The following is a 237,198-nucleotide window of genomic DNA, read 5'->3' as shown; positions in this document are numbered from 1 at the left end:
ACATGTTGCAACATAGGATGCATATCCTAAATTGTAAAAGTACTTTTTTGGGGGAGGAGAAGCATTTTGAGTATCTTGCACTCTCAAATCCCTCGGCTTTTCCATTGTATCATTATCAACTATATTGGAAGGAGAGAGATCTAACTGTGTCCCCTGTTGTTTCAAATCCACCTTCAAATCCTCATGGCCATCAAGAACTATATCAAGGGGAGATATTTTCACATGTAGTTGCAATTCAGGCTCCCGATGATAAGAGATAACAATGGAAGAAGAGGAAGAAGGATCATTAATAGGAGCTTTTCCTTGAGTGTTCACTCGTCTCCATTCTTTTTTATGCTTGGGTTGTTTCAACTTTTCGTATTGGAGAGGAATAAGAATATGAGGGAGGGGCAAAGCACCTTTTACACAATTCGAATGACTTGCGGATGTAGGGCAATACCGAGAAAAATGACCAACCTGCTTGCATTTGTAACACGCGAAAAGTATGGGTCATAACAAACTCAAGATCTAAACATGAAGGTACGGCTTGATCCATATCCCACAAGACACAGACTCGGATGTCTTTGCTTAAAATTAAAAAATCTTGCTTGGGAAGATGCAAGGCTTTGAGAGTGACCCATACAGGAGAGAAACACGAGGCATAGCATATGCAAAGAAACTTGTGCCATGCATCCCTACCTTATTGACCAATTGGTATACTGTTTCCACATCAATACATCTCGCATAATAAAAACCTTTTCCAAGAAAAACAAACGAGGGAATTTTCTCCACCCTAACAGCTGTTGTCGATCAGGCATGAAAGGAAGCCGAATTCATTACTCTGCCCATGAAATAGAGACAAACTGCGAGTTGTGCGCGATAGATACTATTAAGAAAAGAGTCCGGGAGAGTCCTACACACTCGCAAAAGTGAATCTTGAGCCTCCAAGACAGAATCCTCACACAAACAGCTTAGAAGATCCCTTTGCAACGACGATGAAGGATAAAGAGAGAAGTCAGATTGAAGCGTTTTGTTAGGTTGAGGAGAATCGAAGAGATGAAGGGCCCGTTTTTTCCTTGTAGAGGTTGAGAGAAGGGCATCGGGGGACTGAAAGGTAAAGGAGCGCCAGCAGACGGAACATCAGAGAGTGGGGAAAGTATTTTCCTTGTAGAGTTGAGAGAAGGGCAGCGGAAGGCTGAAAGGTAAAAGGAGTGATAACAGGCGGAACAATAGGTGTATCAACAGATGCTACAGGAGACGGAATAGTCGAGCGAGAGATTGAATTAGGGAAAGAGGTGGCAATCGATAGGGGGTCGAGGGGAAACGAAGGTGATAATGGGAACGTTAGGCGGACAAGCAGAACACGCAGGGGACGAGGACGTAACAGGAAACGAGGGCGCAGAGACTTCCATGTGTGCTCATGTGCTATGTGGTGTGTGCGTAGCTAGGAGAAGACTAAGGATTCTGTCCTTCACCCATTGCACGAATCTTAGCTATTGAGCTTATTTATCTATTTCATGCGCAGAATTCTCGTCCAATCCCAACTTTGTGCTTGCCCTAAGGAATTTGCTCGTACAGATTCTATTTCTTGTTTCATTTGCCATGGTGAAGGTTTCTATAATGCCCAGTGTGCCTCATCAGATATAGTCTATTCTTTAGCAAGAGGATGAGTTTGGGAATGTTCCTAGATTCATCTAGGTATATTCTTTAGCAAGAGAGGTGGAGTTTGGTTTTCTAGCTCATGTTATGTCGTGGGATCCTCGTTTTGAACCAGCTAAGGAGTATGTCCTATTGCCCGTATGGGTTACTTTGGATCTCTTTTTCCCTACATATACAGTCTTTGGTTGCTCTGCTTGGCCCAGTTTATATGTGCCTTTGCTTGGCCCAGTTTATATGTGCCTCTGCTTGGCTCAGTTTATATGTGCCAACTTTTTCATTCTTTACTCCAAGCATAGTTGTACGGGTTTGTGTATTATGGGACATGCAGGTTCTGGTTCTAGCCTATGTTTACATTGGTCGTAGCCATCGTTGGTAGATGACAATGTTAATGAGGATCTGATTGGTGTGAGATCCATGCATGTGCAAGAGCTAGATGAGTAAGCAGATATTTCAGTCACTCAGATAGTATATGAGATGGATCAATTGCCCTCTCTTTGTGACAGCTCAAGAACCAATGGTTGTGTCGCAACCTCTTCGTAGCACTTTCTTGTTGGAACATATGCATCCTATGATGAAACAAGTCTTTGACCTTGTGATTCAAAGATTTCGCCTTCTAGATTTTGTCAAGAAAATTCAGTTCATAGTTTCATAGACCCATCGGTCTTTCGAAGACTTCAATAAACTTTCTTTCGTTCTCCCTCTCAACGCTCCCTCTCTTCCTCCACTCCACTCATCTCTCAACTCTCTCTCTGCCTCCGCCTCCCTCAAGTCTTCCTCCCCCTCCCCCCCTCCCTCCCTCCCTCTCATGTCCTCATTGAGGGTGGTGTAGGGAACCTTTTGGAAACCGACGTCTTGGAACTCTCTCGAAGCGAAACGTCCTAAATCCATTAATTCGACCCTCTTAATTTGCCATCCATCCCCTTAATTTGCCATTGGCCTTACCTTAATTCGCTACCCACCTCTCCTTAACTAATACAAATACGATTTTTTCCATCATCGTGGTTACATACTTGCTTCCTTCAATCTAGGTGAGGAATCATGTAGCGACTTAAATTATCATGGATCTCTAGCAAGGATGTGCTTTATAATCCTCCTATCTTCATTTTGCTTCCACTGTAATGAAATTGGTGACTATTTGTACTTTGTAGTCCATTATGAGCAGAAAGGCATTGGTAGATGATTTTCAACTTGTAAGTTTCCATCATTTGAGAAATGAAGCTTTGATTATCTAGGACGAGTAGATCGATCCGCTTAGCCCTCTAAAGCTAGGTATAAAAATGTAGCCATAACTACATGGTTAATTGCATTGAGGCTAAGGCAATGAAAGATGCAGATGCCAAGTCCACAACCAAGCTCATCTAAGAACATGTGACAAACGCACACACTCTTCATCTTTTTTAGTTCTTTTTTTATATATTCATGACTAGTAAACCCCAAACTTCCCATCTAGTTTGGCCACAAGTTGTGTCCTCTGAGGGTATGGACTTTACACTAGCTCATTGTAGAAATCAAGGATGACATTAACTCTACCTCTTGTATTTTATCCACCTCCTCATTCACCGCATAATCCCATCCCATGCCTATAGAATTAAGTCATTTTGTCACCAATGAACTAGATCCCATCTATTCTATTGGCCATACTCAACACTACTAAGTTGCACTTTGACATGGAAGGACTACCACTAGGATACAAGAGGACCCCCTTCTCACATGCACACTCAACAAAACTATCACTTATTTAGATATCCTTTGGACATCTTGACTAACCCCATCATTCCATTTGAGATTCCATATCTATGTTTTTTTTTTTTGGCAAAGAAAGGAACCTTCTATTAATGCTTGAAAGACTTCATACAAAACAGTAGCCCTGAAGGTGCTGAGTATGGAAAAAATCGGAAAAGGTTGAAAGAAAAGAATCGGCTTGTTCCAGAGAAACCCAACTCATTGCCTAGGGGGTTTCTGATACTGGGGCTAACAACCAAGTGGGGGGACTACGAATCCCTTGCGGAGTGAAGATGTAGAAATCTCCTGCGGGCCAAGCCTTGCATAATCGAGCACGCCTCTCGATAGTTGATCTAGAGCTTTTGGAGTCCCACGCTCCCAGGTGGAGCATAGAGTGTAGATGATATCTTGCCAGATGGTGACCATGGTAGCCGAGGGTGGAACCGGATGCTCACCCATCACGAGACTACAGCGAGCCACCCAAAGGTTCCACACAGTGATACTGGCTACCACCTCCCAAATTGTCCTTTGGAGGAGAAGGGGGAGCTAGGCTATTAGGAGGGATTGCCTCATGGAGAGCTATCCTCTAAATGCTCTAATCTTGTATCCGATAGGTTGGGGATAGATCTCAACAATCTGGAACACGTGCCCTCCCTCAGTCCACTAGGCCACCATCCCCCAAGTGTAGTCCCTCTGAAGACTCTACAAACGGGTCATGATCCTGAGGGCTCCCATCTAGATCCTCGCTGCTCTACGATAGCTCCAAAGGCAGTGGTGCAGGATCATTTCTAGGAAATCAGCAGAGCAACAATGGCACTGCTCCTCCACTCACATCTGCTCCAACCACGGTCCGATGGGCAAGCCTCCGTGGCTGGCCAGCCAAAAGTAGGATATATTCGTTGGCCACAAATTGGACCATAACCATGTCCAAAACTTAGAACAGACATCCTAGGGCACTCTCTGGGTCACCCAATGCCGCTCCCTCGAGGGGGTCCACCTTAAAGAGTCCATCTGAAGCCTCCTCCCAATTCGTATGGTGTGGGAAAAGAAGGGCACCTCGTCCATCTGCTCGGCAAGGCTACCCCTGGAGGGCCAGAACCACTCTCCCAGATCCCACTGAACCTCCCTCAAGGGTCTACCCTCCCATAGCCAGAGGCGCCATCTGGGGGCATCCTGCTTTGAGATACTGGGAGGGTTAATGTGCCACTTCGTCCCCAAACATCCCACCACTTTGATCATCTACCAATCGTCGGAGTTGCCCAATGCATCCTCTGTGAAAGCACCGTAGGAGGTGATATACCAGGTTGTGGCAAGAACCTGGTTTCTCCTTTTGTCTAATTGGGAGCCTCAACCCTATGAGGCCCACCACCTGTGATCTCAAGTAGTAGCCCAAAGCCTTCGCCACAAACAAGAAGAGGAAGGGAGCGAGTGGGCAGCCCTGGCGGATTGAGCGAGAGAGAGGAAAGGCATCACCCGTGTGTCCTCTGATAAGCATCTAGCTAGAGCTCCCCACATAAAGTGCAAAAACTCCTCTGACCCATCTGTCTGAGAAACCCAATCTCTGCATAGTACCCTCCACAAATGACCACTCCACCCTTCTCAAAATCCAAGAGGATGGCCAGCGGCTGTGACTCCTCCCTGGACCAATCCACTGCCTCCCAGAATGTGAAGATGTTGTCCAAGATGCTGTGCTATTGAACGAACCCAGTCTGTGTGTTGTGAATGATGTCAGTAAGATGGGGCCGTAACTGCAAACTCAAGACCTTGGCGAGGATCTTGTATGCAATAACCAGCAAAGTGATCGGTCTCCACTGTTGGATGTTTTACCTATCTCCCCCTTTCGAGTTCAAACAGATCCACCCCTGCTTAGGGACTAGGGAGCCCGTGTCGAAGATCTCATGGCAAGCTAGGCGAAAAGGGGTGGAGATGATCTCCCAGAAGTTCTGAAAGGAGGCCAGAGTCAATCCATCCTCGCCATGACACTTTTGGGTCGGGAGAGCCTGAAGGGCTTACCAAACCTCCTCATCCATGAAGGGCTCCTCCAGGCTGTTGCTCAAATCCTACGAGACTATTGTCGGAACGTGATCCCAAACTACCTCGCGGACCACAAGACACGCTGGAGTCATCCTCTCTGTCTGGAAAAGCTGTCTGTAAAAACCTGTGGTTAGGTCTAAAATCTCCTACGAATCAGTGTGCATGATGCCCTGAGGATCATGAAGATGATGTACCTGTGTGCCTGTCGATCGGGGCCCAGTGGTATGAAAGAACTGCTTCATTATCCTGTCACCCTGCTGTACCCACTAGGCTCGGGAGGATTGATAGGAGAACTTAGCCCACCGTGTCCTGGAGCTCAAGGCGCGCGCTCTCAAACCTGCCACTAAGCCACTGGGATCTTGGGTCCTACTACCTGAGCCTCTCTCTGGAGAGGCGAGGTCTCTTCGCAGTGCCCGCTTGCACTCCTGAAGAGCCCTCCTCCGCCTAAAGCATGAGCCTGCAACTTCTCACTGCTCCTTTGGATTGCATCGGCCACCCACGAAGCCCCCTAGCAAGGTGCCTTCTCTGATTGCTGCCAAATCTTTGCCATGACTTGTTGAATCTCCTCATCTTGTAGGAGGTCCTGTGGGATGCGGACCCCCTTTTAGGAAAGATGTCGGTGGGGCTGGTCTAAGTGGAGTACTGCTGGAGAGTGGTCAGACATCGTGGTGCCTGCGAGAATCCCGATAGAGCCACCTCTATTTAGTGCCCAGTCCCAAACGTAGAAGCGGTCTAGCCTCTCAAGCAATCCATCATGTCTCCTCTGTCCACAAGAGAAGAGGAGGCTACCAGAGGTATCTTGTTGAACTTTGGCTCTCGCCCATGGGTCTCTGCCACACTGATCATGAAAATGAACTGCTCCAGGTGCTCCGCTCTGGAGGCACCGCCGTGCTTGTCCTCCCCAAACTCCAGATTGTTGAAGTCCCCTCCAACAATCCATGAATCTACAACCTCCTCCCAAAGGCCGTCGGACTGTGCTGTCTACATGTTGGGACAGACATGTTCAGGATCCCAATCCCTCCCATCCTAACTCCCATCCAAACTATCCGTCCTGGGATAAGCTCGCCCTAATCATAAACCTCTGGAACCAATGTTTGCAAGATCGAGATGCAAACCCCTCCGCTCCATCCTACTGCGAGGGACCACACCTCCAGGCCTGTCAAAAATCTCCTAGCATGCTAGTCGGAAAGGGGTCGAGATAATCTCCCAGAAGTTCCAGAAGAAGGCCAGAGTCAAGCCATCCTCACTGTGACACTTCTGGGTCGAGAGAGCCTTGTGGGCTTCCCAGAGTTCCTCATCTGTGAAAGGCTCCTCCGGTCTATTGCATAAATCCTATGAGACTACTATCGGAACATGATCCCAAAATACCTCTCGGGCCACAATACCAGTTCGAGTCATCCTCTCCGTCTGAAAGAGCTGGCTGTAAAAACTTGTGGTTAGGTCTAATATCTCCTGTAGGTCAATGTGCATGATGCTCTGCGGATCTTAGAGACTCTGCAGCTGTGTGCTTGTTGATCGGGGCCCAGTGGTATGAAAAAACTGCTTCGTCATGCTATCCCCTTGCTGTACCCACTAGGCTCGGGAAGAGTGATAGGAGAACTCATCCCACCAAATCTTTGTGTCTTGAAGCTCAAGTCAAGCGCTCTCGAACCTGTCGTCATCACGCTAAGCCACTGAGAGCCTAGGTCCTACTCCCTGAGCTACTCTATGGAGGTGAGGTCTCTCCTCAAAGCCCTCCTCAAAGCCCGCTCGTGCTCTTGAAGAGTCCTCTGCCTAAGTGATCAGCTTGTAACTCAAGAGTGAATCTGGATCGCATCAGCCACCCAAGAAGCCCAACCCTCGCACGGTGTCATCTCTGACTCTTTCCAAATCCTTGCCATGACTTGTTGGATCTCCTCACCCTGCAAGAGGTCCTCTGGAATGTGGACCCCCTTCTGGGGAAGACCTCGGCAGGGCTGATCTAAGTGAAGTACTACCGAAGAGTGGTCTAACATTGTGGTACCTGCTAGAATCTTGATAGTGCCACCTCTGTGTAGTGCCCAATCCCCAACGTAGAAACAGTCTAGTCTCTCAAGTAGTCCATCATGTCTCCTCTGTCCGAAAGAGAAGAGGAGGCTGCCATGTATCGTGCTGAAATCTTGCTCTTGCCACGGGTCTCTGCCACTACTGATCATGAAAATGAACTGCTCCTAGGTGCTACACTTTGTTGCTGGCATCTCAAAGAAGGAGGCGTCGCCTTCCTTGTCTTCCTCAAACTCTAAGTTGTTGAAGTCCCCTCCAACAGTCCAAGAGTTTACATCCGGAAGACACTTTGACAACCTCCTCCAAAAGGCCGAGCGGTGTTGTCTGCACACTGGGGCATACACATTCAAGATCCCAATTTTGGACTCTCCTATCCTAACTCCCATCCAAATTGGTGGTATTGGGATAAGCTTGCCTTGATCATAGACCTCTAAAGCCAAAGTTTGAGAGATCGAGATGCAGACCCCTCCGCTCCGTCCTACTATAGGGGACCAGTCCTCTGGACCTCTCCCTGGGAGAAGGTGGTGTCACCGTTTGATGTCTATTGCTGCGAACATATGCTCCTGAATCAAAAGAATTTCCACTGTTTGCCCTACCATATACGTAATAAAGAGGGTAGTATGTTCATTAATGTGACTCTGTAGAGTTACTTGACCTTCTTACAAGCTTTGTATGATTTATACCTTGATTATCCTCCCATGATGATCAAGTAATGTGTACATGGAGGTGCTCGGTGTCCGCAAACATTCACAAACAATTTCTCCACATAGAAGGAAGGAAGGTCTTACCAATGTCATGGCAGTTGCCTACTCCTTGACAAAATGAAGAGAAATAATACATATACATGTTACATCAAAGTGCCTATATAAATGAGAGTACAAGCGTAAAATAGAGATACATGTCATTATGAAAGTGATCTCGTGATCTCTCCAATGAATCCCATAAACATTTGCTATTGAGACTTGACCCAATACAGGAGAAGCAATATAACACAACCGATTTATAACTTTTCTGAGGACTAAACTTCATGCCCACTCAATATGTAAGTGTCTTTTGAGAGAACCAATTGGCAACCAATAACAAGAGAGATCAACCTCCTAGCAAATGCTTTGGAATCAAACTAGTGGTTTTGGCTAGCATGAAAGCTTGGTTCTAGGAACCCACACCCTCTTGTGAACATTGCAACAAGATTCAGTCATTGTTGAAAAAAATACTCCCAAAAAGTGAATCATTGGAGCTGTGGAAGCTTTGACAACAAGCAATGAAATAGATGCAAACATTTCTGGCAAACAATAGCCTCCTTCAATAGGCTTTGAATATATATCTCTTGTTATTAATAACAACCAATAGTAGTAGTAGAAGAATAGACAAGGAAGGGGCTGGGTATAAAGCAACGACGGACATCAACGCTTGAGAGATAGTAGTGGCTGGTAGCCGAGAAATTGATGACATAGCGGAGTTGATGCTTCCCAAAGAAAACTTGTAAAGAAATTTTTTGGTCGAATTGTTGCTCAGAATATTATAATAAAATGCATCACTTTTGTTAACCAACTTGATATATGAACCTTAATAATGATTCCGAGGAAAGAAATGTAATGAACAGTATAGAAGCAACTACACCTTGAACAAATGTTGTTTTGGCAAGTAGCAAATTGGCATAATAGAAACAACTCATGGTAGCAAAAAAAAGGCTTTAATTGGCAAGGGTAGAAGTGCGAGATGAGCACAAGGCTTTGATACCATGTTACAAAGTGGAAAAGAAGCTCACAAAGTGGAGAGGGAGAGATGGAGAATGGGGGACCACAAAAATGAAGTGAACATATCAAGATCATGTTAACTATCACCTTCACAAATGGAAGGCCAAGGTGATCCACACAATACAAGGGGGTGACCATCGATTAAATATGAACAAACTCCTCATCTCCTAATCTGAATCCGATCCAATATCTACATCCTCCAATCACATGAAGTAAATTAAAACCCCTCTAGTCTGATGTACAAATCTCAATAAGGATCTATCAATGTTATTGTTGGTAGTTGCATCCAATCATTCATGGTAAATCTCAATAAGGTTCTATCAATGTTATTGTTGGTAGTTGCATTTAATCATTCATGGTGTTATCTACAAGGGCTTGATACCAAGTAACAGCTAGTCCTTCCAAAAAATTTGGCAAGATCTCATGTCTTTGTTCCAATTGCCAATCAATGGTGTGACATCCCTGATTGAATTATTGTGTGTTATCCCCATGCTTGCCTTAAAATTTTGGTTTGAGAATCTTAAATACTATGCTTGAATCAATTCTTTTCAATGAAGTCTCTTTGCACACAAAGCTTGTGAGTGGCTTTTCAAGCACCTCCATTACTCCCCAAAGTTGAAACCAAAACTAGTATACTATTTCACAAACTTCATGAGTATGTTTCAAAGTGGCCAACACACACTTTAGAGATTCACTTCTTGTATGTATCTAAAGATCAAGAGAAAACTAAACACATATATCCAACATTAAACTCAGAGATTAAGTACATATCCTTCATAAAATAAGTGCTCAGCAATCAAGAACACAAAGCTTCAAAAGTTAGCACATATACCCAAGTGTGACTAACATATCCATTGATTTGAAATGGTAGCACATGTTTTGTAGCAAGATACTGAGGTTAAAAATCAAGAATATTTCTTGATACCTTTGACAATATAGTAGCTGATTGGTATGCACTCTATCATTATGATAGTTCTAAGATGCAGTCCCGTTTGATGGTTGATTATGAAATGGTCTTTATTATGTGCATGATTTTATGGTGGAATCATTTTGCAAAGGACTTTGAATTATTTATTTGAAGATATGATCTTATGAGTGGTATGAAGTATGTGTTATAGACTTGTAGGCTTTAATGAACATATAATGATAAAGAGTGAAACACTAAGTTGTGAAATAGTGAGATGTTTAGGTGGCATATATCGTGTCTATCTCTAGGTCGTTGATTCCAAGAAGATGCTTTGAGGTTATGCTTGAAGCCATGCTCGAAGCCAAGACAAAGAGATCACATGTCGAGTTTAAGTCTCCATTCATTGAGGATGCTAAATTTTTGATAGGGGGAATCATGCATGCTAGGTTTTGCTTAGCTCACATACCTTTTCAAGTTTTAGAAATGAGTTGATGATTTTAGTACTACTTGCAAGATTTCATGATGTATTTGTGGGATGTCAACGTGATCTCAAGGTGAATGTAGGTTACATTGCATAAGAAATGAGTTAACCATGGTTATGGGTGTCTAAGCACTAGATTGGACTTGAGGAGGGCAAGAGGATGGAGAAGCATTATTTTAAATTCAATTGCTTATAGTACTTTATAGTACTATAGGTTATAATTATTCCTTGAGTACACGGAATAATTTTCTTCGAGCATTGTTTTAAATTCAATTGGTTATAGTACTTTTATAATCTACATAACATCTGGGAACGTGTTGATGCTATCAACATTGTTTTATATTAATGTGGGTCACTCAAATGTTAAAAGAGTAGAGTTGAAATGGGAATGAACGTTTGGATACAAATTATTTCGACATATAGAGTTCTCCTAATTCAAATATTTATCCACACTCAACCTTAAATCAAATTTCATTTTAATTGGTTCGTCGCCTTTAAAGTAGGGAGATGATTAACTTAAGAGCCTGTTCCCATGCACATGGGTGTGTGCACCCAGGTGCTCATTTGACACCTTCGACATGTGTGATTGTGATGACCAAACAAATCCCTGGAGGCTTTGGGTAACTCCATTCGCCACTCGTACCCGTAGCTCTTGCATGTGTACTCATACTGCCATCACACCCCATTGTGTGGGCCCTAGTAAACTTAAGTACCCCTCCATTGTAAGATTCCCAGTGAGATGGGAAGGTGTTGTTGAGCGATTAGAGGTAAGGTCTTTACACATTAGGAAAGTAGAAATACTAGCATAATCAATTTTAAAACGAGGACATCGGGACCCTCCATGCACATTCGAGACTTCCAACCAAAATGTGAAGGATAAATTATGTGAAGTTGGGCATTGCAGAGGAGAATCAGATGCGTACAGTGTTGCAAATTGGAATGGTATTGTAGATGGACTAACACTATTCGATGGATGAATGATGTAGATGGACGAACGGGATGAAGAATTTTCTGTCAGACATTATAAGGAAGGCTACCCATTTTGTGGGCATGTATGTCTCTCCATTGTATTTTGCATGTGAAGTAATGCTTTTTTGTGACCGAGATAAGGGAGAGAAGGCTAGAGATGTAGGAAGAGGGAAGGGGTGGTGGGATGGGAGAGGAAATCCACCATTGTACAATTGCCAATCTGATGTGTCACCATAGTTAGAAGGAGATCACCTTGAGGGGTTGGTAGCCATTGATCCAGGCAAAAGAGTCAATAGCGCACAAACGATTAAAAGGGGGAAATTTTTCAAGCTTGCTGTGTACCGTCTTTGAATTGAATATAACTTCATGCTTCTATAGTTTGAGGGCTTGCAGCAAACCCTCAAATCTATCCTTTGGTGGCAAGAACGGTAGAGGAGATGATGGAGTAGGGAACGGCCACGGGGAGTCCTACCTTGGGAGGAATTCAACCAGATTTTGACTAAGAAAGGGTGACATGTGGCCCTTCCCGACGATTTGGGAGGCCATGTGGAGGATTTTCAGTGAGTTTTCCAATGAGTTTTAGCCAATGGTTTTGAGTGGAGGAATCTAGGTTTTAGGAGGTTAGAGATGGACGGTCAAGATTTAATCCTGGCCAACCAGTGACCTGGACAGTGATGAGAAACGTGAGAAGTAAAACAAGGGGAGCCACAAATTTTTGATCATAGAGCTTCCAAATTGATCTAGTAACATAGATGCTCCCATCGATGAGCTTTTTGGGAGGGGGGGCAATAGCTACTTTGAGAGGGGAGGGTAGAAGTGTAAGAGGCTATCCCCATGTAACTGAAGAAATAGGGGACCCACTTGAAAATCACCAGGCGCTAAATGAAGCACATCAACTTGCAAATGAAATCGAATGAGGCCCCATGGTGGGATAGACTTTATGTAGGGCGCCATGAATCACGATTATCAAAGTTCGATAGCCACAATATTTGTTTGTTAGAGCCTAAACAATGTTGGATGAAATAGTCAATTAAGTTGGGAACATGGACTGGATGGTGGCTCTAAGGGAGGCGGAACAAGAGGTGAGGGGGGAGGAGAATGGGCCGTGGGGAGAGAGATGAGAGGGTGAATTAACTTAGCTTAATTTTATAGTTACATTAATTTTTCAAGGTATCCTAACTAATACTAATGCACATGCATTAATCAATATGATGTGAATTATTGTCATTTTGAAGTCGTGGATTGATTTAGGCTTTTAGCATGTGATTTTCATATGATAGTTTTAAAAAATATTGGCTTTGGAATGATGCTAATCGAAGGTTTGGATTGAAAATTATAGATTTTAGAATCAACTTCATCCATTATGGCAACCTTTGATGGTGCAATAGCAGTAGTCGAATGATGTGTATTATATCCTTACTCTATTTGATTATGATTAATTATGGAATAGCATTTTCTATGTGTGTGATTTTATGTTGGAATGCTTTTGCAAAGAATTTTTGAATTATTTATTTGAAGATATGATCTTATGAGTGGTATATATATAATGTTTATCTCTAGGAGACCAATTCAAGTAAGAAGCTATGAGTGGTACATATATAATGTTTATCTCTAGGTGGCCAATTCAAGTAAGAATCTTTGAGGTTATGCTCGAAGCCAAGACAAAGAGATCACATGTCAAATTTATGTCTCCATTCATTGAGGGTGTTGAATTTTGATAGGGCAAATTATGTGGATGCTAGGGTTTTCTTAGCTCACATACTTTTCAAGTTTTAGAGCTGAATTGATGACTTTAGGTGCTACTTGCAAGACTTCATTATGTACTAGTCAGTTATCAACGTGTCTTGGAGGTGGATGCAAGTTAAAGTTGCATAAGAGATTTGGTTATGGGTATAATGGCCCTAGAGGGATTGGTGAGATCAATTCATGAGAGGAGACATATTAATCGGAGAGGGTGGAAAAGCTAATGAGAGAGTGAGATTGCGAAGTATGTATTCCTGATTATACATGGCTTACACAACTCATGAGGGTCCCAATTCCAATTGAAAGGGACTAGTATTTGATGGTGCACTAAGGAAATGGAAGTAGCACATGTAGCACCACATATGTTATCGAGTGTGCAGTTGCTTGGATTGTTTTCAGTACTATGGCACCTATTCCTATGGGTTGTTTAGCATAGGTTTACCAGAGAGCAAAAAGAGGCTTGTGATTGCCAAATCATGGTAATGCATGGAGTGGAGTATGAGTTAGGAAATGTGAGAGATGTGACTGGTGCTAGAGGATAAAAAATGGGATCAAGGTAATGTATGGATTCTTATAGTTTTATTCAAATTCCCTTTCACTCACATTAAATTGTGGCAGTAGATCACAATTGCATCTTACAAGGGGATTTGTTAAGATGGGTTATTTTTATGTGCCATTTGCATTACACATTTGCCAATTTATTCAACGAATTCCATTTCACTCACATGCACCTGTGTCCACTCAGCTCACTCAATCTAATATGTACTTGCATTGGTGGAATTTGGTTTGAAGCAATAATGTAGATGGGCCTTAGCTTGCTCTTGATTGAGTCATTTTTGTTGTTTCGAGGAGGTAGATTTAAGTTTGGATTTGCAAATATGATGAGCATGTAGATCTCTTGGAGGTTATCATTCCCTATGTTTGATCTTTTTCTTTTGAGTTCTGTTTGGAAGCTATGCTTAGTTTTATGGAGCAATGAGCAAGATTCAAATTTTGATGATGTGTCAATTTGAGATGGATCTAGATGCTGTGATAGCTTGTAGGTACACATGATCCAATATGGGGTTTTGGACTAGGACGTCAGCATGGAAAAATATGTGGGGGGGTCTAATGTGGCCACACATTGTATTGTGACATATGGAAGGATACCAACTTTAGAGCTATCATCGATTGGAGGGGTGGGAGCTTCAACATTTTGCCATATAATGTGATAAAGTGGCGAGAAATTATGGTTGTTTGAAGATCCAGAGAAGAGCCAGGAGAGCGCATCAATGCTGATTGAGGATAAATTCTTCAAAGTCTCATGATTGAGACCACACATCTAGCCATGGAATTGCTGCTCATGATGGCAAGGTAGCTAAAGGCTTGATTCAATGTCTATGAAAAAGCCCTTGTTGTGGCTATTTAAGGAGAGCTCTTTCATAGAGTTCTTGCTTCTGTTTTTGCAAGCATGGTTGAGTGCTATGGAGCTGAATTTGTTTGTTTGCATGAGGCAAGTGCCACTAGCGTAGTGTCTCTATGAGCCACATATGGTCATGAGAGAGGAACGATGAGGCCATGCACTCAACACTTAATACTGAGTGTGTATGTATTAGCTATAGTAATGGAGAGAGTTGATGGGGTTGCATGTTTTCCTCTGTATCGCCAAATTATCGGCTTAAGTTTGTGAGGTAGAGTAGTCTGTATACGAGAGGCAAAGTGTATAAGATTTAAGTCGACCTATGACTTTTGACTATTGGTGTGAATGGCTTGCAGGCTATGGGACTTAGAAGGAATTGGTCACTTTTGACGATGATTGTGGTAATGACTGTTCCTGAGCTTTGAGCCAAGAAGGCAATATGGGGTTGTATGCCTAAGTAGATGGAATAATTTCCTTCGAGCACTGTTTTAAGTTAAATTGGTTATAGTACTTTTTTAGTCTACATAACATCTGGGAATGTCTTAATGCCACCAATGTTGTTTTAGGTCATACAAATGTTAAAGGAGTAGAGTCAAAATGGGAATGAATGTTTGGTCCAATTGGAGTAGAATTATTTAGACATATCGAGTCCTACTTTAGTATGTCCCCACACGATATACTCGCCAGAATAAAACTCATATTAGTTCCATCCAATTCGCGAGACGATTAACCTTGGTAAACTGAAGGTTGAAGCAGCCGATCAATTAATATGAGCCAAAAATTAAGCTTAGTTGTTCCCCTTTTTTGTAAAATTAAAATTCAAACACCCCTCTCTAGTTATAATAAAATTACGTTTACATTTTCCCTCAATAGTCCCCCATCTCGCTACTTCATTTCTACTGTTTATTTAACTCTTTCTGTAAAGTTTCTTCCTTCTCGCCTTATTCCTATGCTCCCATGTTTTTTACTTATGTTTCTACAATGAGCTGTTTAAGTTTGTGTCTAAGCTTCTATTTTATTGTGACCCCGATAACAAGGGAGGGGTGTTTATAACACCTGACTTTCCAATCAATACTAAGCTAGTTCTTACCATGTTTTCTTGTTGGATGGTGGCAGGAATGCAAACTCCCCTCTTCAATAAAAATGATGCTTGCTAGGACTTATCCAAAGCTCAACTTCTATATAGTTTACGCAAAATCATTTTTACAAAATGGCCCACTACTGTTTTCTTTTATTAATAGGGGTTCACTGACCTGTACAAACTTTTCCTTTAATGCAATAAGTTTCTCTTTCTATTCCATTATCTAGCTTTACTCTTTTGTCTTTTCACTATGCAAAGGGGTGTTGGTAAGTCTTCCACACACACACACCCCCCCTAATATAAGGGAGAAGATGAAGGTGGGGATGAAGATGAGCGATGTGATCATAAGGAAATCCACCACTCATCAGGTGTGGTCGACATAGCTGGCAAGAGATCACCTTACAATTGGCTATTTGCGATACAGATGAACCACACCATTCAAGAAAGATTGCAAGGTATTCTTTCCAATGCCAGTCTTTTTGGTGGTTTTTGGGCTAAGGCAATGAAGACTGCAGTGCATGCGATCAATAGATCACCTAGTAAGAGTTTGGATGGTGGTATTCTTGAAGAGGCATGGAGTGGCAAGAAGCCCTCTTACTCTCATTTGTGTATATTTGGGTGTGAGGCATATGCACATGTGCCAAAAGAGCTTCTGAAGAAGCTAGATCCTAAGTCTAGGAAATGCATCTTTCTGGGTTATGGTGAAAGTGGAGAGATGGGCTATCGTCTCTGCAATCTAGAAGCAAAGAAGATCATATGAAGCCATGATGTGGTCTTCAATGAGAAGAAGATGCATAAGACACCCATGAGGGATGTGGAGAATCACTTTCTAGGATGTGAACCGCATATGTTGATTGATAGCAAGCTGTCCATGCACTGAATGTGCAAGAAATGCTGCCACCAGGTACTCCCATAGGAGTACACAATGAAGGGGCAAATGATGGATCATCTATTGGTGGAAATGATGAGTCAAATGTGGTTGATATGCAAGCAGGATAGCAAGCTGAAATGCCCTTAAGAAGATGAGCTAGAGTGTCTCATGAAAAATAAGTCTTGGGACTTGTTTTCTTTGCCACATGGAAAGAAAGCATTGCCATGTAAATGGGTCTACAAGATGAAGGTCACAGGCGATGATGTGCCTAAATACATGGCTCATTTGATTGCTAAAGGGTTCAAGCAAGAGAATGGTGTGAAATTTGATGAGATCTTCTCTTCGGTTGTGAAGATGACCACATTTAGATGTGTACTTGGACCTATGACATCAGAGGATATGGAGCTTATGCAGATGGATGCCAAGATAGCTTTCTTGCATGGGGATCTGCATGAGGAAATTTACATGGTACAGTCAGAAGGATTTGAAGAAAAGGGCAAAGAACATTTGGTTTGCAAGCTGAAAAAGAGTCTCTATGGCTTTAAGCAAGCACTAGAGAATGGTATCAAAAGTTTGATGTCTAGCACTTTATGTGGATGATATGCTATTGGCTAGCAAAAATAATTATAAGCTGGATGCATTATAGGCCGAGTTGCATGAGGTCGTTGACATGAAGGATTTGGGATCTACAGGTCATATTCTTGGTATGTGCTGTATCACACGTGACTAGAGTAGAAAACTCCTTTGGCTTTCACAAAAGAATTATGTTACAAAAGTATTGCAATGTTTCAATATGGAGGGGGGGAAAGAAATAAGTACTCCATTGCCTCCATATGTGAAATTGAGTCAGGCATATAGTCCCAAATTAGATGAGGAGAGGGCCATGATGGCTAAGGTTCCTTATGCTAGCAGTTGGGAGTCTTATGTATGGTATGATAGCTACTAGATTGGACATTGCATTTGCAGTGGGAGTTAGCCGATGTATGGCTAATCTAGAAAAGAGGCATTGGGAGGCAGTGAAGTGCATCATGAGGTACATGAAGGGTACCAAGGAGATGTGTAACTGCTTTAGTAGAGGAGAGATGCATGTACTTGGGTACATAGGTTCATACAATGCAGGGCATGTGGATAGCAAGAGATCCACTTCTAGTTATGTGTTCACCTTTGTAGGTGGTACGGTGCCATGGATGTCTCATGCACAGAAGTGCATTGCTTTGTCTACCATAGAGGTCGAGTATGTTGCAGCCACACAGGATTACAAGGAGGCTATATGGCTTGATCAGCTATAGTGGGGATTTGAGGATCCATACAGGTGTACCAACATTGCATAGTGATTCCATGAGTGCTATTCAGCTAGCACGAAATCTGGTCTTACATGCAAAGACCAAACACATTGAGGTTAGGTACATTTTATTAGGGTGGTGCTGGTAGACAAGCGCGTACAGCTTGTCAAGGTTCATACAGATGATAAACAGCAGATATGCTGACGAAGAGTCTACCTAGTCAGCGGTTTGAGTATTGTTGTGTATTGATGGGCATTGGATAGTATGTCCACTAGTTGTTCTCCCTTAAAGGCACATTGGCCTTTAAGTGGGAGGTTGTGGGGTTAAATTCCATAGTACCTTAACCCCAGTTATGTACAATACTCACACATATATATGGATAATATAGAAGATTAGGGTGTTGTGCATCCACCAAAACTTATGTGGCTCTCTATTTTGGCTCTCCCTCTCTCTCACCCTCTTTCATTCTACTTCCATTGAGAGCACTCTCAGCTTTGAGTGGTGAGCTTGGTCGCGCAATAGCTGCTTTGAATGGGGAGGGAAGAAGGAGTAGGGAAAGGGAGAAGTATGGCAACCTTTGAGTAATTTAATGATGGGAAAGGCAAACTCCATCCCTTTTTCCAACAGTCAAAGGCTTAGGGAGGGGACTACATGTTAACTTCTCATTACGGACAATTAATCATCTGGGGTAGATATGAGATTATCATTCATAAAGAACTTTCATCCAATGGCTGAGATCAACATTCTGCTGACGCCAACATTTATTGGGTAAGGGGAGGCAAAATGAGAGGTGAGCGGGGAGGAGAAGGTGAGAGCAATGAGAGGGCACATAGGGTGAAATAACTTAGCTTAATTTTTAGAATTTCAAGATAGCTTAACTAATACTAATGTGTATGCATTAATCAACATAATGTGAATAAATATCACTTGTCAGTTGTAGATTGATTTAGTTTTTTAGCATGGGTTTTTTATATGAAATATTTAAAAGATAATGTCTTTTGAATGATGCTAATCAGAGTTTTGGATTGAAAGTTAGAGATTTATGTCAAAATTGTTGCACTATATTGAGTGAAGTAGAAAGATTATGAATAATAAATACATGGGATAAGTTGAATGGTCGTGTATTGTATGAATTGAATTGTAATGTGAATTGCTTACAATTGGTACCCATTGTTGCATAGGAAGGGTTAGTGTCGTGAATGAGAACAAAGGCTCAAAGAATATGCATTAAGGGATAGTGTAAGTATTTGTCTGGTTATGTTTTGAATTGTTGATGTCATAAATGAATTGGAGACAAGCATTTGTTGAGCAAAATCTTCGGAGCGTCCGAGCGAAGGAAAAAAAAAGCTTCCAACTATGTAAACTAATGGCAAAAATAGATTAAAACCAAACATAGTTTCACTTTGAAATATGCAAAGTATTATAGCAATGCTTATTTTATACACATATCTTTACATGAATCTTTGGAATGGTGAGTAACATAATGGGATGGCTTTTGAAGAAACCCACATATAGAGTAGTCTTCTCTATAAAAATTCCCTTATGATCCTTCTTGCAGCTTTTACTTAATAGGAGGTGACATTGAAAAACCTCTCAACCTAGCCTCATGAAAGGGTTTATCCAAAGAAACCTCATTGAAGTAAGCCATCAAGGTAGTTTCACCAGCGAAACCCCTTTGAAGTAGGTCTTCCAAGGTAGTCTCGCTGGCAAAACTACCATGGACAACACTTTTAAAAGTGACATAACTTTCACATCCAATGTCCAAATATAGTCAATCAGCCACTCAAATTGATCAAAAAACACCATTTGAGCACATATATGAGGTTATATTTTGGAAAAACTTGCACACATACTATTAAATATTATATATATATATATATATATATATATAATAAGTGATATATAACCCCCAAATTAATACTTATTTATAGTAATTTAAACTTCTTTAGAAACATATCCATAAATAACTTGTTATTTATGCTATTAAAGTACTAGAGAGCTCTTTTCATATTGATATAAATGTGTTTAATAAGTAATTATATATGTTTAATATTATTACATCGAGAGTGATTATGAGGGATGTTTCTTAAAGGAATTATTTTTCAACACTTTTTTGAGGTAATAATAGGGGTACAAAGGATGTCTATGAAGAATAAAATTTATGTTATGTAAAATTGAATGAGTGACATTTTTGTATGTTTTTATAATAAAGGGATCTAGTTCTAGTGAAAATAAAAGCGTAAAAACCAAGTTTCCTAAAGAAATACAATTTTTTAAATATCTTTAAAAACACGCTCGAATAAACCTGCTCATAGATAAAACTCATAAAATTGATGCATCCAAATGAATTAATGGAGTGTGAATTGGATATGATTGTAGTTTGAGGGCAAATTTTTTGGAGCAGAAGTCAAATAGTATAAATTCAAATCCATAGTGATAAACATATGATATACATATGGCATACACCATCAATCAGGAGTAGTTGTATTAGAATTGAGCAGACTCCAACAAGATTAGATGTATAGGCCTTGACTACAAGTGCATAGCCTATAGGTTTGGATGACATGGCAGAACTTGATAATGTAGGATAGATTGAGTAGGGTCAGATAGATCTAACTCACATAGTAAGGCCTAAACTAGGCCAACGGACCAAAACAGACATGCTTGGATTTCATGGCAAGATCTAATAGTGCAAGACTGAAATGCCTAGAAGGGTTTAATGTGGTACAAGATCTAGTAGTGCAAGACTGAAATGCCTAAAAGGGTTTGATGTGGTGGAGTTTGTAAAAATTGCAAAGCCTGTTGGACTAGATGGGTAAGGTTGGATAGGTTCAATGCTATACATGTCATAAGTGCTAAATTCATATGGCCAGATAGGATCAAAGCTATATAGGACTAGGCTAGACTAGAACATTGGATATGTAGGGCTAGGGGTGGTTATTTGATGAGCTTTTATGCAAGTTTGAGAGGTTTTTTGCCTTTTTTAGAGTCATACACCATAAATGATAGCAATTTTAGCCCTCCAACTTGCAATCCATATAGTCTAAAGGGCCCTATATTAAGTGTTGTTGTAGTGCAATGTTCAAACAAAGTCCATGCTCTTTCATACCCTACCATAGATTTCTTGATCCATAATGATTTTGAGGACTAAAAGGTTTTGACAGATTCAATCTAAAAATAACCACCACATAGCATTTTGTGTCAAAGGTAAAATACATCTCAAAGTTATATGATCCATGACTTCAAAGGAATAAGTAGCATAACCTAAAAGATCCATGATATCAAGGTAGGTTGCTGTCACATGTACCCTTGAAGAGGTCTAATCTTTAGAAGAGCTCTGTTGATATGAGTATGGCTAGTGTATCATCATGTATTCCATATTCTGTCCCACCACTTGAATCTAAATGAGGGAGATATGATTGCAAGGAACAAATGAACCTTGTGACATATGTTGTGTGAAGTCTTCATGTAGTTGATATTCTATCCCGCCACTCAAATGTAAATGAGTGTTGTCTCTGAGCCAACATGGACTTAGGTAGAATAGAATGTGTGTGTAGGAGTAGTGGCAAAGCTCAAATTGTACTTGCATAAGGCTAGAAATAATCCCTCTTAGAAATCCAACTTGCATGTTCTACATGCAACTCCTACATGTGCAAGTTCTACATGCAACTCCTACATGCGACTTCTACATGCAACTCCTACATGCAAGTTCTACTTGCAACTTCTACTTGCAACTCCTACTTGCAACTCCTACATGCAAGTTGTACTTGCAACTCCTACATGCAAGTCCTACATGCAAGTCCTACTTGCAAGTCCTACAGGCAAGTCCTACATGCAAGTCCTACATGCAATTCCTACATGCATGTTCTACATGCGAGTTCTACATGCAACTCCTACATGCAACTTCAACTCCTACATGCAACTAAGGGGAGGAAGAAAAACTGGTTTTCATTGGGAAACAAATTTGGCAAGAAGATGAAACCAAACTCGAAGCACTCCTAATGGAATACAGTGACTGCCTAGCATGGTCATACAAAGAGATGAAAGGAATTTCACCATACGTGGCAATACACAGGATACCTATAAGGGAAGGTGCCCACCCTAAGGTATGTGGACCTTATCGCACAAATCCTAAGTATGGCACCATGGTATATGACGAGTTGGAAAAACTCCTAGATGCCGGATTCATCTACGAGATAGAGCACACTAGGTTTCACCCATTGTCATTGTATCTAAGCGCAACAAGAAGCTCAAAATCTGCGTAAACTTAAAGAATGTGAATGGTGCCACAATTAGGGATCACTATCCCCTACCCTTAACAGAAACAATGTTGGAAAAGGTGGTAGGTTTCGAAATATATAGCTTCTTGGATGGCTTCAGTGGCTATAACGAAGTGCAAATTGCTCCTAAAGACCAATCAAAAATAGAATTTGCTACAAAATGGGGTATTTTTGCATATAGAGTCATGCCATTTGGCCTTTGTAATGCTCCGACCACATTCCAACGAGTCATGTTCATAGCTTTCAAGTAATTACTGAATAAGTTTTTATAGGTGTTCTTGGATGATTTGTGCATCCATTCAAACAAAAAAGACCACTTCAAATGTCTTGAAGCAGTACTAATCAAATGCAGGGAGTATGGCATCTCCCTAAATCCAACAAAATGTCAGTTCATGGTCACCCACAGAGTTGTTTTGGGACACATCATCTCTCAACATGGGATTGCAACTGAGATGGACAAAATCAAAATCATCATGGAATTGCCTCCTACAAATTCCAAAGGTGTACAGGTCTTTATGGCACATGCCGGCTATTATGTAAGATTTGTATTGTGGTATGCCATCATAGCTAGACCATTTTACAAATTATTAGTGGAATTCTTATGGACAAAAGAGTGCGACCAAGCCTTTGAGCTTTTAAAGTGGTTCCTAATCACAGCACCCATCCTTATATTTCCCAATTGGGATATTGATTTGCACCGTATCAACTCATTGTAGGACAACTGTACAAGATGTCCAAGGACCAAGTATTAAGAAGATGTGTAATGCCTCATGAGATCATGCTAATCCTGAGTGAAGTCCCTCAAGGCATTGCAGGAGGACACAGGCTGTGATGTGTGCCCACGGACTACTAAACCACAACATAAAGACTTTAATCCCCTAACAATAGTTGTTGCACAAAAACCTTTTGAAAAATGGGGATTGACTGTGTGGGTCCCATCCATCCAGCAACAAAAGGAACACAAGCACGCTACATCATTGTGGCCACTGATTACTTTACAAAATGGGCTGAAGCTAAAGTAGTTAGAAAGGTAGATGCTAGAAGCACAACAAGATTCTTATATGAAAATGTGATCACTCGATTCGGATGCCCCATTGAAATTGTGTCAGATAGAGGCACACATTTTGTCAATGAGGTAATCCAAAAAGTCTTGTTTGGCTTTATGGTAATCCATAGAAAAAGCACACCCTACTACCCCCAAGGGAATGGACAGGCCGAATCCACCAACAAAATATTATGCATTATCCTCACCAAGGTAGTAGAAGCACAGCGTTTTGATTGGGCAGAGAAATTGAATGTAGCCTTATGAGCATACAGAACCACACTCAAGGTCAGTACAAGGAACACACCTTTTCAATTGGTGTACGGCCTTGAAGCTATGGTCCCACTAGAATTTGTAATACCAAGCCTACGCATAGCAGTACAGGAATGCATGGGAGACCATGAATCCTTGAAAGAAAGACTCTATCAGTTGGAGAAGCATACATAGACAAGACTAGTCACCTACCATGCCATGACAATAGAAAAACACAGAAGAAAAGCATGGTTTGACAGAAATCTTAAAGCTAAAGACATCAAGGAAGGTGACTTAGTCCTATTATACAATGCCAAAGTACACAAGGGAAAACTAAAGTATCTAGGTCAAGGACCCTACCGAGTAAGAAAGATGAATCCATTGGTGCTGTGCTGCTAGAAACATTGGATGGAGTCCAATTCAACACAACAATAAGCAGGACCTTCTATAAGAATATGCAACTCTTCCAAGCTAATATTAGTTCCTTCAGCAACCTTCCACTTTGCTAGTGCTAGTTCTTGCAATGCCTCAATTGCTATTGTTGGATTCCAAGAGTGGTCCATGCTATCCCCACAGAACCAGATCATTTGTGACTTTACGCCTATCGATGTTCTAATCCTCCCAAAAAATGAAGGTGCATGGACTCCCAAAGCTCCTTTTCTTCCCTTTGAGTGAATTAACTTGTTACACTTCCCCCCCTTCGATGTAGATAACCTTCATAGCAGACTTGACTCCCTGCCTGCATACATCAAATCGCCCACTTTGTCTGATGTATTTGCACCTCTGCCACACCCTGTTCACAACCATCAAGATTGTTATTGTCAATCACAATTGAACCTGAATGTCTTCTTCTTGACACTGGTGTGCTAACTGTTTGATACTCAGGTCTGTGGGAGTCATCTTTATGGATTGCAGAGGACATGGATTTTGGTCTTTTCTTCCGTATTGTTCTAATATCTCCAAGGTCAATCCCACCTTCGTGTGCCACTCCAAGTTTTGTAGCCACATCATTTGTAAGGTCAATGAAATTTATTTTTGAATATGATTTTTTACTCCACATAGATTCTCTTCTTCTCAGTTTTTGCCCTGTCGGACCTCCACCAATATGTTTACCTCTCATGTAGGATCCTTGTTTACTACTTTGCAAGATTGCTACAGCCATGTTAGTGATGCATGCATCATACAATGACACATACTTGATGCCATTGTTTGTGCTCAACCAACTACCATGGATTGATTCAAACAGGTTAGTCCTAAGAACAAGGTAACATTCTTCAGCCTCCATTTCCTACACAAGAATAAGAAATCAACTTTGGTAAGGAGGAAACAGTGATGCAAGATTTTAATGGATTAACAATGTTAAAATTTTCAAGTCACTCACTTTCAAAATGTATTCTCCCTAGTGGTAAACTCTTGAGTGCCACCACATGAGCCATATCTGAATAAAGTGGATGTTACCCTCGATTGCATGACCATTTTCAAGCCATTCACACAATGATTTGAATGCATGCATGGTAGCCTCCTTAGTTGGAGAATTCTTCCATTTTCTACATCTCATCTTGAACTTTTCTTCGTCATGAGGTGGGATGTATTTTGTAGCATGCTTATGAAGATTATCCTCCCAATGCCATAGACAAGTGCGCTCCTTTCCCAACATCACATTCTCTGGGCCCCCATTAAAGATAATCCTAACAGCCCTCCAATTTGCTTGAGCTTCATCCCCCATGAAACCATGAAACTATGCTTTATGAAAACCCTCTTTCCCCATGACTTGGTTCAACAATTCCCAAAAAATCACCTGACTCTTTGTGTCCTCACCTTTGAAATCCCCAATGGCTATTGTTTGGAGTTCTTGAAGATGAGGGTTGTAAACATGGCAAGCCATGGTTGACCAACCTTGAATCCTCTTCACATGATCAAAGCAAACCCAGCATTGCCCAAGCTCTCCATTGGGTCACATCTTGTTGACTAGGTCCACACTAGAACCAGGACCCTTTGTAGACATCTTAAAAATGTGGCATCTATTGAAGGATGAAAAAGATAACTGTCCTGGGAAAACAATACTTTGGATGTATTCGTATCTACTCCTTGACTTCAATTCCAAAATACTATCAAGGCTTTGCACACCTCCACCCTTTTGTTCATCCACATCCTTCTCCCATCTAGACACCCTACACACAGGCACAAAAGTGAACTCATTAAAATCAAAGGTGGGAACTGTGCATTCAAGAAGAAGAGTAATGAAAAAGTACTGAACACATCACCTCTTATTGTCAAGCAAAGGCTCCATCTTTTTTAGTAATGAATCCAGTTCAGTGTCAATCAAGGGATTTGCCTAGAAGGATGCTTGCTTTCCACCATTTTAGAAACCTTTCCTTTCAACTCATCCAACTCACTCCTAGATGATCCCTCTGCCACCAAATGCATATGAAAACCAACGTGAATTGCACATCTACTCACTGGATGCTCCATGGTGTCTCTTGGAAGACATATGTACAATTTGCAAGGACAGCTGGCAATGCAAAGTGGACTAGTCTTGCAATGATAGCATTTGAGAGTACCACCTATGACTTGGTGGATCTCTGGAATCTTTATTAGTCATCCCTTCCAATGACTCTCATTTCTAACACCTGATCTTAGAAAGAAAGGACACATCTTACTATCACATTGCAATCGATCTACACATTTCCTCAATCTAACTATCCCATTGAAGCTAGCAATATTTGTTGTAACATCCTCACTCCAGACATGACCATCAAACTTGTTTTCCAATCCTACTGTCTTTTGCTCCTGGAATGTTGGAGGTAGCTCGAACAGAATATTTCCATTATATGACTTGGGTAGCTCCTTGACAAATTTAATTGAAGAGACCATTTGAAAAGAAATAAAAAGAGAATTAAAAGGTGGCAATTTATGTAACAAGTCAATGACACTGTGAAATGGCTTATCTTTGTCTCTTTCTGTTGAAGGCAATCTATCCCCAGTCACAATGAACTTATTCCCAAATTGAATGTCCAAGGTATATTCCCTCCCATCTCCTCTCATTGCAAATGGCACTTCAAGCACAACCTCTTGCTGTGACACATCCATACAACACTGGTGAATCTTGATGGTAGAAGAAATCAAATTGAAGACCAAAACTATTTCATACTCCTCAAGCATGCACACACCATTTTGAGCAACCTTTTGTAGCAACAAAACACCATTCTCATCATGAAGCATAGCACTACTCTCCATTTCCATCAAAAAGATTTCGAACAAGGATAAATGCTCTTCCTTTACAGAAGAAGCTTCAAAATCTGTGAAAGCAATTGCACTAGACTATAGAAGTCAGGAAGTATCTACCGTGCAATGCCCCATAAATAATGCCAAAAAAGGAAGGGAAAGTTTTTGAAGGTGGAGATACCTCACATGCCAAGGAAGTTCAATGTTGCCAAAGCAAAAGAACAAGAACGGTTGCAGCTCACAAAAGTAAGTGGTAGAGGTAGTATTGAACGTGAAACAGGCACCTCAAATGCTATGTGGAGCTACCCAAGAAAAAATGATGGTTGAAGTTGAACAGAGAGGCAGGTGCAAACAAAGCTATGAAACTTGGAGGCAAGTGCTAGAGTAGTGATTCAGTAATGACAGTTCTTAAATTGCGTGGCACTCATGAAAGGAGGGGGTATAGTTATAAATGCCATGAAAGGTGGTGGAGTAGTGATATAGTAACACGAGCTCAAAAAGTGTGTGCCACCAATGAAAGGATAGGGTATACTTTTAAATGTATGTATTCTTCTAAATTTTAAGGGGGTGATTAAAAAACATTTTAAGGGGGTGATTGAAAAACATATTATAATGCATGTCTTGCAAAAGATATATTACAATGAGAAAGATTGATCACATACAACTGCATAACTACTAAGGAATATTTATCTAATGATGTAGAAAATCTTATTTTTTAAATTTATCAACTTTGTATTTAAATAAAATTGACTCAAAACTTAGTGTATGCTTTGCCTTGTTTTTGTGTAAATATTATATTTTGATATCATAAATATTTTATTTCAAATTATGAAAAAAAATATGAAATTCATTTGCATTGACAATTAATCCAAGACACTTGTAAAATTTGGTATAAATCATTTTTTAGATTGAGAAAGTTAACATTCCAATCATGCATGTGACTACAATGTCCATTTCAAATATGTGATTTCCTACCATGCTCGAGCACTGGATTTGAAACCATCAACCTCAAGAAACCCCATTTTTGTACATATGATGGAGTGGACAAGTGGTCTTGCATGCATTTACTCGACCTCTGCCATTTGATACCTTCATGCCAAAGTTGCGACAAGTGGTCTTCTACTGTAGAAAATGGTCTCCAAGTGCCACTCTACTACAAGTTTAGGTCCAGGTTTTCTAGCACTCTCATCAAACTCTAGCCATCCATTTTATATACTCTATCCAACTCCCTATAATCATTCTCAGGTTCATCCCTAGTAATTGATGTAATTAACACTTTGATCACAATCCTGGCTCCCCTAGATGTTGGCTGCAACCTGAAACTATGTAGACCATAGATCAATGCATCCAGCCCTGGAACGGAAGTAGTTGCTAAAACTACGATTGTGCTTGCCTTAATCGATTCCGTGGTAATGAGCGTTGCACATTGCATGTTGTGCCCTCAACTACTTCTCATTTGGAGGATCATTGCTCTCCAAACCAACCACCAGCACCACTAGTGGTGCCTTGCTGCTACTTCGATGCCACTCATCGTCCATAACTCCACCTCTTGCTGCCTTCCAGCCTGCGCCTTCTTTTCCAATTCGGCCCCCGCCTTCTCTTCGACACCGCCTATAAGTTCATCAGCCTCTAATTTCGGTTTTAGCTTGCAAGTTCTACGGTCTCTAATTTCAAAGCACAGACGTTTGCATCATCCCCAATTACTCTTTCCTCTGCTACTAAAGCTACAACGTCAGTTCCTGCTGCTGCAGCAACTCTTTTTTCAAAGGCTGCATCTCCTACTCCTAGCTTCCCCTCTACTCCTTTGACCACCTTGTTTGCAAGTTCTCCAACTGCAACTCCCAACTCTTCGGCATCAACTACCTTGAGCTTTTCTTTCAAGCTTCTATCTCCCCTATTCCATTGGCAGAATAGGGGGAGAGAAACATTAAGAGGACTTTGAATCAACATTCCCTGCCTGTTGATGAGTTTGAGATCCTGCAGCTTGCTTATAGGCTGTACCAGCTACAAGTGCATGCGGGGTGGAGGCGGCAGTGAATTTGCACGAATCGGATAGAGTCGTGGAAGAACCACCGTTGGTGCCACAATGGGAGATCATACAAGGATTGTAAGAGCATCCCAGCGATTTAGCTCAAGGCTAGAGCGGGAGGCTATCACACTTGAATCTATTGAAATTGAATCAGGAAACTCACGTGTAATCCTCGCCCATTCACTCCCTATTCGGAGTTCATTTATTCGGAGTGACGAACTATGATCAAGCTAATAATGTGATTGTGAAGAATTGTAAGGATTTCCCATTTGAAATGTGGGAAGAAGCTCAGGAGCAAGAAAGGATTCTGTTTCTATTGGGCAGGGGGGAAATGAATCAGGGGGAAATGTTGATACTGCCACAAGAACTCTTTTTTCAAAGGCTGCATCTCCTACTCCTAGCTTCCCCTCTGCTCCTTTGACCACCTTGTTTGCAAGTTCTCCAATGGCAACTCCTAGCTCTTCGGCATCAACTACCTCGAGCTTTTCTTTTAAGCTTCTATCTCCCCTATTCCATTGGCAGAATAGGGGGAGAGAGACATTAAGAGGACATTGCTCCTTAGCTTAGTGATTGCTTCTTCCCACATTTCCTTTCTCTTTGTCCTCCGATGATGATGACCAAGCACCTCTAACAAAAGGGGAAGTGCTCCACAAGCTTGATTGATTGTCTTTGCTAGCTCTTCAAAACTTGGCTCTGGATAAGGTTTCTTGAAAGTTTGGAGACACAAAAGTCGCAAGGATTGATCATAGCCCATGCATTGTAGTTCATAGAGTTCACCCCTAAAGACATCAGAGAAGTCGTTCGGTCAATTGCAGGCTACATCAAAAATTTAGAAAGGTAAAGAAGCTTCTACTTTTGTTGGTTTGCTTCCTCTCTCTATTGTCTATTCCCCTCTGTATAATCACCTTTCTCTATAGAGATCACATGGCCTCTGCAGGGTTTTGCTTTTAGTGGACATAAAATAAAAGAAAGTTGACCTTGTGAGTCTCTCTCTCCCCCTATTTCGCTAGTGGAATAAGGGATTTGCATTAGTGCCACTTGCCTCCTTCAAGGACATTGAAGGACGTCTTACTTGCTATAGATAGCGGCTTCAAGGGATCGTCAATGGATAGTTACCGATGGAGGTGCTCAATCAGTTTCTTGTCAGAGGCATCACTGGAGTCTCGAATATTGAGGTCGTTGATGGACGGGCTGGCTGTGGTGGAGTTTTCACACAGTTTTGGATCTGGCTATGGAGAGTGAGCTACGGGCATTGGCTATGATTTGTTCACAGAGTTGGAGCCTTGGATGTTGTCTAGGCCTTGGTTTGTTGAAGCCATTGGAGGCTTTTATGGATGCGCCTTTCTTGAAGATGGACGACTGCGCATTTGAAGAGTTGGGAGCTCTAGCATGCTTTTAGCATGCTTTTGATACGGTCTCTGGCCTTGAAGGTATGCAACACTCGAGAGGAGATAGAGAGTCTACCATTGAAGGTATGCAACACTGGAAGAGGAGATAAAGAGTCTACCATTTTGGGTTGAAAAAGCTTTTCACTGAATCTATTCACCTTATTAAGAAACCTCTTAATGTCACTCTCCCCCTATTCCGCTAGCGGAATAGGGGATTGTATAGTTTTTGGAATGCACTTGATAGGAATCGTATAGTTTATTGAATGCATTTGATAAATTAAAATGTCTTTTTAATGAAAGGAATACATCTTTTGATGAAATGAATTTAAGAGAATGGAGACTGTTAGATCCCTTTTTGCCATTAGTATCCTTGCAGCTCAAGCATCCAAGCATCTAGAAGATCACTTGGAAGCTATGTCAAAGCTTCAAGTTGATGTATTAGGGGATTGCCATGATATTGAAGAATATTGAAGATCACTTGCATCTCAATCATCCAAGAATATTGAAGAATACTTCAAGCTCATTGCATCTCAAGCATCCAAGAATATTGAAGATCACATGGAAGCTTCAAGTTTATGGCCTCTCTACCATATTCCGCCAACGGAACAGGGGGAGAGGCAACATTATATCACTTGGAGGCTACATCACATCTGGCTAGTGCAATTGATAATGTCCAACTGGGCTTCAAGTTGATGGCCTCCTTCCCTATTCTGCCAGCAGAAGAGGGGAGAGGCAACCCCATTTTAGTGTTCTTGCTTCCTACATAGCACTTTGTAATGAATGTGCCCTCTCTACTATGCAAACACTATGCATCCTTGATGCCCTCCCCACCCTATTTTGCTGGTGGAATAGGGGGAAAGACTTCATTATGATATGGAAGAGACCTTGCATCTCTAACATCCAAGCATGTTGAAGATCACTTGGATGGTCATTCTTGGTGTATCATTCTTGGTGTATTAGCCACATGGATATGTGCAAGTATATTCTTTTGTAGACATCTACAACTAGATGTAGAATGTTGTAACTTCCCATTGCTTCAAATGCTCCAACTGTAAACTCTTTACTTTCATAATTCTCTAGTTGCTATGTCAATAGTTATTCCTTACTTTACTTCAATCATAGAAGTTGTCATTTTGGATCTTGGAGATTTGAATTTTTGGGGGGAATGGGACAGAGGTCCCAGCTCCTTAGGAATTTCTCCTTTTGTAATTTCAATTTGGGTGGAATAGGGGGATTGTGCATTAGTTTTTTCTCACACTATGGTTGCTATTTGATGTTCTTATGCTCCTATGTCAATACATGTTCTTGACTTTCTTGAATCTCACTTTGCAGAGTGTTGGTTGGAATATTGGAAACTGAATTGTTTGTGGTATCAGCCCAAGGTCCAAGATCACCAGGTATTTCTCTTTTGGTTAGTTGCATTCTTTGATTCATTGTTCATTCAATGGCTTGCTTTTCCTCAAAGTAAAATAAAAAATGAATGGTGGCTGAGATCTAATATCCAATTTTCTTTTGTGTATGCTAGAAGTCATGACTATGTCAGGAAAGAGAAAATCTCCAATAGGTGGACAGGCTGGTGGTAAGAAGAAAAAGACTGCCAAAAAGAAAGACCAAGCACCAACAACACCATCCCCCACATCTATTGACACACAACCCAAATCTCCAAATGTAGAGGAGGTTTAAGAGATGTCAGTGGAGAAAGAGTCTGTTAGCAAGGACAGTGGAAAGGCTAAGGGTGATACGGAAGGTGATGAATTTGTCCCTAAATCAATGGATAGTAATGTTGGAAGTGATTTTCTTGAGTCCATAACTATCAATAGAGGAATGGTACCTCCCCATATCCCTTTGTGCAGATTACTTATCAACCCTAAGGTGAGACAACTTAGGAATGACCTCTCCATTCTCAAGAGAGCATTTGAGATGGAGGGATATGTCCCCACAAAGGGGTCCTTTATTATTTCAATTGGGAAGTTTGATGGGACAACCAAAGAGGTGGATGATGAGATAAGAGCTTCATGGGATAAGCATTGGCATGCTATGAATGATGAGTTTGAGCATGAGCTTCAATAGACTCTTGAATGGGAATTCCTGTCCTACAAGATGTTATATGTATGGGGGGGAAACCATTGAACTGCCTCATGGATGGAGAGCATTGGGGAGGTCTTTGTTAATAGCAAGGCAAGGCATATTAGAATTCATGCACATATTATAGCTCCAGAGCCTAACAATGAGTTGAGGTTGATTGCAGCTTTACAAAGGTTTAACTTGTGAGTATCATCTTTCTTTCTTCCACTAGTTGTTTCAAGAACATATTTCTATTTTCAACTTTAATGCTCGGTATGCTACAGGTGGTGAAGGAGAGGTTCCACCTTGGAATGTTATCACAGAAGATCACATCTCCTCTTCCTTGGCCATTGCTGTAGCTGTGATGGATGACAATGGGTGGACTTTGGTTTTCTATTCTCCATCTTCTCTGCCTACTATGGAGCGCTATGCAATAAGATTAAAAATGGAGGTGGCTTTCAGGTAAATTTATTTGTGTTGAACACTTCATGAAGTCTTGCGGGTTATAGGCTAAGGTGTGATTTAGTTTATGGTTATGCTTTATGGTCTACTAGACATTGGTGCTATCTCACATACACGATATTTATTTTTGGCTATCGTTTTGATTCTGAAAGTTTGTGACCTTATACATATGAGACAATAGTTTGGAAAAAAATTTTTGGGTGTACTCTAGTTTATTAATGTGCAAGTAAAATCTACATTGGAGGTACAGATTGTTTTGGCTTTTGGAAACAATCTTGAGCTTCTATTTTGTTGGTTGGCATTATTTAATGTAAGATTCTATGATATGCATTCCTTTTCCTTCATACGTTGTCACTCTTACTTGTTTTATTACCTACATTCGGTAAACTTGTTGCATGTGGTTTGTAAAATATCACTTGGCGGCTTACATATAGATGAGCAAGCTGAAGTGCACATGTAGATTTATTGGTCAAATTGGTTCATTAAAATTTAGAATTTAAATTATGCTTGTGGGTTATAATTTTTAGTGTGGAATCCTAGATTCACGATCTAGATTTAATGTTTTTTCGGTTAGGAATATATTGGGCCAAACTTCCACATCTGGTAAAAGTTTTGTGCAATATGTTCAAACCTTGTTCATGGATGGAATCATATACATGAGTGGCCAACTTAGTTGAACAGTCTACTTTGGGTGTGAGGAGAATAGAGAAAAAAAATAATGAATTTAAACATATGAATGTTCTGAAAGATAATGTATCATTCTAGGGGGGTTGCAAATGACCTTGACCTATTTTAACATTTTCTTTAAATACTATACATGGAAAGTTTGTACTATCAGAATTGAATAAAAATAGTTGGTATTTAACATATGCCACCATAATAGAGTTCCAATATGATTCCTTGAATGAATATACACAGGAACATGTTGCAAAAAGGCTCGCTCGGACTTCTCTGCTCGTGGTTTTTTGCTCGAATACCTGTAAAACCTGCTTTTTTCCACCCATGACATTGTCTAACCCTCCATTATACATAGTCTTCACTACCCATTATACATAGTCCTCCATTATACATAGTCTTCACTACCCACCAACTTGATAAACCCATGAAGTCATGGTGGCTTGAATCTAAATTTTTGAGCAACTTCAATGATGGTATGCCCAAAAAACACCTATAACTCAAGTCCTCTTTCTTGGGTCATAAACATGTGGTACCATTAGTCCATCTATGCATGCATCAACCATAATGAAAGTGTACCTATGCCTTTTTCAAGTCATTTTCTCAACACAATGACACATCATATTCACAAGATGAAGTCTCGATCCTCTCCCCATTTTCTTGTTGAGAGTCATGAAAGGGCTTGATCACTAGGGAATAATTAACTTTGTAATAAATCATACCATAAATGTTCTTCAAGTAAATAATAATGGTAGCTAAAGATTCCCTCCTTCGATGTAATGAATCTAATGCCTAAGCCTACGAATATTGTCTTAGCAAATCAATAAATACCTTTCAATACTTATGGCATTAACATCTCTATTAGAATCTCATCATGAATCCATAGGGAGAAAACAATTATGTGAACACGGCTTTGGAAGTTGAAAAAGCCTTTTTGAGTTAATACTCTGGATTTTTTTGACTTAAGAATCTGGATGTAGCACTCGGGAAGTGACTGGGATGGAGGGACTACATGATATTTGAAATACCTAGATGGTTGATGAAAGTCAAACATGACCAAGGTAGATTCTATGGTCGAGAGGTCAGTATGTAGATCTCATAAACATGTAGACCCCTCCAACTATGTGCGATGCTGTACAAAGTGAAAGGGCTAGTATGATATGAAAAAAAGATGTGAGATATGTGCAAAAAATGAGTCGTCCAATTATTGTGTGTGTTGGGCTTCTCAAAGCATAAATTCGGGATAGGATTTAGGTTCTTAACGTCATGCATGACCTTTGCTCTCTAGAAATGGTATCAAATTCCGGTGTGCTTGCTCAAACTTGTAGCTACTTCTACTACATGCGGCGCTGCATGAAGTAGAAGGGCTGATATGCACACCCTTGGATGTTTCCCTAGATATCAACATGAGCAACTAGATGGGTGCTATGTCAATACAATCGGAGAACAATGACTTAATAGTAGCTTGATTGGTGATCTTGCTCTAGGAGATCTACAATGTTCTAGGTGATTCTGTGGCAAGGTTTCATGCCATTGGCAATGCAAAACGTTTTCATGACTGCCAACTACAGTGAAAGAGCACGATATTCTCTCTCAAATTAGATCTCACATAGATTTTCGAGCAAATCATTCCCAATAGCTAAACCATTCAAGTGGAAGATGGTTCCAAATAATGAGACCATTGAATGAGAGCAACAAGCTATCTAGAGATTGGATGACTTGAGATAGCCATCGATGCAGAGGTGGTCACCATGAGCTAGAAGAGAGGCTCAAGTGTGGCAACCATTGAAGCTTGCTATGCCAGTGACCATGATAACCAGCCCTTATTTCACTATGTATGGTGTGCACATAGTAGAATATATACACCTCAACTTTACAGTTTTATGATATGTACCCCACATGGGCACTTCCATAACCATTTCCCTGTTGGGTACCATCATAAAGCCACTCTGGGAAGTCCAAATTCATTTGCCACATCTTGCATCCATCAAGGCAAGCATTAGAGATGATACAGGTGAGCTACTGTACGAGTTGCTTGAGGGGAAAAGGCAGATCTCATGGTTTAAAGGTGGAAGTCTTGCAATGTAAGTCGAGTTTCCATCTCCAACGAGGGTTCGACTGCAAATATGGAATGTAACAGAATTATAGAAACTGTACATTGCCAAATCATACATGACCGGTTACAAATGCATCTCTATCTGGTGTTCACATGGTTGCGATGGAGAAAGGCTTTTGAATTTACACTTCAATGGAAGGTATCCTTTAGAGGTGTGTTGACAAATTGGGGGCTTCTATATCAATATCCTCTTGTATTGAGGAACGTTGCACATAGTTGAAGGGTCTGGTATGAAGCCTTCGTCGAATGTTCTATCAGGATCTTTAGCTTTAAGTCACACATTCAACCTTCCCCTTCACTATGTGCAGTGCCCCACACATGGAAAGGGATTTATGGAAACAACCAAAGTGTGGCACTGAATGGGAGGATGCAAGGAAGAGCATAGACATAGACAAGACCTAAAAGAGAGGTAGGGAGGGGAAGGGAAAGAAGTACGAGAAGAGGTAGGGAGCTTTTGGGGAGAATGGAGTGGAGGCTAGCTAGGAAGACTGCGAAGGAGACATGAAGCAAGGAGGTGAAATGAGGCGGAATGAAAGGGGTGGAATAGGATGTTGAAAGTTGACGGTGTAGTAGTGTAATCTTTTGGATGATATGCAATGCTCTAGTGCATGGCTGGGTTGCTTTTCAACTAGAGTTACCCCTCTCACTCATTGGAAGCTATCTCCCATGGCTTTCTCTCGAGACTCTTGAGCTTCACTGTGGCAATGGCGGACATTATGCTTAAGTGTATTTTGGAACATGTAACATTGAGAAACCTAGTGAAGATTTTTACATGGGGTAATATAGTTATTTAGATGGATAAGATAGGTTGTCCTTATACTTGATTGAATTGAGAAATCTAATGAAGAGGATAGAAGGATAATAAAAAGGGCATGTTAAGTCTAAGAGAGGATAGAGGGGGAGGCGGAAAGAGAGAGAGAGAGAGAGAGAGAGAGAGAGAGAGAGAGGATAAAGAAGATCAAGAGATCTCCATTCTAAAAGGTTTCTAAAATTTATGCTTGCATTTCCAAGCTTTTATTTTTTTTACAATGTTTTTTAATTGGATTTTCAATTTCACTATAGTTTCAATCATCATGTTTGTGTTGTATTTCAATGTGAAATTAGATAATGGTATTGAAAAGGTCATTGCTAACCATGTCATAAGTTGAGTTGTATTTGCCTTATATCCTCCCTCTCAAATAAGGACAAACATCCATTATCATTGTGGGATGGCTACTTTGGACATGAGTGCTAAGGAGGAGCATGTTGGTGAGGGAGATAATGATGAGCTTGTTCCAAATGTTGCTGCCACTATGAAAAGTTTCTCAGAGCCAACTCATAGTGACTATAAAATGTGTTGCAACAATTGCATGTTTGGAAAATGGTTCATCTATTGGATGAAAGCATAGAATAGTGGGTTGGAAAAATGAGAAACTCTCTTTTGGCAAGAGCATGCATATATTGCTAAGAGGTTCCTTCATTTCATCACTAGAGATAACAAGGTTTCCTAATTGGAGCTATAAATCAGATCAATGAGCATGCTCTTAAATATACATATAGTTCTTTGTAAAATACATGTGATAACATGCCACATATTTTGTTTGGAAGGGATGTTATTTCATGTTTTTGAAACTTTTGTTGCCTAAATTCATAATTGGAATTTTGTGGATATCCAAGTCGAATGATATTATGTCCTTCAGGTATTTGAATGTTATGTCCACAAGCTATGTGAATGTGACATGAAATAATCCACAAGGAAGTTGTCACAGAGTGAAACAAGAGCAAATCAAGGTGTCAAAGGGGAAGACATTAAAGACCAAGGTATTTCTTTGTTTGAAATAAATTTTTTATAGGTTGCCTATTGATGCATCGATTGCTTTAATATTACATTGTATTGTGTTTGTTCAATAGCGAATGTCACAAGATTTAGAATCCATTGTAAGGAGGAGGTGGGAGGCCAAGATGACCAAATGGCTTGGCATAGTGAATCTAAGGCTAGGTGATGATTGTTTTCATGTGGCTATAAGCAAGGACTTGGAGTGGGTACAAAGTAGGTTGGAGAATTTGCAAATGACTAGAAATTTATGCATTCCCAAATGACATCAGAGTGTAGTGCTTGGTGAAACTCAGTGAAAGATACTCTATTTAGGACACTTACAGGTCCTGTCCTTAGACAGGGGCTATCCCTTGTGGATAGCAAACCAAATATGGATGCATGATTTGGAGAGAGAAAAGGATACTACGTGCTAGTCACGCTTGGAAATTTGCATCCTCAGTGTCTACTCATGGCATGGAATCATAGCCTCGTAGCACAATGAGTTATAAAAAAGAAGAGTTGGTAGTACTTTCACATTACTTTTTGTGAGTCTTGCACATGCCCTTGTCTACTCATTGCACGTCTTGAATGCTCCGTAATCAGTCACAAAAAGGAATGTGCAAGGATGAATGCCCTAATGAGTCATAAAAAGGAAGAGTCGACCATTGAGGTGAAGAGAAAAAGAGGCTACCATGTATGCTGAATATGGAGCAAGAGTCAACATACAATTGGGCTATGTTTGGTAAACCTAATTGCATGGGTGATGATTTGCAATGTTCTAGGCGATTCTTTTGAACAAGCCATGCCCTCTAGACCTTTTTGCACTTTATAGACCTTGTGACTAATGATTCATATAAAGACCTCTTCTTATGTTGTACAATTGAGACCTTGGGACAAAGTTATGTTATGATCAGCTTTTGATTATACTTCAAAAAAACTCGTGAACTCATCGTGAAAAAACTCGCTATAAAGTAAACCCCCTACCATAGTATCCACAATGGTCACACTTACTCTATGCATAGCTCTAAATTGGGGATCAACTTTGATGAGGCCCATGGAGATCTCATGGGCATTGGTGATGGTAATATTTGCATACTCCATTGTGCATGTTCATCCCTTGGTACTTAGCATTTTGAAAACCATGGAGACAAGGCAGCTGTGGTAGAGGGTCATTGAAGTGGAATGACAATACACTTAGAGATAGAATTGAGGCAATGAGACTTCTTCTCCTTTCTTATCATGGCAGGCAATTGCCCAAGTATCAATTCCATGCAACAACAAAGAGATACATTCAGATTTAGAAGGTTTGACTCATGAGACCTCGTTTATTAAATCTTCAAATCATCTTGATGTAGTAATTGTAGAATAAGATGAATGATGAAAATCATTCATAAGGTGTACTCGAGACAAATTGGATGTGTAGCATTGGAAAAGAGGGTGGAAAGCATATATATATCTATTATGAAGGGGTGTCACATTTTTAAGATTGAAAATGTAAACATCTACAGGGGTTTAACCAATTACATGAGAAAATGTAAAAAAGCATGAATAGGGGTAATTTTTAACACACACTTGCTTGCACATGCTTTATGGGTTTCTGAAGAGTGACACCCCAAGAGCAATTGAAAGGTAAAGGGTGTTAAAATATGGCTATTGTTTAACCAAAATAGACAGTGTATTCTCGCTCCCTATTATGGGAAACCTTGCTTTGAATTCATATTTTGATGAGCACAATTTTTAAAGATGATATTCATCTAATCATGCCTTGTCATTTGATTTGATATGTAACATTATGCCATTTGGATTTGACAATCAAAAGATGTAGGGATGTCAAAAACTCATCTTTTGGGCCAAAACAACCAAATTTTGACAGCTTGCAAAGATATAGGGATGTGAAGATGTCATCGTGCTCCCTATTTTGACCCAAAATATGAAATTTTCACATCCGTGTATCTTTTGATTTACAAGTACAAATGGGGCCATGTTACATATCAAATCAAATGGTAAGGCCTGATTTAGATGATTATCATGCTTTTTGCATCATCTAGTAAAATTTCATGCACCAAATTATGAACTTGTGGTCCATTTGTTGCACTGGTTTTGATGCCAATTGACTTGCTTTCTTGCACATCAGGTGAGAAGCACCTCATGAATTGTCTGTGATAGGTAGGCCTTTTCCACTCCACAAACCTTTACTTTATAAAGACCATTCTTTGATGCTCTATTTCTATCTTTATCAAGGATCTTGAGCAAAGAGATGATTCTTGTAGCAAAAGAAAAAAGGTCACCATCTAGCTAATGATTGTGTAGAAGAGTCTAAGCCTAGAGTGATGTATTAAAAGGCTAAGGGGGTTATGATCAACTATGCAAAGGTAGTAGCCTTAATCGATGCACTAGAGCACCAATTGCTCAAAGACAGAGATTCATAAGCTACAAAGTTTCCATTTTTCACCCTCAAAGGAAACTATCAAAGGAAAGAGGCTCAGGTAGCCAGTGAAAAATTTCTCAACCAAGCCTACCAAAAGTAGTTACAGTAGCAAGCAGAGCAGTAAATGAAGCTCCACGATATCATGCCTAATGGACCGCTCACTATTGCGAGAAGAGAAAATTGGCTTGGGCTCACAGGTTAAAGAAGATTTACAATTTGTAGATGATTTTGCTTTCCATGGTCTCAACGAGAGTGCCATCAATACAAAGAACAAGTTGCCATGCTGGCAAGGAGCTCACCTAAGCCAAACAGAATCTCCAAGAATTGACTAACTACAATCGGTTAGCCCAAGAATTGCAAGTATGTCTACATAGAGTGCCAAGGGAGAATGAATCCCCCAGAGGGCCACGTTGAACATAAAAGAGATCAAGTGACCACGTGTATGCAACAACGAAAACTAGCATTGAAATATAATCCTTATGCATAGGCTTGCAGCTGTGATATAGGAAAAAATAAAGTTGGATTGAGAGACCGAACAAGATACCAAGAGCAAGGCAAGGAATTGCTGCTCAACTAGACCAGATCTATAAGGAGAATGCAAAGGCTATACATACGATGGGATCTATCAAAGCCATCACAAAGGAAGAGGTTGATGATCAATTAGTAGATGACATAGCATAGCGAGTCCAAATGCAAGACCTTGATGCCTCTCTCACAATTGCATACTCTCTTTTTTTAGCTACTCTCGTACTTTCTCGTAGTTCATCTAACTCTACAATCTTGGGGGGGTGGGAGGGGGGGTCAAATAATCAAACAAACACTTGGTATGACTTCAAATCAGATAGCAAAGTGAGGTGTGGAGAGACAATTACTAGTGGAGTCGGTATAATGCCACAGATAGCGGGTGGTTTATTACTAGTCAAAGTAATGCAAATATTTAATGGTAGTTATTTTTAAGCTTTCAATGAAAAATCTTCCATCAACATGAAGGCTAAAGCCAATTCTCAACACATGATGATGTTAAGAAAGAAGTTTGCCTACATACCTTCCCAATCCTATCCCCATTTCTTGTGGCCAGCTCCCTAGAAAGCAACTCCATCTTTTGCAACTCCATATTCGACAAGATGAGTTTTGCATCCTCAAGATGGAGCAACTCCATCTTTTGCAACTCCATATTCGACAAGGTGAGTTTTGCATCCTCAAGATTCTTTCCAAGAGCTTGAATAATTTGAACCTATTAAACAACAATAAATCTTTCTCAAAACACCAATCTTTACGACAAAGGTAAAATGGTTTTCAAACTATTAGAGATAGACTTACATTGTAAACTAATTTTCCAAGGTATCCTCTCATGAGACGATACCATGGCTCACTCCCCTTTGTGTACTTTTTTCTAATGTTTGCAATAATTCTCCTATCATTTTTTGGCAAATCTCTCATGTGGTTTGCTGCTAAGATGTTGATGCCATCCACTAGTTCATCTCTCAAGGATGTAGCCTCCAAGGCATGCGTGTTCATGCTATTACAACATCCAAAATAGAAAAGCGAATTCCAACCACCAAACTTCAACACACCAAGACTAAAAAAACTAGATGATACTTACAAATTCATTCTTTGAAGACTAGATAATAAGTAATCTCACTGACCCGCCTAGGATCAATGATAGTGGGATCAATGACAGTGCATGACACCCTGTAATGCTTTTCCCATGTATTGGAAAATCGTTCTTTCGTTGCAACATGCCATGCAACGATGTGTGGTTCTCCTCCCAAACAAAAAACATTTTGTCAGAACTAATGTGAAACTCAGGTCGGTATTGGACCTTTGCCTCAAACTCCTCATTGATGTGGTAACAAATGGGATCCCAATCCTCCATAATCCCATCATCAACTAGCTTCTCCTCCCTTCCACATGTCCATAATGAAATAATAAAAGACCCTTTTTACTGGACATATCCTTCCTTACCAAAGGTTGCTTTCAAGCCCAAAACATCATTCCTTAAGCCTCTTACCTTGGCATAAGAGACGAGTCTACACAATGGAATGGAGGGGCATTGAAAGCAACTAAAGAATCTAGTCTTTTGAAGAATATCCTCTTTTCTAACTAAATACAACAAATTTTCATCCACACAATCACTCACAGTAGGAGGGTCCTTTGGTTGGACAATGTAAAGAACAATCTACATACATGCCTCCTTAGAAGCTAGAAAATGATTACACTAATGCAATGCCCCTGTATCACCACCAATGGCCTGGCTCCCACCTCCTAGCATGTCTAAACTCTCTATCATGTCGACATCAAAGAAGAGAGAGAGAGAGAGAGAGAGAGAGAGAGAGAGAGAGAATCTCATCCACATACTCAAAGTAAGGCCCTCTCCCACATCCCACTTACCACGTTTGCTAGAACTTGCTTTTGAGCTGCATTAAAAATATTATAAAAAATAAATACATCCATTGTAGTCCATAGAAACATTCTTTTGAAATTAGAAGACAAAAATACATTCTTCCATGAGGGCACACATTATTAATTTATTTAGATGAGGGGAGCATTCTTGCAAATGCAATTGTAATAGAGCATATTCCCTAACTCCAATTAATGACTCATTGCTATGTATGTTAAGGCCAAACAAAAAATTTGTTCCATGGGCACAAAACAACTACCATTCAATTAATGAAATGAACAACTAACATATGAAATGGTTTAAGAGCAAAACATAAATATCCCATTTGCCATTTGTGATGCACATAATCACTTTCTTGACTTTACATATAAAATACCCTTAAAGCAAATGTAAACCTATTTGGCCCTTTCATGACAATCATATAAGCCCCTTAATGACATGTAAATAGAATGCACATAAAATTCATGAAAGGCTTAGAGAAAAATTCATGTATGGCTTACATAAGCACTTAGAGCAGAACATAAAATTAATTTATGGCTTACATAAGCACTTAGAGCAAAACATAACATCCCTTTATGCCTAGATCCAGACATGATTGAGATTGTGGATAATTTGCAAGTTATGGACCAGCTTCATCAACTTGAACCCTAAACAAAGCTCCTTCAAGCATTCTGGCAAGTAGCTATAATTTGTCCTTCTGAAGGGTCTTATAGGCAATCAAGCAAAAGAGAATGTAGTGCCATTTTTAATGCTAAAACTTGTGTGCAAGTGCGGTCCTATAGGCCTTCAGGCATGGTTTCCTATAAGGATTCATGTGACTTTATTAATAATGTGTATGATTGTATGTCTACTCATACATGATTTAACCACTCGTGACTCATCCATAGACATGTTAGTGTCTAGTGGTAAGAGATTTAGTTTTTTAAAAGTTATTTTATGTTTTTGCTGAAAAAGTAGAATTATTGCTCCTAAAAGTCGTGGCTTTGGGTAGTGAAATTCACAATTCTTACTTTTAAGTTTAGTGTGAGTTAAATTATGCTTATGTATTTGGATTTCTTTCATATTCTCATTTAGTAAGTTCTTATCACAAGTTATGTGCTGATCTATGATAGACACAACCACTTCATTTGCAAAGTAATTACATCTTGGAGATTTTTTTACCCACATAATTCCATGCTCGCTCTACTTTGGATTTTTGTAGCAACGAAGCAATAAACATCATCCCCTATTATGTATTTTGTCTTTCATAATTAAAGCTAGCAACTTTGTGGCTTATGTATGCAATATCTTGCACAAGTTAAGGATTTCTCCCTATCAATTGTCTTACTAGTTGCAAGCAGTGTGTTTAATATGCCAGTCCTCTCATGCTTGAATGTGTATGATAGCCTCATCAGACCTCCATGAGATGGTTTAAGAGACATTTATGGTACCTTTGTTGTCATTCTTATGCTGCATGTTGATTTGCTATCATATCACAAGATGTATACTGCATAATCTAGGATGTTTTCTTTCCAAATTGTGGCAGTGAAGGCCGTAAGAGAATATTTAAGGTGAATGTTGAGAGATTGTATGGAATGATTATGGTTCATATCTTTGATTCCTAATCGATTCTAGCAATCATTCATATCTTTAAAGTAGGTTGTATTTGGTAGTGCATGTTTATGGCAGGTGGCTTTTGAGGAGATAAAGATTCAAACTTATGATTTTCTTTTGTTGACATTGTAAACAATCCTTTGCATGCTTCCTAAATCCCTTGTGATATGTGTGTTTTGCTTGTTGTATTAATGGTAGATTTCTATAAAAGAAGGAAGTGTGTGGTCTTTCTTCAGCTTGTAGTTTATGATTTTGGAGTGTTCATCATTTCTATTCAATAGTGACGTTAAAAATGGTAGATTGTGATGGTCAAAAGCTTTCATTTATCATTGTTTATTGTTGTAAGGAAGTTCTTCTTTGGTTCATCTTGCTAGCTATGTTCTTTGCAATCCTTTGGATCGTATGTGTGTGTGCTTTATGTTGTAAACCAAAATTTAATGTTTAGCTTTACATCTACATGCTCCAACTTTGAACTTCAAGTTTAGATGTGCTTGCTGCTCATAATCATTGGAGATTCAAAGTTTTTATATATACTTTGTAAATCATTGACTACATTGAAGTGCTAGAGTTTGTTGCTGCTAATCATTGCAAATTTGAAATTATAGCTTCATGTTCTAAAACTTTCAATAGATTTGAAGTTTGAGATGTATTCTTAAGTATATTTAAGTTTATATATTGGAGTACTTGTTGCTACTAATTATTGGTGGAGATTCAAAATTTGTATATGCACTTTGTAATATTTGAAGGTTGAGATGGGTTGATTCACATTGTATAAAATGAAACAATAACGTTTCATTGTTCTTTTACTTGATTTTTTACATAATAATATGCTCATAGGTCTGATCATTGTTGTTGAGGTCTTTAGGTATGATGTGGATATTTTTTGCTACAATTTTTATAAGCTATGTGTTTCAAGGTTCTAAGTGATAGCACATTATAAAGTTGTGATTGGGTTGTTATATGCACTAGAAGTTAGAGAGTGTCACCTATGCTATGGAACATTTTTGTTGCAACTTTTATAAGCTTTGTACTTTGCATATATATGAGGGATAGAACATTTAAAGTTTGTGAGAGCTATTATAAGCATTAACAAAGAAGTGAGAGACAACACATTTAAATTTTATAAGAGGTTAATGTTAGAGAAAGAACTATTTTTATTGTCATTTCCTTTTGCTTTGTACTCCAAGAATGTGAGGAATACCACACTTAAAGCTTGTGAGAGGCTGTTATAAGCATTGAAGCTAGAGAAGGATCTATTTTATTACATTTCCTTTGAAAATTACCTTCTATATTGATTTATAATAGGGTTCTTATATGCATTAGAAGGTAAAGATCTTTACCTATGCTATGTAATTATTTTTATTGGAGCTTTTATAAGCTATGTGTTTGAAGGATGTTAGGAACATCACATTAAAACTTTGATGTGGGTTGTTATGAGCATTAAAACTTATAAAAGGATATATTTCACTGATGTTCTTTTAGAAACTACATTATGTGGTGATATAGCTGCGTGTAAATTTGGATTAGTAACTGTAGAATTTGTGAGCTTATGAACTAGTTTTTTGCAAAATAATTAATATTAATTTGTAGAACCTCTATTATGTGGATTGCTTCTACTCTAGAAAGATTTGGTTGCACCTTTATAACTAGATGCTCCTAGTGTTTAACAATGCTATTAGAAATTTTGGTTGCACCGTTTTATGCCAATGTACTCATAGTTTTTGAAGAATTAGCGGTCATTATTATAATTCTAAACTATCGAATTTCTATTACATGGATTACCTCCACTGTGCATAGACTAGGTTGTAGCATTTCAACCTATATGCTTCTATTTATGGGGGCCCCATTACATTTTTTGATTGTAGCTTTTATACATGTGTAGTCATAGATTGTGTGGAATTAATCCTTAACATTGAAATTTTAAGTGCAAAATTCCTATTAGGTGAATTGCTTCTATTGTGGATAGTTTAAGTCATAGGTTTATAGCCTAGATGCTCCTACTTTGTGAGGCTACCATTACAATGTGTGGTTGTAGCTTTTATACATGTGTATTCATAGTTTGGGAGAATTTATACTGACCATTGTAATTCAGAAGTGCACAATTTGCCTTAGGTAGATTACCTCTACTGCCAAGTTTGGATGCAACTCTATAACCTGGGTGCACCTAGTTTCTAAGAGTGCCTTCACAATCATTGGTTGGAGTCTTTATACATGTGTCCTCATAGTTAGAGAGGAATTCATTTTCAGTATTGCAATTTTGAAGCACAAAATTTCTCCATTCTATTTTTTCCAAGATTTGAACTCATCCATTTGCCTATGTATTAGCACATGGAATAGAATAAAATACTATCTACTATGTTTCAAAGAGATGTCTCAAATTTGAAATATTTCTACCTTGTTCTGAACTTTGTACTTTTTTTATGATTTTTTGTTTCAACATATTTTTTATTCTTTACATAAAAAACAACATAACTGGAAATCAAAGTTTGGGATGGGACATTGAAGGCAAACTATTAACATGATTGTATTTATATGATATAATTCCATTGAAATTTTCATTTATTGACTATGTAGCATTTTGTGCCATTTTCATCATTGAAGCATCTCATGTAACATTTTTGTTATGTTGCATTACAAAATTCCTTTTAATTTTAAGAGAACTATATTGCACCCTAGGTCCCATTTACTTACTAAAGTCATGCGTTATTTCAATAGCCTGCTTCTTCACATTGGAAACAAGTGCTACTTTAAATTGACTTTTGTATGGTAATTAAAGGTTAACAAGTTTACATAAACATATGTATAGCCTACAATTCCATTCAAATTTCCATGACTACTTGTAGAATTAGTTTTGAATTCATTATTGAAGCTTCTTATGGAACATTTCAAATGTATCGCATCTTTAAAGCCCTTTAGATTTAAAAGATAATTGCATTAGTACATAGTTATCATTGCTTTATTATACTCCTAGATAGTATCTTCTTTCTTTCATTGTTTCATTGGAAATCGATTGTGAAGCTACCCTGAAGCACCACATAGATTGATTGAAGCTAACCATGGAATGCAATCAAAGCAATGTGAATTATGACATCAACAAGACTTTCTAAAATGAGTTTTCTAAAAATAGGGATCTTTTTTATGTGTGTGTTTCATTCTACGCTTTCATATCACACCAATAGCTCTTAGAAAAATAATAGCTTCAAAGCTTAAAGAGGTTATTGAAAAAAATATTAGAGGTTATAAGAATTTTACTCTCCATTTTTCAAGAATCAATTGCTTTAGCATATTAACCCATCCATAAAAAGTGAGAGGATTACCTCATGTATTTGCAAAACTTAAACTTACAAATGCTATCTTAGGATTCATTCATATACCATAGGGTGGTGGACACTTATAGTTTCATAATAAAATTATACTATCAAGATTGAATCTAAGGTACCAAAAATATGAGAGCTCCAACTCCCCTAAAAAACCAAGGATTATACAATTAGTGATAGAATGTCCAAAATACATGCATTTATCCATTCCCATTTTGAAAACATTTTAATAAGAAAAAATATGGACACAAAAATGGAATCTTTTAAGAAATTTACTTCAGGATAAAGGTACAAATATGATATCACACATTAACATTTTTAATGCAAGATATCCCTTCACAAAATAATGTATAAGTAGTATAAGACAAAAGATATATGAAATCAAAAAATACGTAAGAGAAAGTGCAACTGCTCAAGAAACCCTTGAAATTGAAAGGGCTCTACACATGTTAGTTAGAACAAATGATGACAATCCAACCGAAAGGAAAAAAAGAAATGTCACAACTGATGAAATCTAAGTAGGAAAAAGTATAAAGCCATGTTTAGAGGATGTTAAGGTTTTGGTTCATGTATCACTTTGACCATATAGCCATAGTGAATGGATGTAAATCCATCATATTTTAGCCTATCCAAAGGATACCTAGCTTTGGTAGACCTATGCAAAATAGGCTCACTACCAGGTGCTCTCAAAACATCCCTTGTCTTCCTTACTCTAGGTATAACAAAAGAAGGAATACCGAACTCATCATCAAGGCTCTGTTCTGAGCCACTGGATTCACCATCCACATAAGAGTGACCTGCATTCACATCAACCATGGCCTGATCTACTTTCTCTTTTCCTTTTCGTGATACTTGCATACCACTATCTACATTGTTTTGAGGAGATCCTCCTAATCTCAATCTACCTATCCATGGTGAAGTATGTGAACCATTGCTAGAGGACACTACACGTCCACTAATATTTTGTGATTGCTGCTGTGAATTCTGTGCAGCATTACCATTTTGTGCATCTACATCATCAATCACATTTATTGGTTTATACCAGCTGCTCATCTCATAAAAAACAACATCTCTGCTCACTGTAAACTTAGAGTAGAAGGGTTATAGCATCTATACCATTTCTGTTGCAGAGAATAACCAATAAAGATGCACTTCTCATCTTTTGGATCCAACTTGGATCTCAACTACATTGGCAATGCAACCAAAAACTTTCAAATGAGAAATATCTAGTTTCCTACCAGTATACCTCTCCTCTGGCATCATGCCATGTATTGGTGTAGTGGGAGTCTTGTTCAATATGTAGACTATTGTAGCAACTGCTTCAGCCCAATAATAATCTGGCAAGTCTTTTTCATTGAGCATGGCATGAGATACCTCTCCAATATGCCTGTTTTTCCTTTCTGCAAGTCCATTTTGCTGTGGGGTATGACTACATGAATATTGATGCTTTATACCATGCTCCTGCAGGAAACTTGCAAACTCATTTGAGAGGTACTCTCCCCCTCCATCTGACCTTAGGCATTTTATTTGCAGGCCTATTTCTTTTTCAACCCCATCTGACCTTAGGCATTTTATTTATAGGCCTATTTCTTTTTCAACCATAGCTTTAAAAGCTTTGAAATGCCCAAACACTTCACTTTTCTTTTTCATAAAATACACCCAAACTTTTCTGTTGTAGTCATCAATAAAAGTGACAAAATAATGATAGCCTCCAATAGATGCAGCTTTAGTAGTCCACACATCAGAGTGGATTGATTCCAATGGCCTCTTATTCTCTTGAACATGTCTAGGAAATGGTTTCCTTGCCTGTTTTCCAAATTGACAGGCTTCACATACCTTATGCATTTCTGCAACCTTGAACTTAGGCAATCTTGCAAAAATATTTTGGGCTGGCATTAATTTAAGTCGTTGTACATTAACATGACCAATGCATTTATGCCAGATATCAATATCTGCAACTACATCGTTCCCATGTGCAAACATTGCTGCACTCAATTCAGGCATGTCCGCATCCAATGTAAACATCCTACCCTTCTTCTTCCCTTTTGCTATCAAGTGACCTTTATTTTTCATATCCTCAACAAAGCATCCATGAGGATTAAATTAACTTGCAAGCCCTGCTCAACCATTTGACCAATAGAAACCAGGTTCTTGGTGATATTTGGGACATGAAATACATCAGATAGATATTTCTTTTTTCCATCCTACATAGACAAAGAAATTTTACCAATCTGCACAATAGGAGGTGTAGTATCATCACCAGTCTCCACAAATCATGGTCTTTCTATTTTCCTTGCATCCTGCATCCATTCTGCATGACTTGTCATGTGGTTTGACGTACCTGAGTCAACATACCACACATCATTGCTTTCTTCTGCACTTGTCATAGAATTGGTCATGTGCTGCACCATAAACAAATGCTCATTTCTGTCATCACCCTATCTACTAGAGGATGCATAATTGCCTTGCTGCAATTTTCTAGTCATGATGTCATTCTGCTTTTTATAGCAGTCTTAAACCATATGACCCATTTTACCATAGTAGTAGCATTCAACATTGTTGTTTGCATTTTGGCCTCTCTACCATCCACCACGACCTCTTTGGCTCCCCCTGCCTCTAAAGTTACCATGTCCTCCTCCATAGGACTGGTTTTCTTGAATTTGCTGCATATTTTGATTTCTGCCACGGCCTCCAAATCGGCTTGCTCTACCTTTTCCTCTACCTCTTCCAGCATTTGAGTAGAAGATAGCTTCTTTTGAAGTTCCTCCTGAGGAAGATGCACCACCATTTCTCTGCTCTTCAAAAATTAGAAGAGCAATCAACTCCTCAAAATTAGGAAAATTCTCACGGACAGCAATGGATGTCCAGAATTGTGCATAATCCTTTCCTAGACCATTCAAGGTCACAGAAACTAAATCATCATCTTCCAGTGGCGACCCAATATAAGCAAGTGCATCTGCGATCAGAGAGCAGAATATGACTTTCATGCTCGAGAATCCTTTTGGATTCAAATGGGTGGAGGGTCAACAAACACTTTTTGTTTACTCATGGGCCTAGACATATTAGAGATAGTGTCTCATAGCTTGTTGACTAAACGGGGTGTTACAGTCAGCAGATCCTGATGTTGTCATGTGTGTAGCTTCAGATTTTTTTGCATCCCTTCTTATTGCAGCAGATCCGAGCACACAGGCTATAGATGATGCATAGAGGTTATTTGGAAGTGCATCCATGTATTGGTGAAGGATGAGATGTATGTTTCTTTGGATGCAACTTTCACCAATGCAGAATTCAAGACTGCATTACTTGCCCTTTAGAAGGACAAGTGCCGAGGTTCGGATGGACTTACCCCTTCCTTTTTTATTACTTTTTGGGAGCAGATTGGTGATCACATTACATCAGCCTGCAAGGTGTGTGGTACTCTGGTGAGATGCCAGACTCACTTACAGATGGTCTCATTCATCTCATCCTAAAGGGGAGTAATGTTGAGATATCGAGCTCCACTCGTGATATGCCAGGGTGATCATTGTGCATTTATGTCACCGACTTGTTAGTTGCCGATGCGGTTGGTACACCGCCCATGAATAATAGCTGGATGATAGCTATCTTTATGTACTCTAGTTAGTGGCTCAGTTAGTATGCCACCTTAGTTAGCTGAGTTTGGTTTGAGACCCATATATAAGGTTCACCTATTCTTTTGTACTTAGAGTTCTTTTGGCTTTCACAACTAAGAAGAGAAAAACTATTTTCAGCCTCCACCTTTGTGTATATTCCCCCATTGTGTATGTGAGAAAGCTACAAGTGAGACTCCTTCCTTCTCCCCCACTCTCTTCACATGGTATTAGAGCTCAGTTTGTGGTAAGGAGCTCAAGAAAGCAAACCAATTTTGCAGGGTCCTAGTAAGAGGATCATTGTTGCTTTTCCTTTTTTCGAGTTTGGGAGCAAATCTCTATAGGTAGGATAGCCAAAAAGTGTAAGAGTGCACTGTCTCAAATTGGGACGCTCTTCACAGTGTGGCGAGAGGACAGTCTATACTACTGTTCTATATATTTTTTTGGTTTGAGGCCATTTTGGGGCCCATTTTGGTGGCGGAAGTTTTCTGCAAGCACTCAGGATAGTGCCCTATTTTTGTTGTGCGACCACTGTTCTATAGGTCGATGAAAAGTTATCATAGAAATTACATCATATGCCTGTGCATAGAGATATTGGGAGTGACAGAGTCATTCTTATTGCCTATTGATGCATAATTGTCACTAGGAAGTGACTGTGTGGTCAAATACCACTCTCATCAATTTTACAGATTTACCCTTGTGAGATAGAAGTTGTGTTTTTTTGCAGTGACAGAATATTTTGCAGTGTTCTGTAATGGTGTCTAATGCTCTTTCATAGATTGTCACTGAAAAGCTTGACAAGAACAACTTCCAAGCATGGAAGTTTAGAATGATGAATTTCCTTAAGGGAAAAGACTATTGGGAGTTCATTACTAGAGTTTGAACAAAACCAGTTATTCCTAATGTTCCCAATCAACAGGAGTTGCAGGCATTTAAAGGCTCGCATGAGAGAGCCAGAAAAGTTATGTACTAGCTGTCTATCAGTATTTTAGATTCTATGATTGTGCATATTCAGGATGCAAGCACTCCAAAGGAGGCATGGGATACTTTGACAAAAATGTATAGCACAAATATCCAAGCCAGGAAAATGCAGCTCAAGCAAGAGTTGCATAATGTGCAGAGAGAAAATATGAGCATCAATGACTACCACATGAAGGTGAAGAAAATTGCAAATGCACTTGCTTCTATTGGGTCACCAGTGGAAGATGATGATTTAGTTTCTGACCTTGAATGGTCTAGGAAAGGATTCTACACAATTCCGAACATCCATTGCCATCCGTGCAAATTTTCTTGATTTTGAGGAGTTGATTGCTCTTTTAATTTTTGAAGAGCAGTGAAATGGTGGTGCATTTTCTTCAAGAGAAACTTCAAAAGAAGCTGTCTTCTACTCAAATGCTGGAAGAGGTAGAGGCAGAGGTAGAGCAGGCCGATTTGGAGGCCATGGCAGAAATCAGAATATGCAGCAAATTCAAGAAAACCAATCCTATGGAGGAGGACATGGTAACTTTAGAGGCAAGGGGAGCCAAAGAGATCGTGGTGGATGGCAGAGAGGCCAAAATGCAAACAACAATGTTGAATGCTACTACTATGATAAAATGGGTCATATGGTTAAAGACTGCTATAAAAAGCAGAATGACATCATGACTGGACGAGGTGATGACAGAAATGAGCATCTATATATGGTGTAGCACATGACCAATTCTGTGACAAGTGTAGAAGAAAGCAGTGATGTGTGGTATGTTGACTCAGGTGTGTCAAACCACATGACAGGTCATGCAAAATGGATGTAGGATGCAAGGAAAATGGAAACACTAGGATTTGCGGAGACTGGTGATGATACTGCACATCCTATTGTGCAGATTGGTAAAATTCCTTTGTCTATGCAGGATGGAAAAAAGAAATGCCTGTCTAATGTATTTCATGTCCCGAATATCACCAAGAACCTGGTTTCTGTTGGTCAAATGGTTGAGTAGGGCTTGCAGGTCAGATTTAATCCTCATGGATGCTTTGTTGAGGATATGAAAAATAAAGGTCGCTTGATAGCAAAAGGGAAGAATAAGGGCAGGATGTTTACGTTGGATGTGGACATGCCTAAATTGAGTGCAGCAATGTTTGCACATGGGACCGGTGTAGTTGTAGATATTGATATCTAGCATAAATGCATTGGTCATGTTAATGTACAACGACTTAAGTTAATGCAGGGCCAAAATATTATTGCAGGATTGCCTAAGTTCAAGGTTGTAGAAATGCATAAGGTATGTGAAGCTTGTCAATTTGGAAAATAGGCAAGGAAACCATTTCCTAGAATGTTCAAGAGAGTAAGAGGCCATTGGAATTAATCCACTCTAATGTGTGAACTACTAAAGCTGCACTATTGGAGGCTGTCATTATTTTGTCACTTTTATTAATGACTACAGCAGAAAGTTTGGGTGTATTTTATGAAAAAGAAAAGTGAAGTGTTTGGGCATTTCAAAGCTTTTAAAGCTATGGTTGAAAAAGAAACAGGCTACAAATAAATTGCCTAAGGTCAAATAGAGGGGAGAGTACCTCTCAAATGAGTTTGCAAGTTTTCTACAATATTCATGCAGTCATACCCTACAGCAAAATGGACTTGCATAAAGGAAAAACAGGCATATTGGAGAGGTATCTCGTGCCATGCTCAACAAAAAAGACCTGCCATATTATTATTGGGCTAAAGCAGTTGCTATAGTAGTCTACATAATGAACAGGTTTCCCACTGTAGCAATACATGGCATGATGCCAGAGAAGAGGTATACTGGTAGGAAACTAGATATTTCTCATTTGAAAGTTTTTGGTTGCATTGCCTATGTTCATGTGCCAAATGAGTTGAGATCCAAGTTGGATCCAAAAGCTGAGAAGTGCATCTTTATTAGTTATTCTCTGCAGTAGAAAGGGTATAGATGCTATAACCCTTCTACTCATAAGTTTACAGTGAGCAGAGATGTTGTTTTTTATGAGATGAGCAGCTGGTATAAACCAGTAAATGTGATTGATGATGTAGATGCACAAAATGGTAATGCTACACAGAATTCACAACAGCAATCACAAAATATTAGTGGACCTGTAGTGTCCTCTAGCAATGGTTCACATACTTCACCATGGACAGGCAGATTGAGATCAGGAGGATCTCCTAAAAGCATGCCAGTAGTGGTATGCAAGTATTATGAAAAGGAAAAGAGAAAGTAGATCAGCCCATGGTTGATGTGAATGCAGGTCACGCTTATGTGGATGGTGAATCTAGTGGCTCAGAACAGAGCCTTGATGATGAGTTGGGTATCCCTTCTGTTGTTACACCTAGAGTAAGGAAGACAAGGGATGTTTTGAGAGCACCTATTAGTGAGCCTATTTTGGTAGGTCTACCAGAGCTAGGTATCCTATGGATAGGTTGAAATATGATGGATTTACAGCCATTCACTATGCCTATATGGTCAAAGTGATACATGAACCAGAACCCACTTCTTTTGAGCAAGCCATGGGAAAAGAAAAATGAGAGAAAGCCATGGATGAAGAAATGGATGCCTTGGAAGAAAATGCTACATGGGAATTGGTGCCTTTGCCCAAAGACAAGAATGCAATTGGCTGCAAGTGGGTTTATAAGGTGAAGCACAATGCAAATGGTTCTGTGAACAAATACAAGGCAAGATTAGTTGTCAAGGGGTATGCACAGACATATGGCATTGATTATGAAGAAACATTCAGTCCAGTTGCAAGGATGGCAACCGTAAGAGTAGTCATTTCCATGGCTGCATCAAAGGGATGGTCTTTACATCGGATGGATGTAAACAATGCTTTCTTGCATGGTGATTTGCAAAAAGAGATCTATATGGAGCAGCCACCAAGTTATGTTCATGCTGTTCATCCTGACTTTGTTTGCAAGTTGAAGAAAGCCTTGTATGGCTTGAAGCAAGCACCCAGAGCATGGTCTCACAAGATAGGACAGTATCTTGTCACTATTGGCTTTCAAATTTCCAAGGCAGATTTCTCACTTTATGTGAGAAAAACAGAGAAAGGCATTATGCTGCTTGTCATTTATGTTGATGATTTGATCATCACAAGTGATAGTGATGAAGATATCCTTCATGTGAAAATGCTATTGAAGCATAAGTTTGAGATGAAGGATTTGGGAGAGCTGCATTACTTCTTGGGCATTGAGGTGATTAGATCCACAAGTGGGATATGGATCTTGCAGAGGCAGTATGGATTGGACATGCTGTCCAAATATGGGATGATAGGCTGTAAGCCTATTTCAGTTCCTTTGGAGCAGAATGTGAAGTTGAGCGTAGATGCTAGTGAGCTTTTGGAAGACCCTACTATGTACAGAGGCATAGTAGGAAGTTTGATTTAAATGACTATTACCAGGCCAGATTTGAGCTATGTTGTTGGGTTGGTAAGTCAGTTTATGCAAGCTCCAAGGAAACCACATTTGGATGCAGCTAGACACATACTGAAGTATGTGAAGTCCACATTGCAATATAGACTATTTTATGAGACTGGGGTTCAGATACAGTTGCATGGATACACTGATGCTGATTGGGCTAGTAGTATTTCTGATAAACGATCTACCAGTGGATATGTGTTCTCTTTTGGGAGTGTTACAATCACTTGGAGCAGTAAGCAACAGCCTACAATTGCCTTGTTGAGCACAGAGGATGAGTACAGGGGTGCAGCAATGGTTGCATGTGAGGTATCTTGGTTACATGAGCTGCTAATTGTCATTTATTGTGACAACATGAGCAGTATACACTTGGCAAATAACCTAGTCTATCATGCTAGAACAAAGCACATTGAGATGCATTATCACTATGTGTAGGAGAAGGTTTTAGTAGGTTTTATTGATCTAGTTTATGTTAGCACAGAGGATCAGGTAGCTGACATATTCATGAAGGCATTTGGGTATAGAGAAGTTGCGCAAGTTCAGAGACCTACTTAGTGTGCAGGAATTGGGATTGAGAGCTTGAGGGGGAGTGTTGAGATATCGAGGTCTACTTGTGATATGCCAGGGTGACCATTGTGCATTTACGTCATCGACTTGTTAGCTGCAAATGCGGTTGGTACACCACCCATGAATAATAGATGGATGATAGCTATCTTTATGTACTCTAGTTAGTGGCTCAATTAGTATGCCACCTTAGTTAGCTGAGTTTGGTTTGAGACCCACATATAGGGTTCACCTATTCTTTTGTACCTAGAGTTCTTTTGGCTTTCACAACTAAGAAGAGGAAAATTGTTTTCAGCCTCCACCTTTGTGTATATATTCCCCCATTGTGTATGTGAGAAAGCTACAAGTGAGACTCCTTCCTTCTCTCCCACTCTCTTCATAGGTAATATGAATCTTGTGTCTCAGTGGAGACCCATCACTCTGTTGGGCACCTTTTACAAGATTCTAGCGAAAGCCATCAGTCTGTGGCTATAGGTTTTTCTTCCAGATTTGATTCATGACACACATATAGGGTTTGTGCATGGCAGAAGTATTTTTGATAATATTTTCTCATTTTGGGAGGCCTCAGAATGGTGGGCCATGCATAGACGCCAGAGATTAGCCATTCTACTCTTGGACTTTGAGAAAGCTTATGACAAAGTAGACTGGGATTTTTTAGAGGGTACTCTATCGCACTTTGGTTTTTCAGATGCATGGATTAGAGGAGTATCCTCTCTTTACATATCAGCCCATAGCCAGGTGCTCATTGGGGGGGTAAGAGGGGACATGTTTCAGATTTCTACATCAGTCCACCAGGGATGTCCTCTTGCCCCTTTTCTTTTTCTGTCTGTGGTGGAAGCTATGAGTATCTACATTAGATCTCAAGCTGATATTTATGGGTTGAGGCTTCCTATCCATTAGGAAGAAGAGCTCCTAGATAGTGAGTTGGTAGATGACACGGCTATTTTTTTGGATGCCTCCCCCAGGACGCTCACTTCCTTCCGGACAGACAGCCTTGGATTTATTTTGCATAGCTACAGGTGCACACATTAATTGTAATAAATCCAATGGTTTTTGGATTTACGATGATGACACCCTGGATTGGGGTATTGATTTTGGCTTCACTTGGGTATAGAAGGGTATCTCCATTAGATATTTGGGCTGCCAAGTTGGGGTGGGCATCTCTCCACAATAGTTTGCTCCGGTGTTGGAGAGCATAAGAAGAAAGCTCCTTTTATGGAGCTTAGCCAAACTTGACTCGGCTTCCAAGGTGGTGGTGGTTAACCAGGTTCTTCTAGCCACAGCTTGGTTTGTTTGCTCTTGTTGGTGCCACTCTAGGGATTGTATCACTCAGCTTAAGAGGCCTGTACAAAACTTTTTATGGAGTGGTTTAGATGGCACATCTGATGTTACAGCCAGGGTGGCTTGGGAGACCTTGATTCTTCTTACAAGAGAAGGGGATTTGAATATCATCGACATGGATCTACAGTGCAGAGCTTTACTCTACAAGGTCGTTGTGAGAGGACTTATGCCAGGAAGAGCCTTGGAAGGATTTCTTTATCAGATGCATACAGTCTCGCACGCCCACGTTAGGAGAGGATTGGACACATAGTAGTACCAGATGGGTTTTCACCATAGCCCACCTCAGATCTCCCTCTTCCCCTCTTATGGTTGCTATCCTAAAAGCATGGGCCAGCTTTAGGAGTACTCTTTGTAGGATTCCCCCATCCACCCATGAAGAGATTGAAAGGCAGCCTATCATGTGGAATGACAGGATTTTGGATGAGCATGGCAGACCACTTGGAGCTTCTCCTTACATGCAGTGGCCAAGATGGGAGAGGGGCATTGCATCTATTGTGGGCACATGGAAATCCTTTAGGAAGCTTCCTGCAGACCGACAGGCCCAGATGATTCTTAATCTCAAAGGGAGTGCAGGGAGAGTCCAACAGATTGATGCAGCCTTGCCCTTGGATTGGGTGGACACAAATGGCATGCCTATTATTGCTCCACCTGGATGGGGACATTTTCCAGACTGGGAGTTCCTTTATAGGTGATTGCTTTTCATGACACACGAGGATGCCTTAGTCTTTGATGTTTCTTCGGGGGGCAGGCTGTCTAGATCCACAGATGATATCTTGTTGGAGGTACCATTTCAGCCAGTCAAGATAGTGGGCTTCATAGAGCATGGCTCTCTTTCACAGTGGTACTTGGATTCTGACTCTTTGCTTCTCATCGCCCTGGGCTCATGGAGGTTGTGGCTCTATGGAGGTGTCCCAATTAAGTTTTTGCAGTGGGACCCTGGGGAATGGGAATGGATAGATGAAGGGCACCGAGAGAAGGGCATCCCCTTCTTTTGTTACATGGTTAGTAATGCCAAAAAATTCTAGCTCAGATGTAGGGGTCGGAGGCCTACCAGAGCTCATCATTGGGAGAACTTTTAGATTTCGGCTGACTTGCAAAAATTTTTTTGGTAGAGGCTCTGGAAATCCCACCGGAATAGAAAAATCACTCTCTTCTTTTGGCTTTCTATTCATGGTGGGATAGCAGTAAACCATTGGAGATCCAGGTTCAGAGCTGACCCTTCTTGCCCTCGTTGCCTTTTTGCTTTGGAGACAATACAACACTACCTTTGGGATTGCAGATTGCTACTGCATTCTGGTTGTTGGATGGTATTTGATTGGCTTTCGATTGAAATTTTGATATCTACTTTAAGAGGATATGTTATGGTGGTTGAGCTCTGGCTTTCTTGTTGTGCATCAAATGAAGCCTCTGCTGTCCCCCTATGATTTGTCATTTTTGCATATCTATCATCATTTCCATCCCTTTGTGTTTCAGTAATTCTTTGCCACACATCTTTCTAACTGCTTTGCTGTTGTAGTTGGAACTCATTTGCCTTTGCCTTTTCTGTGTAGTTGGGCCTCTTTTGCCTCTTTTGTTGCATTAATTTTTAGAATTCTCTCTAGAGCTTTGTTTCTTACTTTTTCTTGTTCAATCCAATCAATTGGCTTGATTGTATTGTTTGGGATTTCTCCCAATCCTGCTAGAGGTTTTTCTCCCTTTAACCTTGTTACTACCATTACCTCTATAGCTTTTTTAGGCTCATTTATCCTAGCTTTTTTTTTGCATGTTGTGCAATCACATTGTACTCCAAGGAATAATATGCTCTATGTCAAAATATGGACTTTTTTCTTAGTCTGAACAATCTCTTGATGTAAACTTTCATTGGGCTCTTCAATGATTATTTGTAGACTCACCATGTTCACACCTGCTGGCGGTTATTGTGGAGGATTAGGGTTTCCTCTTGGACAATTGGGATTCCTTTTTCCTCTCTGTGTTTACACCATAGCTCACATTGTGGACCTTGTCTATGGCCATCCTCACCGTAGTAATTGCATGCTTGATTCATGTTGGGGTGTTGTTGACCTCCCCAATTCCAGTTATTTTGTCTCCTTGGTGCAACATTGTTGAACTTTGTTGTCTCTGTCCTCCCACTGATTAGCTACTACAGTTGCTATTGGTGGAGCTATATTGTGTGCTACTTGAATGTGAGGTGGCACTCTTCCCCTGAAATTTGGGTTGTACCAACATTTTTCTTTGTCATAATTATCTTGTCTACAGAACTAGCAAGCAATTTTTGCATGATTTGGTGATAACCATAAATTTTAAAGCTGTTCTTTTATCATTTGTTCTAGTTTTGAGTCTGCTTTTGAGCTCTTTTCTTCTTTCTTTTTGGTTGTTGCCTTTTCCTTGGCTTTTGCCTTCTTGTCTTTTCTCTTATTCTTTGCTTTCCTGGTTTCCTCTTCTTCAGATTCCTCATCTGAGCTGTCGGAGTTTGATTCATCTCACCATCAACCTCCTTTGCATTGGAGTCTTCTTTGTTAGAATCAGATGCTCTTTTCTTCTTTTTGCACAAGCACAAGCACGAGAACGAGCACAAGTTGACAATGATTGGAGAAAAAATTAATGTGCATAGCACTTTTCATGAACTTGCAATGTATATATTATAAAACATGGGAACTACCTTAAAGGCTAATAGTAAACTAATTAGGAAAAAGGGAAGATTTAGGAAGTCCCTAGCCCCTAGGAACATATATGGATAGGAACTCTTATGAATGAAAAAGGTCTCACCTCACTTCCCCTCGGGCTGCCCCACCTTTTGCCCTACTTCTCTTCCATTGGCATCTCCCCTCCTGTTACTACTCCTCCTCTCCTTGCCTCTCTCCTCTCCTTGCCTCGCCTCGCTTCCACTTGGGCCACCCTACCTTTTGCCCTACTAGCCTCTAGCCTAGACTCCCCCGCCTCCCATAGCTAACCTACAGCCGCAGCTCACCTAGCCACCCCCTAATAGCTAACCTACCCCTGTAGTTAACCTAACCACCCCTGCCTCTTTTGCGACTGGGTGTGCCTCCCGCCATGGGGGAGTTGTGTGCTCTCGCTCTTGCTCCCATTCCTTCTCTCACTCCTACACTAGGACCTATATAAAGGACATAGAAGTCAGCCCAAAGAAATGAAGAAAGGAGATAAAGAGATGGACAAAACCAAGAAAGATGACAAAAAAAACAAGCAAACACAATTGAAACTTGAGGATGTGAACACACGCTACAACTGAAGTGGACTTGGGGTTGATAGCAAAGCAAGGGTGAGATACACCTTAGCCTTAGCTCCAACCTTGGTCTCCAATTCTACTTCTACATCAACCCCTTCTTTAGTGCCAGCCTTGGCCACATCCTCGCCTTCAGCTTCAACTTCAACCTCGATTTCAGCTGTAGTCTCTACATCCCCAGTTATAATTTTGCGATTGACATACCCATACCCATGACATCAGCCTCTTCCCTCTCCCCTGGGATAGGGGGGTTTTCAGAGATTCCATCTTTCCCTTCCTCTCCCATTACAGCACTCTCACTGCTTATGACACCTACTTCGGAGGTGCCATACACTGCTCTGTATTACACCTCAACCTTTCTCTCCCCTCTTCTGCTCAGTCAACCTATGCTCCCACACCCCATTGGGATTGCCTCATCCATGCCACTATCATCTACATATCATACCCAGTTCACCTAGTCACCACCATCCTCATACTTTTATGCCACATCCCTTCTAGTTTCAGCTAGGACACAGACAAGTTGACCCACCAGAGGCATGGGAGACCCTGCTGATAGAGGTAGACAATATACGTGAGTGCAAGATGGGAGCTGACACACTTCACATGTGAGCACATTCGCTTCACCCACGAATAGGGCTGCATCATATAGGAGTAGGCACGTGCCATTTGGGACTAGGTTCTTCTCATTCAAGGACGTAGACATGATATCTTATAGCTCTGGTAGGAGGTCATCGCCATACACATAGTCCTAAGAAGCATCCAGTTGTTGAGGCACAAATTGCAAGCATGCAATTTGTAATTGAGGAGACTTCTAGATGGGTCAACACGGACAAACAGGAACCCGCTTGGACAATCATTTTTTTGGCTACCCTCATGGAGCAACAATAGACCAGAGATGTTTGGCGGGCATCATCCATGAGGTAGTCAAGCACCGTGAGAGGATACTTTGATCACGGAGACAAGAGCATACTTCTTCCTTGGCAGAACCTTCTCAGAGTTCTATCATGGAGTTCTTCTTGTTAGATCACATGGACCCCCATGAGATGAGGCCTTGACATGATCATGACCTAGAGCTAGTGACTCGACAACTCGGACAAAGGGTTGATGCACATATTACACTTGGGGACATCCCCTCTCTATTCAGAGTTGGAACTCGGCCAACAGGGGTTATTGGGGTTACTGTGGCCCTTGTTAAGGCACAGAGATATGACCAAGAGACATCATAGAACCACACTCGTGAGCAACCAACAACACTCTATCGCCGATTTTATGCCTCCATTGCCTCATCCACCCTGATGTCTTGCTAACATTGATGATGAGATTGTTATGTAGTTGACCACTGACATGACTATGTTGTACTTAGTACTATCATTTTGCATTCTACATTGGTGTGGATGCTTGTTTAGTAGCTCCACCCTCACAGCTTGTTTTTATACCAAGTTTTTCATAGTCTCATAGATCCATCGGTCTTCCAAAGACTTTGATAAACTCTCTCTCTCTCTCTCTCTCTCTCTCTCTCTCTCTCTCTCTCTCTCTCTCTCTCTCTCTCTCTCACACACACACACACACACACACACACACACACACACACACATGCACACGCACACGTGCACATGCATGCACATGTACACACACACACACATAGCTTGTTGGCCCCTTTCTCTCACCTCTTAAGCTGTCGGCTCTCTCTTGCCCTCTTTAGCTCATCCGATCGGCTAGTAGGTTGTCACTCATCCCTCAGCCCCATTTGTAGTAGTAGGAGGCTCCAAGCCATCTCCACTACTCTCAGTGCCACCACTACAAGAAGACGATTCAATCATCTTCGCACCATTTTGCTTCAATATATTTGGTTTCGGGGGGCGAGTCATCTTATGCTGACCTTGAGCTAGATTAACTCCCCCAACCCAACCCATGGGTTACGGTATAGTAGGGGGTAGTCAGCCAAGGCCACCATGGAGAAGCAACTTCGTACCTTCACTCCTTGAACTCCTACAATAAAGAAACTCTCATAATCAGCTATTGCTTCAGCCTTGACACCCTCCCTCATCCTCCCCTCTATGCCCAGACTTTCCATTGAATTGCTTCCTAGGAGAAGCAAGCTTGGACATGAACAACAAGGGAAATCAAGAGGTAATCAAAGAGGTTTTCTAGCAATGCACTATAGCAACAACTGCACCACAACTTGTGATTAAAATACAAGAAATAGTTACCACCCGACTCAAGTCCATGAAGGAGGAACTCATAGCCTGCTATCAGTTCTAAGATTGAAATGCGATGTCTACAAGGAGGTAAAAGAGAAAGAAACTAGGGCTGCCAAGGATCGGATCGAATGCATATGAGGGCTACCAGAGGGATGCAGCGTAGGTGAGGGCAACATAGAAACAAATATCAACAATCTCAAGAAGGAAATCCCCCAAATTGAGTGGGACTCAAAATATATAGATTATGTCCTCCAAAAGGGGACACAAGTAAGGGTAATCTTCCTAGATAAACTAGCAAGGAGAAAATTTCTCAAACAAACCAACAAGTTGAGAGGTACCAAGACATGGGTTTCGGAGGAGCTCACCCCTACCTAGCTCAAAGTAAGGAACTTAGAATTAGCCAAGTGAAAGAACCTTAGAAGGCATGAAAGTGGACTATTTATCTAGATTGAACACTAGTCAGAGACTTCAAATCTAGACCCAAAGACTCTCAGTCTAAAAATGACCTAATGAAGGCCACCTCATAATAGTTTGATAGTTTAGTAGTGTGCTACATAATTCGAGCTGAGATGCTTTGTGCACTCCTTGACTCTCTTTGACACAGAGAGATGCAAGGGCATCTCCTTTGATGTGTATTTTGTCGCATAGCCCCATGTAGATGTCTCTCTCTCTCTCTCTCTCTCTCTCTCTCTCTCTCTCTCTCTCTCTCTCTCTCTCTCTCTCTCTCTCTCTCTCTCTCCCCCTAGTTAGGTTTAGAGGAAATTTTTATAAGAGACCCTATTCTCTCCTTTATTTCACACTTTTTGTCCAATTTTATTTTCTAGCCTCTCAGGAGATGAGCGAGTGGGATGAGATGAACATGCAAGGTGAATAGGTGAATAGAGGGTAGTAACAAATGGGCAAATAGGTGAGAGATCTTATGATTTTGTTCTAGATGGGGGAGGCATTCACATGCACTTACACCTAGGGAATTCATGAACAATATTTGAGACCAAATTGAGAATGAGTTTTTATTCCCACTAAATATAGATGTCACAAAACTCCCATAGGGTGAATACAACAAGACTATGGATTTCCCAAGTGAAATATAGGGAGGAAGCCTTCCCATCGTATGTCTAATTTGTAAGGTAGTTCACCATTTTAGTACTATCCTAACAAGGTAAATCATGAACCATATCTATCCAAACCTACCAAACCTATGGGCCATTGAGGATCATGGCTACATCACATAGTTCTAAGATATCCTATCTAATTTAAAAGTCATGCCTCAAACAACAAATGGTTTATTGAGTAAATGTCATCTATCACCAAACTGCCCAACGAATGAGAAGAGAGTCCATCTAGAGAGGTAAGAAAATAGTTCATCTAAAGAGGTAAGAATTAGAATAGAGTTCATCTAAAGAGGTAAGAAGGATAAAACAAATAGAAAAAAAGGCAAAGTGGAAAAAGATGGCTCTAAAGGCCCACCATCTAAAAAGGTGTCAATCAATGATCACCTCATTGGACATGCTAGATTCACTCCCAAACTACACAGATGTCAAAATCCTACACAATATAGCAAGGTACAATGATAGATCAAAGATAAAAAATAAAAAGCAAACCTCTAAAAAGTCAAATCAGATTATCATTAGCATCATTGAGCTTACCAAATATTGGCTGAATTTCCCATATTAATAGGTGAAATACAAGTGAGAGGGTTTTATGGCATTACATATCTTTATAAGTTCTAAAATGTTTACCTCCAATCATACCTAGTGATGATACATCATATTTGTAGAGGAGACATTTAGTACGATTCATAGCCATACTAAGCACTCAAGCTGGAGTATCCTTTGGTATCATCTTGAGAGGGGAATTATTCCTCTAGAGTATACTCAAGAGATGAGTAGAGAGTCCAACTAGGATAAATTTCCCCCTTTAAAATTGATGAAAATGTTATGCCACTCATCGTAACCACTTTCTCTTCAGAAGGCAAGGCTTAAAGTTCTACGATTCTTATGAACCATAAAAACGGACCCACAATAGCTCTCAAGGGGTTTACCTTACAAAATTTTAGCGTACCACATTCATTCAAAGGAGGGGTATATTAATTCAACTTTTGGAAAAAATTTCATATCATTACAATAATAGAAGGGGTTTTTGATTCAAATTTAGAAAAAAATACGTTAGTTCAGAAGTAAACAGGGGTGATTTTATTTGGGGGGGGGATTTTAGTTGTGGGGCTTTCTAAATACCCCTTGATACATAGGGTTTCTGAGTAGTGCACCCCCCTAGCGATAGCTGCAATTGTAGATGGAGGTGCTAGGGTCAACATGATCTCTACCAATATATATGATCAAAGGGGCAATATGGGGTATAACACCCTTGACAAACCTTACCAATATATATGATCAAAGGGGCAATATGGATGATCAAAAGGGTATAACACCCTTTTGACAATATATAAAACATGCTAGCCAAAATTGATTACACCATTGGAGATCATTTAGAGACCTCACTATGGAGGTAGCAAGACATATTTTATTGTTGCCTTCATCACTATGCATGTTCCAAATACACCCAAGGCAATATTTATAAGGCCTTGGATAATATAGTAATATTTCTCCATGATTATGGAAACAGCCCATCTACATTTCCAATTGAGACCAAAAAGTATCATTTACTACTTAGAAATTCAAACCTACAAAGTTAAAACTTATTGATAATAAAAAGAAAAAAAGATATGTTAATCACCCAAATTTAAAATAATTTTGGGAACCTCTACAATCATGGAAAGCGAAATATTCCAAGGTCTCAACCATTACTAAGGATTGCCTCCTATGCTTGCAACCATTGATGCTCCACGCTTGGCAATGATAAATGTGTGCCCACTAGATGAAGAATTCCCCAAGAAAAAATATGAAGTTGAATGTTTAAACCCTTATTCTTGAATGATATATAATACTTCCTAAACAAAACTATAGTACTTTCAAGTCAATCGTCAACCACCAAGGGATGAAAGGCTTGATATACTATTTCCATAGTTATTTCTAAATACATATTGAAAATAGATCTCATCTTCACTTCATACATTGAAAAGGACTACAAAGATGAAGAACTAATAGAGAGGTAAAGAGATAATAGAGATACACACTTTGTAATTCCAACTTGGAAAATTTCAAACAACTTGAGGGGGGTAATGAAACACATAAATTCATAGTGTAAGAGAGGTAGCATGATCTTCTTCAACTCCAGAGTTTATCAAGTATCAAAATATAGAATTTGGCATGGTTAAAGGAAATGGAAGATGGAACACTCTCTTTAGCAGGAAATGAATCTCTCACATTGTTGGGAGAAAACATGGAATTTTCAAAATGGGATTGTTGAAATGACAAGGGTCTAAATTTCCAGACTAGGATCTAATACATGGATACTTTTTAGTATAGAGAAATAATTCAATATACAAAACCTTGCCAAGGAACACTTCTAAGCTATTTAGTCCAATGCTTTACATATGGGACATGCCCTTTCTACCTCACATAGATAGAGAGTTAGGACCTACATGTCCAAGAGAGGAGAGAGATATAGAGGCAACTTGCCACATCAAGATCTAAAATGTGGACATGTCTCAATGTAATGACATAATTTTATGTATATGAACCTACTTAGGAACCCTTTTAGGCTCTTCGAACCAAGCCTTTGAGTATGTCCCATTCTAAGATTCTTTTTATACAAATTGCCCCATATGTACCAAGTGTGACTTAGACTCTCAAAAAAATTGCCCCATATGTACCAAGTGACTTAGACTCTCAAAAAAATTGTTCCTCAATTAGTGCCAATGGAACTCATGATGACATGGACTCATCCTCCAAAGTTGACCCACTCATCCAATGAAGTTGACTCCAAGTATTCCATGTGATAGTAATCATCCATTCTCCTAGTGGTATATGGTGAGAAAATGTTTTCTTGTTCTAGGGATCAACTCTTGGGAGCTCTTGATAAATTTTAATAGCTGGCATTGGTGGAAATTACCACTTTCATTGCATCTATTTTACCACCAACAAACCATAAGGGGAAAATGGAATCATAAGCTCTAAGGGTCTTACATATATTCATGCCTTCAATTATGCTGTGTTTTGTTTGAAATAGTGGAGTAAATCTTGGCTTAGTAAGCCAACTTGATCAACAAAGACTCTTTCATGATGGCTATTTGACACTGTGGCATCATATATTTAGTCAGGATATTATTAATACCTACACCAGCATCTAGTACTATCATCTAGTACCTACACCACCATCTAGTAGTATCATTTAGCACTAATCTTGTACTCATATTCATGCCTACACCACCATCTAGTCCTCATCTAGTACTACTATAATAGTAGTAGGGATAGCATCATTTTGTGCATCACTCTAGCAATGGAATTTGGTAATTATTAGAGAGACTCTATTCTTATCAAAATTAGAATGTTCCATTCCCATATGGATTTTCTTTTGGGTATCCGTTTGTCTATTTCTAATTCTAATTCTATTTTTTTCTCTTTTCTTTTCTGGATTTTCCTTCCATCCATTTCTTTCTCTCAAGAGATAAAGACTTGTATCCTTAAGGAGTCCCTAAGAGCAAACCTACTTATTTGGGCACCTATTATTTCTATAAACCCTATTATGTTTGTTGTCCCCCCATGAGACCTATGGACCTCATTTAATTACAAGTGTTAGGATTATTGTTTCCTCCAAATATTTAAGTCTATAAAACATTAGGAGTTTTACCCCATCTTACCTTTTACCTTGGAGGCTCTCATAATTTGTTCTAGAATATTCTCTCCTTGGTAGAGGAGTTTAAAATATGAAGTCTAACTTTCTTCATTTCCTTGTAGAAAAAGACCTTCTTCATGGTGATGGTGTATTTGGTAGAGTTGGTGAGTGACTCAATAGTGTTAAAGAAATGGAGTTATTTCAAGACTTTCACTCCTTGAACTCTTCCTTTTTATTTTCCTACTTCTATTTTTATTGCTTTTCATGCTTTCTCCTTCTAAGGTAGTCTCGTTGGCTCCTCTAAATCTTTAGGGAAAACACTATTCCTAGGGCCTAGTTGTTATAAATCTTATACCTAGTCTTAGGGCCTAGTGATTTATTTGCTTCAACCTTCTAAGGTAATCTCATTTGACTCTCTAAATCTTTAGGTCTAGCACTATTCTTTAGTTGTTCCAAAACATATGCCTATTCTTAGGGCCTAGTGGTTTTATTTGCTTCAACCTTCTTAGGTAATCTTGTTTGGCTCCTCTAGATCTTTAGGTCTAACACTATCCTTGGGTCCTAGTTGTTCCAATTGATGCCTAATAATTATCTTATTAGGTAGAATCTCATTTTCTGCCACATGATTGTTGTCCCTTTCTTTTAAACACATTTGGACATCTTCATAATAACTTTGGAAGATTTATTTCTTAGTGCAATAAATTTGGAAGTCATTGTGATTGTTTCCCTCATTAGGTGGGTCTTTACTAATTTTATTAATCCTCTAAAGAAGATGAGTAAAAGGGTTTTATCTCATGAAGTGTCAATACACCTACTAGCAAGGGCCCTTGTGCATGCCACATGTTCTTGCACCTTCTCATTTTTGTTCTTCTATATGATGGAGCATAAAAGGTTGAAGAGGTCCTTAAACCACTAGGTTTTAATTTTAGGCACAAATGATTTTCTAGAGGTGCCACGATTCTCTTTTTCTCATCTATGAGATCCATTGACCATTATAGAGCTTTATCCATAAGGCACATCAAGAAGGTTCTAAGTCTCCCCTCATGACCATTTAAAGTAGTGGCATCACTTATCTTGGAGACATTATGGAAATACCTTATAGTCCTTCCCATTGTTTAGGGAGTAATTTTGCAATCATTATGGGTCATTTGGGCCTATGCCTTAGATTTGTAGCCCCATGAAATATCTCCATCCATTCTTTAAAAATTTTATTTTTATCATCTGGCCTCATTGGATATAGAGATAGGGTTAATGAGGACCGATGCTACCCAAGGCCAATGGTAGTTAGTTAAGAAAGATCCTCATGTTGTGTTAGTTGAGGAATCTAAGAACAATAAGCTATCAATGAATATAAATGCAAGAGAAAGTACTTAGGCATATTTAGACTTTGATATAAAACCTAAGCTAGTTGGGAGCTAGATAGAGATGCTAGAGAGTTTTCATAAATCCATGAAGGGCGGTTCTCCATGCTAGACTGAAGGCATATCCACATGTTTTTCATGTTATGGGTTTAGATAAATGGTTATGTAGGGGGTTACAACACTAGAGAGAGACACAGAGAGAGAGAGAGAGAGAGAGAGAGAGAGAAGGGGGGGCGGAGGGGATAGGGGACGTTGTTGGGTAAGGAGAGAAAAGGTGAGCTGAGGCCCAGGGAAAGTAGTGTAGGAGGTTCCAGACCAAGTAATTAAGGAGTTTTTTGCCCCACAAACACACTGCTGGCTTGTATTAAGGAGGGGGGTTAGACCCTTTTTAAAAACCTAGTTATAAAATTTGGCAAAATAAGGGGAAGGACCCCAAGGCCTACACTAAAAGCAATTGAGAACTCCCATACATGAATTATTTTAAATAGCTAAGGCAGCACCCACCTTAGCTACCAACTAGAGAATCCACTCTTCCCACCATTATATAGATGTCGGCCAACAAAGATCTTGCCATCATAATCAATGCTATTTCTATACACCTCCCCGCTACTATCAACCCATTGAAGGCCTTTCGATTTCTTAACAACCAGATCGACCAACAAATAGCCCCTTTGATATATGGTGAACATGATATCAACATAAATGGGGTCCCTACCAGGACCTTCCCAACATTGCACCCTTGCCAGATATTCGTAAATCTCCTACATCACCAACTTGGTGACCTGCACAACCCCCAGTTCTTATTCAAGTCTCTCTTTAGAACCTTGTCCTCTAGTAGAACATGATGCAACAGCTCTCGCTGAGATTTTTTGCAGCTTAACCTTCCCCAACATCCATTGAACTACTCTCCTTCCTTTGGCCTCAATACAATTCGTTGGCCAATTTATGGAATTAAACCCAAAACCTTGTGCATAAATGTTGTCTCTTGCACAAACGAAGGAAATATGTAGTTTGTCTCTTGTACTCTACCAACCCCCCTTTTAGGGTTCCCAAATTTGGGACCAATAGACCAGCCCCTTCTTGAATATGCGACGAACCAATGGTATGTTCAAACATCCAATCACCTCTTAACATGCAAATGTGCCATGCCTGCACACATGTTGATGCCCACATTGCAAGCATGAGGAAGTTGAGGTGTCATGATCATGAAGGAAAATTTTGAAGCATTGTGTTTTGAATTGGATGGGAGAGTTTTTTCTCTTTACAAAGGAATTGGATGGTAGGGTTTGTCCCCTAGATCTTATTCAAAAGTGAGCTCAGAGAAGGGCCCTAAGAGGGCCTTGTGGCAGTAGCAACATTGGGCCAGATCTACTTGCTCTAGCAACATTGGGGCTCCTTGCAAGGCATTACCACGGGCATTGAGTTTTCGCTAATTCATTGTCATCTATAGGTAATTTAGGGCATCCCCATGCTTGCCCTCTAGTATTGGCTTCAAGTTGGAGTGCTACATTGGTGGGTTGTTGAGAAGAGTGAACTAAGAGTGAGAACTTGGGATATTGGGCAAGAGTTACATTGTCAAAGCTCAGTCATAGCTTGCAAAACCTCACCCCATAGTCTTTCTCAAATTGTAGAGCTTGCCTCTAAATAAATGCTTTCCAACTTCCAAATACACCACATGTGAAACCTTGCCTCATTGTTGTAGCTAAGCCTTGTGAAGTCTAGCATTTTGCATCTCTAATAAAAGGGAGGAGAATTCTAGGGAGATGCTCAAAGGGGGGTGATGTAAGGCAAGGGATAATGTGTTGAGTAGCAATGACACCTTTGGTAGTAGGGCGTCAACCTTTGTTTGAGGGCCTCTACACACTACGGCCTCATGGAAGGGCATGGTGCCATGAGATGAGAAATCATTTGATCTCCTTCTGAAGGGGGGTAGACAACCTTGGGTAGGCCCAAGCGCTTGCCATGCAAAACTTTAAAAAAATGGTGTCACGAGGTGGGGCTGAAACTCATGACCTCCCTCTACCCTAACTCTTTTGTTTGAATTCTCATTGGCAGGCAATTGTATGTGTAAAGACTCCCGTCCGCCATGACGCACAAATGGGGCAATGTGGTGGGTGTGTGAAGATCCTGAATCTTGCTCGGAGAGCGTAGGTCCCTGAATCTTGCTCGGAGAGCATAGGTCTAGAGTAGTGGACCATGGTGTGCGAGTATGAGGATGGGGGGGGAGGAATTGGATAATGTGAAAGGTTGAGGGAATGGATAGGGGAGGGACGCCATTGGACGACAATGAGATGTTGCCAACCACATATTCATGCACAAGCTCCCAAAACAACGTAACACATAGTTCATTGGTTGAGAGCGACGACGAGGAAGCCAATTTCGCCATCGCCCATCAGAGCGTTTCTGCTCGGATCGCCGATCTGAAGCTTGATCGGAGGTGGGTTTTGCGATTCCGGAGGTGGGTTGCTGCTACATTTGTCGATTTCGATCTCTTGATCGATCAGTGCCATGGCTGCTGCCGTGAAAGCTGCCCTGGGCGTCTCCTGCCCTTCCTCATCGTCCCTTTGCAGCAGTTCTTTTCTCTCTGGTTCCAATTCTGCCAAGCTTTCTCGCTCCCCTTCGGCTGCTGCTGTTCCCCCTGTTGCTGCCCGGCCTCTCAAGGTGCAGGCCAAGAAGGGCGAGTGGCTTCCTGGCTTGTCTTCTCCAGCTTACCTCAACGGAAGGTAACATCTTCCTCATCATCCTTGGAATTGTAGATATTTGAGAACTTTGTATGAGCTTTGAAGTTGGATTTGTCTTTCCATTAGCTACACGTGTAATTTCAAATACAATGTGGGTTAATTGGAGAAACACACACGCCATTTCAGAAATAAGGTGGATTTGATACATGATATGGTACCTACAGACGAAGATGTACATGATTTGAAATCTTCTCCATGGCTTTGTCATTTCTTCTCTAAGACCGTCTTTCGTATAGGAGTCGGTTCATACCCCCTCTTTTTCTTATTGGAGATTGTCTTTGCTTAGGAAGTCTCTCATAGCCTCGTAATTTCTTATCTGAAACCATATCACCATTGCTCTTCAATGTTGAGTGGACACTACTAGCTCTTGTTGCCTCCTCTTAGTTAGTTTATGATCTGTTCTTTCCTTCAACCTGTCATTTGCGTTCTTCTTCATTAGGCTTGCTATCCAAAGGCCTTGTGCATCATCCTTGTGTTTACATTGTCATTCGACTTTCTTCTTGTAAGCTTCTTTCTTCAGATGTCCTCATTGTGGAACCCGGAATATCTTATTTGTTTCTAATTCATTTTTGCCTGCATCTGGCAATCCAATGCATCTCTACCAGAATCTCTTTTGCAATTTCGATTTTTCTGAGATGGAGAGCTCACCTTACGCCTCTCTCTCAAGATTGCTTAAACACAAAGATGTGAATCTATTGTAAAATCAGTATCACTCGCCTGAAATTGTAATGCAAAGTTTCCATTCAGTACTTGAACTTGGGCGGTTTCTATGCTAACCTCCTCCTTCCCTTTCCATCAGCCTTCCTGGTGACAATGGCTTCGACCCCCTTGGCCTCGGCGAAGATCCTGAAAACCTCAAATGGTATGTCCAAGCAGAGCTCCAGAATGGTCGTTGGGCTATGCTCGGGGTCGCTGGCATTCTTGCTCCCGAGCTTCTGACCAAAGTAGGAGTTATCAACGCTCCCGAATGGTTCGATGCCGGTAAAGTAGAGTACTTCGCTCCCGCATCTACTCTTTTCGTCATTGAATTCATCCTCTTCCACTACGTCGAGGTGAGGAGATGGCAAGACATCAAGTACCCCGGCAGCGTCAACGCCGACCCCTTCAACCCAAAACTCACTCTTCCCCCCGGCGAGGTCGGATACCCCGGTGGCATCTTCAACCCTTTCAACTTCCCCACTAGCTTGGAGTACAAGGAGAAGGAGCTCGCAAATGGTAAGGGCTACTCTCTCCACCTTACGAACTATATATACATCTCCACCGGCATCAATTTACTCCCTGGCAATTGCGAGTTTCTTACACATCTTTTGCTCCGCTTTAACAGGTCGTTTGGCAATGCTGGCGTTCCTTGGGTTTCTGATTCAACACAATCTCACAGGAAAGGGTCCGCTTGAGAATCTTGCCCAGCATCTGTCTGACCCGTGGCACAACACTATCATCCAGACAGTGCAGGGCTTGTAATTTTGTTAACGTAAAGAAAGACGATAAGTGTTGTCGAAAAGGACTTAATTCAGCTCCTCTTGCCTCAGGGCCTGTCTCTACTTTTCAAACGTTCGTTTGATCTGACGATGATATGGTCGTCTCCCTTTTTTTGGTCGTCTTGCGCAATGCTTATATCGTGGTGACGGATATTGTTCATAATTATTAGTATGATGCTTCAGAAAGTGAAGGTGAAGCAGGCCTATGCTCATGAGAACCTTCATTGATCCCGAAGTTCTCGCCAGCGTGAACAGGCACACGAGTTAGCTGTGATAAGTGGTACAATATTTGTAGAATAGTCTCAAGACCATACATGCTCGACAACTATGAAGTTTGCACAGATGCATCCCTTCGTTTTGTACACGAGTTAGCTGTGATAAGTGGTTCAATATTTGTAGAATTGTTGTTTCGACGACTATGAAGTATGCACACACGTTTGCTTCGATTGTGGTGTTGCAGATATCTTACATAAAGCTCCTGAGAAGTGTGTGTTGTTGGCAGTATCTCTCCGCCATCATCATTGTTAGCCTCTCGAGTGATTCTTTAGGCGGCGGCAACACATCTAGTTGATGCTTTAGGCGGTGGCAACACACCAATACCTCTCGTTGATTCTTTAGGTAGTGGCAACACATCCCGATCTTAATAGCACAAGCAAGCATCAATGATTTCGAATTTCATGCTCTAGGGTATAGAGATCATTGAAACATGGGAATGTCAAGCAAAGGTAGGTGCCACCTAGTACACCCACTACACTCAGAGTCTCACTCCAGCTTTTTATGTTCCATAGATTTTTTGGAATTTACAAGCAAAAGTTAGCTCCCCATTACTACCTAATGATTGTTCTAATATGAATTCCGAATTCATAAAGGCCATTTTTACCATGGATTAGTGAAAAAGTGAATCACAAGTTGGGTAACACCTAGTGAGCATTGCTTTTAGTGGGAGTTTTAAATCATTTTGAAATTGTCAATCATAAATCTGTGATTTCCATCATATTTATAGCTCATAAAAATTTACTCTATGATTTAAATTGTGGATACTTTTTGTATGGATGTGTGTGTGTTTTTATGTGAATGTGTTGTTGAGAGATCACATTAACAGCATGTGATCATATGTGTATATCACTAACCCAATAGAGTACCCTAAAGGAAAGGGTTAGATGCCCTAACCCTAAATGGATATGTATATATTTTACATTTTCAACTAAAGCGGGTGTGCAATTAGTCATTGGTGGTGTGCATTCTAGTTGTGCCCTTCTCATCTTCTTCATTTTCTCATGTCCTCTCTTCATATTTTGTCATAGTATTAGAGTTCCCTTGCCTACCGCTGAGGCATTGCGATTCTTAAGAGAGTGAGTGATTGAGAGATCGAGAGTGTTCTTGAATGATTGTAAAGATTCTCTTCTGTTGAGAGAATGTGTATTTGCTCAATAGAATTTCCATCCATTTGAGATATTTTTCGTTCATGTAAGAGAGAGAGAGAGAGAGAGAGAGAGAGATGCTTCTTCATTCATTGAGAGAATTCTTCTTGAGAGGTTCTTATATAAGGTTTGACTAGCTCTTTGGGAATAGCTCTAAGCTGCCTATTCCCAATCCAAAAACCTCTAAGTCATCTTATAGCTACGAGGACGAAAATTCTTCTGTAGCTTTAGTAATAGCCTCTAGCAATCATAGCCTCTTCTATCTAAGACTTCCACGATGAGTAATGGCTTCAAAGCCATATGCCATAGGCAGCCTTAGTTGCACGTAGCTCCAACAACCAAATACCCATGCGGAACCGAGCATTGTCTGGATACTTTTTGTATGGATGCATGTATATGTTTTTATGTGAATGTGTTGTTGAGAGATCAGATTAACAGCATGTGATCATATGTATATACCACTAACCCAATAGAGTGCTATAAAGGAAAGGGTTAGATGCCCTAACCATAAATGGATTTGTATAAATTCTACATTTTCAACTAAATCGAGTGTGCAATTAGTCATTTGTGGTGTGCATTCTAGTTGTGCCCTCTCTCCTCATCTTCACTTTCTCCTCTCCCCTCTTCATATTTTGTCATGGTATTAGAGCTCTCTTACCTACCGTCGAGGCATTGCAATTCTTGAGAGAGTGAGTGAACAAGAGATCGAGAGTGTTCTTGAGTGATTGTAAAGATTCTCTTCTGTTGAGAAAATTTTTATTTGCTCAATAGAATTTCCATCCATTTGAGATATTGTTCATTCATGTAAATGCTCGTTGGGGAGAGACTAAAATGAAAATGTTTAGACTTCACAAGCAGTTGTAGCTTGAATGAAGAGTTTTTGGACTACCTTTTGATTAGCCTTCTCCTTTTATCTATGAGCGGTGATCTAGGAGATGTTGAGGCTCCATTCACTGATGCCATTGCTACACCACAACTCAATGGAAGCAACCACCACAGCTAGTGCCTTCAAGTGCTGCAGCCTTCAAGCAATGCGCTTCAAGCTCCATTCGGCTCCATGGATGTTGTATGTGCTATACAGTGACTCTTGCGAGCTACAATAATACTCAACGCTCCTAAGACTCTACTCCAACTGCATCGGCTCCCTCCATGCGACAAGCCTTCTTGCACAATGGAGCAACCGAGCCTCGAAACTATGTAAATTTTGTTATGATAGCTACAGTGACCCCTACTCTCATCGGCTCCAAAGCCGACTAATGAGCCAAAGTTCTAGCGGCCCCTCCATTGTGACACCCTCCAAAGTAAGCACCAAATCTCCAAAGTAGGCCTTCAACAAGCAACAACAAATTGCTCCACTGCCATCTCAACAAGTTGCACCACCAACAGCTGTGCCACTAGGAGCATCTCCAAATGGACCTCTCCACCAACAACCCGCACGCTTTCCACAACTTTGCAACACCTCACAACTCCAGAGCTCAAGGCTCTCATGGACTCACGGCCCCCTTGCACGAGTGATAGCCAACACAGCTCCGTCAATGAAAATCCAAAAGGGTTGACAGAATCATGCAGATTACTGGAGATATTTTGATGTGGCAATTCGCTAACCCTTGGAACCTTATCCCAAGGTCACCACTCACCCCAAGTGCCACATCAGCTTTGACTAGTCTCTTACCATGCCAGCAAGACACGTGGCACTTTGACCCATCAGCATACAGGCCACATCATCATTGACTAAAATATTGCCACACCATCCTGGTTAATGTACCCTTGGTTAGGTTTGACCTTGGGTTAGTGAACTAGACCCTAGGTTAGTCAACTTGACCATGGTTGGGTCAGCATGACCCTAGGTTAGGTCAACCTGTGCCACCTCAGCACTGACCCTTTGCAAGCACACACAGTGCTCCACAGGCACTTCATGTGCACTTGATTGCCACATCACCACAATGCTCCACTGGCACACCTCTTGCTAAGCACAGTGCCATATCATCACTGCATGTGACTCATAATGACACATCATCATTTTGCACATTTCACTCCTTTTTGCCCCTCCACCTAGATCAAGCCATATCTCTTGATCCAGGAGGAGTTTGAGGGTGCTACAAAAAGGTAAAACGATTGATTTTTGGGCTCTACACGCTTGTTACATCACGCACACATTTCAATGCAAGCATCACTCACCTTTGAGCCTTGCCAACAAATCCACTTCTTACATGCACATCAGCCTCTACATCGACGCTTCTGACCCAGCACATAAAAAGAACCAAAGAAAAGAAATTATTTGCTGTTCTTTCATCGATTGGCAGTTGGTATAGATCTAGATTAGACTAGACTAGATCACCATAGAGGGGACACTTTGAATTTCTCCAAGTTGCTAATCTAAGCCATTCCCAAAATTCCCGACTAGTTCCTACTCGGAGTCAGTCCCTATGCTCACATACAGTTTCACATCATCACATTACCTGAAACCTGATGTTCATCAATTCAGTGAGCAGACTTCAGAGTGTTCAGAGGCATTATCGATTGACCAGTGGGCAGATAGCACATGATTTGATTTCACACACACATGCCACCACTGTAAAGCCTATTCGGCTATTTCACGGCATTCTGCACATCATTTCAGCCTTGTAAAGCCTCTTGGCTATTTTTGGCATCATTTGCCACAAGCCTTGTAATTCATATCAGATTATATATATTGTAGTTCTACCTTCATCGACACTTTAGATTTCACTTGCCATAGTCAGTGTTTTGCAGTAGTTGATTCAGACAGTAATTTTTTATGACACTTTGAGTACATTTCTTGCACCATGTCTACGATTAGCAACCTCAATCTGGAGGCATTTGCTAAGTTAGACAACTCTAATTATGGCACATGGAAATACCGAATGGAGACCATTCTTGTACTTTAGGACAAATGGGAGTATGTCGATGGATCTACACCTAGACCATTAGATGATCCAGCCAGCAGTAGCTCTACTCCACTTGTTGTCACAGCACCAACAGCGGGATCTATAGTAAAATCTCCAGCTACACCAGTAGTTTTCGCACCTATAGTAGATCCTGCCATTGCCCAAGCACAGGTAGAAAGGGATAAGAAAGATAAGTATGCATATCGTCTGATCAAGCAGAATGTGCAAGATGTCACGCTAGGACAACTCAACACCATCAAGACATCAAAAGAAGCATGGGATATGTTCACAGATCTCTACGAGTCCAAGAACACTTTCACGATTCTCACACTAAGAAACCAAATCAACTAATGATTCTGTAACAGCAATGAAACCAGTCATGCTTATGTAGTCCGGATCAAAGATTATAACAATCAACTCGCAGTAGCAGGAGAGAATATGAATCCTGCAGAAATGGTTCAAGTCATTCTGAATGGACTAGGAGAGGGATATGAGAATCTAGTGCAGAGTATTGCCATCCAATGGCAAATTTTGACATTGGAAGAACTTCAATCAGTCTTATTTGGTGAAGAACTCAGAACTTAGGCCATTCATGCACGCAAAGGATCAGGCATTCACAGCTTCAGATAGAAGCAAAGGCAGAGGCAGAGGCAAATCATTCCAGGGAAGTGGTCATCATCAGCAACAAAGTCATTCAGCAAAGTTAGAATCAGCATCAACATCATCCTCAACAACATTAGAATCAACAAAGAGGAAATCATTCCAACAGATGAAGATTCCAAGGACGAGGTAATGCATCCACCAACGTGTCAAACATCCAATGCAACTACTATCATAAGTTTGGACACTATGAAAGAGATTGCCACAAGAAGTAGTATGACCAAGGTGGTCAATCCAGTAGCAATTGAGGGAATTTCCGCAGAAGAGGAAATCATCGTGGTGGACATTCTAGTCACAATCATTTTGCAAATGAACATGGCAATATGTTTCTTGCAAACAAGGAAATGCAGAAGACTGATATAGTGTATCTAGACACTGATTGCAATCCAAAAGAGGATTTCAACTATCAAGTCAACCAAGTAGATCAAGATCCTTGGTACATCGACAGCGGTGCATTATCTCACATGATAAATCATCAGGAATGGTTCACAGAGTTGAAACCATTAGAAGGTCAAAAGAATGTCATGTACACAGTAGATAATACATTGAATCCAGTTCAAGGGACAGGTGTTATCCCTATGAACAATTTCATTAGTACGAAAGGATTGGTGAAAGATGTGCTCTATGTTTCGAAGCTCAGCAAGAACCTCCTCTTAGTAGGTCAAATGACGGAACACAACTACTGAGTCATCTTTGATTGAGATGAATGCACTATCAGAGACAAATCCAAAAGATTTCAGCTAGTAGGAAAAGGTGTCAAGGAAGGACGCTTGTATAGAATGCTAGCTACATTACCAGATTTGCATGCCATGTTAGCTCAACCACAATAGATGCCACTATCTACAAAATGGCACAAGAGATATAGTCATGGCAATTTCAAGAGCTTGCTAGATCTCAGGAATAAGAACATGGTAATCAAGATTCCAAAGCTACAGTTTCTTGGAGAAGTTTATGAAGCATACTGCTTCAGTAAACAAAAGCGAACCAACTTTGGCAGAATTACCTCTCAAGCACAAGGTATTATTGATTTGATACATTCATATGTATGGGGTTATGCCCAAACCCATAGCATCAATGAAGGATTCACTGGACATAAGCCACACATTGGGCATCTCTACATTTTTGGTTGCATAGCATATGCCCACATACATGATGATCATCACAGGAAATTGGATGCAAAGTCACGCAAATGCATCATGGTTGGCTACAGTGAAGAAAGAAAAGCATATAAGTTGTATGATCCCATCAACTGTAAGGTCATTATCTCTAGAGATGTAATCTTTGATGAGGAATTAGAAGGAGATAGATGCACCGATTTCACACTTGTTTATAGAAATGGTTGATGAAGAAGAGCAAGAATTGCCAGAAACACCCCAAGCAGAGCCATAGCAATTCAGACAGTCTACTAGGGAAAGAAAACCTCCAGCCAGATGAGATATACTCAGAAAGGAAAAGAAATTCAAGTTGAAACCACTAGCTATTCCCTTATGACTACCATCATGGCTACAGAAGAGCCAGTGGTCTTTTAAAGATGCAGCAGACAAGCTAGAATGGTAAACTGCTATGAATGAAGAAATGGATGCTTTGTATAAGAATAATACTTGGAAATTATGTGACCTTCCACTAGCAAAGAAGGACATAGCAAACAAATGGGTATACAAAGTGAAGTATAATCCAGATGGAAGTATTCAAAGATACAAAGCCAGACTAGTTGCAAAAGGATTTGCACAGCAATATGGTCAAGACTATGATGAGGCTAATGCTCCAGTAGCAAAGATGGACTCCATACAGTTCTTGATATCACTAGCAACACTCAGTAGATGGAATGTCTATGAGCTCAATGTCAAGAATGCTTTTCTCAATGGTTACCTAGAGGAGGAAGTCTACATGCAACAACCAATAGGTTATGTTGAACTAGGAAAGGAGAATAAGGTTTGCCATCTTAAGAAAAGTATCTACGACTTAAAGCAAGCACCCAGAAGTTGGTACAATAGAATCGACAGGTATTTTGCTGATTTGGGATACATGAAATCCAATGCAGATCATACTCTCTACTACAAAGTTCAAGGGGAAGACGTTACTATTGCACTTTCATATGTAGATGATCTGGTTATGACCGGAACTAAGGATAGATTCATCAAGAAATTAAAACAAGACTTATCTACTGAGTTCAACATGAAAGATCTTGGACTTATGCACTATTGTCTTGGAATTGAGCCCTGAGAGATTCAGACAGCACCTTTATGAGTCAGCTCAAGTATGTTGATAGTCTCCTGAAGAAGTTTCATATGGCAGATTGCAAGATTGTAGCCACTCCCATGGAATAGAGTTTGAAACTTACTAAAGATTCAGAAAAGGCTACCATCAAGGATAGGGACTATAGGTAGCTCATCGGATCTCTTATATATTTGACTATCACATAGCCAGATATTTGTTATGTAGTAAGTTCACTACTATAGTTTATGGCAAATCCAAAACAGTCTCACTGGAATGTAGCCAAAAGAGTCTTGAGATACATCATAGGTACAAGATAGTTTGAAATAGAATAGAGAGGAAGTCATCCACGGTTGCATGGATACTGTGATAGTGACTATGGTAGAGATCATGAGACCAGGAGATCCACACAGGAATATGCATTTTTCCTTGGTTAAGGTGCTATATCATGGTTGTCAGACAAATAGCCAACTATTTCTTTGTCTTCGACTGAAGCAGAATATAGGTCACTCACTCCAGGTGCATGTGAGGCTATATGGCTCAGAAGACTATTGTCAAAAATATATTACTTTGATGAGTCAAAGCTAACAACAATATACTGTGATAATCAATCGGCTCAAGCATTGGCCAAGAATCCAATATATCACTCTAGGACAAAGCACATTGATGTTAGAGAGCACTTCATCAGAGAAAGAGTATTACTTAGTGCCATCACACTACATCATTCTGATAGCAAAGAGAATGTTGTAGACATCTTTACTAAACCACTCAGTAAAGAGCTTTTTGAGAAACACCAACAAGCTCTTGGTTTGATGCAGAGAAAGGACATTCTCATTAAAGGGGTTGATGGAATGTAATGTTCAGTACTTCTTCGATTCCCCAGAATCACCATCTTGAGGGAAGGCCTACTTCATGATGTTGATCTTGAGGGAAGGTGTTGAGAGATCATGCTCAACATCATGTGATCATATGTGCATAGCACTAACCCAATAGAGTGCTATAAAGGAAAGGGTTGGATGCCATAACCCTAACCCTAAATGGGTTTGTATATATTCTACATTTTCAACTAAATCTAGTGTGCAATTAGTCATTTGTGGTGTGCTCTCTAGCTGTACCCTCTCTCCTCATCTCCACTCTTCTCCTCCCCCCTCTTCATATTTTGTCATGTCTATGTAGGGTGTTTTGTGGGTTTTAGTGGTATTAGGTCCTACCAAGGCTTTTGTAAATGCATTTCTTGCTTTGGAGTTGAAGGAAATGTGGGATTTTTTATGTGTTTCTAGTTGTGAGCCATGTCACATTGGTTGAGTTATCAGAACTTAAGTTGAGCAACAATGTCTAAGGTAAATGCCAAGGAAAATTTTGGAGCAGGGTGGAAATATGGATGGAAGAAATGGAAGATTATGATTTTTAGAGGCTTCTTGTGATGAAGGAATGGACGAGTAAAAGTCTCTCTCCCTTCACTCTTTTCTTTTCACATACTTAAAATCTCTTTATAATGTACGTGTCAAGGGGATGTTGACAAGCAGAGAATGGATCAAAAGAAGGGAGGGTTATGATATATACAGGATATTTGTTCAAAAGGAAAAAATGAAAAGAAGGTAATATTTTTTTTTTCCAAGAAAGAGACTTCTATTAAGTAAGAGAAAAAACCCGCGAGAGCAAGCTCAAAGCGGAATACATCATGAAATCATGAGGATAAATAAAAAACCCCCTCAGAGTGAGGTGGAAAACAACCAAGGCTGAGGCTAAAAGTGCCACCTCAACCCTGTAGTAGTCTCAGAGAAGAAAGGAGAATCCTTCCATTCCCTAAAGAAAGAAGCCCTCCTAGCTGAGGCTGCACGGGAGTCTCCCTGCATACCCATCCATATGGCCATCAAAGTATGTACAGTGTCTGTCCAGATACTAGCCAATGTGTGCGAGGGATGAACATGAGTACCCTCCAAAGCTCTGTGCATCTGGCTCTTCAAATATGCCAAGATGCTATGCTCGCTAGAATCTCCCAAGAAGTATCCACAGAGGCATGTACAGCTGTAAAAGGAAGGTGTGGTACCACATCCAACGAACAGGACTCAGTCCGATGACATCGAACCGAAATGGCTCGAGAGGAGTCAAATCTCTCATAGAATACCTGAGGCCCAAATGGGGAGTGGGCAAAGTGACTAAAAATCCTGGCTACCCCCATCCAAATCATCCTCGCCTGTCTGCAATCCCATAAGCAATGTTGAATAGTCTCCGAAGTAGAGAGGCATCGAGGGCAAGTAGGGTCGGCTCCAAACCTGGACCTCCAAAGGTTCACTGCAATCCCACCATGGATAGAAAGCCAAAAGAAAATAGTGATCTTTCTATTCTTGTGGGATTTCCAGAGTCTCCTCCAGAAAGATAATATTTTTTGCTTTGCACTTTGTAAAATTTCTCTCTCCCTCACTTTACTTCCCCATGGATGAGGATGTTAAAATTTCTAACATGTTATATTGTGCATGGATATATACATGTGTTCATATGCATGTAGTATGTGTGCATCGCAAAAGTTTGTCAAATTATTTCTAGTGTAGAGCTTGCAAGAGCATTTTTATCTCTCCTTCACGTTACTTCACCATGGATGAGGATGCTAAATTTTCTATCTTGCTATAGTGTGTTTGGATACATACATGTGTGCATGTGAGTGTAGTATGCCCACATACATTTATGCAGATGCAAACATTTCTCAAATTATTACTAGTGTAATGCTAGCAAGAGCATGTGTAGTTCTATCTATGTAAGATTCTTTTTTTAATTTATTTCTTGACTACATAAGACCCTTTCTAATTTATTGCCTAATGCATTGAATTAACGAAGCATGATAAATCTAACAAATGGAAAAAAATTAACACTTAGTTGATCTCTATTTCCATGTATTATTCTTCGTATGGCTTGCTGTTCTTGTCTAGCCATGTGATACTCAATGTAACATGAATACTAGAATACAAAAGAAAATGATTATGTTTGATTCCTTCAACTACTATAGGAGTTATCTTGTTGTTTTTGTCATCTTTGTTCCTCATGTTGTTGTAGTAGTCTTCTTCATTGCAATCGATGTTGCCATTGTTTTTTTGGTTCTTTCCCTTTCCCATATGTAGTTGTTTTTGGTGGTCTATGTTTTGTAAACTCTTCAAACAATTTACAAAGTTGCTGATTAGTTGGAAGCGATATTTTTAAATAGTTCAATTAGAATATGTTATTGTTTATAGTTGTTTTCTTGCAATGCTTAATAGTTGTTTGTATTTCACCAAACATCGTCGTGTTTCCTTTTTGTCACAAAAATGTTAATCTATTACTTGTATCTTGTAGACTGTCATCGTGTTTTTTGTTAGTTGTTGTTACTATATTTGTTTATATTGGCAAGCTCAATACTTTTGTTTCTACAAAAATCATTGAAACAAAAAGCAAAATTAATTACACAATTTCAAGTTACTGTATAGTTATAACCATAATAGTGTTTGAGATTCAAGCTCGATAAAGCTAATGCTTACAACGGTTATAAAAGCATCGAACTTATTACATTGAGTGTATCTTGTAAAGTATTTTTATATATCAACTACCTTAACACATGCATTTGAATAAGACATCCAGGTTTTATTAGATGTAATGTTAAACATGGTCGGATACAACAAATTAATAAATCATGGTAATATATATATATCCAAATGCACACAAGCTAGGTAGATTCAAATTCAAGGTCATCAAACATGAAAATCTAACACTATGTAGAGGTTGTGCATGAACAGCAGCTTTGGCCAAAAACTTCTGCTTGTTTCTTGTTTTTTGTTGTAATTCCTTCATAAAATTTTCCTACAATCTCTAGTCTAGAATTGAACACTACTTTTGTGTGGTAGATGGGCAATGGAAGACCCATTTTCTGTGTATAGCAGCTTCAGTAGCTACACTTTGCCTTTCATGATTTGTGTAGCTCAAGGGAGATTCGTAATTCACATTATACAATGTTACAAATGCCTAAATTTGCAAAACTAGTCATAGGAGACCACAACCTTTAGGAAAACTCTTGCAACTACTTTTTGCACACGACATTTCAGAGCACACTCCACACTGAGTAACATCATAGAAGCATGAGTCACTTTGCAAATTAGGTAAGTGTAAGCACATGAGTTGTCAAATCTCTTTTGAAAATCTCAAGAAATGGTAACAATTTTGACAAATGGGTTTAATTAATTGGCAAATTTCAAACTAGATATATGTAGATTAAGTGCAAAACCAGAGAAGTTCTTTATATTTCTTTAATGAGAAATACTACAGCAATGCACTAAAGGTTTGCCTCTTGACTGTAATGTTTTATGTCATGATATCGAGCATACAAGAAAGAAAAGAAACCTCATTATCACTAGGAGTGTTTCAACCACAAGAATAATGCTAGTGTCATATCAATGATATTCATCATTATCTTTATCTTGCTCATAAAGATAATTGTCATGACATGTAGAAGATATTGTGGATTGTTTGGGTAATTGCGAATTTTCTTCTTTAAAATTTCCTCAAAATAATAAGAAAATGGGTTATTTTTCAAAGTGTGCTAAAAATCAACATTGTCTCTTGTAAAAAATGCTTATTTTCACATTTTCTCAATTTTGTAAAAAGAAAGAGCACATGATACATTAAAAGAGGCTCTTAGACTAGCCACTAAAACATCTCACCCTTGGGTTCGAGAAATGCAATATAAAAAATAAACATTTTTTGGGCTCTAGAAAATAAACATCTTTTAACATAAAAAGGCATTTTCACTTCTTCAAATGCCTTACTACCTTATCCCTTCTCAAAATGCTGTAATGCATTATGTACAAGGGAATCATACGATCATGTAAGGTTAACCAACCCAAAAGTAGTCTTGTACTAGCAAAATATTGCCCCTTCAGGAAAAAGAGAAATGACAAAGTTGAGATGATAACAAAAGAACAATATGAGAGATAGATAGATAGATAGAGATAGAGATAGAGAGAGAGAGAGAGAGAGAGAGAGAGAGAGAGGGAGAGAGGGGGGGAGAGAAAGAGAGAGAGAGAGAGAGAGAGAGAGAGAGAGAGAGAGATCTTCCAAGATAGCTTCTTGGAAAGAAATGTGTCACCAAACGTCGCAGTCAATTGAGAGTTTGGTTATCAGTGGACTCATGATGTTCAAAGGCACTATATTGCTAGCATCTTGCACCATATACTGGTAACTACACTATATGTGTGCACAAGCTCGCCTATCACCAATGCCACCTAGTAGAACCCATGAAGCCACTATTTGCCCCAGCCCCCTCTCCAAATGGCAGAAGCCTAAAGTCACCCCCGAATATGTTGATTCTCTCGTTCACAAACCTCTCTGGATGGAACTTAGCAACCTCCTCTGAGTACCTTAGATTGTTGGCTATCCCACATTCGTCCACTACTAGCCAACTGCCTGTCAGTGGGTTGTATTCTTGCATGATAAGGTCTTGTGTGGAACCACCATGGGTACCATCATTTGCCTGCAACACATTTCCATGATCATGGCATGTAGATATGGTAGCTTGCTTATGCTCGCCCATCTCATCAGCACACCTTTTCCTAGAATGTCCTCTAGCTCTTGATACATATTCCTTTGAGATTCCTTTGAACCTCAAGGTGGTTTAGTAGCTTGGTTTAGTAGCTCTACAGTGCCCCCTTTCAGTAGCTATATCATTGTGGCAAGACCTGAAAGATAAGGGGTGGCAAATCCCATTAAAGAAAAAAAAACAAGCACCCCGCCTACTCTCATGACATAAATAATCTCTGCTCACTCTAACCTCCTCCATTTAAGTTTTGAAACAAGGCTAGATCATTCTTCTTGCTAATATAGCCATTTGATTGAGCATCAATGATGTCGTCAATACTAGTTTTCTTTGCGGTTATTATTTCCCTATGCACACATTACACATCATGAGACGACGAAAAAAAGATGCTTACCATTCTCACACAAAAGCTAAAATTTAGCAAGAGTGGGTTGGTGCCTATATTTATGCTCCATGATGAAACCATTCTTGAGCATTGCATGCCTACAGAGATTGGCCTTTCTCATGAGTGCTCTCAAACATAGCCTCATTAAAGAAAAGTCTTGGTCGACTCAAGTGTTTGAAGCCCATGACCCATTGACCATGTTAAGTTTGTAAGTTCTACACTTACGCTGCCTCTACTGCTACAAGTACTCCTTCAAGCTCATCAAGTGATGGTTGTAATGCTACTTCTGGAACAGCTGCCTCTTCTACTCCCTTCTACTACAGGTACTTTGCCTCCTGCATAGGATTAGATTCAGTGGGATGGTTGTGATGCCAAAGCACATGCTTTGATTGCTCTTTCAGTTAAAAGGGTGATTATCCCTCATATTTGGTCTTGCAAGACAACAAATCAAGCGTAGGGTCAGCTTGCATCCTTATATCTGGTGTGGAATGAGGCGAGGGTTGCCTATCTCTGCAAGAAGTTGAAGGACTTGAAGCTTGAAGAGGGTGGTAACATGGATGCCTATCTTACCTTTGTGAAGGATTTGAAAGAGAAGGTTCCATTACAATACTCACACTTCATAGAGGCAAGCAACAAGCAACCAGCTTGTAATAAATTAGTAGCTCATGAAAGCTAGAATAGCAAAAAATCGTTCAACTCTTCAACACAACATGTTGTGCTAGAGGCAACCAAACCATAGCTTCCCATAGCCACATAGTTTCCCATGGCCTTAGCCGATGATACCTTGGAATGGTACCTAGACTTGCTCATAGAAGAAAGATCCACATGGGCACTGCTATTTGAGCAGTTCAAAAGAAGGTTTTAATCCAAAAGGCTACAAGATGAACCCATCCTCCAACTAGGAAATATGGAAATGCACAAGAAAGAAAAGGTCAGAACATACTTAGGAAGAATGAAAAGATTAATCGCCAAGTGTCTTCCCCATCTTGATGAGACAAGTACCTTATTACATGATTCAATGAAAAAAGTCAGCAACTATTCATATTTTAGCAAAGCCCATGAAGCTACAATTGACATCAAGGACAGCATGATGCCTATAAATCAATTCATCTCACGATAAGAAATCTTCCAAGAAGGGAAGCACTTCCACCAAAGATTGCACCACTAAGAATCGAGTGGAATCCTTGGCCTTAAGGGTGAAGAAAGAAATGATGTAGGCCATAGATCAAAAGTTGCATGTCTCTCAGCCACCACAGTACCCAAGAAGAGAGAATGTTTGGTGCCCACACTGTATGGCCGACCACATGGCCAATGAGTGCCCAATCCTGAGGAACATACTCAACCCACCACAAGTGGCTCAACACCCAAGGCTATGGTGTTCCATTGGCAATGTTGTAGGCCATGATATAAAGACACGCTTCTACAATATGAGGGTTGCACAATCTCAACTCCAAGAGTACCAATAGGTTCTAATCCCAATATATAGGCAACAAATACTAGCACCCCATGCACAGGTACCATGGCTCAATCCCATCCCTATGAGGGCACAAGTTCTTCTACAATTGAGAAATCATGAGTCTTTGGAGTATCCTTAAGCCCCCAATCTTACTCTAGTAGTTCCAGTGCAACAATCCAACCTAAAGAACTAGAACTGCAATATGAGTATCAAATAGAATACCCCATGTACTACATGGATGGTGCCAAAGGACTCATTTTGGTGTATTCTAATCAAGTAAGACCAACCACATATTGAGCACCTATCAAGTGTTTCAGATGTGGAGAAAACCATCAGCTTCTTGACTGCCCTCACAAAGGTTGGCCAAGTACCTTCCAACCTGTGCATAGAGATTGCGGAGTTAAGCATGTATGCATGGATTTCCTACTTAGATCAAAGCCTCAACTATCCTGTGAAGCAAGGATAGATGTACCCCTTGGAATCATTAGCATTGAGAGTCAAAGTGTGGCAACACCAAGTGTCACATCCCAACCTGTACTAGTGATAACAATGAAGCAGAAGGAAGCAGCATGGCAAAAACTAATTTTTTCTCAAAAAGAAAAAATCCCAAAGTCCACACAAGCCTTGCCAATATCAAAACAAAGTGTGGCAACACCAAGTACATCTTCCCCTAGTTCTCTTCAAGAAGCAAAGGAAGTCTACCCCAATGCCAAAGTGGAGAAATCTCAGTATCAAGCCTTGAAGGAATGGGTAATACATTAATTGGAAAAATTCAAGGAAAACCAAAGAGCAACAATTGAGAGCATGGAACCAACACTGCACAACATCAACATGGTGATTAAATCTATCACTAACCCAAGAGTAACGAATCTACATGCAACTCGTCCCCAACTGGATGGAGCCACCCTAGCTAGCTTATTTAACTACCCCATCAGGATGCCAATGGAGCCACCCTAGCCAGCTTATTTAACTACCCCATCAGGATGCAATGGGAACCTTATTGAGAAATTGTCCTACCATGTGGGAAAATTTCAAGGGTTGGATAGAATTGGCACAATGTTTCCCAACACATAAAGAGGAAGAAAAGGCTATATTGGTAAAAATTTGGTGCTAGGGATGACATAAAAAATGTAACTATCCCCCTAGATGCATAAAGCCTTTGGCTAATACCCTACAATAGTGGAAAGTTGGGCTGAAGTCAGCATTCTTGCAAAGGATCTCTAGGAAGAATGGGTCCTCCCACCAATGAGGAATACCACATTCAACCTACGAATTGCCAATTACACTAAAATGAAGGTACTAGGAATTGTTGACAATGTGCCAACAGAAATTATGAGAGTCAAGTTCACCATACAATTCACGAATCACCATACTGGATCTTCTTGAGTCTCCAAGGATTGACCGCATACTAGATATTAATGGGAAGACAATGGATTTGGGAGGCATCAGTACTCCATGATTGGGGTAGAGATAGGATCATAATCTGAAGTCATGATACTTCTATGAAAATCAAACCCACTATACCCAGGAATATTGATGACACTTCTTCGACCATAGCCACTAGTCATGCATCACTTGAACTCAAACCCATATAAGGTGATAGACAAAGTGATATAAACAAGTGGATACATGCATTGGCCACAATACACATCCAATGCTGCAAGATGTGGACACACAAATGATACATCTAGAACCACCAATCTGGGATGAAGAATTAGCGATGGTGGATGTACCTATCTTCATGGCGGACATAGAATGGGATAGTGATCCCGAAGAGACCATCATTGAAGGCTATGGTGAAGATTTTGATTGGGATCAAGAAACAAAAGTGGAGGATGCCACATTAGAAGGTCAACGACTTGCCATCCTTCACACATTGATGGCAGTAGAGTATCCCAAGTTAGGTCCTCCAGCAAAAAAGTACAAAAGATAGTTAAGAAAGAAGAAAGAGGGTGTACAATGCCAAAATGCAAAGGTGGACAACTTCAATGATTTTGAAAGGATGCAAGCTAGAGTAGTAAAACTTTACTTAACCAAGCCTACGCAAGTGCAAGAACCACCAAAATTACAATGGGACCCAAAGGGCTTGAGGGTGCATGCATGATAGAGGAACCACTCTTTGAAAACAAAATGCCCATTGAAAATCTAGCACTTGTCTCCTAAAGCAATAAGGTTTGTAAGTTCAAACCTAATGTGGATGAAGATTGAGCTGGATAGTACTCACAAAAAAGAAAAGCAAGTAGGTATCGATTCAACAGATCAAGACTCATCCAGAGCAAGTGGTAGCACCAATATCAATTTCAAAGCTAATGCGTGGATGAAGACTGAGTTGGATAGTACTCACAAAAAAGAACAGTAAGTAGGTATTGATCACGAGGGATTCACTAGTAGTAATAAGGAGATGTCACTTGTGTGCAATAAATATATGAAAGTTCCCCTTATCTACCCCCTATTTATGGAACCTTACCTTATAAATGTACCTTCCTTCCCTTATATAACCCCCCTCCCTTACACTCACATGGTACCATACGATAAACCCTAGTGGACTCCCCGGGGTATCGATTCAAAAGATCAAGACTTATCCACAGTAAGAAGTAGCACCAAAAGTCAGGTTAGCACCCCATAATGCTATGAAAGCCTTAGGGATGTATTTCAAAAATTATATAAGGGGAAACACAACAATAGCCATGCTTAGACCCATCAGGGAATCAAAGATCAAGGAAGCAAAAGGACTAGGGGAAAGCCCAATTTATGAGGGACTAGCCAAGACCAAAAAATTAGATCTTGCCTTAGAAGGAGAAGAGGAAAATCCTTTGTACATCAGCAAGCAACTCACTAAAAAGGAAGAAAAAGAACTAAAGTGCTACCGATGGAATGCAAGGATTGCATGGCTTGGTCTTATAAGGACATGAAAGGGATGTTCCCAATGTAGTAGTACACACCATACCAATTAGGGAAGGATCCAAGGCTAAGATATGTGGACCCTATAGGAAAAATCCAAAGTATGGAACCCATGTCTTTGAAGAACTAGAAAATTTATTGAATGCCAATTTCATTTATGAGATCAAGGAGATTGAGCACACCAACTAGGTGTCACCGATTGTGATTATCCCAAAGTAAAAAAAGAAGATGAGAATGTGTGTGAATCTCAAAAACGTTAATGCAGCCACAATCAGAGATTATACCCCCTACCATTGACAGAGATAGTTTTGGAACAAGTAGCAGGGTCAGAAATATACAGCTTCTTGGATGGGTTCATTGCTTACAACCAAGTACAAATTGCACCTCAAGATCAGGAAAATACATCCTTTTCCATAGAATGGATCATTTTCGCATACAAAGTAATACCATTTGGCTTATGTAATGCCACAACCACTTTTCAAAGGGTCATGTACCCACCTTCAAGGAATTTCTCAACAAGTTCCTACAACTCTTCATTGATGATTTGTGCATACACTTAGGCACAAAGGATCACTTGAAATGCCTTGAAGACATAATAAAGAAATGCAAGAGTATGGAATCTCTTTAAACCCTCTCAAATGCCATTTCTTGGTCACACATGGAGTAGTCCTAGAACACATAGTCTCCTGACATGGTATTGCTACCGACATGGACAAAATCAAGATCATCATGGAGTATTCCCCCCACAAAATGCAAAGGGTGTCCAAGTATTCACGGGCCATGCTTGATACTATAGAAGGTTCATAATTAGGGATTCCATGAGTGCAAGACCCCTTTATAACTATTGGTGAATTTCATCTAGATAGAAGAATGTGAACAAGCATTCGAAACCCTTAAGTGGAGATTGGCCTCCTATAGTTATGGCTCCAAATTGGGATAGTGAATTCCATGTGTATCATATGGTTCCAAATATTTAGTAGGGAGTGTGCTATATCAACTTGGCAAGTACAACAAAGGCTACCCAATCAACTTTGCAAGCAGGTGGTTAGATCATGCGGAGATCAATTACACTACCACTGAAAGAGAAGCTCTAGCAATGGTCTATAGTGCAAAGAAATTCCGACATTATTTATTGTCCATTTACTTTGTATTTTACATAGATCATCAAGCCCTATTGTATCTTGTGAATCAACCATGTACCACCAGTTGAATCACCAAATGGCTTCTACTACTCCAAGAATTCATTTTCAAGATAGTGGTAAGGAAAGGAGCTTAGCACTACATTGCAAACAATATGTCATGATTGGTGACAAGAGTAAAAGCCAAATGGACTAAAAGATTACCTGCCAAATGCATCTTTGATTCAAATTGATGCTAGACCCAAATGGAGTGCAAAAATCATTGGGTATTTAATGACAGGAAGACCACCCCTTGAACTAAGACCAGTGGAGGCAAGGAAATTAAATATAAAAGATTCCCCCTCCCAAATAATTGCGGGTCGAGCTATACAAGATGGGCAATGATAAGATTCTAAGAAGATGTGCTATGCCACATGAAATTATGCCAATAATAAGAGAAGCTCGTGAAGGCATAGCAGGAGGACACTTTGTAGGGGAAGCATCAACAAGAAAAATCCTCCTAGTGGGATACTGGTAGCCAACCCTTTGGGCAAATGCTTACGACTATGTCAAATGATGTGATGCATGCTAAGAGCAATCAAACCAGCACAAAGATTTCAACCCCCTAACAATAGTTACTATGCTTAGCAACCATTTGGAAAATGGGGTATTGATTTCATGGTACCCACACATCTAGCCACAAAACACAAACACAGTACATCATTATCGCCATAGACAATTTCACAAAGTGGACTAAAGATAAAGTAGTGAGACAGGTAGATGCCAAAAGCATAGTAAAGTTCTTGTATTAAAATATCATTACACAATTTGGATGCCCATTGAAATTGTGTCAGGTAGAGGCACACATTTCATCAATGGGGTAATCCAATAACTTTTGTCTGGATTTATGGCAATCCATAGAAAAATCACACCCTACTATCCCTAAGGAAATGGACAAGTTGAGTCCACCAACAAAGTACTATGCATTGTCCTCACCAAATAGTGGAGCCCAAGAGATCTAACTAGGTAGAAAAGATTAATGCAATCTTATGGGCATATCAAACCATTCTAAAGGCCGATATAGGATTTACAATTTTTGAATTGGTGTACGGCCTTGAAGCAATGGTCCCACTAGAATTTGTAATACCAAGCCTATAAATAGCACTACAACAATACATGGGAGACCATGAGTCACTCAAGGAAATACTCTATCAATTGGAAAAGCATACAGAGAAAAGGTTAGTTTCCTATCGTGCCATGACAACAAAAAAACAAAGAAGGAAGGTATCATTTGACAAAAAACTTAAAGATAAGGAGATTCAGGAAGGTGACCTAGTTCTACTATACAGTGCCAAAGTCCACAAGGGCAAAGTCAAATATCTAGGTTAATGATCTTATAGAGTCAAAAATATGAATCCCATTGGAGCTACACTACTAGAAACAATGGATGGAGTCCAATTCATCTCAACAATCAATGAGAGCCAACTGAAATGCTACCACATCACCACGCATAATAAAGATTTCAAAGCCCCACATCTTCCATAGCTAGCACTATATTGTAACACGAGCATTCACTAGGATATGTATGCCTTCACACATATAGGTAGCTATTGGAGCATCAATGGAAGCATGATGTGGACACATGATGAAGAAAAAGCATATCTATTCATATGAGAGATGGCCAATATATAGGCACTAGTTACACTCCATGTATGACATCATATGTGAGCTCAGTAGAGCATCTAGATCCACAATCATCTCCATGAATCTCTCAATCAGGTCCATGATTCTCTCAATCACACCTACTAGAACCTTTTACCACCTAACCTGGTCACTCTAACCATCATGTGGTGACACACAAACCTTGTACCCCTAGGTACACCCCATTACATCAATTTGTCCTTCATTCCCCCCCACAAAGTGATGACCTCATCCCTGAGTAGTAGTACATAGGATGCTCCATGGCTTGCCCACCATCATGTGGCAACACACATGGCCCCAACCTGTGACTCACTCCTAGGACTCTTAGTTTACACAACTAGAGGATTGGACAATGACTATGTATGGAAATACCCATGGGTCCAACAAGATAAAAACTCAAACAAAGGACTAAAAATCATTTAAGGATGGACTATCCATGGTAGAGAACCATTATTGACCACACACAAACCCTAAACCTAATGTGGAATGTCTTCATTAATTTATTGAAATTGAAAGGTATCCTTTGGGGATGCCTCTCTTGTCCTTTTCAATAGAACCTGGAGTATCAAACTTGATCATCATCATGTCTTTAGCAAGTCCTTTGATCACTAGACCTTCTGATGTATTGTCCTTCATAATCTTCTTATCATGCATCCAAGAACATATCTCCATAAAAGAATCACTAGCTAGTATAGCTAGTATATCACCATTAAAGCACATAATGTCTTCCTTGATCTTCAGATCTATGCTCATCAAATCACTACTCAAGTGAAGCACATAACTTTTCACCATTACATGCATTTTAGGCAAAGCCAAGTAGAGAACCTATGCAGAGTATCCATCATAAGATATATTGCTTAGACCATTAAGTCATCTTGATTCGCATCTGAAGCTTCCATGGCGATATCAATAGCAGATTTCATATATCCAACCTCAATGACTTGCTTTCCACTTAGTAGCTGTCTTGTAGCTTCATTATCCAGCATCGAGTATTCCATTGAATGTAGCACGGTTACAAAAAATATCTCAGGTCTGAAATGACCAACGCACATGACTAGGAAATCAAAATGAAGCCACTCTTCTTCAATCTCCATTTGAAGTTGTCATGCAATTGCCAAACATTGCCACCACCATTCTCTTCTTCACGTGCGAAAGCTGTACCATTGTTCCCCCATAAACCAATAAAGCCAGTATTGCCTGTGAACCTTGATCTGATTTCCATAACCTTGCAATTGAACCAAATTCTCTCCTTTAACTGAAATCTCTCTACATAGCCTTCCAAGTATTCTATGACTTGTTCATTCAGAGGATTGAAAGGAGTGCCCATAGGCCAAGGGAAGTCTGAAAATCGGTACCCATCTCTAGGCGACTGTAGCTTTGTGGTGGCACAAGTGTACTGCCAGATGCCACCAATACAATCTCGGGCTTCCAAGACTGTGGGATTGATTCCATGTTGCATGAGGTGCTTGCAAGTAGCAAGGTCAGTCGTTCCTTCCCCGACGATGCACACTTTTTGGTCGGATAGCGGCACTAGATCCTCCATTGTGATATCTAAGCAAGGGAGTGAGGAATCAAATTATGGGCGTTGTAATGCGAGTTGGTAGAAATGAGCAGAGGGAAAAATGTGGGATGTCTAGCAACTAAAAGATTTCTCATCCTAGCCATGCTAGCTATATAGTGTTGCAAAGACTAGTAGAGGGTGCAAAGGCTACTAAAGATGAGGAAGAAGAGTCTAATAGGGATGATGCCACATGGTAGCACAACCTAGCTAGGATTCTTCGGCTATGGTGTCTTCCATGGCTCTGATACCATATGTTGGAGCATCAATGGAAGCATGGTGTGGACACAAGATGAAGAAAAAGCATATCTATTCATATGAAAGATGGCCAATATATAGGCACTGGTTACACTCCATGTATGGCATCATATGTGGGCTCAGTAGAGCATTTAGGTCCAAAATCATCTCCATGAATCTCTCAATCAAGTCCATGATTCTCTCAATCACACCTACTAGAACATTCTACCACCTAACTTGGTCACTCTAACCACCATGTGGTGACACACAAACCTTGTACCCCTAGGTACACCCCATTACATCAATTTGTCCTTCAATAGCTTCAACCAATTTCAACCTAGGGCTCAGAGGAATTCCTAGATGCCCTATGAACTCCCTAGTAAATTAAGCATATAGGAGGAATTCCCGCCTCACTCATCATGCATAGTGCACCCACACATTTCAAGCACCACAAATAAATTACACAAATAAAAGCCCCAAGAGATACTTGCATTGGTGCACTCACACATGGCACCCTCATCACAAAAGAGTAAAATGCATCAACCACTCACAAAAGAGACATGCACTATTGGCACATGGCACTATTGGAATTGTTAGACTGGGACCTAATTCATGTGTGAAATGCTAGGTTGAAGATAGCTTGCTAAGATGGGAAAAGGCCTACAATGCCATCGACAAAGCGACACCAAGACAAACTACCCAAACCTCATCATCGACAGTCCTCCCCGAATCACTGACCTAAAAAAGGACATAGGTTAACACCAAAACAACCACATTTGGTGGTTCTGGACAGTGAGACAGTAATGAAAACATAGATGTAACATACCATGGAGATATGCCTCAAAACCTAGGAACCTTAGAGTCAAGAGAACTAGAGGCAGAGCCATCAACTATGCAGGATGTAGGCACAAAATAGCTTGATGCCCTAGCCAACAAAGAGCTAGAAACAGAGGGAACATTATAGCTTATATGGCCGCGAGTCTCAATGTTCACCATGTCAGCCTATGTATGCAACTTCTTCATTCAAGGGTTCTAGGGAATATTTTTGAGAAGCTATAATCACTCTTACCAACACTTGCTATGATAGAATACATCATTCAATCCATAACATCATATAAAAGCAAAGAGTTTTGGAGAAGGTTAAGTATGGCATAGTAACATATAATTAAAAGCCTTTACAAATCTACCTTAGTAGATCAACAATGAAGGAAGCTTTCTCATTCTTAGCAGCACAAGATGAATATCCAATGAAACATTTGGATGCAATATTCTCAAAGATTTAGGACTGGTTCCCACCTAACACAAAGTCACAAAGCAAGGGAATACGCCATAATATGATTTTGGACCCAGTATGCAAGAGGCAACCAAGTTTGTGGTTGACATTTTCAATCATACAGGAGTGAAAAATTTACAAGTCAAATAAAACTCTTACACTTTCTGGTAGGGGATTGGGCACAACACATATCCTTGCTACTAACAAATTATGTATCCACTATCCATAATGGCAAAAGCTACATTGCTCATCTATCGGCCATTATAATTGGGTTTGCAATACAACAAGAGGAAGCCTCTACACCCCTCTCATACTCTCAATGCAAATGACATGGATGGACAACAATCTGAGTAGATTCCAGAGAATGACAATGTAGATCTCTACCAAAGAATTATGTAACTCAATTCAAAGTTGCTACCATAATAGATTGAGTCAAGGGAAGAAATCCAAGAGGGAGCCACACCACATATTGAATTTACAAGTGGGCCAGATAGTGTGCCTCTTCAAGAATCACAAGTCAATAATGTTGTTGGCTCTCCGGCTCTAGGACCACAGCCCCAAACCATCTCTAGTGACACTCTACAATAATTAATTACAATAAAAACCTATCAAGATGATCAAATCCATGCCACAATAGACATAAACAATGAGTTGCAGCAAAGTCTCAAAGAAGATAAACACCAAATTCAGCACTAGAGAAGGAATGCATAGCATCAAGGGAGACACTTGTGAATGCCAAAGAAGAATTAGATACTCAAGAACAAGAGATAATCCAACTTCGTGCGCTTAATGATCAATTAACAACAAGTCATGAAAAATGACAAATGAGTCATGAGTTGTTGTTTGCAACACATTATCTAGATTTTTTTCTACTCCTAAATTTTAATCAATTTTACAATATTTGGTAACATTAAAGAGAACTGATTTCATAAATTTTGCAAACTAAGTATACTTTTGATTTTTTAATAAATGTACATATTGCTAGTTTAAAGGTGCAATTTTTTTTGCTTTTCATGTCAAACAAAACAAATATTAAAACCAAGTCAATGACAAGATACAATATTTAAAGATCTACTAGTAATTCATGCATGACTATGAAATGTATAATACATCCTTTACTTATAATTACCAAAATATGCTTTATTTTTTATAATAAATTAAGCAATTTTATCTCAATCATTGTAGCTCATTCCAATATTTAAATTAGAGCATATTTTTTATGTTAAGATAAATAAGTATATGGATTCCATGATCATAGAAGAGGTTTATTGAAACTTAAAATGTCTCTAGAATTAGATAGTAACTAAACTATCTAAATGGTCAAAGTTTAGAGAAGAAAGTAATAAAATCTATTGTCATTTGGACCAAATGGTTCAATGGTCAATATTTATATGGTAGTAAGTTTTGACTTTAATTTATTTGATCTAAGCCATCAAAAAAATATAACTTCTAGTTTATTAAAAATAAATTCTAAGTCATGAAGATAGCAACAATTGTTATTTAAAAATAATGATGTGAACTTGCATTATGGAATCTGAAATTGCGTGATGGATTGATATTTCCCTCGACGAAGTGAAATTTTTTGTCCAAAAAAAGGAGGAAAAGAAGCGTTCCAAAATGTGTGAAATTACACTTTCATCCAATGAAACTTTTAGTGCCAAAATTTTTTGCCGATGAAAAAATAATCGTTTGAAAATCTCATCGATGGAAAATTTTTCGTTTGTTGGGAAATAGTTGATGGAAATTTTTTCCATCATCAAAATCTAGATTCTAGATTCCAAGGGGATTCTAGAACCCCAAATTCCATTGATAGAAAAAAGAATTTCGCTAACGCTGGGTTGAGATTTTCGTCCATGGAAATTTCAATCCGTCGACGGAAATCTCAGTCCGGCATCAATAGAAACTTTTTTTCATTGATGGAATTTGGTGTCCAAAAAAAGGAGGAAAAGAAGCGTTCCAAAATGTGCGAACTTACAGTTTCATCCAATGAAACTTTTAGTGCCAAAATTTTTTGCCGATGAAAAAATAATCATTTGAAAATCTCATCGACACAAAATTTTTCGTTTGTTGGGAAATAGTTGATGGAAATTTGTTCCATCATCAAAATCTAGACTCTAGATTCCAAGGGGATTCTAGAACCCCAAATTCCATTGATAGAAAAAAGAATTTCGCTGACGCCGGGCTGAGATTTCTATCCATGGAAATTTCAATCCGTCGACAGAAATCTCAATCTAGCATCAATAGAAACTTTTTTTCATTGATGGAATTTGGTGTTTCAGAATCCACTTGGATTCTGGAATCCCAATTTTGATGATGGAAAAAATTTCATCGATGGAAACGTTCCGATGGATGAAATTTTTTTCGTCGGCAAAATGTTTGGATGAGTCTTTTTTCATCGGTGGGAAATTTCGCCTCATTAGATGAAAGTGCAATTTCACACATTTTGGAACACCTTTTTTTCCCCTTTTTGTTGGACAAAAATTTCACTCCATCATTGATGGAAATATCAATCCGTCAAGTAATTTCGGATTCCAAAATCCAAGTTCACATCACAACAGCTTGGATTGAATTAAGTAAATTGATATAAGTTAAAATTGTCACTATTTAGATAAAAAATATACTATTTGATCCAAATAATGTCATATGATAAACGTCTTTAGTTGTATTTAATTCTAAAAACATCTTTACATTCTAAAAACCTCTTCTATGGCCATGAACTCCATATGACTACCTATGTTAATATTGAAATATTCTTAGATTCAAGCATTTGATTAACACTATATTAAAAAGTATATTTTTTTAAAGACAATGCATTCCTATAGGTTTATGGATAGCACATTACATACAACATGGAGTTTGGAAATATATATTGATACAAAACGTATACTTGAGGGTAGCGTTGTTACTTGTATGGAAGTAATTGGTATAAAACTCTTTTAACAAAAGCTCTCAATGGAAACGTCATGATTTTGTTGTTTGCATGATTTTGTTATGACTCCCTACTAATTGCCAAGACAGCCAAAAGTAGCTCAACACTTAATAGTCTAAAGTTGCCAACACCTCAACACTGGTAAATATAAAGAAAAGTGCGTAGAGCTGCAAAATCAAAAGGTAATAATTTCTAAATTGGAACTTCAACTCCCAAGTCAAGCCAATCACAATGTAGAGGAGTCAGGACAAGATTTGTTGCTACAAAGAATCACTTCATTATACCAAGATCTTGTTGCAGTCCTCAAGCAAAAGGATCACCTCGAAGGAAGAGTATGCATTCATTGGAAACACTTGCAACTAAAGATGCTACATGCAGTATCTACTCTTGATTGGACCACACCAGTGCGCACAAAGACTCTCTTGGATATATACTAGAAGATGGATGAGGATGAGGGAAATGTGTTCTATCTCTCAATGCATGCACATCTCATATGGTTAAAGCCGGATGCAATACTTCTATATGAGTGCTTGATGGGAAGTCCTCCTCTTTAGGTAGTAGCCTGGACTCCTACCCTTACTACAACAATCACCATCGAATTCCCTAGGATATAATTCGAAGATAAGTCCTACAGTGAAGCTAACAATGCCTACCAAAAGTGACCAAGATTTGCCTGAGGAGTGTGTATTCTACCTTCAATCTCATCTCCCCTATCTTGCCACTCTCTTTTCTGATCTTCTCACATCCCTCCCTAAGTCCAGTAACATCCTTCATACCTTTCTAGAAATCCATGCTAACCCATATTCCTTGCCATGCCTCTTTGTCCAAGTCTCTCAACAATACCTCCTAATCTAGAATCTAACTCCTATCATCTAGTAACAACTAGATTTTTCCCACTGCTTGAAAACCATTCCCTCGAGGACTATCAAGTCGCTAAAACCATTTGCCCTACCTGTCCTTCAATTTCCATCAACATCCCTGCTTCCCCCTTCTCTACTTCACTTCTTGCTTCCACCTCATGTTTGTCCCCTATTGCCTATTCCTCTCCCCCAAGACCAAATATTGAGTTTCAAATGGAAGGCACCATCAATGATTCCATCAGTGCGCTTCACGAAGTGGATAATGTGAATCGAACACCCTCAGGGAGTTGAATAAGAATATAGATAGGATTCCCATGCCTGGTAGTCCCATATGAGATTTTGGAAGCAATGACCAGATATGCAGTCAAGAGGAGGATGGGATCCCTCTAGGATTTCCATGCACATTCGCCAACAAGCATAAATCACTCTAGACATGTTAGGGGTTAGTTAGGCACCTATAACTAGCTCTAGTCCTAAGTAGTACTCTTAGGTGTTAGTTGTCATAGTCAATGTACTAAAAATACTTATTCACTTATCTAAATGTAACTTCTATGCTTGTGCTTATGAGTCTCTATAGTGTAATGAGATTCAGAGATTGATCATATTGCAATGATGCTCTGTTTACTAGTTCTATACTGATGTTTTGCTATGATCTGATAATGATGAATATAAGGAGACACATTTTGATCTATATCTACTATTTTCAATGCACAATTGAATAATTATCTGTTCCAACTTCTGTCTGATATAGTCCCGACTCTGTGTCTGAATACTTGATGGGAAGTGTTTGTATGAAGTCTAACGTAGAAGTGCTCTGGGTATAACCACCTTGAACAAGAGATCAGCAACAAATTGGAGCCACAATAGACCAAATCTTCTAAGAGAAAACAAGAAACACTCATTAGAGCCTTGGACAAACATGCGTCATAGATGCAAGGTAGTTATGAAAAAACACTTAAGGATAGCACCAAATACACTGTTGCTTTAGTAGTAATCTTGGAGGTATCCCTCACCATTGATGACCATCTACCCATGCTCAATTTCGAGCATCATAAAGCTGACGATTGTGCCTGAAGAGGTTTTCTTTGAGATATGAAGATCATGATCGAGAAGGACACATGCAATGTTGTGTCGTAAAATTCTATGAATTTGCCAAGTTAACTTAAGCCATAATGATATGGTAGGAAAAGGGTTTCTATGGGTAAAACTAATTCCCCATGTTAAATACCATAATATTTGGTAAAAATGTGGATTTTTTATCATTTTCAACCCTTAAATGCTTCACAAATTCTTTTTTCCCACAAAATCCCTTGACCTAAAGAACTCAATAGCTTTGTGCGAAGGGGGGGGGGGGACACATGCCACCTTGGCATTGAATTTTTCCATTTCCCATAGAACTACAAAAATGTCATAAAGCCCTTTAATCACACGAGAATATTAGGGCATTTTTACGTGTTGATGGATTTTTCATATTTCACAACAAAAATAGGCCCACTTGACATTTAATCTTTAGGAAGGTAGCTATATGGAATGAAAAGAAACTCTAGCTTGTCCTTTAGCTGCATGCTTACTGTATAATACTTAGATCTAGGGGGGGTTGAATTTGCTTGGATAACCTTGAAGAGTAAATAAAACTCCACCAAACATGAGATCCCTGTTGATGCTTGTCTACCAAGTTGGGCAGATGATATGGTCATCCGTTTGTGCTGGCTTCCAGACAATTCATAATATTTTAACCATGAAAATACGCTCCTTTATCAGTAAGCAAAGTTGGTCCAATTGGTATCAAACTTGCAACGTGGGGAGCTATGCTCGAATCCCATTGCTAGCTATCGTTGGATTTGGATTTTGTTTAGCGCCTAAGAGAGTGTTTTTCGGAGCACGGTGAGTAGATGCATATGTAATTGCACACACAATTTTCCATTGCATCCGTCGACCTCAGCGATGGTGGTGGATAAGTGTGAAACCCCATTACAATAATCCAAGGCTAGAATTACAATGTGCTTGAAACTAATAGCATGGGCTAGGCACAAAAATTCACTCCCAAAAACATTACAATGTGCTTGAACTAAAAGCTTGTTCACGTAACCAGGCTAATTGCAAAGCCATGGTTTTCCTTGGGCGACCCGGTTCCTTTGCAATTGGCAGTTTGCTGACCAGAGAGACAAGTTCTGAGGGTTGCAAAGGACGGTTGTAGGCAGTCACCCGTAATGATGAGATTGATCGAGAGGAGGGGACCATCTGGCAACCACCTAGAAACCTAAGTGTCATCATTACCCAAAAAAACCAAGGATGAGAGAAACTTCTGCCTCAAAATAATCTAGGGCTAACATAACAATGTGCTTGAACTAACAATCCAAGGCTAACATTACAATGTGCTTGAACTAATAACCACATAAACTTCTCATGACTTCCAGTTATTCACATGATTCCATGAACGTAGATGAGCATGATTGCTCCCATGACCAGTGATGAGATCTTCTTTCCATGAGAGAGCGCAATCTTCATGGAGAAAACCGAGAAAGAGTTCATGATGAAAACCCACAAATCTTTTCCTCTGTAATCATCACTTGTTATTTTAAATCATCAGATTTTCTTTTGCATGAGAGAGCACAATCTTCGTAGAAAACCCAGAAAGAGTTCACGATGAAAGTGAACAATGACGTTGAAATGTCCAACAAAAAAGACGCGCTTCGAGAATATAGACTGCAGACTGCAATGTGCCCACCAATACCTTGTCAAAAAGTCACCATATGCCACAAACAGACTCTTCTTGCCTCTTAATCTCAAGTACAATTCCTTTGTCCGCAATACCTGCCTCTTATTGTTAATTACGATTTCGTTGTCCACAGTGCCAACTACAGTTCTTTTAACCAAAAATTTATCTAGGCGCGTTAAAGTAACCACATACCTTAATTGGTTAGATACATACCGGGGCAGACGAGTAGACCAATAAGGAATCCATCTTGTTTTTTTTTTTAAATTATGGAATTTTGTTTTCACGAAAAACAGAAGGCTTGGAGGTTATTGTTATTGGGGTCCTATTGCAAGAAGCTGGACATTTTCTCCTTCGTTCTGATCTCAGTTCTGGTTTTCTTTCATGTCTTAATTTTGTGAGAGTTTGAGAAACTTCAAGCCAAGAAGGATCCTCATCACGCTCACCAACACCACATCGGAGCAGCAATTGCAGCGGCTGCCGTAGCGATTGGATCTCTGCACCAGCACCATCATAAGAAAGTCGTGGAAAACACGGCCCAGCATAGCTACTAGCTGATCGACACCAGCAGCCGCACGGCAGTTTTTGAATTTCCAGTATTTACCCATTTCATGGACGCGAGAATCTTGGTTGCCAAGGTCGTTTTTTGTGTAAACAACCTTTTGAGGCAAGGAAAATGCATTTCATTGCAAGTCTAATACAGCTCAACCGCCTTTCCACTACTCAGGTCTAAATGATTTTCTCACACACAACAAGAGCAGGATCGTGAAAAACTATCTACTTAACAAGAGAGCGATAGAGAGCGACATATATAGAGAGAGAAAGGACGAGTAGAGGAGCAAAAGGAGAGAGCGCAAGTTTCCGAGTCATTTCACAGATTTTACAAAATCCTTACATTCTCTTTCCTCCCTGCCCCTCCCCTCGCTCCTCCCCCTGCTTGCCTTTCCATCTTACGTTTTCTTGAGAAAATGGGTCTTATATTTTCGTCACCTTCTTTGTGATACTCAAATTCATCGTTGACAACGTAATCATTCTCAGACGCCCCCTCCACCTTTCACGTTTACGCACAGCTCCTTATTCCCTTTGGGCAGGCCTTTTGAATGTCATTCAACTTGCTTATTGGTACGTGCCAAGCCAGATCGAGACAGAAATAGGAGTAATTCCCATAGTGGAGGGCACTGTTTCTATGGCCGGGATGTGGATCTCTTTGGACAAGGACAGGTAGTCCAAGATTAGATACTATCGTTTTCAACCTTGCAAACCATGAACATCTGACTTCGACTCTTATAGGGATCTACTACAATGATGGGGTCATAAATTTTGAAATCTCAGGTTGCTTGCTGGAATTTCAAAGTTGGCTGAAAAAGTAGAGAGACAGTTGTAAAATTAGCTTGGATAAAGAACACAAGATTAATCCAGGTACTCTCCATCCATACCCCTCTCAACACTTTCCAAACTTTGAGACCAGACGGTGGTGAACGTGACCATTGGATTGATTATAGAAAAAGGCTGAAACTCAGACTGTACATTGAAAGACTTCCTTATGTACACTGTACACCTTAGCCAACAGGCTATTCTCTTGTTTCTGGGGTCTCCAAGGGGATTCCAATCTGTGCCTGCACATTGATTGTCACTGTTTACAAGCACGAGAAACTAATGCTCTTCACAACATAATTTTGTACTTGAACTAAGACAACTTCAATTCATTAAGTCTGCAAATATTTATTGATTCTCTCTGAGATGCAAACAGAAGCTGAGTTGGAGCAAGAAAAAACTGTGCACAGCTGAGTATGTGGGATTGAACTTCATGGCCTGATTTCTGTTAGCAACGAGGGCTATAACAAAGCTATGAGAGGAGATCAATAGCTTGCTGTAATGCTGGCAGTGGGTGGCTGCTTAATGGAGCAAGAAGGCTGGCAATTGGTTGGCTATAGGTGGGCTGGATGGACATCTGGTTCATGAGGTGACATGTGCCATGCACCAGGGATGAATTTGCAAAGGTGGTGTCATCTGTCCAAATGTTTGGGGTCTATATCATAGTTACCAGGGAACGGGAACGTTCTGAAATTTCAAGTGCCAGAACGGGAACGTTTCGGGAAGGGGGAACCGGAACCGGAACGCCATGTCATATGACACATCATCAATTCATATAAAAATATACCAATTATGAAAAGAAAACCACTTTTAGTAGCTTTAAACTTTCCATTTCATCTTTAGACATTTAAAAACACTCTTAGAATACTCAAAACTGATATGTACACATTTGCAATGTGAATAAAGAGTAGCAGACTGTAGAATACTATAGATCCGAGAGCATATAATATGCAAAATACAAAAAAGGGAGGCCATGCCTCGAGCCTCTGAAGGCCTCAATACAAAATAGGGCTCGATCAAGTACATGGTGTATAGAAAAAAAGAGAGCCAGCCCTAATGGTCTGAGGGTGGCATAGTAATGGAGGCCTCTCAAATTGATCTTGGTCTTGGGCCTCATCATCCTCATGCTCAGGAGCATCCTCTACTGCATCACTATCGGAGTCCTCATCAGGTTTAAATCCAAGATATGGTTCAGGAGTGCACTTTACCCTGAACTTGTTAAGTTTAACAAATACAAGATCATTTGCCCTCTGAACCCCAAGCCTGTTCCTCTTTTTCAATTCCAAAATTGCTTCACAACTGCTCATCGGTGAAGAGCTAGCTCCCTAGCTGAGTATACGAATGGCCAAACGCTGCAACAATGGAGCATCTGCCCTATAGTCCTCCCACCAAAATGAACGGAGGAAATCTTGAACGCCAAACCAAACAACCCTTTTCCTTGCCTATAATATGACAACTCCTCCTGCACTTTTCTCCTATCATCTTGACTTGAGACAAGCCATCTCAATATTTTTCCCATCCTTGCACCACCTCTTTAACTGTTTCTTGCCCCTTCTCATGAAATTACGGATCGAAAACAAAGGCTGTAGACTCCAAAGGTGAATGATATCTTGTCCAGCACAGTCGCCGGGATCCTCAACTCCTCCTTCCTCCAAGCATACAAAGCATCTATACTTTGAATTGTCTCAATCATCCTATCCATCCCTTCATACACTTTCCCAATACAAGGACCATCTCCATCAACAAGTCTCAACATCAAAGGAATTGGCTTTGTAACCTGAAGCAAAAAGCGAACATCATCCCAAAAGAGGTCATCCAAGACAATGGACTTAGTCTCTGAGCCCCTGTAGAGTTCCGTCCATGCCATGCATCCCACTCAGTTCTTTTGAGGGGATAACTTACAAAAAATAGCCAAAATGTAGTGATGGTGAGTGATGAAAGATACAACATGATTACCAGAATCCACCCAATCCAAATTACCAATATCCTTCAAGAGATTATTCAACCCATGTGCCATGCAAGAAGTGAAGGTAAGGTGAGGGTACTTCTCTTCCAAAATCCTCCATGCTGCCGTGTTGGAGTTCTCACCATGAGAAACAAACTGAATAACCTTATTTTCCCCCACATACTCAATGGACTCCATCCAAATGCTAGCCAACGTCTTGGCTAACTTTCCCTCCTCTGAATTATCAATAGCTTTAATGAAAAGCTGCCCCCCTTGGAGTATGCAATGATACCCTGAATAGAGCGGCTCCTAGTATCACTCCATCCATCTCCCATCAATGTGACACCACATTTCACCCATATGTCTTTGATGGGAGTCAAAGCTTGCTCTATAGCAGTCTTCTCTGTTGCCAAAACTGTGGTGCGTAGGGCCTCATATGAGGGAGGAGTGTAAGATGGTCCAAAGGCTGCAATCTCCTTTACCATATCAATGAAGGATTGTGGGCCTTTGCTGTGGGTACATCTGCTCCATAAAAAAATCGGTCCACTGCAGCATCTACCTGTACCCTCCTGCCAAGATGCCATGATGCCACAAGGCTAGCCTACGCGACTCTCGAGGTAGGGGCTGATGAAGCGGGAGCATGTGCCTGTGAAGCTGTACTCCCAAAGAAGGAGCTAGAAATGAAAGCAGCAGGAGAATGTGCTGCATGTGAGGATGCCCTTGCTCGACCTCGAGGATCAAGAGCCTTCTGCCGTGCTTCCTCAACGTCCAGTCTATCGGCAAGTGCCTGCAAACGTGCCATCTCTGAATCTGGAATATTCCCAGGGCAGCAGTTAATGTTTCTCCTCTTTACTTGCAATAAGTGATGTTGAACTCGGTCTGAGCCTCCAGATTTTTCATCTTGGCAAAATTTGCATCTCGACCTGCGGGCTCCTCCTTTTGACTTCTTGTAGAGGCTTCCAAGCTCACTTCCTTCCACCACGGAGATTTGTTGTCTTGGTTGATGCCATGGGGAGGAGCCATGGAGAGAGAAGGGACTGATAGAGTGGGCTGATGGCTAAAGGTGGAGAGAGTGGAGAGAAGGGGGCTGAGAGAGTAGGCTGAAGGAGAGAGAAGGGGCTGAGCCTTGAGGGAAGGGAGAGGGCTTGAGCCTTGAGCCTTGAGGGAAGGGAGGGGCTGAAGCAAGAGTAGATGGAGCAAGGAATGAGTAGATAGAGGGAGGAGGGAGTAGATGGATGGAGGAGGTGGATGGAGGGAGGGAGGGAGGGAGTAGATGGAAGGATGGAGGGAGGGAGTAGAAGGATGGAGGGAGGGAGTAGTTGGATGGAAGGAGGGAGGGAGGGAGTAGTTGGAAAGCTACTGGATGGAGGAGTCAGGCTGCTGAAGGAGGGAGAGAGCAGGCGGAGGGCTGGAGGTCGAAATGGCGGAAAACAAGCCGCCACAGCTCGTGAAACAGGGTTGAGGAGGAAACCCTAAACCCGAAATGCCGGGTTTAGGTACGGAATGGGTTCCGAGTACCCCGGGACGGGGTTTTCTGGTAACACCCTAGCTGGAACGTTCCAGACAGGTTCTGGGGGGTTCCAGGGTTCCCTCTTCTCTGGAACGGGGTTCCACGCGTTCCGGATGGGGGAACGGGGTTCCCAGGTAACGATGGTCTATATGGCATGCTGCCATGTGTACTTTAGCCTCATATCATGTGCTACCATGTGTTATATAGCATTAGCATGTGGCTGCTCCTTCCATGTGTCATGCCACCTGTCATGTGACATGCATCATGAGCTGAATTTATGGCATGTGCCAAATTAAAAGATTAAGACTTTTAAGCCTCTGCATTTGACTTCCCGTTTCATTATGAGGTTTTTCTTGTTTGACACTATCCAAGGCATAATGGGAGGATGGCGAACCAATAGAAGAATGTTAAACCAAAGGGGAACATAGATGTAGATCCAACTTCAAAGAATGTATGTGCACAAAAACCAGCCCACAAACACTCCGATCTGGAGCAGTAAGACTGCAGCAGGCAAAATAACTCCGGTCTGGAACAGCGGACAATAGTAGAGAATCAGCCAAAATAAGAGCTGCCCTGGATGATTTGTGGCCAGCACTAGTTTTGCTCACAATCTCTGCCCTGCAATCCTGAAGGCTGCACCACATGGGGCCTTTATATAGGAGCTTTCCCCAACCCCTATTTTCCAGATCTGGCAGGTCTAGCTACGTATAAATGTGTTACGGTAACAAGCCTAGATTTTCCAACAGCTATTTCTGACTCCCGTTTTGGCCAAACAGAGTTTCATATAACAGCCACAGAATGATGCACATAGTGAACAACGTGGAGTCTTCTAGGCACCATGCTCTAAGGGTTTGTCTCAACCCGTCCTTCCTTTGGCAAGGTCCGCAACAAAAGAACCTTCTCGAGAAATGAAATCCCAAGAATATCTCCAGATAACCTGGACCACGAACTCTCATTGAGCTCTCAAGCAAGTACTCTTCTGGCTTCTGTACACCTTGTCCATCACCTTCTAGCAACCTGTGTCCGAGATTTGAAGAAGCACCCATACTTCCCCTTTTGCCTTCAAAGAAGGCCCATTCCTTCCAATCTCGCATTACTTGAGACATATGAAGAGCCACAGCATGCTATAAAGGCTTAAATTAAGAACATCAAGTACATACCTGACCATCGTACTGCCTGTGTGCTTGCTTTGAAAGCAAACCATGCACCTCATCAAGACACACATCAATAACCTCTGCAATCCTATACTGTCCCCTTCTGAATTACAGCAACCATCTGAACATGAAACCCTAGGGCACTCCATGGAATCCACCCTCGTGTCAGTATCAACAACCACGGACCTGGAAGATTCCAAGCACTCCATGCTGTCCTTCACCTTCACAAAAGTGTCTGACTCCCCGTCGGCCCACATGTCAATGTCAAACATCCTCATTGCAGCTTCTAGGCTGGCATATCTTACCTCAGTAACACATGGAAATGTCACCAAGAACAGTTCTCCGATTGCCGCATTAGCTTTGGCTTTTGTGTCACCATCTAAATCTGAGTTGAACTCCTTGTTCTTCTGATCTGCCTTCTTCTTTTTGCAATCTTTCACAAAATGGTATGGAGTGTCACAATAGAAACACTTTTTCTTTTGCTTCCTCTTCTTGGAAGTGTCCTCGTCATCTCCAGAGTCATCCTTCTTGGGCTTGCCACCGTTAGGCTTGCCCTTTTCTTTGCCAGCAATGCCTTGTCATCATTGTCATTGTTGTAGAGCTTCTCCCTAGATTCTTCCTGGAGCAATAATGGGCCCAACTCCTCAAAAGTCAGACGTTTGGTGCTCTGTCCTGCTGTCATAGCCGTAACAAAGATTTTGAAACTCCGAGGTAGCCTCCTCAAATACCATAAGGCCAATTGGCACGAGTCCAGCTTTGACCAACCAATGCTTGTTGACCCCTCCCCACCTTGACCTTTGTCAAGTGGTCATGTACAAAATCTCCTTCATTTATATCCAAGTTGTAGAGCCGATCCTCTGTGATGTGTTATCTGTCTCGTACAAATCCTTTAGAATGGCCCATGCCTCTACTAACGTGTCTGTCATCTGGATTTGAGGAAGCACAGATCCGCCGTAGTCCCTATGATCAATGCCCGGGCGTAGGCATCTCTATCTTCCCAAGCTTCGAGCTCCTCTCCATCTACTGGTATGAGTATTCTCCCCTTGCTGTCCATCACATCGTCCGGCTTCGTTTCTGTTCCCGTTGTTAGTTTCCACAGTTTTCAAGCCACTAAATGACTCCGGATCTTCACCTTCCAGATAGGATAGTTAGTCCCATCTAGTTTCCCGGACTCTCCAAAGTTAGGGATGGTGAAAGAAAGAACTCGATTGGGGTAGGAGCAAGGGAGAGAAGGGGCTCACCATCTTTGCTACTAAACTACACATCAAAATCAAAAAGCAAACTCAACCTTCTCTTGACTAGAACTCTGTATGCACCTGCATGGAACTTGAGTCACCCTCATTCTCGCAAGGGCACTGTCCTCCAGTCATGGAAGTCGATTCCCAAGAGCCTCTAAATCACAGTTGTCCTTCAGCAAGGTCCCTGCCTTCAGGCTCCCACACTTGTGAGCCTCCTACTTGGGCTCTGATACCATGCTAGAAATCGACCAATAGAGGGTATGCACAGCAGAAGACTGATAGAATAGCCTAGGAGCTCACACAGTGTGTGTGGGAAGTGGAATCACAAACTTCTTAACTTATGTGCTTCAAATAGATATGTAGACTAGTAAGTAGACAATGATCCAGCTAGATATAGAAACCACCAAAACCTCGAGCGTATGTAGACTCTTCATCCAGATCCTTTCCACCTTGCTATCCGGAAGCCAGCCTAGGTGGGCAGCTCCTTGAGCTCAGTCTGCAGCCCTATGTCAGCCTCCTTCTCATCTTGTGTGTAGGTCTAAGGGAGGACATCCTGTTGCTCCTGTCTGCTCCAAAACTGCTGCTACAAGTAATGATCTATGATCCCCAAAGGGGGCCCTTTTGTAGGAGCTCCAAGCCCCTTGGAATGTGGGCCGACTAGGCCGTACTGCTGGCTGACCAGAGCCGACCTGGTTGGCTGCCCCTACCGGCCCAACCAGGGCCCTATATAAGCGCTTTCACTTGCTCTTCCAGGCTGTTGCCATGCCTCGCCTCCTACTGCACCTATGGGCCTTCCACTGCTGCTGGTCTTGCATCTGTTCAGGGCTCTTCCAGCCCCTAAACCAGGCGCAAACCTTATCTCCAGCCATCACCCTTTGGATCTGCAGGTGTCGCCTCCTGTCTGCCACCTTTTCTGCTGCTCCAGATCTGCTCCCTTTCAAAACAGTTCCATGCTTTGTACTTAGCACCATCTGTTACAGTCCTTTGCTTTTGTGAGGTGCTACCCATGTGGCAGCCCCCTCTCTTTCTCTTCTTTGGGCATCTTCTGCCCTAGGTCTCCCTCCCCCAAGCTCTCCTCATTTGGGGGCTTACAGACGGGGAGGCGACCTTTGTAACAAGGCTAACTCCATAGGGCTAGGCTAGGGGTTCTAGGGTTCAGTTGCATGCTTGAGGGTTGTTTGTACTAGTTCAATGAGGATGTCTGCTTTCAAAACCATCTCACACGGTTTGGTTGTGTTCGCATGCTTGTTGTTCTTGTTCTACAGCTTTACATTTAATCTAGAACTTGGGAATTTTCTTTTGCATTTATTTTGTAGAGTGTTGTTTTGTAAGTCTCGTGCTTTCGCATTCATCTTCTCCATCGTAGAGTAGATAGGCACAGGTGCGACTCGTTGATCTATAGAGGATGCATGTGAAAATAAAGAGGCTCATAAAATGATGCTGTACAACAAGAAGTGCAAACAATCTATCCCAAGCAATCAAAGATAAAAAATGTGGATGAAGCACAACGAGCTAAGTGTAGAATGCAAATTGTTGTGTGTCCAAGGAAGGGAACACTCCTTGGTCTTACAATTTTTGGAGAGAAAGCGTGTGACTCTCCCTCCACACAAACGTGTGGTTACTAATAAACGCAAAGTGGTATGTGCAGAATGCAAAATGCTTTCCAATCAAATAACAAAACAACATCTACTCTCATTTTCAACCTTCAATTTCAAGCTCAATTCTTTCTTTTCTTGGCCAGCACTACAACGTTTTTTGTTTTGCTGAAATCTCATGAAGCCATGTGGCAGATGGTAAACCATTGGATTTGTGTGGCAAAAATAGCTCAAAGAGCGCTCCTATTCAAGGGGATGTGCTATCAGCGGTGATTCTTGCCGCCTAAGTTTTGCAATGATTGTTGGGACTCTTTGGAGCTAAAGTGCCTTGGATTTGCGGATGCAAGAAATTGTTTTGCTGAAATCTCATGAAGCCATGTGGCAGATGGTAAACCGTTGGATTTGTGTGGCAAAAATAGCTCAAAGAGTGCTCCTATTCAAGGGGATGTGCTATCTGTAGTGATTCTTGCCGCCTAAGTTTTGCAATGATTGTTGGGACTCTTTGGAGCTAAAGTGCCTTCGATTCGCGGATGCAAGAAATAAAAACACAACAGACTGTCTTCTTTGTTTTGCCGCCTCCTCCTTCCCTATCTTCATTGTTTTGTCCCCTCCTTCCGCCATTGCCACAACTTCTCAGCTCCTTCACGTATGCGCATTTCCAACCTGTTTTCGAGGTACCCATCTCTCTCTCTCTCTCTCTCTCTCTCTCTCTCTCTCTCACCCGCTCAGCCCCCCCGCTCAGCCCCTCCCTCACCCGCTCAGCCCCCCGCTCACCCCTCGCTCAGCCTCCCTCACCCGCTCAGCCTCTCCCGCTCACCCCTCGCTCAGCCCCCCGCTGCCTTTCTCTCTTTCTTTTCGTCTCTCTCTCTCCGTCCCTCCCCCACTCAGCCCCCCGCTCAGCCCCTCCCTCACCCGCTCAGCCCCCCCGCTCACCCCTCGCTCAGCCTCCCTCACCCGCTCAGCCCCTCCTCTCACCCCTTGCACCCCTCCTCTCACCCCTCCGCTGCCCCCCCGCTCACCCCTTGGAACCCCCCCCCTTCACCCCTCCGCTCAGCCCCCGCAACCCCCCCGCTCACCCCCCTCCCTCAACCCTCCCGCTCACCCCCTCGGTCAACCCCCCCGCCCACCCCCCCGCGCCCCTCCTCTCACCCCCCCACCCCCCCTCGCACTTGCAGCCCCGACCCCCCCCGGCCGGCCCCCCCCCCCCCCCCCTTTTTTCTTTTTTCTTTTTTCTTAAATTTTAATTAATAAAAATAAAAACTTTTTCTTTTTTAATTTTAAATCTCTCTTCTCTTTGTCTCTCTCTCTCTCTCTCTCTCTCATCGCACATTGGCAGCGCTCGCCATCTCCCGCTTTTCAATGTTGCCAGTTTCCCGTAATTAAACATGGCCGACACCATCGAGCATGTTACAGAAGCAGCAACAGCAGCAACATCAATGGCCGCCACGACCGATATGCTGCACTATAGTAGAAGAGGACTTGCATCTTCTTCAAAGGACAGCGCAGTGCCTGCACTTGCCGCACTCCCAGTCGCAGGTACACTGGTTTCAGCTCCACTATCTCATCTTCCGCCCAGCGCAGTGCCCGCACTTGCCGCACTCCCAGTCGCAGGTACACCGGTTTCAGCTCCATTATCTCATCTTCCGCCCATAGCTACTTTGTACCCGCAGTTTTTTTCACCCCTCCCCTCTCAGGTTCCTTCTTCTCCTACCCCTTCTCCACCCTTTTTGCTCCCCCTCTCACAGCCCTCTGTCACCTCTTCCCCCCCTTTGTTGCCTATTTTACCTACTTTGCCAGAGGCTCCCTCCTCCTCATCCTCTCTACAGACTTTACCCATCCCCTCCTCTCCATCCCCGGTACCCGCTTTCTTTCCCCCTTTCTAGCCTTCTCCTTCATCCCCGCTACCCACCTTACCGGTTTCCCCCCTTTCTCCCTTTCTTTCTCCTTCCATGCCTTGTGCTGTTTGTCCTTGCCGCCACATCCTACCAGAGCTTCAGCACTTTGAGACCCACCTCCGAGCTGCCCTTCAGATGCTTCACAGGAAGGACGAGACCATTTCTCTACTTACAGCTCAGGTTGCATCTCTTGCTGATCGAGTGACACAGCAGGATCGGGAGATCTTGTCTATTAGGACAGATCTTCAGGTCTTACAGGCGACTCATAGGACTCTTGCTGGAGAGATTCATGGACACACAGAGTGCAGCAGATCGAGACTCGCGTTCAGCACATAGACACATCTCCCACTACAGTAGTAGCAGCGGTTGAGGAGCGTTTGACCTCCCTTCAGACAGAGGTCCAGAGAGCCACAGAGTGGGTGGATGTCGTCCGCCATCAGCCATCACAGCCTCAGAGATCGACTGTATCGGCTACATTGGCCGAGTCACAGCAGAGGGCCATAAAGGCCCTCAACATTCGCATTCGTGGTATCTTGCCCTCAGCGACAGAGTCCACGATGACACAGGCTGTGACCTTTGTCTCTCAGACACTGGGAGTACAGGATCATGGGGCATAGTAGGATCATATAGAGTCGGGAGGGATCGAACTAGAGAGCAGCACCTCATTATCAGATTCAGAGATGCCCAGGCACGTCTAGCTGCCCTCAGGAGGAGAGGGACGCTCAGAGACCACCCACAGATTTCCATGGACGAGGATCTGACTCAGATACAGGTTGAGGAGCGCAAGGCGCTCATGCCTCAGAGAGATGCAGCCCGAGCTCAGGGCAAGTGGGCAGTGATCAGGGATGGCAGACTCATCACAGGCACTTTGAGGCGTGCTCCCACAGTGCTTAGAGATGACAGACCAGCAGATATAGCCCCACCTCCACCTCCTGCTACGACCGCTTGATGGGACAGGGCCCATGGGACACACCACCCGTCAGATAGTCTACGCATCGCTGTATGGAACTGCAATGGTTCTTTTACAGCACAGCCAGGCAATCTACGGGGGGCATTCTTTGGGAGAGATATCATCTTTTTCACGGAGACACACGAGAGTCCAAAGAGACCTTTGCCACGAGTGACAGGGTATACATGGAGATCTGCCTTCAGGCAGCACACCCGAACATTTGGAGTGAGAGGATCTGGAGGAGTGGCCATTTTGTATAGAGAGCATCTCGATCGGATCATCACAGTGGAGAGAGCGGATTCACATGTCGGATTCTTGTGGGTACGCATCTGCCGCAGAGCCCCTCAGCGAGATCTTTTTATTGCAGTTTGCTACTTCCCCCCGGCGCAGTCGATCTATTCTTCCACTGGACCAGGCCAGTCCATATTTGAGGATCTCTCAGCGGACATTGCAGATTTTTCACATTGCGGAGAAGTCATCCTTTTAGGAGACTTCAACGCGAGGACCTCAGACAGATAGGCCCTCACTTATGACTTCATGGAGGATCCGGTCATACTCCTAGCATTTCACGATGATAGCCTCTGTCGGACTTCATCAGACTGCACAGTACAGCCCACAGATCAGGGACGTCAGTTACTGGAGCTCCTCACCTCGCACAGTATGGTCATTTATAATGGCTTGTCCAGGTGGCCACAGTCTTCCATGCCTACATTCTCTTCTGCTTCTGGGCGTGGTACTAGCGTGATCGACTACATCATAGGTCCCCCGACTCTAGTCCCTTCCATCCATAGCCTTACTGTTAGCCCCTTCATGCCCTCTGCCGACAATATGCACTCATCCACTTTACTTTGACTAATGTCTCCCATGACCCACCCCCCCCTCGTTATCATGACCGCCAACCCTATTACGAGGTTCATTTCGACCACCAGTTCGATGATGTATATAGCCAGAACCTCAGCCGCCTACTCCGTCCTCATCTATTAGATGCTCTACCATCCACGCAGGACCGGTGGGAACTTGTACATACTTCACTCGTTTTTGCCGCTCACATGTCGTTCCCTGCCACATGTCATTCGTCTAGTCCCCCACCGGTTGGTCTTGTTCCTTGCAACGGTTGGTATGACGAGGAGTGTAAGGAACTCCGCAGGAAACTTCACCTTGAGACCAAGGAGAAGTCTCCCCTCCTTGCCGAAACCAAGAGAGACTACAAGTGGTTGGTTAGGCGCAAGAAACGCCAATTTCTAGCCCGGAATGAGGAGGAGCTGAGAAGCTTGCTTTTCAGCTGTGACTCCAAGGAATTATGGAGAAAATTCCTCTGCTCGAAGTCTCAGAGCCCCCTCACAGATCCACGTGTCTGGTCTGCATACACTTCAGCTCTATACGATGTTCCAGATCAGCCAGCCATCGATTTATCCCATTCCCCTAGGCCAGCTTCATCTAGTCTCTTCACACCAGAGAGTGTCCGTGCAGCAGTCCACCGATTGAAGAACGGGAGAGCTAAGGATCATGATGGATTGCAAGCGGAGTATGTAATCCATGGGATTGATGCCTTAGATTTTGTTCTTTCCCGTCTCTTCAATGAGTCTGTTTGTACAGGCCTACCACAGTCCTGGTTAGGCAATACCATAGTACCTATCCACAAGTCGGGGGACCCTATGGAGCCGTCGAATCACAGGACCATGCCAAGATCTATGCATCAGTTTTGGAAAGCTGTATAAATGACCATGCCGAGATGACAGGACTCAGAGCCAGAGGGCAGGCTGGATTTCGCAGGGATCATTCGACACTTGATCACATCCTCACACTCAGGGCACTGGTAGAGGAGGCGAAGTCACGAAGGCAACGGCTTTATTGTTGCTTCGTGGACTTCAGGAAGGCATTTGACACAGTTCCGCGATTCAGATTGTTTCAGAGGATTCGCCAGATGGGCTTCAGTGGAGAGATACAGTGGGCTATCATGGCTTTGTATGAGAGGGTCACTGGTCGGGTTCGGACACGTGAGGGGCTCTCAGAGGAGGTATGCAGCACGATTGGGGTGAAGCAGGGTTGCCCGCTCTCTCCTACTCTCTTTGGATTATATATTGATGAGCTAGAGATGTTTATACAGATGACAGGCGGTGTGGGCTCTACTCTCTCAGGATCCTCCATTCCTATCCTCCTGTATGCGGACGATGTGGTTCTCATTTCCTCTACTGCTCAGGGCCTCCAGGCACATATTGAGGCACTCCACAGGTTTTGCCAGGACAGGGGGTTGACCGTAAACCTTGGCAAGACCAAGGTTATGGTTTTCAACACCTCTGATCGTATTTATAGCACGGATGAGTTTTGCTTCACATATGACGGACAGCCCATTGAGCTTGTTAGAGAGTACACTTATTTGGGGGCAGTTTTCAGGGGACCGGTTTTCACCATGACATATGCAGCACGAGATAGGATTAGTAAAGGGTATGCTTCGTTGGCTCATCTTGAGCGTCAGTGTTTTCAGTCCCACTTTCAGCATCCCGATACGAAATCCTTGCTTTTTGATACATTGGTGAGACCAGCTGCGATGTATGCAGCTCCTTTCTGGGCAGGAGACCTCGGCGCTACAGATTGGAGACGTGTAGAGAGGTTACAGATCATCATGTTCTCTCGGCTCATTAGGGCCAAGGCTACAGTTCCGCACGAGATCATGCTAGCAGAGTTTGGAGCTACTCCCCTTGCATTGGATGCAGCGTTTCAGTCGGTCATGTATTTGCATAGGGTTAGGGAGTTTGGAGACTCAGCAGCAGGCAGAGCTCGGTTGCCATGGTTAGCACTTGCATCTTCTATGGAGTTGGCACGATCTGGGGCCCGATACTGCTGGTACTTCAGACTCACTAGGTGGCTCACATCTCTTGGACTAGACATGGATAGACTGCCTCCCTTCCGATACAGCATAGATGCCCCTCATCTCGAGTTGACTCGCCACGAGCTTAGCCAGGTCACGAGAGCAGACTTGCTGCAGCTTCATACGTATCGCACTTGGATTTATCCCACGCAGCTTCCGACGAAGATGGCCACATATCGTGACCACTTCCTTCGGATCTCAAAGGATGGATCTGTCATTCCACTAGGCTATACAGGTATCCACATGTCCCACTCACTGAGGATTGCCCTTGGCCAGCTTAGAGTCTCTTCGAATCAGCTCGAGATAGAGGCTGGTAGGATGCGACGCATGGAGGATGGACGGCGACCAGGCCAAGAGACCAGGATCTGCCCTTGTTGCACCATGGGAGAGGTGGAGTCAGAGGAGCACTTCATTTGCAGATGCCCGCTATATTATGAGCTCAGAGGTAGATTCCACTGTCTCTTCACGGATGGCTTTGGACCTCTCTCACGAGTGATGGACTACGAGGATCAGCATTGCCTAGCTCTTTATGTCAGGGAGGCCACTATGCTTCGACGAGACTACCTCAGAGACCATCAGCACAGACCGGAGCGTGATAGAGCCCAGCCTGATAGAGCTCAGGCACACGCTATACCAGAGGACAGAGACCAGGAGGAGCACGAGGAGGTCAGAGCTCACACAGGACACATGCCTCCACCCTGTGGATGTACATATGAGATGGTTTGTAGACGCCGCAGGATCTTGTTACATAGGGGACGTACTCGTCGCTTCATCTCCAGACGATCCAGGATGATGGCAGCTTTTCGGAGGAGACTTACTCATGGAGATCTCGCCCCACCAGCCGCTCACCTCACCTTTGCTCAGATTTGTACTCTCATAGCAGGAGGCAGAGTCGATGGACAGGATTTCCAGTATTATTTTGGTTCTCAGACTCCGTGACACCTGGACTTGTATCTTTGCATTGGCATATTGTACTCATCCCCCCATTTTGCACCCAGGGGCGGTTTCCTTGCATCTAGTTTACTTTGTATTTAGGCTCAGATTTGACATTATGTACTTTCACTTGCATTGTATTGCGTAGCACTTAGATGATATTCGACGATGCCTCTTCTTTGTGGCACGTTGATTTTGTGCTATCTTGTATGCAGAGTTCTTGATGTCCCATGGGTCCATTTTAGCCTTTAGTGGATAATAATACATTTTCTTTCTTTCTTTCTTTCTCTCTCTCTCTCTCTATTTGTCCCCTCCTTCCACCATTGCCACAACTTCTCAGCTCCTTTGCGTATGCGCATTTCCAACCTGTTTTCGAGGTACCCATCTCTCTCTCTCTCTCTCTCTCTCTCTCTCTCTCTATCTCTAGAGAGAGAGAGAGAGAGAGAGAGAGAGAGAGAAAGATGGGTACCTCGAACACTCTCTCTCTCTCTCTCTCTCTCTCTATATATATATATATATATAGAGAGAGAGAGAGAGAGATGGGTACCTCGAACACTCTCTCTCTCTCTCTCTCTCTCTCTATATATATATATATATATATATATATAGAGAGAGAGAGAGAGAGAGAGAGAGAGAGAGAGATGGGTACCTCGAAAACAGGTTGGAATATATATATCATGGACACTGGGAACTATCGCACTCTCATGATTGGCGGCCAAGATCTATGGATCGATACTGGAGAGGGATATCAGCAGCCATATAGAGACACATGGGCAGCGTGCTTTAGGGTAGGTAGGTTTCCGGAGAAAACACTCCACTCTAGACCACATCTTCACCTTGAGGACTATCATTGCGGAGGTGAGGTCGAGATGCCAAAAAGTCTACGCTTGTTTTGTAGACTTTTGGAAGGCCTTCGACACACTGTCCCGTGATCCCACACGATCAAGAGACTACATGATATGTAGATTCTAGACCAAACGGGAACCCGCAAGGGTAACCGTTTGGCTACCCTCATGGAGCGGCAGCAAAGAGCCAGTAAGGCTCTCAACATCAGAGTACATGGGATCCCATGCATTGAGGCTACACCGATGGTAGATGCGACTGCTTTCGTGGACGCTACTCTGGGTGTGACTGAACACAGGATTGAGAGGGCATGGCGGGTGGGGAGAGACCCCAACTGAGAGCAACCACGGATCATACGGCTCCATGACACTTAGGCATGACTTTTAGCTTTACGACGCAAGCCAGTGCTTCGAGATCAGCCAGTGATCTCCTTGGATAAGGACCTCACCCCTCTATAGGTTGAGGAGAGACACTCTTTGTTGCAACAAGGGGATTAGGTCTGGAAGGAGGGGAAGTGGGCAGTGATACGAGAGGGACGACTTCTTACAGGCCCCCGTAGGGCACCAGCCCCCTCCCCTACATAGGGAAGCAGAGTCTATGAGACTCAGATATCCGAGACCCTATCTTGTACCATAATGGTACTTTATGGTCAGAACTAGGGAACTTCTTGGAATCCTATATAGGTCACGACATAGTCTTTTCTACAAAGACACATCAGAGTCCAGAGCACCCACAACCAGTAGTCAACGGGTGTACATGGGAGTCTGCCTACAGAGATGAGACGAGGGATACAGGGGGAGTTCGAGGGTCAGGTGGAGTCGCAGTCCTTTATAGATCCACACTTTTGGGGACCATTTTAGTAGAGCAAAGAGATGCACATTTCAGGTTTCTTTGGATCCGTTCTTTGGATCCGGATTCGGCATATGGACAGCCGGGATCTGTTTGTTGCAGTTTGCTACTTCCCCCCTGAGACTTCTTACTTCGCGAGAGATATTCGAGGTGAGGATGAGACATCTCCATTTGTTGCTCTTTATCAGTCCATTGTTGACTTCTCTAGCCGCGGAGAAGTCCTCCTAGTTGGGGACTTCAGCGCGAGGATAGGCGCCCATCAAGTACCACTCCTCGACTTCAAGGATGATTCCACTCTATTGCCGGACGTTGACCTTGAGGAGGCAGGTATGCTATAGGTTTCGGCTGACAGACGAGGTCCGTTCACATCTTATGGACAGGCCCCTATTAGACCTCGGCAGGATGCATGATCTCATTATTTATAATGGTCTTGACAGATGGCCTGCCTCAAGTGGTTTCACGTGCTTTCCACATGGGGGAGGTTCTAGCATTGTTGATTACATCATGGGATCCCTTGCCTTCACATCTCGCATCATTGACTTTACCGTAGCACCTCTCCCTCCAGGGGCTGATCATACCTATCTTTTCTTTAGCATTTCCACTCCCCGTCGCACAGCACCTTCCACCCCATTGAGTTCTTACTTCACCTACCATGATATACGTTTTGATCGTGATCACTCACCTATTTACTCTGGCCGTCTGTACATGCTTCTTGCTTATATCGACTTCATACCCCTTTTAGAGGATCGTGCTGCCCTGGTCACCCGCTCACTACACGAGGCTTTCCTTTATGCTTTGCCCCACACTACCAGTGCCCCCCACTGTTTGGGGCCGTACCTTGTAATTGCTGGTACGATGATGAGTGTAAGGCTTTATGCCGTCAGCTCAGATTCGAAACCAAAAACAGTCTTCCGAGTGAACCAGAGACGCTACGTTTGTACCTCGACTGGTACGCATAAAGAAACTAGACTTCGTTCGCCGGAACGAGGAGCTACTGAACATTTTGTTTAGTAACAACTGAAGGACTTTTGGTGGAGATTTCTAGAGGGACGGTCCCCCTCACCACTCACTGACACTCAGGTCTGGTTTGATTATGCATGCACACTTTATGACATCCCAAATCAGCCCATGTTGGGGGCTAGACTTGTCAAATACAGAGTGGGCCCGTGTAGAGCGGCTACAGGTTCTCATGTTATCACGGATGATTCGTGGTAAGCCATCCATTCCTCACTAGATCATTCAGGCTGAGTTTGGGTCACCCCCATTACAGCTAGATGCTGCATTTCAGGTCATCATGTATCTGTACCAAGTCAGGGAGTATGAGGATTACACCTCAGGGCATAGCAGGCTACCATGGCTAGCATTGTCCTCTTCTATGGCACTTGCAGCAAGAGGGGACCAGAGGTGCTTGTATGCACGCACAGAGAGATGGTTTGAGGGCCGAGGGCTCCACATGGATACACTACCTTCCTTCCAGTATAGCATGGATGCTCCGTTTTCTTCCCTCCTATCACATGAGGTCAACCAGGTTATCTGAGAGGATCTATTACAGCTACACATATTTCGGACCTGGTTGGGACCGAGTGAACTCCCAGTGAAGCTTAGCTTCTACAGAGATCACTTCTTACATATCACAGCGGAGGGTTTTATTGACCCACCAGGATACACGCGGATTTACTTACCCAACAACCCCTAGGGAGTTTAGAGTCGGCGCGCGATCGACAGTGGTCACAATAGCGTTGGTTCGACACAAAGCTACGATCAGGAGACGTGCCAGAGCTGCACCTCTGGGTGGCCGACAACACTCTATCGCCGATTTCATGCCCCCATTCCCTCATCCACCCTGGTGTCCTAATGATGATGATGATGATGATGAAATTGATATATAGTCGACCATCGACATTACTATGTTGTACCTAGGGCTTAGTACTATCATTTTGCATTCTTTGCATTTTGCATTTTGCATTGGTGTTGATGCTCGTTTAGTAGCTCCACTACCACAGCTCGTTGTACCACGTTTTTCACAGTCTCATAGACCCATCGGTCTTCCGAAGACTTTAATAAACTTTCTTTCTTTCTCTCTCTCTCTCTATCTTCTGCAACGTTCTTCCACTTTAGTACAAAGCAGTCATGAATTTTCGCTTTTCTTGCCTTACTCTTGTGAGTGATTTGAATTTCCGACTCCTGAGTTGTAGTGATCGTAGCTCAAAGCACAAGTTTCTAGTGTCAAGGTTCGTGTGCATGTGCATTAGTTTGAGTTGCGGGTCTGTAAAAGAAGGGGACAGTAAATTATCCATTTGCGCTGGCTTTTTGCTTGTCCGATTCCGACGAGAGGAATGCCAAACTGCATGAATGCCAAACTAATAGCGCATCTGGCGTGTTGAGAAAGAGCGCATCTGGCTGACCTTCGCCAGTCCAGGGAACGGTGCGATTCCTCCGTCATCGGACTCATTGAGCCCCGCCATCATCCACGAGAGTATCTCTAGGCCTGGCTATTAGAGTTGCACAGTGACCCTGAGGGTCGGAAAGCGGTTGACAAGCTTGCATTGATGAATCCAAAGCTTGGTAGGCGAGACGATCCCTCTAGAGATCTGATTCTCACAATAAGCCAATGATGGCTGAGGGACGCTTCAACCAACATTACACACAGAGCTGGTGTCTGGACCTTGCAGAGGGCTTTTGATCCACCAACCCTCAGAACCAACATGTCAGGCCAATCAGGGCCAGGCAACAGACCAGCAGCCCAAAGGAGCAGGCTTCCTGAGAAGCTTCCAACTTGGATGATGACTGGCCCTGCCCTTTCCTAGCTGAGTCTGATAAGACCTTTCCAACTGTTTTCCAAACCCACATTAATAGGCATTTTTATTTTTATTTTAAAAGCATTCCCGTTTTTCACAAATAAATCACACGTTCTATTCTCCATCTTTTGCACCTTTAATTTCTTTCTGTGCGTACATTTGCTTACTGAACGGTTTTCTTCAAACATTGAATTTCTTGCATTCTCGGTACTAGCTTGAGAATCGATCTTACTTTATTTACAATGATAAGATGAAGGAAAACGATGGTGCCATTTGTCCATACAAAGGTCTGTCTGCGAGACAGCAGCGGGCAGAAAAACTGCACACGAGCATGACTTCGAAGTCATGGATTCATCAAACCGAGGGGAGCTCACACTCACAAGGCTCACAAGAAACTAGAGTTAATGCCGCTAGTGGTGAGGCTGCAGAGTGTCAAGGATTGACCTGCAAAGAAAGCAAAGTTAATGCATTCTTCTCCCCCTGAACACTCAAGAACGATCATACCTTATGGGAGTGAAGACAACACCTGAGAGAGACAGAGAGAGAGAGAGAGCGGAAGGTTGCAGAAGATGCCGAACGATTGGGTGCCCTTGAGATTGTAGCCATGAGGAATTAAACGCGGCCCTCACCATGTCCCTCTTTAAACACAATATCTTGTCCCCTGGTTCTCATGTATTCCCTTTACACTTGTTGTTTCGTGTTTGATCAAGTATTTTATGGCTGTAATAGAATTGGACACGCTGGAGGTCTCAAGTCTATTGTGAACATTTGATGCCGCGATCTGAGATGGAGCCTGATTGTGACAAATTCTCAGCCCGTCGCATCGGTTTCAGATCACTCTAGAAATCTGGGCGACCATTTTTCAGAGTGAGTTAGTCTAGCTTGAATTCGGCCAATTTAACATCTGGATTCACAGTTCTAGGAATGTCCAACAGAGTTCATGAGTTCGACCTAAGAAATCTTCTAATGTAATGCCGGATAAGGATACCTATAGCTGGTCAGACCATTTTCCAATTTGGCCAATAAGCAGATTACCAAAACACAGGCCAGATTAAATCGGCCTTGCAAGGGCTTGTAGTTGCCTGGGTACCATCAATTAGACACTGGTACGAAATCTTCATGGCTCTAAACTCTGGACGATGCTATCCGTCATCTGCAGCCTCGTTGGTTGTGCATATTATGTCATGAAGTTCCAGTGCATTTCGTCCTTGATAAGAACCATCTTACTTTATCACAGAAACATCTGAGTTGATCATAGGACGAGAAGAATGGCATGAAACAGGTCGTTAGACCAATGAAAATTCTCTTTTGACTTTGTGAGATAGCTGTGTGGTCTGTACAAAGTCGTCTATATGTGGGCATGTGGTTGAAAATTGCCTTCCTTAAGACAAGAAAAATGTTCGATATGTTTTGCCTTTAATAACAGTATGTAGATTTTCATAAAACCCAGATAATAGCCACTACTTGGAGGCTGCTAACCCAGCAAAAGGAATCCATGGAATGGGATCCTCCTCTATCTACATTAGACCTTGGCCATCTTCTCGCCAGGACCCTGTCTCCTAGCTGAACCTCTCTACCTGGCTATCTTCTGTCTCCATAAATGGGCGAAGTTTGAAAAATTTCAAGCATTATCATGTTTTTTTTAATAAACATTTTATTGGTATAACATATTAGCGAGTTTGATTGCCTTTTTAGACATTAACATTCAATCATCTTTATTAATTTGCAGGTACTATCAATACAATAGCAAATAAGTAGAGCGAACTTGGCAACCAAAAAGATTCATTTGACACTCCACGTAAGTACGACATTGCAAGATTGCTTTATTTTTGTGCAACACATCCAACACTAGATGTGCTCTCCGATGCGCTACACCTCCAACACTGGTGGTGATCTTTTTGGAAACGAGGGAAAGGCACATTTCCCTATGATTATAAATTTACGGAGAGAGTTGTGCCAACTCTCCACCATACATTATGCATAGATTTTCCCACTTTCCCCTCTCTTCCTTGTCCTTGTGCACGCATTCTAATGAGCACCTTCTTCTCATGCACGTTTATATTACTTTAGCATTCCACGCCAAACCTACTAATCCTTTTTTGTTTTTGTTTGTCTTTGCTAGAGTTTGCAAATTTGAAATAAACATCGTGCTTTGGACGAATATATTCTTCAAAAGGTACACATACCACAGCGTTTTACCTATGTTGCAATTTGAAATGAATGCTAAGAAAAAACAATGTTTGAACATTGGAAAATATATATAAAACAAGACTGTATTCATCATGTCAATTATCATGCACATCGAAAACTCTAATCAAAGAATGTTTACATCGCATTGACGTCTAATAACCTCAATATGACTTTTGCCCATATGTACATCCGAGCTGGCCAAGCATTCTAGTTTAAAATTGAATAGAAAAATCGTACACATACTACAATCAAAGAACAGAATGATATCTTCTTTCTTGATACAGTTGCCTGTGTGGATCTAGTTTGCTGGGAAGTGAAGGGAGAGCCTACACAACGGTCAACCACTGTTCCTACTGGCTAAACAAACCCTTGGCTATGCATACAAGTCATAGGAGTGGCATACCCACTACAATGTAGCCGCAGATCAGCAAAAATTAGGGAAAAGGACCATTTCAAAAATCCGAGGCTCATAAGAGATATGCTCAGGCGACAATGTTGTAGGGATCTAGCAAGGGACTGGATTATCTCTGCAACTTTCCTCCTTTTGGTGCCAAGTTTGCACAGCTCCTTTGGTAGGCTTCCCTCATAACTTTTTAATCATTTTTATTGTGTGTGAAACATTGCAGTGGATCGATTAAGAGTGTTTTTCTAAGAGATTAGTCTCTTGAAGTTATGCTAAACGTCTAAATCTTCATGGTAGAAAACATGGGAAAGCCCTCGGATTCAAGTTTCTTATATTTACTTCAAATTCAACAAATATGCAATATCATTTGTTCTCGCTTTGCCTTGTTTAAAGTTGGAGGTTGCTTCTTCTAGGTAATCCGGAGCTTTCTATACCTACTATTACAAGTGATAGAATGATTTATGCCTGTGCAAATAAAGAAATAGTTGCATTTTGGGGGAATGGCACGTTGGCATGGACTGCTGAAATGAACCAAACCTGCAAAACAGAAGTTGCTCCTGTAATTGATTATGAAGGCAGGGTAGGTTAGCTTTCATCCATTGCTGTTTCAGTTAAAACAAGAATGGGGGAAAAAATTCGTTTAAATATCAGTGCTCTTATGTTGGTATTCTATTAGAGATGCTTAAGTATGTTTCATTGGAAGAGCATTATGGATGGCAAGCTTAGAGTTTAAATCTTCCAGATTTGCTTATTGTGTATTCCTCTTCTTGCATTGCCCTTTGACCTTGAGTAGTCTGAATCTTTTGATGCAACAGTATGCAAGTGGTTTTACTTCAAATATTGTAATAGCATTTTGAGTACTCAACTTTCGGTATAAAAGCAGAGTTTATTAGCTGTCAATATTGTAACCTACATATTTGGAAAGGCATATCTTTTCTTCCAAGGATGGTAACCTATCAAGGAATGCTTGTGTTCTGCGTTCAAGGCCCTTTAGGAAAAATATTTAAAATGGAATATAGTTTAAAAACGCTGATGTATAAAAGATCGTCTTAGATAAAGGGTCTAATGCACGTATACACTCAGTCTCTTATTTTATAAATTCCCGGGTTGTATATATCCGAATAAGGGGCCCAAAAACCTCTGTGTGTTGGAAAATTAACCTCCCCATGTGTAAGCCCCCATATGAGGAGAGCATGGGGGAGGTGTACTTAGGGGTAGTGTGGCTCCCACATGGGCAGCACTTAGGCTGCCATGTGGGCAGAAAACTCAGAAAGAAAACCAAGAAGAGGGGGCTCCCGCATGGGCAGCACACAGGCTGCCATGTGGGCAGCGCACCTAAGAGAGTACTTGGCAGATGTCCTGGAAGACAGATCTGGTTCTTGATGGCCAGCAGGTTGTCAAAGGCAGGTTGAAGCAGATTTGCACAGCAGTTCCAGCCTGGAAGGACATGTCAGAAGCAAGGGAACCTGCAGGAAGTGTATGGATGGCTGCGCCAGGGCATGGGCTGCTGCAGACAGCAGTACGGGGCTGTACAGAGATCTGGAGCAGGGTATACAGAGCCAAATCAAAGGTTACAGGGCAGGAAAAGTCCCTGAACAGAGGCAGAACAACAGGACAAGGATTGCGCCTGTTTTGGAGAAGGTTAGACCTTGGAAATGTCCTGGAGAAGGTTGGGGCAGGGGCAGGAAAGCCCGGGCCAGTAGCTGCCTGCCACGTGGCCAGGCGAGACCTGCAAGGCTTCAAAAAGGCTACCCCTCAGGTTGGTTTTACAGACCAGGGGGCCTGCGCCTGGGTTGGTCCATCTAGCCCCCAATCGGCCATTTCGGAGGGGCTCCCAGCCCCTATAAATGGGAGCCATGGAGGCTCATAATTCGTCCATAAGAGCAAGTCTTCAGGGATCAAAATCAGGAGCAGATTGGAGCTACGAGGGGCATACCTCAGGAACTAGATCAGAGACAAAGGAGGTGGCTGTTGGTAGTAGACAAAGATCCCTCACGGATCAAGACCCTTGGCTGTCTTCTAGGGCAACCAGGCATATAGGAATCTGAAGGAGCTTGGGCCTACCATTGGCTGCACATCCAGGACAGCAAGGAGGTCAAGTCTTCTAGGCATTCACTGCGTCACAGGTGGCTGTCCGGGAGGGATAGCTTGGAGGTGTGTTTGTAGGGCACGGCAATGAGGTCCACCTAAGCTCATAGGGAGCATGCAAGCCGAGTGTTTTGAGAGTACCACATAGGTAGAAGAAGAACTGTTGGTTGTACACAGGGGTCCTGTCATGTGCACGGATTGGTATCTGACGTGTACTAGGTACACAAGACTAGCTCAAGTAGCTTGGGGAGGCTTAGGGCTAGGCAGGCTAGATTCTCGGGTTGAGTGGTAAGGGTATGAACTAGTTATAGGTCTTTGCTATTTTTGGCGCATGGGGCCCGACTCTATATAAGGGGCCTAGAGGTTCAATTCTCCGAGAGCCGATGGGAGAAAGTCTCGTTCCCAAGTGCTAGGTCTGATCTTGGATTGAGTCACGGATGCGTGCCTGCATCATAGCGTAGCCCAAGGCCCAGCAGCAGATCCCAGGCTTCACAGTGCCACCTGGTGGTATGGGACACCAAGCTGGTTAGGATCTGGTTGGAAGTTCGTGCCAGTAGCTCAGCTCGTGGCTTGGAGGGGACATCTCCTGATTCTGGATCGCATCCTGTAGATGTCATGGTGGTGAGCAGCCTGCCGAGATTCCTTATGTTGGTGTGTTCTTGTGTTTGCTTGCAGATCAGAGGTTTTAGGAGTGCTAGGGTCGTGTCAGTTGGTATCAGAGCCAACTCTTGAGGTAGGAATCTCTGTTACAAGAAATCTGGATGAATTTTTCTCCAGGTATGCCTCAATTTCGAAATTCATGTTCATGCCGTGCAAGTGTTTGATTGGTTCGTCGTTAAGGGTTGTGGTTCTAGATTGGGAAAGAAGGAAGGGGGGGAGGAGAGAGAGAGAGAGAGAGAGAGAGAGAGAGAAGGGTGAATTCGAAGGAAGCAGGGTGGAGTGAAAGAGAGGCCGAGAGAAAGATCGTTTGATAGGGAAAAGGTTTTAGTGTGGATCAGTAGTTCTAGGGGATGGCCGCTATGGGTGATCAAGATATGAACTACCATGCTGATGATGACCAGGGCCTCGATGATGATTTGATTACGAAGACAGCCTTGAGTGAATTCACCACTGCTCTCGATGAAAAGTTCAAGCGAGTTAATGTGAATCAAACGGAGTTGACCCAGCAACTCCAAGGGATTCAAACTTCACTCTCACTTTTAACTAGCACTGTTCAGGCGCTCACGCATGTGGATGCTTTGGCTTTAGTGTTAGGTCCAAATATCACTCTTGATCCTTTTCTTGGAGATCAGAAGTCTCGTACCAAGGAGGTGGTTGGCACTTGGTTGCACAAGTGGCAAGTACACTTCCAGTTTCACCCTTACCCAGATGACAAGAAGATGCAGCTTGCAGCAGGGTATATATCAGGGAAGGCTTTATTGTGGTGGAAGGAAGGAACTCCGACCCAAGCCTGTAACATGGATAGAATTCGAAGAGGTCTTCAGGATACAGTTTCTGAAATAGGAGGAAGATTACGATATCGTAGGCAAGCTTAAGGCCCTCGATATGTCCAAGCTGAATCTGACTTTTGAGGTTTATCTTCAGAGGTTTCGTGATTTGCAGACCAGAGCTACAAAGATGGATCTAGTTACCTTGTTAGGTTTCTTTGTGGATGGTTTGTCTGACTCGTACAAACGTCAGATCAAGAACAATAAGTGTACCACTTTGCAAGAGGCCATAAACTATGCGCGCATCTATGATGATACCATGGCCAGCGCAAAGGGAACCACCATTGCCGACATGAGTGGGAAGAACAAGAGGAAGTTCTTCCAGAGTCTACCACTGGTCCTAGGGAGTTGAAGTCTATAGACAACGCCTCCAAGAAGAACTCGACTCAGACGAAGAATGGTCGTGTCCGTTTCCTCCACACATTGAAGTTAAAGAAAGAAGGACGTTGCTTCATATGCGAGGAGCGGGGCCACACTTTGAATGATTGTCCTGAGTGCAAGAACCAGATGCAAGCGCCGAGACTGAAGCTCCATGCGAGTCAAGCTAAGGGAGCTAATCAAGTTTCGATGACAGGTATTTCTGTAAATGTCATTACCTACCCACTTTCTTGTAATTGCACTTTCAATAATTCGTTATTTGGACCCCATGATCTTTTCCGAGTTTATGGAGAAGTAAGGGACCAAAGAATTCACATTCTTTTTAACCCAGGCAGCTCTCACAATTTTGTTAATTACAAACTTGTGTAGAGGATGGGGTTGTCCACGATACCTAGCGATCACACCTACGAGGTGCAGTTTCTAGCTAGGAAGCAGTTCTGAGATCACAAGATTGAAGCACTTTCTATCCGGATTCAAGACTACACATCTGCTCTTATGTGCTATGTCATGCACTTGGAACATGTGGACTTGTTAATTGGATTAGAGTGGTTTAAAACCCACGATATTCGGATTGGATGGAAAGAGCATACGCTCTCTTTTTTGGATAAGGACACCCAATTTTGTATTCAGTGTGATAATATTCCCTCTTCTCAGGGACCTATTGTATCTGCGATGCAGCTTCGGAATGTAATAAACACTTCTCATTATGATGTGTATCAGTGTGTTTTGATTCCGCTTTATTCATTTGTTGTCTCTGTTAATAACAAAAATGATTTAAGCGTGTTTGAACACCGTGAATTGAGAATGTTGTTGGATGATTTCATGGATATATTTCCTGCTCAACTGCCGGAAGGTTTACCTCCAGAACGGGCAGTAGACCATTGCATAGATTTAGTACCTAGGGCTCAACCTATTACTATTCCACCTTATAGAATGAGCCAGCTTGAGGAGGATGAGTTAACTTCATAGCTACAAGATTATCTGAATATGGGCTATAAACGCCTAAGTAAATCACCTTGGGGAGCACTTGTCCTTTTAAGAAAGAAGAAAGATAATTCGTGGAGAATGTGTATAGATTATAAACGATTGAATAAAATAACAATTAAGAATCGATACCCTCTTCCTCGTTCCGATGATTTGATAGACCGTTTTGCCAGAGGGAAGTATTTCACTAAGATTGATTTGCGTATGGGTTATCACCAAATCCGTATCTATGCTAAACACATAGATAGAACCACATTCCGAACTAGATATGGCCACTACGAGTTTCTCGTATTACCTTTTGGTTTGACCAATGCTCCTGCTACCTTCCAGCAAATGATGAACGATTTTCCAAAAGGTTTTGGAATGGCCTATCCCTCAGCCTGTGAAACAACTTCGTTCTTTCCTAGGATTCACGGCTTTTCTACATAATTTTGTGGGTGATTATTCAAACATTACGGTGAAATACATTATCAAAAGGGTTCCATGAATAGTGTGGCGGATGCCTTAAGTTGAGTCAATTTTGTAAATGCTATGTCATTTACGGAAATATCCTCAGACCTATTTCAATCCTTGAGAGGGCTTTGCGCAACTGATAGTCATTTCAGTTCTTATTGGCAGAAAGTCCAGGATTGTAGCTCCATGGTTGACCTGGACTCAGGATTGTGCCACCTACGATACAGGCGGTGGGAGGTCAGTGGATGATTAGGAGCGGCTTGCTGTTCCGGAATGGAAAGATATGGCCAGATGTTTTGGATCTTCGATTCAAGATTCTCTGGGAGTGTAATGATGCTCCTAGTGCTGGATATCCAGGTATACATCGGACTCTGTCTCTTGTGAAACATATCTTTTATTGGCCTAAGATGCGTGCATTTATTGAAAACTATGTGGTAGGTTGCCGGGTTTATCTGGTTACTAAGGCAGAATGCCTTTGAAGCGCGGGTTTATTACAGCCATTGCAAATCCGGGGTAATAAATGAAAAAGTATTTCCATGGATTTTATTACGGGTTTGCCTAGAACGCGCAAGGGTCATGACTCCATTTGGGTCATAGCGGACCGCCTGACAAAAATGGCTAGATTCTTACCTACTAGAACAACCATCTCAGTTGTTCAGCTGGCTCACGAGTTTGTGGACCACTTGCTTAAGCTGTATGGTTTGCCGTCTGACATAGTCAACGATAGGGACTCGAAGTTTGCAAGTAACTTCTAGACACTTGTTTTTGAGAAGTTGGAAACTACTCTAAGTATGAGTTTCTCAATCATGCACAATCTGATGGCAGTACATAGAAGGTCAACCAATTGGTTGAATATATGCTTTGGGCATATGTTTCTAAGAGACAGTCTTCATGGGAAGATTATCTCCCCATGATAGAATTTGCCTATAACAGTGCAAAGCATTCGAGTATTAGTTACAGTCCTTTTATGCTTATGTGCGGGTTTCAACCTAAGTCACAAGTTATGGTTGGGTTCAAGGGAATTCAAAATGATGCTGCAAAGACATTCTTACAAGACATGCAAGAAATGTTGCAGTTTGCCAAGGAGTCTATTAGAAGTGCCCAAGATCGGGACAGATTTTATGCTAATAGACATTGTTCACCTAGAGAATTCTCTGAAGGAATGATGGTATATTTGTGTATTCCCAAGGAATCCAAGAACCTAAGTATTGGTTTTGTTCCGAAATTATCCCCCAGATACTGTGGTCCTTTCAACATTATTAAAAAATTTGGACCAGTTGCATATAAACTAGAATTGCCTCCTGAGTATTTCATGTCAGTAGACTGAAAGAGTTACTGGGTGCAGATGATGAACTTGTTTCTCCTCAAGAAATAATAGCAGTTACTGATTTGACTTTTATTCCACACGAACCTGAGAAAGAAAGAAAGAAATTTTATTAGAGTCTTCGAAAGACCGATGGGTCTATGAGACTGAAAGAAAACCTGATATAAATCACAGTAAGGGTGGAGCTACTAAATGAGCATCATCACCCGTGCTGAGTCCTAAGTCTGATCACACATAATAAAATACATCTAGGTGTGACAATGAAAAGAAAAAAACTAGAGCGGAGCGGAATCCTCCATATGTCATGTCGCCCTGGCTGGTTCATAGTCGGTGATGGGGTGCTGGCGTCTGTCAAGGGGTGCCGTGTGTCTCGGTCTCCTAGAGGAGGCTTGACGCAAGACCAGAGCCACCGTGACTCCCGTGGGACGTGTCTCGAGTCTAAACAATGACGGGAGGTCCCCCAGAGTGATTTGTGTGTCCCCTCGATGCCTCGTGTGTCGTGCTACGGTTGTCGGGTCCGGGTCTCTATCACGTCTGTAGCTAGAGACTGGACGATCAATATCACTCGATGGGAAGCACTCTGTGATCCTGCTTTGAGAGGTGTCTGGTGGTGTGGCCAAGCCCTGTCGCCTAAGTAAGTACTCTCTGTGTCAGACCCCCTCGTGAATGAAGGCCGCGAGGCATCTCTGATCTGGGTAGGCGAGGAATCTGGAAAGGAGCCTAGAGCCGTCTCTGAAGAGACAGTGGTAGCGACCTCGGATCTCGTAGTATACAAGGCACCTGAAAATAAAATGTTCCTCCGACTCAACGTCCTAACAATCGCACAATGTGCATATGCAATGCTCCCTAGGGATCCCCTCTGCTTTGCCACTCTCTATGCGGAGGCGGTGTGATGATACCCGAAACTATCCAATGGAGATCGGTAGTGAGTGAGGCATGTGAAGCTCAATGTACCTTGGTGGTGTGGTGAATCCCTCCTCCGAAATACGAAGACAGTGATCTCTGTAGAAGCTCAGCTTCACTGGAAGCTCCCTCAGCTCCAACCAGGTCCTAAAGATGTGTAGCTGCAGGAGATCCTCTCAAATGACCTGGTTGGTGTGTGGCCCGATTGGGATGGTGGGTGGGAGTACCGGAGGGGCATCCAAACTGTAAGGAGGTATCCTATCGATGTGAAACCCCAGTCTCACAAACCATCTGTGAGTCCGTGCATACCACCTCGCTCATCTTTCTCAACTGCCAACCTCATGGAGGAATCGAGAGCATGGCAACTTCTGTCTCCCTGATGTGCAGTCCCCATATGATCTAACCCGGTGTAGATATGTGATGGTCTGAAAGGCTGCATCTAGCTGGAGTGGAGAAGCACCAAACTCGGCATGAATGATATGATGTGGTACAGATAGTTTCCCCCAAATCATCCCTGAGAGCATAAGGATCTGTTGGCGCTCCACTCGTGTCCACTCTATATCTGACATGTCAGGTCCCCAACAAGAGCTGCCATACATACCGGCTGGTTGGACCAAGGAGTCCAAGAGAAGAGCCTTGGTTCGAGGGTCCTGGAAGTGGGAGTGGAAGCACTGTCTCTCTAGCCGAGCCAGTGAGGCGTATCCCTCTGGCCTGCATCGCTGGTCTCATCCTGAAGATCTGCGGGCCAGAGAAGATGACCCCCAAGAAAGTGTATGAGGATACGATCTCAACTGGTGATCCACTGAAAGTGAACTACTTCCGGTGCATGGTTGCTCGAGAGGTGTTAAAGATCATGACCTTGGTCTTGCCAAGGTTGACCTCCAAATCATGGGATAAACAAAAAGCATGCAGTGCATCCAGGTGTCAGTGGAGCCCCTCGGGTGTGGACGACAAGAGTGCCACATCATCTGCATAAAGAAGAATCCTGGTGATGATCCTGGCAAGTGAGCAACCGATCCCTTCGAAAGCCCCCATTAAACTCTCAAGCTTATCGATGTAGAGGCCCAATAGGGTTGGCGATAACGGACAACCCTGTTTGACCCCTATGGTGCTCAAGATCTCATCTGTCCAACCTGCGCCTGTCTCGGCCTGAGACACTCTCATAAAGTGCCATGACTGACCAGATGATCTCCTGGTCAAATCCCAGTGCCTGTAGGCGTGTGATGAGTCGAGCTCGAGGTACTGTGTCAAAGGCTTTGCGGAAACCCACAAAGCAACAATATACCCTCTCCTTCCGTGATCTGGCCTCCTCTATGACACTCCTGAGTGTATGTGATCCATAGTCCCATGGTCTCGCCTGAAACCGGCTTGACCCTCTGCTCTGAGCCCTCTCATCTCTGCGGACAGGCTGACCGACGCATCCAATACTGCTGCATAGATCTTGGACATCACATGTCCAATCATGATAGTCCTGTAGTTACTCGGGTCCATGGGATCCGCTGCCTTGTGGATGGGGGTGATGGTGTTGAGTGTCCAGGTACGGGGGAAGCCAAGGCAAACAGTGTCATTGAATAGCTTTGCTAGGATTGGGGCTAATGTGTCGATCCCATATGCGATAAACTCAGTGCATAGGCCCTCATGGTCCTTAGCTCGGCCATTGTGCAGTTTCAATGTCGCGTCCTTGACTCCCCCTTTGGTGAACAATGTGCAAGTGGTGGGGCGAGGTGTGTGTGAGATATGGAGTAGGCTGGTGTGGGACATCATAAAGATGGCGTGCATACGTGTGCCAAACTCTCGTGTCGGTGAGGGGTGATGGAGACCTACGCTCAAGGAATCTCCGCCAAAATTCCTTAGAGTTACTGTTGTACAAGATGTTCAGCTGCTGCTCCTCATTTCGAGGAAGAAATGCATGCTTCTTCCGACGTACGAGACGTCGGTACTTGCGTACCGTGTCTGGTGTGTTCGGGAGGTGACACCTGGTTTTAAGTCGGAGTTGTCAGTGAGAAGCCTTGCACTTTGCATCGTACGAGTTGTTGTAGGGTACATAACCAAGAGGTGGTGGTCTAGTGGAGCATGTGGTGTGGGGAAAGACTTGGAGGGCAACCTCGTGGAGTGTGCGACTAATTTGGGCAGCACGATCCTCTATGAGTGGTATGTGATCGATGTAGGTGAGGAGTCTATTTAGGCGTCCAGAGTAGGCAGGGGAGAGGCTGTGATCAAAGTGTATGTCGTGGTAGGTGTCGTGCGTCATATGTGGTGTGTTTGGTGTGGCTAAGCATGAGGTGGCGATAGTGAAGAATAGGTATGTGTGATTGACTCCTAGAGGGAGTGGTGCTATGGTGAAGTCGGTGATACGTGAGGTGAAGGTAGGGGATCCCATGATGTAATCTACTACACTAGTGCCCCCCCCCCGTGTGGGAAGCAAGTAAAACCACTTGAGGAGGCCCATAGGTCAAGCCCGTTGTAGATGATGAGATCATGCATCCTACCCAGGTCAAGGAGCGCGTGTCCATATGGTGTAACAGGCCCGTGTCGGTCCGATGAGATCCTGGTCATACTTGCTCTGTCTAGGTCCATGTTTGGTAGCATGATAGAGTCGTCTCGGAAGTCTAGGAGTGGTGCCTGGCACGTGCTCGTCCTGGCGTCGAAGTCCCCAACAAGGAGAACTTCCCCGCGAGCTGAAAGGTCTAGGATATCTGGATGTAAGGGTGCATATGGCGATGTCTCACCCTCCTCTCGCGCAACTCTGGCGAAGTGGGATGTGTCTGGCGGGAAGTAGCATATTGCTATTAAAAGGTCACGAGTGGCTGTGCGTCGGATCCGAATCCACATGAATCGGGAGTGTGCGTCCTTCCTCTCAACGGAGATGGCTCCAGTGAGGGAAGACCTGTACAATACTGCGACCCTGCCTGATCCTCGAACTCCTCCTATATCCCTCGTCTCATCCTTGAAGGCTAACTCCCATGTGTAGCCACTGACTATCGATAGTGGACGCTCTGGGGCTCTAGTGTGTCTCCGTGTAAAAGACTATGTCTCGTCCTATGTAAGATTCCGAGAAGTTCCCTGGGTCTGACCATAAGGTACCATTACAGTTCCAAATGGTGCATGCTAGGGTCTCGGAAACCTGAGTCTCATAGGCCCCGTCCCTCTAGGGGACACGGGTGGGAGCCCGACGGGTGCCGATCAACAACCTACCATCTTGGATCATGGCCCATTTCCCCTCCTTGCGAGCAACATCCCGCTATTGGAGAAGAACTCGTCACTCCTCAATCTGTAGTGGTGTCAAATCCTCATCCATGGACAGGGTGGCATGCTCTTGTAGAGCGGCTCGACATTGGAGAGTCGCTAGTTGAGCATGTGAATCTCTGAACCAGATGACTAGGGGCTGCTCTCGGTTGGGGTCTCTTCCAACACGCCATGCTCCCTCTATGCTGTGGTCGGGGATCCCCATGGTGGTGGTCACAAAGGTGATCGCCTCCTCCATGGGCGTCGTCGTGGTGCTAGTACTGTCTCGCGTGATCCCTCGTATCCGGATGTTGAGGGCCTTCGAAGCCCTCTACTGCTACTCCTATATGGTGACTGAAATGGTTGCCTTTGCGGTCTCCCGTTTCGCCACGTCCACCCATCTAGTCGTCTCTGCTTGTAAGAGATTACAAAGATATGGTGTTGTAGGCATAAAGTCAACCCTATGGTTGACCAGTAGTACTTGGGTACTATATATACCAAGTACTTGTATTGTTTCATTCGAACATTTCTATTGGAGCTTTCTTGTGTGTGTACTCTTGCTCACTTGTGTTCACAACCTGTCTCCACTTTGTTCCTACATTTGGTATCAGAGCGCTTCCGTCTCTAGAGCCCATTCCCGTGCTTGCTTCCAGACTCCCGCAAGCTTGGTGCTCCAGTGCCCGTTCCTGGTTCTCACATTCAGCTTTCCAACTTTCGTTTGAGGTAGCTCCAACAGTCCAGCGACTGTTTTTTGACCTTTTGAGGTCCGATTTTGACGTTTTTTGAAATTTTGACCCTTCTCAGATCTTGGCCAGTACTTGGACAGATACGATACACACTCTGATGGCCATTTGGGCAACCATGCAAGGATCATCTCGAGCAGCCTCCTCCAGGAGAGTTACTTTTCTCAGAGCTTGGAGAGACTCTCCCTTCTTTGCTGAGACTTCTACAGGGTTGAGATGGCATTTTCAGCCTCAGCCTTGGTTTCTTTCTACCTCATTCCTCTGAGGTGTTTCTATTACATGCTTAGCATGGTGTATTTCCGCACAGAGCTTGCTCTAGCGGGTTTCTTTCTTACTTAATAGAAGTCTCTTTTTTGGGGGGGGGAAAAAAAAAAAACCTGTCCCGCACCATTTCAGGCCAAAAAAAAAATTCTATTTTTTTCGTCCATATAGTCCGTACAGATCTGTCCGTACAGTTGCGCGACAGTGCCGTGAGTCCGTACAACTTGCCTTTAGAAGGCGATTCGAGCAGTTTTCGACTGTTTTTCGGCGTTTTTGCTCAGATCTGGACCTTTTCAGCTCCAGCGTCTCCCGGGTGTGTTCCAGCAGCTCTAGGCGTCTCCAGGCTCTTCTCTACACGTGTATTGTGTACAGAAGTACTCCCGACAGCTTCATACAGCTCCAAATAGTTCACTTCAATTGACCTGGACATGACTTGGGTATGATGGAAGCAATACATGATTGAAGAGTGCCAAACCTCAACCTTGACCCACCATGGTCAAAGTTGATCAGAGGGAAGTACTGGCACAATGGTACACGGGATGCACCTGTTGGTGCACATGGGAAGCAGTCCAGCTAGTGTAGGCGCACAGGCGGTACTCGTTGGTACACAAGGGAAGCAGTCCAACAATTAAGAGGTATAGGTGGTGCACCAACCCTCGCAACCAACTAGTGTCAAGAGCGCATGGAATAGACATGAGAACACATGGAGCACAGGATTCACTGACCCAGAATAGGCTAGAGTGTTGCAGAAGCCATCAAGGACAGAGCGGCCCACAAACGGTGGAATGGCTAAGGATGGCTAAGGATGCAAGAAGACATCCAATAGGAAGAAGGAGAGGAGATTGGCAGCGGGGGGTGGAGCAAAGGAGGAGAAGGTGGAGAGGGGGAAAGGGGAAAGGGAGAGGGACATTCTGGCAGGGGTGAGAGGCGTGAGTGAAGGAGTGAGAGGCTAGAGTCAAGAGCTCGCCTCGTGTGTATCTTCTCCGGGTGTATCAGTCATCTTGCTTTCTAATGAGTTATGCTACTCCCCATCTCTGCTCGCTACTCTAAAATCTCTTTTTGTTGTGTTCTCCTCCCCTCCTCTCCCTTCACCTGGTATAACGGACCTTTGTCATTTGGTTGAAGTTCTTTGCCGTTCATGTCAAGGGTTGCCTTTCATGATGTTGTTCCGCTTTGGTCTTCTTCTTGCTCACATCACTTCAGCACTTGTACCCCTTGCACATAGTTGACACCATCTACCGCTTGCACATAGTCGACACCATCGACTAGCACTCGCCTACGTACCATCAGTGACACTTATGGCATGCCTTACTCGCTTCTCGCATCAGTGGCCCTAGGCCTCCGGTAATACTTCCGGAAGTGTTAGGAACACCCCCCCCCCCTCAGACAGTTTATGGCGATCACGGTGGGACACAACTGGTGTTGAGTAGGACAAGTGAAGTGGTGATCTAGGGTCCTAGAGAGAGGTCTTATGCCGAGTAGTTCTGAAACCTTTTTTTTTCCCCAAGAAAGAGACTTCTATTAAGTAAGAGAAAAAACTCGCGAGAGCAAGCTCAAAGCGGAATACATCATGAAATCATGAGGATAAATAAAAAACCCCCTCAGAGTGAGGTGGAAAACAACCAAGGCTGAGGCTGAAAGTGCCACCTCAACCCTGTAGTAGTCTCAGAGAAGAAAGGAGAATCCTTCCATTCCCTGAAGAAAGAAGCCCTCCTAGCTGAGGCTGCACGGGAGTCTCCCTGCATACCCGTCCATACGGCCATCAAAGTATGTACGGTGTCTGTCCAGATACTAGCCAATGTGTGCGAGGGATGAACCTGAGTACTCTCCAAAGCCTCTGTGCATATGGCTCTCCAGATATGCCAGGATGCTATGCTTGCTAGAGTCTCCCAAGAAGTATCCACAGAGGCATGTACAGCTGTAAAAGGAAGGTGTGGTATCACATTCAACGAATAGGACTCAGTCTGATGACGTCGTACCGAAATGGCTCGAGAGGAGTCAAATCTCATTTGAAGGAGCTAGTGAGAGAACTAGGAGGTACTTGAGGAGAGTGGAGAAAAGACTTCCGGCAGACCAAACTAGGTACAAGAAGCATTACGTGCGACGTAAGTTTGCGAAGTCCTCAACTCGAGCACAAAGTGAGCCCATTGGAGCAGTAGCCAGAGCAAGTAACCTCATCGACACTCTCATTGACTTGGATCAACAGGAACCCTGGTGGTCAGCAGATCCGGACTCCAGAGAAGAAGAAGTGCAAAGAGGAGAACAGGTGAAAGAAGAGGGTACTAAGGACGAGGGCTCCTCAGAGACTTATCAAGGTCAAGGCAGCCCCTCTCCTCCTCCTGCAACGATGTCTTCATCAACCATCTCTTCTACCGGAGTGGTGACTCCATCTGCTCAACCTCTTGTGGACAAGCTACTATCTCATTTGTTATGCATAGCTCCGGGCTCCTAGCTAATCCTTCTTCTACATCTATCCCATTGGGGGGTACTTTTGCTCCGGCCATGCCTTTACCTGCCATGATGGTTTCATCTCCCTTTCCATCCACACCGGTGTTGCCTTTTCCACCACCTCCTTCCTTCCCTTCTGCCTACTCATCCATGACTTCAACTCCGTCCCTCTCTTTCCCAAATGCTCTCCCATCCTCTTTCACCCCCACATCTTCCATGTTCTCACCCTTTCCCTCTGCAACACCGAGACCCCCCACTTACGCCCTACCATCTGGGTACACTTCCTCTATGACTACATCAGTAGTGACTTCCCCATTGTGGTCCTCCACAGGAGTAGTTGTCGGGGTGGCCTCCTCCTTGGGAGCACCAACTCTCATTACAGCCCCATCGGGACTTCCTCCAACTCTTGCATCCTCTCCAACCTCTCGGGTGGGGATGGCCGTTCTCAGTCCTCCAGACAGAGCTAGACTTCTCGAGCTACTCAACAAGGTCCACGTGAAGACTCAAAAGTTCAAAGGCCACCTCCATGAGGATGCGGAAGCTCATGTGAGAAAGTTCCTCACAGCATGTAGAGCTAAAGGTGTGGAGAATGAGCATGCGTTCCTTCACATCTTTCCCTCGTCATTGGAGGATGCCGCGGATGTATGGTACAGTCAATTTCCTCCGGACCACTTCCAGACGTGGACAGACCTAAGGGAGGAATTCTTACGCACTTTCAAGTTGGAAAAATTCGAATACAGGATTGTCCAAGAGTTATCCACTGACACCATGAAGCCTGGAGAAAGCATCTCTGAGATGTACACAAGGATGAGGCTCTTGGCGGCAAAGATGTCGGTGCCACCCAATGACGCCGTCATGAAGGGGTGGTTTTTGAAGGTTTTACCCTCCACCATTGCTATAAGGCTGGTTGACAAACTCCCTGAGCATGCCTCACTACAAGAATTTCTGAGGGAAGCGGTGAAGATGGAACAGTCCCAGTTAAGTTTCGCCTCAACACCCGCCCAGACCACCCAACTTCCGAGAGAAGAGGGCTCACAGGCATGGCAGCAACTCAAGAAGGAATTAGAAGAAATCAAAGAAGGTCTGAAAGATAGAACAAAAGTGGATGGACGGTCACCCTTTGAAGCTCAGATAGAAGTGGTCTCTGGTGCACCGATTGCAAGGGTTCTGGCCATGGCTACTGGGAATGTCCATCGAAGCGTAAGGTACCCACCCCGACCTCCTTTTGCACATTTTGTGAAATTCATGGACATGATGCCTCCGAGTGTAGGTATCTTAAGGGGTTGAGGAAGCTTCTACCGGAGTATCCAATTGGAAAACCACTGGTGGCTACAATCAACAAAGCTGCACCGACCACTTTAGGGCCAGTACCCCTAGCTTCAGCCCTTGTGAAAGCTACCATCATTACTGATCATCAAGCTCTCAAGTACTTACTGAACAAACCAACGCTTGGGGGGAGAGTGAGCAGGTGGATTCTTCTATTTCAAGAGTTTGACTTTGACATCCTAGTGAGAGCAGGCCGATTGCATCAACCAGCAGACCACTTGTCAAGGATCTCTTCAGGTGAAGCAGCCATAGGAGTTGATGATGACCTTCCAGATGCGGGCCTCTTTCGTGTCGGTGCCACAATACCAAAAGATGACTGCCTGTTTGCTGTGGACTGCTTTCCCCCATGGTATGCAAACATTGTACACTTGTTGTCTACAGGGGAGTTCCCCAAAGGGTTAACTCCAGCACAAAAGTGGAGGCAGATTGTTCAGGCTGCTCCTTTCAAACTGATCGCGGGTCAGCTGTACAAGTTGGGGAAGGACCACATTTTAAGGAGGTGGGTGCTCCCTCATGAAACACAAGCCATCCTTCAAGAGGCTCACTCAAGAATGGGGGGAGGTCATATGGCACTAGAGGCCACTGCTAGAAAGATAATGCGCTTTGGGTTGTGGTGGCCAAAGCTATTCCAAGACTGCTATGCTTATGTGCGCCGCTGTGACTCATGTCAAAGAGGGGGGCCGAAGCCTACCCGATGGGAGTACCTTCCCCTTCAGCCATCCAGCCCTATACCACCCTTCTATAGATGGGGATTGGATTTTGTTGGACCCATCTCTCCTGCAACTCGAAGAGGGAACAAGTATGCTCTGATTGCTACTGATTATGGCACTAAATGGGTGGAGGCTAAGGCAGCGAAGACCTGCACTGCTCAAGTTGTGGCCTCATTCTTGTATGATCAAATCATTTCTAGGTTTGGATGTCCTGTGGAATTGATGAGTGACAGAGGTACCCACTTTCTCAATGATGTCATTACTGACGTCATCACCCAACTGCAAATTGTTCACAAGACCTCTAGTTCATACTACCCTCGAGCCAATGGTTTGGCCGAGAGCTCCAATTGGACCATGTCTCATATTGTGGCTCGGTTATGCCTTCATTCCTTGGCAGATTGGGATATTCTACTACCAGCCGCTCTTTTTGCTTACAGAACAGCATACAAGGCTAGCACTGGATATTCACCATTCCAGCTAGTTTACAGGTTGGAGGCGGTTATGCCCTATGAGTTCCACATGAAGACCACTAGGGTCATGGCAGAGATGGATGATAACTTGGAGGCATGCACACTTGAGAGATTATGGGATCTTGAAGCCTTGGATGAACATCGTCGTGAAGCGGTCCTTGCTCAGGAAGTCTGGCAAAGAAGGCAGAAAGCATGGCATGACAGAAATCTCAGGAAGAGGGAATTCCAAGTTGGCAGCTTGGTCTTGTTATATTCGAGTAAGTTCCTGAAGCATAAACCCAAATTTGTCAGTGGCTGGGCAGGGCCCTTCTTTATCACAAGGATTATTCCCAGAGGAGGGGTTTATCTGGCCACCTTGGAGGGCAAGAAGTTACCAGCATCTGTAAATGGCTTACGGGCAAAGATCATCCACATTGACTCTCTCTCTTTGGATAAGGATTTCCATTCCTATTAGTTGAATTTTTATTTATTCAAAAAAAAACAACAACAATGTATTCCCTTTCCTAACCCTGTCAAGCTTCTACTCTCTGCCCAGTTGCACTCTTTGGTGGGAGACCAATAAAAACTGAGTTTCTCCTTCTCTGGCAAGACGGAACAGCCCTTGCCTTCATTGGCACACACTTCTCCTTAATCCCTCTTCACCCCTGTCACTCAGGTTGAACCTCTATTCACCCTTGTTCACCTCCAAGTCACCCCTGTTCACTCCTAGGTCACCCCTGTTCACTCCTATGTCACCTCCCCATGTTCACCTCTCTGTCACCCATGTTCACCTCCAGGTCACCCCTGTTCACTCCTAGGTCACCCCTGTTCACTCCAATGTCACCTCCCCATGTTCACCTCTAGGTCACCCATGTTCACCTCCAAGTCACCCCTGTTCACTCCTAGGTCACCCCTGTTCACTTCAATGTCACCTCCCCATGTTCACCTCTAGGTCACCCATGTTCACCTCCAAGTCACCCCTGTTCACTCCTAGGTCACCCCTGTTCACTTCTATGTCAGCTCCCCATGTTCACCTCTCTTTCACCCATGTTCACCTCTCTGTCACCCATGTTCACCTCTCTGTCACCCCTGTTCACCTCTAGGTCACCTTTGTTCACTCCTAGGTCACCCTTGTTCACTGCTGTGTCACCTCCCCATGTTCACCTCTCTGTCACCCCTGTTCACCTCCAGGTCACCCCTATTCACCTCTAGGTCACCCCTGTTCACTCCTATGTCACCTCCCCATGTTCACCTCTCTGTCACCCATGTTCACCTCCAAGTCACCCCTGTTCACTCCTAGGTCACCCCTGTTCACTTCTATGTCAACTCCCCATGTTCACCTCTCTTTCACCCATGTTCACCTCTCTGTCACCCATGTTCACCTCTAGGTCATCCATGTTCACCTCCAAGTCACCCCTGTTCACCTCTAGGTCACCCCTGTTCACTCCTATGTCACCTCCCCATGTTCACCTCTCTGTCACCCATGTTCACCTCCAAGTCACCCCTGTTCACTCCTAGGTCACCCCTGTTCACTTCTATGTCACTTCCCCATGTTCACCTCTCTGTCACCCATGTTCACCTCCTGGTCACCCCTGTTCACTCCTAGGTCACCCCTGTTCACTCCTATGTCACCTCCCCATGTTCACCTCTCTGTCACCCCTGTTCACTCCTAGGTCACCCCTGTTCACTTCTAGGTCACCTCCCCATGTTCACCTCTCTGTCACCCATGTTCACCTCCAAGTCACCCCTGTTCACTCCTAGGTCACCTCCCCATGTTCACCTCTCGGTCACCCATGTTCACCTCTAAGTCACCCCTGTTCACTCCTAGGTCACCCCTGTTCACTTCTATGTCACCTCCCCATGTTCACCTCTCTGTCACCCATGTTCACCTCCAAGTCACCCCTGTTCACTCCTAGGTCACCCCTGTTCACTCCTATGTCATCTCCCCATGTTCACCTCTCTGTCACCCTTGTTCACTCCTAGGTCACCCCTATTCACTCCTAGGTCACCCCTGTTCACTTCTAGGTCACCTCCCCATGTTCACCTCTAGGTCACCCAAGTTCACCTCCAAGTCACCATTGTTCACTCCTAGGTCACCCCTGTTCACTTCTATGTCACCTCCCCATGTTCACCTCTCTGTCACCTATGTTCACCTCCAGGTCACCCCTGTTCACTCCTAGGTCACCCCTGTTCACTCCTAGGTCACCTCCCCATGTTCACCTCTCTGTCACCCCTGTTCACCTCTCTGTCACCCCTGTTCACTCCTAGGTCACCCTTGTTCACTCTTAGGTCACCCCTGTTCACTTCTATGTCACCTCCCCATGTTCACCTCCATGTTCACCTCCAGGTCACCCCTGTTCACTCCTAGGTCACCCCTGTTCACTCCTAGGTCACCTCCCCATGTTCACCTCTAGGTCACCCATGTTCACCTCCAGGTCACCCCTGTTCACTCCTAGTTCACCCTTGTTCATTCCTATGTCGCCTCCCCAAGTTCACTCTCTATCACCCATGTTCCTCTCTATGTCACCCCTTGTTCCTCCCCTGTTCACCCTAGGTCACTCCTTGTCGCTCCTTGTTCACCCCTCAGTCACCCATGTGCACACCAATGTCACCCCTTGTATATCCTTGGTTCACCCTTGGTTCATCCCTCCTTCACCCTCATCCACCCCTATGACACACTCGTCCACTGGCCTATACAGGAGGTATATAATTCAAATTCAAAATTTACCATCTTTTTCATTCAAATATTGCCTCCCACCTTTTTCATTCAAATATTGCCTCTCGCCCACACCGCTTTTTCTCTCACCTCCCACCTCCCACCAGGGCTATATTTAGCGCCAAATTCAGCGTAGGTCCTTCATCTCACCTCCCGATTCCCACCAGTGCTATATTTAGCACTTGGCTAAACTCAGCGCAGATCCTTGGGATCAGCTCATCCATCGCATCTTACAGCCCACTCATGCTAATTTTGGCTTACCTTCCTAAATTTGGCTCTCTTTGGTTGTGTATTTGTGGCTGTCCCCCCTCCAATGAAACCATACGCAGCAAGTAAATCATCCCTCTTGCATAACTTCTCCTCAGCAGCCTCCCCTCCATCAGCGAATTCTCCTGCAGCGAATTCCCCTGCAGCAGCTCCCTCCATCAACGAAATCCCTTGGCAGCTCCCTAGTACGAGACTCTCCTTGGATCGCACCAACCAGGTGCAGCGCAGCTCTCCTTGCAGCCCATCTCGCGCCCTCTTTTTGGATCGCATCACTCCCAGCAGCACCCTCTCTTTGATCGCATCCCTCCCGGCAGCCCTTCTTCCAGTTGTGCCTCACTTTCCCTGGCAGCCTGCAGCAAATCGCCCCTCCCTTCTTCCAGTTGCACCTCACTTTCCTTGGCAGCCTGCAGCAAATCGCCCCTCCCTTCTTCCAGTTGTGCCTCACTTTCCTTGGCAGCCTGCAGCAAATCGCCCCTTCCTCGTGGGCAGCCTGGGAAGGTCCTTGGAATGCTTCTCCCTCTTGGACAGCCTGCTGCAAATTGCCACCTCGCTGCCTTCTCGAAATCAGCTCCTTCTTCTGATCTGCCCTTCTCTGCTCAAATTTTCTCTCTATCTCTTACTTCGCCATATAGGTCTCTTCCTCGTCTCCACAGTACTCCGTGCTTCTGCATCAGCTCCCCTTCTCATCGCCATCAGCTCCCCCTCTTGTTATCACCTGCCCCACTCTCTCATTATCTCTCAGCAGGCCTTGCCAACACCTCGACAGCAGCTCCCCTTCCTTGTCATCAGCTCACCTTCCTGCGTCAGCTACCCTTCCTCTCATCATCTCATTTCTACTTCGTCATCAGCTTCCCTCCTTTTCCTGCTTCCTTTCTAGCCTCGTCATCAGCTCCCCTTCCTACTTCAGCTCCCCTTCCTCTCATCATCTCACTTCTACTCCGTCATCAGCTCCCCTTCCTTTCCTGTTTCGTTTCTAGCCTCGTCATCAGCTCACCGTCTGCTTCGACATCAGCTTCCCTCCTTTTCCTGCTTCCCTTCTTGCCTCATCATCAGCTCACCTTCCTGCTTCAGCTCCCCTTCCTCTCATCATCTCACTTCTACTTCGTCATCAGCTCCCCTTCCTTTCTTGCTTCCTTTTTAGCCTCGTTATCAGCTCACCTCCTGCTTCGACATCAGCTTCCCTCCTTTTCCTGCTTCCTTTCTAGCCTCGTCATCAGCTCACCTCCTGCTTCGACATCAGCTTCCCTCCTTTTCCTGCTTCCCTTCTTGCCTCGTCATCAGCTCACCTTCCTGCTTTGTCATCACTCACCTCTTCGTCATCAGCTCCCCTTCCTGCTTCATCATCAGCTTCTACTTCACCTCTTGTTTCTTCTTCATGCTCGAGAAGAAGCCCAAGTATAAGCCACGGTTGCCCAGAGATAAGCTCTTCATCCCTTTCTATACCGCCATGACGTCTCAGGCAGCCTCTGCAGTGCACATGACCTCACCCATCCCTAGAGCCTCTACAGCAGGGCCGACTACATGAGCCTGTTACCTTATGGGTGTGATTTTTTGGTGAGCTTTTTGTCATGAGCTTTTTTTCAAATTTCATGAATATTGCGAGCTTTTCATTCACCTGAGAGAGAGAGAGGGGGGGGGGAGAGTTCATGGAGTCAGGTGGGTTGAAAGTTTGGGTTGTGGTTGCAGTTAAGAGGAGAGAGGGGGGGGAGGGGAGATAAAGGAAAGGGGGAGGGACGGGCGCATGGGTAAGGTGGCATGGAGAAGGGAGGGGAGGGGAGTTGGAACATATATTCGTTATCATAGTGGAGAACGTAGAGGGGGAACTTATAAGGTATGCAAAGAGGAGTGCAAGGAGGAGAGAGAGGATGAGGAATGTGAAAGTTATGTTCATCTACTAAATGTAAAGGGGAAGGGAGAGCATGTGGGAAATTTGTTTATTTTCAAAGTGTATAATTTGACAGATTTGACCTCATATTTGGATTCCTCGTCGAATTCCGGTCATTTTGAGTACCAACATGACCATATTCCGATAAAAATTGGAAAAATTGTGTTTTTGTCATGAATTCATTTTAACCTGTTTTGGGCGTATTTTGAGTCTGCGCTAGCGCAGACTCAAAATAGGCCCAAAACAGGCCAAAATGACAAAAATACCATTTTTTCAATTTTTATCGGAATATGGTCATGTTGGTACTCAAAATGACCGGAATTCGACGAGGAATCCAAATATGAGGTCAAAAGTTTCAAATTATGCACTTAAAATGTACATATCTCCCATAGTTTCTCCCTTCTACTTTGAATATGGATATATCTTCCATAATTTTTTGCCTCCTACTTCCACTCATATCCGCCCCCCCCCTTGTGCATAGTATACACTCTTCCACCCCTCCCACATGCTATGAAAATGAACATATCCTATATTCTCTCCCCCTCTTTCTAACCTCCCCATCTTTCTTATAACAAAAACATGTATGCATTTCTAAAAAAAGCTCGCAAAAATAAAGGAAATGGTAAAAAAGCTCACATTAAAAAGCTCGCCAAAAACATGTATGCATTTCTAAAAAAAGCTCGCAAAAATAAAGGAAATGGTAAAAAAGCTCACATTAAAAAGCTCGCCAAAAGATTTCCCCCTTACCTTATCACACGACCACCTGTCGATAGGCGTTGACCACATGACGACATCTGTTGACCACATGTTGACCATGTGTCAACACAAGTTAGCCACGCGATCACACGGGTTCATCCAGGAGTACTGTCCGAGGCTGTCAACCACAGGTCGACACATGTTAACCACAGGTCGACACAGGTCAACCAGGAGTACCGTGTCCAAAGTGATCTCATCAAGAGCTGCACACCTGGAGAGTAAGCTTAGCACATGGAGCAGTCAGGAGTATTTATATTTACACAGTGGTTCAGTGATACAATGGTGCAGTGGTGCGGTGAACCAGCTCACCTGCACATGGAGAATTTACACCATCAGGCTGGCGAGTCAGGGAGTCAGGAAGTCGCCGAAGCCATCAAGAGATGCGGTGAACCAGCTCACCTGCACATGGAGAATTTATACCATCAGGCTGGCGAGTCAGGGAGTCAGGAAGTTGCCGAAGCCATCAAGAGATGCGGTGAACCAGCTCACCTGCACATGGAGAATTTATACCATCAGACTGGCGAGTCAGGGAGTCAGGAAGTCGCCGAAGCCATCAAGAGAGCCAGCGGCGCAACGGCTATCCTCAATAGCTAAGGCGATAGGAGGATGACCAATGGGAAGAAAGGGGGGGATTCTCAGCGAAGAAGGGACCCTCCAAGGCGGGGGATGAGGATGAAGGAGAAGGGAGAGAGAAAAGGGGGCATTCGGCATTCGGCATTCGGCACGGGGGGAGAAAGAGAGGAGAGTGAGGAGAGATAGAGGCTAGAGCTACGAGCTCGCCAAGGAGAGAATGTGGAGAGACTTGTGTGTACCTTTTGTCTACTATGGGGATAGACCTGTGTATTCTGGTGATTTGCGACTTGTGTATTCTTGTGACTTGCGACTTGTGACCTGGGGACACGTCCAGTGATATGTACATTAACTCGGTCACTTTCGCATCTCTCTTGTCTCTTCCGGATATGGGGATTGTTCACCAGTGTAGCATTTTCTTATTTTGCTTATGTTGTGGAGTTCACCGGTGATTGTCATTTAGCATAGTGCACTCGTACGTCGTCGTTCACTGCAGTATAGCATACGACACTCGCACACTACTGCACGGTGCACTCTACACGATCCATTGCATTAGAGCATTGCAAAACTCATGCTTCTCACGCCAGTGGCCTTTGGCCTCCGGTAACACCTCCGGAAGGATAGGAACCCCTCCCCTCAAACAGTTTATGGCGATCACGGTGGGACTCTGCTGGTATTGAGTAGCACGAGTGAAGTGGTGATCTAGGGTCCTAGAGAGAGGTCTTATGCCGAGTAGTTCTGAAACCTTTGAAGGAGCTAGTGAGAGAACTAGGAGGTACTTGAGGAGAGTGGAGAAAAGACTTCCGGCAAACCAAACTAGGTACAAGAAGCATTACATGCGATGTAAGTTTGCGAAGCCCTCAACTCGAGCACAAAGTGAGCCCACTGGAGCAGTAGCCAGAGCAAGTAACTTCATCGACACTCTCATTGGCTTGGATCAACAGGAACCCTGGTGGTCAGATCCGGACTCCGGAGAAGAAGAAGTGCAAAGCAGAGAACAGGTGAAAGAAGAGGGTACTAAGGACGAGGGCTCCTCAGGGACTCATCAAGGTCAAGGAAGCCCCTCTCCTCTTCCTGCAACGATGTCTTCATCAACCACCTCTTCTACCGGAGTGGTGACTCCATCTGCTCCCGCCTCAACCTCTTGTGGACAAGCTGCTACCTCATCTGTTATGCATAGCTCCGGGCTCCTAGCTAATCCTTCTTCTACATCTATTCCATTGGGGAAATTCGACATCTCTCTCTTCCTCAAGAGGTAGATGAGGATGATGAGTTTGTTTTCTAAATCTGTCCAAGAGTCATGGGTACTCTGCCCTAGGTAGTTTCCCAAAAATGCTTGTAATAATCTCATGAGTGTTTGTCTCCTTGAGTCAATAAAGGTTCTCAGCCTTGGATAGTCCTCCTAAAATGATGTAATGCTTTGTTATGTGTGGCTCCATGTCACTAATTTGTCCCATTTTGCAACCAGGAGGGGGATGTATCGTGGGAGCTTCATTTTATCGAGTCTTTTATGAGTCTTTTTATCAGGCTTGGCCGAGTTCCATGATGTTGGTGTAGCCCTAAACCTATGAGCTGGCCATGTAGCCATGCTAAGACATGAGGCTCTGAGTCATATTGAGTCTCAAGCCATGAGAGTGCTTGGATCAACCTCTGAACATGCTTAGACTTTAGCCTCTGAGTTCCATGGGGTGCACAAATTAGTAGATCTCATCATTATCATGTTTCGTTCTTGGTTCCATTTCAATCATCCCTCACCTTTCCTCCATAGGGGGGTGTTAGGAAATGGAGTCAAGTTGAGTGAGTTTTATGTGTGATTTAGTCTAGTGTGTCCTATAAATGCCACATGTCATATTGGGAGATATCCCATATGCACTTTGGTACTCTAATGTCTAGTGTCTAGAATATATAAGGCTGTACTTGTGTTGTGTGTCACATCATAGGAGTCAACTTCAAGCTTTCTCAATGTAAGTCTTTTATTGATTTAGTACTTCCATTTCTCTTTCAGCTCTTCCATTTGCATTATTTGCATTCTTTGCCTCTTCATACCCTACCTCCTCTCCCTACTCCTCTATGTTCCAATGGAGTTAGTGTGCCCAGCTTGGGCAGCTAGGCTCTTGAGGTTATACTAGGAAAAAATAGAAACTATACATAAACGTTTCCTATAGGGGAGCTAGGGCTCAAGCCATAGACATCTTATCCCATCCTATTGGCTGAAACAAGAATGATACCTCTAGAAGGGTAAGCATTATGTCAATTCATGGCTTACCTCAACAAAGTTGAGAAGATGGACGACAATGAGATACCATGCAAGGCGATCGAAGCTACGCAAATCATGGGTTGGCACAGAGAGGGAATGAAGTGGATGGAGTCATGGATGATATACTAGAAGATGCATGTGAAATCAGGGACATAGTGACACAAAAATGCTACAGAAACTATGGCAAAACCCAGGGACAAAAATGCAGTTCTACCAACAGAAAATTAACTCAATGGATAGCTATGGAATAAAGAAATACCTTGGGGAAGACATATCAATATTTTAAAGGCATCTAATCTACAAAAGCAAAACAGTTCACATGATCTTGAGGTGGAGAAGGGTAGATGGGCACGACCTAGGATCTCTAGAAAAGAAAGAACCTACAAAATCTGCTCCACAGGGGAGGTAGATGTACTCCCATGGCATAGAGCCTATGCACACATCAGAGAAGGTTATGGAGACAGTAGAGATAACCTTAAAAATCTGGTAGAGCAGCCAGCAAAAAAGCTAGGAAGCTACTTGTAAGAGATTTTGGAACTCCACGCCAAGATACTAGGACTACCACACAAGCTAGCCCAGCAAGTACTTACTACATAATAAGTTTGTAATGTGTTCTCTTACTAAATGTAAGGGATCACTATCAGTTGATACTGATCACCAATCCTATAGATCCTGAAGGGTCTCACGCGGACTTTAATATAACATATCATCTGTGTGTGTGTGGGGGGGGGCAACTGAATTAGCTAAAGTCAGGGCTGCTAGAAAGGATGAAAAATGGACAGTTTACGGTGAAGGCGTAGCCTTAATCAAAGAGTTTAAATCACAGCTTCGAGAGGAGCTCGGGACCCTCAGAGTAGCGCTTGGAGGGATCCCAGTCACAGAGATGGAGGCACAGATAGCCATGATACAGTCGGCTATAGCAGAGACGACTAGATGGGTGGACATGGCGAAACGGGAGCCCGCAAAGGCAACCGTTTCAGCCGCCATATAGGAGTAGTAGCAGAGGGCTTCGAAGGCCCTCAACATTTGGATACGAGGGATCACGCGAGACAGCACCAGAACCACTACGACGCCCATGGAGGAGGCGATCACCTTTCTGACCACCACCATGGGGGTCCCCGACCATGGCATAGAGGGAGCATGGCGTGTTGGGAGAGACCCCAACCGAGAGCAGCCTCTAGTCATTCGCTTCAGAGATTCACTGCTCGACTAGCGACACTCCGACGCCGAGCTGCTCTACGAGAGCATCCCACCTTGTCCATGGACGAGGATTTGACACCACTACAGATTGAGGAGCGACGAGTTCTTCTACAATAGTGGGATGTTGCCCGCAAGGAGGGAAAATGGGCTGTGGTCCAAGATGGTAGGTTGTTGACCAGCACCCATCGGGCTCCCACCGGTACCCCCTAGGGGGACGGGGCCTATGAGACTCACGTTTCCGAGACCCTAGCCTGCACCATTTGGAACTATAATGGTACCTTATGGTCAGACTTAGGGAACTTCTCGGAGTCCTATATAGGACGAGACAGTCTTTTACACGGAAACATACCAGAGCCTAGAGCGTCCACTACTGATAGTCAGTGGCTACACATGGGAGTCAGCCTTCTGGGATGAGACAAGGGATACAGGAGGAGTCTGAGGATTCGGCGGGGTCGCAATATTGTACAGGTCTTCCCTCGCTTGAACCATTCCATTGAGAGAAAGGATGCACACTCCCGATTCATGTGGATCCGGATCTGACGCACAGACACTCGTGACCTTTTCATAGCAATATGCTACTTCCCGCTAGAGACATCCCACTTCGCCAGAGTGGCATGAGAGGAGGGTGAGACATCGCCATATGCACCCTTACATCAGGATATCCCAAACCTTTCAGCCCGCGGGGAAGTTCTCCTTGTTGGGGACTTCAACGCCAGGATGAGCACACGCTAGGCATCACTCCTGGACTTCCAAGACGACTCTATCATGCTACCAGACATGGACCTAGACGGAGCAAGTATGACCATCATCGGACCGACACGGGCCTGTTACACCATATGGGCACGCGCTCCTTGATCTGGAGCAGGATGCATGATCTCATCATCTACAATAACGGGCTTGGACTATGGCCCTCCTCAAGTGGTTTTACTTGCTTCCCACACGGGGGGGGGGGGGGGCACTAGTGTAGTAGATTACATCATGGGATCCCCTACCTTCACTTCATGTATCACCAACTTCACCGTAGCACCACTCCCTCCAGGAGCCTGATCACACATACCTATTCTTCACTATCGCCACCCCATGCCTAGCCACACCACACACACCACATAGGAAGCACAACACCTACCACGACATACACTTTGATCACAGCCTCTCACCAGCCTACTCTGGACGCCTAAACAGACTCCTAACCTACATCGATCACATACCACTCATAGAGGACCGTGATACCCTGATTAGTCGCAAACTCCACAAGGCTATCCTCCAAATCTTTCCCCACACCACACAGTCCACTAGACCACCACCTCTTGGTTCTGTACCCTATAACAACTGGTACGATGCGAAGTGCAAGGCTTATGGCCTACAGCTCCGACTTGAAACCAAATGTCACCTCCCAAACACACTAGACATGGTACACAAGTATCGATGTCTCGTACGTCGGAAGAAGCAGGCATTTCTTCGTCGAAATAAGGAGGAGCTACTAAACATCTTGTACAGCAGCAACTCTAAGGATTTTTGGCGGAGATTCCTTGAGCGTAGGTCTCCATCACCCCTTACCAACACGAGAGTTTGGCACACGTATGCACACCATCTTTATGATGTCCCACGCCAGCCCACTCCAGATCTCATACACACCCCTCGCCCCACCACTTGCACGTTGTTCACTAGAGAGGGAGTCAAGGACGCGACATTGAAACTGCACAATGGCCGAGCTAAGGATCACGAGGGGCTATGCACTGAGTTTATCGCATATGGGATCGACACATTAGCCCCGATCCTAGCAAAGCTATTCAATGACACTGTTTGCCTTGGCTTCCCCCGCACTTGGACACTGAACACCATCACCCCGATCCACAAGGCAAGGGATCCCATGGACCCGAGTAACTACAGGACTATCATGATTGGACATGTGATGTCCAAGATCTATGTAGTTGTATTGGATGCGTCGGTCAGCCTGTTTGCAGAGATGAGAGGGCTCAAAGCAGAGGGTCAGGGCTGGTTTCAGGCGACGAGACCATGGGACTATGGATCACATACTCACACTCAGGAATGTCATTGTGAAGGCCAGATCACAGAAGGAGAGGGTATATTGCTGCTTTGTGGATTTCCGCAAAGCCTTTGACACAGTACCTCGAGCTCGTCTCATCACACACCTACAGACATTGGGATTTGATCAGGAGATCATCTGGGTAGTCATGGCACTTTATGAGAGAGTCTCAGGCTGAGTTCGGACAGGCACAGGTTGTACAGATGAGATCTTGAGTACCATAGGGGTCAAACAGGGTTGTCCCTTATCACCAACCCTGTTTGGTCTCTACATCGATGAGCTTGAGACTTTTCATGGGGGCGTTCGGAGGGACCGGTTGCTCACTTGCCGGGATCATCATCAAGATTCTTCTTTATGCTTCAGACCATCACATATCTACACCGGGTTAGATCATATGGGGACTGCACATCAGGGAGACAGAGGTTGCCATGGTTGGCTCTCGATTCCTCCATGAGGTTGGCAGCAGAGGGAGACGAGCAATGCTGGTATGCACGGACTCACAGATGGTTTGTGAGACTAGGGTTTCACATTGATAGGATACCTCCTTTTCAGTACAGTTTAGATGCCCCTCCGGTACTCCCACCCACCATCTCGATCGGGCCACACACCAACCAGGTCATTCGAGAGGATCTCCTATAGCTACACACCTTTAGGACTTGGTTGGAGCCGAGGGAGCTTCCAGTGAAGCTGATTTTCTATAGAGATTATTGTCTTCGTATTTCGGAGGAGGGATTCATCACACCACCGGGGGAGCTTCATATGCCTCACTCACTACGGATCTCCATCATCACACCGCCTCTCATGGGGACTGCACATCAGGGAGACAGAGGTTGCCATGGTTGGCTCTCGATTCCTCCATGAGGTTGGCAGTACAGGGAGACAAGCAATGCTGGTATGCACGGACTCACAGATGGTTTGTGAGACTAGGGTTTCACATTGATAGGATACCTCCTTTTCAGTACAGTTTAGATGCCCCTCCGGTACTCCCACCCACCATCTCGATCGGGCCACACACCAACCAGGTCATTCGAGAGGATCTCCTATAGCTACACACCTTTAGGACTTGGTTGGAGCCGAGGGAGCTTCCAGTGAAGCTGATTTTCTATAGAGATTATTGTCTTTGTATTTCGGAGGAGGGATTCATCACACCACTGGGGTACAATGAGCTTCATATGCCTCACTCACTACGGATCTCCATCGGACAGTTTTGGGTATCATCACACCGCCTCTGCATAGAGAGCGGCAGAGCAAAGGGATCCCTAGGGAGCATCGCTTATCCATATTGTGTGACTGTCAGGAGGTTGAGTCACAGGAGCATTTTATTTTCAGGTGCCCAGTGTACTACGAGATCCGAGGTCGCTACCATTGTCTCTTCAGAGATAGCTCCGGGCTCCTTTCCAAATTCCTCGCCTACCCAGATCAGAGATGCCTCATGACCTTCATTCACAAGGGGGTCCGACACAGAGAGTACTTACTCAGGCGACGGGGCTTGGCCACATCATCAGACACCTCTCAGAGCAAGATCAGAGTTCTTCCCATCGAATGACATTGATCGTCCAGTCTCTAGCCGCAGACGTGACAGAGACCCCGACCCGACGACTGCAGCATGACACACGAGACATCGAGGGGACACACAGATCACCCTCCTATCATTGTTTAGACCCGGGATACGTCTCACGGGAGTCACGGTGGCTCTGGTCTTGCATCGAGCCTTGTCCAGGAGACCGACACGCACGGCACCCCTTGACAGGCGTCGACATGACATCTGGAGGATTCCGCTCCGCTCCAGTCTTTTTCTTTTTATTGTTACATCCAGATGTATTTGATTATGTATGATCAGACTTAGGATTCAGCACGGGTGATGATGCTCATTTCAGTAGCTCCACCCTTACTGTTATTTGTATCAGGTTTTCTTTCAGTCTCATAGACCCATCAGTCTTCCGAAGACACTAATAAAATTTCTTTTCTTTCTTTCTTTCTTTCTGATGTATGGCTGATTACTCTTTCAAACTATTATGTCGGTACTCTAAATAAATTGGGGTTGCTTTTGCACTCCCTGGGAGCTGCCATGTGTCCTCCCTAAAGCAAATGTACTAGATGGTTTCTTGCTGTCCCATAGACCTATTGGTCTCCCGTGGACATTAATAGACTTTCTTTCTTTCTCTCTCCCCCCCCCTCTCTCCTTGACCACATTTTTACCTTATGAGCCATCATCAAGAAGGTGAGATCGAGGTCTCAGAAAGTTTATGCTTGCTTTGTAGACTTTCCGAAGGCTTTTGACACAATTCTACATGCTCATACAATTCAGAGACTTCATCCTAGGAGTTATAATTGGGGGTGTGATGAGCCTATATGCGTCAGTCAGAGGGAGAGTGCGTACCCCAAGAGGTTTGTCAAATTGGATTAAGAGCTCCAATCCGAGTGAAGCAGGGATGCCCCCTTTCACTGACCCTCCTTGGCCTCTACATCGATGAGATCATAACTTTTATTGACTGCTTGGGAGGGAAGGAATCACTGCTAGCTGTTTTGATGATACAGATACTGCTATACGCAGACAACATAGTCCTCATATCCTCCTCAAGAGCATGCCTACAGAAATGCTTGGATGCTTCTGCAAGGAGAGAGAGACTTGACAGTCAACCTTGGCAAGACCGAAGTTATGATTTTCAACACCTCACGGGCAGTGCTTCATCGACACAGCTTCAGTTACGCATTGGAACTATGTAGTGATATACATTTCCCCATCCTCCACCAAGGCCCTCTCAAGACTTACCTGAAGGCCAATTGAGAGTTGTCAATATACAAGTGCCAAAGCTGGTACTATAATTTGGTGTGTAAATCATTCTGCATTGAATGAACAGTAAATTTTGACAATTGGCCATGCTCTTTTCTTTCCATTTCTTTTTCAAGATCAAATGAAAGTCAGACAAAGATCTGGAGCAAAAAGTAGACATATAGATATTTCTCATAAGCTGCTGCTTGGAGGCATCTTGATTGGCATGATTAAAACAATCAAGGTTCCAAGAAGTCACTGAAATAATTGTAAAGGCTTGGGATAAAAGTAAGACATTGCATCCACTGTCAAATATCTGAAGATCAGCTAAAATGTAGCCCTCAATTGGGTGAATCTTCTTCCCTGGTGTAAAGAAATAGCCTTGACTCCTGAAGTACTGCATATGAGGCTGTAAATGCTAATTTTGACAATTAGCCTCCTCCTCTTTGCTTTCAATTTTTTTTCTGAAATCAAATGAAAGTCTGACAAAGATCTAGAGCAAAAAGTAGACATATAGATTCTCATAAACTGCTGCTTGGATGCATCTTAGCTGGTGTGATTCAAACAACAGAGTTTCCAAGCAGCCGATGAAATATTGGACAAGGTGAGGGCGGAAAGTAAGGCATGTTCATCCATTGTCAAATATAAAGTTAAACCAAAATGTAGCCCTCAATTCGGTGAAGCTTCTTCCCTGGCGTAAAGAAATATGTCCAGACTCCTAAAGTACTGCTTGTCTGGCTGTAGAATGTTATAAGGCATCTTGCCAAGTAACATTGATCGGTTCAAATATGTTATAGACAAAAGAACTGATATTGGAAAATACAGGTACACTCCCTATCAAATTATCACAGGGTTAATGCTAATGGGGCAAGCTTGGATGTCACTTTACACTGCTTGATGCACTCTGATGTGGTATCCTGTGTTTAACAGGCTAGGACGATCAATTATATGTTTGGCAGGACGATGTAATATTGAAGATTTATTTTGTTTGGAAAATTTAAGAGGTTCATGAGCAGGCCTTACCTTGTGTGACCATGTGACTGAATTTTAAAATCTAGTATCCGTCTCAACTTGGTCTTTTATAGGACACGAACTTGAAAGAAAAGGGTGCACCAACCAATACATTGTGGAAAATGATTCTTTTAAATGAGTTCATATAGTTAGAAGTGTGATAACAGCTAATATGTGTGCCAGGTGTATGTTGCAGCAGAGCAGACTGTGGTGGTTGTCACCCCTCCACCCTCAGATTCAACAAAGCCTTCTGCAGCCGACTTTTTTAGTATGATCCCAGCCAGTAGCTTGAAAGCCATCGGCCTTTTTCCTTCTATTACAGGCCTTGCCATGACAGCCTGGAGTTCAGTCCTTTACGTCAATACTGGGACAGGCATCCATGCATTCATGTTCGATGGGACACCTCTTTGGAGCACACTCGTGCAGTTCAAAAATGGGGTTATGAACTCTCCAGGACCAATGGCTTCTTGTGCCAATAACCTGACAGATTGTCTTTTTCTTGGAGTACCAGCTGTTGATCAATGTGATGGAAGCATTTATGTGAGAATTGTCTTTCCCCAAAGTCTAATACACATGCTTGAGTCTCGACTCTTCTTTTTAATCTCCTAATGTCCTTATCATACTGCAAATGAAGGAAAGAGAGAAAGATGCAAATACATTTTTTTAAAGGTCTTCTTGAAGTCTTTTAGCAATGTGAATCACAATTTGTAACTCTTAGAAATGTGTTTTGACGTATGAAAAAAAAGGCATCAAGCTCAGTGATTTCTTTGGGAAATATGAGAATTTGAATAAGAGTGATTTCCATTTCCTGGTGAACAGTGTTCTCAGCGCTGTTCCAGTACATAATCACGTTGGTGCTTGTCCTTACGCTTGTCATAAACTCTTTTAGTGGTCTCTGATAAGTTTTGGTCGAGATACCATACGTCCTTAAATTGTCTAAGATTGTGGATTAAAAAGAGCCTCCTAATTGTGACCTGTACAGGAAGTTGGTACCCTTCCTTGATGACAATCAAGATGGATTTTAATGCTAGTTTTCCTTTTCGTTTTTTTCCCTTTTGGGGAGAGACTAAGGGATTTCTTGAAGGCTCAAAGACGTCAAAAGGGAGTGCCAAAGAGGCGACTTCAACCCATATTGACCAAGGCCTCTTTTGCGCCTGCATCCTATTTCACCTTACTATGAATTGTGACTGCTTGTAATGCCATCTCATGCGAAAGAGAAAGTAAGGAATATTTCACACTTGAAACCTAGACGTCCCTGGCTGCTCTTGCATCTACCCTGCTTGCTGCAAAAGGTGTATATGGTTTCCAATATATGGTCAATGGCACGAATCATACCCCCAATTATATCATGCTTGCAACATGTAATCTACGCACAACTTATATTTTAATGGATGATCTTGGTGACTCTCTTTCAAAGTAATTTGTAAAAAATAGCGGAATAAGGGAATCTACCAATAGTTTTACCATGTAGCCATGGCGATGCTAACGTGAGTGGGACAAAAGAAAATGTGACTACTCTCTTCTGCTCATTTGGCTGCGATGTTACAAGAGGGCATCCATCTTGGGATGCCTTGCCGCTATTGTAAATGTTAAATTTTCTATGAAGCACTCTAGGAAAAGCTACCCAGCATGAGGAGCCTTTGGATAGTGAGTTGGCTGATGATATTGTTGTTTTTTTGGATGCCGCTCCAGTTAACCTTACCTTATTTAGGGCAGCCTTGGACTTATTTTGTTGGCAGCGGGTGCACATATTAATTGGAATAAATCCAATGGCCTTTGGATTAGTGACCAAGACACTTCGGATTGGGGGACCGATTTTGGGTTCACTTGGATTTAGAGGAGCGTCTCTATTGGATATTTGGGCTGCGAGGCCGATGTGGGCATCTCTCCCTCATAGCAATTTGCCCCTATATTGGAGAGTATTAGAAGGAAACTCCTCTTTTGGAGTTTAACTAAGCTTGACCTCGCCTCTAGGGTTGTGGTGGTCAACCAAGTACGGCTGGCCATGGCTTGGTTCGTATGCTCTTGTTAGTGCCATTCCAGGGATTGCATCACTCGGCTCAAAAGGCCGATGTGGAGTTTTCTTCGGAGTGGTCTAGATTGTTTGGAAGACACCAGAGACTAGGGAGACCTTGATCCTTCCCACCCGAGAAGAAGGCCTCAATATCATAGACTAGACTTGCAAAGCAGAGCCTTACTATGCAAGCTGTGGTCAGAGGTCTTATGCGAGGGCAAGAACCTTGGAAGGACTTCTTCATTCGATGGATACAGTCTTGTTCTCCTTCCACAGGTGGAGATTGGTTGGATAGTACCAAGTAGATATTTACCTCAGCCCGTCTTAGGGCCTCCTCTTCCCCTCTTATGGTTGCCATCTTGAAAGCTCTTGTATCATGAAGAAGTTGAATTTGAAATGCACAAGGCGTTCCTTCACTCGAATCAAAGTAGCAGATGTTCGACGACTCGCCACCCTAGGAGTCATTGAGGATTTGCCCATCACTGCTGTCAATGGGTTGACCACCACCGTCAACTTCTATGTAGTAGACATCGAAGATACAGGTAGGAGTTACCCAACCATACTGGGTTGACCACCACCGTCAACTTCTATGTAGTAGACATCGAAGATACAGGTAGGAGTTACCCAACCATACTCAGGAGACCGTGGTTGAGAAAGAGTGATGCAGTCAGTTATTAGAAGACGGGACACATGTCTTTTAGTGCTTCAAAGGAGAAGATCTCGGTGCAACCAGGTGCCACTGAACCAGAAGAAGAAGAGGAGGTGATGCTCTCTCATCCTCGGTGTCTGAGTCAATGGGAAGATTCAGACAGGGGGGATATAGGTCATGTGGAGCAAAGATTCTTGGATTCAAGGTGATGTTTAGACCCTAATCCAAATCACATTCCCTTGGGCTCTTGGAGACTTTGAGTCTGTGGAGGGTTCCCAATTAAGGACTTGCAGTGGGATCCCGGGGAATGGGAATGGATTGATGCAAGGCATCGAGAGAAGAGCCTCCCTTTCTTTCGATACACGGTAAGTATGCCAGGAAATTTCAGCTCAGCCTGAGAGGCTAGAAGCCCACCAGAGCTCCTCATTGGGAGAGCTTTCGCATTTGTGCTAACTTGCAGAAATACTTTTGGAAGACTCTAGAAATCCTCAAGAATAGAAAGATCGCTCTTTTCTTTCGGCCTTCTCTACATGGAGGGATTGTAGTGAACCAGTGGAGGTCGAGGTTCGACGTAGATTCTTCTCATACTCGTTGCCTCTTTGCTAAGGAGTCCATCCAACATTTCCTATGGGATTGGAGACAGGCATGGATTATTTAGAAAGGGATTGCTAAGCTATTGAGCATCTTTACACTTTCTCCTTTCTATATGACTTGGGGATTGGTAGCTTGACTTTCTCTTTACGGACCTCAAGTGCTATACGAGAGACATGACCTCTCTTGGGCTCTATTGATCCAATGACATGTAGTCGAGTCATGTTCCTTTGATGATGTTTTGTACTTCAGCACACACCTACACATGCATCGGTGGATATGTCTTGGATTCTGGCGAGCATATCAGCAAGGCACATTTGGAGGTCTAGATGTACAGAGACCTTGGACGGCTCCTAGGTTCACCCCGCTCACACTTTGGCCAACATCTAGACAAATGCAGTACATACCTTGATGGCCATATGGGAGAGCATGCAAGGGTCTTCGTAGGCAGCCTCTACTAGGAGGGATGTATTTCTTAGGGAATGGAGTGGCCCCTTTTCTTCTCGGAGTCACCTACAAGGCTGAGATGGCATTTTCAGCCTCAACCTTGGTTGTTTCCTTGCTACTTTTAGGAGTGTATTTTTTGTCCTTCTAGGGTGTATTTCATGTATTGCATGATGCTTTTCTCCCCTGATTTCTCTCAAGGAGGGTCTTTCATACTTAATAGAAGTCTTTTTTTTTGGGGAAGAGGGGGGGGAGGAAAGGGGAGAAATGCTACAAACTTTTTGGGTACTTCTAATGGACGATTTAGTTAGTTGAGTCGTAAAAAAGTTTGAATCAAGGTGAGAACTTGATTTAGTATATTGCCACGGTTAATAGAACCAGCAACCTTAACAGTCCATATTATGTCAGCATAACCTTTAATGGCAAGAGTATTCTCCCTCGACCTCTGCCCTAATCCTTGCAAATTACCAGGGCACAACAGCCCCATGAAGTTCCATGGAGCAAAATTAGGACCTGGAGAAGTAGGGAGATTTGGCACAGAGCTTGATCACTCTTCAAAGATAGGCTGGACAAACCAACTTCCCAAAACCATAGTTACTATCAAACACGTTTCATTGGTTTATCAAACATTTCGAAACGTTTGTAAAAATGGCGTTTGGAAACTCCAATCAAACTCTACTTTGTCTGCACACATTTGGAATAGCATAGATTTGATTGTTTGAATTTTTAAGATGCTAGCTAGTAGCTATTTACTAACTAGTTAGTAGTTGCTAGCCTTGACATTGATGTTTGAGGACATAACGAATTTCAAGTTTCATATTTTCCAGCTTGCAAGTTCTAACTTGTAAGCTGGTTTTTGAGAGTCAAAACTCAAAATGTGATCGGTCTGGTAGTGGTGGTAACTGCTTTTAGGTTTAGACGTCTAAATTTTCATGAAATTTTGTAGATTGTAAGCTGTGTGCTATTATTTGTAATAATAGTATGTCCAAATATGCAGTATAGCATATTTTTTATTGAAATCATGATATAAAAATAACCGATATTTGGAAACTTCACCTCAAATTTTCAAACTTTTCAAACGTTTGGAAACTCCAAAAGTACTGGATTTCCACTCTTGGGATTTTAATTGTTCGGTATATTCAGTGTGGCCTTATCTCATGCATTTTGCCCTTCGAATGCATTTTCATCCACTTACTTGGCATATTCACTTTCCATACCTACCAATTTGTCGATAGCAATTTTCAGAAGAGATCCCCATTCTGTTTGCAATTCCCCAAGGTGACTCTTGACCTGCATTGACTACCTCCTCTTCATCTTCTTGAAAGCTTGTTAACTCCTCAGGCTGCGGCATTAGCAATTGGTTGTTGTGTGCAATTATTGTCAAATTTTGTTCTTTAAAATAAGCTGCCAATTTTTTATTCCATTAGGGAAATCGATGAAAAAATCTAGTACTTTAACTATTCACTTCATTCCTGACCTCTCGTCCTCTCAAGACTAGGTATGGCTTTGTGTTCATTGATTCCTCTTAGAGCAACACATATCTTTTAACTGCTGAAACCCCACTCGTGCAGGGCTTCATATCAGCCCTCTCCAGATTCAAATTTCCCTTAGTCTCCACTTTCCTTCAATATTTATCTTGAACTCAGTATCTTTACTCTTGTGTCTTTTGTCACATGTCCAAGCCACAAAAGATAGCTAGAAAATAGGTTTCAAAAGAACCCACAAATAATCGAAATGAGCCTGAGAAACGTCAAACAAAAATAATACAAAGACTTCCGAAGCTACCCAAAAAATGCACTCCACGATACATGCTTTGAAAAGACTCTCGAAAGCTTGAACTGTCCAAAATATGCAACTCAAAAACAAGCCTTGATCGCCCAAAATTCCACCTCAAGATTGGGCCCTAAAACCTAGCAATTAGAATTATGGCAAAGAATTTCTGTGCATCGGGGCCAAAGAAAATCCACAAACACTAATCATGCATGCCAACATATTTGCAAAAGTTGCTGATGTGAAGGCCCAAAAAGGAGCCTGAAAACCCACAAACCTGTTGGAAATAGTGGTCACCTTCCCATTTGTAAGCCCCCAAATGTGAGAGCGTGGGGACATGGACAGCACCTCACAGAGCAAGTACCTGGCAAAGGAGATCCACCATGGAGGGCAGATCTGGCAAAGGAGGATCCAGATGCTGTCCACACATGGAGAGGACAGAAGTGCACAGGTCAGCAAGGTTATTGAGAGCTTAGGGGCATGGAATTTGAGGCATAGTATGGGCAGGCCTGCCTAGGCCAGTGGGAGCCAGCCATGTGGCCAGGTAGGGCTAGCAAAGAGCATAAATGGAGTCCCTAGGAGGAGATTTATAGGCTGGACAGTTGGGTCGTGTGGCTGGTCTGTAGGAGCTGGTCGGTTATTTTGGAGGGCCTAGAGTCCTATAAAAGGGAGGCCTCTGGGCCTCATTCACTGTTCACTTGGAGCAGCAAACAGCCAGCAGATAGCAGCAGCAAAAGAGCTTCCCTTGGGCCTATATTCAGGAGGAGAAGGGAGCACAAGGAGCTGCAGACTAAGAGCTGTGGAGAGCTGCCTCCCTAGGCTGACTACCCGGGGAGAAAGGTGGAAGAGATCCTTGGACAGAGAGTCTACATATGCTCAGTGGAGGACACAGGCTCAAAGATCTAGAGGTGCTAGACATATAGTAGGAGAACCTTGTATCTTGTCCAGTTTGTAGACTGACGGAAATATTAAGTGTTGCTTCTATATTTGTCGTTGAACACAGTCTAGTTGGTATGCACACACATAAATGGTTGTGAAGTGCACACATGTTGATGAAGCTTGGCTCCATAGTAAAACACTTCCGCGTATAATTCCTAGGCCCATCTATCACTCTTCCGCGTTGCTGCGGGATACCCTTTGGTGGGATTTCATTTTCTAACATGGTATTAGAGCCCTGACAGAGGTTCTCCAAAATTGGAGCTTGAAAGCAAGGACCTTGCTGAAGGACGACCTTGATTCACTGCTCGGAGGAATTAGCTTTGGTGCCTAAAGGCTTATACCCAGGCGGGAGGCTCAGGTTCAAGCAGGCGCATGAAGGATTGTACCCAAGGTGGGAGGCTTAGGTTCAAACAGGTGCACGACACTCCAAACTCTTTACCTCTTTTAGTTCATTATCATGGCCCATAAATACCGAATCCCAAATTTTGGTGCAAGGTCGACGGGACCAACTACCCGTTGTGGGAAATGAAGGTTGGAGCTACTTATTGTTGAGGGAGTCATGGAGGGTTGCGATGGGGAAGGAGCTTATACCTCACGCTACCGTAACTACTCCAGTCACATCATCCTCAATGGCTGTGACAATGCCAACAGACCTTGTATTAGTGAGAGCATGGCGAATCCGGGATGCGAAAGCCTTGGCTATCATTGTGGGTACGACGGCGGATATGGTGTTGCCTCATATTTAGATGGCGAACACTTCTTTCGAGACCTGGACGACATTGAGGGCATGTATGAGCTCCACAATGAGGCGAGAATCTTGGACCTTGAAACAAAGCTGTACAACATGAGGATGGATGAAGGGGAATCGGTATAGGAACACATCGCCAAGTTAAAGGTGGTGTAAGATAAGTTGGCGACTGTTGGTCAAAGGACAAGCTCAACCAGGATGGCAAGGATGCTGCTGGGAATGCTCCCCGGAAGCTTTAGTAGTTTTGTGACTAGGATGCCTATAGAACATAGGACAGCATTGGTGACTTTTGAGGAGCTGGTTCCATTACTGATACAGTAAGAAGCTCGGGAAAAGAAGTACAATGATAGATAAGGATGCCAAGGCCATGATACCTCAGGACAGGAGCAAAGGAGGTTAAGCCTGGCAAAGGCAAGCCCAAATCTGACGACGGAGCGGACTTTTCAGATGAAGACAACAAGAAGAAGAGAAAGAAAGAGACGAAGTGCTTCTACTGCAATGAGCCAAGACATTTTGAGAAAGATTGCAAAAAGAAGAAGGCTGATTAGAAAAAGAAGGGTCCTAGCTTAGAGTCAGAGGAGTCAACTCAGCTGGTTGGCCACTCCGAGTGCTACTGAGATTAGATATGTGGACCCCAGTGTTACTATCAGAATGTCAAACATTGAGGATTGGTCAAAAGAGGAGTCAATATCCTTTGTGAGGTGATGGACAGTGATGAGTGCCTGGAATCATCTGGGTGCTTGGCTAGTGTTATTGACACAGAGGGGGAACCTGAGGATTCATGGTGAGATGGAGGCTGTGACTTAGAGAGGGACAATAGCACATAACCATAGTTGGAGCTTGATGGTCCAGGTAATATGGATTTGTACTTGGGATATGATATGTTGTTTGGTTGCAGACCTAGCTAGACAGAGGACAGGTTGAAATAGACCCTAAGAGCTTGGTGCCTCGAGGATTACATGTTGTTCATCCATCATGAGGGGGACAGTTGGAGGATGCTGGTACCCGGAGAGCTCGAGTTCAGAGGCGGGTTCGTGACTGAACGTCGTGGTGCCATCAAGTGTCGCCAAAGATCGACTTGTGTACCAGACTGGTGTGCAAAAGCAGAACCGGACCTGGGGAGCAAAAGCCACTGGCTGGAAAGCCATGAGAAGACTATGACAGAGGGCTACGATACGGGAGCCACTAGAGCATCTTCATCGACTAGATTGGGATCAGGCCAAAATGGGTCGGTGTGAGGAGGTATTGGAAATACAATGGTCACCTCTCCATTTGTAAGCCCCCAAATGAGGAGAGCATAGGAGAGGTGGGCCTAGGGTTAGGGGTGCCACATGGGCATTTGATTGGATGCCATGTGGGCAACACACCCAAAGAGAAAAGCAAAGAGAGGGGGGCTGCCACATGGGCAGCACCTCATACAGCAAGTACTTGGCAGAGATCCACCATGGAGGGCAGATCTGGCAAAGGAAAGAAAGAAAGAAAGTTTATTAAAGTTTTCGGAAGACGGATGGGTCTATGAGACTGCGAAAAAACTTGAATACAATGAGCTGTGGTAGTGGAGCTACTAAATGAGCATCCACACCAATGATCAGTCAAGGGAGAAGTCTGCTGCTGTCTGCGTGCTCGGAGTATCCTATCTCAGTGTCTGAGCATCTCAGAATGAAATCAGCCAAACATCGCTGGTTTGGGTAGGAGAGGACATAAGCCAACATCCCAGAACTATCTCTGAAGAGGCAGTAGAAACGCCCTCAGATCTCATAGTAAACAGGACATCTGAAGATGAAATGCCCCTCTGTCTCAACCTCCTGCATGTCACACAGTGTGCATATGTGCCTCTCCCTGGGTAACCGCTATGCTCGGCCGCTCTCGATACGAAGTCTGTGTGAAGAGACCCAGAACTATCCAAGGGAGATCCTCAACAAGTAGGGTAGGTGAATCTGTGTATATCCTAGTGGATCAATGAAACCCTCCGCTGTGATATGTAAGAAGTGATCTCTGTAGAAGCCCAGCTTCATTGGAAGATCACTCGGGCCCAACCAAGTCCGGAATGTGTGTAGCTGTAGTAGATCCTCACGGATAACTTGGTTGACCTTGTGTGATAGGAGGGGAGAGAAAGGAGCATCCATGCTGTACTGGAAAGGAGGTAGTATGTCCATGTGGAGCCCTAATCCTACAAGCCATCTCTCTGTGCGTGCATACCAACACCTCTGATCTCCCCTTGCTGCAAGTGCCATAGAAGAGGACAATGCTAGCCATGGTATCCTGTTACGTCCGGATGTGTAATCCCCATACTCCAGGACTTGATACAGATATGTAATGACCTGAAATGCAGCATCTAGCTGTAATGGGGGTGACCCAAACTCCGCCCAAATGATCTGGTGAGGGACAAATGGCTTACCACGGATCATCCGTGATAACATGAGAACCTGTAGCCGCTCCACCCTGGCCCACTTTGTATCCGACAAATCTGGTCCCCAACATGGACTGCCATATATCCCTGCAGGGCAGACCAAGGAGTCAAAAAGCAACCCTTTGGTCCATGGATCCTGAAAATGAGAGCGGAAGCACTGTCTCTCAAGTCTAGCCAATGAAGCATATCCTCTGCTCAGGCACGCCTGCATTGCGGGTCTCATGGTGAAGGTGGGTCCGGAAAAGACGACCCCCAGATAAGTGTATGATGAAACTACCTCAACAGGGGACCCCTCAAAAGTGAAATGCTCATTGCGCATGATGACTCGGGATGTATTGAAGATCATAACCTTGGTTTTACCCAAGTTGACCTTCAAATCATGAGACTCACAAAAGGACTGTAATGCGTCAAGGTGTCTCTAGAGCCCCTCTGCTGAGGACGACAAGAGAGCCACGTCATCTTCATAAAGTAATATCCGGATCAGCATGCCCGCGAGAGAGCAATCTGCCCCCACCCTGTGCCTGCATCACTATCTCGAGCTCATCGATGTAGAGGCCAAACAATGTAGGTGACAATGGGCACCCTTGTTTGACCCTGATAGTGCTCATGATCTCGTATGTCCATTCAGATCCTGTCCGGAATCTGCTTGAAACTTGCTCATAAAGTGCCATGACAGCCCAAATGATCTCCTAGTCGTAACCCAGATCATGTAGGCATCGTAAGAGACGGGCTCTCGGAACGGTGTCAAATGCTTTGCGGAAGTCCACAAAGCAACAGTAAACCCTCTGCTTCCGTGCCCTCACCTCCTCGATGATACATCTGAGCGCTAGAATGTGGTACATGGTCCCATGATCCCGCTTGAAACCAGCATGTCCCGTTGTTCTGAGTCCTCGACACTCCGCAAATCTGCTGACCTTAGAATCAAGTACTGATGCATAAATCTTGGACATGACATGTCGAATCATGATGGTCCTGTAGTTCTCCGGGTTCATGGGATCCCTTGCCTTGTGGATGGGTGAGATAGTGTTGATGGTCCAGGTGTGTGGAAACCCCAAGCAAACGGCTTCATTAAATAGCTTGGCTAAGATCGGGGCTAGGAGGTTAATCCCATATGCAATAAACTTAGTGCATAGTCCCTCATGATCCTTCGATCGGCAATTATGAAGTTTCATTACGGCATCCTTTACCCCCCCCCCTAGTGAAGAGGATGCAGGATGTGGGACGTGGCATATGTGATAGGTTAGGGGCTGGCTGATTTGGGATATCATAGAGCGTGCGTGCATAATCAGACCAGACCTGAGTGAGTGGTGGGGGGGACCGTCCCTCTAGAAATCTCTACTAGAAGTCCTTAGAGTTGTTACTGAATAGAATGTTGAGCAGCTCCTCCTCGTTCCGACGCATGAAGCCAAGTTTCTTCCTGTGTACCAGACGGCGGTACTCACGTAGCGTCGCTGATTCGCTCGGAAGGTTGTTTTTTGTTTCAAATCTGAGCTGACGGCATAAAGTCTTACACTCATCATTGTACCAGCTATTACAAGGTATGGTCCCAGGAGGTGGTGGACGGGTGGAGCGGGTGGTGTGGGGGAAGGCGTGAAGAGCAGCCTCGTGTAGTGAGCGAGTGACTAGGGCAGCACGGTCATCTAGTAAGGGTATAAAGTCAATGTATGCAAGAAGAATGTACAGACGACCAAAGTAAGTAGGTGAGTTTTCACGATCAAAGCGTATATCATGGTAAGTGGAGTAAGAGCTCAACAGGGTAGAAAGTGCTGTGCGGCGGGGGATGGAAATGCTAAAGAAAAGATAGGTATGGTCAGCCCCTGGAGGGAGAGGTGCTACGGTAAAGTCAGTGATGCGAGATGTGAAGGACAGAAATGCACAGGTCAGCAAGGTTATTGGGAGGCTAGGGTCATGGAATTGAGGCTTAGTATGGGCAGGCCTGCCAGGGCCAGTGGCAGCCAGCCACGTGGCCAGGAAGGGCCAGCCAATCAGCAGAAATGGAGGCCCCAGGAGGAGGTTTGGGTCGGCTGGCTGGTCTGCAGGAGTTGGCTGGACTGTCAACCTAGAGCCCTATAAAAAGGAGGCTTTTGGGCCTCATTCACTCATCACTTGGAGCAGCAGACAGCCAGCAGATAGGAGCAGCAAAGGAGCTTCCCTTAGGCATACATTCAGGAGAATAAGGGAGCACAAGTAGCTGCAGACTAAGGGCTGGGAGAGCTGCCCACGTAGGCTGACTCCCCGGGCAGCAAGGTGGAAGAGATCCTTTGGACAGAGAGTCTACATATGCTCAAGGGAGCACATGGGCTCAGAGATCTAGAGGTGCCAGGCATAACCTTTTGGTATCGTACCTTGTCCGATTTGTGGACGAACAGAAACATGTAAGTGTTGCTTCTATATTTGTCTTTGAGCAGAGTCTATTTACCGGCCTGCACACACATGAATGGTTGTGAAGTACACACATGTTGATGAAGCTCAATTCCATAGTGAAACATTTCCGCAAGTAATTCATGGGCCCATCTATCAGTCTTCCGCTGCGGGATACCCTCTGGTGGGATTTCATTTTCTAACAAAACCTAACTTATTGAATGCTCTTATGCTAACTTAAAGCCAATTTCCAATTGTTTGCAAAACTAAATATTTGCTATTACTTAATGGAGAACAATCTTAACGAAGTGATGTTTTTGCAACACTTTGATGCCTCATGTATATGAAGGTGCCTTTCCTTGTTAGCAGATGGGAGCTTTGTCTTTGAGAAATATAGCTTACTGCTACCACACGTGTCACAAAATGAAGATGGAGGGGCGAGGAGGAGCTATGCGTGCTTTGCTCCTAGCCAGTATCACAACCTAAAAGAAAAAGGAGATCCTTATTGCTCCACTTGAATAAAGGTAAGGAACATATGCCTACCTATGTCCTATTCCACAAAACCAAATGGAGGGGGCCTCCCCCTGCTCCACAATAGCTCGGTGCTCTAGCTATCCTACCTTGCTCTACTCCAAGACGAAAAGGGTGAGTGTGGGAGGGAGGCTGTCCTCCTACTTTGCTCCAAGCACAACAAAAATAGGGGGAGGCACTCATGCACTTACGGCTTAATATACCTACAATGACTACAAGCGATGCATTACCACCATGGGAATGGAGGATCTACACCAACCCTCCCCGCCGCTTTTTCAGCTCCAACTGCCTACCTTCCTCCCACATCAGTGAGAATAAGGGAAACAGAGAAAGTAGATGTGGCAAGTGAAAATGAGGTTAGGAGAATGGGCTGGAGGGGGGAAATCGCAATGAGGAAGATAGGTTCCTAAGGACCCTTAGTATTTTGATTGCCAAATTGTAGGGGTTAGCTTTCAAAAGAGCCCATGCAAGTAAAAGGAACACTAAAGTGGCAAGTGAGATGAGAGAGCATGAGGAGAAGTGAAAATGATCCAATCCAAACAAAGGTAAAGGATGTCTACTCACTAACGTGGCGAATGACACAGAAAAGCATGAGGAGAAGAAAAGATGAAGCAAAAATGATCCAATCCAAATGACGACTAAAGTAGGAGTGAGACGAGAGCATGAGAAGAAGAGGAATTGAAAATGATCCAATCCAAATGAAGGTAGGACAAGAGAGTGAAGACAATCAATCCAAATGAAGGTAAGGGATGTCTATTCCACCACAAGGGGTGTCATTAAATACATATATGTAGGCATAGTGTTCAGAAAACCTTGATCCTACAAAAGTTGATATATGAGATAAGCCCTCGTTTGCCATGTGTTACAAGGAAAAAGTAAACTTAAACCTATGTACTAGAACTTGATGCCTAATTTAATACAACCTTTAACGTTACTAGTAGTGTTGACTCCTAGGTCCAATTCTTGGTTATAGAGAGGATCTTCTACCACACATGTACGATTCCCATGCTACAGAGGATAGAAGGGATTCTGAGCATTAAAAGGATATAATGAAGATGAAACCCTTGGCATGTGCATCAATGGTGGCGTGCACACTACTACAACATATGAACAAGTATAGACATGCTCACAAGCATAGACTTGGTCACAACTCCTTTGTATCTAATGAGCAAGCATAGACTTGCTCAAAACACCTTTGTATCTAACGACAACATCTATACACATAATGGGAGAGCTGAAGCTTGAAGACCACCAACCAGGCCAGCTAGCTCATTATAGCCTGGTTTGTCCACACGGGGTGTTAAGAGACCTCCATTGAAAAGAAGGAAGTGATCCTCTCATCATATAGTCACCTCATTTCTTATTGTTGGATATCAAAGAGTCAACACAAGTTTATTCCTTTGATTACTTTTTTGGACTTTTGGGAGAGGATAATGACTGGCGCTATATATCACTAGGTAAATCTTTGTTTAGTATCTACGATAATTCCTTCATTGATTAGATCTTAACTAGCTTCCTGTGATTGGCAAAACTAAGTTTTCAATGATCACACCAAACCATAGAAGTATTACTATTGTTGCAAAGCCTTTGCAATAATAGATGCAAAATTGCCTTGCTCAAGGACTATATTGAATTTTCAAAATGTCGTATCTTTCCTTTCATGAACTATTTCAGGTAGCACGCTCTGATGGTTGGTTATATGCATTTGCAAGCTGGCAACCCTTTCTAAGGTGGCGCTTTGATCTAAAAGTCAGTGTAGAATTGACAGCCATCAGAGTAACATCTGGAAATAATGGACGTGTCTATGTAGCAACTGTCGAAAATAGCATGGTTTATGCAATATCCACCAAATTGGGCACTTCAGTTTGGCAGGCAAAAGTGGGACCTCTTGATACCAGAAGCTGCATTCCAGTGGTTGACTTGTTAGGTACAAAACCTGAAATCTATATTATTGTTGCTTTTTTCTGTCTACAATACTGATGTGTGCCGTTACATAGCACAACTTTGTCATGAACAGCAGTTGAAGAGAGAGTGCTTCGGTCAAGAATATTAAAAAGGCATATATGAATTTAATGTCATTTTCTTTTAATGCCTCTACTAGATGTACACATGATAGTCGATACAATTTTACAGAAATCTCAATACCAGTTCATGCAAGCAATTGAAGAAGTGATGTACAGGGTTTTGCATCTACATGTTATGATAAAAATGGTCCCATTCAAATTCCAGAGATTATGGGTGTCATATGGCGAGGGACTCGACAAGCAAGCAGCATGAGATCTTTGACCTATCATCGCTGCCCTGCTAGCCCGCTTTTCCCCCTTCTGCCCCTCTTCCTCCTCCTCACCATCTCCTCCATGTTTGCTTCCTCTTCTTGTCTGTTCATTTCCCGTACCAGCCTGCTTCAGGCCTTTTGCTGCCTATTGTGGGGCCTCTTCCGGTGCATTTTGGGGTGGGTTCCTCTTAATCGACCAGCCTCCATCCTGCCTTTGTTTTGCCAGCCTGTGGGCTGGCTTTGATCTCATTTCGGGATTCTTTGAGGCTTTGAGCAGGCCTTCTCTGCTCTCCACCGTTCTAGAGCATGCAGTGCTCTTTTTGCCTCATCTTAGGGCCTTATCCACCCTTCCACCTTGCCCACAACCCCTCTAGGCCTTTCTTTAGGCCCCAACCCCTCATATTCCCTTGTGCTGCCTTTAGCGGCCTCGAGAAGCCTTGGAGTGCCCCACAGCCCTAGGATATCCCTTCCACCTCTCCTTTTACCCCTTTACCTCTCCTGCTCTTCCTTCTTTCTGTTTCTAGCAGGTTATTCATTTGATAAAGTGATTTGGGATGCAAAAGGGGACCATTTGGTCTTGCCAATAGGGGTTCACATGGAACTGCCCTCAATACCCTCAGCCACCTCTCCCTCAAGACAGCACAACAGGTGCAGTTGTCCAAGACTTGCAAGATAGAGCAATGGTGGGGTGCATTGTTAACCTTTCCCCAACGATGGCACGTTTGAGATGGATCTAGACGAATCTAGTTCTGGAAGGTGGTTGGATTCAAGAGATCTGTTTTCCTTCTCCAGACACCACTCTGGCATAGTGTGTACCTTGGTCCACACTGTGGACCAAGGTACACACAGAGTGGATGATATGGAGTCCACATGATGTACCAAGATACTCGATCATGATTTGGTTCCCAGGTCTCCCCAAGAAGTATTATTCTATTTTCTCCTCAATTGGGGCTTATTTTGGTAGTGTTCTAGAGAACCCAACCTCAGCAGTCTCGGTACTCTTTGATGACGGAAGCCAAAGGTGTAATTTATGTGTACCAGTGCATGCATTGCCAAACAAGGTCCATGCAAGCCATGTATGTGGCTGGATCCACTACAAATGATGGCAAACCCTTCTGCTCAAATGTTCATCTAGACAGTCCACATGTCCTAACTTGCATTGACACGCAGAGCTCCTAACTTGCATTGACACGTAGAGCTTCCCATCAATCCCCACATGCTGCTAGTTTTTTCCACACCACAAGACTGTTACGGTGATTATTCGAGAGACGTTGTTCTGCACAGCCCAAAATAGCCACTACTCCTCTACAAGTTTGACTCGCAAGCACTTGCTCTTGAAGTCAATGTCTGTAACCAACCTTTCCAAATCTCAAGTCCTCAAGAGGTAATTCATCATCTCCTAACAGATTATTGCACTTCAAATCAGATCAATCAACCAATCTGTCCAAAGATCTCCAATCATCAAATCAGATCAATCAACCAGTCTTGTCCAAAGATCTCCAATCCTTAAGAATCAAATCATCTGCAAGATCTTTGTTGTAATTTACAAATCTACCTACAAGCATTTAAACACTTCACACAGTTGACAAATGATCTCTATGATACAACACCTCAATGAGCAGCGGTGATCCACGAGACTGTTTCCATAGTTATCCCCCCCCCCCCACCAAAAAAAAATGAAAAGGAAAGCCAACCAACAAATCACCTATCTGTGTGGTGATAATCGTGAAATAAAGGAAAGGAAAGTGTTGGCTCTTGTCTAGCTTACTAAACCCTATCCGTGTGGTGATAATCGTGAAATAAAGGAAAGGAAAGTGTTGGCTCTTGTCTAGCTCACTACCTAGGGAATCTCAGAAACAAGGGCCAACAAGTGGGGCTATACGACCAAGGGATGCCTCGATTCTACCAAATGGTAATGAGGGTGTCTGTTGGAGGGAGGCAGTCGATAGAGCGAGCAAGCAAAAGCGAGCGGGTCCAAAAAAGTGAGTGAGCTTTTCCACAATTTCCTTATCGAGGTACTCAACATAGCTTTGTGGAAACCACTATTTGGGAAGATTCTCAAAAATAAAACTTATCTTACTATGTGTAACTATACCAACATTGCGAATTATAGTCTACCTTAACTTCCAATTGGAGCCATACTCACATTATGCAACAATAGTATGTGGGTTTGAAAGAAACCGAATTTCCACTCCAAAGCGGATTCCATTACTGATACAACAATTCTTTTGCATTTGAAATGGGTCTTATTATCACAACTCCTTCAATAATCAAAACAAATGCGTTGCTTGATATGTTGAACTTAGTAACGTAAACATCACTTCACCCATCTGTGGGGAAAAAAAACTGTCTATAGACTTCATAGCATGGGATTGCATCAATACTTATGACATTCAAAATGGTTCTTCTTATTAAAAGTGTTATCAACCATGAAAGAAGTGAATGTTTAAAAATAGTTCACCCGTATGTTGAAAAACCCGAGTGTCATTTATGACATTCAAAATTGTTCTTGCAACCATCTTGTAGTTCCTAGAGATTTTGCCCGTACTTCCAACCCCTTCCCTTCAACCATTATAAGTGGTACCTAATAGTTTTGTAGAACGCTTGAGATATCATCACCTCCTAATACAAAACCATTATTACTATTTGTAGAACACTTGAGATATCATCACCTCTTAATACAAGACTATTCTTACTATTTGTAAAACACTTGAGATATCATCACTCCTTCCCTTCAGCCACTAAGAGGTACCTAATACTTTTGTAGAACACTTGAACCATTCTTACTATTTGTAGAACACTTGAGATATCATCACCTCTCAATATAAAACCATTCTTACGATTTGTAGAACACTTGAGATATCATTACCTCTTAATACAAGACCATTCTTAGTATTTGTAGATCACTTTAGATATCATCACCTCTTAATACATGACCATTCTTACTATTTGAGAGATTAATGGATTGAAGGTTTGAAGCTCATAGGAGACGAAGGGAGAGAAAGTCAGTTTCAACACGAGGACAATAAAACTAATTGGAATATTTTGACTTATGTATTATACCTTTTTGAAGACTATGAATTTAAGTCAGTTTCAACATTAGGATGATAAAACTAATTAGAATATTTTGACTAATGTATTATATATTTTTGAAGACTATTATATGCATTTATAGATATAATTGACGATTTAAGTTGGACGGTCATAATAATAGTATGTATACTATCATTGGGATTAGGACTAGTATTGGTAATATTGTATGTAGTAGTAGGAGAACTACCATTAAGGAACACTCTAATAAAATTAAAAATGGTAGTGACAAAACTACCACTAGTAGTTTGGTAATTACCTCTAACATCTACAACAAATATTTGATGGGTAGCTAGTATTAGATCAAAAGGCCTCAATTGTGCTATAATAATGGACAAAAAAAAGGGAGTGCTATAGCATCACCTAAAGGTCACTTTTTATCCATGAAAGAAACAAGTCGGTGCAACCTAGGTCATACAGATCTAGGTCATGTGGAGTGGTTCGTGTCTCTTTCCTTGATAAAAAGTTATACTACCTTTGATAGTAACTGTGAAGGTTGCTGCCATAGTGCCGTAGAGTAGCCCCTAGGTTGCACCATCATCTTTTTTTGCTTTTGAGCCATTAAGTTTGATCCACTGATTTTTATATAGAATTATTCTACTATATGTTCACATGTCCTTAATGGGATCTTTGATATAATCCCTTCCATTGTAAGTAATTTTACTATAAGTTTCACATATCCTTAACAAACCACTAGGCTTCCACACAGATTCATTCTTATGTTTTAAGCCTCAAACTCAAACACCCTTGTAAAAGGGATAATGTATTAAAGCTACATTCAATCCATCAAATCTTTTGAATGACAGTTCTATTGAAATTTCATGTATCATCAATACGATTTCACCCATTATATGTTCATTTGTCTTTAATAGTATGTCTAAAAATTCATGTATCTTCAATATTAGTTCTCTCATGTGTTCCAATATCTTCAAAAGGATACCTTTATTTATGTCCAAACTTGAGCATTGATTTGTAATTATCAAACACAATTTCACTCCACCTATTCTTTAGAATGAAATTTTTTCGCCAAAAGTGGGCCAAACATAAGGTCTTTCCACATATTCTTAAGAATGAAAATTTTGGCCTTACGTTGGCAAGTCTATGGACTAAGGGTAAGGCCAAAGTCTAGTACGGTGCATTAGGTCCTGATTAATGCAGGCTTGAATATTTAACTTCACGACTATTATTTATGCTTGAACATTTAATGTATTAATTTCATGACTTAGGATTTTATGAAGTTATATCTAACATGTCCCAAATTTAATGGAAATTAATATCCTACTTAGCATAATAAAGTATCATCATATCCCTTCCCAAAATCATTGCTACCTGGCAACTCTCCTAGCATTTTCACTGCCTTGCATTTGAGTTAGCTATGATGAAGAATGTTGCCTGCCTTTGCACCCTCTTAGAGTTACCCTCAGCATGATCTAATTTCATGGACCCCAAAACTTGAGACTTGGAGATTCCCATATCACACCAACGGTAGCTGTCTTATCCACTCTCAATGCTAGCAAGAGATGGTCCCCATAGATCGGTAAAAGAAGTCTTTTTGGAGGTTCAATTTTTTTCGTCCGTCTTCTGCAGGCCCCATGACGGTATAGGATATATTCACCACCCTACATTTAATGCAAGAATTGACACAACTTTTTTTGGACCTGACTATGCAGTTTACATCCCAAAATTGGTGCTAAAATTATAGACTGGGAGATTCCCATATCACACCAACGCTAGTTGTCTTGTCCACTCTCAACGCTAGTAAGAGCCGGTCCCCATCGACCGGTAAAAGAAGTCTTTTTGGAGGTTCAATTTTTTGCCTCCGTCTTCTCTGGCCCCATGACGGAATAGGATATATTCACCACCCTACATTTAATACAAGAATTAACACAACTTTTTTTGGACATGACTATGCAGCTTACATCCCAAAATTGGTGCTAAAATTGCAGACTGGGCAGTTCCATTTACCGGGGGGTATCCCTAGTGACCCCTTGGACTTGCTCTATTTGTCTAGTTGGGTCTCTCCACGAAAATCGGAGTGGGGCCTATTTTCCCCATTTAGTAAAACTATATGCATCAATATGTATGTATATATGTATGTATGTATGTATGCATGCATGCATGCATCCATGTATGTATGTGCACACACACATATGTATGTATGCATGCATGCATGCATCCATGTATGTATGTACACACACACACACATGTATGTATGTATGTATGTATGTGTAGTAAAACTATATGCATCAAATAATGTTGTTGATCAATTTTTGGCATATCCCAGTAAAATCAAGACCCCCATTGCAAAGAAAGATAAGGAACACAAGTGCTTGTTCTTATGCTCATGAGACAACAAAATGCATGACATAGGCAACTAATGGGATCTTACTTGTGATGTTTGTATGTATGTATGATGTATTTATGTACATACATATGTATATACATATATATATACATATATACACATATATATACATATATACACATATATATACATATATATATATATATATATATATGTTGATGCATATATGTATATACTGATGTATAAATTGATGTATACAATTTTGATATATGGAGAAAATGGACATGAAAACCATCTAAATTGACTCTTGCTGTTCGATTTGATATATGACATGATCCCATTGGGATTTGTAAGTCCAAAGATATGGGGTCTTACTCTTAGGGCCTAAATGCCTGAAATAGGCAACGCATTAACATTGGGTCCTACTTTTGAGGCGTGAATGCCTGAAATTAACGCACTGCCTATTTCATGCATTTAGGCCTCAAAAGTAGGACCCATTGGCAACACAATGGGGTCCTACTTTTGAGGCCTAAATGCATGAAATAGGCAACGTGGCATTGCCTACTTCAAACATTCAGGTTATAAAAGTAGTACCCCGTATCTTTCGACTTGCATATCCAAATGGGGTCATGGCATATATCAGATCGAATGGCAACATCCAATTTGGATGGTTTTTATGTCCATTTTCTCCATCAACTAAAACTATATTCATCAAATAATGTTGTTGATCAATTTTTTGCATTGCCCCCCAAAATCAAGACCCCCATTACAAAGAAAGGTAAGAACACAAGTGCTTGTTCGTATGCTCATGAGACAACAAAATACATGACATGGGAAACCAATGGGGTCTTACTTTTGATGTTTGTGTGTATGTATGTATGTATATATGAATGTACATATGTATATATGTATATGTTGATGCATATATGTATATATTGATGCATACATTTTTGATATATGGAGAAAATGGACATGAAAATCATCTATTGGCTCTTGCTGTTTGATTTGATATATGACATGACCCCATTTGGATTTGTAAGTCCGAAGATACAAAGTCCTACATTTAGGGCCTGAATGCCTGAAATAAGGCAGTGCGTTAACTCGCTGCCTATTTCATGCATTTAGGCCTCAAAAGTAGGACCCCATTGGCAACACAATGGGGTCCTACTTTTGAGGCCTAAATGCATGAAATAGGCAGCACGTTAACACGTTGCCTATTTCAGGCATTCAAGCCCTAAAAGTAGGACCTCGTATCTTTGGACTTACAAATCCAAATGGGGTCATTTCATATATCAAATCAAAAGTAAGACCCTATTGCAAAGAAAGGTAAGAACACAAGTGCTTGTTCTTATGCTCATGAGACAACAAAATGCATGAGAATGGTTTTCATGTCCATTTTCTCCATCAACTAAAACTATATTCATCAATATGTTGTTTATTAATTTTTAGCATACCCCCCCCAAAATCAAGACCCCCATTGCCAAGAAAGGTAAGGAACACAAGTGCTTGTTCTTATGCATATGAGACAACAAAATGCATGAAATAGGCAACCAATGGGGTCCTAATTTTACTGTATGTATGTATATATGTATACATACATACATACATACATACATATATATATATATATGTGTGTGTGTGTGTGTGTGTGTGTGTGTGTGTGTGTGTATAGACACACACACACACACATATATGTATGTATGTATGTATAAATTATTGTATATATTGATGCATACAGTTTTGATTGATGGAGCAAATAGGCATGAAAACCAATACGGGGTCCTACTTTTAGGGCTTGAATTCTTAAAATAGGCAGTGTGTCAACACGCTTCCTATTTCATGCATTTAGGCCTTAAAAGTAGGGCCTCATGTGGTCTTACATGGGGTCCTACTCTTGAGGCCTAAAAGTATGAAATAGGCAATGCGTTGATGTGCTACCTATTTTAGGCATTCAAGCCCTAAAAGTAGGACCCTGTATCTTTGGAATTACAAATCCAAATGGAGTCATGTCATACATCAAATCGAATGGCAAGAGGCAATTTTATCTATTTAATAAAAGTGTATGCATCAAATAATGTTGTTTATCAATTTTTGGCATACACCCCCCAAAATCAAGACCCCCATTGGAAAAAGGTAAGGAACATAAGTGCTTGTTCTTATGCTCATGAGACATTAAAAAAGAGGCCTGGTATCCCAAAAATGGTAGCGCGTTAATGTGCTGTCATTTTTGGGCTACCAGGTCTCTTTTTTGTTGTCTCAAGAGCATACATATGGAGGTTATTATACAATATAACCAAGCAGTAGTATTGAAGTAGTTCTACAATTTGGATGCATTAAGAGCATTCATATAGCAAGGGAGGATATAATAATTGAATACTTTTTTTTTTTCAATACATATTGCTAGTGAGGCTACCAAAAAGAGGCTCTATCCCTCATGATGTCTCTAGATACAGAATATGAGATTGCTTGATGCTTGGATTGCAACTGGAAACATTGCATGGGCGAAGCCACTATATGCCTCAAGTGTTGGAAATTGATGTATGGCTCAAGTGCTGGAATGTGCAAATCATGTCCAAAATCAAGACCCCTTAGAGATTCCATGAGGGCTATCATATCCACATTTTTTTCCTTTTACTACTACACACATGTCACCTTTAGTCGAGGGCAGAACCATTCATCATCACAGGCAGCAAGTTCATGGGACCCCATCCCATGATCCAAGGCATTATTCAAAGACAGTATTTCTGGCCATTCCCAAATTGAGTTTGCCAATTCCTAATCTGATTGATTTCATTTACTAGACTTGCAATGCTTGCAAAGCCCTTGCTTAAGCTTGAATGAGCCTCTTGATTTTGGGGGTGTAATGGTCGAAAATGGCAGCGCTGCCATTTTCGACCATTACACCCCCAAAATCAAGAGGCTATTCAAGCTTAAGCAAGGGCTTTGTAGGTCTTGTTTTTGGGTGGCAAAAGCACGAAAAATGACTGCGCATTAACGTGTTGCCATTCTTATGCTTCCCCCCTCCAAAAATAGGACCCCCAAGCTATTCATTGGAGACACCAAAATGAGGGGAAGGATGACGTGAGGAGTAGAGGAGCTGGCTAATGAGGGGAGGGACAGCCTTGGAATCGCCAGCAACAAGCATGATGCAAGGAGGTGAGAAGGCAAAGAAGCAAGGAGGTGAGGAGGTGAGGAAGCAAGGAGGCGAGGAGGCAAGAGGCAGTCTTGAAGGGCTATTCAAGCTTAAGCAAGGGCTTTGTAGGTCTTGTTTTTGGGTGGCAAAAGCACGAAAAATGACTGCGCATTAACGTGTTGCCATTCTTATGCTTCCCCCCTCCAAAAACAAGACCCCCAAGCTATTCATTGGAGACACCAAAATGAGGGGAAGGATGACGTGAGGAGTAGAGGAGCTGGCCAATGAGGGGAGGGACAGCCTTGGAATCGCCAGCAACAAGCATGATGCAAGGAGGTGAGAAGGCAAAGAAGCAAGGAGGTGAGGAGGTGAGGAAGCAAGGAGGTGAGGAGGCAAGAGGAAGTCTTGAAGGGCAACAAGAGGGTGGAGGTGGCTGAAAGGAGTAAGCAGGAAAGGGAGGGATGGAGATTACTTGCAGGAAATGCTTGGATTAATGCTACAAATGCCATTTTTTTGTGTGTTTTACAACATGAAAATTTTATGGCATTTTTCTTTAAAAAAATACAACATTGTTGTGATTAATTGTGCTACAAACAACTCAAGCCATAAAGCACCATGGATTAGTACGACAATATACATCACGGATGGATGCATACACTCATATACATCACCAATGGATGCATACACTCATACTCACATCAATTTCCAATATTGTCAGAGATGGACCCTTAGCATACATGTGTGCATAGAAGACCATTTCCTACATTGATCCCTGATTTCATAGTTAAATTATTTTCTTTCTCACATTCTAACGTGTGAAGATTTAATGTACATGCATTATGGGCACATTATATTGCAGTTTATGACTAACTTTTTTTACGAATGCATGATACTTGTATATGGTCAAAGAAGGTATATTATCATTTTTGAATGACAATGTTACTCTAGGGTCCATTTTATCCTATATTAGAAACTATGATCACTAGATATTACATAAATATATTGCTCCATTATATCCTATACTAAAAACTATTCTGACCCAAATACATAACGCCAATTGAGTTTAGTACTTATGACAAGTGATGAAAACATTCTAATGGTATGAATGAGATCTTGTAAATTTTGGATATATAATATGGGTACTGTGTTGATTGAGCTATGACCCTTTTCTAAGGAAATATTTTAAACTTAATTACTAAATACATACTTACAATGGTGACCTGATTCCCATCTATATGTATAATCAAGTTTTACTTTGTGTTTAAAAAAAAGTTTTTGCATAAGGTTAAAATTCGAATAGTATTTATATTTGTTTAAGACTACCCATTGAGCTAGCTCCTATCCTTATATTGAACATGATAATGTTTATAAAATTTTATGAATACAAATAGATAGCATTGGCTCTCTTTGTAGTGGTTAGGAATGAACCCTAAAAGTACCCTAAAATGACTATGTATTCCATTATTTGTAGCATGAAAGTGATCATGGTAGAGTGGCATAATCTCTATTTTTTATTTTTTCATAGATTCTTTTGCTACTCATGGTTGGCGGATATATCACGACATAGATTCGAATAGATATTTGGTTTTTTGCTTCAACTTGCTTGACTAGACTTTCCTTGATGATTGTTCGATTGTGCTTGATGAGTGGTCACTGGCTTAACTGATGCATTAAGTGCAATGTTTTCCTTAAAGTTTTTCATACTAAAGGATACGAGTTTGCTTATAGGGGTGGAAATAGAAGCTTGTTAACGCCTGGTGCATATTTTTCGTTAGATGCAACAGGATACTAGTTACAAAGTGTCTTTGCCAATTTTTCACTTGAATCATGCTCCTTTTATGCTTGAGTTTGTGGTCACGTATTAAGTTTAACATGATAGTCTACAGGATATTGAATGAGCAATCAACATAGTGGTTTAGATGCATTCATTTCTAGTTCCGATAGAACTATCATTCAGACATTGGTCATAATAGAAGTATGGAGGGCTAAAATCATTTTTTGGCTCCCTAAGTTTTTCAAAGCATGATATTGTCCAGATTACATAAGTATTTTCACTAAGCAAAATTCATCCTTATGATGAAAATGTGTTGGTTTTCTTTTGACATAGTTGGTTTTGCTTCCATGTTTTTGGATCGAATGTATGGATGACCTTCTGCAAGCATAAAAGACATGAGATGTATATATAACACATGATCATGTTTACATATTTTCAGTCATATATTCTACCTTGTGATCCATCATTATCTTGATGTGCGAATGTTCAATTTGAGTAGTGTTTGCTCTTTTTATCACAAATTTTATTGTTGTGTCTACCTCTCCACAATGACTCAAATGTGATAGTATGAGGATGAAAGAGAAGTTAATTGTGAGTTTCAGGCATGCCTTCATTGTTGGAATATGATCACATCAATTGTTTCAATGATATTGAGAGGAATAAGATGCTGGATGAGGTTCTCGCTCGCTTGAAACCTATTTAATCTTGCTCGCTTATTTGGGGCCCCTCTCTTTTCTCCACTCGCTTTTTGGTAATCCTCTGTTGGAGATACCTATTAGCCTCCCATCACCAAACTGCAACGGGCAACCCAGTTATTCCAAGAAGTCATTTTCAATAGCGTCTCCCAAACAGTATCATTGACTGAGGGCACAAGCCCTTGATGGAATTGAGGAATCGAGTCCTGTACCTCGATTCGAAAGATCCTCTATCCAACAATCATGTAGGCTAGTGAATGTTATGCTCAAGCTGAGATAGCATGACCTAGGTGGCACCTCCCATCCACTCCCACCACACGCCAATGAGCGATTCCCTGTTGACCAGCATCCAAAAAAAATACAATATAAAGTGGACAGAGGCTAGTCCATAGGCGAGATCAGAATTTGATAATGACCTCCTAGGGCACCTACTACTCTGCCCAATGCTGCTCTCTTGAAGGGGTCCAAGTGGCCGTGTCTAGTTATAGATGTCGGTTGAAATGTATAGTGCATGAAAAGAAGGGCACCTCTGTAATCCTCTCCGAGTGCCTTGCTCTACAAGGCTAAAACCATTCACCTGGGTCCCCCTGTACCTCTCGTGGGGATGGCCCTCCCACATCAAAGCTACCACTAAGACTAATCATGTCCCAAGGGTGACTCGTACTCGGTCAATGGTCCATCCTATGCTAAGATGACCCACATCCCTGATCCGCTACCACCCGCACATTCTAAGGTCCCTCCAACCTTGTGTCTCGCTCTGCCTCTAATTGAAGTAAGCTCCCTAGCCCCACTCTATATTGCATATCACTGTCCTCCCGTACGAGGGGTGTTCTTGAGAAGCCCTCACCAAAGCAAGAGCTCTAGGGCTCGAGACCACACACTAAAAGCATGCCCAATTGTTTAAGATAGTGTAAATTGCACTATCCACATAGAGCATAGGAGCAAACCCTAACCCTATCCCTAAGGCGTTCACATGTATATCTTCATGTTTACTGTCAATACACTTAGTGTACAAGTAGCTATATCGTGTGCACTCCTCTCTCTCTCCCTCTCTCACTTTTGCTATCATGGTATTAGAGCACCAGGTGCTCCCACTCCCTTCATGAGTGTCAAGCCCTCCTTCCGTGAGGCATCTTCCATTGAGAGAGATTTCTGTTAGAGAGAGTGAAAGCCCTTGTTCCGTCAAGGCACAAGCCCTCTCCTTGAAGCATTTTCATTCTATCTCTAGCTCTCGTCGTAGAGCTCATTCTCCTTTTCGATTCAGTTCAGAAAGCTTTCGATTCCGCCATTTGGAGCTCTAGGTTTCATCCCTTGAGTGATTACGAACTTTGAGAGAAATGGTTATCTTCTTCTTTGAAGGTTTTTGAAGGTTCTAAGGTTCCTGCCTTACATTTCTGGTTATGGAAATTCTTAGAGATGTTCTCTTGAGATTTCTGAGGACTAAAGGCTCCAACAGGATAGCTTGAAGCATCAACAACACTGAAGAGCTCACAGGCGGAGGCACTGTACAACAAAAGCAAGCCCAACTCCCTCAACAATGGCTATAGCGGCTATCTACGTACAAGACACAAGGCGGCAACTCCAAAGACACAGCTCTACAGCCTCTCCAAGCAACCCTTCCTCTACTACCGACGGAAGAGCGACTCCAACTACGGCCACCTCTCCAAAGCCAACGATTGGGCAACACCAAGCTTGCAGCCTCCAATGAAGGTTCCAACCGCAAGCTCGGCTCCGACAACTGGACGCCTCCAACGACCCATAGTGCAACTGCAACGACTTGCACAAAGCTCCACCTATGGGCCTCTCGACAACGACCCAGAGCTCACAAACCTAACAACTTCTACCTCAACACGACTTTGAAGCCAAGCTGCTCTACAAACGACCGACAGCTGCACCACCAGCCTCTACACATGCAAGGTGACTTTCAGCAGCTCCAACTAAAGCTCCTACAACAACAAGCTCAATCTGCCTCCGCTGCAACGCCATCTGCAAGGCCACCTAACGCCATCTGCAAGGCCACCTCCAGTCGACTCTAGACGTCTACCCAGCTTCTCCAACGCTGCTCATAGGCCTTCATCAACGGAGCCTTTCTGAGCAGAAGCTAGCCAGCTACTCTCACATGTGCCGTCGCCAAGCAGCCTGCGAGCGTTGCTATCAATGCAGGAACCTACGACAACTCTAGCTCTGACATGCACGCTGCACACAGGCAGCTCAAAGTGGCTCGTCACCGATCGGCCAGCAATGCAGCAAAGCTACCACGGGAAGCTCTTCTCCTTCAACAAAATGACCCTCACGGCAAACGGCCGGCCTCCAAAGCCTCCACAGCGCTCAGCATGCGCCTCCGACTTATCACGAGCAAGCTGCAGCGACCATAGCTCCAAAGGCACCCCTTCCATTCTAGATATCTCGTCCACACGGCCCTCAACTGCCAGAGCAACATTCGACTGGCTGTAAGCCTTGACAAGAACGTCTATCACTTGCACAGTTTTGAGCTCCACTCTTGAAAAATGCCAGTGTCCACGCTCACGAAAACTATCCATGCAAGCCAGTCCAAACGTTCGGCTCCTAAGCCGAACTTCTCCAGCAACTCTGATCATACTTCACTCTGCAGCGCTTCATGGTCACCATCTCCATCGTCGCAGCCTCTCCGTCGTCATTCCGTCATTGTTTCTCATCCTTCAGACCTTTGTGATCGACACTTGGCGTTTTGGGAACCAGCCCTAGGAGATAGAGTTGGTTAGGTGATTTGGTTGGTTAGGTTAAGTTAACCTTGGTCAATATATTGACACGTGGCAATATGGGTTACTTCAACCCTAGGTTTAGAGGTTGCCACTAGTTGCCTTATCTGCCACCTCAGTTGCCCAACCAACAGTGCCACCTATGCACACTTGCCTCTTCCTAGGCACACTTGTGTTCTACATGTGATCTCCCACTGCCACCTCACCACAAGCAACATCATCTTTTTTGAGCCTTCTTGGGATTAAAGTTTGGCCTATGCTTTCAGGGGCCGTATCTTTTGATCCAGAGAGAATTTCGCAGCGCTCCAAAAAGCAAAATTTCTCACCAAATCATGCTCTACACTTTGAGCACCTCAAATCTGCCTTTTGGCATTTCCACAAGCCAGCATCATTAAATCCTGATCCATTGCAGCGCACCCAGCACATAAAATGAATACAAATAAAATTCATTTGCTGCATTTATCGCTTTGACGTGTAGTCTAGCTGTAGACTAGCACTGCCATAAAGGAGATCCAACTCCACCAAGCCAAGTAAGCCATTACCGCATTACCTGATTAGTTCCCCCAGCGTCAGTCCCATCGGATCTATCATTGGTATTCACTTTCACACATCTAACCCCAGTTTAGTACACGTGGCATTCGGCAGTTCATCATTCAGTGTGACACTTGGCTATTTTTTGCATTGGTTCATACACATACATATCAGCCTTGTACAGCATCTTGGCTACTCCCGACACGCAGTTGTCATCATTTTACTACTACAGGCTTGATCCTTAGCACACAGTTCTTCTTCCACCATGTCTTGGTTTTGACAGTTTAGCGTAAGCCCCCCAATGGCAGCTTTCATACAATGTTCTCATGGATAGACACACTCGCCGATACATGGGTAAGCCTCTTGCACAGAGCACCAAACCGCCTCCATCATGGAGTTCTTCACATCACACAGTTGATGATACACCAGTCATGACTCCGGATGAGATCCGCGGGTGGAAAGAGAACCTTCTTCGACCATTTATTGCCACGGGATATGTACCAATCTATGATGCAGACTCGAGCCTCATTGGCCTTGACAGATCAGACACAGATGCTTCACATGTTAGCATGGATCAGACTGCAATTTTTGATCATGCACATTCCTTGGTACGCCCTTAGCATGAGACACATTCAACAGCAAGTCCTCAACATGAGGCATATTTGGCAGTAAGTCCTCAGTACAGACCGATCCTAGTGATGTACAACCATCACTCTCATGCATGGATCTAACTCTATCTTTTGCCACAGATGCAGATATGCAACAGGAGTTCACTAGTGATCATGCAGTTTTTGAGCAGATAAGTCCTCAGTACGAGGCACTCACATCTTCTGCCGCATGCAAAGATATATGCCATACTGCATCAAGCTCTACATCAGTCTACAGGACATTCCAGCATCGGCTCAATCATGCCGCATTGCACCTCCCTTGGATCCAGTTATCACCACCACTTTCGATCAGCAGATCATTCCTCAACATGAGGATACCTATGTATTAGTGCGGTCCTACCACAATGCTGTAGACATCATCAGGTTCCTCCATAGCGCAACCTAAGGAGACTCAGTGTTTCAGTATGCACTTATGGCTGTCGTATACAGTCCATACTTGATGCAAATTAGTGGTTGGATCCAGGATTTTCAGATCAATCCCTACATTAGCATTCGGCATCGCATATGCCTTAGGGACATCTTATACTTTTTTAGTTGTATTTCAAGCTTCTAGGCCTTTATACTGTCAGCTCCTTCTCGACGAGCCTATGACAAATGCTACATCCCATGCCGATAGATGTTTAGCCATGCACACATCAAACAACCTCCAACTCATGATAGTTGAGCATGCAAGTTTGACAGGTTGCTGTACCTTGTTAGTTTTACGGGCCTCTTCACCAATAGAGCAATGTATCACACCTACACCTTCGGACCCAGATTTTCAGCTCATGGATCACTCTGTCCACACCGACTATGCAATCTTCTTCGACCCTGCATCATTCGACAGAGATTACAGTTCTACTGTAGCATACCTTCACTATTGTTGTCAATTTTTTTGGGTTGGTGACACTCTCATATGTCACTACCTACCGGATCACATCGCCATAGCTACATCACCTTGACATGTTCAGCACGCAGTCATCTTTCGATCGACCAGTCTTTGATCCAGGAGGACTTTACTTTCTGTACATTTCCTTCCTCTTCCCTTCGGCCTATTTTTTGGATTTCGTTCCCAAAGGCGAAGAATGACCCACAACTTAAGAGGGGGAATGCACATCTTGTACAGGACCACATACGTTGTACTCATTGTACATGCTTCCGCTACGTAGTCACTGTGCTCACATACGCACATACTAACTCTGATTTCTTTTCAATTTTGGATACTAGCATACGCACCAAACGAAATCCACAAAAAGGTCTTGTACATGCACCCTCTACTTACCAAATGCAATTTAAGAGAGGGTGTTAAAGATAGTGTAAATTGCACTATCCACATAGGACATAGGGGCAAACCCTAACCCTAACCCTAAGGGGTTCACGTGTATATCTTCATGTTCATTGTCAATACACTTAGTGTATAGGTAGCTATATCGTGTGCACTCCTCTCTCCCTCCCTCTCCCTCTCTCACTTCCGCTATCACCAACAAGTCTCTGCTCTGCAACTCTGGATTGATGATGCCAAGTTCTCCCTCATCCAGAGGCAAAATCATCATTTGCCAAGTGACCCCGGCTCTAGTATTCCGAGTGTTGTTCAATCTTGTCTGCAAGAATTTGTGTACTAAGTAACTAAGTTGTCCCATGGATCCCCTACGAAAGCACAAACAAGAGACTATGTAGGCCGTGGACAAGAGGACCTAGTTAGCCACAAGGGCCTGCCATGCAAGAATTTAATCGAGCTCCAATAAAGTAGCTTGCACTGCATATACTCTAGCATGGGGGCAATCTAATGCTCAATTAAAATGTTGATACCCACCTGACAACCGAGGTATCGCGCCCTTTGATCCCAAGGAATCCAATGGAAGCCATGAGGAGTCTACTAGTCCAAGTCCTCAAGGCCTCCCGAACTCACTCTAAGCTCTCAGCAATTCCCTCCTAGCCGAAAAATCAACAACACACACAAATAGCAAGCACAGACGTGAGTCACCACAACGAACGTGACGCAGGATAGCAACATGAAACCACGACCCAAGCAGTACCAGCAAAGGTACGGATGTGAACGTTTACAACTCCAGCAGAGCTTTCATCCGAGCAATCTTGCTTCGAATCCCTCGGACTGTTGCCATGCCGAGGAACCACCTTTGCCATCGTCGAGCCTCATCTTGCATACCTTCAGTAACCTGCGATTTCACACCTTACACCACATGGAAACGCCATGTGACAGATAGGGTCAGAGATCAAAGAGTGTCTACTTTGGTTAGTGGTTAAACTTGTGCCCCCGGGCAATCCTATCCACAAGTGCCACATCAACACCTTATCCATAGATCACGGCATCAGCCCAATCACTGGTGCCATACATAGGCCACATCATCAACTATCAAATGTGTCACTTGCCACTCCGAAGTTATACCTCAGCATGCATAGTTAGCACACAGCAGCACCACTTGCTAAGCATAGTTTTCACACAGCATGTGAACACATGGGCCATATCATCACATAGTACCACATTATCAATCAGACCCCGCGCAATCAAAACTTTGACAAGCCATTAACTTTCCATCCAGAAAGAATTTGCATACACTCCAAAAAGGAAAAATAATTGGTTTTTCAATCTTTACTCGCTTGTCAGGTCAAAATCATTGTATGCAATTAGACATTGCTAATCTTAGAAGGATTTAATTGGTAAGACCTTTGCAACAAATGACAAAGCAAAGCGTGAATGCACAAGAAGTGCATGAGATGACCATAATACAGAAAATGGTATCCACACATAAAGCATTAATGGGACAGAAGTACAAAGCATCATCCATCAAGCTACAACAAGCAAAGAGGAGGACGTCATTGACAAAATGTAAAAGAAGCAAACCTTACCCACTGTAGCCCATGTTTTGTAAAGGTCATCAAATCAGTAGACCTTGGTTTTCAATTATCAAACCTAACCACTTGAGAGTAGCTATGTAAGCACCGAGGGGAGGTATTGATCATGTTGTAATACAACACAACCTTGAGTAGGGGTCCATATGTGTTAATGTCATGCGGCATGAATTCTATCGATGGCTATTTATATTCATTATTTAATTTGAACCTCATCCAAAGTTTCTTCTTTTTATGGAGAAGATGATCTGAACATTGTATATGCAGATCATTGAAGTCCATTTTAATCTCCCTTGTATATCCCATTTCCCATTTGAATGGTGTCTCTTGAGTGGAGCATGATAAAAGTTTACGATCTCATGGATTGCAAGTCATTTAAGGGTGGCCCAGGAAATGCTGAAGTTAACAGGAGGCTTGTAATGCTACCTTATCTTTAGGTTCAGAAAAGCATGAAAAGTGCTACTTCAAAAAAACCAATCCCCTTTTGTCAGGAGCCTTGGATCCCGGAGGATCTCGCCTTCCAAAAATGAAAAAATGTGCCTAGATTCCAGCGGCCATTAAGGTTCAGACATATCATGCACTACACCTTCCAAATCGCAGTATCTGGAAATAGCATCCAAGGCCAAACCTTCCTAAAAATAAAGAAGAATTTGAACGACAGAAGTGTCATCTGTAAATACGAGGTGATCAAGAATGTTACTCTGAGAATCTTAAGGTTACAATTCTGCTTGAAATGCCAAAGGAAAACTCGAAATCTTCAGCATAAAATACCTGCAAAATCCACGGGCCACATTGTAGCTTTAAAGATCCCTTACAAACCATAGGAGAGGAGCCCATCCTCAAAGCAAGGATAATTGTTGCTCGATACTTGAACAAGAAAGCCAGCTTAAAAACAATACACAAGGCCCTTTTTAACCATTCAAGTTCGGTAAGCTGTAGAAATTTTATTTATTGTAAAAGGACTAAGAGACCAGTAAGTGCCAGCCTTGCAACAAAAATGTCCAGGCTTGCAGAAAAACTTTAACGATGTGCCATGCTTGATTCAATGAACATAACTTTTGTTTAGGAAGCTCTTTGCTAAATCTTGTCACCAGGTTTTGCATTAAATTAAGATGTGTGTGTGCGATATGAAAGCACATAAAAGATGTGAAGCTTTCTTGACACATTCTCTACTCAAGTGATATTTGGCAGTTTCATTTCCATGAAAACTGATGTTAAGATTCCCTGTAGTACCTAAATAATGTACCTGTGCGAAGGTCTCTCTCATGGTTGCAAATGATCTTTCAGGTTGGGTATCAATTGGGTCTTTGGATGGCTTTCTATATGTATTCTCCCCAGATGGAACACAGCTAAATAGATATTTGGCATATGACATTCTATCTCCAGTAGCCATACAGACAGCACCCATTCTTGACTGCTCAGGCAAAGCAGTATATGTTGCCCAGTTGAAAGTTAAGTCCAAAACCATTCAGCAAGTGGATGGATCAGAGGTGGTCTCCTTCACACAATCATGGGGCACAAACATATGGATGCTGGTTCCATCTACTGGAGAGATTCTATGGAGCACCTGGTATCCAGGTATGTGCTCATTGCCATAAAGTAAAACTTACTCTGGTGGTCCTTTTCATTTGTTATAAGGTATAAGAAAAGGATTGGGACATTTTACAATTGAAGAATCAGATATAAAAGACAGAATCACATTAATCCAGATAAGAAGTTTTGAAAAAAGGCTCCATGATCTGAAAGCAGTACAACCTCTAGAAATAATTCGATTAAATTTGTACAATGAGAAAATAGTAAGCTGCCTGAATTCAGCTGTACAGGGGAGAGTGTGTGAGAGAGAGAGCACAGCTTCCACATCCCAATTTATGAAAACTGATTTGACTTTCTTTCCCGTTTGCCCATGCTTTTTGTATTCAATTGCCATTTTAAGCATGAGACTACTAACCGGTAATACAGATAGTTTGAACAGGTCTCTTTCCTGCTGCATTACTGATGAAGGACTTTATCTCATACGAGATTGATTCCAACTGGTTGATAGCTGTCTCTGCTGCTGCAAGTACGTTGCCCTTCTTTCCGATGCTCAAGCATTAAAGCTTACATGGTTTGACATAGTCTGAATATGTGAAGTTTGTCCTCTTGTAAGGTTGTCCTATGTCTCAATGAGAATAAACAGCGTTCATCCTATGTCTCAATATGGTCCTCCGTAAAACAAAGTTTCTATTTAACATCGTTTTCCTATAGCATTATGATGAGCTAAGCCCATTCATTATTGATTCGAACTATCTGGTAGCTGGTGCTCGAATCATTGGATCTCTTAAATAGGTTGATCTTCGCCCTCTAGTGGCATCTCTGTCCTCAATTATACTAGGAGATCAAGCACAAGGACAAGTTCTTCCACCACTAGGTTTTTGGAAAGCAGTCCCTGTCACACAACCTTTAGATAAGGATTGTTAGCTAGAACATATAGGGTCTAGGTGGTGTTCCTCATCGCCGTCGTAGACATCTGATCTGTAATCGGTTATATCCAAGGGCTTCACATGGGTTCATTGATACTCTTGTTATACATGAACATCGGCTTGAGGATGCAGTTTGCAAGAGATTTGGCAAACTTTTTTTTAATCATGCTTTTGGTCTAATGCGATTGGTACTAGAGGAGGGACTGCCATTTTTTATTCTTCCTCTGGTTCATTGATACTCTTGTTATACATGAACATCGTCTTGAGGATGCAGTTCGCAAGAGATTTGGCAAACTTTTTTTTAATCATGCTTTTGGTCTAATGCGATTGGTACTAGAGGAGGGACTGCCATTTTTTATTCTTCCTCTGGTGGTGGGACATGGTGTTATTATCCCCTCTAGAGCTCAGTGGGTTATGCTTTTGATTGATGGCTGCAAGATTGGTTTCTTAATCTATATGCACCCAATAATAAGAGAGCAGATATTTGTTTTTGGAAGTAACTGCTTTCCGGAGGTAGATTCTTTGATCATTGGGGGTGATTTCAATATACTGGAGATGCCTTGATGACAAAAGAGGGGGTAGAGAAGGAGGCGTTCATCCCCTAGACAAAGCTTCCTAGGATTCTTTTTTCACTTTAGAGGCAAGAATTGCTGCTTGATGATGGATTCCATGTTTTACACTCTTCACTCCTATTTTCTTAGTCAAGAGGAGACGTTTGAGGCACATCCATGCTAATATTGAAAATTTCTATGTTGATGATTGGTCCTTGGATAGAGGTGGCACTATCTGTATCGCCTCAGGGGCCTCTACCTTCGATCCTTTTCCGGTTATTCTCATTCTCTTTGAGCCACATACATCCGCACATTTGACCATAACTAAGATTCTAGAGTCCCTTTATGCAGAGTGACCTCACTGACTCAGTTCTTAGAATCTGGAATTCCTATTTGCAAGATGGTTTCTGCTCTCCCCCAACCCTAGAAGCATCTCCTTTGCAAACTTAGGTCTAGGAGGCAGATGTTAAAGGCAGGGAGTGGCCATTCAGTTGGCAAACATATAGAGGGAAGACCAGAAGAGATCTTCAAATTTGTGGGTTCAAAGCACGTTGATGCAGCATAGGCTCATAAGCACATGAGCTTGTAGCTGAGTTCTTTTTCATGCTCATCAGTATTTTTTTATTAAGATTGGGGAAAGAGTCGATAGAAAATTTCTCACTGCCCTAGGTTTTGCAGAATGGCCATGCCTTTATGCCTCCCTCCTCACAGCAGAGTATTATACACCTGATAGAGACACAGCCAGATTGAGGGTTTGGGATATAGTTCCATTGGTGGTGACCCCTAAGATGAGGATATCTCTTAATGACCTTTTACCTACAGGGTATTTTACCCAACCATAACTGGTGACTTAGGTTGAAACCCGTACATAAGCATAAAAGGACTGTAACCAGTACTCGAATGCTTTGCACTGTTATAAGCAAATTCTATCATAGGGAGATAATCTTCCCAGGAAGACTGTCTCTTAGAGACATATGCCCGAAGCATATCTTCAACCAATTGGTTGACCTTCTCTGTACTGCAATCAGATTGTGCATGATCTGAGGAACTCATAAGAGTAGTTTTCAACTTCTCAAAAACAAGTGTCTAGAAGTTACTTGTAAACTTCGAGTCCCTGTCGCTGACTATGTCCGACGGCAAACCATAGAGCTTAAACAAATGGTCCACAAACTCGTGAGCCAGCTAAACACCTGAAATAGTTGTTCTAGTAGGTAAGAATCTAGCCATTTTTGTCAGACAGTCCACTATGACCCAAATGGAGTCATGACCGTTGTGCGTTCGAGGAAAACCGGTAATAAAATCCATAAAAATACTTTTCCATTTATTACCCGGGATTTGCAATGGCTGTAATAAACCCGCGCTTCTAAGGCGTTCTGCCTCAGTAACCTGACAAACCCGGCAACCTACCACATAGTTTTCAATAAATGCACGCATCTTAGGCCAATAAAAAGTATGCTTCACAAGAGACATAGTCCGATGTATACCTAGATTTCCAGCACTAGGAGCATCATGACACTCCCAAAGAATCTTGGATCAAAGATCCGAAACATCTTGCACACACATGTTTTCATTCTGGAACAGCAAGCCGTTCCTAATCATCCACTAACCTCCCACCGCCTGCACCGTAGGTGGCACAATCCCTAAGTCCTGGTCAACCATGGAGCTCCTATCTTGGACCTTCTGCCACTAAGAACTGAAATGACTATCACTGAGATTTTGGTAACCCATGTAACAACGGGCTGGAAGTCTTAGTGATGGAGATGAGCTGCTCCTGCTCCCCGTGAGCTACTGCCCCCCCCCTTCCCTCTCTCAGCCAGCCCCCTCTCCCTCTCCCTCTCCCTCTCCCTCGCTGCGCCCCCTCTCCCCCCCTCGCTGCTCCTCCTCTCCCTCCCCTCTCGCCAGCCCCCTCTCCCTCCTCCCTCACCCTCCCTCTCCCCTTCCTCCTCCCCGCCCTCCCTCTCCCCCCCCGCTGCCCCCTACCTCTCCCTCCCTGCTGCCCCTACCTCTCCCTCCCCACCCTACCTCTCCCCCACCCGTCAGCCCCCCCGCCCCCCTTCTCCTCCCCCGTCCCCTCCCCCGTCATCCCTCCTCCCCCCCCCCTGCCCCCCTCCCCACTGCCCCCTTCTCCTCCGCCCTCCCTCTCCCCCGCCAGCCCCCCCGCCCCCTTCTCCTCCCTCGCCCTCCCTCTCCCCCCCCCCCGCTACTCTCCCCCTCCCCGCTGCCCCTTTCTCCTCTGCCCTCCCTCTCCCCCGCCAGCCCCCCCGCCCCCCTCCCTCTCCCCCCCCCGCTGCTCTCCCCCCCAAGGAGACCCAAAAAAAAAAAAAAGAGTTTAAAAAAAAAAAAAATCCTCCTCCTCCTCTTTCTCCCTCCCCGCCCGCTTCCTTCCTAACTCAACTCCCCACGCCTCCCCTCAACCTACCTCCGTCTCCCCCTTCAGTCTATCCAGTTTCACGGACGGAGCTTTTTCAGTGTTGGAATCGGCCTTTTCACATCGATTGGCGAATGGATCCCCATTCAGCCAATCTCCGTCCACCTCCACCGGCCGTGAGAACCGTCATTTTCTCAGAAGACGAGTTGTAGCAGCTCAAGAAAGATGTGGAATTAGAGGGCTCCACATCACTTTTCGCATCTTTGGGTCACACCCTTCCAGATCACAGGCTAGAGACTGGATGCTGGCGGCGTTACCAGGAGACCTCGCCCCACACCTCAGGGATATTCGACTTTTGGGACGTGGATCTTCCAAGTGGTTTTCGACTCCCACGAGTCCACAACCCTTGTTCTCAAAGCTAATCCCCTGGCTTTGGGTTCGAGGAGGATCTTTCTTTTACCCTACACCTTGGGCTTCGATCCGGTCGAGGAGGACAGGCAGGTCACATCACTGTTCATTAGATTTCCTGGTCTTCCTCAGGTCTACCATTGACTGCTTGCCACTATAGGAGCCACATTCGGAGTGGTCACTGAGATCCCCTCCCTTCCTGGCATGCCTTCTTCCTTGGCAGAGGCAGTGAGTGCAGACGGGGTGCCTCGTGTTAGGTTCATTGTCTCTGACCCTAACATCTCAGATTACCACATTATGCTTCAACGTCCAGACGGCTCTCTCTTTCGACAGCCCAATGCCCGCAGCACACCCAGTACCACGATGGAGAGCTATCAGAGCGGCTCCCTTACCTCAGGAGGAGACTTTTGATCCTGTTCAAACAGACGCCTTCCAGACTCCAGAGGTCGATGTTGCTGCAGCCCCCGACACTACAGTTCCACATCAGGAGGGGCCTTTAGATCCACCATCCCCAGTCACTTTGGTTTCTGACCCCTTGGTTTCTGACCACGAGGGGGCTACAGGTACTTCTTCCTCGCAGACTGTTCCTGCCACAGTCAGGACAACCGAGAAAGTGCAGGCGCAGATGAGGGCTCCTGATTCCTCTTCACCCCAGCCACATGCCTCCTCAACCCCCAGCTCCAGTTCTGCTGATAGAGGCCTGGCAGGTCCTTCTCATCAACCCCCAGCTCCAGTTCTGCTGATAGAGGCCTGGCAGGTCCTTCTCCTCCATCTTCCACGAGTGTAGGTCTTCTTCGCACTCCTCGGCTAGACTTGCTTATCAGGAATTCTTTTTCGGCACTGGCAGATTCGACGACTTTCATGGATGATGAGGAGTTTGTGCCCTCCACCTTAGGGGTCCCGGTCATTGGGATTCCTTCTGACAGGGCCTCCCTTTCAGCAGGTGTGGGGATCCTTTCACCTGTTGAGTTTCCTGCCCTCAGCAGGAGTGTTTCGGCCCAGGGGAAGCTGGTCTCCTCTACTAGGTCGGGTAAGCCTTTCCATCCAGCATCCTCCTGTCGATGAGGATAGTCAGCTGGAACATACAAGGCCTAGGCGGAGTTCCACATCGTCGCCGTAGGCAGCTGATCTAGAACCAGCTTCATCCAAGCGTCACTGGAGGTGCTATTGATATCCTTTTTATCCAGGAACACAAGCTGGATGCCAGTGATTGCTCTAAGTCTAGCAAACTGCTTTCAGGACATACCTTCTGGTCGCCTGCTATGGGCACAAGGGGAGGTACTTGCATTTCGGTCTCTCTTTCTATTCTCCCCTTGGTTGCTGGTCATGGTATTATCTCCCCTTCTAGAGCTCAATGGATCATTATTTTGATTGGAGGGCGTAAGATTGGTCTTCTCAATCTTTATGCTCCCAACAACAGAGGGGAGCGGATCTCCTTTTGGAAGGAGGTACTTGGTTGGATGATGCCTTTCATATTATGCCACAGTCACTCCTGTACTCTTGGTCGAGCAGGAGAATACACATGCCCATTCATGCATGGATTGACAGATTTTATGTAGACGATTGGGCACTCGACATAGGAGGATCTGTATGCATTTCTACTAGGGTTTCCACCTCATATCATTTTCCAGTGGTGTTGCAGATTCTTGAGCCTTATCGGAGAGGACGCTCTGCCAGTGTCAGGATTCCGGATGCTTTTTATGCAGAGAAGAGCCTCACGGAGGATATTTTACAGATTTGGGTTTCTCACATACAGGGTGGAGCTGTCCACCCATCTCAGGTAGCTGCAGCCTTATCCAAAATTAGTGACAGATGGTCTCATTCATCTCATCCCAAAGGGGGGTTATAGGAAGCTCGTGTCTCAATGGAGACCCATCACTCTATTGGGCACTTTTTACAAGATTCTGGTGAAAGCCATTAGTCTACGGCTACATGTTTTTCTTCCAGATTTGATTCATGACACACAGACAGGGTTTGTGCATGGCAGAAGTATTTTTTATAATATTTTCTCATTTTGGGAGGCCTCAGAATGAGCCATGCAGAGCCGCCAGAGATTGGCCATTCTACTCTTGGACTTTGAGAAAGCTTATGACAGAGTAGACTAGGATTTTTTAGAGGGTACTCTATCTCGCTTTGGTTTTTCAGATGCATGGATTAGAGGAGTATCCTCTCTCGACAGATCAGCCCATAGCCAGTTGCTCATTGGGGGGGTAAGAGGGGACAGGTTTCAGATTTCTAGATCCGTCCACCAGGGATATCCTCTTGCCCCGTTTCTTTTTCTGTTTGTGGCGGAAGCTATGAGTATCTACATTAGATCTCAAGCTGATATTTATGGTGGGCTGAGGCTTCCTATCCGCCGGGAAGAAGAGCTCCTGGATAGTGAGATGGCGGATGACACGGCTGTTTTTTTGGATGCCTCTCCCAAGACACTCACTTCCTTCCGGACAGCCTTGGATTTGTTTTGCACGGCTGCAGGTGCACACATTTATTGGCATAAATCCAGTGGTTTTTGGATTTGCGAGGATGACACCCCGGATTGGGGTAATGATATTGGCTTCACTTGGGTACAGAGGGGCATCTCCGTCATATATTTGGGCTGCCAGGTTGGGGTGGGCATCTCTCCTTCACAACAGTTTGCTCTGGTGTTGGAAAGCATCAAAAGAAAGCTCCTTTTCTGGAGCTCAGCCAAACTTGACTTGGCCTCCAAGGTGGTGGTGGTGGTTAACCAGGTTCTTCTAGCCACAGCATGGTTTGTATGCTCTTGTTGGTGCCACTCTAGGGATTGTATCATATAGCTTAAGAGGCCTATACGAAACTTTTTATGGAGTGGTCTAGATGGCACAACTGATGTTACAGCCTGGGTGGCTTGGGAGACCTTGATTCTTCCTACAAGAGAAGGGGGTTTGAATATCATCGACCCAGATCTACGGTGCAGAGCTTTACTCTGCAATTTCGTTGTGAGAGGGCTTATGCCAGGGCAAGGGCCTTGGAAGGATTTTTTTATCAGATGCATACAGTCTCGCATGCCCACTTCAAGAGAGCATTGGCCACACAATACTAGATGGGTTTTCACCACAACCCACCTCAGGTCTCCCTCTTCCCCTCTTATGGTTGCTATCTTGAAAGCATGGGCCAGCTTCAAGAGTACTCTTCGCAGGATTGCCCCATCCACCCGTGAAGAGATTGAAAGGCAGCCTATCATGTGGAATGAGAGGATTTTGGATGAGCTTGGCAGACCACTTGGAGCTTCTCCTTACATGTAGTGGCCAAGATGGGAGAGGGGCCCTGCATCTACAGTGGGAGCATGGAAAGTCTTCAGGAAGCTTCCTACAGACCAACAGGCCCAGATGGTTCTTAATCTCAGAGGGAGTGCAGGGAGAGTCCAACAGATTGATGCAGCCTTGCCCTTGGATTGGGTGGACACAGATGACATGCCTATTACTTGCTCCACCTAGATGGGGGCATTTTCCAGATTGGGAGTTCCTTTACAGGTGATTGCTTTTGTTGACCCACATGAGGATGCCTTAGTATTTGATGTTTCTTTGGGGGGCAGGCTGTCCAGATCCGCAGACGATATCTTGTTGGAGGTACCGTTTCAGCCAGTCAGGATAGTAGGCTTCATGGAGCATGGCTCTCTTTCACAGTGGTACTTGGATCCTGACCCGCTTCTCCTCGCCCTTGGCTCATGGAGGCTGTGGCTCTATGGAGGCGTCCCAATTAAGTTTTTGCAATGGGACCCTGGGGAATCAGCCGTAGGGGTTGGAGGCCCACCAGAGCTCATCATTGGGAGAACTTTCATATTCCTGCAGACCTACAGAAATTTTTTTGACAGAGACTCTGAAAATCCCACCGGAATAGAAAAATCACTCTCTTCTTTTGGCTTTCTATTCATGGTGGGATAGCAGTAAACCATTGGAGGTCCAAGTTCTGAGTTGACCCTTCTTGCCCTCGCTGCCTTTCTGCTTTGGAGACAATACAACACTCCCTTTGGGATTGCAGACAGGCGAGAATCATATGGAAGGGGATTGCAAGACTTTTCAGCACTTTTGTTCGCCTACCTTTCTATATGACCTGGGGATCGGTGGCTTGGCTTACTCTTTCAAGGCCCCAGGTATTTCTTGAGAGACTTGATTCCTCTTGGGCTCTTCACATCCGATGACACCTTGTGGAGTCGTGCTCTCTAGAGGATGTTCCGGCCACTCTTTCCAGGGCTGCTCAGTCCTCGGTCGACTCTCCATGGGAGATCCTAGCTAGCATTGCAGCATGGCACATTTGGAGAGCCAGATGCACTGAGGCTTTGGAGGGTTCTCAGGTTCACCCTTCTCAGATCTTGGCCAGTACTTGGACAGATACGATACACACTCTGATGGCCATTTGGGCGACCATGCAGGGATCATCTCGAGCAGCCTCCTCCAACAGAGGTACTTTTCTCAGAGATTGGAGAAACTCTCCCTTCTTTGCTGAGACTTCTATAGGGTTGAGATGGCATTTTCAGTCTCAGCCTTGGTTTCTTTCTACCTCATTCCTCTGAGGTGTTTTTTATTACATGCTTAGCATGGTGTATTTCCGCACAGAGCTTGCTCTAGCGGGTTTCTTTCTTACTTAATAGAAGTCTCTTTTTTGAAAAAAAAAAAGGGACTATCACTTGCGCAAAGCTCTCTCAAGGATTAAAATAGGTCTAAGGATATTTCCGTAAATGACATAGCATTTACAAACTTGACTCAACTTATAGCATCCGCCACACTATTCATGGAACCCTTTCGATAACGTATTTCAAAATCAAAATCTTTCAATTCAGACCTGTCACACACATACTTGATTGACTGATGATCAGTCAATACAAGAAACTTCAACCATACAAGTAGTGTCTCCAAACCTTCAGAGCATACACAACTACATAGAGTTCTTTTTCTAGCGTGGGCCAATGATATTGGGTGTCGTCTAGCTTCTTCCTCTCAAAAGCTACAGGTCTGTCCTCTTGGAATAAAGCTGCCCCAATCGCAAAATCACTCGCATCGGCCTCTAGAACATAAGGCCGAGTAGGATCGGATAATGCAAGAACGGGTGCTTCCTTGATAGTTAACTTCAAGGTTTCAAAAGCCTTGTTCAATGCATCATTCCAAGAGATCGACTGGGTAGACCTGTGTCCATGACCTTTCAATATGTTGGTTAGGGGTGTCGTAATGTTTGAATAATCACGCACAAAATGCTGTAGAAAAACCGTGAATCCTAGGAAAGAACGAAATCATTTCACAGTCTGAGGGATAGGCCATTCCAAAACCTTCTAGATACCATCCAGATCAATGCTAATATTTTCAAAAGAAATCTTGTGTCCTAAGTAATGAAGGGCCAGAAGGGGGAAGAAGAACAAGAGGGAGAGAGTGTGAGAGAGAGAAGACTCAAGTGTGCGGGTGTGAAGTGATGAGCCACACCACAAACTCATTAGTTTTATTAGGATTAGGTTTTACCCTATGACTGTCTTAAGACAGTCATAGATGTCGTATCTTTAATAAAGGGGTGGCAATGTGCCTTTACCCCAACAACCTCCCACCTAAAGGCCAATGTGCCTAAAGGGGAGAAAAGAATAAAAATTACAGCAATATACAGTTACTGTATACAAGACCATAAAATAAGAGTGGTCTCATCCTAATCCCATGATGTGGCGGCAATGTGCAAACCGCTCTGTAGGCAAGCTCTTAGTGAGCAAATCTGCAGGATTATCATCAGTATGCACTTTCACAAGCTCAAGTCGCTTGTCTTCCAGTACCTCCCTGATGAAATGATATTTCACTTCTATGTGCTTGGTCTTCTGATGAAAGACCGGATTCTTTGCCAACATGATAGCACTCTGACTATCACAATGCAAAACTGGCATATCTCCTGTAATGCCCAAATCTCCCACAAGCCGAGTAAGCCATATTGCTTCCTTGCAAGCCTCAGTGGCTGCAACATATTCAGCTTCAGTAGTTGACAGTGCAACGCATTTCTGCAACCGAGACACCCAAGATATAGCACCTCCTGCAAATGTGAAAATATAACCGGTAGTAGACTTCCGGTTATCTGCATTCCCTGCATAGTCTGAATCTGTAAAACCATGCACCAATGCATCTTGCCTACCATAGCATATGCACAAGTCTTTGGTACCCTTGAGATACCTCAAGACACCTTTCACTGCTTCCCAGTGCCGCTTGCCTGGATTTGCCATATACCTGCTGATGACTCCCACCGCAAAAGCAATATCCGGACGAGTGGCAACCATGGCATACATCAAAGAACCAACTGCAGATGCATACGGAACTTTGGCCATTGCACCCTTATCATCATCTGATCTGGGGCTGTCCTTACTGCTGAGTTTTAAATGTGGAGGCATCGGGGTACTAATAGACTTCCCCCCCTCCAGTTTAAACCGCTGCAGTACTTTGTCAATATACTCCTTCTGTGACAGAAACAAAAGTCCCTTGGACCTGTCACGAGTAATCCGCATGCCAAGAATATGATTTGCATCACCCAAGTCTTTCATGTCAAAAGACTTATGCTCTTCAAAGCACTAATCTCATGCTGAGATTTACTGGCAATAAGCATGTCATCCACATATAGAATGAGTAGCATCAAACTGCCATCCTTTGCCCGTTTGGTGTACAAGCAATGATCGGTCTCACACCTATGATACCCTTGGGACTGCATGAAGGCATCAAACTTCTTGTACCATTCTCTTGGCGCCTGCTTGAGTCCATACAAGCTCCTCTTGAGCTTACACACAAGCTGCTCTTTCCCTTTAACAGCATATCCCTCTGGCTGACTCATATAGATCTCATCATGGAGATCTCCGTGAAGAAAAGCTGTCTTCACATCCATCTGACATAAATCCATGTCCTCATGAGCAACAAGAGCTAACACTGCTCTCAAAGTAGTCATCTTGACTACAGGGGAAAAGATCTCATCAAAGTCAATGCCCTTCTCCTGCTTAAATCCCTTGGCAACCAATCTGGCCTTATACCTCGGTAAAGCATTTGAATCCACTTTGACTTTGTAAACCCACTTGCATGGCAAAACCTTTCTGCCTGCAGGTAGCTGCACCAAGTCCCATGTATCATTTTGAAGTAGGGAGTCCATTTCTGACTGCATGGCTTTCTCCCACTTCTTTTTCTCTGTTCTTCCCATAGCTTCCTTGAAGCTGGAAGGCTCACCACAATCTGTCAGCATGATAAAATCAGCCACATTATTGGCTCCTGGAACAAACCTGGCAGGAGGCCGTTGTACACGGGTGCTCCTCCTAACAAAATGTTCCGGATTAGGCTGCTGTCCAGCCTGTCGTCATGCATGACGGGTGGCTGTACCACCATATCTGGCTGTTCTACAGCCCCATCTGCTGGCATATCCAGTGGTGCATCATTGGCAAAATTATCTGGCTGATTTTCAGCCTGTATACCCTCTTGAACAGGGTGATCTGCAGCAGCCTGCTGCTGCATATAAGTGGGCATTCTTTGCTGTCCAACATCATCATAAATAACCCTCCTGTATTCCACAGGTTGCACGGGTTCCTTGTGTACACTATCCTCTTTAAAGATGACATCATTGCTGCGTATAATCTTCCGTTTAGCGGGATCCCATAACCTGTACCCCATTTCACCTTCGTCGCCATAACCCATAAAGATGCATCTGATAGACTTTGGATCCAGTTTGGTGCGCAGTTCTTTGCGTACATGAGCAAAGCACTCGCAGCCAAATACACGTAAGTGCTTATATGAAGGTGGCTTGCCAGACCACACCTCCTCTGGCACTTGCAACTCCAAAGCCTTGTTTGGCGACCTGTTAATAATGTGAACTGCTGTTTGCACGGCTTCTGCCCAAAAGCCATGGGGTAATGCAGCATAAGACAACATACATCGAACCTTCTCCTGAATAGTTCGATTCATCCGCTCACTTGCACCATTTTGAGATGCATTATGAGGGGCTGTGAGTTCCTGTTTGATGCCCTTAGCTTCGCAAAACTGCACAAAAGCATGTGACACATACTCACCCCCATTATCGGATCTGAGGTATTTCAGCCTACGACCTGTCCGATTCTCAACCTGAGCGACAAACTTCTTGAAAGCATCTAAGGCATCGCCCTTATGCTTCAAGAAATAGACCCACACTTTGCGTGTGGCATCATCAATGAAAGTAATAAAATATTTTGCACCCCCTAGTGATAACTGTGGCATCTCACACAAATCAGTGTGCACTAGATCAAGCGGTGCTCTATTCTGGGGAGTTCTCCTCTTATGAGGAGTCACAGAATGCTTGCCAAATATGCAATGATCACAAGTAGGCAAATCTGAAAAAGAAAGAGACGGCAGATAACCCAAACGTGACAGTTCTTGCATTCCTTTAACAGACATGTGTCCCAACCGGCTATGCCACAATGAAACCTTTGGCAGCTCGGTTATGGCAACAACATGATTACCCATACTGGAAACATAAAGAGGGTACAAGGTATCACTCTTAAAACCCTCAGCCACTACAACCTGGCCATCAGTAATCACCCATTTGGAATCCCCAAATGTGGTGTGGTAACCACTGTCATCCAACAAGCCAGTGCTAATCAGATTTTTCTTGATTTGTGGCACATGGCGGACACCATCAAGCATGAATATGCGTCCATCAGGAAATACTATCTGTATACTGCCAATCCCTGCAATCTGACATGCATAGTTGTTCCCAAGATGAACAACTCCATGAGTATCTGTATAGGAAGTAAACCACTCCCTATGAGGAGTAACATGAAAAGAAGCACCTGAATCCAAGAGCCAGGTGTGCATGTCATGGCCATCAATAACCAAAGTATGTGCAATTACAGCAGAAGAGCATAAAACATCATGTATGTCACTGTCACTATCCTCTGTTGCAACATTCACTGCATCCAAGTCATCTGCCTTGGCCTTGCCTTTGCCTTTGCTTCCATTGCCTGCATCCTTTGTTTCAGCCTTCTTGGCTTTCTGATCCCGTATGAACTTGAAGCACTTAGACTTCACATGTCCCTTCTTGCCACAATAAAAGCATTCAATATCCTTTTTGCCACAGGACTGACTGCGGGATTTGGACTTACTAGCAGATCTCCCCTTCTGCTGAGTCCTGCCTCTATCCTGTACTTGCAAGGCATTTGAAGACTTGCTGCTCGCATTATTCTTCCTGCTCATCTCCTCCATAAGGAGAGAGCTCTCTACATCAGCATACATCAGAGTGACATTCGAATTAGACAGGGTGGTCTTGAAAGTGTCCCAACTCTCAGGGAGGGTACACAACAAGAAAGTAGCCTTGAACTCCTTATCAAGGTTCAGTCCCTGTGCAATAAGCTGTGTAAAGATAGCATTGAACTCACTCAAGTGTGAGGTCATAGGTGTACCTTCCTTCATGCGAGAAGATCAACCAACTTCTTCAACCAATAAACCTTACTGGCTGAACTCTTTTGAGCATACAATTCTTCTAGTCTGTGCCATAGACCATAAGAGGTCTTTTCAGCCTGAACATTGAACACAAGGGTATCAGAAATAGTAAGCATGATAGCTGCCCTTGCGGACAAATCAAGCTCTTCCCAGTCATCAGCTGCCATGTCAGATGGCTTGACACCCTTCACCCTTATGGGCTTAGAAATCTTCAAGTACATTCAAGCACTGTTCTGCCCATAATGCATAATTGTGTGCTCCTTCCAATTTCTTTATGTTCAGAATTGAAGAATCACTTCCCCCTGATGCCATATCAGATAAGGAAAGTTCCTGTCTCCCTGTAAGTCAAAAAATGACTGAATAAAGTTCTGATTTCTCAGAAAAAACCTGCTCTATCAAGAGCCAGGAGCACTCACAATAGTGCTGTTTTTTACTGTCAGGAAAATCTCCAGCAAAAGAGTAAATGTCCCTGCAATCACTGTACCTTCTGACACACTGTACCGTGCTCAAATAGGCATAAACAGTAAATCCAGAATGCTGCAGCTGTTCCACAAGTGCTTTAACAGTGCATCATCAGCTGACAAAACACAAAACACTGCTGTACTGGCTGTACTGATCACTTCTCCCACCTCAGATGAGATATTGCACTGAGTTAATATGCATAAACCACTTGGCATACACCAAAAAAAAAAAAGACACTTCAGCCTGTCACAGAACCTGCAACAGAAAATGGGATAAATCCCAAGCAATCACCCTTCTGCCAAGGGGATGAAATGCATCTGAAGATCTCTGTCGGTAACCCAAGTGCTATCAAACAAAATCTGGGCAAAAGCCCCTTGATCTGACACTTGAACCAAGTGAAGAACACCTCAACACTGAGGTAGCATGCAATGTGAAAATCTCTCTGACAAAATCAACCAACAGTGTAATGCATATACTGCCTTGTGGAGAAATGACATACACAGATCCCAACGTACAAACACTCAATGAGGAACCTTTTGAGCACTGTCAACGATGGACAGTTAGGGACCGAGTAAACTCGATGCGCCCTGGCCAAGCGTGGCTCAACTGAGGTTCTCTGAGTGTTGCACAAGAAATGTGACCTGCAAGAAAATGTCACCTCGACACTGCGGAAATCGAGACAAATGTGTGCTCTCTGGCACCACACTGCCTCAAGGCATACAAAGCATCAACTGCCGGGCAAAAGCCCTATGATCTGCTCACCCGGAAACTGAGATTCAAGCCCAATAAAAGCATAAAAAACCTCTGCAAAATCAAGGCATTTCCTTCACGAAAACAGATAACTGTGCAATCAACCACACACTGTGGTTCTCTTCACCTCAAGCACGAGGTAAATGAAGGTACTTGCTGTACTTTCAAGAAAACACAGTTTTGAGAACTGAAAGATGATCTTGAATCAAGAGCAGAGAGCTCTTTCTCCTTCTTTTCTTCCCAAAAAAAAATTCTGTGCCTGCTGTACTTCCTGTACCTGCGCACGTGTGCAGGGTACGGAATCCCAAAAAAAAATTTCGAAAGTTCTCCCTGATGCACGTCCTGTACCTACGCAGTGTAAGTCCGTACGGATGTACGGCTCCTGTACGGCGTCCGTACGGCAGGTACGGATGGCCGTACCTGAGCGCGCGCTGCGCGCTCTGACTCTGCGCGGCCTGGTGCTGTGCACTGGCTACCCCTGCGCAGGCTAGCAGCTAGTAGCTGCTGCTGTAGCTCTAGCTGCGTGAGCAGCTGCGCTGCTCGTGCTGCTCCGCTTGCCGTCGCCCGTGCTCACGCTGCCCTGCTCGCCTCCGCGCTGCCCCGCTGTGCCCCGCGCTGCGCTGCCGTTGCTGCCTGCAGACCTGCGACGCCTGTCCGTACGGATGTACGGACGACGTACGTCCGTACACCTGCGCTGTCACCTGCTGGCCCGTTGGCCCTTGCAGAGGCTAGGTAGAGGTCGAGGGGGGTGGGTAGGCAAGGGTAGAGGGAGAAGTGGCTCTGATACCAGTTGAAGGGCCAGAAGGGGGAAGAAGAACAAGAGGGAGAGAGTGTGAGAGAGAGAAGACTCAAGTGTGCGGGTGTGAAGTGATGAGCCACACCACAAACTCATTAGTTTTATTAGGATTAGGTTTTACCCTATGACTGTCTTAAGACAGTCATAGATGTCCTATCTTTAATAAAGGGGTGGCAATGTGCCTTTACCCCAACAAGTAAATGATCTCCTTCATAAAGAAGTCACATTTACTCATCTTGGCATAGAGCTTGTGCTGTCTTAGAATAACTAAGACAATCCGGAGGTGTCTAATGTGATCCTCTAGCGTTAGGCTATATACCAAGATGTCATCTAAGAATACGACAACGAATTTGCCCTGAAAATCTCGAAATAAATTGTTCATCATTTGCTGGAAGGTAGCAAGAGCATTGGTCAAACCAAAAGGTAATATGAGAAACTCGTAGTGGCCATACCTAGTTCGGAATGCGGTTCTATCTATGTGTTTAGCATAGATACGGATTTGGTGATAACCCGTATGCAAATCAATCTTAGTGAAATACTTCGCTCCGACCAAACAGTCTATCAAATCATCGAAACGAGAAAGAGGGTATCGATTCTTAATTGTCACTTTATTCAATCATTTATAATCTATACACATTCTCCACAAATTATCTTTCTTCTTTCTTAAGAGGACAGGTGCTCCCCAAGGTGATTTACTTGGGCGTATATATCCCATATTCAGATAATCTTATAGCTGTGAAGCTAACTCATCCTCCTCAAGCTGGCTCATCCTATAAGGTAGAATACTAATAGGTTGAGTCCTAGGTACTAAATCTATGTGATGATCTACTGCCCATTCTGGAGGTAAACCTTTCGGTAGTTTAGCAGGGAATATATCCATGAAATCATCCAACAACATTCTCAATTCAAGGTGGTCAAACATGCTTAAATCATTTTTGTTAGTAACAAAGATAACAAATGAAGAAAGCAGAATCAAAACACACTGATACACATCATAATGACAAGTGTTTATTATATTCCAAAGCTGCATCGCAGATACAAAAGGTCCTTGAGAAGAGGGAATATTATCACACTAAATACAAAATTGGGTGTCCCTATCCAAAAAATAGAGCGTATGCTCTTTCCATCCAATCCGAATATCGTGGGTTTTAAACCATTCTATTCCGATTAACAAGTGCACATGTTCTAAGTGCACGATATAGCACGTAAGAGCAGCTGTGTAGTCTTGAATCCAGATAGAAAGTGCTTCAATCTTGCAATCCCAAAACTGCTTTCCAGCTGGAAGTTGCACCTCGTAAGTGCGATCGCTAGGTATCGTGGACAGCCCCATCCTCTACACAAGTTTGTAATTAAGAAAATTGTGAGAGCTGCCCGAGTCAAAGAGAATGTGAACTCTTTGGTCCCTTACTTCTCCATAAACTCGGAAAAGATCATGGGAACCAAATAACACATTATTAAAAGTGCAATTACAAGAAAGTGGGCAGGTAATGACATTTACAAAAATACCTGTCATCGAAACTTGATTAGCCCCCTTAGCTTTGGTACTTGGAGCCGCATGGAGCTTCGGTCCCTGCACTTGCATCTGGTTCTTGCGCTTAGGACAATCATTCTGAGTGTGGCCCCGCTCCTTGCATAAGAAGCAATGTCCTTCTTTCTATAACTTCAATGTGCGGAGGAAACGGGCACGACTATTCTTCGTCTGAGTCGAGTTCTTCTTGGAGGCGTTGTCTATAGACTTCGACTCTCCAGTACCAGTGATAGATTGGAAGAACTTCCTCTTGTTCTTCCCTCTCGTGTCGGCAATGGTGGCTCCCTTTGCGTTGGCCATGGTATCATCATAGATGTGCGCATAGTTCACGGCCTCTTGCAAAGTGGTACACTTCTTCTTCTTAATCTGAAGCTTTTATGAGTCAGGCAAACCATCCACAAAGAAACCTAACAAGGTAACTGGATCCATCTTTGTAGCTCTGGTCTGTAAATCCCAAAACCTCTGAAGATAAACTCAAAAGTCAAATTCAGCTTGGACATATCGAGGGCTTTGAGCTTGCCTACGATATCGTAATCTTCCTCCTCCTTCAAAAACTCTTTCCTAAAGACCTCTTCGAATTCTATCCATGTTACAGGGTTGGAGTTCCTTCCACCACAATAAAGCCTTCCGTGACATATACCTTGCTACAAGCTGCATCTTCTTGTCATTTGGGTAAGGGTGAAACTGGAAATGCACTTGTCACTCGTGCAACCAAGTGTCAACCACCTCCTTGGTATGAGACTTCTGATCTCCATGAAAAGATCTGGAGTGATATTCAGACCTAACGCTGAAGCCAAAGCGTCCACATGCGTGAGCACCTAAACAGTGCTAGTCAAAAGTGAGAGTGAAGTCTGAATCCCTTGGAGGTGTTGTGTCAACCACGTTTGATTCATATTAACTCGATCATACTTTTCATCGAGAGCAATGGTGAATTCACTGAAGGCAGTCTTCGTAATCAAATCATCGTCGAGGCGGCCCTGGTCATCATCTGCATGGTAGTTCATATCTTGATCACCCATAGCGAGCACGGGGTCTACTGAATCAGCCATGAAGAAAGTGGAGTAAGGGAAGCTTTGAAGGCGAAAGGGAAGGGAAAGAGAATCGTGAGGAAAGGAGTAGACAGCAGTGAAGACGGAATTCCAAAACAGGCTGCAAGCAACGAGCTGCCAGGAGATTGCGTCAAGAGGGAGAACGATGAAGTAGAGGGATAGCAGGTTGACGAACTGGAAGGCAATGAGAGGGGGGGCTGTTCCGTATTGAGAACTGCGATGAACCAGCCGAAGCTAACAGGTTGTACTCAAAGATGGCGGGTGAATAGCTAGCTGCGCGTACTCATGGACTACGAGCTGGAGCATGAGAGATGGCCGCTTGAAACAAGAGCACCATAAAGCAGACCCCTACTTTTAGTAGGACCTTTGCTTTTTTTAAGCTTTCCCAGCCCAAATTGGACATAGCTTTCCCAACCCGAATCGCATCCAAACCAGTCCCTCGAGACTAGCATCTGATGCGCACCACTTCCTGCCTCTGCCATCAACACCCATTCCCTAATGCTCATCCCAAAGAATGCACGCAGCCTTCCATCCCGTCCTTGCTCCTCGTTTTCCTTCTGGCATCTCGCTCCTACTTCCCTGCGCCATCCCCTAGGACTACCGATCCACACCAAAACTCTTCCCCTATCAAACGATCTTTCTCTCGGCCTCTCTTCCACTCCACCTTGCTTCCTTCGAATTCACCCTTCTCTCTCTCTCTCCTTCCTTCTTTCCCAATCCAAAACCACAACCAACGAAATCTCAATAAAAATTGGAAAGAAAACAAGAGGCTGAAAGTGCCACCTCTATCCTACCATAGACTTTCAAGAATAAGGGAGAGCCCCTCCATTCCCTAATGAAAATATCCCTCCTGGCAGAGGCTGCCCAAGAGGAGCCTTGCATGGGGACCCAACTAGCCATCAGAGTATGTATGACATTAGTCCAAATATTGGCCATGGTATGAGAGGGATAGAGGTGAGATCCATGCAATGCCTCTGTGCATCTGGCTCTCCAAATATGCCACGGTGCAATACTCGCCAGTATCTCCCACCAGGTATCCATAGAAGCATGTACTAGTTTGAAAGGGAAAAAAGGAAAAAAGGAAAAAAGGACATCATCCAGAGAACAATACTCAACTAAATGCTGTCGAACTAAGATAGGCTAGGAAGAGTCCTGCCTCTCAAAGAAGACCTGAGGCCCCGAAAGAGAAAGCCAAGCACTGAGCCCCTGGGCATATAGAAGCATGAAGGAGCAAAGGTACTGAAGATCCTAGCAAACCCCTTCGAAATTACCCTCGCATGTGTGCAGTCCTATAAGCAATAACAAATTTAATCCTCGGTAGACCTGAAACGAGGACAAGTATAGTCTGCCGCCACGAACCTGGACCACCACAAGTTCACTGCAATCCCTTCTTAAATAAACAGCCAAAAGAATAGAGTAATCTTCTATTCCTGAAGGATTTCCAGAGTCTTCTAGAAAGACTCTTTGCAAGTCAACAAAAATATGAAAGTTCTCCTCCAACCTCTACAACTGATCTGAAATTTTCTGGCATTACTTACGGTGTAATGAAAGAAGGGGAGACTCTTTGCTCAGTGCCTTGCATCAATCCACTCCACTCTTTGGGATCCCATTGGAAAAACTTAATGGTGGGGACTCTAACACATAGCTACAAGACTATATGCATCGAATAAAGAAGTCCTTCCAAGGTTCTTGCCCAGGCATTAAGTCCCCAACCAAAAACTTGCGAAGTAAGGCCCTACACAGCAAGTCTGGGTCTATGATATTGAGACTTCCTTCCTATGTGGGAAGGATCAAGATCTCCCAAGCCACCCTGGCTGTATTGTTTACTCTGCCGTCCAGCCCATTCCACAAAAAATTCCTTATAGGCCTCTTGGGCTGAGTAATGTGATCCTTAGTGCTGCACCATCAAGAGCAAACAAACCATGCCGTGGCCAATAAAATCTGGTTAACAACCACCACCCTGGAGGCAAGGTCCAATTTGGCTAAACTCCAAAAAAGGAGTTTCTTCCTGATGCTCTCCAACACTGGAGCAAATTGCTGTGAAGAAGAGATGCCCAAACCGACCTAGTATCCTAAATATCTGACTGTAACACCCCTTTGAATCCAAGTAAATCCAAAGTCAGCCCCAATTTTGAGTATCCTCATCACTAATCCAAAAACCATTGGATTTGTTCCTATTAATATGTGCACCAGCTGCAGTACAAAACAAATCCAAGGCTGCCCTAAAAGAAATAAGAGTATGGGGAGTGGCATCCAAAAAAACAGCAATGTCATCCGCCAACTAACAATCCAAAAGTTCCTCATTCGGCCTCAGGGGAAGTCTCAGCCCAAAAATATTAGCTTGAGATATGAGGAAAATGCTCATATCTTCAGCCACAAACAGGAAAAGAAAAGGGACTAGAGGGCATCCCTGATAGACTGGTCTAGAAATCTGAACTCTCTCTCCCTCGATCCCTCTGATAAGCACTTGGCTGTGGGATGATCTATACAAAGAGGAAACCCCTCTAATCCAGGCATTTGAGAATCCAAAACGATAAAGGGTGCCATCTAGGAGATGCCAATCTACGTTGTCATTAGGTTTTTAAAAATCTGAGAGTAGAATGGCTAGCTTTTGGCTGCTCTACATAGCCCAATCTTACGCCTCTCAAAAATGAGAAGATCTTATTAAATATGCTCCTGCCATGCACACAGCTTGTTTGCATGTCATGAAAGAGATTTGGAAGAAAGGGCTGCAACCACAAACTAATTGCTTTTGCCAGAATTTCATAAAAGTTTCCCAAGAGAGTAGTTGACCTCCATTGCGACACCAAATTTCTGCAACACCCCTTGGGAATAAAGTGGATGAGACCCTCTGTGAATGACTCAGGCATAAAACCAAAGTCCCAAACACCCTGCAGGGCTAAGGTAATGTGATCCCTAATCTCATCCCAACACGCAATAAAAGAAGAAGGTGAAAGCCCATCCAAACTCGGGCACTTGCCCATATGAGGGGCAAGGAGTGCAATCCTGAATTCCATATTGGTGAAAGGCGCATCTAGCAAGGCCCTCATGTTTGGTTTCACCAATAATGGAATATGCTGCCAAATGAGACACCTGGCATCATCTATGGCCGGTGTATCCGGATCTGCTCACGAGAAGGGAGGCATGAAAATCAGTAGCTATACCAAAGGATCTATTTGTAATACTCTGTGTAAGTCCATAAGCTGTGTGACACTCTCTGCTATGTCTCAAGCCATCACTAGAGAAGAAACACGTATTGACTCTACCACCCATTCGAGTCTAAAAAGACTCTCGTGCATGAAAGGCAAACTCTGCTCTCTAATCTAACAATATTTGCTGATAAGCCCTTGCTGCAGCGAGGCGCTCCTGAATACAAGCATCTATAGGGTGTTTCTGTTTTTCCCTCTGTAGGGCTGCCAATTGCTGGCAACGACCAAATTCCTATCTGAGAATCTCTTGTCTCTTGGTAATAGCGGCTGAATAATAAAAGTCACTAATATCAAAAAGGGCTTTTGCCACATGTGAAGGGGATGGCACTCCACCTTGCATATGAGACACCCAAATCTGTAGAACTGCCTCTGTGAGGTCCTCCTCTGCATAGAAGGCATCTGGAATCCTCATACTTGCAGAGTGCCCTCTCCTATGAAGCTGGAAAATCATCAAAACCAGGGAAAGTGCTCAGAGGTAGAAACCCCAAGAAAAATGCATGTCGATCCACCTCTATTAAAAGCCCAATCGTCAACATAAAATTTGACAATGCGTGCATGGAATCCGAAGCCTCCTATTTGGCCACGAGAACACAAGTGACTATGACAGGGTGTGAAAGGCATCATTCAACCAAGCATCTTTGGCATTGAACTCAAACAAGAAGACATCCCAAGCTACTGACTCTAAAAAGAGAATACCTCCTTCTCTTCCCCCCTACTTTTATAAAGGCAATTGCACCATGTTGAAGTCACCTCCAATCATCCATAAATCTGCAATGGGAACCAAAGAGAGAAGTTGCTTTCCAAAGGACACGGTCCCCTCGATCATTAGGGGCATAGAGATTGAGAAGACCAACCTGATGTCCCCCAATCAGAAGAATGACCCACTGTGCTTTGAAGGGAATGATGATACCATGTCCAACCACCAGAGGAGAGTAGAATTTGAAACTGAAATGCAAGTCCCACCCCTAGTGCCCAAAGCACGTGATCCAAAAGTGTGGCCTGAAAGCAATTTACCTAACTTTGCACAATCTCTAGCATCCATCTTGTGTTCCTCAATAAAAAGAATGTCAATGGGACCCCCACTAACACCTGGATGGAGTCGAGCACGAATTAGCTTCCTACAGGAGCGATGTGGCATACTATAAAGGCCCTATATGTTCCCAACTAACAGCCTCATTGACGATAGGAGCTACCATGGAACACCTTATCCAACCTAGTTGCGGAAACAAACCCGACCATGGGAGAGGACCTCATACTCAATGAGCGAGGGAGGGAACCAAGTGGAGGAAAAACGGGAGAAAGAACTCGTCAACCTGAGGAGAAAGACACCTTGTCAAAAGGAATACCGATCATTGCCTCTCCGAAACTAGAGGGTGCAAAATCCTCATTAAGATAGACCGCTAGATTAGCCAAGGGCCAAAAAGAGTTCCTTTAAATGATGCCTAGCAATGGGGCACATGAAATCCCCACAGACAAAACAGGTGAAACAGTATGTACTACCCCTTTCCTTCGATCCACGAGGGGGACACATAAAGAATGTGGCTGCTCGAATGTACGGTGACCATGTAGGTCTATAGAGACTCCAAAGCTAGTCCTATCTAATACTGAATCAATAACAATAACAACCTGGTCAAGGTGAGGAGCTGCAACAATGTGAGGAGCTGCAATCAGGGCATCCAGAGCAATAGTCTCCTGAGCTATGCAAAGGGTAGCCTCAAGTACAACTCTAGTCGTAGCCTGAACAAAATCATGAACATCACTAGTTGCAACTAGAATGGAAATGTCCGAAGTCCTGATTGGGGCTAGGTTCGCGATAAGTGGAGGCCCCTCCTAATCTATAGGTGGTGGAGAAACAAGGGCTCTATCCGGAATCCATTAAGGGAGGATAAGAACGGGTGCTAGTCGTGCGGCACATGTCAAATGAGCAAATAGTGCTGATGGAGCACTCCGTCAAGGACGAGGAGCTGTACCAAAAGGCTTCTTGGGCCTTTTCTTCTTTCTTGAGCAATCCTTGGCAAAATGCCCAAAGGTCCTACAATCCAACACTGGTCCTGTCTGCCCGTAATGCCGATCCTATACCGAAAGAAAGAACATCTAGGCGTTGGAGTATGATATGGTCATCAAATAAGTTAGGGTCCTCAACGATGACCCTAACTCTAGGAACCCCATCTAACCCGATCGCCTCTATTGTTGAAGAGGGTAAACCAAGGAGGGGGAGGATCTTTGTGACCACTTCGAATGTTATGCTCAAGTCGAGGTAACATGACCTCGGAAGGGTCAGTCGACCTTTTCCTTTAAAGGATCAATGTTTGTATTATATTTGTTTGGGCTTCACGCAAATGATCAAAAAAGGAATCAAGGTCAAGGTCCTTGGGCTTGGTTAGCTGTAAATTTAAAAGTTGGGCTTTTGATTTGTAAATACACTTTCAAGCAGTGTTTTATTATTAATCCAAAAAAAAAAAAAAAAACCACCCATCGACTTAAATGGAAGTAGAAGAAGAAGCTTCTATTGCAACAGATTTTAGTGCAGCAGTTACAAGCAAATGTAGGGCAATCTGAGCTCAGGAAAATGGTACATAGTATGTCTGCTAGACCATCCCGTGAAGAGAAAGGTAAATCTCCAATGGAACCTGAGTCCAGTGTTCATACGGTCGGGCCTCAGAGGGCTAAAGTGCCTAATATTGCCAATTATAGGCCAGAAAAGTATTCTGGTCGGATGTTTGACCGTAATTCCGATATCATTGAGACCTGGTTACACAAATGGGACGAGGCCTTCGCCATTTGTGAAATCAAGAATGATATGAAGAAAATCCGCGAGGCCATCCATATGTTTAATGAGGCAGCGGATAGGTGGTGGATAAAACAGCGGAAAGATGGACTGGCATCCACTACTTGGGAGGGATTTAAAAAGAAATTTAGAAAACACTTCCTACCTCCTGACGAAGCATCCCGAGCTTGCGATCAGTATCGAAACCTTCGTCAGAGAAATTTATCACTGGCAGAATACACTGATAAGTTCAGAGAAAGCGTAATGAAGGTTGATGAACCTCTACCTCAGTCAATCCAAGTATAAGATTTTATCTTTGGATTGAATGACCGAATCAAGATGGAAGTTCGGGCTAAGTATGCGAACACGCTAGATGAAGCAATTGCCATAGCCCTGAACTACGAGGATGCAAAAGGGAACAGACCAAGTGGGTTTGTGCAGGTTGGGACTCAGTATGGGCACCCGAAGAAAACTGGGTTTAAGAAGAAGTGGATTAGCAAAGGGAGTGCCTCACAGCCTAGTGGTCAAGCCAAGCAGGCAAAACTAGTCGAGACTCCCAAATCAAGTACCACCATTGGAATGAAAAGAAAAGTAACACCAATGGCAGCCCGGGCTTGGTCGAAGTCTTCTTTGAACCCAGAGCAAAGGGAAAAAGCGAGGAGAGAAGGCTTGTGTTTTGGATGCCTTCAGCCTCATCAGTGGAAAGATTGTCCACGAAACAAGGATCGTCGGATGGCTAAGATGGTGGTCTCAGAAGGCGACGTGGAAATGGAGGGAAGTCCCAGACAGATGCAGATTCAGCTAACGGGATCTTCTCAACGGTTAGCACCTGTTTTGTTATGTGTGTCTGTTGCTAAGTTAGTAACTAGTGCACCTAATAATATCCTGTCAAAGCCCACAGCAACGGGATATACAGCCTTTAATGATACGGAGTTAATTAAGATGAAAGGGCAAGTAGCTGATCATGATGTCATTGTGTTGTTTGACTCAGCGTCAACGCACAATGTAATTAACTCCAAGCTTGTAAAGAGGCTGAAACTAAAGACTAGTCCATCTGACTATGCATATACAGTCAGAATGGCAGATGGAAGTTCAACTGAAGTATGGGACCAAAGGGTTACCTAGTTGGAGCTTCAAAATTCAAGACTATGCTAAGAAGCTTGATTTTGAAATGACTAAGCTTGCTCATGCAGACATAGCCCTGGGTAAGGCTTGGCATTCTAGGAAGAATCCAGCCATAGATTGGAAAAAGCACATTTATCAATTCAAGATGAATGATGTGTTGTATGTTTTACGAGGTGCACAGATATACCTCAAGGACCGTTGGTTTCCATAATGGAAATTCGAAAAGCTCAAGAAGAGTTTTTGTTTCTTTGTACAGCATCGGTAGAGCCGATTGATGATTCTTCGGCTAGCACTGATGTTGCTCAAAATGAAGAGATGGCCAAGCTGGCTGATCAAATAGTAGAGGAGTTCTCTGATTGTTTTAGGGATGAGCTACCTTATGGGTTACCTCCAGAGCGGAATGTTCGGCATAAGATTGAACTAATCCCGAGGGCAGAACCTGTAAATAGACCTCCCTATAGGTTGAGTTCTACTGAAGAGGCGGAGATGCGAAGACAACTAGAAGAATACCTCAAGCTGATGGGGCAGATTCAACCAAGTTTCTCACCTTTTGCTTCGCCAGTGATATTAAAGAAGAAGAAAGATAATACTTTTCGCCTCTGTATAGATTACAGAGCATTGAATAATATCACTATTAAGCACAGGTATTCGATGGCTCGAATCGATGATTTGCTAGATGCATTACATGGGGCCATAATTTTCAGTAAGATAGATCTTAAATGTGGCTACTATCAGATCCGTATTAGAGCTGAGGATGTGCATAAAACTGCTTTTAGAAGCAGGTTTGGACATTATGAGTTTTTGGTAATGCCCTTTGGACTTACCAATGCTCCAGCTACATTCGTCAAGCTTATGAACAATTTACTTTTTTTTTCCAAAAAAGAAGGGCTAATTATATTACTTCGAGAAAAGGCATACAAGAGACTCAACAGCATAAAATGCTGGAGCACAGGGATAACTCCCATCTGCGAAACTACAAGCCACACAGGGCCAAGCAAAAACTGTTGCAAAATGCTGTCAAAACAAAAAACCTAGTCTGGGTCTTCTGAAAACCAGTAAACCGCGAAACCAAAAAAGCTACGGATCCCTGATGAAGTGAATCCTGGAAGTACTAGAGAGTCTTCGAGACAGTGAATCATCAACTGATATGACTCCTCTGAGTCAACATCCAACAATCGAGGCCGACCAATAATCCCTGATGAAGTGAATCCTGGAGATACTCGTAATCCAAGCATGTATGGATCCCTCCTCTGTTGAGCTCCCGTCCATCTTGCCCACCCGAGGGTGCCAATAGGAAGAGACCTGCCAGCATGAGCAACCACCACCTGGCGGGGGGCGAGTCCGCACTCCAGTAGCCCGCTCCACGCACCTGCAGGTCTCAACCCACATGGGGAGCCTCCTGGTACGACAAGAAGAAGTAGAGCCAAAGGAGAAGGGATCCCTGAGGAAGGAGTCGAGGGCCGCCGCCCTGTGGAAAAAGAATCTTCGAGAAAAGCTCTGAGTCTTGAGAAGCTTGGAGACCCTAGCAAAACAGGGTCCCTCCTCCGCTGAGCTCCCCTCCATCGAGCCCGCCCGAGGGCACCAACAAGAAAAGACCCGCCTGCATGAGCAACCACCGCCTGGCGGGGGGCGAGTTCGCACTCCAGTAGCCCGCTCCACGCATCTGCAGGCCTCAACCCAGTTGGGGAGCCTCCTGGTACAACAAGAAAGAGTAGAGCCCCAAGAGAAGGGATCAAGTCCAGCAGCCCTGCGGATAGAACCAAGAGCCGCCGCCCTGTGGGAAGAAGGTCTTCGAGACAGTGAACCATCAACTGATATGACTCCTCTGAGTCAATATCCAGCAATCGAGGCCGACCGTGACCAAGGTGCCAACCACGATCAAGAACCCCTGCTGAGAGGAAAGCAGTGAAGCCACGTCGAGGTAGCACGGTTCCAAGAGCCGGTGTAGCTCCGAGATCGGAAGCGCCAGGATCTCTGTTGTCGAGCTTGACCATCAAGAAGAGCTCTTGACCACCATGGGAGAAGGCATCTCGCATCTCTATCTCCTTGAGCTCGAGGTAGTACCAAGCCTTTCCTCGACAAAAGGTCCCAAGCACACACGTCGCTTCCTGAAAGATGTTCCTGTTGCTGCGATGAGGGTGCAGGTGATGCAAGCCGCTGGGGCGGAGGAGCAGGCTACAGCCAACAATGCTCCCCTCCGAGGAGATGCAATGCCCCAAGCCACGGGTGGCACGAGCAAGCAACTTGCACCTACAAGCCCTGCGCGAACGAAGCATGCCCCAAGAGGGCAAAGGGTGCAGACCACCCAACCCGCCACTGGCCAGCTCTGCCGCTAGAGGTGAACCCACCCTCACACGATCGAGGCTGCTCAAGCGAGGTCTACGGAGGCCCTGGCGAGGGAGGTTCCGCTGAACTCCAGCCGTTGCTGCCATCAGATCGAAGAGGGGTGCGAGGCGAGGTGGAGGAGGGCGATGGAGGGGAAGTGGAGGAAGACGGGGGGGGAGGGGGGTGAAGCGGCGCGCAGGCAGCGAGGGGCCGTGGGCGACGGGGCTGCAGCAGCAGGGAGGCGGGAAGGTCGCGACGGAGTCTACGGTTATAGTTCAACCATTATGAACAATTTACTACGTCCGTCTATTGAAAAGTTTGTAGTACACTTTATTGACGATATTTTGGTATTCAATAAAAGTATTATTGAGCATCATGAAGACTTAAGAATAGTGTTCAGTACTTTGAGGAAAGCCAGTCTTTATGTAAACAAAAAGAAAACTATACTGTGTATGGTAAGACTGGAATATTTAGGATTCATAATTACTCCTGAGGGGGTAGAAATGGATCCAAAGAAAGTGGCTGCCATACTGACTTGGCCAATCCCCCAGAGTTTGACCGCCTTGCGATCATTCTTAGGATTTGTCCAATTTTATCGAAAGCATATCAACGGATATTCCAAAATAGTATCGCCATTGACTGATCTAACCTCAGATAAAGTACCTTTTATATGGGGACAAAATCAACAGGAAAGTTTTAACACCATAAAACAAGCTGTGGTCTCAGGAACTGTGTTAAAGATAGTTGAATCCCCAGAAACCATTTTTGCTTGAAACCGATGCAAGTGGCATTGCGATAGGAGCAATTCTTCTCCAAGAGGAAAGGCCAGTAGCCTTTTAAAGCAAGAAGCTTTCCCTCTCAACAATATTGGCCAACTCATGAATTAGAGTTGTATGCTGTTGTCCATGCTCTGAAAACATGGAGACATTATTTGTATGGATCAGAGTTTTATGTTGATGTTGATCATGATACTCTAAAACATTTTTTGTAAATAACCTGGCTTGAGAGGCCGCCAAGCTAGGTGGGCAAAACTCATGCAAGAGTTTAACTTGACGATTCGGTACCGAAGAGGGAAGGATAATAAAGTTGTTGATGCGTTGTCACGCATTATGCATAATATGAGTTTCACGGTATTAGAGAGTGCTCTAATGACCGAGATTAGAGAAACTCAAAAGATGGACGAGTTCGTCCAGAGCCTTTGGCCTAAGCTCATGACTTATCATTCAACTTGCTTGGCCCATTGTCAAGTTCACTCTATACAAAGTGTTCTATTGTAAAGCCATTTGCAACCTAGTGGTTTGCTTCCCAACCAGTTCACAACTACTTGATTTATTCTTGAGCCATGCTCATGGCCTTTTTCTCCCTTGCTTTGCAGTATCCCTTCTCAACAACCTCTAAAATCTATAGCAAAGTCTAGAGTGCTAAGTTGTAATGTAATTTCCATTCATTGTAACTACTATTGTATTATTGCGTATTAACCTTCCCTAGGTTAAAGAGATCAATTGTGTGAATGGAGATTATATGACTTGGATTGAGATACTTCTTTAAAAGACAAAAATCAAGAAATAGTCAACCTTCCAGCCACACACAGATTCTTGTCATTGTACTTCAGCTAATCTTCCCTAGGTTAAAGAGAACAATTGTGTAAATGGAGATTATTTGATTTGGATTGAGAGAATTCTTTAAAAGGTAAAAATCAAGAAATAGTCAACCTTCCCACCACACAGAGATTCTTGTCATTGTACTTCAGCCAAAACGAAAACTTGATCACACTTTTTACAAGTAGATAGTTCTAATGTAGGTCCCATGTTTTTGAGTGTTTATGCAGTGACAAGTATTCGTGTTACATTGATGCAGATCTCTCAAGTAGAAGTTTCTGTCAAACACTCCGTAAGAAGGCTACAACTGATATATACCAAAAGAAAGAGATTTTGTCATTTCCAAATCACTGTCTACTCAAACCTGTGTAAAATAAATCAGCATTCAGTATTTAAATTGCTAATTTGATGATAGAATAATGAATCATATGCTGTGAAGATTAAATGTCGTTTGAGAATATAAAGAGTTTTGTTTGGTATCAGAGAAAAAATTCCAAAGAAGCTGCTCCCAGTTTTTATTCACACCAAGAGAAATACCTTATCCAGGTTCTCTCTCTCTCTCTCTCTCTCTCTCTCTCTCTCTCTCTCTCATCCTTTGTCCGTGGCGTGCACACACGCACACACATTCAATGCACTGCATGATAGTTCAACTTGACAATGACAAATGGTCTCAAATTCAGGCCAAACAAGTTACTTCGCTATTGAGTCTCCATTTTATAGATTGAGATCATCACTCTAATGAAAGAAATCATGGAATTAAACTTGTAGGATGTGTTAGACCAAATTTGCAATTCAAATCCACATCTAGGCAGTGATTGAGTTTACATTTGGTTTATAAAGGATGAAGCAGCAGAATGAATTTTTGCTCCATCTGCACAGCTCAAAAAAGCAACAAAGTTTAAAGATTTGAACACAATCATTCTTCTTTGAACACCTTCCCAAGGTTGGGTCTTCTACAGAATAATGACAAGCAGCAACCAGCCAACAAGCCCAACACCACAATGCTACTTCTACCTACAATAGATGCTCCAACAAATGAATGACACGGACACGAGACAAAAGACTGAAGCAATGGACAAACCAGCCACAATAAAGCTAAAGCAACTCCTACGCGAACGACAGACTACTGCAAAAAATGCCGGATGCAGCAGACAACTCAACGACTCAGAAGACAACGCAAGGCTGGACGGCAAGCTACACAGAAGCAATGGACTGCGAAGCAGCAAATGCAAAGCAGAAAACAAAACAGGCAGACACAAGACATGGCAAGGAGACCAAAAAAGAACAGAACGACACAAAGATGAGACATAAGGCGATGGACAACAGAGCAAAACAGAAGGTGGCGCATGGCCATCCACCTGGCAGTGAATAAGTTCATTCAGGATTGGTGACCAATCTGACACGTGGTAGTCCATCTACCACAACAGGGTGGTCAACAAGCTGTCATGTGGCAGTACACGTGACAAAGCTGCTATGTCAGCACAACCTTCACAGTACCACGTTATTACATTCACACGTGGCAATCCATGTCAATACCATGCCATCAATATCAAGTCACCACTTCCACGTTAATAGAGTAATAAGTGGCAATCCACATCAGCAAAGTGCCATCTCATCAGTGCCGCGTGACACAGTGTGGTAGCTAGCCCCCTTCTAAGCACACTGTGCCATAGTTACCAAGGAACGAGAATGTTTCAGGAATGTTGGATGAAGGAACGGAAACGTTTTGGGAAGGGGAATGGCAACAAAAACGCCATGCCATATGGCATTTCCATTTCAGCTCTACAACTTTGAAAAACACACATTTAAAACGTTTCATAATCTGTGCTTCCATATATGTGGATAACTAAATACTTCCATAATATATGACAAGCCAATTCTCAATATCCCTAATATATGGGGATAAGTTTTCTGATCCCCCCCAAATCCCTCCCAAAAAAAAAAAAGCTGTTCAAGTTCTCCCTTGCTTTATGGAAGAGCATTCCGCCCGTTCCAAAAGGGGGAAAGGCATTCCTGTAACAATGCACTGTGCACACCCCTACCACATCATCATTGTGCTCCACAGGCACCCCTCTTCACAGGCACATACTGCATGTGCACCTGGCAGACACACCACCTTTTTGACCACTCCTCTTGATCCAAGTTTAGCAATCACGATACTTTGTTCATTTTGAATGCCTTATTTTTCTGGTATTTTCTGCACACTTTTCAACCTTGCAAAGCCTTCTAGGATATTCACGAATCTCTTGTCATATCAAGCCTTGTAACAGATTAGATTACATTGTAGTTCTGTCTTCACTAGCAAAGCAGATTGCAGTTGACATAAGCAGTATTTTCACAGGCACTTTGAGTACTTTTTGCATCATGTCTACATCTAGCAACCTCAATCTGGAGGCATCTGCTAAGCTAGACAACTCCAATTATGATACTTGGAAGTGTCAGATCGAAACCATACTTGTTCTACAAGATAAGCAAATGGGTCTACACCTAGAGCGTCTGGCGACCTTGGAGCAAATCTTGTCATTGCTCAAGCACATGCAGACTGGGATAAGAAAGACACGTATGCCTATCACTTAATCAAGCACAATGTTTGAGATGTCATGCTTGGAGAATTGAACACAGTCAAGACATCCAAGGTAGCATGGGATATGTTCTCAACTCTTTATGAGTCCAAGAACACATTCAAAATTCCGACACTCAAAAATCAGATAAATCAGAGTTTTACAATAGCAATGAATCTGATCATGCCTATGTACTCATAATAAAAGACATAAGAAATCAACTTGCAGGTGCATGAGAAACTATGAATCCCACAGAGATCGTTCAAGTCATCCTCAATGGACTGGCTAAAGGGTATGCGAATCTAGTTCAAAGTATTGATATTCAAAGGCAAGTTCCATCACTAGAAGAAATACTATCGATATTGCTTAGTAAGAAACTCAGAACTTGGGCCATTCAAGCAAGGATAAGCATGTCAAACATACAATGCGATTATTGTCACAAGTTTAGACATTGCAAGAGATTGCCACAAGAAGTAATATGACTACGAAGGTCAATCAGCAACAATAGCAGAAACTTTCTTGGAAGAGAAAATCATCGAGATGGACATAAAAGTCACAATCACTATGCTCATGAACCTAACATAATGTATCTTGTGATTGAGGGTATGCACAGTGATTACAAATCCAAATTTAGTTATAATGTTGACCACACAGATCAGGATCCATGATACATTGATACTGGTACATCATCTCATATGACATGACATCAAGAATGATTAATAGAGATCAAACCATAGAAGGATCCAAGGATGTTATCTACACTACAGATAATATACCGAACCTGATACAAGGAAACAGCATAATGCCTATGAAGAATTTTAATAGAATAAAACGATTGATGAAAAATGCACTTTATCTTCCTAAACTCAGCAAGAAACTTGTGTCAGTTGGACAAATGATGGAACATAACTATAGAGTCATCTTTGACGGGGATGAATGTACAATCGAAGACAAAGCAAGAAGAGATCAACTAGTTGGAAAAGCGGTGAAAGAACGATGCTTATGGAGAATGCTAGCTCTAGTACCAAACCTGCGTGCCATGTGAGTTAAACATCAACCAATGCCACTTTTTACGATATAGCACAAGAGATATGGTCATGTCAACTTTAGACATTTGATGCAATAAGAATATGGCAATTGGCATTCTAAATTCCAATTTCTTGGAAAAGTTTGCGAAACATGTTGCTTCAATAAACAATTGAGACTCAACTTTGGAAGAAGCACCTCTAATACTCTTGATTTGATTCATACAAATATTTGGAATTATGCACAAACAGTGGCATTAATGGTCCAGTGTACTACTTGACTTTCATCGATGACTACAACAAATATTATTGGGTCTATTTTCTCAGGGAAAAATCTAAAGTCTTTTGCAGATTTCAAAGTTCAAAGTCGTGATAGAGAACCAGATAGGCAGAAAGATCAAAGTCCTCAGATAAGATAGAGAAGGTGAATATATATCTTCCGCATTCATACATTTTGCAAGACTGTCCACATATGTAGATACTCCTCAACAGATAGCAATAGCTAAAAGATAAACAGAACCTCAGCAAATAGTGGCAGAGCAATGATTAATGAGAAGCATCTTCCAAATCAATATTGGATAGAAGCAATCCACAATGCAAACTATTTACTTAATCGGCTTCCTATCGAAACCAATTCAAAGTATGACACCTTGTGAGGCATTACTAGATATAAGTCACGCATTGGGCATCTCCACATATTGCGATGCATAGCATATGCCCACATACATGACGATCATCGCTAAAAGTTGGAAGCATACACGTTGTATGATCCCATCAACCAAAAGGTCATCATCTCGAAATATATAATGTTTGATGAAGGGAATGGAAGTCATCAAACACACAAGACATAGTCACACCAACTTCTCAATCACAATACTTCAATGGAATTGGACGGGGCACGTGTGGCTGGATACGGAGGCAGTGCAAGACAAACCGTGCACTCCTCCAATCCTTAGAACCATAGCAGGAGACATATGGTTTAGGCTTAATTGAGGGTCGGCATGTGCAAAGGGAGTACATGAAATAAATTAAGATTGAGTAGGAGATGTAGTGAAAGTATATGGTAAAGAAGTACAGTAAGGAGGCTTTGTATGTTGCAATTAGCAAGCTGCATGGCCTTTTCCAAGCTGGAACAGTTGGCAGCCTGCACATCAGCGCAATGAGCGGATGTAATCCATAAATGTACCTCTTCATATGAATAGAAATATCCAGTTTGACTTATAGGGTAAGCTTGCAGAAAGCTTCTAAAGGGTACACCATTGTTGAAACAGTTGTTTTTCCATTGGGGGGGGTTTAAATGCATCACTCAAGCGGAGGAAAAATCCCATTTGCTAATCTAGATGCATCTCTTGTCACCATAAATATGGAGCACATTCAAATGTAATCTTGGCCATATCATCACGATGCTGTTTGAAAATACTTATCCATCTTATGAATATCCATAAGGTCTCCATCCCCTTGAAATGGTGAGATTTGAATAACATCACATTGCAATATACCATGCATTTTAAGTGATCCTTGCATGAAATTGCATGTCTATAATCAGCACTCATTGTGTTGTAACTTGTACCTAGCAATCTCTTCATTGTACCTCTCTTTCCTTGGTTGCACTTGCATCAGCTGAGCTCTTCCTTAGGAAATAGTGTAGGAGATGATGTAGAGATAGGCACAATATGAGAAGAGGTGGGTGGTTGGGTAGTTTTGGAAAGAAATTGGCAGAGAAAGTTGATCAGAAAAAGAAGGAAGTATTTGGGAAGGCAGGTGGGTATCATGCTGCAATACCTCATACAACTACGATTTCCTGGAAGTTAGGGATATAAAGTGGGTGAACAAATCGAGTTGGGCCATGGCAAGTTGAATCTTTATTAGTTTCTACATTGAAAAGTATATGCAAGGCAGCACCATCAAGACTATTTTTGAATTATTATCCTATGGTTGCATGTAACATTTCCGACTTTAAATCCGTTCTTTCCTCAAATTTTTCATCATACCACACTCCATAATGATTTCTTCGTGACAATGCACACACGGACTGCCACATCTCGCACATGCGTCCCAGGTGTCACGAAGCCACCAGTCGTTACAGTCCCCACTCAGTCCATGTGTGCATGGGTCGCCACATCCTGTGGCACACAGTCGCATGCATTCATTGCATGCTGCAGCACACAGTGCAGTGTAGCAGGCGCCACCACCAGGCCGCCATCTAGCATCTGTGATGATAAATGCCTATAGTAAATGAGAAAATAAAAAGAATAATAACAAGAAAATCTATGCTTTTGTTCTCATCATACCCAAGCATATGCTGCTATCTGGCTTTCAAAAGATTTTGGAATCTTTGGGGTAAACCCAATGCTTACTAAGCTTTGAAACCACTACCAAACCACAAGGAAGAAACTAAGCAGAAATTAGGAGGAGGAATGCAAAGACACAGAGAGAGAGAGAGAGAGAGAGAGAGAGACGTACTAATGTCTTTGGGAGGCCTCGCGGGCCTATGAGCCGCCAAATACTGTAGTTCACAGAGGTCAGGTACCGCCCAGCCACCACGTGTCAACACCACGTAGTCCAGCGAGCTCGACCGCTCTGATACAATGTTGAAAGGCACAGATCACACCACGTGTCCATCAGGAGGTGCGCTGGGTGCGGGGTCCCGATTCCGCATACACGTCCTCCTCACTCCCCCAAGAGGGATATGAGGAGGCGGTTTCACTTAGCCTATATATTTTAGGTCACACAGTTGTCGCATGTGCTTATGGTATTTCTTCCAAGCCCACTGCCACGTGTCAAGGCACGAGGGCATTGGTCCCTTGGCCTCCAATTTCCCATTAATTCTCACTTCGTCTAAGGTACCTAGGGGGGTGTTACAACCACACAAGGTCCACATATTTCAACAGTAACATGGGTAACATAAGAAGGGGACTTCATGGTGGAATTAATGCCACATGTGGAAGGGTAGATGAAGTTGTAGGGATACTCATTCAATCAACCAAGGTAGGAGGGGAAATGGTAGGGTTAAGGATTTCAGATCTCTTCTCTCCTTCACATACATTTCATATCCTCTCCATATGGTCATCATCATGCATTGCATTTTATGCTCATGCCATCTTCGTTTTTCTCTGTGTTCGCCTCTTCTTCTGTTTCCTCTTCCTTCTCTCGCTTCCATCATCAACATTTGCTCAAAGTTTCCCATACTCAGGCCCTACTGTCCAACTTCTTGCTGAGGAGATTCGCCCCTGACTTTCCTCTAGAACAATCCCGAGAGCCTCCCCAGGAGTAGGTGGCACCCATTCCCTGCTGCTTTCCAATTCAGCACCTTGTGCATCAAAAGCCATCTTACCTGTAAATTGTATACCAAAACTCCAGTACAACTGCTGCCTATGCAGCAAAATATTGTATACAATCAAATACCAAGAAAAATGCAAGTTCTATCCATAAATGTCAATGACAGATAGGAATTCCAGAGTGCAATATGTAAGTATAAGGCACTTAATACAAAAATCAATGTATTAAGTGATTCTAGATGAAATATTACCAAAAGCACTTTACCCTGTCAAGTCTGAAATCGGAGGATAGCCTCGAATACTGTGCAGTAATTCACCCCTTCTATTATCCCAAATAGCTCTGGACCCCCGTTGCTGCCCTCTCCATCGCTGCCGTCTCCCTCCCCCCCTCGCTGCCCTCTCCCCTCCCTCACAGCCCTCCTTTGCTGCCCCTCCCTTCCCCCCCATCGCTGCCCTCTCCCTCTCCCCTCACTGCCCTCTCCCCACCCTCGCAGCTCCTCTCCTCCCCCCCTCGCTGCCCTCTCCATCGCTGCCCTCTCCCTTCCCCCCCTCGCTGCCCTCTCCCCTCCCTTCCCGCCCTCCTTCGCTGCCCCTCCCTTCCCCCCCTCGCTGCCCTCTCCCTCTCCCCTCGCTGCCCTCTCTTGCTGCCTGTCACCCACCTGCCCTCTACCCCTCCTCTCCCTCGCTCTTGCTGGCCCCCCTCGCCCCTCCCTCTCTCTCCTCTGCCCCCTCCTTCACCCCCGCCTGCCCCTGCCCTTCCCGCCACCCTCCTCCCCTCTCGTCTGCTGCCCCTGCTTTCCCCCGCCCCCTCCCTCCCTCTCCCCCGCCCCCTCCTTTGCCCCTGATCGCTCCCCCCGCCTTCTGCCCCTGCCTTTTTCCTCCCCTCCCGGCCCCCCGCCCCCTCCTTCACTCCTTCCTACCCCGCGCCTCTCCCTCCCTTTCCTCCGCCCCCTTCCTAACCCTCTGTTGCCTACCCGCAACTCGCCTCCCTCTTCTATTTTCCCCTCTCTACTTTTCCTCCCCTTCTTGTGCCCTTGTTCTAGGGCGTCCTGGGCAGCATTTCCACGGACGGAGTAATTACAGTGTTTGAATCAGCCTTTTCACTTCGATCGGCAAATGGATCCCCATTCAACCAATCTTCGTCCCCTCCCACCAGCCGCGAGAACCGTCACATTTTCAGAAGACGAGTTGCAGCAGCTCAAAAAAGATGTAGAGCTCGAGGGCTCCACATCACTCTTCGCACGCATCTTTGGGTCACACCCTTCCAGATCACAAGCTAGAGACTGGATGCTGGCGGCGTTACCAGGAGATCTTGCCCCACACCTCAAGGATATTCGACTTTTGGGATGAGGCTTTTTCCAGGTTGTTTTTTACTCCCATGAGTCCACATCCCTTGTTCTCAAAGCTAATCCTTTGGCCTTGGGTTCAAGGAGGATTTTTCTTTTGCCCTACACCTCGGGCTTCGATCCGGTAGAGGAGGACAGTTAGGTCACATCTCTGTTCATCAGGTTCCCTGGTCTTCCTCAGGTCTACTATCGACTTCTTGGTATTATCGGAGCCACTTTCGGAGTGGTCACTGAGATCCCTCCCCTTCCAAACATGCCTTCTTCCTCGGCAGAGGCAATCAGAGCAGACGGGGTGCCTCGAGTTAGGGTCATTGTCTCTGACCCTAACATTTCAGATGACCACATTATGCTTCAGCGTCCAAATGGCTCTCTCTTTCAACAGAGAGTCGGGATCGTAGGTAGACAGGACCAGTGCAGGATCTGCAGGACACTTGGGCACTTTGCTAGAGATTGCCCAAGGAAGAGAAAAAGACCCAAGAGGTCTTCTGGTTCGGCCCCTTCACGTACTACCCCGACTGCACCTCCCCAGCACCCTATACCACGCACTTCAGGACCACCAAGAGCAACAGGGCGCCCAAAGCCTGCAGCACACCCAGGAGCGCCTTGCTGCAGCAAGGGCTCATATGCAAACATTGTTGGATCAGAGAGCAGAGTATGCCTTTCATGCACGGGAACCATTTTGGATTTAGATGGGTGGCAAGGTCAACAAACACTTCTTCTCTACTCATGGGCCCAAACATAGTAGAGATAGTGTCTCGCAGCTTGTTGACTCAGACGGGGTTTTACAGTCAGATCCGGATGCCATCATGCGTATAGCCTCATAATTTTTTGCATCCCTTCTTACTGCAGATCTGGGCACACAGGCCATAGATGATGCCAGAGAGGTTATTTGGCAGTGTATCCCTGTATTGGTGAAGGATGAGATGTATGGTTCTCTGGATGCAACTTTCACAAATGCAGAATTCAAGACTGCATTGCTTGCCCTTCACAAGGGTAAGTGCCCAGGTTCGGATGGACGTACCCCTTCCTTTCTGGGAGCAGATTGGTGATCACATTATATCAGCCTTGCAGGGCGTGTGGGACTCTGGTGAGATGCCTGATTCACTTACAGATGGTCTCATTTATCTCATCCCAAAGGGGGGTAATAGGAATCTAGTGTCTCAGTGGAGACCCATCACTCTATTGGGCACTTGTTACAAGATTCTGGCGAAAGCCATCAGTCTGCGGCTATAGGTTTTTCTTCCAGATTTGATTCATGACACGCAGACAGGGTTTGTGCATGGCAAAAGTATTTTTTATAATATTTTCTCATTTTGGGAGGCCTCAAAATGGGCCATGCAGAGCCGCCAGAGATTGGCCATTCTACTCTTGGACTTTGAGAAAGCCTACGACAGAGTAGACTAGGATTTTTTAGAGGGTACTCTATCTCGCTTTGGTTTTTCAGATGCATGGATTAGAGGAGTATCCTCTCTCTACAGATCAGCCCATAGCCAGGTGCTCATTGGGGGGGGAAGAGGGGACAGATTTCAGATTTCCAGATCAGTCCGCCAGGGATGTCCTCTTGCCCCTTTTCTTTTTCTGTTTGTGGCAGAAGCTATGAGTATCTACCTTAGATCTCCAGCTGATATTTATGGGCTGAGGCTTCCTATCCGCCGGGAAGAAGAGCTCCTAATAGTGAGTTGGCAGATGACACAGCTGTTTTTTTGGATGCCTCCCCCAGGACACTCACTTCCTTCCGGACAGCCTTGGATTTATTTTGCACGGCTGCAGGTGCACACATTAATTGGCATAAATCCAATGGCTTTTGGATTTGCGATGATGACACCCCGGATTGGGGTAATGATATTGGCTTCACTTGGATACAGAGGGGCGTCTCCTTTATCAAATGCATACAATCTCGCACACCCACCTCTGGAGAGGATTGGACACACAGTACCAGATGGGTTTTCACCACAGCCCACACCTCAGATCTCCCTCTTCCCCTCTTATGGTTGCTATCCTAAAAGCATGGGCCAGCTTCAGGAGTGCTCTTTGCAGGAGTCTCCCTTCCACCCGTGAAGAGATTGAAAGGCAACCTATCATGTGGAACGACAGTATTTTGAATGAGCATGGCAGACCACTTGGAGCTTCTCCTTACATGCAATGGCTAAGATGGAAGAGGGGCCCTGCATCTACTGTGGGAGCATGAAAAGCCTTCAAGAAGCTTCCTGCAGATCGACAGGCCCTGTTGGTTCTTAATCTCAAAGGGAGTGCAAGGAGAGTCCAACAGATTGATGCAGCCTTACCCTTGGATTGGGTGGACACAGATGATACACCTATTACTTGCTCCACCTAGATGGGGGCTTTTTCTAGATTGGGAGTTCCTTTACAAGTGATTGCTTTTCGTGACACTCATGAGGATGCCTTAGTCTTTGATGTTTCTTCGCGGGACAGGCTGTCCAGATCCACAGATGATATCTTGTTGGAGGTACCGTTTCAGCCAGTCAGGATAGTGGGCTTCATGGAGCATGGCTCTCTCTCACAATGGTACTTGGATCCTGACCCGCTTCTCATCACCCTGGGCTCATGGAGGCTGTGGCTCTATGGAGGTGTCCCAATTAAGTTTTCGCAGTGGGACCCTAGGGAATGGGAATGGATAGATGAAGGGCATGGAGAGAAGGACATCCCCTTCTTTCGTTACACGGTCAATAATGCCAGGAAATTCCAGCTCAGCTATAGGGGTTGGAGGCCTACCAGAGCTCATCATTAGGAGAACTTTCAGATTTCTGTTGACTTGCAGAAAATTTTTTGGCATAGGCTCTGGAAATCCCACTGGAATAGAAAAATCGGGATAGCAGTGAACCAATGGAGATCTAGGTTCGGAGCTTACCCTTCTTGCCCTCATTGCCTTTCTGCTTTGGAGACAATACAGCACTGCCTTTGGAATTGCAGACAGGCGAGAATCATATGGAAGGGTATTGCAAGACTTTTCAGCACTTTTGTTTGCCTACCCTTCTTCATGACCTGGGGATCAGTGGCTTGGCTCACTCTTTCAGAACCCCAGGTCTTCTTTGAGAGACTTGACTCCTCTTGGGCTCTTCACATCCGACAACATCTTGTGGAGTCGGGCTCTCTAGAGGATGTTCCAGCCACTCTCTTCAAAGCTGCTCATTCCTCGGTTGACTCTCCATGGGAGATCTTAGCTAGCATTGCAACATGGCACATTTGGAGAGCCAGATGCACTGAGGCTCTGGAGGGTTCTCAGGTTCACCCTTCTCAGATCTTAGCCAGTACTTGGACAGATATGGTACACACTCTGATGGGCCATTTGGGCGACCATGCAGGGATCATCTCAAGCAACCTCCTCCAGGAGAGTTACTTTTCTCAGAGATTGGAGAGACTCTCCCTTCTTTGCTGAGACTTCTACAAGGTTGACTTGGCATTTTCAGCCTCAGCCTTGGTTTCTTTCTACCTCATTCCTCTAAGGTGTTTTCATTACATGCTTAGCATGTTGTATTTCCGCACAGAGCTTGCTCTAGCGAGTTTCTTTCTTACTTAATAGAACCAAAAAAAAAAAAAACCATGGAGTCTGAATCCAAGGCTGTACACCAAAAGCCCCTTGATTACAGAGTAATCTAAGACAGTTTCCTATCCAATTTTGGCTTAAATCTGAAAATCTCTACATAGATTCATCCAATCATGGTCCCACTTCACAAACCATGTTCCCTAGTGCTAGGACTGAGGCAAGTAGCACTAGATGTGGAAAGCCCCAATTGGAAAACCTAATTATGTAACTTAGCCTTGTAGGGACACCCTTGGTATGGTCATCTCTTTTCCAGCAGTAGTGAGACAGTATGCTTTGGGACAGCATCTATTATCACAGATGCTCCATGATTTTCAGCCAATACCTCGACTTGAGATTGTCTATCGCCTCAAAAATTGGGTTCTCTATTCGGATAATCATGTTCGTCATGGGCTATCACTAGCTAACATCACAGTTGCGTCTCTATATAGAGTCTTGCTGCCTCTTCCTTGGGTTTCTCTTCATGCTAATCGTATCTGGTCTATGGCACACACCTCTAGATGGTGGTGGGAAAGATTGCAACCTATTTGGGCTTCAAAACTCCCTCTTCGGCAAAAGTTCTTCTTAAGGCGATTTTTGATTGGGGTTTTTCCTTTTGAACAGCTCTTAGCTCGTCGCCTTTTTGCACCTGTCACTTGTAGACGATGTTTGTCCCTGATGAAGTGTATGCCTCATCTCTTCTGGCATTGCCCGGAGTCTCAAGATTTGTTGCTTTTGTTACAACAATGGCTTCAGGCTCATTCCTCCAGTGCTTCCTTTGGTAGACATTTTTTGTTGTTTGGTTTTCATCTAGTCGGGCTGGGTTATGATCTCCATTTTTACTGGGCTCACTATCGGGCTCTATGGACCATATGGAAGGACCACAACCATTGGGTCTTTGGTAATCCCTCTCTTGCTCAATATCAGTTCTTTTGGGCATCTCTACAGCAATCATTCTATGATTTTCTACATGAGTGGGATTTATAGATTATCCTGCTTTCTTGTAATAGAATGATATCTTCTTATGCTTGTAACTGGAAGTCCCCACTTTTGGGACTGTTTCTTGTAATATAGTATTCAATAAAAAACTGTGTGTGTGTGTGTGTGTGTGTGTGTGTGTGTGTGTGTGTCTGTGAGAGAGAGAGTGTGTGACTCTGAGAGAGAGAGAGAGAGATTCTATGCTAATTCAATATAAACTTTGTAAATGCTTTAGGAGATAATAGGCAGATTATCACCTTTTCTATTTCCATAACGGTGATATTTCTCATACTGTCAGTCCTCAGTATCCTCTTATATTGTGCTTGGAAAAAGCAACAAGGAATCCACAGGCAAAAACTATGCAGGTTTCTGCGGTCGGAGAGGTTTCGACATCCTCAAGTAAGTCCATTAAAACTTTCTCACACACAAAAGCAACTCTGATGCGTCACAAAAGCCACTCCGATGTGTTACTCATCTTGACAAGGACAAACATACGATACTAAAAACCATGCCTTGCCCCGTTGAAATATTTCTGGGAAACATACTAAGCTGATGATAAGTATTCTGGTGGGCATTTGTCTAAAACTCTGCTTCACGAAACATGTACACTTAAAAATATTTAAAAACTGAAGGTGGAACCAAATCATCGGCGGTAGTTCTGATAGTGTCTCCACCTTTTCAGGGACTGCTTTTAAAAAGGAGAAAGGCATATGAACAAACTCTCAAGTATTTGCAGGCAAAACTTGAACTTGAACCCCACTCCACACAGATTCTGGATCAATTGCAAGCAACCCTTGAGGGACTTCATTTTACTAAAAGGTACTTGGCATTATATCCAACAGATACATTGCTTGATGTCCATCGAAATAAACTCCTCTCAGACTCGAGGCCCTTGCCAGAGTCCCCCTCTAGCAGCACAGAAGGTGAACGATCATCTTGTTGCGCTCAAGTATTTCTTCAGAACTTTGTCTTTCAAAGGATGTTCAGATCCATTGGGAAGGAAGACTTTGAGGAAGAGATGCGCCTACTTTCCACATATAATGATACACCCGCACCTGCTGAAGCAGAGAGATCTCCACTGGAGAGTGTGAGATTAAGAACTCAAATCGAGCCCAAGAAGTCCAAAATTAGACAATCACCCGATAGCTGGGAGAATCGATATGAGAGGAGGAGCACAGAACCTATGCACTCTTCTCCAGGTGGATTCAGAAATCCGTTGTATAGTCAGATCCAACCCAACGTCTCCAGTCCCATTCAAGAGAGAATTGCAACGTCTACATTGCCTCCGTCTGAACCCAATAGCACAATACTGTATTCTGGAGAGATTGAGCTAGTCACACCTGGGTCGGGCCCTGACAAGGATGCAGCATGCTAAAGACGAAATTTGCCAGATATCCGTTCTGCTCCAGAGTGAGGAAGAATGCGGTGCTTTTTGAGCATCCTAAATGGGCGTGTTTGTTGGCTTCCCACTACTCAAGTTCACAATTTTGAGGGAGAGCACCGTGTAACGTGTACATAACGATCAGCACTTCGACCTGGAGAACATATATCTCATCCTCGTCCTGGAAGTGCTGAGAGTCGATTCGACGATAAAGATGTCGTCTCATAAGCCGCTCTCTTTAGTCAGATTTGTGGGGGTTACTCTATGCTCGTCATATGATTTGAAGAGGCAATAGACGTTCCACAGAAAAACCCAGTTTACAGCAATGTGATATTTGATCGTGCGAATCAGCTGCATCTGCATCTGATAAGATGTATAATAACTTGCTGTGCCGTCACGATTAAGCTCATCCGGATCGAAGCAAATTAGTCACAGCATGAATCTTGAGTGAGAACCGGTGATTACTCCAAGGATCACAGACAAAAGTCCTATCAATTTCGAAATGCAAAGTTTTGATCTACCATAGCCAAACTCATTCCTGTTTGATCCAAAGATCACAGCACCCTTTCAACAAAAGTCCTATCAATTTCGAAAATGCAACGTTTGATCTACCATAGCCAAACTCATTCCTGTTTTTGAATTTAGTTCCCTTGTTTGCTAGGGGCAATGCTGTGGCACATTTCATCTTTCTTTTCTTTTTTTCCCTGAAAATAGAAGTCATTTATTAAAATTCAGAAAATAAGAACAGCCAGCATAAAAAGCTGAAATTACATAGCTTCCTTAAGAGCTCGATCGGCCAGACTCAATGTCTGGAACCTATGTCTAGAGCATCTGCACTGTTCACTTGTAGAATCATGAACACGTCGTGATGAGGCCTCCGATGATGAAAATATTGCGACATTTCAATACTTCCTTATATCCCTTGTGATTTAATTCGTGTCATACTTATATCAACTCATACCAAAGCATTCTAATGCAAAAGATGTCTATTCTCACTTACTTATTATTGGCTGTCTTCAAGCGTCTTTAGGGTAAGGGGACCACTACTAGGGAGTGCTAACTTTTTAGCACTAATCCATGGCAAAAATGGCCTTGGAATGCAAATTCAAAACTAGCGTGGTCATCAGGGAGTAATAGGGAGCTAATTTTTGTTTTTAAACTCTCCAAAAAATTTGTGGACCATAAAAACTACAAGAGCCAATGTTTAGGTCAAGTGATTGGCCAGTACTAAGGCACGTTCATCCAAAAAATAATGAAAGGAGAGCTTGACACATCATCATTTTCTATGAGTACTAGGTGGCACCTACCTCCCTATTGGGGAGGCTGTTAACATTTTAAAAGCACCCACCTCTTTATTGGCCTACCACGAGAGCACATTTGCAATTCTCGTACAACTCTTTTTCTATTATTTGCTTCGTTTATCACAGAGATTTAGGGAGGGTTGTGGATGTGAATGATATGTAATCTTATGGTCTCTTTACCAAAAGTACTAATTTCAACTATGGTTCTTGTAGCTTTCTTACAAATGTGTTTGTGGAATCCATCTGTAGCACAATCCCTAAGGCGATTACTCCTCAACTATGTAACATACCACATGTGGATACGCTATGAGAATAGAAGGGGACATATTCCATTGAGGGGCTTACTTGTTATATCTAATTGTTATGTGTATATAGAAAGTACACCTCGCTTCCGAATCCAAGGTCATATACTTTAAAAAGGGGTAAACAAATATCTAAAATATATGTAAATTTATATATATATATGTATTTGTGTAATATTGTTTTTCTAGAGGGTGGCCTATTCACGGTGGCATCCATGTGGCTTTTAAAGAAAGGCTTGAGTTTTGATATTATCCAAACACAAAAATAATAAAAAATCCATCTATACATAAGGAAGCACTAAAAAAAGCACTAAGGGTAGTAACATAGAGAATGAAAGATGTGCTTAGCTCATCATTGTATTTAGTCAAATATGATAGTTTGTATAGTCTAACTAGAGCCATGATGTTCTTATATTATGTGGCAAATACAAACAGCATTGGAAATTCAAATTTTAACTAGTATTGAACATCAAAAAGCCAACACATCAAATCAAAATGAAAGGCTCCACATAAAGCATGTTATGACAATGAAAATTGGTACACTAGCTTGAAGAAGAGAAGACTAAGTAAGTAGGAGTTGGCAACCAAACTGCTAAGAAGACATAAGTTCTAATAAAATTTAGAGTGACTTCCTACCCAAACACAATCCCAAGTGCAAAATCTAGCTATAGAAGAAGAGACTATAAAACATTGTTAGAGCAACTTCTTGCTTAGACACAGGCCAAGTGCAAGATGGCTAAGCGAAAGGAAGATGCCCTATCACAAGTGAACAAACTAGAAGAGGTCATCTACTAGGCTAATGAGGAGCTTAT

The 237,198-nt window shown here is 43.2% G+C and overlaps 3 protein-coding genes across 3 annotated transcripts; 2 read left to right on the top strand and 1 right to left on the bottom strand.

Annotated features, from left to right (window-relative positions):
* Window positions 1-70,732: 70,732 nt before the first annotated feature.
* On the top strand, window positions 70,733-72,964 carry LOC147879709 (chlorophyll a-b binding protein P4, chloroplastic-like). The gene is made up of 3 exons (XM_087371981.1): window positions 70,733-71,143; window positions 71,961-72,376; window positions 72,486-72,964. Exons 1-3 carry the CDS (start codon window positions 70,929-70,931, stop codon window positions 72,620-72,622), a joined length of 768 nt encoding a protein of 255 aa, XP_087228107.1. The 5' UTR covers window positions 70,733-70,928; the 3' UTR covers window positions 72,623-72,964.
* Window positions 72,965-93,815: 20,851 nt separating this feature from the next.
* LOC147879708 (putative flavin-containing monooxygenase 2) lies at window positions 93,816-94,501 on the bottom strand. Its single transcript, XM_087371440.1, has 2 exons — window positions 94,164-94,501; window positions 93,816-93,990 (listed from the first exon to the last, which is right to left on the bottom strand). The coding sequence occupies exons 1-2, from the start codon at window positions 94,499-94,501 to the stop codon at window positions 93,816-93,818; spliced, it is 513 nt and encodes a 170-aa protein (XP_087227566.1).
* An 8,400-nt stretch (window positions 94,502-102,901) lies between these two features.
* On the top strand, window positions 102,902-234,777 carry GEX3 (gamete-expressed 3). Its single transcript, XM_087371439.1, has 13 exons — window positions 102,902-103,169; window positions 124,213-124,281; window positions 124,606-124,659; window positions 124,958-125,245; window positions 125,490-125,656; window positions 157,521-157,877; window positions 171,469-171,721; window positions 191,141-191,431; window positions 191,826-191,912; window positions 220,933-220,965; window positions 221,157-221,219; window positions 233,638-233,801; window positions 234,085-234,777. Exons 4-13 carry the CDS (start codon window positions 125,152-125,154, stop codon window positions 234,775-234,777), a joined length of 2,202 nt encoding a protein of 733 aa, XP_087227565.1. The 5' UTR covers window positions 102,902-103,169; window positions 124,213-124,281; window positions 124,606-124,659; window positions 124,958-125,151.
* The last annotated feature ends 2,421 nt before the right edge of the window (window positions 234,778-237,198 follow it).

This window comes from Dipteris shenzhenensis, chromosome 33, assembly GCF_047967505.1.
Source record: "Dipteris shenzhenensis isolate YYH24624 ecotype China chromosome 33, Dip_SZ_1.0, whole genome shotgun sequence".
Classification (NCBI taxonomy): Eukaryota; Viridiplantae; Streptophyta; class Polypodiopsida; order Gleicheniales; family Dipteridaceae; genus Dipteris; species Dipteris shenzhenensis.
This window is presented reverse-complemented; position numbering and strand designations above follow the sequence as displayed.

Excerpts from the sequence above, each read along its gene's own strand:
- LOC147879709 (XM_087371981.1), top strand. The coding sequence starts at position 70,929 with ATGGCTGCTGCCGTGAAAGCTGCCCTGGGCGTCTCCTGCCCTTCCTCA. Across the intron at positions 71,144-71,960 it reads CCAGCTTACCTCAACGGAAG|CCTTCCTGGTGACAATGGCT; the intron begins GTAACATCTTCC and ends CCTTTCCATCAG. Across the intron at positions 72,377-72,485 it reads GGAGAAGGAGCTCGCAAATG|GTCGTTTGGCAATGCTGGCG; the intron begins GTAAGGGCTACT and ends CCGCTTTAACAG.
- LOC147879708 (XM_087371440.1), bottom strand. The coding sequence starts at position 94,501 with ATGGAGGATCTAGTGCCGCTATCCGACCAAAAAGTGTGCATCGTCGGG. Across the intron at positions 93,991-94,163 it reads GTTATGGAAATCAGATCAAG|ACCTGAGATATTTTTTGTAA; the intron begins GTTCACAGGCAA and ends TGGTCATTTCAG.
- GEX3 (XM_087371439.1), top strand. The coding sequence starts at position 125,152 with ATGCTCAGGCGACAATGTTGTAGGGATCTAGCAAGGGACTGGATTATC. Across the intron at positions 191,913-220,932 it reads AGCTGTCTCTGCTGCTGCAA|ATCTCTCAAGTAGAAGTTTC; the intron begins GTACGTTGCCCT and ends ACATTGATGCAG. Across the intron at positions 221,220-233,637 it reads AAGAGAAATACCTTATCCAG|GAGATAATAGGCAGATTATC; the intron begins GTTCTCTCTCTC and ends TAAATGCTTTAG.